This window comes from Muscardinus avellanarius (genome assembly GCF_963383645.1).
Source record: "Muscardinus avellanarius genome assembly, chromosome: 1".
In the NCBI taxonomy this organism is placed as follows: Eukaryota; Metazoa; Chordata; class Mammalia; order Rodentia; family Gliridae; genus Muscardinus; species Muscardinus avellanarius.
The window spans coordinates 195281950-195570307 of NC_137786.1; the positions used below are offsets into that span (position 1 = coordinate 195281950).

Below are 288358 nucleotides of genomic sequence, written 5' to 3' on the forward strand. Positions count from 1 at the left end.
AAATAAAGAATAAAAATTAGGGCTGGGGGTGTAGCTCAGATATAGAATGCCCCTGGGCTCCATCCCCAGTACTGCAAAAAAAGAAAACTACCAGTTATATAGCAATAATGTCTATCATTTACCTACTAGGAACCATGTAAACTACTTATCTAAGTGGATAATCTAGGCTAACCTTTGGGAAACAAAGAGACTATGAAATAGGTTATAATTAGCTCCATCTAGAGATGAGAAAACTGTATCTCTGACAAGCAAGTGACTTGCCCAAGACCCCACAGGTTCATAAGTGGTAGAACCAGGTCCAAATCCAGCTTGGCACAGCTCCAAAGCCCATGTTCTTCTAGGAAACTCTGAAGACATATGTACCCTGGAGTCTTTGTGGTAGGGACACACTTCTTTTTCTAAACCCAAAGACACAGTGCTTAGACAACCACAGAAAGGGGTTTTCCTTCATAGAGAAAGAAACCTCTTGTAATCTAAATAAATAAAACCTGCTTCAAGAGCAGAAAGCAGACACAGTGGCTGGGAGTTGGCCTTTACCTGCAGAAGAAAAAACACAGATTCCTCCTGGGGACTGATGGCCCTTTTTTCTCCCCCTTCTTGTGTTGGAAAGAGGCTTGACTGTCAGTCTTTGATTCAGAACAGGATCGCATTCAGAAGCATCCTCCAGCGAGGCTGGGAAGCTGTTCACATCCCCGGAAAATTCAGTGGGAGAAAAAGTTTATGGAAGCGAGTAGGAGTTTATTCAACAGTGTCTGAGGCTTTTCAGAGCCGTGAGTGAGTGTCTATAAAGGGGCAGTCAAGCATAGGCTGGGAATTATCTCTGTTGGGTGCCTACCTGTGACAGGCCCTCAAGAGCTGCTAAGAGGCTCATTCAGTGCCCGGTCGGACAATGGCCAGTGGGGCAAACAATTCGGAGGAGTCTATCATTCTGGTGGTGTTATCTTTAGCACTGAATAAAACCGGAGTTCCCCCTTTCTGCCTCCTAGTCAGCACTATTTTTAGGAGCCAGTGGTACTTTTCAACTCTCTTTCACTATTTTTCAACAGGTTCACAAGGGCACGAAGTGCAGTATATAAAAAGAGGATAATGACTTGGCTTGCGTGCAGGAAAAGGCCGGATGAACAGAGCAGCCAAGCCTGCCGGGACTAGAATAGATGAAAGTTTGGAGAAGAGTCAAGAAGAAACGGTATTGTCTGCCTGGAGAAACTCCCCATTTTGCATACAGTACTTCTGAGATGCTGAAGTAGACTCTCCGAAGTTCAAAGTTTAGAGAAGAAAGAGTCAACTTTGCACTCTTAGGAGGGAGAAGTTGGAATGATGGTAGGCTGCCTTTGCAACTATTCACACTTGTCTAGTGTGTGGCTTTTCTGTGTGGATGTGGATGTGTGAGCTTTCTTCTCAGGGCCAGCTTCATGGACAAGTGACCTCTGCAGTCAGTCACCCAGGACCTCAGCCTTAGAAAGGTCTGGATTTAATGCTCTGGGGAGCCATCTTGAAATTCTCTCTCTCTCTCTCTCTCTCTCTCTCTCTCTCTCTCTCTCTCTCTTTTTTTGGGGGGGGGTACTGGGGATTGGACCCAGGGGCATTTTACTTCCAAGCAAAATCCTCAGTTCTTCTTCTTATTTATTTATTTGCTTATTTGTTTTGCAGTACTGGGGATGGAATCCAGTGGCATTCTACCTCTGAGCTACCCCCAGCCCTAGTTTTTATTCTTTATTTTGAAACAAGATCTCACTGAGTTGCAAAGGGTCTCACTAAATAGCTGAGGCTGTTCGCGAACCACGATCCTCCTGTCTCAGCCTCCCAAATGCTGGGATTATAAGCGCGTACCACCATACCCAGCTTCTTTTTATTTTTTATTTTGAAACAGAGTCTTATCAAGTCATTGGAAGCCTCAGTGAGTTGCTAAGGCTGGACTCGAAACTGCAATCTTCCTATCTCAGCCTCTCAAGTACTGGGGTTACAGGTGTGTGCCACCATGCCCAGTGGAAATTCTTAATAGATTTTAAACACGATATTATATATTACTGTCTTGAACTGGGCCCAGAAAATTCTGTGGCTGTTCCAGGGTTAGAGAGACAAATTAGCTTCCACATTCCCAGGTCTTTGCTGTGTCCCCATTATCTGGAGAGTTAAGAATATAACTTTTATTATGTAAGCCCCCAAACCATATAGCCACTTTTTGTTTGCTTATTGTATCTGTGATTTCAGGTCTTGTTTCTTTTGCAGGGAAGGAAGAGGTGCTGAAGTGTGTGTGTGTGTGTGTGTGTGTGTGTGTGTGTGTGTTACTGGGGATTGAATCCAGGGGCATTCTACCTCTGAGTTACACCCCCAGCCCTATTTTATTTTTATTTTGAAATAAGATCTTGCTAGGTCGATGAGAGTCTCACTACATGTTGAAACTGTCCTCAAATCTGCAATCCTCTCAGTCTCCCAAGTACTGGGATTATAGGCATGCTCCACCATGCTTAGCCTGATTTTTTTTTAATGCATGCTTTATTTAGCTCACCTAAAAAGATAGTGTTTCCTGTCCAAACCCATATCTTTGTTCTGTGACTAAGTGTATACTTCATACTCCACACAAAAATGCCTTACTTGGGATTCCCTTATATGATATCACCACCAGAGGCTCAGGAGGAAATGAGGCTGTTATTAAGGTCAAGCAAGGGCTGGACTCGTCTTGGGAAGGCTTTTTCTTGATTTGCTGGATGTGGAGAAGGAGAAAAGAAAGGTCAAATCTCCTGTCTCTCAAGAACAAAGAAAACTGTCTATTTCATCTGCCAAATCACAGCCTCAACATTTGATGACAGCCTGAAGACAACACTCATGGAAATAGAGAATAAATACGAGTCAGTACCATGGGGACAGTGTCTCCTGCATGGACCAGATCAGAAGTCTCCTTTGTTAAACCCATTATGGGCCAAGAATGCACCTTCAACAATACTCCTTCTCTATGTAATAACTATGTGCTAATAACATTTTACCTGACTGACTCTGGAAAGAAATTCCCTCCCTGAGGGTTGGAAAGCCAAACTGTCTGATTTGTGAATTTTCTAGTTTGCAAATGTTTTTCTAATTTTAAGAAATTGTGATTCGCAGTAAGAAGAATGACCACAAACACAGGAAACAAGCTGAGATAATGAGTACAAATGTGGTCTGAAATATTGATTCCTGCATTTCTAACTGTGACCAGGAACAACTCCTTAACTTCTCCGATCCCTGATTGCTTCATCTCCCGTCCCCAGAAAAAGACAGAGGTAGGAAGATCTGAGGTACCTGCAGGGCTCAGCATGGCTATCATATCCCGCACCTTGCTAAGCGCTCTTACATGTGAAAGAGGATCTCACTGTACAAGACAAGGCAGCTCTCAGTATTCCACATTTATTAATGGACACGGAGTCAAGCCCACCTCTGCCCCTTTCCCATCTTCCTACTCAGGCTTCTCAATCTGAATGTGCTCTTGGAGCCCAGCTGGGGCCCCACATCTGGAATGCCTGTCATGCCTCCGGGAGCCGGAACTTCTGTCTCGGGAGGGCTCTGGAGGCCTCACTCTCAACCCCAACATCCAGTCTTCTTCGTGGGGTGATCATCCCCGTGGCCGTCCATCCACCACCAGAGTGTTACCTCACAGATGGAAGACCCAGTCTGTGGGAAAGAAGAGACCATGACTTATCGGAACATATGGTTTCTTAATTCAAGTTAAAATGTCTGAACCCTGTTGCATCTGGTGCCATTTTAGTTAGTTAAAAATGCCATACAAGGCTGTGACTAAAGGGGAAGAAATGGAGAAAAATACAGTTATTACACACTCAAGAGCCGGGTTTTGCGCCTCATTACCCAGTGGCCTCCGTGACTAATTAGGTTTTGTCACTGTTGCCGGGTCATTATGCCTTAATTTTTTTGCATAGTTATTCAGCCGTCACTTGAGGAAAAATGAAGGAGAGAAATACCCCTCTCTGTCTCTCCTGCTCTGAATCACTCAGGCTAAACAACTCTCTGGGCAGAGAGAGTCCCCGAAACTGATGAAATGATCATTTTGCCACAAAGGGACAAAGCAGTGTGAGTGGATTAAAGAGGCGCTTCTTTATCTGATGGCAGAGACCTCATTGAGCCACAGAGGGCACCGTTCAGTGGGGGAGATCATTAACTTTGAAGTCAGTCATCCAAAGATAATGTTTGTCCCTTTGCTTTCTTTGTTGCCCAACTGGCCTTGGCAACCTCTATTTTTTTTACTCATCCTTGAAAAACTAGGGGAAAATGCACAGTAAAATAAAGCCCGCAGGTCTTCTACAGGCCGAAGGCCTAGGTTAATTTTTGCCAGCAGCAAAGGAAATTGAAGACACCATGGCATTAGCACAGTGGGGCTTGTGTTGGGTCCGGGATACTAAAAGGACCCATGGTGAGAGGGGAGACATTGGTGTCAATCATGGGGTAGGACTCCACAATGGCTGGTAATTGGCGTGGGTCCACCTTCTACGTCTTTCCTGCTGAGTCTGCAGCCTCTGGCCCAGTCTTGAGCCCCATCACTAACAAGTAAACAATTTATCAGGGTTAGGTCTCCTGCGGGTTGCCCCATCACACGCTCCATTCAGACCCGGTACCCCCCCAACCCCCGTGCCAGCCCCGCCACACACACAAAAATTTACGTATACCGTGCAATTTGGGGCAGACGCACCATGTAGCAACAAATTTACAACAGGCCTACCATGAAAATGGCTGTGTCAATATAGCTGCAAACTGGGGTAGTGGTGCAGCTGTGTCAGGCCAGAACTGGTGGTCCCCGGAGGGCGCCTGGGGGAGGGGCGCAGGATCATATCAGAGCTGTCGATGACCTCTGTGTTTTTGACACAATAACTCACACAGATGTTCCCTCAAATTGATCAATGCCTCATAAGTAGCCTAGCCATTGTGAAACCGTTTTCTGGATTTGTTTATTCTGGCCTTTGTTTTTGAATGGGTGGTGGTTCTTCAGGAAGCATAGGGTAGGCTGGCTGGAAACCCAGGATTGGACAGTGAGAATCTTGGGATAAGGATTATTATTTTATTTATTTCTTTATTTTTTGTGTGGTACTGAGGGTGGAATCCAGGAGCTTTTCTACCTCCGGGCTACGCTCCCAGACCTGTTTTTTTACTTTATTTGGAAACAGGGTCTCACTAAGTTGCTGAGAGCCTCACTAAATAGCTGAGGCTGGCTCCAAACCTGCGCAGTCCTCCTGTCTCAGCCTCCCAAGCACTGGGATTACAAGCATGCGCCACCACGCCTGCTGGGATAAGGATTTTTAATGGAATTGGTTGTTGTGTGGAAAATAGGGCCCTAAACTTGGCGTCAGAAGATCCATTGGAAACCCTGCTCTGGCTCTTTCTCCAGCTGTGGGATTGCTCAGGATACTCAGTTCCTTACCTGAAGGGCACATTTACAGACTGATGAACTTGGTTGACAGTATATGTCCAGTATAACAATTATATATATGAAGAGAAAAGTGACTTTTATTGAGCAGGTCCAGTGTGTCACGCTTTATTCCATTTACTCCTACAACAAGAAAGAAGGGAAACTTGCCATATATATACCTTTTAAAGATCAGAAAAAATAGCTGGGTGTGGTGGCACGTGCCTATAATCCCTACTACATGGGAGGCTGAGACAGGAGGATCATAGTTAAGAGGCCAACCTTAGCAACTGAGAGAGGCCTTCAGAAACTTAGTGAGACCCTGTTCCAAAATAAAGAATAAAGTAAGGCTGATGTATAGCTTGGAAGTAGAATGCCCCTGAGTTCAATCACCAGTACCACCACCACCAATAACAACAACAACAACAACAACAACAACAACATCAGGAAAATAAGGCTTCGAAAAGGAAAAAGAATAATAGGCATCAGAAATGAAGTTTAGAACCAAGTCTATCTGCATGATTTGGTTTGTGAGGAACCAGAACCAGGTTCTCTTAGAAAATTTCAAATACAACATCCCATATTTAGATCAATGAGATACAATTCTGTCTCCTGGAAAACACTTCTTTGGAGGCTCGGGTAGGAGAAGAAAATTCCTATGAGATGGGCAAGCTTATCAGCACGAGAGCTTCTTGTTAGTTTATCAGTTTTCAAGCATGCTGCGATTTGGCTTTCACACTGAGATTTTTATCCAAACAAGACACTTCCATTATTATTAGACATTCCATCTATTATGTTAGGACCACAAATATCAGTGTGCTATTGGCTATAGTTCTTATCCTTATTTAAGAGGTATCAAATATAAAAGTTATGCACTTTAAAATCAAATACATGGATCCAGATCTTAGCATGATAGGGCAGGTAAGTTTCTCCAAGTCCTTCTTGAAAAAAAAAAACATGGCTTTATTTATTGTTTTTCATTTATTTTTCATATGCCAAGAGTGATCTGAGAAAATCAGAACTTAGCCAGTGGCTGGGACATAGTAGCCACAAATAAATATATGGAAAATAAATGAATAAAATGTTGGATGTCTTAACTTCCAGTTCCTGAAGGAATGCAGCATAAGATTACATTCTGTTCAAATCTCCTAGGCACAGTTTACATTTCCACCCAGGGATGAAAGAGGCTCCAGCCTTTGGCTGTTGAAGTATGCCTGGTATCACTTTCTTGGAGTCTGTGTGTGGGGCGGTCTACTGAGCCCAGGGGTAGAAAGAGCCAGGAACAGTCTCCCAGCAAAGGGCCCAGTGCCATTGTCCACTCTCACAACTGAGACAAAAGGACTTGTATGTTCATCAGCCTACAAGAAATTAGTGTCTCTATTTATTTATGTATTTATTTATTCAAATTTTGTCTCTTTCACTTGGAAACAGGGAGGGTAAATGAGTGGATTCCTCAGCTGAGGCACATGGCTGGTGAGACCTGTGTACCACATGAGCACACTGTAGAGAACGAGAGAGAACCATCCCAGCCCGGCAATCTCTTCAGCAGGGAGTCCTGAGCTTTTGTGGACAGTGTTGCAAATGGCTGTCTTTGTGGACATGAACTTACCTACTGACGTCAGGAGAGGATGAGATGATCCATATGGAGGGTTAGGAGGAATAGTCTCCAGGACCCACAGCAGAGGAAAGTAGGAAAGAGCCTGCATTGACCAGACCTACTCTAGCAGGGCATGGTGGTGCATGCCTGTCATCCCAGTACTTGGGAGGCTGAGGCAGGAAGATCACAGGTTCGAAGATAGCCTTAGCAACCTAGCAAAATTTTCAGCAACCTAGCGAGATCCTGCTTCAAAACAAAAATTAAAAAGGACTGAGGGTGTAGCTCAGAGGTAGAGTGCCCCTGGAGTTGATCCCAAGTCTCACAAAAACAAAACAAAACAAGACCTGCACAATGCAAAGAGAGGTGAAGGCTTCTGAAATCAGGCATGTCCTCTGAAGGAGCCATGGACTCTACCCACACTCCTAAGCATCCTTGATCCTTCACGAGGCGTCTCAACCTCCTCAGAACCCCCACAAGCCCCCTGCTTAGCAGGCAATGAGCTCACTGGATCCTCAGCCTTTGCCTTCACCCTGGTTTCTATTGCTGTAATCGGCCTTAGCATCCATTGACCTGACCTACTCTATCTCCAGCTGTCAAAATCTTGCCCATTCTCTTCATACTCCAAACCCAATGCCGCCACCTCCTCCTTGCAGCCTTCTCTGATTTTTCACATCCCTCTTGACGTGAGACAGAGTAAAAATACAAAAACAAATAACAAACAACAAAAAAGTTTTCTTCTAGATATAGCCTTTTAAAAAATTTTTCAGTCATGGAAATTTTGAAATATATACAAATACATACAGAAAAATATAATAAACCCCAATAGTATAATAAAGAGTGTACTGGGTGCATGCTTTGATTTGTTAACATGTTCCTCTGGCTCCTGTATTTCTTGTAAATTGACACTTAGATTTCAAAGTATAGTCCTGCAATGTCAACATTATCTGGAAACTTGTTAGAAATGCAAATTAGTCCCTTCCCTAAATCTACTGAATTAGAAACTATGGCTAAGGATCCCAGAAATCTAGTATTCCTAGCAACAGGCCCACCAAGTGACTTGAATGCCCACTGGAGTTTGGGAACTACAGAGCTGGTTTTCTTAGCATGGCCACTTTACAGGTAGTATGGTATACTTCTGTCAGAATGCACAGAATGCCAGGATGGCTCTAATTTGTGATATTTTCAACCATAGAGATCATTGCCTTAATCAAGACTTCTCATTCTAAGCAATAGTGACAATTTTTTTTTTTTTGGTGGTACTGGGGGTGGAACCCAGAGGCTTCCTACCTCCAGGCTGTACTCCCAGACCTATTTTATATTTTATTTGGAAACAGGGTCTGATTAAGTTGCTGAGAGCCTCACTAAGTAGCTGAGGCTGGCTTCGAACCTGTGCGATCCTTCTGTCCCAGCCTCCCAAGCACTGGGATTACAAGTGTGCGCCATTACACCTGGCTACTTTACTAGTTTTAAAACAATGACTTGGTTCTGTAGGATCTCCCACAGGTCATCAGTGAAGTTTTTTTTTTTGTTGTTTCAAAATTTATTTTTATTTTATTTTATTTTTTTAATTTTATTTTATTGGTGCACTGTATTCATACATCATAGTGGGATACAAACTTTTGTAGACATACATGCACACATCACCCAGTCAGCCCCCACCCGATCCCCACCCCATTCTCTCCCCATCCCTCCCTCCCATGCTTGGCTTAGTGGTTGACATCTAGTATTATAGCAATTTATCCAAAATTAAAAATGATAATCTCACATAACAGTTTCATTTGTCTGATACCAAGCTTTTGATGACTTAAAGATAACATTTCAATATTTCTTTTTGCTTTCTTTCTTACCAGAGAATATTTTTTTCTTTTTTTTAGGTGAAACTATCATATATTTATTTTTCAGAAAAAAATCTATCCTGATATGGAATATGGACTCTAGATACCCAAAACAATCTCGAAGCAAAAACTAAGCTAGAAGATGTATATTTTCTGATTTCAAACCATATAAAGCTACAATAATTGAAACAGTGTAGTACTGTTCTAAAGGCAGATATATAGACCATTGGAGTTAAATACAAGCCTAGAGCTAACTTCTTCCCTATATTGTCAAGTTATTTTTGACAAGGTTTCCACGAAGATTTGGTGGTAGAAATAATAATCTTTTAACTAAATATTGTTGAAAAATAATAATTACATGGAAAAGAATAAAATTGGACCCTTACCTAATCCCACATACAAGTATTAACTCAAACTAGATAAAAGACCTAAATATAAATCTTAAGACTATAAACTTTTAGGAGAAAATCTGGGTCATAAAACCTCACATCATTGAAATTGGCAGTGATTTCTTGGATATGATTTCAATGGCACAGGCAACAGAAGAATATACAAACTCCCTAAAAAATAAAAGAAAATATTGTATATCCAAAGACAATGTAAACAGAGTTAAAAGTTACTAATAGAATTGGATAAAATATTTCCAAATGCTATATCTGAAGGTATATTAATATTCCAACTAGAAATCCTAAAAATTAACAACAATAAAGGCAAACAATACAATTTAGAGATAGGTAAAAGACTAACATAAATAATGAATCTCCACAGATAACCAATCTTAGTTGTCTGTTGGATGGAAACTCTTGTTTCTCTGGTTCTGGTGAGTGTTACCTATTTCTTCTTTGTAGTTAATCTCTTTGAGTATTTTCTCTAGCGCTGGTTTTGAAGACATAAATTCCTTCAGTTTCTGTTTGTCATGGAAGCTTCTTATTTCTCCATCTAATTTGATAGAAAGTTTTGCTGGATAGGAAATTTTTGGCTGGAAGTTGTTTTCTTTCAGAGTTTGGAATATGTTACTCCAAGCCCTTCTGGCTCTCATGACTTGGTTTGGGAAGTCTGGAGTGATTCTAATTGGTTTGCCTCTGAATGTCACTTGGCCCTTTGTTTTTGTTGCCTTTAAGATTCTCTGCTTGGCTTCCACATTGGTCATTTTGACAATTATATGGCGTGGGGATCCTCTTCTCGGATCCTGTCTAAAGGGAGTTCTATAAGTTTCCTGGATCTGTGTATCAACCTCTTGCTCTATATTTGGAAAATTTTCTGCTATTACTTCCTTGAAGAGATTGTTGATCCCTTTGGTATCACTTTCTTTTCCCTCCTCTATTCCAATTATTCTTAGGTTAGCTCTCTTAAGATGGGCCCATATTTCTTCAATGTCAGATTCCTGCTGTTGGATATCTTTTTCTAGATTAGAAACTATGCATTCATTTTTGGATTGCTCATCTTCTAAGAGCGAGATTCTGTTCTCCATGTGGTCTAATCGGTTGTTTGTGCTTTGAATTGAGGCCTTTATTTCATTAATTGCATCCTTTATCTCTTTTTGGCTCTCTCTGAGTTCTTTTCGAAGCACATCTATTATTTCTACAGTTATTTTCCTGATTTGATCTTCTAGAAATCTCTGATTTTCTGTTTTATCAGGTTCTGATGTTGTGGGGTTGTGCACATTCATTACTCCAGTGTTATTCCTCTTTCCCATGATTTCGGAGGTTTGTGCCTTCTCTGGGTTCTTCCCTTGGGTCACTATGGCTTCACTTAAGGTGCTCTGGATCTCGAGTATGTATTATCTCAGACCCTACTACTCCTTTACTGGGTTGTATCACAGAGTCTCCGACCCAGGGAGTCGATAGAGGCTGCTTTAAACTATGGGGGGTGCCAGGTTGCACGTTCTCCTATGGTGTGATATCTCTGCCACCACCACTCCCTCACTGGGTCAAGTCCCAGGAGGCACAATACTGGGATTTCTCCTCTGTGGCCCGCAATTTGACTCACTGTTCTTGAGTACGTAAATGTAGTTGTACTGGACTCGGTGAATTCACTGCTGCTGCCGCCGCCGGTGGCAATATGGCGCCTCTGCCACGCCCTCGGCCATGAGGCTGGCGTATTTTTTCTTCTCTGGTTTTGATTTCCACTCTGAATCCCTGCAGCGTGTGCTGAGCTCAGCCACTGGGAGCTTTAAATGCTGTCTGCGCCGAAAGATCCCGCCTGGCTGTTCCGCATCGGCTCACCTCGGCTTGCTGTAGCCGTCCGCTGAGTTCGCCGCTGCCGCCGGCAGTATGGCGCTGCTGCCGCGTCCTCGGGCGCGTGTGTCTCCTCTGTGGCCCTGAGCTCTGTTCTCAGTCCGCTTTCTCTCTGGAGCCTGGTGGTTTTTTTGTTTTTCTGGTGATGGTGTTTTCTGGCTATGAAAGGCGCTCTTTTTGTGGTAATGGAGATTGGTTGTTAGCGGGACTCTTAAGCCCCGCTTTTCTCGGTCGCCATCTTCCCGGAAGTTCATCATCAGTGAAGTTTTGTTTTGGAATCATTTCATTCTCACTTTTGAATATAAATTAAATCTTAATGTGCTCAGCCCATTTGCTGTCATCCTTTTTATGGAGACTAAAGTTGTCCCAATTTTGTCTAGTAGAAAACTCTTCGGGTTGGCCTGAATTAAATGGCTGCAGAAAATGTAAGAATGTATTTGAAAGTGAAGATAAGTAATATTTGCAAATCATGTCAGCAGTTATAATATGAGGAAAACCAGTCCCAAGGTGGCAAATTGTGATATATCTTGGTATTTACTCCTTTAGCCAACATATGCTGAGCCCCATCTCCCCGCCAAGCCCTCTGCCAACCAAACACTAAGTGTGTAATGCCAAAGACAGAAGATTCTCAGCCGGGCGTGGTGGCACATACTTGTAATCCCAGCATTTGAGAAGCTGAGACCGGAGGATCAGGGTTCACGGACAGTGTCCTCTACTTAGTGAGGCCCTCTGCAACTCAATGAGACCCAGTATCAAAATAAAAAATAAAAAATAGGTCAGGGGGTGTATCTTGGAGGTCAAATGCCCCTGGGTTCCATCCCCAGACCTGAAAAAAAAATTCTCAACTCTCATACATTGAGAGATCATATCTACTATGTAAACCAGGATATTTTTGTGAAGGGAAGGGTACTAAGGATTGAACTTAGAGGAATTCTACCTCTGAGCTACACCCTCAGCCATGTTTACTATTTTTATTTTGAAATAGGGTCTTAGTTGCTAAGGGTCTTGCAAAAATTCCTGAGACTGTCTTGGAACCTGCAACCCTCCTATCTCAGTTTCCCAATTACTAGGTTTATGGGCATGTACCACCACACCCAGCTGAAAACCAGAACAATTTTAAGAGTAAAAGAGTGTTTAAAATAACTATGTTGGATTAATAGGCATAAACTGGGACTGTCTTGGGCAGTCTTAGAGCTCACAATTCCCTGGCTGAACCCCACCACTGGGCTTGGTTTTGGGAGCAGGATCCAAACTCTGGGTTTGGGTATGACTATTGAGAAGAATCCTCATTCCAGCAGACAAGTTGCTGGTCAAGTTACCAAGCACCAGAGCAGAAGGCCAAAGCCAAGTTATCAAAATCTAAGCAGCCCAAGGTCAGGACCAGACAAGCAGGAGCAATAATGATGCCCAAACTTTAGATCGTCTTAAGTCCTTTGGATTTTGAATTGGGTCAGAATTTATCCTATAGATTAGAGCAAGCTCGTGGCCAAAGTTAGCTAAAATGACCATTGCACAAGTGAGAGGAGGCCTGATATTGTATATTTGTCTTCTAGTCCCTGCAGAGAGCAAGATGTTTAAGATCTTTGGATCTCTTGTCCTTTACTCCAATAGCTCCGATCACTATTCCTTGGCCATGGCTGGGGCTCAATAATAGTTTGGTGTGCCAGGCAGAGCTATTGGCTACAAGATGCAGGAAATATCTCAGGCAAACCTAATCAGAGGAAGAACATGCTAAAAAGAACAAGATAGATGACAAAACTGGTAGGCAAATTGGAGCATGAGAGTCAGAGCAAGGCATAAAATAGCAAGAAGCACTGTTGTGATCATGATGCGGAAAAGGTCTTATGAGGATGCTAGACCTTGAAGCTGCTGCAGGTATAACCAACTCTCCACCATCCTGTAGCCCAGAAAGAGCACTAATTATGTCTTAGCAGGAATTGTCTGCCTCCTTTCCTCAATTCTGTTAAGGGAAACACAGCTGCATCCCCAGCTTCATCCCCTACCCAGGCTTGCAAGGGGGAGGGGATCCCCTGAAAACAGGGAGTTTGATGCCTACTAACTAAAAATGATGTCATATGTCCGCTATAGTTGTTTGCGTAGAACTATCAAAGAAAGAGATGCTCTTTCCCCATCTGTCAATTTCTGCACTGAAACTTAAAATCTTAAAAGGATCATCTGCTTCCTTCTTTTTGTTTTTGGTGGTACTGGGTGTGGAACACAGGGACTTTTCTACCTCCAGGCTATACTCCCAGACCTATTTTATACTTCATTTGAAAACAGGGTCTCACTAAGTTGCTGAGAGCCTCACTAAGTAGCTGAGGCTGGCTTCGAACCTGTGTGATTCTCCTGTCTCAACCTCCCAAGTGCAGACAAATGTGCGCCACCACACCTGGCTGATCTGCTTTCTTTTTGCTCATTCATACAACTTCAGGAGCACTTGTGTGCCTTAAACACCACCCCTGCTTTCTTTCTCTCCTAAATCATTCAGTTGGAAACAATGGAGCTTCACAGTTTGTAAAACTTTCAGCCAGAAGGCTATGGAAGGCATCATCAAACTTACAGGAAAGTAAAGGCAGAAGCCTTTGAATGGAGCCCAGAATATCATTACACCCAGGAAACCTTCTTTCCAGAGTACTTTTCCACCAGAAAAAAAAGCACATCCTGAATCAGGTAGAACTCCAGAGTACTTTTCCACCAGAAAAAAAGCACATCCTGAATCAGGTAGAACTGGGACACTTGAAACAATGACAGAAATTAATGGCAAGTCACATGTACCCAGCATTTACTACAGGGTAGACACTGATGTTACACTTTGTGTAAGTTATCTTTTATTCCTCACAACAATGCTTAGGTAGACACAGTTATTTTCTGCATTTCACAATGAGAAAATTAAAGAGTAGGATGTTGAGACCTACTCAAGTTATTCAGCAGAGATAAAACCAGAGCCCCTGTATAATCAAAGAACCATAGAGTCAGCACTATCACCAGGAAAACAGTTTAGTGTTCAATTTGCAAAACTGGACTTGAGTTATGCCTGGCTAACTCTCATGCCTGATGTTGTGAACTGGTCCCAGCCAGCTTGGTCCATGGATAACTCTTAGGTTCATTTTGGAAGATAGTTGTAGCCACCAAAATAAGTAATGATGGATAAGTTAGCTTCTCTCCCAAACCCATGGCTAGATTTTAGTAAGGATAAGCCTCAGGCTAAATTTTCCCACGTGTACAGATATCTCCCAGTACCTATATGCAATTTTTACATCCTGTCTTCTGAGCTTGAGTATGTGCCTGTTATCTGGTCTTTCAGTTGCTCCAATCATACCCAGTATGAAAGATTCAGCTGAAGCAGACACACCAGCATTTCTATCCTGTATTCTGTGTCCTCTAGTTGGCTTAGAATCAGAAATCATCTTCAAGCAAAGGCTGAATGCAGGGCTGATTAGGGATCAGGTTAATTAGGGAATGCCATCCCCAAGGGGTTTGAAATGTAGGTATATGTTTTCATGTAAGTATGGGGAACAACCCCACATTATTTTAGTCTGTCTACATTTTTAATGTATCCTGCTTCTCCATATAAGAGCCCATTTTCTAATATCTTATAATGTTATTTAATAGAACACTATTTCAATAATACCAATATCCCCATTTTGTCACCAGGTATGCCAATTATCAATGTGTTGATTAGGAATAATTTGGCATGGCCTCCTCTGGACTATCTTTGCTGAGATAGCACCAGCTGACCTGGAGTTAGAGTTGAAACCACCTGGCATATCACAACTATTACATGGATTCCTCTAAAGTAAGAGAAAAACTGCAGACATTTGCAGGCTCTACACTGCGAACCACCCTGCTATGCTCTCAGCTAGAAAAGCCCTGGAATCACAGAACCCAGGGACAAGTGTCTTTCCCTAGTAGTTCTATGTCCTTTGGCCTCATCTAGCTTTTTATTTTACCTCTTAGAACCTCAGTTTTGTCATTCAAAAGAGGAATAATGATACCTGCTAAGTTACTACAGTGCACGATAATTGTGAGGCTCAAGTGAAAATTAAATTGTTCATATTTTCTCACGATATCTGTCTACTGACCTGCCCACAGTTCATGCAATCACTTATTTAATTTGAAGATTTGAAGCTGTATAAGCTCTGAAAATGAGAAAAATTTTAATGTCCAATTAAGATTCTCTGTGAAACCTAAATGTGCTGAAAAATGAAGTTAGGCAGAATACCTGTTTTGCTAAGACACAAATTGGTATGCCTCTGTTTCAAAACATCCTGATGTGCTCCTGAACTTTTTGTTTCCAGACTTCAGCTGAATGCTGAATAGACCTAGTCTGAGCTTAGATTTAAAAACTAAGCCCTACTCATTAACATTTGCCTAATCCCCCCTGTGGATCCAGGGTTGTGTTCTCAAAAACAGAAGAGGAAAAAAAAACAGCTAATGACGAGGACTTTGACATGAGATTCCAGACATCCAGAGTTTTCTCACTATTTCAGACTCTTTGGTGGTACAGAGACAAAGCACTTCAGAGATTAATGTTTGAGTACCATTTTCATCCTTTGTTGTACTTTTTCCCTAGGATGGAAACCTCTTTCTTCAGGAAATACATACAACTAAGACTTATTGTATTCATTGTATCAGTTTTCCTTTGGACAATCTACCATTTGCAATTGTAAAGAGATTGAATTAGGTCCTTTTAAAATCAGTGTCTACTTTGTATGCAGTTTGCTACCTGCTTTGTGGATCCCTTTCCTCATTCTGGCAAAATAGACAAAATGATTCCCTATCCATGGAATTTGCAAAGTCAAATTTAGTATTTGAAGTAAACCAGCTTTGGAAAAAGAAATCTGAAATAATTAAGCCATTATCTATAGTATATATCTAAAGCTGGGTGTGGTGGCACACGCTTGTAATCCCAGCATTCGGGAGGCCGAGACCTGGAGGATCGCGGTTTGCAGACAGCCTCAGCTACTTAGTGAGGCCCTCTTCAACTCAGTGAGACCTGGTTTCAAAAATAAAGAATAAAAAATAGGGCAGGGTCAAATGCCCCTGGGTTCCATCCCCAGACCCGCAAAAAAAAAAAAAAAAAAGAAAGAAAAAAAATATGTAATATATGTATGTATGTATGTGTGTGTGTGTGTGTGTGTATATATATATATATATATATATATATATATATATATCTGAAGTTTTCATTTATGAATTTGTATTTTTATTTATTTTTAAGTTAATTTGACAAACATGTATTGAATTCTTTCTATTGGCCAGATACAAAGTGAATAAAATATAGCCCCTGACATTAAGAAATGTCTTCCCATGCTAGATACAATCTGTTCTCTTGTCTACCATCTTTTTAAAACTCTTTTTATTTTTCTTTTCTGAATTTCATCAATATCTTCTTAAAAGGAAAATGCACCCAGGCTGTATAGCTGAACTCCAAGATTGAAGTAGCAGATTGGCTAAGGTACCAATGTGATTATTCACCATAAGAGAAAACAAGTAGGAAATACTGATTATTCTAGATTCATTCCCCTGGAAGAAAGTTTTCTCAGCAACTACAAAAATAAAGTATTTAAATTATTTCAGTGTTTCAAATGTTAACAGAATAGATTTATATAAATGTTTTCCAGTTTAATCCAACTAGTATTTATTGAATGCCTCGTGGTTTCTTGGAATGACTGCAATTGCATAGTTTCATTATTTTCTTCTTTTACAAAAACAATAGCCATTCAGTGTTGAATATTATGGGTAATTCAAGCCAAAATACCTGGCTGTCTTGTCAAAATACTAATTGTGTATATTTGGGAGGCATCGCATATATTTTTCATATAAGCAATATATCTGGAAGAAAAATAAAAGGAAACAAAGATCAAAGGAAGGGAGATTTTGTGGTTTAAAAAACAGTGAATATATGTTGAAAGGCATTCTTCTCTCAGAATGCTGATACGCATGTGCCATTGATAATACATTTATTCATTATCTGGCTTTAAATATTGCTAAAAATGCCTGGGCATATGGGCATCAATCTCTTCATTGTAAAAATTATATAGTTCTATGTCAGCTCAGGTATCAAGAGCAAATGAACTGCTGGATGGTGTAATTGCATTTATAAAGAAAATATCTTTAGTAGCTACTGATATGTATCACAGAGTATGATACAGTCACTGATTAATTTTTCTGGCAGTATGAGGAAGTATAGGGTTCGGAATCATTTTCCTCACCATCTAATATCTATAGAACCTGAAGAAATGATTTCTCCACTCAGGTTCTTAGATCCTCATTTAAAGGTGGTAGTAATAAATAAAATTTATAGGCATTTGCAAAGATGAAGTGAGATAATATCTGCTATTGTGATGTATAAGAACTAATCCAAACACTGGTTACCATGATCACCTTCCAATTAATGATCACCCATTAAGTTTTTAGATGCCAGCTGCCACATTACATCACCTTTGCAAATTGATAGCATTTTCATAGAATGACAACTTGGGCTACCTCTTCCTGCCTCTCTGCAAATGCCTCGACGGTCTGGATTCCGTGAGCTTGCTTGAAGTTCTCTCCATGACTAAGTATTGTGGTCCCTATTGCGTTTGCATCCAAGGAACATCTGCTCAGAGAAGCCAGTCAATATTGTGGAAAAGTTCAAAGAATGCAGATCATTAGTAGTGTCAGCTTTACAACCAGGAGGTAATGGCATTAAAGCCAATGATGATAATACCCAACAATAGTGACCTCATTAACCAGTGATTTATCATGATGAAAAGACCTGTTTAACCTTTGGTCTCCACAAGCTTTCTCCTTTTAACAAAAAGGTCTATTATTTCGAGTTGTCAGGAGATAATTTGTGAGTTGTTAAAGGACAGATTCAATTACTCTTAAGAGAATTAGATGGAAACTGTGAGCACCGCAAGGTGCCTATACAACAATTTTTGTTTTCCTCAGTCATCTTTTTAGAAACATATTAAAACAGGAGTTGGGTGACTTTGGCTACAAGAAGCCAGTTTTGCTTTCTATGACTCCGTTGTTCATGTCTGATCACAAATTAGGTTTCCATGAAATTGATGCCAGGGAGACTTGAGTTAAATGAGTTCATTGGCATTTAGGGGACATGCTGAGCCGATGTATCAATTCTGTGTAACACTAATGAAGGGATCATTGCAGGAGCACTGACTGGGCACTCTTGGGAGTATGGCAGTAGATAAGGCTCAGCTCTGCCTTCTAAAATCTCATGGACTTCTGTGAGGAATGTGCTCTTGGCCAGAATGCCCCACCACCACTTTTATCAGTTTGTGAAATGACTGTGTCCCTAGAAGTTTCCTGTTGGTTGGTTCCTACAATGCCTAGAGGCTGCCTCTCTCATGCTAAGGAAACAAACCTAGAACCGTGGCAGATAGACACAGGAAAATAAGAAAAGTTTCATATTTGGAACTGGAAAGACTGCTTAGAATCAGTAACTCTTCTAGGTAAATTTTGTCCCTCCAGTCCAAACTCAGGAGGCATAAAAACTATAACATCTGTGCCCCTCCCAATCTGGCTTTTAGAAGAGAGACTTGTCAGTTGTGACAAATTGAACCAATTGCACAGAGGCTTTTGTGAGATAGACGAATGTCCATCAGGGTCTTAAAGAAGACCACCAAGCTCAGTTCACTTGTGACTTCTCTCTAATTTACACCCTGGGTCCCTGAGGTGAGAGACCTTGCTATGTGGCCATCTGACCACAGTAAATGATACCAACTGGAGGGCTTTTAACCAAAGGTGTTTAGAAAAGGCCTGGCTTTCCAGATGTGGTGGTGGGATTGCAGTCGCTGGTTCACATTGTCTTACTACTGATACAGAGATGTGAGAATGTTGAAAATATCATCATCCTTGATGAGTCATGCATTCAGGGGTAAACCTTATTGCCATGTTCTGATTAAAAATGAACATTTCTGATGCTATTTATTTTATTTTTATTTTTATTTTTTTAAATACTCGGGGATAGAATGGGCATTCTACTCTGAGTGACACCCCCAGCCCTATTTTTTACTTTTTATTTTGAAACAGGGTCTCACTGAGTTGCAAAGGGCCTCACTAAGTAGCTGAGGTTGTCTGCAAACCACGTTCCTCCTGTCTCAGCCTCTCAAATGCTGGGATTACAAGAGTGCACCACCACACCCGGCTAGATGTTATTTTTTTTTTTAATGTTGCTTATATTTTTGTCTTTCAAATATCTTGCATATTGTTTTAATTTTTTTCTTAAAAAATAATCTTAACTTTTATCTGTTCTTTCTTGAAGCATATGCTATTTATTACTCACTACTTAGTTTTAATTGCTTGCAAAACTTCTTACTTTGTTTTAAAAATTATTTTTTCCAGAAATCCAGTAAGTCATTCTGATTTCATTTGGAGAAAAAGAGTAAGTACATCCAATTTTAACTTAATACTTATTTTACTGTATTATATCATTATTTGGAGTTCATTAGAAGAAATATACCTAGTCTCTTCAAAGACCTCTAGCTCTAAATAATTCTAAAAAAATAGTGGTAGAAGAGAAAAATAGAACCCATTCGTGTGTGTGTGTGTGTGTGTGTGTGTGTGTGTGTGTGTGTGTGTATAGAGGGTATTGTGGATTGAATTTATGAATGTTCTACCACTCAGTTATATCCAACCCCCTTTTAATTTTTTATTTTGAAATAGGGTCTTGCTAAGTTGTCCAGGCTGGCCTCGATACTTGCAATCTTCCTGTTTCAGTCTTAGACCCTATTCTTAAATTTGAGTTCTATTTACTTCCACAGTTCTGAGACAGCTTAAATAAAGTTACAAAAAAGATAAAGTAAAATTCAAAAATCGTAAATCATAAAATAAGTATTAAATAACTGAACCAGAGACAAAGTATCTTAAACTACAAAAAAAAATTTAGCAAATTACCTGTCTTTCATTATATGATAAATGTAAGTGCACATCAGATCTTTTCCTGGAAAAAAAATTCTAGTAGGAAATTCTTTACAGGTGGCTGGCTTTAAACTACTCATTTCCAAACTAAAAGCATTTAGATTATCTCTCAAGGCTTTCGCACCTTAGCAGAGGGAAAGCCTGGAAATAAGATCTCTATATGAACTTGCATTCCATTGCTTGAAAATATAAACAAACCAGAGAAAAATCAATGGTATGTCTGTTATTTTAACTGAAAAGCTTTTAAATAAACAAGCAAATACGTAAAATATGTAAGCAGATAAGCTAAGACAGTGGAGGAAGCAAGTGTATAAAAGCCTCACTCATCCTCCAGTGTCTGGGGCTGAGTGGCAGACTGTCCCACACCCCTTAGCAGAGGAGGCGCCGTCCTCAAAGAATGGTTCCACGTGGTAGTGAAAACCTTGTGTCAATTATAAAAAACCTTGAAGAATTGGGGTGTTTGGGTGATACTGATGCTTACTCTACTGAAACTTAAGGAAAAAGCTCTTTGTTTTGATGGTCGTAGCTATAAAGTCTATGTAACACTGATTTGTGTTACATCAGGAGGAAAACACAATCGAATCTCATTTTCATGGATCTTACTGATTTAGGGATCATCACTAGAAACAATTTTTACAAGATAAACTGCACGTCTCCAAGAGCCCAAGCTCCACCTTGTTCATTTTTTTCTATTACAGATGTGCCAAACAGGGCCTTTATATACTCCAGGTGTGTAAAATTGTTTGCTAGATTAAAAAGAAGAATCCGAGATTAGTGAAAAGGACCAGGGGAAGGAGTCCTTTTTGTTCAACCATCCTATGCATTGTTGGTTTATGAATGAACCCCGGAATAATTCTTAGTATTTTAAAACAGAAAGAACTTCACATTGAGGTTCACTCTGGCCCAATCACCTCCTTTCCCCTCTGATTTCAGAAAAAGCTGGAAAATAGATTGATGTGGAACATATCTAATATTTGAGATTTAGTGGAATTTCTAGAATTGTTGGTGATGAAGAGGAGATTGAGTTTGCAAGATGGACAATGACCCAATCTATTTGTAAAGGAAACAACTTGTACACACACACACACACACACACACACACACACATTTTTCAATTAAAATATTTATTATTAATTACATTGTATTATATGTTGAAGATAAATTCTAAGAACATCTTGGTCTATTGGAGATAGGTTTTTTACTAAATAATTAGAACACAGTATAACAAGGACATGGCCCACACTTAACATACAGAATCATACATATATAAAGATAATTACCATGACAGTTATTCTGCAACCAAAGAATGATGCAACAAGATAAACAATATAAAGCAAGTTGAGTCTTTTTTTCAAATATAAGTATTTTTTACTGTTGCATTGTAAACATACATCTTGACGAAGTTCAGGGTGACAGAGGCATACTCTCGTACACAATACGTTTTCAGCTCTCCCAGTTCCCACTTCACTCCCTCTCCCTCCTCACCATCCCAGGCTCAGCACGATGATTTGCTTTGATAAGTTTGTGTATGTACATCATGACTATTGAGGTGTTTCCCACCGCAAGTCTTCCTCCTCCCTCAGGTCCCTTCCCTCACTCCACTAAAATTTCTACTTCTTGGTCTAGAGTCACTCCTGTGTCCCAGGTTCTCTCTAGATTCCACATATGAGGGAAAACATCCAGCCTTCCACTTTTTGTGACTGACTAATCTCACTTAGCATAATATTCTCCAGTTCCATCCATTCCCCTGAAAATGATATAATAGGCATTACAAATTGCGAACAACTTTATATACTCCAGGTGTCTATAATTGTTTGATAGATTAAAAAGAAGTATCCAGGATTGGTGAAAAGGACAAGCAATAATAAATGCTGGTGAGGATGTAGAGAAGTAGGAAACTCTGATACGTTGTTAGTGGGATTGCAAATTAATGCGACCACTATGGAAAGCAGTGTGGAGGATCCTCAGAAGAATAGGAACAAACCTACCATATGACCCAGCTATACCACTCCTGGGTATCTACCCTAAAGAATTGAAATCAGAGTACCATAGTAATGCCTGTATATCTATATTTATAACTGTGTAATTCATAATTGCCAAATTATGGAACCAGCTAAAATGTCTATCAGTAGACGAGTGGATTACAAATTTATAAAAATTATACACAGTTGGATCATTTTTAGATGAAAATTGTAACTAGAAAATATAGATAATAGCCGGATGTGTTGGTGCATGCTTATAATCCTTGTGCTTGGGAGGCTGAGACAGGAGGATCGCACAGGTTCAAAGCCAGCTTCAGCTACTTAGTGAGACCCTGTTTCCAAATAAAATATAAAAAATAGATCTGGGAGTAGAGCCCAGAGGTAGAAAGCCCCTGGGTTCCACCCCCAGTACCACACACACACAAAAAAAATACACAGATAATAAAGATGCAAAAATCATGATTAGTAACATTTTGGTCTATATACATCTACTCTTTTTTTGGGGTAAGCATTTTTTTATTAATTCACCAAAATGGAATCATGATACACCTGTTTTTTTTACCTGAATGTTTTTACAATCTTAATATTAATCTTAATTAATTAGTCTTCTAATTAATTACAGAAGTCTAATTAGTCTTCTGTAACACCAGTGTACTGGTTGCAGAGGAGGTAGCTGTATAATTGTAGGAACATTCATAAATTTCTAAAACTAATTTTCTATTATGAAATATTTAAATTTTTCCAAGTTTCCATAATTATAATTCTTTATTGAACATCATTGTTTGTATTTTTAAGATAAATTCCTTGCAGGGAAATTGCTGACTCAAAGAACATATCCTATGCACATATCTACATAGCATTTTTATTTTTTATTAAAATGTTTCTCAATTGGCACATAATACTTATACATTTATGTGGGCACAGTGTGATACCTGTATCCATGTGTGTAATAATCATATCAAGACAATCAGCATATCTATTACCTTGAACATTTATAATTTCTTTGCTAGAAACATTAAAAATCCCTACTAGCTATTTTGAAATATACAATTAATTATTGTTAAGCATTCTCCTATATTATAGAATGTTAGAAATTATTCCTCCTATCCAACAGCTTCCCTGTATCAACTACTTTCAAAGCATATAAATATTACTAAGATCTTAGTGAGTGTTATTAAGTGATTCCATTATAAGTTATATAAATTCATATTTACCAACAGTATACCAAAAATGAACATCTTTGAAATTAAAGACATATGATATATGAATATTTCCATCTGATCTTAAGTTGCATTTATTTGATTAATAGTAAAGTTGGATATATTTATGTGCATTTTCTGTTTTGTGCATTATAATACAAATTCTTTGTTTATGTCATTGACCTATATTTTTACCAAACTGTTCATATCTTATTAATTTGTATACATTTTAGTGATAAATATAATGTTCTAGTACTTTAATATTTTAATGATGTTATAACTTTTTTTTCATCAAAATGTTCAATTTATGTCTCTTAATCTGTCAATTTGTCTTTATAGACCTTCGTCAAGACCCATTCTCATTAAATCCTTTTGCTCTATGATTATTTATATATTTACCTTTAGAGCAGGGCATAGTGGTTCTTGCCTATAATCCCAGTACTGAGACAGGAGGATCACAAGTTCAAGGCCAGCCTGGGCAACTTTGTGAGAGACCCTATTTCAAAATAATGAAAAGGGTTGGGAATGTAGCTCAGTGGTAGAGTACCCCGCGGTTCAATACTCAGTACCACAAATAACTAACTTAATAAATAAATATTTGCTTTTTTCACATTAAAAAAAATTTTTTGTGTGGTACTGGGGGTGGAACCCAGGGGCTTTTTGCCTCTGGTTTATACTCCCAGATCTATTTTGATACAGATCTGGGAGAAGATGGTGGTGGGAAAATTGTTCCCGGGGAACCCCTGCTAGGGTCCCGGACACACTTAACCCCCAACCCATAACAAAACCCAAAACGACCAAAAACAGAAAATTACCGCAGGTTCTTGTCCTCAGCTAAGAATAAATATGCATAGCTTGGACAGTTGCTGAAGATTTAAAGAAGTTTATTAGAAAGATAGAAATACAAGCCAGGCATGGTGGCGCATGCTTGTAATCCCAGCATTTGGGAGGCTGAGACCCAAGGATCACAGTTTGCGGACAGCCTCAGCTACTTAGTGAGGTCCTCCGCAACTCAGTGAGACCGTGTTTAAAAATAAAGAATTAAAAATTGGGCAGGGGGTGTAGCTCAAAGGTCAAATGCCCCTGGGTTCCATCCCCAGAGCTGCAAAAAAAGAAAAAAAAAAAAAAAGAAAGAAAGAAAGATAGATAGATAGAAATACAGAAAATAGAAATACAGCCCCATGCCATGACTCAAAATGAATACACCAAAGGGATTACACGTGGACCGGACTTTTATACCCATGACCTCCATCTTGTTCACGCAATCCTGATGTAGTGAACAGTGAACGTCCCTGTAAGGTACCTCCCTCAACAAGGTGTGGCAAGGTGTCTCCTTTCATGAAGGTCAACCCCTCCTACCATCTTAGCTGGCTTATCATGTAGATCTGTCTTTAGATAGAGGCAGGCCTAGTTCTCCTCTCCTATTGACTTGTTAGTTACTTTTAGCTAGGTTAATTTACATTGGAATAGTTGCCTGCTTTTAGGCAGAAACCAAGTCCTTGCACAGATTTGCCCCCTCACCCAATTTTTGAAATATATTAATAATCATAGCTTTCTCAAATCTTCCTAGGCCATTCCCAATACTAGTACATATTTTGTATTTTATTTGGATACAGGGTTTCACTAAGTTGCCAAGAGCCTCATTAAGTAGCTGAGGCTGACTTCAAACCTGTGCGATCCTCCTGTCTCAGCTTTCCAACCATGCCTGGCTCCTGTTTCACATTTAAACAATTAAAACATTTGAAATTTATTTTGGCATATCAAAATGAATCAATCTTCCTGGTGATTGTTAAGTTGGGTCCTGCACTCGTGTGACTTTGTGTCACATGACCTCTGCAGGGCAAGGGAGGGGCTGAAACCCCCGCGAGAATTGGGCATTCCCGCGAGTAAACCCCCATCTCGCGAGATGCATGCCTTTAAAAGGAGAGCCCGCGTCCTCTAGCTTCGGACAGGCGCGCGGGCCCCACGGTGCCTCGCCCTGATCCCCGGGAGAGCCGTGCCATTAAAACATTACATGCCACGTGTACCGGACCTCTCTCGTGTTTTTCACACTCCGCCGTACGCACATTATTTTTATTTTACTCGCATTTAATTTTTTATTTTACTTATCATTTGGTGCCGAACCGGGAGAACTCTTGGGTTCCTCCCCATTTTTTCTTTTTTTTTCGTTTTTTCTCTTTTTCTTTTTACTCTCTTTTTGAGCCCCGGACTCTCCGACCCGCCGGCAGCTCGACTGTGAGGTCCCACACCAGCGCTCCATCTTTCTGATCCCGCGCTCTGCTGAGAATCTGCGGCCATCTTTCCAGCTCCGAGCTCTGCTGAGAGCTCGCGGCCATCTTTTCGGCCCCGCGCTCTGCTGAGAGCCGGTAGCCATCTTTCTGGCCCCAAGCTCTGCTGAGAGCCGGTGGCCATTTTTTCCCGCCCATGTGCTCTCTTCCGGAGCGCCGGCGGCCATCTTCCGCGGCCACCACCGCCAGGGCGTGCAGGCTCCACCGGCCGCCAGGCTGCTAGTTCCACCCGCCCAGAGCCAGGCTCCTTGGGTGATGCTGGCACCTGTTCTACTTGCTGACCTCCTGCACGGGCCAGGACCTCTGCCTGCTGCTTGGACCTCCTAAAACCACCGTTCCCACCTGCCCACGCCGCCCGCCGCTGGAATGGGACCGCGCCGCCCGCAGACTGCGCCACGCCGTGTACCTATGTTTTCTCCGCGCCTGACGTTGCTTAGACCCGCCTGCCGGGGCCGCCTGCCTCCTCCATCTAGGGCCGCCACTCTGCTAAACAGCCCCCAGCCCGCCAAGTCCAGCCCGCGCTCCAGCTGGTTCCTCCACTCGGACTCGCGCCCTGGCGCCCTTCACCCTGTGCCTGCCCACCCCTGCTGCCTGGGCCTGGCCATTCCGGTAAGCAGCCACATGGAATTACTGGGGGGGGGGGTCGCCAGCTTTGGCCCGCCATCATGGACACGTGAAATCACTGGGGGGCCGCCATCTTGGCCCCACCATCTTTAACCCCTCCCACCTCATGGCCTCACTGGAGGCCTCGCCATCCTTAACCCCTCCCACCTCATGGCCTCACTGGAGGCCTCGCCATCCTTAACCCCTCCCACCTCATGGCCTCACTGGAGGCCTCGCCATCCTTAACCCCTCCCACCTCATGGCCTCACTGGAGGCCTCGCCATCTTTAACCCCTCCCACCTCATGGCCTCACTGGAGGCTTCGCCATCCTTAACCCCTCCCACCTCATGGCCTCACTGGAGGCCTCGCCATCCTTAACCCCTCCCACCTCATGGCCTCACTGGAGGCCTCTCCATCCTTAACCCCTCCCACCTCATGGCCTCACTGGAGGCCTCGCCATCCTTATCCCCTCCCACCTCATGGCCTCACTGGAGGCCTCGCCATCTTTAACCCCTCCCACCTCATGGCCTCACTGGAGGCCTCACAATCTTTAATCCCTCCCACTTTCCACTCCTAACCAATCCTAGGAGTTGGCGGCCATCTTTCTGGCCCGAGCCAGGCAGCTTGGCACTTGCTCTGCCTGCCAACTGCCTGCACGGGCCAGGACCTCTGCCTGCCGCTTGTACCTCCTAAAGCACCGTTCCAGCTTGGTTCTCCGGTCACCGCCGGGACCTCTGGCCGGTTTGCCCCACCCGCCCCGAGCCAGGCTCACTGGCGGTGCTCCTCGGGGCCCAGCCTCAACATCTGGCGTGTGCCTGGAAGCCATTTTGTCTCCACGCCGCGGGCCCGGCAAGCCATGCCGCCTGCGCACCCCCACTTATCCCACCTGCGCCAGTCGCCAGTGCCGTCCACACCAGCCACCGGCATCCACGCGCCCCAGCTCCACCACGCTCCCAGCAGCTTCTCAGCGCTTCTGTCGCAGCCAGCGCTGGCTGGCAACACTTCACTCCGGTAAACTGCCTCCTTCCCTTGGTTAGCGGGTTCCGGACTTGGGTCTTCCGGTCCACTGGGACCTAAAAATCCAAGCGCTTGGTGACCCATTGTCCCCCGGTCCACTGGGACCACGCTGCGGATGACCAGGTCATCCTCCGGTTTTGAGAAGGAATGAAGACGTTCTTCCCTATCTCTTAACCTCTGTTTCCGAACGATTGAGCAGGGAAATCGGGGACGCCCATTTCCTGTTCTTCGTTTCCGCCCGCGAACCAATTATGGGGAGTCGAACCTTTATACTAGCAGATGCCCTGAGAGCCTGTCTGCCTTGATACGAGTTGGGAAATAGGTTGCGGTGGCCCAGGAATAGTTAGGAACTTTTATAAGCGGTCTGGTATCCTTCCAAATGCTCTCCCCCATCAGCTTCCATTTATTTTCCCGCCAGCTGCCATTTTGTGATGGCGCGTAGTCACTGCCTGGTGATGTCACAGTCGCCATCTTGGCCCGCGCCAGACTGCAATTTTGCTGGGCGGCCCGCGTGGGCGCGCCCTAGGTGCTGTGGGAAACGCCGGGGCTGGGGCGACACCCTCTGCCCGTGGGGAGTCTGCGTTGCCATTCTTGCCAGACACCAGCCCCGGGACGCGCTCTTTGTGAGTATAGGTCCGTCACAGCTGACAGAACCTTAACATAGCATCTAAGTTTTAATTCCAGAGAGAAACAGGCGGAAATGGAGCATACACTCCGACTTTGCCAAAAAGCAGATCCCTGGTAGCTGCCCTTTGGCTGGCGGTGGCGGCTCAGCCCCCTGGAGCGCCACCTACGTGTGGAGGACTGCAACAACAACTACCTCCAGGAGCCTGCCTCAAGTGGGGCAAAGCCACGCCTACCAATCAGACTGCTCGGCGTGTGGCCAGGAGGGCCACTGGAACAGTGCCTTTGGAAAACGGTGAGCCCCAGGTACCTCAACACAGGGGGAGCACCTTTCCAGACCAGGCCCCGCCGCTGGCCCTACTCAGCCTGGCTGAAGACTGGTGGCTCCTGGATCCCTCAACCTCCATCCTCTTTGCCAGCTCAGGGTAGCTCTCCAGGTACTGAGTAAGCCAGTCTCCTTTTTGGTCGCCTGCTCAATCTCATGATTTGTTTTTTTCTTTAATAGCCCTTGCCTGTTCAAGCCTCCTCAAGCGCACATCACTAAGCTGTCCAGGGTAACCTCCAATTCGCACTGCAGCTATGCACCCACCTGCACCCCCTTCTGGGGGACTGGACTCCCGACTCCTCCCGGCCTGGGGCCCCTGACGACGCCCCTTGACAGCAGGAAGAAGCTAGAGGGTCCAATCGTCATCCATTATCCCTACCATCAAAAGGCCGGAATGTTAAGTTGGGTCCTGCACTCGTGTGACTTTGTGTCACATGACCTCTGCAGGGCAAGGGAGGGGCTGAAACCCCCGCGAGAATTGGGCATTCCCGCGAGTAAACCCCCATCTCGCGAGATGCATGCCTTTAAAAGGAGAGCCCGCGTCCTCTAGCTTCGGACAGGCGCGCGGGCCCCACGGTGCCTCGCCCTGATCCCCGGGAGAGCCGTGCCATTAAAACTTTACATGCCACGTGTACCGGACCTCTCTCGTGTTTTTCACACTCCGCCGTACGCACATTATTTTTATTTTACTCGCATTTAATTTTTTATTTTACTTATCAGTGATCACACTTGTAATCCCCGCACTTAGGAAGCCGAGACAGGAGGATCATACAGGTTCGAAGCCAGCCTCAGCTACATAGTGAGGTTTTCAGCAACTTAGTGAGACCCTGTTTCCAAATAAAATATAAAATATGTCTGAGAGTATAGCCCAGAGGTAGAAAGCCCCTAGGTTTCATCCCCAGTACCACCAAAGAAAATCAATATTTAATCCCCCCGCCATGGATGTGCCAGTTGTTCCTGCTCCATTTACTGCACCTTCTGTCACTATTTTCAGATGTCATCTTCATCATATATAAATTCATAGCTTTTGTATCAGTATTGGGTGTTACAGATTGGGAGAATATGGTTTGGGGAAGCTGTTCCCCGGGGACCCCTGCTAGGGTCCTGGACACAATTTCCCCCAACTCATAACAAAAGCCAAAAACGACCAAAAACAGAAAATTACCACGGGTTCTTGTCCTCAGCTAAGAATAAATATGCATAGCTTGGACAGTTGCTGAAGACTGAAAGAAGTTTATTAGAAAAACAGAAATACAGCCCCATGCCAAAATGGCATAGGGGGGGTGACCTGAAATGAATACACCAAAGGGATCGCACGTGTACTGGACTTTTATACCCATGACCTCCATCTTGTTATTGTAATTCTGACTTAGTGAACGTCTCTGTAAGGTACCTCCCTTAACCCTGTAAGGTACCTCCCTCAATAAGGTGTGGCAAGGTGCCTACTTTCATGAAGGTCAACCCCCTCCTACCATCTTAGCTGGCTTATCATGTAGATCTGTCTTTAGATAGAGAAAGGCCTAGTTCTCTCCTAAGATCTGTCTTTAGATAAAGGCCTAGTTCTCCTCTCCTACTGACGTGCTAATTACATGTAGCTAAGTCATTCTAAGTTTCAATAGCTGTTTGCTTCCTGACCAAAGCCAAGCCTTTCTCTCTCCAGGTCTGCTGCCATTTTGACACAATTATTTTAGAAATATATTAATAATCAGAGCTTTCTCAAATCTTCCTAGGCCATTCCCAATGTAGGAAGATTTGAGAAAGCTCTGATTATTAATATATTTCAAAAATTGGGTGAAGGGCAAATCTGTGCAAGGACTCAGTTTCTGCCTAAAAGCAGGCAACTATTCCAATGTAAATTAACCTAGATAAAAGTAATTAACAAGTCAATAGGAGAGGAGAACTAGGCCTTTCTCTATCTATAGACAGATCTACATGATTAGATAAGGCAGCTAGGATAGTAGGAGGGGTCGACCTTCATGAAAGGAGACACCTTGCCACACCTTGCTGGGGGAGGTACCTTACACGGTAAGGGGAGGTACCTTACAGGGACGTTCATTACGTCAGGATTACGTAAACAAGATGGAGGTCATGGGTATAAAATGTCCGGTCCACATGCTGTATAAGGGGGGTGGTAAGTTGGCCCGGACCACCCTCCCCCCATGCCATTTTGGCATGGGGCTATAACTATTTTCTGTATTTCTATCTTTTTAATAAACTTCTTTCAATCTTCAACAACTGTCCAAGCTATGTATATTTATCCTTAGCTCAGGACAAGAACCCGCAGTTTTTTTCTGGTTTTGGTTGTTTTGAGTTTTGTTGTGGTTTGAGGGAAAGTGTGTCCGGGACCCTAACAGGGGTCCTGGGGAACAGTTTCCCCACAACCATATTCTCCCAAATTCATAACAGCTTTCCTTCACTGTGACAGAATACCTGAGGAAATCATCTTAAAGAAGGAAAGATTTTTTTTTTACCTTATAGTTCAAAAAGTTTCAGAGCTGGTTATGCAGGCACATACCTGTTATCCCAGTACTTGGCAGGTTGAAACAGGAGGATCACAGGTTCAGCAGCTTAGCAAGACTCTTAGCAACTTAGCCAGTTTCTAAATAAAAAACAAACCAGGCAAGGTAGTGCATGCTTGTAATATCGCATTTGGGAGGCTGAGACAGGAGGATCACAGGTTTGTGGCCAGCCTCAGTTACTTAATGAGACCTTCTGCAACTTTGTGAGACCTTGTTTCAAAATAAAGAATAAAAAGTAGAGCTGTGGGTATAGCTCAAAGGCAGAATGCCCCAGGGTTCTATCTCTAATTTCACACAAAAAAAATTTAAAATAAGAAGAGATGGGAGTGTGGCTCAGAGGTTCCATCATGGGTACTGCCTGCCCCTAAAAGAGTGGTTTTGTTATATGCAGGATTATTGAGAAATGAAAGACTTGAGAGTCTAAGGGAATGTGCCAGTTGAAGCCTTTATTAGCTGGACAGCGGTGATACCCTCAGTCTAGAAATCTGACTGGAGGGGCGCGCAGACTGGCCAGGGTTAGGGGGTTTATAAGGGATAAAAACACAAGGGGGTGAGCCATCTATTAAGCAAGCAGGTTTACAGAAGCAGAAATTTGCAGTTAGCTTATCTGGTGTGCAAGATATACAAGGTCCTGCTGTTCTGGTCAGGTGCTGGGTGAGGCTTGGGCTCCACCCAAGGTCAGACTTTTGGGAGGAATTCTTTAACACAAATCACAGGCATTTCAGGTGGGGAGATAGGCCACTTATGATTTTTAAAGTGTGGGCCTATCAAGTACTATTGCCTAAGAAGGGTCAGGCCAGATGGGCTATTGTGATTAAAAATATGGCCTATTAAGGGCTTTTTTTCTAAAAACAACAGACCTTGCAGGGTATAGACAATGAAGTTTCTAAATTTTAAAACTATATACTTTTCTCCTTTCTTTCAGTTTGCCTCATTTTTACTTTTACTATTACAGTTTCAGTTCATGGTCTCTTGGTTCCATTGTTTCTGGGTTTGTGGTGAGGCAGATCACCATCACAGAGAAGGCATGATATTCTGAAAGCAAGGAGAACAAGAGGTAGAGGAGGGACAGAGAATAAAATATACCTTTTGAAGTCATGCCCTCGAGCTAAGCCCCATCTCCTAAAGATTTCACTGAAACGGGTTTCTTGAGAGGGTTTCTTGAGAGGAGACCCGGCGTTTCATCGAGATGAAATGGAATTCCCTAAGAAGGAATTCGATGTTTCCTTACCGGGTTCTTGTCTACAGTGAGCGAAGAATGACACCCGCAGACCTCAGGAAGGGGAGTAAAAGGTTTATTGGAAGCAGCAGGGAATGGAGGAATAGTGGCTGAACACCCCAAAGGGGCTGGAACTCTGGGTCCAGCAGCTGCCTTCAGGACAATACTTGAGAGTAGCCCAAGCCGAATTGCCTTCAGGTGCAGGCTGCTTTCTTCTAGAGTCTGCACAATCTGCCAGAAGGGAATAGAGAAAAGTGGCCGAACACTCCAAAGGGGCTGTCGGGTCCCCTGGTGTCCAGTAGTTGTCTTCAGGTCACTACCCAAGTGTCGCCCAAGCCAAGTGCCGTCAATTACAGACTACTTTCTCCCAGAGTCCACATGATCTGTCAGAAAAGAGGTGCAGGTCACTCCTAGGGGCCTGGTCAGCCTTGATGTCCAGCAGAGGCCTTCAGGTCACTACTCGAGAGTCACCCGAGCCACGTACCTTCAGATGCACTCTGCCTTCTCTCAGGGCCAACACGACCTGCAAGAGAGAGAACAGCTCCCCAAGAGGGGAGGGGGGTCCCAAGAGGGAAAGTCCCAATTTGCCATCCGACTAAGGCCAAGGCCTGATTGTTTGCGACCTCTTTTGGTTAGGATGACTTTGGGAATTCTGGGAAGCAGCTCTCAGAATTTGCATAGGGTATTTGCAAGTCCTTTGAAGAATCTCCTTTCAGAAGTGAGAGACTTGCTCTTGGGTTTGGGCTCCTGGGTTTATTGATTAGTAAGCAGATGGCTTTTGTGAAGTTCTGATCCTTCTTATCTCTGAGCCTTTGGAATTTCAGGTATTTGTGGCCTCTCAGGAAACTCAGGAAACTCAGGAAATTAACTTTTTTCTACCAAGGCCTTTTCCCTATCTGCCTATTTCCTTTCTATCTCCTCACCACCTCCTCTCAAAGATCTGTTTACCTATGAATTCCTCAGTGGACCCATCCATTAATGAGATCAGAGTCCTCATTGTACCAGTATTGGGAATGGCCTAGGAAGATTTAAGAAAGCTATGATTATTAATATATTTCAAAAATTGGGTGAGGCCCGGTGTGGTGGCACATGCTTGTAATCCCCGTGTTTGGGAGGCTGAGACAGGAGGATCACATGGGTTCGAAGCCAGCCTCAGCTACTCAGTGAGGTTTCCAGCAACTTAGTGAGACCCTGTTTCCAAATAAAATATTAAAAAGTCTGGGAGTATAGCCCGGAGGTAGAAAGCCTCTGGGTTCCACAACCCCCCCCTACCACCAAAAAAAAAAAAAAAAAAATTAGGTGAGGGGCAAATCTGTGCAAATTAACATTGCTAAAGGTAATTAACAAGTCAATAGGAGAGGAGAACTAGGCCTTTCTCTATCTAAAGACAGATCTACATGATAATCTAGGGAGGATAGAGCAGGGTTTGACCTTGCCCTTCATGAAAGGAGACACCTTGCCACACCTGGCTGGGGGAGGTACCTTACAGGGTAAGGGGAGGTACCTTACAGGGACGTTCACTACGTCAGAATCACATAAACGAGATGGAGGTCATGGGTATAAAAAGGTCGAGTCCACGTGTGATCCCTTTGGTGTATTCATTCGAGGCACCCTTCCATGCCAGTCTGGTATGGAGCTGTACCTATCCTCTGTATTTCTATCTTTTCCTCTTTTTCTCTTTTTCTGTTTATTTCTTTGGGGAGTTTTCAGGCAATGATTCCCAGGGGTCTAACAAAGATCCCTGGGGACAGTTTCCCAATCTGTAACACTCATGCCCCAATCACATCCCAAATGCCCTATCTTGAAATGTCCCTGCATTGGGGACCAACCCTTCAACACATGAGATTTAGGGGAACGTTTCAGATCCAAATCAGAACGCTTAGGTATGTTATTGAACTTTCAATTTTGACCACAAAATTTCTTGTCCTATCTAAAAGAGAAACTACATAGTGCTTTTGTGATTACTATCATTTTGTAGTATGTCTTGGTATCTATCTTTACAAGCACTCATTATAGTACCTGAAAATAATGTTCTAGTCTTTTCTAAGACTTTAATACTTCAGGTACACTTAAAATATTATTTGAATTTAAAACATAAGTTGGCAGGGTATAATGGTCCATGTTTTTTTTTGTTTGTTTGTTTGTTTTTTTGTGTGGTATTGGGGTTCCTGGAAACCCTTCTACCTCCAGGCTACACTCCCAGACCTATTTTTATACTTTTTTATTTGGAAACAGGGTCTCTTAAGCCAGTGCGGCTGGCTTCAAACCTGCGTGATCCTCCTGTCTCCGCCTCCCAAGCCCACCTCACAAGCTTGGGGATTACAAGTGTGCGCCACCATGCCCAGCATGGCCCATATTTTTAATCCCAGTACTTGGGAGGCTGAGACAGGAGGATTGTTGTGAGTCTTACTGACACAGTGGCGAGAATGACAGGTCACACTTAATGTCTTTCTGGAGTACTCAGTTTATTTTACAATGTTCATAACACTCCCATCCTTCTCTAACTAAGCCACTGGCCAGACAGCATTAGTTACCTGAGGCAACACGAGTCTCCACAGGTAATCTAGGTTCAGGATTGCTGTCACAGCCGTCGTCAATGGTCGAGGTGCAGATGGTCGATGTCCCCCAGAGTCATATGGGGATGAACCCAGCTGTCATTTAGAGGAGTTGTTCAGCAGCTACCAGGGGGAAGTTTCCTTCTAGCCGGGCTAACTTTCAGCCTCTTAGAGACAGTTGGGTCAGAGCTGCTGATCTAGCCATTTGCTAGGTCTTATATACCCTAAATTGATGTCACTAATTGCGTAGGCTCATTACTTTGACCATCATCTTGTTTTCTCAGCTGTTTCATCTTATGGAATATGTCTGGGATGTGTGTCCATTACTTCATCCTTATCTTGTCTTCCAGTTGTCTCATCCTACAGACGTGTGCTGAAGAGTGTGTCCATTAATTTGTCTTGGGCATGTCAGTTACATCCTTCTTCTGCCTCATCTTCTTTACATATCTGGCCAGTCCACCTGTCCCTACACTATACCTATATCCTGAAATATATTTCATATACTCACAACATTTTTTACATATATTTTGTATGCTCACAACAAGGATTGCAGGTTCATGGTCAGCCTCAGCTACTTAGTGAGGCCCTCTCCATCTCAGTGAGACCCTGTTTCAAAATAAAGAATCAAAAATATGGCTGGGGGTATAGCTTGGAGATAGAATGGCACTGGATTCGATCCCCAGGACTGAAAAAAAAATGAGTTGGATTTTTATTGAAGTTTCATTTGATATACAAGTGAATCTGAGAAGAGTTAAGTCTTGATACCAATCAGCTTTTTCACTGGGGATAAGCTGATATCACCATTTATTCAAATTTTCATGTATCTTCATCAGCAAAGTTTTGTAGTTATTTTAGCTGGTTCTGCATGTTTCATTTTAGCTGAAGTGTTATGCTATTAATGCTATTGTTCCTGTTATTTACTGATGGCACCTGTCTTCCCATTATATTTTCCAAATGATTAAATATTTTTGTAATATGATATTATAATATTGACTATTATGATGATATTATTGCATGTTATTTCTCTAGTGTTCTATTTACAAATTTGTATTAAAAAGTAGAAAATTAAAATTCTAATTAATTTTAAGCCTATTTTTCTTTGGTTTTACAAATAGACAAGAAATAACCTATAAATTGTTACGGTTTGAGAACCTGTCCCCAGGGACCCCTGTTAAGATCCCAGAAAAAATTTCCATCAAACCACAACAAACCCAAAAGGCAGAAAAACCAAAAATCCATGGGTTCTTGTCCTGAGCTAAGGGTAAATACATATTAGCCCAGACTCTTGCTGAAGATTTAAAGAAGTTTATTAAAAAGATAGAAATACAGAAGATAGTTACAGCCCCATGCCATTCTTGGGGGATGGTTCAAATGAATGCCCCACCAAAGATACAAAATGTGGACTGGACTTTTTGAACCCATGACCTTCATCTTGTTTACATAATTCTGACATAGTAAAGGTCCCTGTAAGGTTCCTCCCCCAGCAAGGTGTGGCAAGGTGTCTCCTTACACTCAACCCCTCCTCCCATCCTAGCTAGACTATCCAATTGTTATGTAAACCTATCTTTAGAATGAGGATGAGGAAGTCCTAGTTCCCCTCTCCTATAGACTTGCTAATTACCTTTAGCTAGGTACATTTACATTGGAATAATTGCCTGCTTCTAGGCAGAAACCAAGTTCTTTCACAGATTTGCCCCTCACCCAATTTTTGGAATATATTAATAATCATAGCTTTCTCAAATCTTCCTAGGCCATTCCCAATACTGGTATATAAATAATTATTACTTTATTTCTGCTTTCCTGATTTTATCCCTCATTTTTTATATTTTATTATATGAAGGGATTTTGTCTAATAATTTCTAATAATTCTTTATAATGTTACCTTTTAGTTGTATATTAAATTACATTATTCCTTTTTTACTAGGGCTTTTAAAAATAAAAAATACAGCCGGGTGTGGTGGCACACGCTTGTAATCCCAGCATTTGGGAGGCTGATATGGGAGGATCGCAGTTCGCGGACAGCCTCAGCTACTTAGTGAGGCCCTCTGCAACTCAGTGAGACCCTGTTTCAAAATAAAGAATAAAAATAGGGCTGGGGTTTAGCTTGGAAGTAGAAAGCCCCTGGCTTCCATCTCCAGTACCGAAAAATAAATAAATAAATAAATAAATAAATAAATAAATAAATAAATAAAAACAATAAATACATGTTAATAAATTACCTTATATTCAACCATTTTAAAGTTTTAGAATAAACCCTATTTGGCTATTATATGTTTTTATTTTAAATATTGCCCAAATAAGTTTGGAAATATTTTATTTCATATATTTATATCTATAATCACAATTCTGAAGTTTAATAACCATCTTTAAGGTATGTTGCTGCTTGTGGCTATTCTGATAATGCTGTGAAATTCTTCATGTTTTTCTGATGTCTGGAGCAGTTTAAATTCATTTGAATACTTTTTGCTTGAAGAGGTAAATTTGTCTACCTCTTCAAGAAAAAGTTGTTTTGGTTTTGTTCCAGTGCCTTTACAGGAGCCATCAGCCATAATTTAAATAGAGTAAAATTCACTCTTTTAAGATACATAATTCAGTAATTTTTTTTTTTTTTTGGTGGTACTGGGGTTTCTGGAAGCTCTTCTACCTCCGGGCTACACTCCCAGACCTATCTCATACTTTTTTATTTGGAAACAGGGTCTCTTAAGCCAGCATGGCTGGCTTCTTTGAACCTGCGTGATCCTCCTGTCTCTGCCTCCCAAGCGCGGATATTACAAGCATGCACCACCACGCCCGGCTATAATTCAGTAAATTTTGCCACACACATGAAGTCATGTAACCACCAGTAACAGAGATATGAAATAGTCTCATTATTTCCTCCAAAGTTCTTTCATGTTGGCCCTTGGTAACTCTGATCTTGTCCCTATAGATTTGACACGTTAGTCATGTTCCCAAAATAGAACTTTGTGGTTTGGTAATACATTCTGGATATAGGTCCTTAGTTATACTTTCATTTGAAAATATTTCCTCCCATTCTATGATTTAACTTTTCATCTTCTCAATAACTTATTATTGTTGTTGTTGTTGGTACTGGAGAATAAACCCAGAGGCATTCTACCCCCAAGATATATCCACATCCCTATTTTATTTTTTATCAGTTTCTGAGGCTGACCTGGAACCTGCAATCTTTCTGTCTCAGCCTTCAGCCTCCCAAAGACTGGGATTATAGGCACATGTCCACCATAACCAGCTAAATAATGTCTTTTAAAGAGCAAAATTTTAAATTTTGTTTAAGTCCAATTTATCGAGGTTGGTTATTGATTGATTCATCTATTGATTGATTGATTGATTGATTGATTTTTGGTACTCCTTTTTTTTTTTTTTAGTTACTGGGGATGGAACCCAGGAGCACTGTGCCTCTGAGCTACACCCTCAGCCCTATTTTTTAGTCTTTTTTTACTTTTTGAAACAGGCTCTCACTGAGTTGTGAAGGACCTTGCTAAGTAGCTGAGGCTGTCACCTCCAGAATGTCAGGATTACAAGCATTACAAGCTTGCACCACCATACCTGGCTTTTCTTTCTTTCTTCCTTTCTTTCTTCCTTTCTTTCTTTTCTTTTTTGAAATGGGGTCTTGTTAAATTGCTGAAGATCTTGCTAAATTGCTGGGCTTGAACCTCTTGTGATCCTCCTGCGTCAGTCTCCCAAGTATTGGGATTACAGGTGTGTTCCACAATGACTGGTTCAAGTTTTTTTTTAATGGTTCAAGAGTTTTGTGTTTTATCTAAAAAATATCTGCCTAATCCAATATCATAAAGATTTTCTCTGTTTTATTATAGAAGCTTTATAGCTGTGGACTTCATGTTTAGTTATATGACTCAGTATGAGTTAACTTTTTATATTTGTTGTAAGGATTATACTTTGTTCATTGACTTACCCAGATACCTTTGTCAATAAATTGCATATATATCTGTGGGCACATTTCTGTTCCTTATATTCTGTTCCAAAAATGGTACTGGGGATTGAAACCAGTCTTTAGGGGTGGAGGGCAAGGGCATCTATGACGTAAATGCCCTCAACCATGAGGCCAAAAAGGGCCTTCCGAGGCCCGGCTCATAGCACAAGGGGGACCATTAAACAGCTGAGTGCCCCCAGTTCTGGAGGGAACTGGGACTCCCAGACCTAGGTTCCCAGTGATTCCTCCCAACTCCCACCACCTGAGTTAAGACTAAAGAGCCTTAGGCGATCACAGTGAAATCTCAGAAGTAAACCAAATTTAAGGCGTTACCCTCCTTTCCTGGCCCAAGATCCAAAAGTTTAGTTAGGGTGAGGGGCATATCAGGCCAGCCCTAAACCATCTCTGGCTGCAATAAAATTATTGCTCAAAGTTTTTTTTTTTTTATTTCAACTAGTCTTAGTTAAAATGGTAACTTCTAAAAAGCTGTGCAATTAGAACCCTATGAGATGTGATTATCAAATGTGATATGCATTATCTCTTTAATTTTATTCCTTTTGCAAAATTAAGGTTTTAAGGTGCCAGTGATATTTACCTAATGTCTTATAATTCAATTATTAAATTGGGGAAATACAAAATGCAATGTCTTAGAATGCTTTTAACTTCATAAGGTTTAAAGTAACACTTAAGTCTTTTAAATGGGTTTTTAATTTCTGGTATCTAAACAACATTATAAAATGACATGGTTTTTTTGGTTTGCTTGTATGTAATAATAATAGACAGATATAGAGAGTGTGTAGATGTATTTCTTTATATTTTGGTAAATACAGAGAAAGGAAATTTTGTGAGACTAAGAAAGCATGTTATAAGGTTTATCCTAAGATTGTCCCAAATGGAAAAAAAAAAAGGACCAGGATAGAAAAATCAGAGGGTTAAAGTAAGTTGTAAAGCATTGGTGGAATGTTTGTTTGTTTTTAAGTTTTATCCTAAGATTGTCCAAAATGGGAAAGAAAGATAGGAAAATCAGAGGGTTAAAGCAAGTTGCAGAGTGTTTGTGGCATGTTTGTTTGCATATGTAATGAAGATGGATTATTAAAAGGGTGTAGGTTCCTAATAAGCCTACCACTTGTATATTCCCAAGAGAAAAGTGCTAGAGTTAAGCAACAGGGGTGTACTATGGATAGGAGAGGCTAGAGGATTACTTAGAGACCCCAAAGTCTGTAATAATTCTTTAAAACTGGCTTCAAGATTGTTTACTAGAAAAAAAGTTATAGGAGACTGAGTCGTATCATACAGAGATTTGAAATTTACCCTAGAAATTAATTCCAAAAATAGCTTGTTAAGTCCACCAGGCAAAGCAATCTAGAGGCACATGTGAAAGTGAAGATTGGCAGCTTGGTTTCACTCATATGCCAGGAAAAACTTTTAGATCTTTTCTGACTGAGACATAGTCCTAGATAATGTTCCAACTACATGCATGAATGTTACCCTAAAGCTGGGGCCCCAACTTCATCCCTGTTCAGCTCAAAGCAGTTTATGATCGACTCAGTATCCTTATTCTTTGCTAAGGGGTACATTCATGTGATAAAATTAGAAAAAAGTAACGTAAATTGAGCTCATGTTAACTGTTAATAAGAATTGTAAAAGTCAAAATTTATTTTCTATATTTATCTTTGGCCTGACAGGTGTCAGGAAGTTACTAGACAGAGGGGGAATGTACCAGTATTGGGAATAGCCTAGGAAGATTTGAGAAAGCTCTGATTATTATATTTCAAAAATTGGTGAAAGGACAGTTTCTGCCAAAAAAAAGCAGGCAACTATTCCAATGTAAATTAACCTACCTAAAGGTAATTAGCAAGTCCATAGGAGAGGGGAACTAGGACTTCTTCAACCTCATTTTTTGTTTTGTTTTGTTTTGGGGTTTTTTTGTTGTTGTTGTTGTTTTTGTTTTTTGTGTTTTTTTTTTTTTTGGTGGTACTGGGGTTCCTGGAAGCCCTTCTACCTCTAGGCTATACTCCCAGACCTATTTTTACATTTTTATTTGGAAACAGGGTCTCCTAAGCCAGCACATATGGCTGGCTTCGAACCTGCGCGATCCTCCTGTCTCTGCCTCCCAAGCACGGGGATTACAAGCGTGCGCTCCCACGCCCGGCTTCAACCTCATTCTAAAGACAGGTTTACATAATAATTGGATAATCTAGCTAGGATCTAGGATCGGAGGAGGGTGTCGACCTTCAACCATGACCTTCGTGAAAAGAGACACCTAGGCGGGAAAGTACACCTTGGCGGGAAAGTAAGGGGAGGTACCTTACAGGGATGTTTACTGCATCAGAATTACATGAACAAGATGGAGGTCATGTGTATAAAAAGTCTGATCCACATGTTGTATCTTTGGTGAATTTGTTTGAACCACTCCCTCATCTTACCTTTGGGTACATGAGGCTGTAACTGTCTTCTGTATTTCTATCTTTTTAATAAATTTCTTTAAATCTTCAGCAAGAGTCCGGGCTAATGTGTATTTATCCTTAACTCAGGCAAGAACCCACACTTTTTTTCTTTTTGTGTTTTTAGGGAAATTGTGTCCGGAACCCTAACAGGTGTCCCTGGGGACAGTTTCCCCAAACTGTAACATATTCTCAAACCGTAGCAGTTTCTTTACTTTCAATGTCTTTCTCTATTGCTCTCAGAAGACTGACCAAACAAAATGTCTTAGGAGCTGTTTCCTCCTCTATTTTTCTAAAAAATTTATTTAGAAATGGCATTATTTTTTCTTTAAATATTTGGTTGAATACATTAGTGAACTAATTTAAACATTAAGTGTTCTTGGTGGGTAAGTTTCTAGTAATTAATTGTTTTAAAAAGAGAGTAATTCAGATTATATTTCTTTCTTTAATAGTTTGTCTTTCAAGAAACATGCTCATCTACATAATTTATCAAATTCATGGATAAATATATAATATTACTCTATAATTCTTGTAATCTTTCTAAGATTTATATTGATATCCTCTCTATTATTCCTGATATTGTTATTTTGTATCTAGCACTTTTTTTTCTGGATCAGCTTGTCTTGAAGTATATGAATTTTATTGGTATTTTTGAGGAACCAGCTCTTAATTTCAATGATTTTCTCTATTACTTTCTATCTCATTTTATTGCTTTCTCCTCTTATCCCAATATTTCCTTTCTTTTGCTTGTTTTGATTTTATTTATTTTAGTTTCCGAAGATAGAGTCTTAGATTATTATTTGAAGGACTTACTTATTTTCTAATATGAACATAATGTTAACGTATAATGTTAGGCATTTTTCCCTATGCCGCATTGCAGTTTTTAATGTAAAAAAAAAGTGAGCTTGCTTCATGCTGTTTATTTTTTCTAGTCTAGGTAGGATGGACAGATTTCTAAATGCTTGACAGCAGTGTCTAAATTACTTATCTTGGATCAGTAGTAAACATTTGTTTATTTATTTATTTTGGTGGTACTAGGGTTCCTGGAAGCCCTTCTACCTCCGGGCTACACTCCCAGACCTATTTTATATTTTTTTATTTGGAAACAGGGTCTCTTAAGCCAGCAAGGCTGGCTTCAAACCTGCGCGATCCTCCTGTCTCCGCCTCCCAAGCGAGGGGATTACAAGCGTGCGCCACCACGCCAGACTTAGTAGTAAACATTTTGATTAGCAGATCACATTTTTAATATCTCTGCTTTAGAAGATGGGACCTGGTTTCTGACCCACGTCTGCATACCTCCTGGAGGAAGAGGTGAGGGGTAAGGGAGAATATTGGATCTGGAACCTCTTGCTCATACACTGAGAAAGACAGGTCCAGTAGAAGCTGCAACCTTTAACACCCCACACCACCCAGGAGAAAAAAGTGGCTCTCCCACCTTAGGGAGGAGTCTGGGTGAATTAGAGATAAATGCCTAAAAGGAAGTAGGAACTTTTATTCCATGGATGCAAATGAACATGGAGAAAAGGAGACAATGGATTATCTCCTTATCTCCTCCCCATTGCAATGTCCTTCCTCAATTCACACACCTTAAAATGAAACATATTTACTGTATTTTTTAAAAATATACTTCTATTGGCGTATTGTAGCCTCACACCATAATGTAGTCCAGAGTGATAGGGACATCTATGCATACAGCACTTGGTGAGCTTTCCCTGGGCTCCTTCTCCACTCCCTCCCCTTCCCCGTAAAGGATATGAGATTGGCATTGATAATTTTATATATGTCCATGACATTAATGGAAGTGTTTTCTCCATCAGTTCCCCTCTCTCCCCACCCTCCTCATCACTCCCCTGCAGTTTCTCTTCCTGCACCTAAAGTCCTTCTTGCACCCCAATTATTCCTTAGTTTCCATATGTGAGAGAAAACAAATGACTCTTCATTTTCTGTGACTGGCTAATCTCACTTAACATAATGTTCTTCTGTTCCATCCATTTTCCAGCAAATGACATAATTTTGTCCTGCTTTATTGCTGAGTAAAATTCTATCATAACCAAAGCTCACAACAAGTGTTATACCTACACCCAACCAGCTGGTTAGCATAGTTCTGACTCTGACTTCTGATGTACTCTTTATACAATGATTAGTTTAAATCATTTCCCCCTTACCTTTAAGCTTATAACCCAAGTCTACAAATGTGTGTGTGTGTGTGTGTGTGTGTGTGTGTGTGTGTGTGTGTAAAGAAGTCAATTTTAATTCTCTAAAGGGTTTGATTAGTTAACTTCTAGCTAATAAAGATAGATATCATATCAAATATTTCTGCTTTAAGAAATAGGTTTTAATATAGCATATTGTTAATACTGAATTATATCAAAGTCATTTCACTTGGGAGCATAGGTCTGTCTAATTCAAAAACTCTGGCTCTTTCCATTTTCTCTCATTTCTTCTCATATGTGATTATAAACACCAAGTCACAAAAGCACTTGACATTTGAGTCCCAAAGGCACAATTTTCTTGGGCTTTTCCCAATTGCCAAGTACCTGTCCCCAGAGTACTGACCCTAGGACATAGGGCTCTAACTTCCCTGATTTTCACTTTACAAGAGAAATGAAGGTTTTCATAGAGTGGAAGATCTGTCTGAATCTGAATCCAGTTTTGACAGAGCCATTGCTCCTTGTACTGAGTCATTTGGAGAGCAAGAAGAGCAAGGTGCCGTCTGCTCAGGCTCCCTCTAGCCAGCCTCCCACTCCACCCACGCCCCCTTTATGGAAGCCAAGGGATGTGTATCTATCTGCATATTCATTAAAATGCACCAAGTCCCAGAACTGGCGTTCTCTCCCCCCATTCTGCTGCCTGACAAAGGATTTGTGACAAAAGACCTTCTTCCCGGTTTGTAAAACAGTTGTGTAAAACTCGGACTGTAAAGTCACAGTTGACTGCTTTAATGTGGAACAGCTGGGAGGGTGTAGACACACTGGCAGGTTGAGACAGGGACTGGGACTGGGCCCCCATTCTACGCAGGGTCGACTTAGTCACACCACCTGCTGCCCCTATTATTTCAAGAGCAAACCAGTCATGACAGCCTCAACAGACGGACACACGGCACCAGACGGTGCAAGGGAAGTTAAGAAAAGATAAATTAAGTGATCAATAAAGATAAGGGACCTGCTCAGCAGTAAATGGTGCTGACAGACCAGACAAAACATGAAGCAAAGGGGCATTTGATAGTGTGGGGTGTGCAGAGCTTAGCGTCAGCCTTCATAGTATTGACATTTCAGAGACCACTGGGACATTGGCAGTGGATTTTCCTGGCCGGGATGACTTGGGTTGGAGGTGGTTGCCTTTATCTTTCCATTGTACATGGAGAAGGGTCCAGAGCTCAGTTTAGAATCATAAGCCACATATATGAAGGAGGTCGCCCACTGCTGGGATCACCCCAGACCAAACTGGACTCTGCACATGGGCGTAAGGTCTACCAAGCTGCCTCTTTGTGTGGCTGTGGTGAGGGACAGGCATATGCTGGATATTCATTCATCTCATCTTTTAGGTGCAGTGATAGGCTCTAAGGAAGAAGACATATGATGGTTTTGTTAGTGCTTATGGTGCAAAATTACAGTATTTTTTTTTTTTCTGGAAGATAAACAGAGGAATGAAAGAGACAGCCCACACTACTTTAACAAATTCCCACCTCACAAAAACAGTTCAGATAAAATCTTTCAACTAGTGTGGTGCAGGTGGGAGTGGGGGATACACAACAGGCTAGAGAATAACTGAGGCTGCTCGAAGGAACCAAGGACATTTTCACAGAAGAGGCTAGAAGAGAGAAATGTCTGGCATTTCTAGCAAAAGTAGCAGCACAGAAAACAGTTGTGATAAATTTGATCTTCTTTTCAGTCTTGGGTCTAGGGAGTTCTCAAAGCCACATGGTACTCAAGAGTGAATGATTCAAACAATAAAGTTTAAAAATTCATTGGGTAAGGGCTAATTGGGTGGTATGTGCATGTATGCCTCTACCATCTTGTACTCCATTAAAATGTATGACAACAATACATCCATAAAAGATTTTTTAAAAAAGGAAAAAAATAAAGATTCATGTAAACAGGAGTGTGTACAGTGAAGAAGAATGAAATTTCAAATTAATTTCTTGTGATACAACCTAGTACTCATAAGAGATGTTTTTACTTTCCCATAAACTGACTTCAGGATCTGTCCCTAGATGCCCCTTGGATTAGGGTTTATGTTTCTCTGCCATCAGTGGAAACATTTGAGATGTGAAAATAAGGTGCTCAGTTTGGTACAGCTGGGGAATAAGGTTCACAGAAGAAGGAGCTGGAGTGGGCAAGAGAACAGAGCAGAAAGAAGGCTGATCAGAGAGGGTATGACCATGAGGGGCAGGGCCCTAGGCCTCCTATTTAGGTAGAGCTTTGAAATGTACAAAGTACTTTTACAAAATTATTTCAATTGACCTTCATCATAACCCCAATGAGGACTTGGAAATAGAGATAACATGTGCACATCTGTGGAATTTGTTGTTTAATATTTGGATTTAAGAAATGTTCTTTGACTAGAGTAGGAAACATTGATTTGATGAGAAGAGAGGAAGAAACTAAAATTAAGTGCTCACAATAGGATAAGCACTTTTCTTTCCTTTTTTTTTTTTTTTTTTTTGTAGAGCTGGGATTTGAATTCAGGAGCATTCTACCTCTGAGCTACCTCCCCAATTTTATTTAAAAATAGGGTCTTATTAAGTTACAGAGTGCCTCACTAAGTTGCTGAGGCTGGTCTCGAACTGGTGCTCTTTCTGTCTCAGCCTCCCAAGTGCTGGAATTACTAGCGTGTGCCACCATGCCTGGATAGGCCATGCACTTTAACATTCATCATCTTACTTAAAGTTAACTCCATGTGATGAAAACCTCAAATAAATTTAAACAAAGTAATTGTTTTAAATCATTCAGAAGAGATGTTTTGGGGATAGTAATTATAGGGTTGGTATGGGGGGCACCATTTTATGTTTTTAGGCTTCTTCTATCATTTATTCAATATTCTCCTGGGAACAAAAAGTTTGGTAGGTTGTAGTCATCATGACTTTTCTCCAAGAAATAAAGAATAAGGAAAGACCACAAAATACTTCCAGTTATATCTCACTGACCCACACTTAGTCTTGTGGTCATAGGTAGCTGCAAGAGAAGCTGAACAGTGTAGTCTTCTAACTTGACAGCAGTATTCCCAGGTTAAAAAAAAATGTATGCTAATGTCAGTAATTAGACATTTTGCCACACAGTTTTAATCTAGATGTGGGAGCAATTCTGAGGAAATTAATACCTTCTCATAAGTCACAAAATTAGAGAACTGTAGAGCCTAGATTCAGTGCTAGTTTTTCCTAAATCCAAATCTGATGCTACTTCTATTATGGTACTCCACCTACACATGGTACTCTAAAGGCATGGGGTACTGGTAGGAGGTAATGGAGAGAAATAATAAACTTATATCATATATAAGATCATAGTAATAACCATTTCTTGAAACTTGACTACACACAAGTCTTTATTCTATATTAATTGATTAATTCTTCCAAATTTGGGAGATAATTTTTTTCTCCTCTGCCTTCTTTTTCTTCTCCTCCTCCTCCTCTTCTTCCTCATTCTTTTTTTCTTTCTCCTCTATTTTGGTTCCAGGGATTGACCCCAGTGATGTTCTACCTCTGAGTTGCAACCTCAGCCCTTTTTAATTTTTATTTTGAAATGGGGTATCTCTAAGTTGCTGAGAATCTCATTAAGTTTCTGAAGCTGGCCTCAAACCTGCAATCTTCTTGTCTCAGCCTCCCAAGTAGTGGAATTATAGGTGTGTGGCATTAAAACTAGCTATTACTTCTTATTTACAGATTTAAGATTCAGAGGTTAAGGAATTTGCCCAAGTATCACTCTCTGTGCTCTATTTTCATACCTTGCTTGCTCTCAATGCATTGCAAGAAAACAATGAATTTTTATTTATAGGTTTTAAATGCTTTTATTAGTGCATTATAGTCTCACATCATCATATAGTTCGTAGTGATAGAGACATACATGCACACAGAACTTGGTGCCTTTTTACCAGGCCTTCCACATTGACTCCCCCTTTTTCATATAGGATATTGAGATTGGCAATGGTATTGTCACACATGTATGTAACATCAATCAGGAAAATCCTTTATTAATTTTCCTCCTCCCACTCGCCCCTAGACTGCCTCCCTCACTCCACTGGGGTTACTTACCTCCATTATTACTTACAGCTATTCATGGCTCTAAGTACTATTTACTTAGTATTTCATGGCCTTTCCTTATTCTTTTATTTCTTGGAGAAAAGTCATGATGTCTACAACTTACCAAACTTTTCATTCCCAGGAGAATATTGAATAAATGCTAGAAGAAGCCTAAAACCCTAAAATAGTGCACCCCCATACCAACTCTATTTACTTACATTACCTCCATTATTTACTTACAGCTTTCCAGAATCATTACTATTGTTGATTCAGGGCTGAAAAGAACGTTAGCCTTCCATATTCAATTTTCCTCTCGCTAATAATGAGGACACTGGAGCACAGGCATTTAACAACAAGGAGAGCAACTATAGTTATTGTACAGTAAGTACCATGGGAGAGGTGAGTCTTCACCCATCTATTTCCTAATATTGGGGCTCCTTCCATCATCTTCTTCCATAGCCATTGTCAAGGGAAGAAGAATTGCTAATTTTGAGTAATGAGAATATAAAGCATTGAATGGGTCATGGTTACCTGTAGGTAGTGACTATTAGAAGGCCCCTATCATCCCTATCCCTCTGGGATGAGTAGACTTAGACAGGGCCTGGTACATCAAGGGTATTGTATCTTCTTTTTACATATAAGGAAATAGAAACAGGAAGGAGTCAGTTAACTTTTCCCAGGCATTATAGCTAACAACTAGCAAAGCCAAGATTTGGACTAGACTGTTTGGCTCCAGTATTAAGAGTGTAAACCATAGGCTGCATGTTCAATTGCAAATGGCCAACATTTTTTTGTACCTCCTCCCATTAAGAAACAGAGTATTGAGCCTGGACTGACCTTGTGACTTACTTTGATTATTAGAATATAAAGCCAGACCTCAGCAGGACTTGTGGCATCTTCTCTCCCGTTCCTGAAAGGCTGCCTCCAAGTGAGCATATCTGTATCCACCTCTTTGAGGATGGCGTGGAGAGAGGTCCAGCTGTCCTAGACATCCCAGTTGAAGATCAGGCCATCATGCCCCAACCAAGCCAGCCAATAACAGTACAACCTCCAAGGCAAACCATAAAACCATGAAATGAAAATGATAAAATTATTATTTTAAACCATGAAATTTGAAGTAGTTTGCTACAGTCTATAGCATACTACTCTGAATGCCCTAATCTCATAAGAAGTAGTTTGTTATCTAGCAAGAGATCATATCGGAGGGTGGATCTGTTTAGTGGCTACATGTCCTTAAGTAGACTACACAGCATCTTTGAACCTCAGTTTTATGATGTATAGATGAGAATAATTATTAACACCCCAAGGATAAAGTATGTTTAGTATCCACTATAGGTATAAGGTACTCAAAAATGTGAAATTATTTCCTTCTTGTATTAGCTTTTCATTGCTGTGACAAAATACCAGATAAAATTAACTTAAAAGAGGAAAGGTTTATTTTTATCTCTCAGATTTAGAAATTTCAGTTCATTGTTAGCTGGCTCCATTGTTTCTAGGCTGTGGTAAAGTAGAACATCGTGGCAGAAGTGTGATGTACAAGAAGAAAACTGCTTACTTTGTGGCAGATGGGAAGCAGAAAGAATATAAGGGTGGGCCTGGGAAAAGAAGTGCCCTTGCAGGGCACACATTCCTCCAACTGGGATCTACCCCCTCCTAATAGTAACTTCATTAGCAGCTGAGACTTTGAAGGATGTTCTACATGCAACTTATAACACCTACAAAGAATGTATAATGCAAAGATAAGCTTGAGAGGAATGGAAGGTGCCTAGAAGATCAGCTTGTAGATCAAGATTCCAAAAATTTAAGAACATGATAGGTTACAAATGCTTGGACCTATCAAAGGCGGGTCTATTGAACTTTTTGCTAAGGGGGATTTAGAATACCATTTGCCTTGTTAAATTTGAAAACATTTAAAGTTCATTCTAGTTTTGTGATTCCATGTATCTCTGGCTCCAAGAATCACTGTATGATCCAGGATAAAACTTTCTCCTTTCTCTTTCCTATCATTCTAACCAGACTTTCTTTAATGTCTCCTGATAGTACCAAGTTGTGATTGAAATCTTAAATGTTTTGTTAGATGACACTCTAATCCCAATAGCAGAGCACAACAGAGAGTAGGGGCTCAAAAATGCTAACTGAATTGAGTACCAAGCACAGAAGATTCAATTGCTTTTTCTAACAAAGTTAAAAGAAACTGAGAAAATAATAACAAAGCCAAAAATACATGGTGCTCACATATAGTCCCAGCTACTCAGGATGCTGAGGCAGGAGGATGGCTTGAGTCTGGGAGTTCTTACCATGTTGCCAGGTTGGGATAAGAATATATCCATCTCAGCCAGGCATGGTGTGCATGCTTGTAATCCCAGTACTTGGGAGGCTGAGACAGGAGGATTGCAGGTTTGAAGCCAGCCTCAGGTATTTAGTGAGGTCCTCTGCAACTTAGTGAGCCCCTGTTTCAAAAATGAAAAGACTAAAAAATAGGGCTAGAGGTGTAGCTCAGAGGTAGAATGCCCCTGGATCCCATCCCCAGTACCACAAAAAAGAAGAAAAAGAGAATAAAAAAATAGGACTGGAGGTATAGCTTGGAGGGAGAATGCCCTGGGTTCAACCCTCAGTAGTAAAACAACAACAACAACAACAACAACAACAACAACAACAACAAGAATATATCAATCTCAAGAAAAAAATACTAAACTAAAAGTAAAGAATAAAAAAAAAAAACCAGTTTGCCAGGCGTGGTAGCGCACGCTTGTAATCCCCACGCTTGGGAGGCTGAGACAGGAGGATCGCGCAGGTTTGAAGTCAGCCGCGCTGGCTTAAGAGACCCTGTTCCCAAATAAAAATATAAAAATAGGTCTGCGGGTGTAGCCTGGAGGTAGAAGGGCTTCCAGGAACCCAAGTACCACCAAAAAAAAAAATAGTGGGATATATAAATGGGGAAGTTTGCTTACTGCCTGGTGAAATACACATTAATATACCCATCAGGTATCATGCAGTGTTTTTATTTATTTTTGCTTTCTTGCTTATTTGCCTCTTTTGTTTTTAAAGATTTCATCTTGGTTTTACTGTGAAAACTTTTACAACAACTGGCATTGCCTTTTCTATTACCTATGAGAGTCACATTTGAAATACCTGATCTTGCTAAATGATTTCACTGCAAAGCCTGCAATAGCCTTACCAGAAACTCACAGTTGCTTTCTGTAGACACTTTACTTTGTTCCTTCAATAAAGACATTTCAGAACCTAACGCAAATGAAAACAGACTATTTCAGCGAGTAATAAAACTATCTGCACAATTTCACATCAGAAGTTTTTTTGGAGGATGGAGGGGGTATGATTTTTAAATGAAGCCAACAAAACAAAAAATAAACCTTCACAGAAAGTAAGTGGGCTGAAATAGTTGCCAACACTCCCCTAGTATTTTTATTATTTTTACTGAAGAAACTCAAATCTCCAATCCCCCCCCCCCCATTTTCTCTGGCTGCGAGTCCTCGTCTTGTGATCTGGCCCCCTCCCCTCCTCTCTTTGCTGGTATCCTCATCTCCGGGCTTTGCAAACTCCAGCACCCCTGATGAATAAACATTGTCCTGTCTGTGGTGCCCCATACACTTTGGAGACAATGTTCAGCTTCAAAGTTTTCAGAATCGCCCAGTCCGGTTTTGTTAAGGACATTAGTGGGGCCGCATTGTCGGGGTGAGGGGCAACACAATGGCGCATCTCTTACATCATCAGGCACAAGGAGCTCCGTCTCCAGCTGTACAAACAGCACAGGAAATGGATTTTTGTCTTCGTGTTATTTTTTTTTTTTTTGGTCTATTAAAATTATGCAAACCCGGCAAATACAACAATTGCTTTGTTAAGTCTCCGAAATGTCTAACCATTCATTTCCCAAATAAGGAGCCTGCGGCGCGTTTGATGCCGAGGATTATTAATCCCAAATGGGGAGAACTAATAAAATAATCAGAAAATAAGAAGGTCCCAGAAGTGTTTATAAATTTCAATTATCTCTTGTTCTCTATCCTGGGATTGGACTAGGCGGGATGAGGTTGCCTTCAAGTAGTACTTGAGTCGAGCGGCATTTTCTCCTCCTGGGGCCCCCAGTCACCAGTTTCCCTTCTTTGTGGCTGAATCGCCTTAGCAGGGCTGGTGTTTGGAGGTGCTCAGGGCCAGAGGAGACAAAGCAGGCCCGCTTCACAAAGGCAAAGGAGCCAAAGAAAGCAAAATTGAATCTCTAGCACCCTGCTCCTGAGTAAACAGACAAAACTAATGGGTCTGCCATTTCTCCTCCCATCCAATTACTGGGCTCCAGTGGAGAGAATATGGCAACATCAGCTCACACACATTCTAATACTCTTAATCCCTTCCATACATATAAACCTCACATCCACCCACATGACTTCATTCCCAAAGCCACCCAGGCAGGCAGTGTGAAGGAATGGGCCCCGCCAGCTGCAGAAACCTGCCTTCTCCAAGTTTTCATCAGCTAATGAGGGGTATGCAAATGAACAGCTTATGGGATTATGGCTTGTCACACAGCAGTGCACCCCCAGCGATGGAGGACTAATACAGGTGTTAGTAAACGTGGTATTAGGCCCGGCCTAATTTAGGCCTATTCATGCTACGCTTGTACTCTTAGCCTAACTGTTTGTCCTCATACTGGGGGCCCAGCAGGAGCCATCTTTAGGCCTGTGGTAGGTCTGACATGAACTCCTCGCTAAGAGATATGAAGTTAATAAATCCGGCCATTGGGTGTTTAGGCATACACAGAGAAATGAGAGTGGCCACACGGCAGGGGCCTTTCTCTCCCCATAAGAGGAAGGGCCTGAGAAACTGCGGTGGAGCAGGGAGACAGCGTCTGATTCTGCAGCCTTCACACTTTCTGCTCTCTTCCTAGCCCCCATGACTAGAAAGAGGGATGAGAATATCCTTCAGCCCCTCACCTTTCATTTGTATCCTGGTGGCCTGAGGAGCAACTTGATTTCCTGCCTAGAGCCAATGACTCCGTACTGTGTACCTGGAGCGTGCAGCTGAGGAGAGGTGTCAGCGCCCCATTTCTCTTATGAGGTCACCACTAGACGGGGCCAGATCTTCATCTCTGCCAGCCCCCAACTCAATAGAAGCCCACATGCCTTGCAAATCAGAAATCCCCAAAACTCAAGAAACCAGTTTTTTCATAACCCTAGTATGAACTGACCTGCGGCTGCTCATAACCTTTGTATTCCATGAGATGTAACTATTTATGTATTTTCTTGTAGACATATTAATTTGTCTGGTTCTAAGGCATAGTTGTACACACTGCTAAGGGTTTTATGTATGTGTTTGCCACTATCATGTCAAATTTGTTTAAAAAATCTGAACCCTGAAGCATATCTGGCCCAAAAATATAAGAAAAAGACTGTGGAAGCCAGGCTCTGGGGTCCATGCCTCTTACCCCAGTACTTGGGAGGCTGAGACAGAAGGATTACAGGTTCAAGGACAGCCTCAGCAACTTAGTAAGACCCTGTGTCAAAATTAAAAAAGAAAACATAAAAAGGGCTGGGGGTGTAACTTAAGAGGTAGGATGCCCCTGGATTCAGTCCTAGTACACCCCCCCCCACACACACACATGCAGTACTTATGAAACTGATTAGTCAATTAACCCCAAGGCAATCAAGTGCCAGAAGAACTTTGCATCAAAAACTACATCATAGCCGGGCGTGATGGCGTGCACTTGTAATCCCTGCGCTTAGGAGGTGGAGACAGGAGGCTCGCGCACGTTAGAAGCCAGCCGTGCTGGTTTAAGAGACCCTGTTCCCAAATTAAAAGTATAAAATAGGTCTGGGAGTGTAGTCCAGAGGTAAAACGGCTTCCAGGAACCCCAGTACCACCAAAAAAAAGGAAAAAAAAAAAAAAAACTACATCATAGCCAGGCATGATGGTCCGTGCTTGTAATCCCAGCATTTGGGAGGCTGAGACAGGAAGGATTACAGTTTGCAGACAGCCTCGGCTACTACTTAGTGAGGCCCTTTACAACTCAGTGACACACTGTTTCAAGATAAAGAATAAAAAATAGGGCTGGGGGTGTTGCTTGGAGGTAGGATACCCCCGGTTCCATCCCCAGTACCGCAAAAAAAAAAAAAAAAACCTACATTATAACCCTCTATGAGAATGATTCTGGTTATTCCCTTTCTCATATCAGCACACTCAAGAAGACAAAATGGTAATCAAAATTTAGAAGATAAGCATAGAATAATTTGAACAAACAATAATTATCACATAATCTATTTTCTTCATGCCAGTCTTTACAAACACTGTGTTATTTAGCACACACAAAGGCCTCTGTAGCAGGTGCTACCATGTTTTTCTGTGTGTGTGTGTGTGTGTGTGTGTGTGTGTGTGTGTGTGTGGTACTGGGGATGAAACACAGGGGCATTCTACCTCTGAGCTACAACCCAACCCTGTTTTTTTATTATTATTTATTTGAAACAGGATCTCATTAAGTTGTGGAGGGGGCCTCACTAGGAAGCTGAGGCTGGCCACAAACCTGCAATCATCCGGTCTCAGCCTCCCAAGTGCTGGGATTACAAGCATGTATCACCACTCCCGACTTCATGATTTTTATTTTACAAAAGGAAAAGCTAGAACTTGGAGATAACTTCTTGATATCCTGAATGTAGTGTGTGTGTGTGTGTGTGTGTGTGTGTGTGTGTGTGCGCGCGCGCACGCACATGCACGCGCATGTGTATGTGTTACAGGAGATTGAACCCAGAGGCATTCTACTTTCAAGCTACACCCTCGGCCCTTTACATTTTGGGTTCAGAAACCGAGTCTCACTAGGTTGCTGAGAGTCTTCTATGTTGAGAGTCACCAGCCTCAGCAACGTAACAAGACTCTCAGTGATCCTCCAACCTGGGATCCTCCCATCTCAGTCTTCTAAGTACTGGGATTACAGGTGTGTGCCCTGTGCCACCACATCTGGCTCCTGCTTGTACTGTGAGGGAGAGTTCATCTGGTCCTTGGAAAAATGTAATACATCATAGCAAATTCTATGGAATTCTTTATCCTCGTACCTGGAGCACACTCACGTTCCTTTGTCCCTCAGAGGACAGAGTGGACACAGTGACCAACTATGGCTAATATCATCTGGTCCTGGAAAGTATTTCAATTCACTGTTTCTTCATGCCATAGAATGAATTCTTTCATTTTTCCTTTCTGTTAGTCTCACCTTATTGATTAGACTTCCATCATCATTTCAGCATTACCTTCTTGTGGAGCTTTCTACTTTCTTCCTTTCCCATTATTATTTTGGTGTGGTTTTTTTCTCTATTAAAAATTTTTGAGTTTAGATTTCCAGGCTTAATTTATCCCCTTGTCTCAAAATGCAATTGGTATAAGGCTTGAAATATGGAATTCAATCATAAAATATTTCGTGAACATCTACCATATGACTGATACTAGGAAGAAGTGAATAGAAATAGACATTCACTGAGTTTTTACTGTTTTCATTGATAAACATGAATCTTTAGAAGGAAGAGTTAATGATTTCTATTTTGATTGTAAAGCATAAAGAGGGAAACCAAGTTGACTTAGGTGATATATTAGCAGGTAGCAAAATTAAGATCACAACTCAGACAATTATTTATTTATTCATGAATTCATTCATTGGTACTGGGTATTAAATTCAGGGGCCCTCTACATCTGAGCTATACCCCAACCCTATTTTTAATTTTTGTTTTAAAACAGGATCTTGCTAGATTGCTGAACTGCACTAAATTTGAGGCTGGCCTCAAACCTGTGATCTTCCTGTCTCAGTGTCTCACATACTGGAATTACAGGTATGTGCCACCATGTCCAGGGGAACTCAGGCAATTTAATACCCAAGTATCTGTGCTGGACTGTTTTGCCATAGTGACTCTTTACAGTAATAGTCTTTTGAGATGTTCTCATACTGGTGGGGAAACTGGATTTTAAGACAATTGAAACTGCATTTAACCAGTGCAAAGAAGGAGGAATTCCCTGAGGCCCCTGGGAAACTCTCCTGGAGGAAGCATCAATAGATTGACTTGTTCATTTACTCTTGTTTATTTAACAAATATTTATTAAATGTTTATGGGTTGGCCTCCAGCCTACATAGCTGGGCGTGGTGGCACATGCTTATAATTTCAGCATTTGGGAGGCTGATACAGGAGGATCACAGTTCACAACCTCAGCTATTTAGGCCCTTTGCAACTCAGTGAGACCCTGTTTCAAAAAAAATAAAGAATAAAAAATAGGGCTGGGGATGTAGTTCAGAGGTAGAATGCCCCTGTATTCCATTGCCAGTACCGCAAAAAAAAAAAAAAAGATGTCTATGGGTATCAGACACAATGGAAGATGTTAAGTCACAAAGAAGAAAAGACATAGATGGTGGCATGTTGATAGAAATTTAACAATTAGCTCTTCAGAAAACAAAATGGACCCTTATGTTTGATGCCTGCTGATTTCTGTGGAGTAAACATTTCTCTCATGGCTGATATTAAAGAGCCAATGTGACATCAACCACCTTGCGAACATTCCTGAAAAGTTAACTGGTTCTTGTGAGCCGGTGCGAGTTGGCTTTAGCACATCACTGTATATAAACCTTGACTCCTTGTCACTTATTGTCCAGCGTTCCAGCGTCGTCCTTTCTGAGGATGGCCTGTGAAACATGGCTTTCATCTTTTTCTAAGATGTTACTTGCTTTTGTTGTTGTTTTTATTGTTGTGTTGACACTTAACACTAATGGTGCAAAAGCAGTGGTCAGTGAAACTGAAGCCCTGGCACAAAGCAAGCCACAGCATGACTAATCTAATCCTGTGTTCTTTCCTACTGCACACTGCAGGGAAAACTTAAAGTACCAGATTCTCTTAATAATTTCCTTGATGGAGCAGTACAAAGTACTAATTTTGTTAACATGTTAGTCTTTGAGTGCAAGTCTTTTTAACTCTACGTGATGAAGTGGTGCTATGGTTAGGATGTGGTTTATCCCGCAAGGATTCATATGTTGGAGGCTCAGGTATCGGGGTGGCAATGAGAGGTGGTGGGGGCTTGAGGGGATGGGGCCTAGTGGGAGGTTCTTAGGTCACTGAGAGCTTGGCGCTCAGGAGGGAGTGCTGGTCTTCTGGAGTGAGTTCTGGTGACAGAGTAAGTTGTTATAAGGGTCTAAGCCTGATCCCTGACCTTCTGTCTTTCTGTTTTGAGGTGTGTTCTCTTCCTCCCACAGTTTCTGCACCATTGTGATGTCATCTACCTCACAGGCCCCACCACAGGCCACACCAATGCCTTCCTCCCAACACCCAGTCTTGGGCATTGCACCTTCAGACTTGTGAGTTTCTTTATAAAGTAGCCTGCCTCAGGTCTTTCATTATATAACACAAAATTGACTACTATACCTAGGAAATACATAAAAAACACATCAAGATGTGATTGTTCATGTTCTGAGCTAAATCACTATATTTTTATGAAATACCATTTTTAGTTATAAGAGTAATCAACAGACAAACTATGCTTTTTCAGACTTAGGTATTTGACAGATATTCTCTTTCTAGTAAACAAGGTAAGTTTATCACTATAAGAAATACAACTTAGAATATTTGTTGACAGTGATAAAAAATTGAGATTTCAAGCAAAACTTAAAATTTTAGAAAACTATAATTCCTATTATGGCTTGACATCTCCCAATATAAAGACTTTTTCGATGAGACTGGTAACGATATTACAAGTGATTTTCTGACATTGCATAAGAAAATGTGTCAACATCTGAAAAATCTGCACAATTTAGTAAGCTAATATTTTCCAAATGACCAGTGTATGATGGTATAAAATCAGTTATGGGTAAAAGATCCATTCAGATAAACCAATGTATTTTAACAAAAAAATTCCATTGAAATGGTTCAAATTCCACATTACAACTAATCTTTAAGAAATAACTCCTTGTGAAGGACAGGAAAACCATTCCATTCCACAAGGTTATTTTTGTTTGGTTGGTTTTTGTGGTTTTTTTTCAGATCTGAAAACTGAGAAAGAGGTAAAAAAAAGTCTTTTCCTATATACTTGAACATATATTTCTAGTTTAACCCAATTCTTATTCTGGCAATATTTTCAGATTTAAAAAGCCATTGGCCTAGGACAAGTGTTGGCAAACTATGGGCCCCTATTCTCACAAATAAAGTTTTATTTGAACACACACATATACAATCACTCCATCTCAAGTATGAGTTTAAAGTCAACAAATCTGTTTGAAAGGGTTACTAAAATATTCATTTGTTTGTTTGCTTCCAACTGTATATTTGAGACTGATTTTTCTCATGCATTTCAATAAAGACATATATTCTAACAGACTGAATACAGAGGCAGTTCAGAGAATCCAGCTGTCTTCTACTAAATCAGACTCTGAGGGATTTCCAAAAATGTACATGCCATTTTCATCAAATATGTTTTTTGAAAAATAGTTATTTTTGTAAAATATTTTAACTGCGATAGTAAGATTATTAATATGTAATTAACTGCCAGGTGTGGTGGCACATGCCTGTAATCCTAGTACATGGGAGGCCGAGGCAGGAGGATCAGAGCTTTGAGGCTACCCTCAGGAACTTAGCAAGATTCTCAGCAACTTAATGAGATCCTGTTTCAAAATAAAAAATGAAAAGGGCTGGGAGTGTATCTTGGAGGAGTAATGCCCCAGGGTTCAATCCCCCATACCCAAAACAAAAACAAAAGCCATAAGTTTACATTGTTTTAATGAATTAGTAAATGAATATATTTAAACTTGATAGTTTGTTGATATGGCAAATATTAAAATATATAGTCCTCATAAACCAAAACCTTCGGAGTTCTTAATCATTTTTAAGAATATGCAGAGATTTTGAAACCAGATATCTGAAAACCACTCTTCTAATAGAACATGGTTCTTTATCTTGAAGGATGCATAAGAGTTTGATGATAGTCATGAGAAAGTCCAACAGTGTGTGAAGTCAGGAGGGCCTGTGCTTGGACAGCTGTAGGAGGGTCAGTGTGACTGGACTGGAGAGTCCGCAAGAGGCAGCTTGCACAGCTGGCACTCTGCGGTGCCTCACCCGCCTGCCTTCAGGTTTGCTGGTGTTCAGTGGGCATCTCTCTGGGAGCCACAGGAAGTCCTCACTCAGGGAGCATCATGCTCTGAGCCGTGCTGCACTTTAGCATGATCACTCGGCTGCCAGAGTCTGTAGCATGTTTCTCCGGGGATCCAAGGCTAATGAGTCAAAGTCCAACTCCAGGAGTCCTGTTTTGCTGGCACTTTGGTTTTGAAGTTTGCATTTGACAGCTGGGGTCCCCCATTTCCTATTTCATAGCCCCCCTGATACCCACACTTAATGCTACCTTCCTAGTCCTCGTGAGGGTACAGATTTGAGAGCAAGTACCGCAGAAGAGGAGATGGTGATGTTCTTACTTGAGGGTGAACTCTCTCAACTGCAAAACTGGGGCTGGAGTAAACTGGGGTATAAGGACACACAGGGCACAAGGATGCCAAGGAGGAGGAAGCGGATGCTGGGCATGCCCTGGGTGACTGTGCCTTGTCCCCAGCTCTGCTCCCTCTCCTCCAACCTCCCTTGTGGTTCCCTCCCTCTCTTTTCTGGAGGCCAGGAGCTGAGCAGCTTTCCTCTGTCATATCCTTCTGCCTTGAGGTTCAGCCTCACCTCAGACCTATGGGACCAGCCAACCATGGTGTGAAACCTCTGAAACTGTGGGCCAAAATAAATCTTTCCTCCTTTAAGTTGTTCATGTAAGTATTTTGATCAGATCAATGAAAAGCTGACTAATATAGCTTCAATATAGCATAGAAATAATTTTATATCCAACCCTTACCATTTTTTTTTTTTTTGGTGCTAGAGATTGACCCCAGGGACCCTGTGCCCTGAGCCTATTTTATTTTATTTATTTATTATTTTTTTATTTTTTGGTGGTACTGGGACTGGGGGTGGAACCCAGAGACTTTCTACCTCTGGGCTACACTCCCAGACCTATTTTATATTTTATTTGGAAACAAAGTCTCTGTTGCTGAGAGCCTCACTAAATTGCTGCGGCAGGCCTTGAACCTGTGAACCTCCTGTCTCAGCCTCTCAAGTACTGGGATTATGGCATGTGCAATGATGCTGGCTCTATCCTTAATTTTACTTTTTATTTTATTTTTTGTGGTACTGGGGATTCAATCCAGGGATGTTATACCTCCCAACCCTTTTTATATTTTGTTTTAAAACAAGGTCTCAAAATAAAAAATAAAAAATAAAGTTGCTGACAGAATCACTGTAGCTGGCCGCGAACCTGTGATCCTCATATGTCACTTACTGGGATTAAAGGCATGCACCACCACACCCATGTCTATTCTCTACACTTTTTAATAAGGCAGGAAGAAAAATGGGTACAACTGATTTCCTGCTAAGGAAGACTGCTAAATGTTGTAATAAACTTTATCTCAAAACTTTAATTTTTACAAATGCCCAGTCAAATGAGTATCTTCAAAACTTTACAGAGGGTGAGGTGGCATGGTAATAAGAGGTTCGCTGGTACTAATTTGGGCATCAAAGGAACCCAACTGGAGGAATCTGAGCAGCTTCCTCTGGCAGCACATCCACTTGCTTCTACCACTTAGCTTTCCTGTGTCCTTTGATCATTTCCAGGGCCCCACACTGCATGGGTTTCACAAGGTCCTTGTTGCTTAGAAACTACCTGAAGGCAGGAAGTAGATCTTACTTGTCTTTATCCTCAGCATCGCCATAGTGTCTAGCAGATCAGAGGCACTTAATAAATATTCATTGAATAAATGCAGCCCCTGCACCTGCCCTGTCCCCAAGCTGCTAAAGAGAGCTGAGGGTCAATAGAGCTTTCTCCTAGGTTTGCTCCTTCTTACTTTATTTGGAAAAATTTGACCAAGTTTCAGTTACGTGCTGGGCCCTTTGTAAGGTACAGGGAAACAAAGACGAGGAGCCCTTGCTGGGGTTCAGCAGGCTCTCACAGTCCTGCAAGGAACCACGCGAGATCCCAGGAGGAAAGTGGTTGCCGGAAGGTCACATCCACAGGGATGAGCAACCAGCCCGTCGCAGGGGTCTGGGACCACCTAAATGGCTTTCCAAGAGAGATGGCTTTGTTCCATCTTCCATAGAGAGCCCCCAAACTCTGGCTAGCCGCCTTTTAAATACATGCTGGATCCCAAGAGGCCTGAGATGAAGAGGATTTCGTGCAGCTAAGGATTGGGTTTGGGTGCCTGTCCTTGTTTGTGTGATATTTTGTTTTCTGCTGACTGTAACATTTAAATCTGGTATGCTATATTGCTATATGAAAGAATTCTCTTTGTGATTCCACTATAAAAAAGAATAATTGCCACCATTCTTTGAACTTTTTTATATGGGTCTATTCATCTAGCTTTCTGAATTCTATATTCTATAGAGTTTAGAGTTAATCTCATGTACAACTTTGGTTTTCAAGTTTATTTTTGCCTGTCATTTCAAAATGAAGATTGGCATCAGATTTGTAATGATCTGCTAATGTGATCCTTTGTATTCAATCTATGCAAACATCATAGAATTCAGAAAAGTGATAGGATATTTCTGGCACTAGCAAAAATTGAGTAGGAATCTTTTCAAAATATGTTGTACAAATACCCAAAGAAAAAATTTTCTCTCCCTTTAACCAGATCTATGATCTAATTGCTATAGGATTCTATGTTTGAATAACAACATAGCTAAAAGCCTCTGCTTGAGTACCTTGTGACTTGAAAGAAGAATATTTTTCTGGCCCTGGGGCTTATGGGGGCAAGTGCCCAATTAAAATTCTTTTCTCAAACTCTAAAATTCTCTATTAGCAGAGTATGGTGTCACATGCCTATAATCCCAGTACTTGGGAGGCTGAGACAGGAATATCACAGGTTCAAGACCAGTCTCAGCAATTTAACGAGATTCTCAACAAACTAGTGACACCCTGTTCCAATACAAGAAAAATAAAAAAGGCTGGGGGTGTAGTTCTGAGGTAGAATGCCTCCGGGTTCAATCCCCAGTACCAAATAAATAAAATAAAACTCTCACTTGTCCCAAACCTAGGTTTCACTGCGAACTCACCCTGAAAATTAAGAAAATATAATAGAGGTACTTGGATGGCAGAGAACCAGGCCAAGACTTGTAATTTTTAGTGATTCTGGTTATTCTAAGAGTAATTTCAAATGAAATTTACTGAATAGGGAGCCTTACAATGTAATATTGGTTCTGAGAACGGAAAACAAGTTTCAGTGTTCTTCATCTGTTAATTGTCTCCTTGAAACACGGGGGATTTTCTTTTTAGCCTTTTTGATTCCCTTGTAGAAAAGAGGACCCGACTAGATTTCTTGAATTCTTCCACACAAAAGTCTTTTTTGTGCCTTAAATACTTTTGCTGTTGGAAATAAAGAACGCAGCTAAGTCCTTCAGCAAATGTTCTAAATACCTAATTTTAGGCCAACACCTTGTCCCGGGATTGGCCTGTTAACCTTTCACCCCGGGCCCAGCCTGCCATGGGGACATGATCCTCTCTCGGCTCTTCCCCAGCAAGGCCAGCGCCGAGGCTGCTTCCATCTCTTTAACCTGGGGATTTGAGGAGGCAGCTTTTCCACATCTCATTGTTCCTCACTGCCTTTTGTTTCCTGTAATTCCTCCCATTTAGCTGGCCAGGGCTTTGAAAACCTGTGATTTTCATGCCTTGTAGAACATTCTTCTGTTATGAATGGAGAAAAACAAGATGGCATCCCACTTACATGCTCATAAAGAAGTAGGTGTCCCATATCTTACAACATACACGAGGAATACAGACATTTGTAGCACCCTTTAGGGAGAACAAACTGTTTTCCGTGTCCAATTTCCTCAGCTCCCCAGAGCAGACCTGTGGAGTGGAGAGCGTAGCTCAACGCCCAGCTGGCAGACAAGGAAACGCAAGTTGAGGGAAGGTAACACTGATCTGTTGTCTCTTTCCATCTGTTATTCATTTGAATAGTAGGCTTTTATATTTAACCAGTTTGATGTTTTATATAATTAACTCATTTTTATTAATAAACAACTAGCCAAGGGAAGTAACACCACAAGTCTGCTATTTTCACCTTATAGTGTTGGCAAAACAAAGAAAAATAAAGCATGGGAGCCAAATACAACAATTTAAAAAATTTGCCGCATTTGAGAACTTAAAATGTGAAATATAGCTTTATAATTTAATACAAATAGGTGGCTCATTATATAAATAGTACTTGTGGTGTACCTGGAAGGAAAAGATTCCCTGTTTCCTATCTTATGTAAAAAAATCTCAGATGGACTGAATATTTCAATGCTTTAAAGTTCTGGTAAATATTTGTAGAAACCTGTGACCATGAGAGACCTTTCTAATAAGAGAGGAAAGCTAGAAGCCATTAAGGAAAGGACGTGTTTTTTAAATGGCCTGATACAGTAGGACAAGATAAAAAGCAAGTGCTAGTCTAAAAAAAAGAAAGGAAAAAATATGGCTAACAAAACCTTAATGTTTCTACTCTAGTAAGTGCCACTACAAATTTAAAAAGTAAACTCTGGATAGGTGGGGTGGTGCACACTTGTAATCCCCGTACTTGGAAGGCTGAGACAGGAGGGTCGCACAGGTTTGAAGCTTCAGCTGGCTTAAGAGACCCTGTTTCCAAATAAAAAATATAAAATAGGTCTGGGAGTGTAGCCTGGAGGTAGAAGGCCCCTGGGCTCCATCCCCAATACCACCACCAAAAAAAAAAAAGTAAATTCTAGAATTAGTCAAATATTATAAATAGTAAATTCACATAAAAGTCCTAAAACACATGGAAAGACCTTTAACTTTAGTAGACAGGGCAGTGCCTGACACAGTAATAATGTGAACATTTACCCAGCAAGTTGGCCCCAAATAAAGGGCACTATAATCATAATTAGAGAGGATTCTGTAAATTTTTCCTTACCATAGATTGATAGGAAGTGGGAATTTGTCAACTACTACAACCTTTTTGGAAAGTAATCTGCCAATATATTAAAATATATTTTTAAGATATGACATTTCCACTCAGCCTAGCAATCCTACATTAAAAAATAATGCTTACCACAGATATAAACACATCAATAAATAAGGTTATAAGTTTAAGGATGCTTCTTATAACAATATTTATAGTAAAAAATAAAACTATGTATTCCTTAATAGTGGCATGATAAATAGTAAGATAATTTGATAGTATTTATTCTATAGTATGTTATTTAGCCTTCAAAACTAAGTCATGCCTATGTCTCTTAATTCAGGTGGGCTATGATAGATTTAAGTTGAAAAAAATAAAAAATGACTTTGTTATGATACACTTTTACTTTTTAAGCTTTACATTTGTGTGTGTGTGTGTGTGCGTGTGTGTGTGTGTGTGTGTGTGTGTGTGTGTGTGTGTTGTGAGTTTATTTACGCTAATTTGGGCATGCACTACTCTTAGGATCATATATATACATAATGCTAAGCTCTTCCAGGTAGGTGAAGTTGTATACTCCCTACAATATCACCACCAGATTGTAATAAAGGCAAGTTTCAGACTCTGTTCTGCATCTATGAACATTTATTAGCAAACAAGTACTTCCAGTTCTGGAAGCTCAATTAAATCCAGTTCTGTCCTTTTAATTGCTTTACTTGCTGTCTTACATGACAGGTTCCCTTGAGCCAGATGTGATGATAATGCAGAGGCGAGATTCTACTCCCTTTCCAGCTGTATCAGACTAGCTGAAATCCCCCAAAACAAACTGGAGTGGTACCCTTCAGGATGAAACCTCAGACGTGGTCCCTAAAGGAGCAGGCTACAGACCTTGCTAGGGTCTTAAATCCTATTCATGCAAGGAAATGAAATGTCTTTGAAAGAATTTAGATAAGCCCTGTATCACTGAATACCACCAGTCTCACCAGTGAGAGCCTGTTTTTAACATCCATCATGCCAACAAGCTACTAACTTTACCTGTATAAGCCCATTCCTGGCATTCCCTAATCGGCAAAGTGTTCATATGCCAATCAGAACAAAGATAGTGGAGGAAGTTATAGTAGCCACATCTTTGGTAGGACAGCTGAGTGTTCTTGGGGTGTGACTGAAGCCAGAAAACACACTGTCTGAGCCTAAGCACTTTAACATAACTCAGCTGCAGTTTAAAGTCTGATAGCAAGGAAGAAGAGAATTCTACACAAAAGTAAGTCATAATGAATGGGCAGAAATGGAATGAAAGGCAGAATTAAAGAATATTAACTCATTCTTTATATGCCTTTATATTATTCCAGTGCTTATATTAGATATCATTTTTACACTAATTTTAGAGATAGTATCATAAAAATGATAAATGTAGCCAAGCATGATGGTGCCTGCATATAATACCAGTGTTTGGGAGGCCAAGAAAGGAGAATCACAGGTTTGAGGCCAGCATCGGCAACTTAGCAAGACCCATTTCAAAATAAAAAAGGGCTGAGGGTATAGCTTGGAGGTAAAATGCCCCCGGGTTCAATCCCCAGTACCACAAAAATACATAAGTAAATAAATGTTTGAGAAGATATGTTTAACCCAGTTTACCATATGTATACTGTATGAAACCATCACATGGTACCCCCATAGAGATGTATATTCTTTTATTTTATTTTATTTTATTTTTTTGGTGGTACTAGGGGTGGAACCCAGGGGCATTTCTACCACTGGGCTATACTCTCAGACTTTTATATTTTTTTATGTTTTTGGAAACAAAATCTCACTAAGTTGCTGAGAGCCTCACTAAGTAGCTGAGGCTGGCTTTGAACCTGTGCCATCCTCTTGTCTCAGTCTCCCAAGCCCTGGAATTACAAACGTGCACCACCACGCCTGGATTAGGAATATATTTTTAAAGGATTAAAAAACTTTACAAAACTAATAGCAAGGTTGCCTTTGCCCATGCTCATCTTTCTACATGGAACACTTCACTTTCTTCTTATATCATCAGCAGCCTCCTGTCCCTCCAGTTCTCATTGGAAAATCACGTCCTTGGGGAAGCTTTTCTTAACCTCCCATAGGGCATCTGCTTGCTTTCTGCTTCTCTAGCACATAGCACTCCTAGTGTAGTAGTCATAACTATTCACCTAGGATTTTTTTTTCCCCCAATTAGCCAATACATTTTCTGATTTTATTTGCAGTGTCTCCTAATACCATGCCTAACACAGAGTAGGGGCTAAAGACTTTAAAATTATGTACTGGACAAGTGAATGTTGAGATACAGCATTCTTGTTGGCTTTTGGTTTCAGAATAGTTATGGGACACGCCCAATAAAATTTGAAATTTAGCCGGGCATGGTGGTACTTGCCTGTAATTCTAGTACTTGGGACGATGGATCAGAAGGATCAGAGATTTGAGGACAGCCATAGCAACTTGGTGAGACCTTCAGCAACCTAGTGAAACCTGGTTTCAAAATAAAAAATAAAAAAGGAACTGGAGGTAGCTCAGATGTGGGGTACTCCTGGGTTCAATCCCCAGTACCAAAAAAAAGTTGGTTTTTTTTTTTAAAAACATTTTTGCCAGACCAGTTCCTTATCATTGTTTGAAAAGAGATCTGGGTTAATGGCATACATTTACAATCCATAAGGAGGGAATAAATCTCTCTGCAATAAGTTGTCAGGCATCATGGAATAGTGGAAATCACACTATTCCAAACTGAGATTTTGAATCCTGGTCTAACCACTTATTAACTGTGGAATTGTAGAAGAGATGTTGATGTACTGACTTCAAGTCCCAATTACATCATTTGTAAAATAAAATTAAAATTGCCTTTTCAAAGATTTGTGTAAGGATCAAATGAAATAATACATGTGAAACCACTCCATTGACTTTACAGTGAAATGCTCATATTTTCAATCGCAGGAAGGGGGGAGGGAGTCTTACATTTCCATCTGGAGCTTAAGGTTTATTCATGGGTAAGCCTAGGTGCACCACATTTAATCTTGCGAGCACAGAAAGGAAGAATCACGGAACAATAACTTACAACTGTCTGAAGGGACCACAAAGTCCCCATCCATCTTCCCATTGTATAGCTAGAAAAAATGAGGTCTGGAGACGTGTTACAGCTTTACTTCAGCCACATGGCAAGTTGATTCAACTGAAGTTGCCACATCCCAAAAGATCATCTTAGCATATTTTTCCCAACACACCTCTTTTGTGCCTTGAAAAGGAACTAATTCCAAGCAGAATTTGCTTTGCTTGGACAGAAAGAACCTTAATCCCAAGCACAGCACAAAGACTTCTTTGAGAAATTTACTCATGTGTTGAGCAGTGAATCAATTATTGGAAATCACAAATGCAAATTTCCCTGGAAATATGTGCCCTCTGTTGGGCCTATTCATAAATGAATTTTATTGCACAGGATTCATGAGCGTGCGCAAGTCTTGTGCAAATCCAGTGACACAAGTAGTAACAGCAACAACAGCCCCACAAAATCTCTAACGTCTGACGATAAAAAGAAAGGCCGTGGACCTCAGGGCTTGCCTGCCTTCTCATTGATGGTGTGTTTGGGGGAAGTGTTTTGGGAGGAGAGCTTGGTGTTTTGTTTTGAATGGGGTGACAATAACGTTCCCTCACATGTGTGCCAGCCCTCAGTGTTCAAAGCGGAGTCACGCACATTCTCGCTTTGATCCTCGGGACAGCCCTGTGATGGAGGCATGCAATTTTCTAAGAAAATCCACTCTTGTTTTTCAACTGATCTCCTCTTTTGTTTCAGGCATATTGCAACTCAAGGAGCTATAAGTCTCAAGTGCAAGGAGTCAGAATAATTCAGAAAGAGTTCCTTTTTCTAAAGGACTCTGTGTGTGTGTGAATGTATTTCTGTGAACAATAAGGAAATAATAAGAGAATAGGGGAGAGGGTTGGTAGGAAATAAGAATTCCAGTATCTCATGGTAATTGAATACTTAAAGCAACTGGATTTACTGTTTCAAACTTTCTAAGTATATATTCCTTTTTATTGAGGCTAAATATTATCGTATGTTGAATTGGGGGGGAGATTTGTTTGTTTGTTGTGGCGGTAGCAGTTGTGTTTGGATTACTTTTTCAGTAGCCAATATCCCCAGCTATGGGATAATATTTAGGATAATATAGAATGGTGGGTAGGAGCGTGGACTCTGGAGTCAAACTACATGAGCATGAATCCCAGATCCAGTACTTATAACATGTGCATTACTAGATGTTTAACTAATTGTGTAATATTGGGTGGGCTGCTCACCCTCTCTGGGTGTAATAATGGTATTTACCTTATAGGATTATTGTGAAAATTGAATGAATTAGCATATATAAAGCACTTACAACAGTATCTGATACAAAGCACTCTATGTGTTTGCTGTCGTCATCACCATCATCATCACTATTGTTTCTGAATCTCTTGTAACTAGGCAGTAGAGTGCTAGATATGTGTCATATGACATATGAGGCCTCATAGTTTTGCATCAATAATTTCTGAGCCTTTTCACACAAAAAGTGGATGTGACAGTATCTTGCAAACACAGGATTAAGATGCCGGCCTCTAGAGCCAGACTGTATTCATGGAATTTCTCCTTCAGTACTTACAAACCATGTGATCTTGGGCAAGTTACTTCCTCTTCCTTAAGTATGATGTAATAATGGTGCATATTTTTGGTTTTTTGTGAGGCTTAAGTTAGAATAATATTTGCAAAGTGCTTACCGAAAGACAAAAATATAGTTGTGGAATTATTATTAATCAGCAGTAGGAAGAAAACAAAGAAGAGAAGTAAAATTGAACTCAGAAACTCAGCTTCCATTTATTTAAAAAAAGCAATCAAGCCTGGCATGGTGGCGCACGCTTGTAATCCCCGCGCTTGGGAGGTGGAGACTGGAGGATCGCGCAGGTTTGAAGCCAGCCTGGCTAGCTTAAGAGAGCCTGTTTCCAAATAAAATATAAAATAGGTCTGGGAGTGTGGCCCAGAGGTAGAAGGGTTTCCAGGAACCCAAGTACCACCAAAATAAAATAAAATAAAATAGCAATCAAAAGAGTAGCTAAAATATAACAGGGGGTAGGCTGGGTGTCATGGCACACACCTGTAATCCCAGTTTTTCAAAGTATGATTCTGAGATCACCCTTATCAGAAACTCCTACTAAACCAGAATCTTGGGGTCTGGGGGTGGGTAGAGATTGTCCAGGAACCATATGCTTGGGTAATATTCCAGATGACTCAGGCACACCAAAGATAGGGAGCCAGTACAGGGGGAGGCAGCAGAGAAGACAAAGTCTACTCCATGTTTTCCAGTCGCAGACCTACAATGATGACAGAGCACTGCCGACAGCTTACCAAGGCCCAAGCCTGAGATGCTATATATCTGGTGTTTGGCATGTGTCTTTCTCCTGTCCTTCCCTTTAGACATTTGACACATGCACCATTGTTTACCTCGAGAATCTATAAAGAGAGAGGCAATGCAAAGTAAACTTGCAGAGTGTGATTAGGGATTTTTATGGCAGTAATAAAAAATATTCTCTGTTTTATTAAGGGAAGAAAGGAATTCATTAGATGGTTACTAGGTGCTCATAGAATCGTCAGGAGGCTGAAGGACCAGGTTAGAAGACAATGAAGGAAACATGGAAGATTTGGCAGCAGAAACCACTGCTCAGGGCCAGCCACACCATAATCTGGTCTCTGGTCTCTGGTCTCTGATCTCTGCACTCTGTGCTTCACAGAAAGCTCCAGTGGGACGGGCAATTGGTACTTCCCTTGTGTATTTATTGGTAGGATTCTCATTTCTAGCCAGTGAGACTTGAGAGTCTGTATAGAACCCTAGAAACTCCAATCTAAGAAAAAAAAATCATTAGAAATCAGAGGGTTGGACCAGGCGTGGTGGCGCATGCATGTAATCCCAGCATTCAGGAAGTGGAGACCCAAGGATCGTGGCTTGCAGAAAGCCTCAGCTACTTAGCAAGGTCCTTCACAACACAGTGAGACCCTGTTTCAAAAAATATAAAGACTAAAAAATAGGACTAGGGGTGTACCTCGGAGGTAGAATGCCCCTGGGTTCCATCCCCAGTACCACAGAAAGAGAGGAAGGAAGGAAGGAAGGAAGGAAGGAAGGAAGGAAGGAAGGAAGGAAGGAAGGAAGGAAGGAAGGAAGGGCAATGGTTTTAAAATGTCAGGTTTGGACACTCTGCTTCAAAGCAGGATGTACAAAATAGATAAAAAATATCACAGCTCTGGGTGAGGGAGGTACAGCTCTGAAGCTGAGTCATTCTCTTCAGCCTCCCCCTTCATTCTCATCCTTTTTCCCCACAACAGCCCCTTGAGGGCCTTGTGCAGCACCAGGAGACATATGCCACCATAGGGCAGCTGTGTGATTCACCAGCCCCAAATCTCAACAGTATAAAAACATAGCATTTATTTTATCTTTTATGGTTCTGCAGAATGAATGCATGGGGCTCTGGTCCTATCAGTAGATTAAGTGCCAAAGGAGTGGCTGCTTAGAGTTTAAGGAGAGGTAAAGGGGTGTTGCTGCCTTAGTATTACAGATACTTCCACTGATATTTTTATGTGGGTCCTCTTTCTATAGTCCTATTTTTAATTCAGTTTTATATACTTATGGATTGTCTACTCTGTATATGACCCTAACTTGGGCAGTCAAGAAACAGAATTTAATTTGTTGTGGGGAGTTTGGAGCACTGGTTTATACTCAAGTATGAGTGACTTATTGGATCTATTCACTGCATGATTAGTAGGACTTGTAACTACAGGTGAGTAGAGACATCCATAGGACCCTATGGGACAGAAAGGCAGAACACAGCAGGGTTGCCAAGGCCTACATCAGCCAGTTTTGCAAAGATATTTGTGCTTTCAAAAAGCACATTTCCCATAACCTCTAATATTGAGCTGGATGTTCAATTCATGCTAAGTAAACATTTCACTAATTTGTTTATTCAATAGATATTTATGAATCTGCTATCTCCCAGGCAACAGATACTTGTCAACGGATTCATCTGACCAGCAAAACAATGGCCCAACAAATCATTTTCTTCTTTCAATGCTTTAATTTTTTGGTACTAGGGAATGAAACCAGCAGCATTCTACCTCTGAACTACATGCCCATCACTTAAAAAAAAAAAAAAAAAACCTGCTGAGCTGAGTCTGGCCTTAAACCTACAATCGTCCTCTCTCGGCCTCTCAAGCACTAGGATTACAAATGTGTGCCACCATGCCTGGCAAAAGTGCAGTTTTTTTTTTAAATAAGTTTTTCCTTTTGGTTTTGTTAAAACATACCCAATGAAACAGTAACAGACTTCTCTGGGTATCAGGTGTTCAAGGTGTATACAGTGGTGTGGTTGGTGCACACGATTCTCCATTTAGTATTTTCTATTTTAACTGTATCTCTCTTCCATATTGCCCTGCAATCTGAATGATGTTAAGGTGGAAAAGGGGGGAGTGGGAAAAAGAGGCAGGAAAGGAAATGAGGGAGAGGGGAAGGAAGGTAGGAAGGCAGGCAGACAAGCATCAGATAGACTCTGTAGCCACTTTGGTTTGAAGATTAAAACCACTGCAAAAGTGACAGCAGTTCTAAAAGCAACAGTATGGCCCCAGGACCAAATGAAATCTGAGACATGTTGAAAGCATCAAAAGAATGACAATCCTAAAATGACTAGCCCCCCCAAAAAGATCCCAAAAGGAATAAGTCAGGAAAAAGAGGTGACAGCGGTATTCAGCAGAGATCATTTCATTAAAAAAAAAAAAAAAAGAAGAAGAAAGAAATACAGACTAGGCTTTGGGAGCTACTTGTGCCAGAAAAAAGTGAAAATCATCTAAACTTTACCCCCTTGAATAAAATCACCTAAAAACAAAAATGCTTTGGCAAAGGAAAAGTAAACTGGAATCTGGAAGTCTGCGGGAAAAGATTATTAAAATCATATATCCTGTGCAAAGGGACCAAGCTCAACACCATCTCCGCAGAGCCAGCAGGAACTGCACGCAGAGAGTTGCTGGCTTTAAATCACCCCACAATAGTTTCCTGTCCTTCTACAGAGCCTTGGGTGCACAGCAACTTCCTGCTTAGCCATGGTTCTATTAAGAAGTCCTTTTCAACTGTTTTTGCAGGAGAACCATTGGAATAGGATCCTGGGGAAGATGACAAAGCCACCCTACTTCTGATTGCAATAGGGGAGTTCTAGAAAAGTTCCTTTCTTTTCAAATATCCCAGACCCAGGCAGCTGCACATGACCTGATTTTCAAATCAAGTCTTGGGACCCTCACTTCCCCTCGGGACTTGCCCTTGAAGCTTCAGAGCGACAGGCATCAAAGATGTCCATCCTCGGCCGCCAGGGAGTCCAGGGAGAGTTTTTGCATCTCACAGCTGAACCAAACTTCACAATACACCAGAAGAGAATTGGTAAAAGGTTGAGCTAGAGTGACGTCCCTGAATTGGAATACTAATGATGACCTTTAATGAAGCCTGACAGTACAATCTGTTTCTCATTGTTGCGTAAGTGTGGGCTCCCGAGCACACCCCGGCTTCCCAGGCGGAGACAGCCCGGGATAAATGGGCCCTGCTGGTGAGCAGGCCCGAGCACAGCTGATCTTTCAGCCGGGATTAAATTAATTAAAGTGATTCTCTCGGCCAAAGAATTAGTCTTTTTTATCTGTCATTATTGTATTGTTTATTAATCTCCAGTGGAGGCTAATTGGTATCTGAGCTTTTGGGGGCAAGGGATCTTAGAGTGATAGGGGTAAAATTGTCCTCATTTGGAAGAGGAAGGGTCGTCTTAGTTCTAGATGTGAAATGAGCTTGTTAGTTTAAGACCTTCATCAAAAGACGACAACAGCCCAAGGCAAGAACAGGAAGGCCACCGGAACCTGGAAGGAGAAAGGTTTAGCCACATTGGCTCTGCCTCAGATTAGGAACCACTGGAATAATCATGAAGAAATCCACAACATGCAGAGCGCTGGGCCTGGGAGTTCAAGGGACCCATTCTACGTCGTGGCTCCTCAAATAGGAGGCACTGTAGAGATACCCGAGTCCCATGCCCCAGTGGGAACTGGAATCTGGGGAAACTGTGAATGCTTCTGGCTCATATTTTCTTTCTTCTTCTTCTTCTTCTTCTTTTTTTTTTCCAGTCTTACTATCCAAGAATTTTCTACCATCCCCCCCTTTTTTAAAATTTTGAAACAAGGACTTGCTAAGTTGCTGAGGATGGTCTCAAACCTGCGATCCTCCTGTCTTAGCCTCTCAAGTACTGGGACTACAGGCGTTCACCACCATGTCCTGCTCGATCTTTCATTTTAACAGGTACTAAGGAAATGCAGTCAATAGCAGTGAAGCTTATCACAGCTGGGGTATTTCCTAGGGTGAGAGGAGAGTGCCAGGGCAGCCCTGAACACCATGATGTCAGCTACATGCCAAAGGAATAGAGTCAGATTTTCTGCTCCACTTTCAGTTCCACCCTCAAACCTGGGGTAAACCTGGAAGGACGATCCATGGAAGGGAGTGGGGGTCACTGGGGCCACTTCTAATGCTGCTGCTGCTACCAGTGGGAAGGGGAGGGCTGCTGTACCCTTGCAGGCTCCCTTCTACCGTGGACCAGGGAAATCAAGTCCTCTATCCTGTAGGATTCTCCAGCTTTCTGGCTATGAAGGACAGGTTTTTCTGTTCGTACCCATGACTAATTCTAGGTTTCAGGATGCCCTAGACTCAGAGACAGGGAACATAGCAAGACACCCAGAAAATGTACCTCTGGCTGACCCCCAGTGCAGGATTTCTTACTCAGTCTATCTTCTCGAGTCCTCTGAAAGTTGCTTTATGTGTTCTCATTAGGGCTTTAGTTAAAGCAACATTATTTTTATTGTAGGGCTGGTTCAGATAACTTCAGCCCCCAAGTGGCTACATTATCTGTATTATTTTGCTTCTAAAAATAAATCATAAAGCTTATATCAAGTTTTCTAAGCCGGGCGTGGTGGCGCACGCTTGTAATCCCCGTGCTTGGGAGGCTGAGACAGGAGGATTGCACGGGTTCGAAGCCAGCCTCGGCTACTTAGTGAGGCTCTCAGCAACTTAGTGAGACCCTGTTTCCAAATATATATATATATATATAAATGGTCTGGGAATATAGCCCGGAGGTAGAAAGCCTCTGGGTTCCACCCCTAGTACCACCAAAAAAAAAAAAAAAAAAAATTTTTTTTTTTCTAATAACACCTACTTTTACAATGTACATTATTACCCATAGCTGGTATATGTGCAACCCAGGAAGTGCTGTAGAGCAAAAGGATGGTCATTGTTTTCAAACAATCAAGTTGTTTCCAGGCTAGAAGCACAACTCTGTGTGCTAGGAGTTTCTGACACATGGTTTGTGTTCAGTGAATTTTTGCTGAATGAATGAATAGCATTTGGGCCTTTCAAATAGAATAAAACCCCACACACTTGACATTGGAGGTGAGCTTTTAACAAAACATAAACAACAAGTCATTACAGATAGTGTCTCATCCTACCTTTAAAGAACATCATTTTGAAATTGTCAGCAAGTCAAAAATTTGCACAAGACACTCAACCTCAGCATTAGTAGCCCTAACCATGACACATTTATAATTTCTACTTGCAACTAACTTAAGATCAATGTTTCTGCCTCGTTGTACAGTACAGGGCTAGAACAACAACACATTTACCGAAGATTATAATAGACTCGCATGACTACATAAAGTCCATATAGCAAAAATAAATTAAAAAATTAAGGAATCAAATAACTGCTGTAAACCAAAGATTAAGGGTTTCTTATACTTTAATTGATAGATTGCAATTAAACATTGTAGTGAGGTTCAAGGTGATACAAACATGCATGCACACAGCTCCGGTCCACTTCCATGGCACCTCCGCCCCCTCCCCCTCCGCCTCCCTAGTACACGCTAGCAAAACCAGTGGCAATGCCTTTATATACTGTCAAAGCATTATTTGAACTCTTTCCTTCCTCAATCCTCTTTTCCTCCTTCCTATGTCTGTCCCCCAAGCCCCTTCTACTATTCTATTGGTCTCTCTTCGCATTTATTCAAAATCCCTTCTATTTTCTATTTTCTCTCTAGTTTCCATATATGAGAGAAAACCTACAGCCTTTGACTTTCTGAGGCTGAATGATCTCACTTAGCATACTAGTCTGTAGTTTCATTAATTTCCCTGCCAGTGACATAATTTTGTTCATCTTTAGAGCTGAATAGAATTCCATTCTGCGTCTACACCACATTTTCTTTAACCATTCACTTGATGAATGGTTTCTTTAGTCGTGTCACTTGTTGACACCTGGTTCTGTAATTTGGCTATTGTGAATTGTGTGGCTATAAACATGAGTATTTAAAAATTGCAATATGTTCCTACTATGTTTTAATAATATTAATAAGATCTTATATTTGCCTGGATCATAAAAAGAAAACATGCCCTTAATTTGGCATTTCAATATGATATGGTAGAGTAGAAAGCAATTTATTATTCTATTTCTGGCTCTAATGTTTATCTGGTGTGCACCTTCTAACAAGGTATGTAAATTACAAACTTCTGAGACTCCTTATTTTATAAAATGGGATAACAGTAAAATCCACTCCACTTAGTCATTGTGAGTGTCCAAAGCAACATATGATGCAAAAGTGCTTTATGTATTAAATATGTAATTTAGGATGACTTGGGTTTTATGTAACAAAATAAGTTTCACCATAGTTAAGAGAATGAATTGGTTTTCAGAGTGGAAAAGCCCTGCAATGTGTTAGGCTCCGGCTCTGTTCTCTGCACATTTCTTCTCTACAGATGTGTTTATCATTAGGTGGGCTTCACTCATAGTCCCAGCTTGGCTGCCAGCAAGGAGTACTCTGACCTGCAGACTTTCTAATCCAGATCTTTGGAAGAAAGTCACTTTCCGCAGCCTTCCAACAGGAGTTCTAAGTTTTACTGTGACTGAACTTCTCCTGAATAATGTCAAAGAGGTCAGGATTATCCAGGTTGGCCTAGAATAACCAGGGATCACCAAAGGATATGAAATCAATCCCACCCAAAGTGTGCTGATGATGAACAATGAGTAATGTTTTTCCAAAAGGAACACTGGAAATGGGATAAAGAAAACAAATGTTAAGTAGGCACGAAACTCTAGTCCATTGTAGAGATGACAGAGTTTTCTATGCTGAGGGACATTAGTATCATGGCTGATTTTGGAGCATACCCTTTATACATCCTTATTTACTCTCACACAAGTTGGCTTTAAGATATTTAAGTGGTTGAACTTATGACATTTACTTCATTACTTTTTGTTGCCATCTCTCGAGTTACTGAGATTACTCCAAGGATATTGTATATTCCAATCATATTGTACATTTCATTTGTAATTTATGAAAGAGATAGAAAGTTGTATTATACAACTGGCAGAGATTCTCACTGAACTTTGGTTTATCAACTTACTTCTTTGAGTGCTAACATGTTAAGATTATGTGATTCTTGGGGTAGACAAATTTTTTCAAAACTATATTTATTCACCAAGAATATGGCTTTGAGGTTCCAAGAAGAAACTGTTTAGCCCAGATCTTATTAGACAATGTAGTTGCAGACTTTTCTGAAATAGGTGGCTTCTCTTAGTATAATAGCACTAATCATTTTTGTAACCAATTAATTTGTATAATAACTTATAGCTCACAAGATGCTAGGGATATTGATGTGAGAGGGTTTTTGCAAGAGGGAATATGTATGAGGGATGTTGAAGTTTTATATATTTTAGGCCTAGGGTTCAGATTTCTGAATTTATGGTTATCTAATATAGACTGAAAACCAATCATAATCAAAATTCCTACTAACATAAATGTTTAATACCTAGGTTTTTATTTCTTTCTATACTTCCTAAATATAAGGCTTAAGATATAAATCTGGGCCAGGCATTATGGTGCACATATGTAATCCCAGGACATGAGAGGCTAAGACAGGAAGATCCAGGTTTGAGGCTAACCTCAGAAACTTAGCAAGACCTTCAACAATTTAGAAAGACTCTGCTTCAAAATAAAAAAAGGGCTAGGCGTTTAGCTTGGAGGTAGATGTATATACGCATATATATATGTATATATGTATATGTATATATGTATATGTATATATGTATATGTATATATATATGTATATACGTGGTATGAACACACACACACACATATGTCTACAACTTAATAATTATTGTATGTTCTTACATAACTTTGCTTGTTTGAGTTCATGACCTCCTTTGAGAGAGGTAAGAATTTTTGGCTTCACTTTAGAGAGAAGAAAGCTTAACCACGGAAAGGAAAAATGGCTTATCACAAGGTCAGTTAGGAAATGACAAATCCAGGTTTTTTATTTCAAGTCCAATGCCCTTTCTACAACAACATGTTGCATTTATTTGGAAATTTATGGGGACTACTACAAAAGTATCAGATTTACTTTGGGCTCCGGGAAAGGACTTTGATAACATCTGTGTTAGCTCTTGGAATTAACCAGTAAGATAAGAATAGAATCTTCATCCTCCGGGACTTCTACAGCTCAAAAGAGTCCCCAGCTTAATCTGAAAAGACACTAGAGAAAGAGCTTAATGATTTAAAGACTTTTCCAGCTATGATGTTTTGGAATTCTGGAATCCATTGTTCACAGACAAATGATCATTCCAAGATCTGTGATCACATTGTCAAAAATGACTTAACCCATCTTACAGCACCTGTTTCTGACAATCAGCCTGTTTTACTAACAATTAGGTTTACTTTTGAACCATGATTACAGAAGACTAATGTTGCCTAGCAGTCCATCTTGGCTCAGGATAGAGAGTTAATACCGACAAAATGACTTCATGTTGGCCCTATCAGAAGGGTGTGATCTCCTCCAGGAAACTTTAAGGGAAAACATGATCCAATTTTAAGTTGAGAAGTTTGGTCTGCAGATGAAGTCATTTATGCAGCCACTGACCATGACCTTCCAATTAATAATCATTCTTCTGTTTGGATTAGAGTAGGTTTGATTTAAATCACTGGTTAAAAAATAGAACCTAATCAGGTTTTCTAACAGAAAGCACTTTTGTCCCGTAGTCCTTTACATATGGCCCTACATCTCAGATATTTACAGGTATGCATTTTATTACAAAATCACAATATATCTAAGACTCTAATTTTAATATCCTTTCTTTGAGCACATTATAAAACTGATTATTTGGCTATAAGCAGAGCTAATGAAGCAGAAAATTTTCAAAGTTACTTACAAAATGATGAATTATCTGTAATGTCACAAGAGTATGTGGATGTTATTTTTGTTGTATTAGCATAATAAAACTATTGCCAAATTATATTATCTTAAAACAAGTGCTTTTGTTTGGGATTTTTTTATGGTTCTGGGGTTCCTGGAAACCCTTCTACCTCTGGGCTACACTCCCAGACCTATTTTATAATTTTATTTGGAAACAGGGTCTCTTAAGCCAGAGAGGCTGGCTTCGAACCTGTGCAATCCTCCTGTCTCTGCCTCCCAAGTGTGGGGATTACAAGCGTGCGCCACCACACCCGGCTTGTTTGGAATTTTAAAAAATAAGCATGCATAATTATTTTGATATAACATAGACATGTTTATTTAAAATTTAGTTACTATGTTTTCATAGTTTCTCTGCTTTGGATTCATATTAAAAGAAATATGAGGCAGGCTACTCTATTTTAACTAGAATGATTTTAAAATACTTATAAGTAGACTATTTCAGGTTCACAAAAGAAACTTAAAATACTAGAAGCTGGCTTATATGATTTGAGAATCAGCTTGAGTGTTTTAATTTTTCGATTAGCAAATGAATTCTCATTTCCAACCAGATTGGTCCAGGCCAAGTAGAAATCTTTCTGAGCATGCAGAATATTTATTGCTCCTGAGTGTCATGCTCTTACCAAATGATCTCTAGTGGACCCGGAAACTCTGGTTTTTGTTGTTGTTGTTGTTGTTGTTGTTGTTGTTGTTGTTTGTTTGTTTGTTTTTTGTGGTACTGGAGATTGAACCTAGGGACATTCTACTTCTGAGCTACATACCCAGCCCGATTTTATTTTTATTTTGAAACAGAGTCTATATAGGTTGATCAGAGTCTCACTACTTGCTGAAGCTGTCCTCAAACCTGCTATCCTCCTGTCTCAGTCTCCCAAGTACTGGGTTTACAGGTATGTGCCACCAAGCCCAGCTGGTGTTCTTTTCTTTAAATTTTCGCCTGCCAATATTTATTTGCTCAGTGACACATCCTGACCCCTAGGACGTACTGTGATTGACACAGGTGCGTTCTATTTATCAGCTAAGCTTTGGAAACCATGCTGATCAGAAAAATAAGGGTATCATTGTTGTTGTTACTGTTATTGGACTGAGTATTGGAATTGACAAGAAAAAATAGGGTTATGAATTCTTGGCCTGTTGGGCTCTAGTCATAAACCTCTCTTTAACAGCATCTTAACATGTAGTAAGGCATTTTCACCTGCTATAGCCCAGCAAGGACTCTCATTTCTGTATTCCAATCAGTTATGCTAATTTCCATAGTCACTAATTCATTTTTCAGCATGAGAATGAATGTGGCAAGGCAAAACTGATTTGTACTTTTCACCCATGAAAAAGACAAAACTGAGTTGTCTGCTAATCTCACCGGATTATGTGTTACCTGTCTTGCTCAGTAATAGTTTTTATTATGAAAAGGCATTTTGGTGATAATAATAGTTATCAATTATGTTGCAGCTATAATGCTCCAAAGGCTTGACATGAATTCCCATTTACTTCTCCCAGGAATCATGTGCACCAAATTATCAAATAAATTGAGGCACAAGCCCAGCGTAGTGGTCCACGCTTGTAATCCCAGTGCTTAGAAGGCTGAGACAGGAGGATCGCACAGGTTCAAAGCCAGCCTCAGCTACTTAGTGAGGCTCTCAGCAACTTAGTGAGACCCTGTTTCCAAATAAAGTATGAAATAGGTCTGGGAGTGTAGCCCAGAGGTAGAAAACCCTTTAGGCTCCTACCCTAGTACCACAAAACACACACACACACACACACACACACACACACAAATTGAGGCACAGGTTGAGGGACACCCTGCTAGTACATAATTGAGCTGGAATCTTGAATGTGGATCTTTCTGCCTCCAAAGCTCATGGCTTTTTAATTTGAGAGTAACAAGACATAAAACCAAGGCATGCGGTCCAAATGTCCTAGTTATTCTGAATGGTTTGTTATGAAGACAATGTTTATCTACTCTTGTTTTAAAAATATCAAGTTACATGTAAGCATTATGAGGAACCAAACAGACACATTCAGAATATGGATGTTCCTTCAAAGAAAAAGTTATAAGGATGAGAGAAAAGACTATTCTATCTAGACTAAGAGAGTCGTAAGAAACAGGACAGCCAGCCGGAGGTGGTGGTGCATGCCTGTAATCCCAGCACTTGGGAAGCTGAGACAAGAAGATCACAGGTTTGCAGCCAGCCTCAGCAATTTAGTGAGACTCTCAGCAACTTAATGAGACCTTGTTTCAAAATTTAAAAAAAAATTTTTTTAAAGGGCTAGGGTTGTAGTTCAGAGGTAGAATGTGCCTGGGTTCTATCCCCAGCGCTGCAGAAGAAGAAGAAGAAGGAAAGAAGAAATGGAGGAGGAGGAAGAAGAGGAGGAGGAGGAGGAGGAAGAGGAGGAAGAGGAGGAGGAGGAGGAGGAGGAGGAGGAGGAAGAGATCCAAATTAAATTAAAAGATGTTAAAAACTAAAGATAATATATTTGAAACAATTACGATTATTTAAATGGAATTGAATGTTAGATAAAACAGGAACTTTAGTAAGAGTAATATTGGCTTGTGTTTATATTTTAAAAAGAAACTCTCCATCTCTTTCAGTGATGTAAACTGAAGTAAGTAGGAAAATAACAAGATGCCTGGGATATGCTTTAAAATACTTTGATACTTCAGAAACAAATTAGAAAAAAAGAAGATTTTGTTTTTTGATCGAACTCAGGGGCCTTCTACCTCCAAGGTAAACCCTGGCCCTTTTTACTTTTTATTTTGAAATAGGTCTTGCTAAGTGGCCAAGGTTGGCCTTGAACCTGTGATCCTCCTGTCTCGGCCTCCCAAGAGCTGGAATTACAGATGTGTACCACCATTCCTCGAAAAAGGAAACATTTCTACCAAGAGTAGAGAACTCTTGTTAATTATATCTTAGCGATGCCTATGGGAATTCAATATATAATTCTTGCTACCTTTGCATACATTTCAATTTTTTCATGATAAAAGCACTCGAAGCCCTACTTGCAGTAGTTTTGCTGACAGCCCCCTGAATAGCATGTTCTGATCCTTAAGCTTTGAATTTTAATGTCTCTATGCAAGTCGGTGAGAGCAGTCCGAGCCGTCAGTGCGGAGATACTTGGCGCTGCACTGCCCTCTTGTGGTGTCTGGCGAGCTTACAGTCTCAAGCCTTGATTCAAATCCCCTGGCTGCCTTCCCACCCACCCAGGCTGCCCTCTTCCACTTCAACAGTCCAGCTTGCCCGCCAGTTTTAAATTTAAATGGATGTTTCGAAGGCTCTTAGCAGATAATAGTGTCTTTGTCCACGCTGGAATCCTGCATACTTCCTCCCCTGCACACCAGATTCTCTCTCCTTCATTGCTCCCTCTAAACAATAAATGGTAGAAAAGTGATAAAGAGACTTGAAAGCAGCCAGTTTCCAGAAGCTCAAAGGTATGAAGGAGAAACTACACTATTTATCCGGCTGAGAAATTGACTGTTTTGGTAATTCGTGTTTCTAATTACTCAACTGCAAATGCCCAGTTATAAATTATTTACTGATGTCAATCAGATCTTCTGAAAGGAAACACATTTGATAAATGTCCAAACTGAAGAGAAATCTAACCAAAAGGTGTCCTTAAAAAGACTTAAAACAAGAAAAAGAAAAAATTCTGAGCAATTCTTTGAAATGATTTTTAAAAAGGCAAACAATGAGATTTCATTGCCAAAGTAAACCAAACTAGCCCATTTTTATACTCATTTATTGGTACAGGGGATGCAGCCCAAGGCTATTTTCTAATCTACATCCCCAGCTTTTAAAAAAATGTTTCATGTTGAAACAGGGTCTTGCTAAGTCGTTGAGGCTAACCTCAAAACTGCAATCCTCATGTCTCAGCCTCCCAAGTAATGGGATTCTAGGTGTACATCGCCACACCCAGCTTCAAAATCATATAACTTAATCTTCATAAAAAGGTGGGAGACAGCCAGGCATGGTGACACACGCTTGTAATCCCAGCATTTGGGAGGCTGAGACCCGAGGTTCTCGGACAGCCTCAGCTGCTTAGTGAGGCCCTGTGCAACTCAGTGAGACCTGGTTTCAAAATAAAGAATAAAAAATAGGGCAGGGGGTGTACCTCAGAGGTAAAATGCCCCTGGGTTCCAGTCCCAGACCCGCATAAAAAAAAAGTGGGAGATAAACTGGTCTGAATAATTATTTTTACTTTACACCCGAAGAAGTGGAGATACAAAAATGACAGGAACTTGCCCAAGCCCACAGACCTGGTGTGTAGCAGCGCTAAGCTGTGACCCTATGTTTTTTAGTCTCCTGTATTGGGTCCTGATCCATCACAGACCTTGGAAGCATTCGCTCTCAGTTTCAATGCAATAAACCCATGCTCACTGCATCTTGCTGTGGAGCCTGAGATAAACAAGCTTATGTTGATGGTAGAGCTGGTTTATCAGTCAGTCAAGGTGACTTTCAGCTCCTACAGTGTGAAGATGCGGGCAATACAAACCCAAAGGCTTTTGAGCAGTGTTGTCACAGGCATATTGTCTTTAAGTATTCTGCTGCTCTCTTAGTTGTCCAAAGTAGTTAAGAAAAGCGGACCCACATAAGTTCATTGATGCAGTCAACAAGTATTGATTTAATGCCCATGCTGATCAGGTTCCATTCAAGGTGCTAGAGATATAAGGGCAAGCAAACTAGTCCCTGCCTTCAAAGAATCCATTCCAGAAAAACAAAATTAAGTCAATGGCAAAGTAATCCAAACTAGCCAGTTTTTATATTCATTTATTGGTACCGGGGATGTAACCCAAGGCTATTCTCTAATCTACATTCCCAGCTTAAAAAAAAAAATGTGTCATGTTGAAACCGGGTCTTGCTAAGTTGTTAAGGCTAACCTCAAAACTGCAATCCTCGTGTCAATGGACGGAGCTAGAGAATACCATGGCGCGTGAGAGCAGCCAGTTCCAGAAAGTTCAGGGTCATGTTTTTCTCTCATGTGTGGAAGCTAGAGAGAAAATAGGAAAAAAGAGAAATTTCCGACAAATGACGGGAGAGACCAGATTAGTGGAAGGAGAATGGCAGAAGGAGTAGGAGGAGATTAGGAGGTTTGATGAAGGAAACAGTTCAAATAATGTTATGTCTGTATCTGAAGGTATCGTTACCAATCTCACAGACAGGTATGGGGATGGGGAGAAGTGGGGTGGGATCGGGGGGGGGGGGGACACACCAAGTGCCGTGTGTACGTAAGCTTGTATCACTTTGAATTTCACTATGAAGTGAAAGTACGATGCACTTTTAAAAAGTATACTATAAACAGGAGACTGTACATTTTAGTAAGACAGGGAATAGTAGAGCAGAGTGAGTGGTTGGGAGATAAATTTGGTGGCTCTGACTACAGTGACCCTGATGAATACTCAGGGAAAGAAGAGATCAGTGAGGATCTGAGTAGGATGGAAAGGCACCACTGTGACGTGGAGCCACAACCAACCAAGGCCATACTTTTAAACCTGTGTTCTATGCAGGTCTATTTGTGTTGCTGCTGGAAAGACAGCTATATAATAAGAATACGACAAGCTGGGCATGGTGGCGCATGCTTGTAATCCCAGCATTTGGGAGGCTGAGACTTGGAGGATCACGGTTCGCGGACAGCCTCAGCTACTTAGTGAGGCCCTCTGCAGCTCAGTGAGACCCTGTTTCAAAATAAAGAATTTAAAAAAAATTGAGCAGGAGGTGTAGCTCGTAGGCCAAATGCCTCTGGGCTCCATCCCCAGACCCGCGAAAAATAAAATATAATAAGAATACGACTGGAACTGAATTCATATCTAGATTCTTCTATTTACAAGTTGCATGATCTTAGATGACTTTTTAAATTTTTTTATACTTTATTTTCCGAAATATCTCCTATCTCATTTCTACTCTGTAGGAATATTATGAAAACTCACAGAGGAAACGAATAAAATACAGGAAGCAGCACAGTAACTAAGTCAAGGTAAAAAAAAAAAATAGTAAATACAGCTGCTCTACCAGTTAGGATTCTTTCTGTTGCAAGTGTCTGAAAAAAAAAAAAAAGAGCAATTTACTGCCCTGCATAATTCTGCGGAACAATGCCTTAGGACCCCGTGGTTATCCATCACCCCACCCTGCTCTCCTTCTGCTGACTTCACCCCTGGACAGCTCTTCTTCCCAAGTGACACGAGAGCTAGCACTAGCTGATGGGGTTCAGGACACACTGCCCCATATATGGTGCCTGAGCTTGTTAGATGTTTTAAGCTGCAGGCATTTGAGGGAGAGCGGTACTCTCTGACTTTCCCCAGCCATTTGCCCCAAAGCAGTCGGTGAGACCCTCATGTGAGAGGGGCCACCCTATACCAGGAAAAGAGGAGCATCCTCGTCTCAGGGATGCTGAGAGGAATGAGCCAACAGCCTTGCTAATTCCCCCAGTTTTTTAACCTTAGCTCGAGCTCCTGTCCTATCACATTCTTCCACAGCCTTCCACCCTTCATCAGACCTACAGTAAAAACGTTTAGGTTTAGATCTGCCTTTGATTCTTCATTTCCTTATGAATGGTCACATGTCACATAGCATATAAATTTGTATACTTTTTTTTTTTTTTTTTTTTTTTTTTTTTGCTGTACCGGGGATGGAACCAGGGGCATTCTACCTCTGAGCGACACCCCCAGCCCTAATTTTTATTCTTTATTTTGAAACTGAGTCTCAGTGAGTTGCAAAGGACCTCACTAAGTAGCTGAGGCTGGCCACGAATCACGATCTTCCTGTCTCAGCCTCCCAAATGCTGGGATTACAAACATGTGCCACCTCGCCCGGGTTAAATTTATATATTTCTCTCTTGTTCATCTGGCTTTTGTTACCGTGGCCCCAGGTGACAACTTAAAAGGACAAAAGAAAAAGAAATTTTTCCTTCTTGACATAGACAAATAGCTCCACAAATCCAGGGCTCATGGGAAAAGACAGGGCATTTCTTTCTTTATAATCTCAGCCAACCCAGCTGTGGTAGAGCACACCTACAGTCTCAGTACTGGGGAGACTAAGACAGGATTTAAGGCTAGCTTTGGCAACCTAGAGAGACCCTGTTTCAAAGCAAAAAAAACTAAAAAGGGCTTGGGTGTGGCTCAAAGGTACGAATCCCTTGGGTTCAATCCCTGGGGGGGGGGGGATCACTCCTACGAGGTGGTGCACACTTGTAATCTCAGCATTTGGGAGGTGGAGACAGGGGGATCGTGATTTGCAGACAGCCTCAGCTACTGAGCGAGGCCATTTGCAACTCAGTGAGACCCTATTTCAAAATAAAGAATAAAAAATAGGGCTGGGGGTGTAGTTTGGAGGTAGGATGTCCTTGGGTTTCATCCCCGGTACCACAAAAAAAATCATAGCCAAATTCAGAAATTATGAGCTCTGATTGCATGGTGCTGCTATTCCTAAAACAATTGCTGTGGTGTGATGGAGGAAACATTTAGCTCGGCCGTAAGTGAATCATACGTCTGCTCTGGAGCTGAAGGTGGAGCTCGTGCTGGTGCAGGACAGGGAACTGGAAGGAGCAGGTCCCAGAGCAACCGCGAGTAGAGGCTGGGCAGTGAAGAACAGCTGCGTCCACCACAACCACCATCAAGTCAGTGTGTAAACAGAAATACTAATAGACAATGATTCACATGAGTTCTTTTTAAAGAAATACATATGACAATATAAATTTCTTGTGTGGGCACATCCAAGCTCCAAGTACTTTTCTTTGCTATGAAAGTTGTTTAAGAAAATTTATTTCTTCAACCAGGAAAAAAATCATGTTTGTTAGTTGTTGTTTTTATTCCTCCTCCTCCTCCTCCTCCTCCTCCTCCTCCTCCTCCTCCTCCTCCTCCTCCTCCTTCTATTTCTTTTTGCAGTACTAGAGATGGAACTCAGGGACATTTTACCTCTGAGCTACACCCTCTACTTTTTGTGTGTGTATGTGTGGTACTAGGGGGTGGAAGCCAGGAGCTTTCTACCTCTGGGCTATACTCCCAGCCCTATTTTATAATTTATTTTGAAACAGTCTCACTTAAGTTGCTGTGAGCCTCACTAAGTAGCTGAGGCTGACTTCAAACCTGTGTGATCAGCCTCCCAAGCTCTGGGATTACAAGTGTGCACCACCATGCCCGGCTTTTGAAACAGGTCTCACTAAGTTGCAGAAGGCCTCACTAAGTAGCTGAGGCTGTCCACTAACCCGGATCCTGTTAGTTCTTCTTATATCATAGCTGAGAGGGGCTTTTAGCCCCAAAGGACTTTCCATTTCTCTTCCTCTGGGTTGCCACCTCTACGTCTCCAGATGCCTTCCCCCGTCATTAAAGGGAAGAAGTCCAAGCTGTGTGTTGACTTCCAGGCTCTTCAATGTCTAGCTGTCACTCTAAATTTAAGGCATAGAGCTTGTCCTCTCCTTCCTGTGAGTGTTGCTGGCCAAGTCTTTGCGGTTTGCCATTTTTTTGATTTGGTGAGAAAGATGATTGCAAAATCTAAAACTACTTGGCCATCTTTTCTTGAAAGTTTAGGGTCTGTAGTTTGCTGGTGTACATTTAGTAGTAGTAGTTGTAGTAGTAGTAGTGGTAGTAGTAGTAGTAGTAGTAGTATCATTATTAGTATTATTTGGTGATGGAGATTGAACCTAGGGGCATTCTATCTCTGAGCTATCTCCCCAGACCTTTCTATTTATCTTTTATTTTAAAATAGAGTCTTGCTGAGTTACTGAAACTTGTCTTGAACCTGAAATTGTCCTGTCTCAGCCTCCGAAATTCTGGAATAAAAGGTTGTGACATCATGGCAGGTGAGTATATTGGTTTATGTGTGTGTGGTTTTTTTTTTTTTTTTTTTTTTTTTTGTGGTACTGGGGATGGAACCCAGGGGCGTTCTACCTCTGAGAAACACCCTCAGTCCTATTTTTTATTCTTTGTTTTGAAACAGAGTCTCACTAAGCTGCAAAGGGTTTCACTAAGTAGCTGAGGTTGTCCCAAAACCCCAATCCTCCTGTTTCAGCCTCCTAAATGCTGGGATTCTAAGTGTGCACCACCACACCCAGCAAGTATATTGATTTTGACCATACCATAGCATGAAAGACTAAGCATTGACTTATGTGATACTGAGAGTTTTAGGTATACTTCTTCATTTAATTCTCTCCAAGTTTTGATAGGTAAAATCATTAGTTTCCTCTTTCTTTTTCTTTCCTCTTTCCTCTTTCTTTTTTTCTTTTTTATTTTTCTTCTTCTTTCTCGTACTGGGGATTGAACCCAGGGACATTCTACCTCCAAGCTACATCCCAAGCCCCACCCCCACCCCCTTTTTAGAGGATCTCAGTAAGCTTCTGAGGATTCACTAAGTTGCTAAGGCCGACCTCAAACCTGAGATCCTCCTGTTGCAGCTTCCTAAGTACTGAGATTACAAGTGTACACTACCACACCTGGCCTGGTGTTGTTTTGTTTTATCATGGTGCTGGTGATTAAACCCAGGGGTATTCTATTTTTAAAATACACCCCTAGTCAGGGCTAATTGAGTAATGTGTGCAAGTATGCCTCTACCATTTTGTATTCCATTAAGATGTATGACTACAATGCACCAATAAAATAAAATAAAAATACACCCAGCCCTATTTTATTTTTTTATTCTGAAGCAAAGCCTCACTAAGTGACCTCGTTCTGATGCTAAATCTTTGATCTTCTTGCCTCAACCTTCTACCTACTGGGATTAGCAGGTGTGTGCTACTGCTCCTGGCTCAGTAGGTCTCTTTTATAGGCTTCTCCACCCTTACACAGCTAGCAACTGGCAGAATTTACTATCCTTTTTTTGGGGGGGGGATTTAACCCAGGGGTCTTCTAACTCCAAGTCACACTCCCAGCCCTATTTTATTTTTTATTTTGAAATAGGGTCTCACTAAATTGTGCCGGGCCTAAGTAGCTGAAGCTGGCCACAGACCTGACATCCTCCTGTCTCAGCCTCCCAGGTCTAGGATTACAAGTATGCACCACCACACCTGGCTTACTCTCCTCATTTCTAAGACGGGGGGATAGATCAGTTATGATTCCCTTTCTAGCTCAGTGGTTCTTGGTATCTGTGAGTACAGCAGGATTCCTGAGTATGGGTAGCATAGAGGAAGAATTCATAGAGACAGCTCTTAGCCCCCTGCCTAGATTATCTCAGTTAATCTTCACAATGCTCCAGCCAGGTAGGACCTATCACATTTTACAGCTGGAGAAAGTAAGGCACAGAAGTTAATAGCTAGAGAGTAGCAGATTGAGAATTGAACCTAGCTGTATTACAACAAAGCCTTGTGCTTAGCCATTACACATAATTCTCTGAAGAGTTTAATGGCCGAACAAGCAAAGTGTGTATAAGAGAACTGGAAATAGAAAAAAATTAAAATGAAACATTTAACTTCTGATGTTACTCATGGGTTCCATAGAAAATTTTCAGCTTGTCTTTCTACCCAACATATCTAACACACTACCAGGCACACAGAAAGTAACTAATAAATGTTTGAAAATTAATTCTTTAATCTTTATTTGCTATACTCTCCAACATTTTCTATTTTGATTTTTTCACTTGTGAGTTACCCCCACGCCGCCCTGAAATCATTATTCAATAAAGTTTTAACAGAGTCATTTTAATTTTTAATAATCAAAAAAAACTAATTGCACGCTGTCTTATAAGCAAAGCCCAGAAGGGATTTTTCTGGCATCAAGCAATTCTCAAAAAAACTGCATTTCCGCCCCCTCTCGCGCCCTCTGGTGCCTGTTCAGTGCAACTCGCCAAAAGCGCAGATGCCGCTGGCTGTGGGAAGTGAAACTAAATTTGCATTTATATCTACAGTGAACAAAACAAAAACGCCAGAATGCACTGCGCGCGCGCATGCGTACAGGCACACCTACGGACTAAGCTTTATGGTCTCCGAGTGTTACTCTAATCAGTGTCTGTGTCAGGAATTGTGATGTATTTTGAAACCTGGGCTTCTCTAGTCCTCAATAGGCTGAAATTTACCTTATCAGTCTCAGTGTCCTTCAGGCCCTGCTTCTGGCGACCAACACGACCTGCTAAATACATTTATGTGTTCTTTGGAAGAATATCTCCTGTGTTGTTTAGCAAAACAGCACTCTCTCTCCTTCTCTCTTCCTCTCCCTCTCTTTCTTTTCCTCTCTCTCTCTCTCTCTCCTTTTCTCCTTCCACTTTTCCTTTATTTAAAGAAGACTTCTAAGCAGTGTCACTTAAATGTCAATATCTTGTAGAATTATTTGTTTGTTCCTGCAGGAGACAGGCCTTTGAGTATTTCCCGTCCCCATGGGCTCCATCGGGGCCCTACACGTGACCCTGAGTGACTCACAGGCTTAGGAGGCCAACGTAAGTGCCAGGTGTGCATGGTCTTAAGTCACCCTCCATTCTGATGACCACTTTTTTTTTTCTTTTTTTTTTTTGCAGTACTGGAGATGGAACACAGGGGGCATTCTGCTACACCCCCAGTCCTATTTTTTATTCTTTATTATTTTGAAACAGGGTCTCACTAGGTAGCTGAGGCTGGCCAGGAACCGTGATCCTCCTGTCTCAGCCTCCCAAATGCTGGGATTACAAGCGTGTGCCACCCCGCTCAGCTTCGATGACCACTTTCTTACTGGTTGAAACTTAACCGAGCCTGGATCTTTCTCTTTTGCGGATACATATCTCCCAAGAAGCTCTTCAGACTCTAGCAAGTTGAATTGAGGTAGGCTGATACTTCAGATTCTTCGTTAGAACTAAGCTGAAACCTACGTTATTTTTCCACAATGCTAAAAATTAATACTATTACAATTTTTAATAATAATAATGGTTTTCATTTAGGGCATAGTGCATGCTTAGTACATTGCTGAGTGCTTTACATGCCAAGCCTCACCTAATTTTCACAGGTCCCCTGTGAAGTAAGTAATATTATGATACTCATTTTACAGAAAAGAAAACTGGACCTTAAAGAGATAACATGCTTTGAGAAACACTAGTTTTGAGTAGATCTGTTTGGTGTTTGCTATAGTTGTTCAAGCCAGAAGACTGCAGTGTGAATATTCTAACTGGTGACTTTTGCTGAGCTGCCTAAGCTCCAAGTCTCAGCTTTCTTGTCTGCAGTAACAATTCCTGCTTCATAAGAATGTTGTGAGCATAAAATGAATATTTGTGTATGTGTGTGTGTGTGTATGTATATACATATATGAGTATAAACTTCATTTGTTATTTTCCTAAAGCTCTGTTTTTCTAAAGAGAAATTCACGTGTAGCCAGAATTGCAGATCACCAGGGCACTTTGAAATTTACAAAGTTCTTTCCCATAAGATAATTGCTAATGTTTATTCAGTGCTTAGTATAAGCACTTACTATAAAGCACTTAGATACCAAGTGCTTTCTTTGGATCACCTTTAATCTTCTAATGGAAACTCCATGAATTAGGTGATTATTATCCTTCACGCTTTACAGATGGGAAGACCAAGGACTAGAAAGGCTAAGAACTCACCGAAGTCACTGGGTTGGAGGGCTGCAGAGCCAGGATTTTGAAGCAGGTGGACCAAAGCCATAAACTTGCTTTCCCGTGTGATGTCTAATTCAAATTTTGCTATAAATCTGTGTAGTGAGTTGACTTTGTCATTTCCCTCAATCTATAAATGTTCTTACACCTTGTGTTCAAGCTGGTTCTTGAAAACGAATGCTCTTTCCCAACAGTGGCAGAGAACTTCAGATGAACAGGGTAGACTTCTTAAAACACAAGGTCTTCCATGAGCACTACCTCCTCCTCGCTCCTGCAGTGGCTGCTTTGCTCCATGGTCTCATCCCAAAGGGTTCTACATCAAGAACTTCCCCCAGAAGCCCTCCATCTTTCTCCTTTCTCTGCACACTACTTTCAGCTTAATCTTTATTAAGTATGGAGTTCACCAAGCAACTCTTTTGCTTATATTTGACAAACATTTGTGCTGCTTGCCATCTATGGTGGGTTGAATATTGTCCCAAAATATGACAAGTCTACACACTAACCCATGGGAACTCTGAGCGTGACCTTTGGATAAATAGTTTTTGTAGATGTGATTAAGGATTACTAGAGGAGATCATCCTGGATTATCTAGGTGGGTCCTGAATCCAATGACTAATGTCCTTAGAAGAGACAGAAGAAAACACGCTGACACTCAGAGAAGCAGGCCATGAGAAGACAGAGACCAGTTTTGCCGTCACAGCCAAAGAATGCCTGGAGCCTCCAGAAGCAGGCAGCGACTAGGAAGGTTCTCCCCTAGAGCCTCCAGAGGGGGCATGGCTCTGCCAACACTTTGATTTCAGCCTCTGGCCTCCAGAACCATGAGAAAATATGTCTCTGTCATTGCAAACTCCCTAGCTTGTGGTGATTTGTTCCGGCAGTCTTGGGCACTATTTTACTGCCTCCTCTGGACTTCCTGGTCTCTTGCCATCCCTGACTTTCCTGTTATCCCAGCCCTCTGTCTTGCATAAACCTTTTGCACATCTGGTTGCTTCTTCACTGTCTCCTCTGATCTCTTTATGTACCTTCCTTCATGTTGCTTCCTCTTTATTGGAAAAGAAGACATGCAATCTCAACACAGTTTTCCTTTAGAAAGTGGGTAATACTGGGAAAGGAGATGAGCTCTCTAAGGATATGGAGGTGGGATGGACTGGGGCCCTTGGCCAGGGAGTTCCTTGTTCTATTTTCTCCTTTTTGTTTTTAACCAGTCTCAACTCTTCCTTATGTTGCCTCCATTAAAGAGCATGAAGGTGGCCCACTGCTTCATAAGTTATGCCACATGGTTGGGTGTCCTCTGTAAAGTGTGACTGTTTGACAAATTGACCTTTCATGCAAACTTTTTCCTTTTAGCACCTGCTAAACAGTCCCCTGGAGTTAGTGCTACAGCCCCTAGGGAGAGATGTGGTACCTGACTTTACAGAGTAGTTTTCCTGGGTTGATGAAGTCTAAGCTGAATATATATATATATATATATATATATATATATATATATATATATATATATTCTTAAGCATACTTCTATTCACCACATGGCCTTTGCACAAATTATTCCCTTATTCCCCTCAATATCTCATTAAACGAAATAATGTACTCAGTAGTGCTCAGGAAACTTGAATAATGCAACAAATATAGCACTATCTGCTAAAAGTAAAAGAATTATGCTTTCTTGAAAAAAGATTCTAGAATTGCACAGGTGTTACTAATTATTATGTCACTGACTTGGATACTCAGGTTCTTGTCCTGGCACTAAAATTTAACTCTATGACCTTAGATTATATGTTTAACAAACACATGACTTCATTTATAAAATGAAAAAAAAATAGAATGGAGAGAGAAAAGATGGGCACATGTAAAAATAGCTCTCTACCTGTACAACTTTCTGAAGCAAAAGTAAACCTTATGGAAAACTCAGATACACTAAATCAGCTACCTGAATTGTTGAGTGCAATTCAGCAATTCATGTTTGAATTTGTTCCATGACACAGGAAAATTACAATACTTTCTTCCAGGCACCTATCTCTACCAAATTCAACATTTCTATGTGCAACCAGATGTCTTAGTCATGCTACATTTATTCCTTGCTCTTCTTTGCAAAAAAACAAAAACAAAAAACATACAGCATACACTTTCAGGAATGAATAGGATAATAAATGGGGACAAAGTACGGCCATTTTAAATACTGTTTAACATCCATTCTTCTTTCTTATAATATTGACATCTACTTTCCTTGGGGGCACTATTCCTCCTCCATTCTTAGACATATAGAAGGTAGTACTAGGAAGCTTCATTTCATGCAGTACAGTGATGGTCAGGAACTAAGGAGATTTCTGCTTACAGTGTTGCTCTTTTCTACTGGACTTGAATCTGAGTGAATATACTAGATATCTTGAATAATTTATTCTACTTATATCTCCACCCTGATCTATTCCCTGGAGAAGACTGGTCTGTACAATAGAACTTCCCTCTGGCTTCTTGTTGAATTCAAAGACTACAGCAGGAAGTCAGAGGGCAGGAGAGAAGTGAAGTTGGGTATTATTCTGCAGACCCCTCCTGTGTGGGTGTGATGGTTGAATAAGGCTTTTCCCCTAGAGGTTCATGTGTTAGAAACTTGGTACCCAGTGTATCAATATTAAGAGGCGATGTGACTTTTAAGAGGTGAGGCTTAGTAGGAATTTGTTAGGACATTGGAGATACCGTCTTTGAGAGGGATTAATGTAGTTTTAATGGGACCCCAGTTAGTTTCCAAGAGGAGGGCTGTTATAAAAGAGCAAGGCTGACCCCTCCCTGCTCTCCAGCTTCTTGATTCACCATAGGATCTCTCCTTTTTACATGGGCTTCCACCATGATGCCCATGAGGCCCTCACCAGAGCCCATGTCATGCTGTTTAGATTCCATACTCCAAAACTGTGAGCTAAATAAGCCCATTTTCTTTATAAAATACTCATCCTTGAATATTTAGTTACAGCAATGGGAAGTGGGAGGATACAGTGGCATTGCTGCAAAGTGGCTGTGTTCTTCTGCTGAGGACCTCCGCTCCTGTGAGTTTGCTCCCTCCACCACACCTCCATTTAGTACATTTTTTCAGATTATTCACTTTGAGTGCCTTATCTTTTTTATACTTGATCCTATCTAAACAGAGAATAAAGTCCTGGATCTACTTACAGCCCTTGGGTCTTCTTGTGGGGTCTGAGAATAAGACTGAAATGAAGAACAGCAGAGCCAAGGGAGAGAGAGAGGCTGGGCCCTGGCCCCACTGGCTAACCACCTGACAGGTCACATCTAAAGTCATCACACACAGATTCTTCAGTTACATGAACCAGTATGTTTCCTTTTTTTTTATTTACGACATTTTGAGTCAGGGTCTTAAAGTATAACTAGAAATACAGCTCTAAAGTGAAGACACATGGATCTCTGACCTTGAGCTCTCTACATTTTACCTAAATGCAGTTTTAGTCTCCACAAGGCCCCATCTTACATGGGATCCTGCTTTCAGATGTCTCTGAGATTCTGTCTCTCATACACACTTAAGAGTATCTTTACAATATTTACTGGACTTATGCAAGTAAACATAAACTCTGTTCCTTGGAGAAAACTGAATTTGTGAAGACAGTTCTCATTCTACAGATAGAGAAATGAGAAAGAAGACATAAAAAAAGATGTCATCAAAGTCAGAGGGCATGTAAACCTGGACTTGCAGGTGGGTCTTCAGCCTGAGATGGTTCCATGCTTCTCGTTTCTTACGTTCCTTCCCCTTTCCCAGAACTCTCAGGGTCCTGTTGCCCTAGGAGTTTACATCATGTCACATTATCTTGGCACCTTAATGAGAAGGTGCCAGCTGGAGAAGGGAGGCCAGAGGTTTGTCTTCCCCTGAGTTTCCCTTTCTTTTCTGAATACTCATTTGGCACTTAGCTCGAGCTACCCTACAAAAGCCTGGGGATGTTTTACAGGGTTGTTTAACTTGTGCTTTCATTTAGCTTTCCAAGTATTTACAACTTGCCTTCCCATGCAAGAGTGACTATCTGATATCTGATTCATCTTGAAAAAAATCTATATTGCCTAGCACTATCTGCCTCACATTAGATGATCAGTAAATTCCATTGACAAGATCGACTAAAAGGATCTTATATTAAGCAAAATGCTGGCTAAGCTGCTGTAGCAAAATCGCAGTTCCTTCAATGTGACAGAAGGTAATTTTCCCCCCACTGCCCAGAGGCGAGCAGGCAGTCTAGGGCAGATTGGTATCTATGTTCTATAAAATCACCAGGGACTCAGGTTTCAACTTCTTGCTTTGCTATCCTCTAGGGTGTTTTTTTCCTATGATTAGAGTTGGTTCACCAGCACCACATTCACATTGTATCCTAAGGAAAGGAGTAGAGGGAAAGCAGGTAGCTTTTTTTTATTTTTATAAAGGTGTGATCCAAATCCGTACCTCTTACTTTTGCTTGCATCTCATTGACTAAATTACCATCACATGGTCATACTAGCTTGTAAGCGATACTGGGAAACATGGGATCTAAATGTAGGTATTTATCTAAGAGTAATGAAAACCTTCGTCCATAGAAAGACTGGTACAAGGATGTTCACAGAAACCTTATTTACAAGAGTCAAAAACTGGAAACAAATCTAATGCTTATCAGGAAAAGAGTGCTTAAACATATGAGTTATTCATACTGGAATAAAAAAAGTGACTCAGCAATAAAAAGAAATTTTATTTATGTGAAACAGTCAAGGTTAATAGACCCACTTGACAAAGTAGGCTCAGTTCCAGAGTTCACGAAAATGAACTTTGAAAATATTTGTTACAGCTGGGTGTGGTGGCGCATGCTGTAATCCCAGGACTCCAAAGAGTGTTGGCTGAGAAGGTGTGACACAGCATCTCAGTAGGAATCATTAGGAATCTTTGGGAACTCAGAGAAGAGTACACACACACACACACACACACACACACACACACACACACACACACGGGGAAATGATCCACTGTGCTCTGTATCACAAAGTTTTTTTTTTTTTTTTACTGCAAGTAATAGCCTAGATTGACTGGTTTACGCTGAAAAAAAAAATAACATTGGCAGAATAACAGGAAGTATTCAGAACTGTTCTGCAAACAGGAAGGAATTGTGGGAGGCAAAACAGACAAGATCATCTCACTGGTGGCCCATAGGCTACCCTTCTCTTAGGCCCTTGTCCTACCTAGCTGGGTTCCAGCTTGGGCTTTCAGTGCATCTTTATAGGAGTGTCTCAGTAGTGAAATCCTAGCGTGGGAGCATCTGATTGGCTGAGTCTAAGTCAAGCCTACATGTAGGAACTCCTAAGGAGCTGGGAAAGGAAATGTATGCTTCATTTGACTTGTAGTCTGGGATGCAGGGCTCCAACACGACCAGTGCTCACAGCACAATCCATCTGTGTTGTTCAGATTCTTGCTGGTCATTCCGACCCCAGTTCAGAACTTCCAACATCTGGGAACAGGCCGAGTGTAGATAGTTTTATTCTAAACCACTGAACACGCCACAGAGAGCTCAGGGGTGGAAGGTCATCTTGGCTCTGCCATCTAGAGGTGGACCAGGATCTGGGCAGGGAGACCAGTTATTCCAGTGTGAGCTTGACTCACAGGAGATTAACATATGGACAGCAGATAAGATGACTGCACTTGGTGATTGATCTGGAGTCAAAGAGATTGACTGGTGTGTGTGTGTGTGTGTGTGTGTGTGTGTGTGTGTGTGTGTGTACCATGCCACTCAAGAGAGGTAAGGAATAGGTTTGTTTGGAGGTGGGGTGTGTGTGTGTGTATGTGTAAGTTTTTGAATCTGGGACAGAGACTTCCTCGATTGAAATGACAGGTCTGGGGTTGGGGGGAGGACTGGGGAAGGTTATTCTTCTGGAATGTCTTTTGGCTGGGGTCTACTAAAGCTGGGCCAAGACATGGAGGAAGCCGGCGGGAGGGAGTCTCCTGAGCACCCCTGACATTTAGGAAGAGGTGTGCAAGGCTGGGGCTGGCCTGGGCGCAGCGCACGTGCCCTGGGCGAGGCCGGCGGCCCCCCAGCCCTGCCCCAGTCCGCCCTCTGGGCGGGGCGAGGCGGCGGCGCTGGAGTCTCCGGGAGACGCGGCGGGGTAGGCGCGGGCCGCGCTTCCAGCCCCCGGGAGGGAGGGCGCTGTGCAGGAGGGCTGCAGATGCCCGGGCTGGGGGCGCTCAGCGCCACGGCCGCTGCGCTGGTGGCCGCTCTGCTCCTCATGCTGCGAGAGGACGCGGGGCCGGGTGGCGGGCCCAGGTAACTCCTCCCGGGCGGACCGAGCTGGGCCCGCACTCCTCCGGGGCCGGGACGCCGAGGGGAGGAGGCCCCGAGCTGCTAGCACGCGTGCAGGGCCGCTCCGCCCAGCGCGGGCCCCTTGCAGCGAGGCTGCCGGGGTGCGCCGAGGGCCGCGCCCGCGGTGACTGAGCACTTTCTCTAGGGCGGGGACTACAGCCTAGTTCCCCTGGGTTAGGACGGGGCGGTCCCTTAACATCCTAATAAGCGCACCTGCCCTTGTTATTTTCCCCCAGCATGGCGGAGACGGAGGCGCTGCCGAAGCTTCGGGAAGACTTTAAAATGCAGAATAAATCCGTCTTTATTCTGGGAGCTAGCGGGGAAACCGGCAAAGTGCTCTTAAAAGAAATCCTGGACCAGAACCTGTTTTCTAAAGTCACGATCATTGGCAGGAGGAAGCTCACTTTCGAGGAGGACGCTTATAAAAATGTGGTGGGTATTTGAGCTGGTACCCAAAACACTGCCCGCGTCGATTTCATGAGATGAACGCATTTCGTGCCCAAGGGCAGAACATGGCCCGATGGAGACAGGGAGAAAGGATCAGCTTCTGGCTCTGATTGATCTGAGAGCCCCTCCTGGAAGCCCAGCTGAAGACAGCGCTTGTTTCTTTTAGGCCCCTCTTTTACCATGTGGCCTTAAAGCCTTCCCTATTTCTAGAACTGGATGAAGCAGGACCTAGATTGTAATAGGGGTAGGTGAGGCAGAGAGAAGAGCACTTTATTGCTCAGGCAAGCTGGCTTCTAGAGATGGCCCTACAACCGTGGCCATTTTTCAGCCGTTTTGCTTATTTTGTCTTCCCACACACTTCGCGGAATGTTGTCAGAGAATCTGAAAGTGCTTTGCAACAGTGGGAATGGTCTATGGAAGGTGCCTTACTTGAAAACGGGAATCTGCCCTGCCTGACTTCCCTGGCCTGTGCCTGTACATGGGATATAACCTTCACTGTGAGTTAGGTTGTCCTGGGTAAGCAGATGATATACCAGACTTTCTTCCAGCTGGTGATAATGTCTAGATTTCTGAAGTCTGAACTGTGTGGAGATTCCTTTCTCCATTTAAATGGAGTTTTCAGCTGGGTGTGGTGTTACATGCTTGTAATCCCATTACTTGGGAGGCTGAGATAGGAGAATCGCTGGTGGGAGAGCAGTCTTGGCAAGTTAGTGAGACTCTGATCAACCTAGTGAGACCCTGTTTCAAAATAAAATAGGTGCTGGGGGTGTAGCTCAGAGGTAGAATGCCATGGGTTCAAATCCTCAGTACTAAAAAAAGAAAAAAGAAAAAAAAAAGTTTTCCATGAACTATAGGTGTGGTCCTAAGACATCATGCTTACAGAATTTGGTCCCACGGTTTTATAAGAGAAGCATTTAAAATAACAAGCCACTTGCTACTGTGTTCTTGATCCCCATAGGTCCATGCTCAAGTCATTTTGCATATGTTTTGGATATGTCAAGACTTACCTGCTTGAAACAGGCGTTGTTTGCTCAAGCCTAGGCCGGTGTTGGATGGTCTTCATAGTCTAGTCCCTTGGGTGATGTAGAATATTGGTGATTAGAATCTGAACTTGAGACTGGTGTTTTTAAGAATACAATTTTGGTGACATATCTTTTGACCAAGCACCTTGTGCAAACCTGGTTTTCTTCAGCACTGTATACAGTGCTAGGAGAATTCTTTGGAAAGAATTGAAGGTAAATGAAGGAAACTAGTATTTTATTTGAACTCTGGGACGATGGGACTTCTCAAACCTTAAGTTTCATAGCAGACTATAAAGTTAGATGCAAAATCTTAAATTTTAGTGTGCAGCAAGATTGCAATGGGATCTTGTTGGATTTGTAGATTTGGAATAAAAAGGAATGTACCTTTTTATCAAGCACCTCCTGGTTCATTCTACTGTAGAAGAAGTTCATGAGTTGGGCAGAAGAAGAGATTATTATCCATATATTATGGCTGAAAAAAACCCTGAGATTATGTGATCTGTAACTTGGCCAAAATTACATGCCTAGTAGGTAGTGGAACCAATATTTGAACCTAGGTCTTTAAGATTCCAAACACTATCTCCTATTTTCACATTATACCTGTGATCTTCTTGGTTAGCTATTTCTGGTTTTCCACAAATAAATTATAACTGAATCTGATACTAGAAATCCAGATCACGCCAGTCTTGTTACATTACCCCGGACCATGGCTATGAATGTATACTGTAGACTCACCACTTGGATTAATGTTTTTTGGTGAGAGAAAATGAATTTGCAAAATTTGATACTAAGTTGTTAGACCCTTCCATAATGTATAATTTACTCTTTAGATAGAGAGGGGTGTTTCATCTGCTTTTAAAGTAACATGAGGTTGTATACAACTGTACCCTTGTATAGAACCAAGAAGTGGTGGACTTCGAAAAGCTGGATGACTACGCTTCTGCCTTTCAAGGTCATGATGTTGGATTCTGTTGCCTGGGTACCACCAGAAACAAAGCTGGGGCGGTAAGGAAGAAAAATACCCTTTTCCTTTTTACTAGCCTGTAAGGTCAAGGATTCTTTTCTTACTTATTCTTTTTCTTTGTGCTTTTTTCAAGTGCTTAAATGTAAATAAACTCTAATTGCTTAAGATTCCATCTGCTGCCTAATTTTGTTGCATTTGAGTAGTATTGATAACTTTATCTTTCCTTCAGAACAATCCCCAAGTTCAGGCCTGGATGCTGGATAAAATCATAAAATCTATATGATCTTGCTTAGCAAATAAGGCTATCACTACAGTAGCCCCTAAGGCAAACAACAATATCCGAATAAACTTAATTGACTCATACTGTTTTCAGTACAGCTGGGGTTTTTTTTCCTCCCATAATAAATGTTTTAAGTTTGAAGCATCCTCTCTGAGTGTTCTGCTTCAACCCATTTGCACGTCAAGCTTTAAACTTGTGAGCTAGAACATCAGAATACAGAGGCACGATTCAGCCGGCCCCCGTGATGACTCAGCCCTCAGCCCTGATGCAGCCTCAGGATGATTCAGCCCTCGCTGACGCAAAACTATTGTAACACACTTTTTATTTTCTTTTTAATGCTGTTCTAAATTGAGCCGGCCCCTGTCCAGAAGTCATAGTTTACTACATAGTTAAAAGTCATGGTTTACGACGTAGATCTTGGGCAAATGTTACTGCATCTTACTTAGTTTATACCTCTAGCAGAATTTACTTGCTGGAGCTGATCTTGTCTCTTAAATATGCAAGGCCATGATCCTGCTGTGGGGACTTGCTGTAGGTTTATAAACCAGGCCCGTGAGTCTGAAACATTAGGGGAGCATATGGGTTAAGTACTTTTGGTTTAGACCAACCAAGTAGTTGTATTTCTCTGGGCTTCTCAGCAATCCAAAGGGTAATTCTGTTTATGCTTTCAGTAGAGATGAATTTCCATATCTTGTGCTGTTCTGTATGTCCACCTAGAATATTGCTGGGTTTTAAGCTCTGTGCTGGGAACTGTGGATAATGGAGAAGTTTGACATTCTCAGAAACTGGCACATTATCCCTTCTAGAAGGGTCATGTTCCCGCTTAGCAGCTAACACAGTCTTTTCTGTCCCAAGGGACAGTCATATCAGTGCCCTCCAAAAGCATTGAAAAACATTTGTTCGAGTACACTGCAGGTTTTACTGTCTTGAGGGCCAGCCTGATTTTGGTGGTGACTCAGCAAAATTAAAAACTGCATTAAGCATAGAGCGGTTGATTTTCAGGACGTAAAGCAGATCTCACAGGGCACCCCAGGGGAAGTTCTAAATCACTTTGTTGTATTCAAATTGAGTAATGCAATTTTAAACAGGAATTGGGTGTCTTCATTATCTAGAATACTTTTTAAAAATAGAATTGGGGGACTATAGCTCAGAGGTAGAGCACTCTGAGTTAAATATCCCATACCACAAAAATACAATAAAGGTATCACTTTCTTAAAAAAAAAAAAAAAAGGGTTTGGTTCTCTATTTCTTAGGCCGCTCACCTTTTGTTCTTTAAAGTCAGTTTGAATAGTGAGTAAGCATGGAAAAAGATTAGTAAGCTAGATCTTAGAAATGAATCTGGACAGCTGGGCGTGGTGGCACACACTTATAATCCCAGTAGTTGAAAGGCCAGCACTGGAACATCACCAGTTTGCAGCCAGCCTCAGCTACTTAGTGAGACCCTTTGCAGCTTAGTGAGACCCTGTTTCAAAATAAAAATTAAAAAATTAAAAAAACAGGGCTGGGCTGGGGATGTAGCTGAGGTAGAATGCCCCTGAGTTCAATCCCCACTACTGCAAAAAAAAAAAAAAAAAAAAAAGGAAAGGAAAGAAGTGAATTGGAACTTAAATAGCTGAGAGGATTGTGCCAAAAAGTAGTTTAGATTGGTCCAAATATTTAGTTTGAAGGTTGTGATGCCTTTAGGCATTTTAAGAAATGACAGCTCACAAGTGACCAGATAACAGTAGTCATGTGGCGGGGGCTTGTGGCCTCCTAAGCTCATCCATTGGAATTGTAGGTTAGCAGGCATAGAAGAATTCACCAAGGGCTTCATCAAATGGGCTCCTTGAAGCTGGTTGTGAACCTCTTGTTAGTAACTATTGTTTGTTTGTTTTGTTTTTGTTGTACTGGGGATAGAACCCAGGGTCATTTTACCTCTGAGCTATGCCTCTCCCCCAGCCCTATTTTATTCTTTTTTGAAACAGGGTCTCACTAAGTTGTGGAGGGTCTCCCTAAGTAGCTGAGCATGGCCATGAACCTGTGATCCTCCTGTCTCAACCTCCCCAGTACTGGGATTATCACGCTCAACTTTAATAGCTGTTCTGTAACTAACACCTTAGCAACCTGAGTTTTACCTTAGCGACCTGTTTCCAGTAGAGAGACTTCAAGAAGGTCAGGGTTTCTCTCCCAGTATCCAGCTTATTTCACTGCGGTCTTGGGTGCATTCGTTGGCTGGGACTTCCATAGCACAGTAACCCTGGTGGCTTACACAACAGAAACACATTGTCTCACAGTTCTGGAGGCTGAAGTAACTTGGGGACAGGGGCTGTCTCAGGCTCTCTTCTTGACTTTCGGGTGGCCGCCTTCTCTGAGTCTTTTCACCTGGTATTTTCCTGTGTGCATGTCTGTGTCTGTGTTTGACCTTTTTGTAAGGATGCTTCCTAGTCATACTGGCTTGGGGGTACCTCATGCAGTACATGCTCATTATAACTAATTAATCTGCAACAAGCCTATTTTCAAATAGGGTTAACATTCTGAAGTACCTGGGATTAGGACTTCCACATACACATTTTGGGGGAATCTGATTCAACCCGTAAAATTGAGTCTGCTCAGCTTTCTGTTGGAACTGATGACAGAGTTAATTGCTTAGCTTTCTTCAGCCGTTTGGAAACCTTTTCCCTTAGCGGTAGCTGGTTAGATGTTAAGCTTCCTTTCATGCTCTCAGGCCACAGTCATCTAGGTCATGCAGAGGCTCCTTGATTTGGCCCTAACCCAGATCTCCTGGGGCAGAATCTGAGGTGGAAGCTTGGAGTGTATTTTTGTAATACTGGCAATTGAACCCAGGTGTGCTCTAACACTGAGCCATACCCCCAGCCATTTTTATCTTTTATTTTTACCACTGAGCTACATCCCCAGCACTTTTTAATCTCACTAAGTTGCATGACCTTGAACTTAATGATCCTCTTGCATCAGACTGCCGATTAGCTGGAATTAAAGTGGGCACCACCACACCTACCTTGAATTTGTGTATTTAGCAGGTTCCTAGGGAGACTTTCGTACAACTAACCCTGCTCTTCTTGTCAGGCTGCTGTTGGGAGGTGCTCTGATGTATTAGTCCTCTTCACCTGCTGTCCTTCCAACCGCTGTAGTTCTAGACAGTCCTTACCTTGCTTTAGTGAATAGCTAAACTTAAGTTACTTCAGTGAGATACCCTTCGAAACCCTGGCCTTTAGTGAAGAACAAAGCTCAAAGATATCATCAAAAATAAGGCACTTCTCTTTACATGTAGTAAAGGATTTGACTGGTGAGTTTGTGTGGTTTGATGGCGTTTCACCTGTTCAGTTGTCTCCTCACCTGTGGGGAATAGACTCCAGCAGTTAGTTCAGCTTCTTATATTCCTGTCGAATGCATGATGTTAATATGATGAATGTAGCATTATGATATTTATTATGCATCATAACAATCTCATGACTTCTGGTTCTAATAATATGCCCATTTGATCCAGGAGTTTGCAAACTGCAGTCTGGGGTGGGGGTCTAGTATAATCTGCTATCTGTTTTTGTATGGCCAACTAAGAATGTTGTTCTATTTTTAAATGGCTAAAAACTGAAAAGACTAATGTGTCATGCAAAGTGTGGTGGCGCACACTTAAAATCCCAGCTACTCCAGAGGCTGAGGAAAGAGCCTTAGCAAGATCCTGTGCAACTTAGCAAGACCTTGTCTTAAAAAAAAAAAAAAATAGATGGGGCTGAGGATGCAGCCCAGTGGTAGGGCTGCCCTGGGTTCAATCCCCAGTAGCACACATACACAAAAGAATAATATGTCATGCCACGTGCACATATAAGAAGTTCAAGTTTTGAGCCGAGTGTGGTGGCGCACACTTGTAATCACAGTATTTGGAAGTCTGAGACAGGATAGCAGGTTCGCGGCCAACCTCAGCTACGTAGGCCCTCCACAACTTAGTGAAGCCCTGTTTCAAAATAAAGAATAAAAAAGAGGGCTGGGGTTGTAGGTCAGAGGTAGAATGCCCCTGGGTTCCATCCCCAGTACTGAAAAAAAAAAAAAAAAAAAAAGAAATTCAAGTTGTAGTAGCCATAAATAAAATTGTTCTTCATACATATTATCTATGGTTACTTTTTTGCTATAATGGTAATTTAGTGGGCTTGTGTAGATGTAACAGAGCCCTGCGATTCTGCAATATTTACTATCTGATCTTTTACAGGAAAATTTGGCCCACCCCTATGGCTTGTGAAATATTAAGACTCTATCTGGAAACCAAGTAACCTTTGGTGTATGTTGGTTAGCTTTTGTGGACTGCCACTTCCTTATCTGTACTACAAGGAGGTGACCACCGAACCTCCTTCCATCTGCAGAATTCTTTGAAACACCAGAAAAAAGAATGACTCAAATGGAAGAGAGTCCTGAATGCCCCGATTGACCCAGGAATCCTCAGTGCCTGTTTAGTTTTTTATCCAGAGCTCTATCTCTAAGCAAGATCTTTCTTCCACCTCTGTAAATAAAATATAGAGATGCCCCACAGGACACAAACAAATGGAGTCTCAGGTCATCCCATTCCTTGTTTGTCAGCATCTCTGTTTTCAGGTCTGATATAGGGTTGGGCTGAAAAGGAGAAAGGGCCTGGAGCAGAAATAGATTGAAATACGGCCATTTATAGAATGATAGATCTCCCTTCTGAGAAAAGGACCCCTGTGACTGGCTCTAGCCATTCTAGCATGCTTTGTCCTCTCTTTGGTCAGCACTGAAATATCTTGTTAGGATCAATTGTTCTTAAAGTCACAATATTGTTACTGTTTTTCAGGTACTGGTAAAGGAGGCTAGGAGAAATAAATGCTTACTAGGCTTTGATTTTAATAAGACTGAACATAAGAGTAATTAGGAAGCTGGGTATGGTGACAATACCTGTAATCTCAGTACTTGGGAGGCTGAGATGGAGGAGGATCACAGGTTTGAGGCCAGCGTCAGTAACTCAGTGAGACCTTGTTTCTAAAAAAAAAAATAACACAGGGAGGGATGTAGCGGGTTCAACCCCCAGTCCCCAAAAGAATAATTGGGAGAGATTTTGTTTTCTTTGGTGGAGCCTATGGATATGGCATATTTGTATATATTCTTTGGGGTGGGTCCTAGAAAAGAAACTTATAGTAAGAACTTACTTAATGAATTTCTTTTTCTTGAAGGAACTCTGATTCCTAACTAAGATTGGAACACATAAAATGGAAAAGACATGCCAACATAATGTTAGTACTCTCAGAAGACCTTGTTTTTTCTCTTGCCTTATGGTTAGGGAAACTACTAAGTACAGTTTTTTTTTTCCCCCTGAAAATTTTGTTTCTTGGATATAGAGTAATTTAGTTTATTTTTCTATTTTTTCAAATTGTGGCTGGAGAATAAGAAAGGGATTTAATATATATCTTAAAGATAGCTTCTATCTAAAAGTAGGCTCTTCCTCACTCCAAAGAAAACGGGTATGTGTTGACATCAGCTTGTCAGTCCCCAGCACCCTCGCCTCAGTTGGATTCCTAAGTCCCTGAAAACCGTTGACCCTTTTGGTTTTGAGTTTCATTCACCAGCTAAAAGGCCACGCCATCAGGATGAGGGAAGTGAAGTTTAAAATTTAGTGGGCTTGGAAAAACGCGTATTTATAATCAGCTTGAGGGCTCAAAGGATTTGTGAAATCGTTTTGGATTAACAGCCATTGATTGCTAATAAAACAATATTTAGCTTTGTTCAGAGAGTGGCGAGGGAGAAAGGTATGGGCACCTTGTCAACGGGGCCCATTGAGCAGGGCTGATGGGCCAAGGGTGGGGGTCTGTGCGGGCCGCGTGGGTGCTCGTCCTTCAAGGAGCCGTTGTCACTTGCTGGCGAGGCTGGTGAAAGGAAGGACGCTGGAGTCTGATGGCTGGGGTGGTATTGACGTGCCTCCCCTGGCTAATCAGATTGAAAGAGTCCATGGTATTTATGTCACTTTAATTTTCATCCAACAATTGGAGACGACAGCACTCTATTAAGGGGAGGTTGATCCAGAACTAAAGCCAAATAAATTAGGGTCTCAGTTTAATCGAATGATCCTCTTCTGCCTCTGGATTAAGTGAGGGAGACAGCGTCGGTCTGGGAGTCTGTGATTGGCTGACTCTTTCCCTCATTTTTAAAGAAGCTGATGAAAGAAAAAAAAGCATTTTAACAGAGACAACTATAATAATCCTCCCAAGCATTTGTGCTAACAAAACAACAAAAACCACAAAGTTTATTCCACAAGTCATCTGTGTTGTTGTATTGTGGAAAACAAACCGGTTATTAAAACCAGAGTTCTGCCAAACGGGAGAGGAAGAAATAGATATGGAAGGGAAATTCAGTTGGAATTTTTCTGTCATTTTGGGCTTTTCTTGGCACACTTTCAGTACATCTAAAATACCATTTTGGGGAAAGGCTCTGATGAGAATTACCTTTCTGTTTGTCTTTCTTTGTAAGGATGAGCTAACTATTAAGAGTTTGCTTTACACTGAAGTTAAAAGCAAGAACAGGAATTTGAATCAGTGTTTAGAACGAGCATGCAAGTTAGTTGTTTATAGACTAAAGTATATAACACACACACACACACACACACACAGTGATCATCACAGATAAAAGAGATGAGTTTATATTACCTAAAGTAGGGCTGGAAGATAACAATTATACTCGTGAGTGACGAGAAAGTAGGACCCAGGAAGGCTTTTACAGTAGTGGCAATGTTCTGCTTCTTGACCTGAGAGCTGGTTGCAGGAGATGTTCAGTTTAGGAAAACTCATCAAGCTCTGTACTTAAAAAACATTTTCTTTTATGATATACTTCAGTACAAAGTTTAAAAAGTTTGCTTGGGCCTATGTTTTAAAAATTGAATCATATCCGGGTGTGGTGGCGTATGCTTGTAATCCAGGTGCTTGGGAGGCTGAGACAGGAGGATCACACAGGTTCGAAGCCAGCCTCAGCTACTGAGTGAGAACTTGTTTCCAAATAAAGTTTAAAGTCTGGGAGTATAGCGAGGAGGTTAGAAAAGGCCCTGGGTATGCTGGGCGTGGTGGCGCATGCTTGTAATCCCCGCGCTTGGGAGGCGGAGACAGGAGGATCGCGCAGGTTCGAAGCCAGCCGCCCTGGCTTAAGAGACCCTGTTTCCAAATAAAAAAGTATAAAAATAGGTCTGGGAGTGTAGCCCAGAGGTAGAGGGTTTCCAGGAACCCCAGTACCACCAAAATAAATAAATGAATAAATAAATAAATAATTCTTTTACAGTTCTATTGGTTTGAAGTTTGGCATAGGTTTTCCTGAAATAAAAGTCAAGGTGCTGGTGGTCTGCATCCCATGTTCAAGCCTCCTGGGGAGAGTTTATTGCCTTACCCTTTCTAGTTCCTATTTAGAATCTAGAGGCTATCTGCTTTCCTTGACCAGGGTTACCTTTCTTCCTCCCTCAAGGCCAGCAGTGTGGGGTGGAGCCCTTTCCACATCACCTAACTCTAGGCTCCTCTGCCACTTCCCTTTTCCAAGGACCCTTGTGATTACACTGAGCCGCCTGGAACATCCAGGGTAATGTTCTGTTGTAAGGTCAGCTAACTAGCATCCTTAGTGCCATCTGCAACATCATCTGCAACATCACAGTCCGGCCTTGCTTTGTCTTGCAACCTGTCATATCCACAACAGGGGTCTTAGGATGTGGAAATCTTTGGGAGGCCATGATTCTGACTGCCCAAGTCACAGATGAGGTATTTTCATAAGCTGGATGCAGCAGAAAGAGCACGACTCAGAGTCAGGAATCTGCGCTCCGCTCTCAGCTCCCACTTTCTAGGCAGCGATTCATCCAATGGCTGGGCCTTTTCCATCTGCATCTTGAGGAGGCTGATTGTGATCGCTCACAAGGTGTCTTCTGACATCCTATCAAACATACACATCATTGTACTGAAGAAAGCACTTCAATACACCATTATATCACCATTAGTAAGAACTACATTTTGGGAATGCATACCTCATTATTTCTAAAATACGTTGTGAAACATACATAAAGATTAAAAATTAAATAGACTGTTCTCATAGTGCCTAGGGAGTGTCCTCAGTCACAGTTTGAGACACAGAGTTGACACAGGGAAATGAGAGAGAGACAGACAGAAACAGAGAGAGACAGAGACAGAGAGACAGAATGAATGAGAACAGAGAGAGGGTTGTAAGGTTATAAAGTTACTATACGTCTACAAAGAAGTGAGTGACTGGGAGTCCCCAGCATGCCGTTCCTGTTCCCTTCACTCTTTGCACATTTGTCTGGTGTGTGTTTCAGTGCCATCGACCTTGTCTTTTCATCGCACTCCGGCCTTGCTGCTAAAGCTGGAGGACCATACTTGGAGCCTTTCCCAGGGTCTGAGCCTGGCTTTCATGTATTGCTTGGGTGCATTTTATTTAGATCCCTATTTTCCTCCTAGGCCTCTCAGGCTGCCACCCAAGCCAAGTAGTAATCTTTAAGATGAACTCGCAGCCTTTTGGAAATAACTCACATCCTTTTTCTCCCTCAGGAGGGATTTGTTCGTGTTGACCGAGATTATGTGCTGAAGTCTGCAGAGCTGGCAAAAGCTGGAGGGTGCAAACATTTCAACTTGCTGTCCTCTAAAGGAGCTGATAAGACAAGCAACTTTTTATATTTACAAGTGAAGGTATGTGCACATTTTTGTCTTTATTATGCTCTGGGCTAATTGGCAGTACTAAATAATAACAAAATAATATATGAAAAAGCATTAAATACATTGTTATGCATTTTTCATCGCTACAGGGACTGTTTTTGCAGCAATGTATTTAGGAAATAGGAGTGATTTCACAGATAATTTCTAATGTCTCCTTCCCCCATTAATTATCCAGGATCAATGGACTGAGCTGTGGTAGATGTGGCCTTGAAGGTCAGGGTGGTACCTTAGCACTGGAGGAGACTTGGAGGCAGCGATGGATGTGTGTGTGTGTTTGTGTGTGTTTACTGGGGATGGAACCCAAGTGCATTCTACCTCTAAGCTATACTCTCAGCCCTTTTTATTGCGTGCTTTGAAACAGGGTGCCACTAGGTTGCTGAGTCTCATCAAGTTGCTGAGGCTGTCCTTGAGCCTGTGATGATCTTGTCTCAGCCTCTCAAGTACTAGAATTACAGGTGTGTGACACCACGTCTGGATGAGGCAATGATTCTTAAGCTTTTCCCTCAGTTTTCCTAATGAATGAGAGTAAGCCTTTGCTTTTGGAGATTCACAGATGTGTAGTTTGAAGCATTCTGCTAGTTATAAGCTCAACTTTTTAGGCCATTTAAATTTACACACATTTTGCTATTGTCAGTATCATACATATTGTTTATTTTACTTTTTTAAAAGTTCCCATTTTCTAACTTGCAAGTCAAGTTGGTTCTGTGGGGTGGTAGGCCATGGCTTTTCTTGAACCTCCTGATATACTCCAGGTGCTTAGAATTTAAGAAACAGAGTTGAGTGTGGTACATGCCTATTATAATCCTAGTACTTGGGAGACTGAGACAGAAGGATCACAGGTTTTAGGATAGCCTCAGCCACATAGTGAAACCCTGTTTCAAATACTACTACTACTACTACTACTACTAATAATAATAATAATAATAATAATAATGGGTCTGGGGATGTAGCTCAGATGTAGAATGTCCCTGGGTTCAATCTCTAGTACCACCAAAAAAAAAAAAAAAAAAAAGAAACTGGGTCTTAGAAGTTACTGGGCCAAATATATTTTTATTATGAAAATCCTTTTATAGAAATTCACCTGCCTTCTGCTTAAATATCTCCATCAGGAGATAGTTTACTCTCCTTAGCCAATCACCCCCACCTTGGTCAGTTCCATTTGTTAAAAAGTCTCCATTAGCCGGGCATGGTGGCACACGCTTCTAATCCCCATGCTTGGGAGGCAGAGACAGGGAATCTCACAGGTTCGAAGCCAGCCTCGCTGGCTTAAGAGACCCTGTTTCCAAATTTAAAAAAAAATTATATATATATATATATATATATATATATATATATATATATATATATATATATAGTAGGTCTGGGAGTGTAGCCCGGAGGTAGAAGGGTTTCCAGGAGCCCCAGTACCACCAAAAAAAAAAAAGTCTCCATCAAAGCTAGGTGTGGCCGGGCGTGGTGGCACATGCTTGTAATCCCCTTGCTTGGAAGGCTGAAACAGGAGGATCTCAGGTTTGAGGACAGCCTCAGCAATTTATTGAGACCCTGTAATTAAAAAGACCTTGTAAATTAAAATAAAAAGTAAGGCTGGGGTTATAGCTCAGAAGTAGAATGCCCCTGCATTCAACCCCTACTACTGGAAAAAAAAAAAAGTCCCTATATTTGAGGATAGCCTCAGCAACATAGGGAGACTGTCAGTAACCTAATGACACCCTGTTTCAAAATAAAAAATACAGAGCTGAGGGTATAGCTCAGAGGTAGAATGTATCTGTGTTCAATCCCCAGTACTAAAATAAATTTAAGGAGAGAGAGGGAGAGGGAGGGAGGGAGGGAGGGAGAGAGAGAGAGAGAGAGAGAGAGAGAGAGAGAGAGAGAGAAAGTCCATATCTGGAGATGGAATCAAAGGCTCTATAAACTCTGTTACCAGTTCTATATTCTAAAAGAGCAAGCCAACTCTTTCCTTTGCATTGTAATCTTTAAAACATTTGGAGATTAAAGTTGCCTTATTGTATTTTCCCCAGGCATAACCTTATGTAAGTCAATGCACCATTCTTTATTCCTGTTTCTAGCCCCTTCTTCACTCTGGTCACTTTGCTGAGTGAACTTTACAGCACTGTTCTACTGGAATTGCAGTGGGATGATGACTTTCACACTCTAAACGCTGTGCTGCTTGTATTTTTTTAAGGAGATATTGGATCACTACTATTTTAGTAAGCATCATTGTGTTTGCTCGTGAACAGCCTATGATAATGAACATTTCCAGATCTTATTCATGTGGCTCACAGCTTACAACTGAGCTACAGCTCTCCTAAAATGGCATTTTGAGGCAGATGAAGACCGGTAGGCCACTAGTGAAGTTAAATCAAGAATGGGAAAAAATTTTTATATTAATTGTTAGTGTTTACAACAACAGCTTTTTAAAAGAAAAAAACTTTTTCAAAATATTTACACATATGGGTTCTGAGAAAGATCTTGAAGATTATGAAGAAGTATTCTCATCAAGAATAATAAATATATCTTTTAGGAAATAAAATGTGTGTGTTCTCATCTTTAAAGATAAAGGAACGAGCCGGGCGTGGTGGCACACACTTGTAATCCTAGCGCTTGGAAGGCTGAGACAGGAGGATCGCACAAGTTCAAAGCCAGCCTCAGCTACTTAGTGAGGCACTCAGCAACTTAGTGAAACCCTGTGTGTAACCTATCCTTATCACTTAGGAAAGGCAGGAACACTCTTGAAATCCAAGTTCCCAGGCACAAGCCAAGGGCCAGCCTTGCAAGCACAGATACTAATGATAGCAGTCTCATGCCTGCTATGTTTATTCTTTCCTGCACATTGCTAATAGAGACAAAACAGGTCTTTATATAAAAAACTAAGAAATATATATCTACATAAGTACTACTCTGTGAATATTCATAACTGCATTGTTCATAATGACCAGGGTGGAAACAACCCAAATGTCCCTCAACTGATGAATAAACTATGGTATGTCCATACAATGGAATATTATTTAGCCGTAACAAGGAATGATACATGCTACATCATGTGCAAACCTTGGAAACATGTTAAGTGAGAGAGGCCAGACACAAAGTGCCACAAATTGTTTTATTCCATTTATATGAAATATTCAGGATAGGTAGAATTACAGAAATAGGAAGTAGGTTTGTGATTGGCTAGGGCTTGAAGAGAGGGGGTAGATGGATGGAGTGTGTCTGTGAATGGTATGAGATTTTATTTTTAGAATGATGAAATGTTTTAAACTTAGATTTTAGTAATGGTTTCACAATTTTGTGTATACATTAAAAATTACTTATTTAAAAGCTGAGCATGGTGGCACATGCTTGTAATCCCAACATTTGAGAGGCTGAGACTGGAAGATTGTGGTTCGCAGACAGCTTCAGCTACTTAGTGAGGCCCTTTGCAACTCAGTGAGATCCTGTTTCAAAATAAAGAATAATAAAAAGTAGGTCTGGGGGTGTAGCTCGGGGGTAGAATGCCCCTGGGTTCCATCCTGGTACCGCAAAAGAAAAAGAAAAAGATTTAAAAATAGCTATGTAACATTATCTGATGTGATAGGGTTGGTATCAACTGAGTGGTATAAGCAGGTGGAGAAGAGGGTGAGTGCATGCTTCAAGTGAGACCCTGTGTGTAACCTTTCCTTATCACTTAGGAAAGGCAGGAACACTCTTGAAATCCAAGTTCCCAGGCACAAGCCAAGGGCCAGAAGGATTGTGGAGGTGCCTCTGTCCGGAGCTCCCCTGACATTTGTTTATAGAGATCCCTGGCATGAAAATTCATGGTTTGTTTAGCAAATGTTAAAGCATCATTTGTGTGTAATCTCATTATCTCTCTCTCTTTTTTTTTTTTTTTTTGGGTGGGTCTGGGGATGGAATCCAGGGGCATTTAACCTCTAAACTACATTCCCTGCCCTGTTTTTTATTCTTTTATTTTAAAACAGGGTCTCACTAAGTTGCGGAGAGCCTCACTCAGTAGTTGAGGCTGTCCGCGAACCGCAGATCCTCCCGTCTCAGCCTCCTGAATGCTGGAATTACAAGCGTGCGCTGCCACGCCTGGCTTATCTCTTGAAGTTTTGAAGGGTTTGTTAAGAAGTGAGGGATACAGAAGGTAATCCATGGGTTTTTGGACACATACTGGGACAACCTGTAAACTAGAAAATATTGTTTTTTACCATGCAGCATTGACTCTGGATTAAAATGAGATATGCTAATGAATTTTGGATCTGTTTTAGTGTCAATAAAATAAGAGGAGTGACCATGTTACCATTTACTCATTTAGCAAACTTTTTAACTCTCTACTACATGTCAGGATTAAATAATTTCTTCCTTAACTTTCCAGAGTTTTTGGAATCTCGGAGGATATTTATTGAGTCTTTAGACCTATAGAAGTAGGTCATCTTTAAGACCCATAATTATTCTCTCTTAATCTTTAAATAAATGAGCTGTTTTGATGAAATTCTGAAAGTTTTTTTTTTTTTCTTAACAGGGAGAAGTAGAAGCCAAGGTTGAAGAATTAAAATTTGATCGTTACTCAATATTTAGACCTGGGTAAGTATTCCCATGTTGTGCATGTTGGTTAATCCTAGAAACCAGTTTCTCATTTGGAGATGCTGACAGCTAAGAAGATACTTAGGAAAGGAAAGAAGTCAGCTAGAGGTGGATTGCTTCTCTGTAGGACACATCTTTTTGGCTTGAGTGAGAGAAGAGGTTTGGGGGCCAGCTTCAGAGTAGTCTGGAATTTCCTCGATAGCATTTGCTGGTTGCTTCTCTGTCTCTTTTTTTTTTTCTTGTTTGTTTGCTTTGCCTTCTTTTTTTTTAGATCCTCATTATGCACCAAATAAAACCTTATACTCACTGCATTAGTTTGCTTAGAGTCTACCCAGAAGCACTTTTTTCCCCCAGTGTAAAGGTTAGAAGTCCAAGGTCAGGTATCATTAGGATTGGTGTCTGCTGAGGCCTCTCTTCCTGACAGATGGCCACCTTCTTATAGAGTCCACCCATGGCCTTTCTCCTATGTGCACAGAGATATCTCTGACATTTCTTTCTCCTCTTATAAAGACACTGGTTCTATTGGATTCATCCTAGGCCATCCTTAAGACTTCATTTAAACCTCAATTACTCCCTAAAGCCCCATCTCCAAATACAGTCAATTGGGCATTAAGGCTTCAGCATCTACATTCCAAGGGGCCACAGTTCAGTCTAAGACCCTATGGCAGTCTGAATGCAAATTACCGTATGTTCCTCTGCTTCTCTTTTTCTCTTTAGAGTTCTGTTGTGCGATAGACAAGAATCTCGCCCAGGAGAATGGTTGGTCAGGAAGTTCTTTGGCTCCTTACCAGAATCCTGGTCCAGTGGACATTCTGTGCCCGTGGTGACTGTGGCTAGAGCAATGCTGACCAATATGGTGAGACCCAGCAACAAGCAGGTGGAACTCCTGGATAACAAGGCCATCCACAACCTGGGCAAAGCCAGTGGCGTGCTCAAGCCATGACCCACTGTAGAAATGCTCGTGACTGCAGACCTTAACACCCCCCATCAATCTGTAACTTCAGGGTCTGAGCAAGTCTGTATGTGGTACCTTTTCTTTTCACTATTCTCAGCCATGTAGATCCTATCAAGACATCGCTGTTCTCTGTATCAGTGGTCCAAAGCCTGGTTGTACATGGAGATCACTCAGGAATCTTATTTTGAAAAAAATAAGAGATTTGTAGGCCCTGTTTCCAACCTTCTGAGTCAGAATTTCTGGGATGTGGGCACAAGAATCTATAGTTTTCTTTGGCTTAAACTCTCCCTGGTGGTTCTGATGCCACTGATAGGGAGCCAGCTTTGAAATGCTCATCAGCAGAGTCACAACAGTTGTGTAAACCTTATGTGCCATGCAGATGAGCAGTGATCGAAAATTGTTGACATTCCTGTCTCTGCGTTATGAAAGTGCTAATTAACTACATGTAACTGTAAGTGAACTTGTGCCTTTACTGTTTCTTTTGAATATATAATAAAGTTATTATAAAACCAAGATGATGTAATTCATGAGAGAATTAGAGGAATATGAATAAATACACGAGTCTTCCACCAGCTTTGAACCTGTGATCCTCCTGTCTCAGTCTCCCAAATATTGGGATCATAGACGTGTGCCATCATACCTGGCATATCCTCATAATCTTTCTTTCCTTTGTGGTTTTTTTTTTATCCTCATATCTTAGATAGGGAAACCAAGTCTCAATTCCATGCCCAGGAATCCAAAGCAAGGAAATGGCAGATTCGGGATTCTAGCCTAGCCTAGCCTGATCCCATAACTTATATTGATAACCTCTCTGCAAAAGAACCCAGTATCTGTGTATTTTCAGGTAGTTTTAGTTAATTGTTAAGCATATATGGTGGATGGATAAATTTGAAATATTTGAGTTTCTCCATTGATCTAAGATACTTACAATTAATCACACAATGTTCAAATGGCTAGTAATATCCTGAGGCACCAAACTTCAAAGGACTAAAGGTTCGTTCGTTCTTTCTTTCTTTCTTTCTTTCTTTCTTTCTTTTTTTTTTTTTGCGTGTCTGGGGATGGAACCCAGGGGCATTTGAACTCCAGGCTACACACCCTGCTCTATTTTTTATTTTTATTTTTGAAACCGGGTCTTGCTGAGTTGCAGAGGGGCTCACTAAGTAGCTGAGGCTGTCCGCGAACTGCGATCCTCCAGTCTCAGCCTCCCGAATGCTGGGATTACAAGCGTGCACCACCACGCCCCGCCAAGGTTATGTATTTTTGAAATGATGTCAAGGGAAAAGAAGATGCACAAGAAAGGGCCAGAGCCAAGAGGAGCTCACACATGGTGCCGATTCCCATCACGGACGAACGATGGTGGGATGGCGGTGAGATGTGTCTTCTGTGCTGGAGAAAGCAAAATGATTTTGTCGCCTTTTGAAATCTATAGTATGCCAAGTATATTTCAAGCTTCAGAGGACACTGGAGGATAAAGGTCATCTCCTTTAATAGGGTGCATATATTCTTTTTTGGGGGGTGGATACTGGGGCTTGAACCCAGGGGCATTCTACCTCTGAGCTACATACCCATCCCTAGTTTATTTTTATTTTGAAACAAGGTCTCGCTAGGTATTTTGAAACAGGATCTTGCTAGGTTGATGAGCATCCCCCCCCCCTACTTGCTAAGGCTGTCCTTGAACCTGTGTCCCTCCTTCCTCAGCCTCCCAAGTACTGGGATTATAGGCTTGCACCACCATGCCTGGCTTAGGGGACATATATTCTTAAAAGATAATAGACATTCCCAATGTCAGTCACTCAGAAAAAAGGCATCCAGGGCAGGGTGGGATCTTAGAATTTAAGGAGTCAGAATATCATCTGGCAACAAGTATAGGCTTAAAGAAGTAGGGCAAATGTTGGGGGTACCCTGTGAGGCTACACTGAGCACTGTGGGCTCTGGAAATAGCTAAACCCAGTGGTCAGTTTTAGATTATTTCCTAATATTTGTTTCCTTACCACAAACCTTCAAAAAGACTTGTTCAAACATTCTATCCTGGTCTCAAGAGTGAGTGGGATGAAGAAGAATCTGCAGTCATCTTTAAAGCAGAAAGAAGCAGTCATGCCCAAGCTCTTGAGCTGTGGTGAAATCTAAACTTGAAGGGGCAAGATTCTAACCCAGTCACCATGCCAGAGAAATGAAAGACACGATCCTTTCCTTATAGTGTTGAGGGTAACACCAAAATAAAGTAGCCAATTAAACTTAAAAATATAAAAGAAGTAAGCAAATGGTAGTCACTAGGGTAAAACTGACAGGCTGCTCCTGGAATAGCTGCAAAATCAATTTTAGAAATGGTGGTTTAAGGTGATTTAAGATCTGTTACAATCAGATCTGCATTCAGTATAAGGATTAAAGGTGGGACCCAGGGTGAAGGGCAGTGTTGAGCTGGAAGGTTAGGCAGGATCCTACAGGGCCTAGTAGGCTGTGGTAATCAATTTAAACACCTGGAAAGCATTGTTCCTGGACGAGAGCGTGGGGCACTTCTACTGAAATGATTGTTGCCCACTCCATTTAAGAGGAAATTCTGCCATTAGAATGGATACTAAGAATGGAAGACAAAGCCGGGCCTGGTGGCACACGCTTGTAATCTCAGCATTTGGGAGGCTGAGATCGGAGGATCACGGTTCGCGGACAGCTTCAGCTACTTAGGCCCTCCGCAACTTAGACCCTGTCTCAAAATAAAGAATTAAAACTAGGGCAGAGGGTGTAGCTCGGAGGTCGAAGGCCCCTAGGTTCCATTCCCATACCCCTCCACAAAAAAAAAAAAAAAAAAAGCATGGAAAACTAGAGGTGGCATGAGGCATAGGAACATTTTTTCTTCCCCACACATCTTATACCATCACCCCAGGCTTAAAACAAAGTCCATCTGCTTTCCACTGTTTAGGATAAAGTTAACACATCTAAGCATTTCACATGTATTAACTCATTGTATCCTTACTCTAGCCCTCAGGTTAGTGAAGATGAGGGAACGGAGGCAGAGAGGCTAGGCAACTGGCTCAAAATCATGTAGTTTGAAGGGACTGAAGCAGGATTCAAACACAGCAGGCTGGCTCTGGTCCATGCTCTCTAACACTTTAGAGATTAAAATCCTTTTGGGGGGCTTGGCTGCTATCTGACCTTCACAGTACACCCATACTGTTAACGTACAAGTTAATGCAGCTTAGTTCACAGTAGCTCCTCTTCCCAGCTGCACCCCGCAGGCAGCTGGGAGCCTAGGGACCAGAGCCAGCTCACGCTCCCCGGTCCCTGGCTGCGTTGGCCTTCTCCGCCACCAGAGGGCACCGCGGGCTGGTCGTCCCTCCACTAAGAACAAGCCACCGACAGCCCCATTACGCGGCATCTCTACGCCTCTGGGGCTCAGGGCTCCCCCTTCTGGCTTGCTGCGGCAGGGGGCGGGGAAACAAAAGTCACCTCCAAGCCTGAGACGCCCAGCCCCGGTAGCAGCGCTTCCTAAGAGCGCACTGCGTCAAGCCTGCGGCGGGCAGGGGTGGGGCCAGCTGCAACCACGCCCACTCTCCTCACGTGACCGGAAGCCCTCGCCGCGTGGCGCGCGCCCGCGTTTCCAGGCTTGCGCGGAGTTCCCGGGTCCTGCCGCGCGCTCCCTCTCCCGCTCCCGCCCGTGCTCGTTCCCGCGCTCCCCGCCCCCAGCCCGCCGCGCTCCCGGGGCTCCGTGGGCATGTGCTCGCTGGCGTCGGGCGCCACCGGTGGGTGCAGGGGAGACCCTCCCCGCGGGCCCGGGCGGCGAGGGGTGGAGGAGGAGCGGGCGGGCCCCGGGCGCAGGGGCGGCCCAGGCAGATCTGACTTTGTGCGTGTGCTAGGCGGCCGGGGCGCCGTGGCGGATGAGGAGGACCTGCCTGAACTGTCGGACAGCGGGGACGAGGCGGCCTGGGAGGATGAGGACGGGGCAGAGCTCCCCCACGACAAGCAGCAGACCCCCTGCCTGTTCTGTAACAGGTTCGTCGCCTCCGCGCCCGGCCGCAGCCCGGGGTCCGTGTGGTCTGCCGGGAAGGACTGGGCACAGTCCAACCAGGGTGGTCCGTCCCTGGAATTCCCGAACCAGTGGTTTGCGGTGATGGCTGGTTGGACAGAAAGTTCCACAGTGGTTTAGAGGGAGGAGCCATGACCTGGAACCCGGGTCATACTACTAGTCTTTGACCGGCCTCAGTTTCCCCTGTGTAAAATGAGATGGTTTCAGATTGGATCTGTGGTTTCCAAATCTGGTGTCAACCCTTGTCACCTGAGATAATTAAACATCGGTGTTGAACTCTGGTACCTCCAACCTTTTAAATCAGGGATGAGGTCTAGGAATCTTCTGTTTTTTAAAGAGGCTGGCTGAGGTGGTTCTGGATGTTAAAAGTTTTGGAGCTACACTGAACTAGATAATTCCCAAGGATCCTGCCATTTTTACAATCCTAGAATTCTTTGACTAGTAAGAGAGGGTCTCAGGTGTAACCTTTCAGTTTAAGCTATTTAAATAGATTAGGTCACCTTTCTTGAGTAGGGGATCCCCACCTGTTGAAAGAATTGATACCTTTTTCACTTAGGGAAAAAAAGAGACTGCAGTGTCAGCCACTTGTTCAAGGTCACAAAGCTGTGGTTTTTATGAAGGCACTCCCTTTCCACTTAAAATTGTGTCTCAAGAAATTTTGATGTGGACTGCTGCAGGCAACTGGACATGAAAGACCCTGATTGGCTCTGGCCAGCATTAATTTAAAAAACATGGTACACTGTCCCCTGTATCTGGGCAAAGTGCTGATTGGCGGCATATTAGTGTGCTCCTGTAGCCTGATTGGATGCATAGAGTGCACATACTCTGGTTATCAGCAAGTCTTATTTATTGAGCATCAGTGGTGCAGTGCCTTGTGATAGGCTCCATAAATACTGCAAATAACCTTCCTTTGTAAACATTTGTTCAGAGCTACCTGCCGCATATGTGCTATGCATATGGATAAGGTATGCGGCATCTCTGCTGTATCCCTATCTTATGTGTCCTTCAGTTTTGCAGATTGCATAATAAAGATGCTCAGTACTCGCCGTATCTGTAATGCAGGTACTGTGTGTGGGACACTACAAGATCACTTTGAAATACCGCACTTTGAGAGTGTGCCAGCTAGAAAATTATATTTTGTGCTTTATTTCTAAAAGCAATTTGTGATGTGCCAGTTCATAGCCTCTCAAAGCAAAGTTGACACTTGGAGGAGAAGAGATTCTTAAGTAGGGAGTATCTTTCCTTCAGAGAAACAAAATTTATCAAAAGGAACTCTGTTTCTTAAAAAAAAAAAAGCCCTTTTAATAAACTCAGTGCTATTATTTGGCAAATAAATTAACTTTGACATTTAAATGGTAGTTAATTTGTTTTAGGTGTTAAATGGGACCCAGAAGTACTAATTCTCATTAGAAGTGCTGGGCTGTTCTTTAATCTACAAGCATGTTTGTTTTTTCTTAATTGGAAATAAAACTAGAAACCAACTGAGTGAAAAATAAATGTAGATTTAACATGTATTCAGTATTCCATGAAGTTATCACTTGGTTTTTCAGGTTATTCACCTCTGCTGAAGAGACGTTTTCACACTGTAAGTCGGAGCATCAATTTAATATTGATAGCATGGTCCATAAACATGGTGAGTATTTCTTAAAGACAATTTTCCCTGTGAAATTTAGGTTCACGGTTTAAAGTTTTCCAGACCCTTCTTTTTCTATCCAGGTCCAATATAGTGAAATATAAGAGCAACAACCTAACCTATGGAAATATATTTTTGATAAGTGGCCTTTGAAGAAAGATTAATACTTCACTCTTCTAGACAAAAATTCACTGTATTTAAGCTTCTTATGGCTTCACAACTAAAAAGAGGAAAAAAAACCCTTGGCATTGTGATTGTATTTTTGCCCTAGGAATTAGGTAGATTGGGGGGAGGGGTGAATTTCAGGAAAGGTGGTGGGTCATTATACAAAAGGACAAAGTATAACTTATATTTCAATATATACAACATTGAGGTTTTTTGTTTTTTTTTTATTTTTAGGTTGAGTTTTATAAGTCGAAGAAAGGGAGTCATTGAAGTTAAGTTAGTATACAAAATGTTCAGACAATGTTTCTGTTGAATTGCACGTAAACATAGCTTTCCTTATGCTTAAGGCTTTTTAATTCTTCAAATAGCTATGAAAAACTATTCTATTCCACTAAAATTAAGTAAATATGGAATTGGTTTTGGTCCCTTGTTATTAAAAACTGGAAAGAACATTGTTGATAGCAAATACTAGACAGATTTTTAGGCCTTGGGTAAATATATGATATGTTTGTAAACTATAAATTCAAAGGCAGAACTACTCTTATAAGTCATGTAAGTCACTGCTTTGTTTTCTCTTACATTTTTATTTATTTATTTATTTATTTATTTAGGTGGTACTGGGGGTGGAACCCAGAGACTTTCTACCTCCGGGCTATACTCCCAGACCTTTTTTATATTTTATTTGGAAACAGGGTCTCACTGAGTTGCTGAGAGCCTCACTAAGTAGCTGAGGCTGGCTTCGAACTCGTGCGATCCTCCTGTCTCATCCTCCCAAGAGCTGGGATTACAAGCGTGCACCACCACGCCCGGCTTCTCTTACATTTTTAATATTGCATTTAAAACTGAATTAAAATCATACTTTATGTTTTCAATTATCAGCATAGGTGTTTTTGTATGCTCTTAAATTATCTCCATAGCATCACTTCACAATAATAACCAATTTCCCATGATAAATAATAATCAATTTGTCTTATGCCAGATAATAGCCCATATATTACTGCTTTCGTTTGTCTTAAATGCTGCTTTATTTTTGGAAAGATAAGCTTCATTGTCTTTTTAATTTGCAATATTTAACTTCCTCGAAAAGCAAGTCGACTTTGTATATTCAGTGTCTCAACAAAATTATAACTTGGTAGGCACCATGAAAGCTAGGGACTTAGAAACTTTCCGCTTTTATATTAACTGCCAAATACTTGATAAATCTAGGACCTAATTTTTCAGATTTGTATTGTTCTAACAAATGAGCAGTAGATTTCCGTAAATTCTCATTTATTTAGAAGTACAAGGAAATCACTTAAAAGTTTGTCATCTAGGGCTGTTTTTCAGATAAAATATTCAGAAGTCTCAAAATTATTATTTTTAATTCTTAATAAAAATTTCAAAATGTAAGGGATAGTTTTGAGGTCAGAGTATTTTACTCTCTAATCAGAGAAACTTTTATAGAACAGATCATGTCAATAATTAAAATAGGTGAATTATCTTTTTTCCCCCTTTAGGACTTGAATTTTATGGATACATAAAACTAATAAATTTTATTAGACTTAAGGTAAGTTGAAAGCTTAATTTATAACTTTATTTATAAGAAACATAGTGACAATCACTACACGAATTATATAAAGGATATGAGACACATATTTGGCATTTATCATAGTTGGGGAATCATGGACATTTAGAACTCTCAATATGAAGCACTTATACACATACTTAGAACTATTTTACGTTAAGCAAGTCAGTACTATGTGAAAAAGTAATTTAGTGTCAGGTAAAGGAAAATAATATTTCTATAAAATCAGAAGTAGTTTTAGAGTGATTTCAGGTACTTTGGTTCATTTTTAAAAATTTTTCTCAAATACTTTGTTCTCTTTTTTGTCCTGTTTAAATAAATACTGTATTATTACTTTCTCTAATTTCTAAACAATATAAAACTCTGCATTGAAACTATTTAAAATAACAGGTGAGTGCTCAGATAGAGATATATGATTTTGTATAATGCGGGCTTGGTTTTGTTTGTTAATTTACCTGGTTTTTACAAGGGAGATTTCTGATTACATTCAATGAGTAAAATATGCAACTAACTATAATCCAGAATCCTACAGCTGAGTATATGAATTCCATACACAATCCAGTGCCTTGGGAGAAAGAAGAATATTTGAAGCCAGTATTAGAAGATGACCTTTTACTTCAGTTTGGTAAGATGAATATAGTATATCTATTTTAATTAACCTAGGGCTATTTGTTATGGAAAAGTGAAAGTGAAGTGTTTGGTTTCACTTTATATGGTTTGAGTTACCTGTGGTCGTCCAAAATCTGAAATAGTCAATGTATAATTCCAGAAGTAAATAATGCTAATTTTTAAATTGCATGCTGTATTCTAAGTAGAATGATTAATATTGTGCCATCTACTTCTGTTTCTCTGAAATGTGCTCATTTTATCCAAGGTATCCATACTGTATATACTATTTCCCCTTAGTAACAGTTTTGGTTATAGGATTGGCTTGTTGGGTTTTACCTGTTCAAATAGTTCTTCTTGAAAGAGAGACCACATTCATATAATTTTTTATTACAGACTACCATTAGATTCTATTTTATTAGTAGTTAATGTTAATCTCTTACTGTGCCTTGTTTATAAACTATGATAGGTATGTATGTATAGGAAAACCATATTATACATAAGATTCAGTACTATCTGAAATATCAGGCATCCACCGGGGGTCTTAGAACATATCTTACATGGTTCTAATCAGTAGTTGGTTTTAACAGAAAAGTTAAATCACTTAAACACTGACAATCTCATGAACATACCAGGGAGGAATTTAGAAGTATGAGCTTGTTTGAACATTTTGTATAGAATTTTTTGAAGAACAAGGACACTTTAGAGAATACTTTTTAGTTAATAGACAATAATTTAAAATAAAAAAAAAAAACCTGAAAGCTGGGTGTGGTGGTACTTATCTGTAATCCCAGTACTTGGGAAGCTGAGACAGGAGGATCACAGATTTAAGAACAGTCTCAGCAATGTAGCGAGACCCTTATTCAAAATAAAAAAATTACAGACTGGGAGTATATCTCAGAGGTAGAATGTCTCAGGTTTCAATCCCCAGTACCAAATAAATAATTTTTAAAACCCCTTTTAAGTGGATTTAATAGTATTTGCTTTTATCTGAGAGGTTCAAATCATGTAATGAACTTTTCCTAAGACCTCTAGTTTACTGAGATTCTGTTTTGATGCAGAACAGATTCTACTCACATGTTCCTGAGCGTACCCACATACACTAGCTGCTAAGCTTCCTTCTTGGCACTGTCCTCACTCTCCTTTCTTCTCTACAACTTTTCTTTAGTTACTTTCTTTTTGCTTTGGTTCATTCCTTATTACCCAGAAGTCTTGTGAAAATTTTGTTGATCTCTTAGACTTTAATGATCTAACCTATGGAAGTGAAACTATGTATTCTTTTATTTATGCTTCATTCCATTCTTCTTGTGCTAGACAGGGAAGAAGAAAGATTTGCTTCTTTTGGATCAACAGGACCATTCTAAACAGATATACCTAAACAGATAATAAGTTAACAATGTTTATTTGACCAGTAATTTGGTCATAACCTCTCATTTCCTTGAGAAGTGCCATTATTGAGTTGTGTGGAATTTTGACATGGTAGTAAGAAGCTTAACATGGCTTAAGGAGCCTTTAATAAAAGATTACCTATGTATTATGAATGTTAAAATTTATTAGAACTAATTTCTGTTGCAGTAAAAAGCAAAACAAACTTGCCAAAAAGTTTGTAAAATTTTGAAAACAAAATACAAAGAGGATTAAAGTAGAAAGTATGATACACGAGCCTTAAATTATTTGAAAATATTTTGTTGTGCTCATTAATTTTTGGTGAATTAGGCAATGAATTAATCTGTAGGGTTTTTTTGTTTTGTTTTGTTTTGCAATACTGGGGGTGGAACCCAGAGGTTTTCTACCTCTGGGCTATACTCTCAGACCTATTTTATATTTTATTTGGAAACAGGGTCTCACTAAGTTCCTGAGAGCCTCACTAAGTAGGTGAGGCTGGCTTCGAACCTGTGTGATCCTCCTGTCTCAGCCTCCCAAGCGCAGGGATTACAAGCGTGTGCCACCACGCCCGGCTCATATTTAATTTTTGTTTTTATTTATTATTTCTACAACAGAAGTTAATGATATATATTAAAATTACATAAAAATTATAGTAATAAGAATTTGAATATTTAATATCAGCAATAATGCATTTGTGTATAGATGTCACTCTACCTTGCCCCAGATGAAAAATTATTGAATATATAGAATTCTTTTATCTATGCACCCTCCTTAAGAGGAGTATCTTTTATGCTTTCTTAAGGTTTCTCTAGTTTTTTGTTTGTTTTTGCGGGTGTGGGGATTGAACCCAGGGTCATTTGACCTCCGAGCTACACCCTCTGCCCTGTTTTTTACTCTTTATTTTGAAACAGGGTCTCACTAAGTTGCGAGGGCCTCACTAAGTACCTGAGGCTGTCCGCGAACTGTGATCATCCGGTCTCAGCCTTCCGAATGCTGGGATTACAAGTGTGCGCTATCACGCCCGGCTAGGTTTCTCTAGTTTTTTAAAGGTATAATTGATAAATGAAATCATATGTACTTCAAATATACAATGTTAATGATTTGCTATCTCTCTCTATATATGCGTTGGGAAATTATTACTACAGCCTGATGAAGTAACACATCCATCACCTCATACATCTTTGTGTTTAATGAAAATACTTAAGAGCTACTCTCTTGGCAAGTTTTAGGTATATGCTTCAGTATGATTAACTAGTCATCAGGCAGTAGGTTAGATGCTCAGAATTTACTCATCTTGGAACAAAGTTTGTACCCTTTGAGCAACATCTGACCTCAGACCTGGCAACCACAGTTCTGCTCTCAGCTTCTGTGAGAATTTTTTTTTTCTTTTTTTAAGATTCCACAAATAAATGAGATTATGCAGTATTTGTCTCTGACTTATTTTACATAGCAATAACATCCTCTAAGTTCATCTGTGTTTTCACAAATGCCAGAATTTCCCTTAAGGAATATCTAAAGTACTGCCTGCCCTTTACATATAAGCAGTGGTTGCTTTAGTAGTGGCAAGAATGTGAGCTAAGGAGGCATGTCTGGGCTTGAGTCTTAGCTTTTCCTTTAAACAACTTTATGACTTTGGGCTAGTCACTTCACTTTTCTGAAATTTATTTTTCCCAGGTTTGAAAATAGGGATAAATATTTACATTTGAGGTTTGAGGATGAAATGAGATGACAGCTTGGTAATCAACAAATATTAGAATTTTTTTCTACATTTTTCTTCCTGTATTTCATTAAATATAAGTAACACCTATGTGTGTTCAATTTAGCTAACTAATGAAAAACAAACCAAGAACATACTGTTTGGATCAAAGTTAAAACACTTTGGATGTTAAATTTAAGTAAAAGTACTTTTACTATTTTTTCTCCATTGGCCACATAATAGGCACTTAGGATATATTTATTTATTCCTGACATTTATATAACTTCTTTTGCTACCTGATAATAATGTCCATTTATTTCTTTAGATGTAGAAGATCTTTATGAGCCGGTGCCAGTCCCATTCTCATACCCCAATGGACTCAGTGACAATACATCTGTTGTTGAAAAGTTGAAACATATGGAAGCCAGGGCACTGTCTGCTGAAGCTGCTTTAGCTAGAGCCCAGGAGGATCTGCAGAGAATGAAGTAATTCATCAGTCGTATAGAAAATTGTTTAGATCCCTCAAATAACACAGCTAATGGCAAGATAAAATGTAGAACATTTATTATACCAGAAAACACAATGTAGATATTTAAGTAGTATTGAAGATATTCAGCATTCTAACACGGTATGGATGTAGTTGATTAATGTAAATTTTTATGGTTTTATGTATCCTCATATACTTACTTTTATACAAATGGTAATTGTACTGACCAGTGTTGTCCTTTGAATGTTTTTGTTTTTGATATTGCTTTCCTTTGAATTTTGCTGTTTCCAATTGATATTTTTTCATTTTTCTTTTTCTATCTTAGATTTTTTAAAGTGAGGGCATTAATGTAAGGTTTTAGGGAAATACTGTGTTGGAATTTTAGTTTTTATTTTTATTTTTTTTGTGTGTGGTATTAAGAGATAGAACCCAGGGACATTCTACCTCTATGATATACCTCTAGCCTCTTTTTATTTTATTTTGAAACAGGGTCTTGCTAGGTTGCTGAGAGCATTGCTAAGTTGCAGAGGCTGTCCTTGAATTTGTGATCCTCCTATCTCAACCTCCCAAGTATTGGGATTACAGGCTTGCACCACCATGCCTGGCTGAAATTTTTGTTATTAAACAGTCAAAATGTAATAAGATATATTATTTACAAATTCTCAGACTTAATGGCCTACCTCTCCTTTTTTAGAATAAAAATTACTTAGCACCTCCTGGGCACTTCCATTGCCCTCTTATTTTTATTCAATGCCCCCTACCCAGCAGTTGCACCCAAGGCTACCTACCACACCCTGGATCCTTGGGCATATTTTCCTATCCCCATGGTGTCACTGACTGGGAATTTATGACCAGAAAACCAGATGCTTGGGGACAGTGTTTTTCAGTGAGTAAATTCGCATTCTACTGGTGTAGTACTTTTTAAAGTTTAATGTGCTTATGAATCACTGGGGATCTTGTCAGTGCAGATTCTGATGGAGGAGATCTGGGGTGTACCTGAGACTGCATTGTTAACGTGTGTATCTCAGAGCTTTATCTATGGGATTTATGAGCTGGTGCCATTGCCTGAGTACACATTTGATAGTTTGTCAGAATGTCCAGCATGAAAGAGAGTAGATTCAATTTTAATTATCCTTGTTTCACATTTTTACATAAACTTGGGAATCTAGTAACCAACACTAACTCTAATTTCTGGCCCTTTGTACTTCTCCCCCTTGTATAACTGATGGGTTATAATGTGTTATTACCAGGGAAGTGGCTGAATTTAGAACTGGAGTGGGTGGTGTTGGTATATGTCAAATAATTACCTATTTGAGTGTACTTTATGCTCATTTAATCTACCCAAGAGATGATACGGTTTTAGAGAATATCCAGAGTTGCAATACATTATATATTGACTCAGCTGCTAAAGATTGTAGAACACTAGAAATAATAAATGTGAATAAAGGAAATGTACTTAGATTTTGCTTAGTTGAGTTATAAAAAGAGCTATCTATAATCAGCGGTTGGCATTGCTTTTGAAGTTTGCGTCAGGAATATTCACAACTGGGTTCCTATATGCCAGCACTTTAGATCCAGCAGGGGGAGCTTTTAGTTGCTCTAGGTAGAATGTGATTTAAAAGGCTTATCGCAGGCGACACTGGGCCCCAGCCCCCTTCTCTGCTTCAACCTCTAGCCTTTTCTTTTTTCATGGTCCAATAAACCTGTCTCAAGGGTGTATTTCAAATTGATTACAGACAATTTGCTCAGGATTTTGTGATGAACACAGATGTCAGAACCTGCTCATCATCCACCACTGCCATTGCGGACCTCCAGGAGGATGAGGATGGCGTTTATTTCAGCTCATATGGGCATTATGGGATACATGAAGAAATGCTAAAGGTTAGAAAAGAGCACAAATTTGTCAAATCCATACTAAAGGAAAAATAGAATGATACTGCTTAATACATGAGAACTAATAGTGCTTTTTTATTTAAGACCTTTTTTTTTAAACCTCTGGTTCATCTTGAGGAAGAAAGATTACAGAGACATCAAAGTCATTGTAAATTTTACTTTAGATCATTATTAATTTAATTATGAAATTTTTGCTAAAGAGACATTTCAAGAAACAAGTGCTTGATGATTTTGGTCTTTTCAAAAACAACTATTGTGTTAAATAGGAATAATTATACATTTTGTTTTTTTAACATGTGAAGAAAATATTTTACCCTTTTAAATGCAATACTGACTTGGGGCAAGTAGTTCTTTGGTGTAAAGTTTATCATTCTCATTATCACTATTGAATGCCTTTTATTCTTGATATCTTTGGTATATAGGAATATTTTTTAAATGCCCAAATCAGATTTTTAAATATGATTAGTTTTAATTTTCATAATGGAAATGCCCATATAAGTCGGGTGTGGTGGTGCACGCTTGTAATCCCCACGCTTGGGAGGTGGAGACAGGAGAATTGCACAGGTTTGAGGCCAGCCTCGCTGGCTTAAGAGACCCTGTTTCCAAATAAAAATATAAAAATAGGTCTGCGAGTGTAACCCGGAGGTAGAAGGGATTCCAGGAACCCCAGTACCACCCCCCCAACACAAATGCCCATATAAAATAGAAGTTAATTTGTAGCTGTACCTGATAACTAATGATAAAATAACAAAATTTTTAACTAGGTAAAACTAGAAGTATTGCTTGGTATGATGGCACATACCTGTAATCCCAGCACTTAGGAGACCGAGGCAGCAGGGTCTGTTGAGCCCATGAATTTTAAGACCAGCCTGGGCAATATAGCAAGACCATTTCTCAAAAAACCAAACAAAGAAATCCAAAACAAATACCTGAAAATATGTAGCATAAAATAAATATTGGGTTGTTAAACTTATCAGAAATTTGAGAAGCTTATCTCAGGAATTTTAGATGTCACCCTTAACTTTTCTTAAAACCAGTCCACAAGAGTTTGTTCCTTAATTCTTCCTCCAAACATTGTCTTATTTAATGGAAACCCTAAGACTGGGTTTCCCTGAAACATGCATTTTATTTTATTTTGGTGCTGAGGATTGAACCCAGGACTGTTCAGTCTGAGTTATACCTCCAGCCCTTTATTATTATTATTTTTTTATTTCTTATTTTTGTGATACTTGGGATAGAACCCAGAAGCATTCTGCCTTCGAGCTACACCCCCAGCCCTATTTTTTATTCTTTATTTTGAAACAGGGTCTCACTGAGTTGCAAAGGGCCTCACTAAGTAGCTGAGGCTGTTCGTGAACTGTGATCCTCCTGTCTCAGCCTCCCAAATGCTGGGATTACAAGCGTGCACCACCATGCCCAGCCCTTTTTTATTTTTTATTTTGATGCATGGTCTTGCTAAGTTGCTAATGCTGGCTGGCCTTCAAACTGATTCTCCTGTCCTAGTCTCCTAAGTACTGAGATTACAATCATGTAGCACTACACCTAGTGAAACAAGCATATTAAATAACCAGGAATATTTAATAACATATATTTAATAACATATAACATATATAGTTTTGGTATCAGGGTGGAAGTTTGCTGATTTACATTAATTGTAGTTATGTAGAGTCTTTTAAAGCAATGTCATGGCATCATGGTTGTTAGGGTTGTGTTTTTTTTATTTTTTGGTCCCTTGAGTAATGGCATAGCATTACAAATAACAGCTGTCTTCTGAGTAATAATTTTTTTTGTGTGTGGTACTGGGGGTGGAACCCAGAGGCTTTCTACTTCCGGGCTATACTCCCAGACCCATTTTATATTTTATTTGGAAACAAGGTCTCACTAAGTTACTGAGAGCCTCACTAAGTAGCTGAGGCTGGCTTCGAACCTGTGCGATCCTCCTGTCTCAGCCTCCCAAGTGTGGGGATTACAAGTGTGTGCCACCACGCTCGGCTATGAGTAATAAATACTTTAAGTCGTGATTTTGTCTAAAAGAAATCGACTTATTCAGTTTTCTTTGCTTAAGTTAATTCTTTTCTCCTTTCTCTCTCTCTCTCTGTCTCTCTCTTTCTTGCTAGAGATTGAACTCAGAGGTGCTTTGCCACTGGGCTTTATCCTTAGCCCATTTTTATTTTTATTTAATTTTTATTTTTTTGTGGTACTGGGGTTCCTGGAAGCCCTTCTACCTCTGGGCTACACTCCTAGATCTATTTTATATTTTATTTGGAGCAAGGCTGGCTTCAAACCTGCGCGATCCTCCTGTCTCAGCCTCCCAAGCGCAGGGATTACAAGTGTGCGCCACCACGCCCGGCTTTTATTTTTTATTTTGAGACAGCGACTCTCTAAATTGCCCAGACTGTTCTTGAACTTGTGATCCTCCCGCCTCGGTCTTCCAAGTAGCTGGGATTATAGGTATGAGATAGATTCTTTTCTTTAAAGGAATTAATCTAAGTCCATCTTTATCATTTTAAGTCACCCCATCAATTTAATTGCCATAAACATTTAGTACCTTTGGTATGACACTTGCATTGAGTTTTGCAGGCAGGTAAACATCACGCAGACTCCTGGAGGATATGAATATTATAAGTACACTCATTCAGGGAAATCTAGTGCAAGCATCTACAAATGGCTATCCTGGACACTTGTAGCTATACAGTAAATAGAGGATCTTCACACCTGACTGTATATCTTTAAGTCCTTTTATATAGATATAAGAAGTTCCAGCTTGAAGGTTCCAGTGCCATGTTTCCTTATAGATAATCATTTAAAAATCCTTATTAAAGTTCTCAGTGCCTTGGTTTTCTTGAGCTGTTGTGCAATGTAATTATCTCTTGGAAATGATTTGATTAAGTGCTGCTAGGAAACATGGATATATTTGATTTAAAAAAAAACTTTATTCAGTTTATATTTGCTAAGCTATACAGCATGGATGAAACATGCCATATATTGAGCTGTATTTCTTCTGTTTCTTACCAGAACAGTTAGCACAAATTGTTCAAGCTTTATCTACTACTAGAATCTTGCCTAATTTTTATAAAGTAACCTAAAACATAGAAACCCTATTTGTAGGACTTTATACTTAAATTGGCTGTGCTTTTATGAAATATGATTTGAATTTTTTGTTGTTATATCTCATATTTTAATACCACTATTTTGGAATGTTTTTATTATATTTTAAATAAAAATAGTGTGGTGTTATTTCTAGAGTTAGAATGAGATAACTTCAATTCCAGAGATATGATTGACAGGGGAGTAGATTACATCAACTTTCACAATTCCTTGTCACAATATCTTTCTGAGGAAGGGTGGTTGATTAATATAAATTTGAAATACTTCAGTGTTATTTTTAAGGAAGAAACTGTTGACTCTGGATATGTATATTCTTAAAAAAAAGTACTTCTTAAAAATTTGAAATTTTAATGTTTTTCCTCATTGTATTTGTAGCTGACTCATGCTTTATGTCCATCTTCACAGGCCTATAAATTTAAACACATACTGTTACTTCTATATGTAAAATTTATAGTACATAATTTTTCGCCGTTAGCCTCATTCTTTTTTTTTTTTTTTTTTTTTGGTGGTACTGGGGTTCCTGGAAGCCCTTCTACCTCCGGGCTACACTCCCAGACCTATTTTTACATTTTTTTAAAATTTGGAAACAGGGTCTCCTAAGCCAGCGCGCGCGGCTGGCTTCGAACCTGCACGATCCTCCTGTCTCTGCCTCCCAAGCGCAGGGATTACAAGCGTGCGCCACCACGCCCGGCTTTTTTTTTTTTTTTTTAACCCAGGGGTATTGTACCTCCGAGCTACACCCCCATCCCTAGTTTTTAGTCTTTTTATTTTTGAAACAGGGTCTCACTGAATTGTGGAGGGCATTGCTAAGTAGCTGAAGCTTTCCGCAAACCCGCGATCCTCCTGTCTCAGCCTCCCGAAAGCTGGAATTACAAGCGTGCGCCACCATGCCTGGCTTCATTATTCATTTTTTGTGTCTTATAATTTACTGACATTTTACTCATTGTGAAATATCTTGCTTCTAAATATTAGACCTCTGATTTTTTCTTTTGTGTTGGTGTAAAAGATAATTTAAACCATTTTAATTTATTAGTCTTTTTTTAGAATGAAATTTTAGAAAAGTTTGTGAAACCTAGATTTTTATTGCTTGCATTTTTCACATTTAGTGGACTTTTTAATCAAAATTCAGTTATTGAAGTTCTGCTCACTAAGCACCATCGTATGTGGTATATGGGGTATTTCATTACACTGGGTTGAGTGTGTGAACACAAACAGATGCATATGCAGAAAGAGGCAAAATGAAGGATTGTAGCTCAGCCAAGCAGCAGTGCATGGGGTTGGGACAGCAGTTGGGATTCTGTCAATTAAGTTGAGCAGTAGTGAGGCATGGTGATTGGGAAGAGCTTTCCAAATGGCTGCATTCAAGACTGATGGTCACCCTTTATAAGGTTTTGTTGTTTCAGCAAAAATTGGTTATAAGGTAAGAAGATAAGAAAGATAAAAAATGTATGAAGTGGTATGCTTTAAAAAAACATTTTAAAATTAGATAATTAATATATATATAAATTAGATTCCCTTGGTAATTCTTAAAGTAATTTAGAAATTAAAAGGCAAACAGAAACATTTAGTAAGCCTGGTTGTTTAAAAATATTTTGTAAAGCAATTAAAAGTAATATGCAAAGTATGGGATTAATTATGGACAAATTCCTTTTTAGGTCTACCATGTAAACAACTTTTCTTTTACTTGAAGGTCTCCTTTATACATTTCAAAAATAATCTTAATATTGGCATAAATACTTTTGAAGGGTATGGTTTGTGTAACATTTTGATATTGTAGTATTTACTCTAATAGTCCTTTGGTACTATTTTGGTGGGGGATTGGCTCCAGGAGCCACTGAGCATTCCAAAATCTGTAAATGCTAAAGTCCCTTCTGTAAAATGGCATATTGTATTTAAATATGTAATATAGTGCAAATGCCATGCAAGTAGTTGTTATACTGTATTATTTAGGGAATCATGACAAAAGGTATACATGTTTAGCATAGACACAGTATTTATTTGTTTTATTTTTATTTTACCAGTCCTAGGATTAAACCCAGGGGCTTCTACTATTGAGCTACAATTTTAGTCTATTTTGAGATAGTGTTTTACTAGATTGACAAGGCTGGCCTCAGTCTTGCAGTCTTCTGCCTCAGCCTCAACTAACTGGGTTTACAGGCTTCTGCTACCTCACTTACTGCAATTATTTTCTTGAAATATTTTCTGTCTGGATGGTTGAGTCAATGAATATGAAACCCATAGATATAGAGAGGATGTACTGTATTTTCTTCTTACCTTGTGTGAAACCCAAAATTAGAATTCTCATTTTGTGATACTTAATTGTATCATGCTCATAGTTTACTTACTTGACGGCAGAGCCGTTCACCGTCTAATTTGTAGGCTGTAGGTGTTTCAGCTTAGGAAATTGGCTCTATTTGTGAACCAGTGTAAACGTTAGAATGTTGAATGCCTGCCTTGGTCAGAGTTCACATGAAACTTGAGGATGTAGGAGTCGCATAATGTAGGCTTCAGGGTTCAAATTATTTCCTTTCAGGTTTTAGGCTTTTAAGCATCATTTCCTACTATAGAAATTTCTAGAAACAAAATAGGATCATAAATCAGGTTAGTGTTGATAGTGACTTTCTTAGAATAACATATTTGGTGTAACTTCATTTTTCACAGGTACCTGCAGCTTTTACATTTTTCTATTTTGTTTTTCTCCCTTATTTTAATGTAGCTATAATACAAGGAGTCAGGTTCTATGCTCCAGGCCCTATTTAAAGGAGCAAAACATCTCTTACCTATAATTATTATTTGAAGCCTTATAGTGGTGATGCATGTAAAGAGAAAAATGTGCATATTTTTTTAAGAACATGGGCAGACTTTATTTGAGGTTCAGTCATTGTTTTTTGTTTGTTTGTTTCGAGGTCCTGGAGATTGAACCTCTAAGCTATACCCCAGTCCTGTATTTTTTATTTTGAAGCAGGTCTCACTTACTTGTGGAGGTCCTTGCTAAGTTATTGAGGCTGGCCATAACTTGTCATCCTCTTGTCTCAGCCTCTCAAGTTACTGAAATTCGAGGTCTACATCACTACACCATGCCCAGCTCAATCATGTTTTTAAAATAATTTTTTCAAAATATGCTGTTGCTATGTCCTTTATTGTTTTTGAGTAAGAAGGGGGGTCTGGGCTTTCAAGACACCCCCCCCCCTCCAATTTAAAAAGGCTGTGGAAACTGGCAATCTGTAGTAAAATAGCAAATATCTTCCTAAAAAATTTATTTGCATGACATTTTCCTTTTTCTATTATAGGACAAAGTACGAACAGAAAGCTACAGAGATTTTATATACCGAAATCCACACATCTTCAAAAACAAGGTGCGTACTGCAGTTTACAGAATCATAAGTTGAGAGTTGTACCCAGCAGTAGGGGTGCTTTCTTCTGTCATTGTTATGCTAGCAGTTGATGTGACCTACCCCTGCTTTATTTCATGTAGGACTTTTACGATGCTGCTCTGGTGCAGGATACTGATAACAGAAACGCTGATTGGTAGTGTCATTCAGTATAGCTGTTTTTTTTTTTAAATTGAAAGTCATTAATTTTAGTGACATAGCTTAAACTTTGCTTATCCAGATAATTTTACCTAAACTATGTTTTTAATATATAGTCATTCCCAGCATATTTCTCTTGTACTTTGCCTCAAGTGCCTTCATTTAACTTTATCAATATGTAAAGAGTTTTGTTTGGCATTTTCTGTTTTTCAGTATACTGTAAGCCGGATGTGGTGGCACATGCTTGTAATCCCAGTACTTGGGAAGCTGAGAAAAGAGAGTCACAGGTTTAAGGACAGCCTCAGCAAGTAGTGAGACTCGTTAACCTAGGAAGCCCCTGTTTAAAAATAAAAATAAAGCCAGGTGTAGTGGCGCAAGTTTGTAATCCCCGCGCTTGGGAGGCGGACACAGGAGGATCGCGCAGGCTCGAAGCCAGCCGTGCTGGCTTAAGAGACCCTGTTTCCAAATAAAAATGTATAAAAATAGGTCTGGGAGTGTAGCCCGGAGGTAGAAGGGTTTCCAGAAACCCCAGTACCACCAAAAACATAAAATAGGGCTAGGGGTGTAGCTCAGAGCAGGAATGCCTCTGGTTCAATCACCAGCTCATATATCACATTATAGTACATAGCAGAGCTTTATTTTTCAAAACTGTGATTATATTGAAAAAATGTTTCCTTCCTTCCTTTCTCTCTGCCTCCTTCTCTTCTTTCCTTTCTTGATGTTATTTCAATTCACTAGCTCCTGTGGAGGCCATATGGTATCTCAGATTAATTTAACTTTGGGTGGCATTTAATTGTGTTCTACTCATAATTAATTTCTATTTGTAGTTCATTGAAGAAATTCCCAGTTAGGTGCCTTTTTATGCTTCTAATTATTATCTACAGTTATAATTGGTTCATGTTTTTATTTTGTTTTTTATTAGAAAAAATACTACAATTTATTTCATTTTTAAAAATAATAATAATATTAATTTGTTATTTCCACTTCTTTCTTTGATCCTGTCAAGGTTTACAACTTAAAATATAATTAAAACAGGCTTTAGAAGCAGATCATCCTGCTTGAATATTATCGCTAATTTATCAGGTGTATGACCTTGGTTATGTTTATTTTTCTTCTTTGAAGCTCACATTCCTCATTTGAAAAATGATGATTTAATAAGAATTGTATGAGTGTGTGAGCACACACATGTTTGTATATATGTGTAAGCATATATATATATATATATATACACATATATATAAACACACATATATATACATACATATATATATATATATTATATATATTCCTATAACGTCTAAATTCTTCATTCACTCACCATTTTCTTATGGAACTCATTCCTTGTTAACATTTTCTCCCAATTTTTTTGTCATAATAGCACGACTTAAAATTTGCCATCTTAACCATTCTTAAGTATACTGTTCACTTGCATTAATATATTAAAATGTCCTGTAGCCATCACCAGTGCGTCTCCAGAAGGCTTTCATCATGTAGAAATGAAACTGTCCCATTAAACTATGATTTCCACTTTCTTCCTCTAACCCTTACATATCACCATTCTTTCTGTCCCTTTAATTTTGACTGTTTTGTGTGTCTCACAAAAGTAAACCATATAGTATTGGTCTCTTTGAGACTGGCTTATTTCACTTAGCATAATGGCTTTAAGGTCCTCTTGTAGCATGTATCAGAATTTCATTCCCTTTTTTTGTTACTGAGGATTGAACCGAGGGGCATTCTATCTCTGAGTTTCACCCCACCCCTCTTTATTTTTTTTGTTTTGAAATGGGATCTGCTAGGTTGTTGAGAATCTTTCTAGGGTGCTAAAGCTGTCCTTGAGCCTGTGACTCTCCTGTTCAGCTTCCCAAGCACTTGGGATTACATGTGTGTGCCACCATGCCCAGCTTCACTTCTGTTTATGGCTTAATACTATTCCATTGTATTTATATACCACATTATCCACTCACCTATCTGTGGACATTTGCTTACTTTCACATTTTAGCCACTATAACATAAGTGCCACTATAGTGTAAGTGTTTAAATATCTCATCTGCTAGACTTGGTGGCTCATTCTTGTAGTCTCATTACTTGAGAGTTTGAGACAGGAGGATCACAGGTTCAAGGCCAGCCTCAGCAACTTGTGAGGCACTCTACAACTTAGTAAGACCATGTTTTAAAATAAAGAATAAAATAGTCTGTGGGTCTATCTTGGAGGTAAAATGCCCCTGGGTTCAATCCCTAGTACCATCTACATAGCATACATCTATCCATCCATCTATACATACATATCTCTTCTGTGACCCTCCTTTCAATCTTTTTGAGTTATGTACCCAGACTTGGAATTGTTGAATCATTATAATTCATTCATTTATTTATTTATTTATTTATTTATTTGTAATCCCTTGAAGTAAATTGTTCTGTTTGTTAGCATTTTCAGATATAAAGACTTGACCATGTTACTTAGAGGAAGGAAGATTTATTTGTTCACAGTTCAGTCCATGTGATGTAGGGACCATGGATTCAGGGTGCAGAGAGGAAGAGTATATGGGCCGTGCCCCTCACATCATGGTAGTCAGAACAAGAAAGAAGGGGGGCGGGGGCAAGCAGCACGGAGGGAAGAGGAACCAGATATAACCCACAAGTATGTAGCCCTAGGAATCCACCTTCTCCAGTCACCCTACCAGCTCAGGCTGCCACCCTGAGCTAAAGGTTGCTGAGATTACAATCCTCATGGCTCAGTTGCATCAACTCCAAACACCAGTTTATGCCCAAAGGCATTCTACCTCCAAGTTATACCTCCAGGTTGATTTTACTTCTTTTTTGGAAACAAAGTCTCACTAAATTGTGGAGGGCTTCACTAAGTTGCTGAGGCTGGCTTTGAACCTACAATCCTCATGGCTCAGTCTAACCATTCTCTGTCTAACCATAGCAACTGCTATGATGTTTTTCACCTAGGGAATGCCATTGTATATTCCCACCCAAAGGTTACAGTTATTCTACATTCTTGCCAATACTTATTTTTTGTTTCTGTGTGTGTTTAATTTATAGTAGCCATCCTAATGAATGTGAGGTAGTATCTCATTGTAGTTTTAATTTATATCTTCCTAATGATCGGTGATGTTAAATATCTTTTTTTTTTTTAATGTACTGGGAATAGAACCCAGGGGCATTTACCTCCAAGCGACACCCCCAGCCCTATATTTTTATTATTATTATTTCTTTGAAACAGGGTCTCACTGAGTTGCAAAGGTCCTCACTAAGTAGCTGAGGCTGGCTGCAAACCCTGATCCTTCTGTTTCAGCCTCCCAAGTGCTGGGATTACAAATGTGTACCATCAATCCCAGCTTAGATATTTTTGTATATGATAATGTGATGGAGGACATGGACAAAGCCTGAGGAATGGAAGGTTCCGAAAGAGTTTTGGAGAATTCGACCTTTCGTGGAATCTCCTTTAACTCTTTCGGACCCTTCTGTTCCTCAGGCTTTGTCCATGTCCTCCATCATTAATGTAATTTAAAATCCTCAGCAGTGGACTCTTGTGGTTAAAAAGGGTATACTCTGTAACTCTTGGTGGTGTTGATGCTTACATCTCATCTTTTCATCATCGTATATGGATATTGATCTTCCCAAATACCTTTCCCAAAGCACTGAATTACCAAATTTCTGGATTCCATGCCAGACTTTTATTTTTATTTTGTATTTTCTTTTTTTAATTTATTTTTTATTCTGGAGATGAAGTCCAAAGGCATTCTACCTCCAAGTTATACCTCCAGGTTGATTTTACTTCTTTTTTGGAAACAAGGTCTCACTAAATTGTGGAGGGCTTTACTAAGTTGCTGAGGATGGCTTTGAACCTACAATCCTCCTGTCTCAGTCTCCCAAGTACTGGGATTACAAGCTTGCATTACCATGTCCTTCTTATATTTATTTCAATTTTTGAACAAGGCTTTGGGTTCAATATCTAGAACCTCTCCCTATAATTTCCCCCAAAATCCACTCAATGAGAGTTTTTAGGAACTTATGATATACTATTCTATTGTATATATATTTTTATTTTATTATCACTTCATGGTATATAATATTCCAGGCTGACATACTAAAACCATTCTGTATATCTATATGTTCTGTTTGTTTACTGTTGGGATTAATTATTTTTGGACTTGAAATTTTTTATTTTGTTTGAAATGATCTTGTAGAGATTACATCTTTAAAAAATCCTTAATAGTTATAAAAGTAATTATGGTAAAATATGCTGACTCACCAGATGGACCATGTGGGCAGAACACAAATTCCTACTAGGACACCATCTGGATAAAAGATAGGAAGCACAATGTGGTAGCCTTCTGGCATTTGGTAGAAGTTAGATTGTTCAGATTTCTCCTATGGAGTCAATTCTAATAAATTATATTTGAGGGTATAATGGAAGGAAAGACTCTACCTCTAGTAGTAAATAATATAGAAGATAGAGCTCAAGTTGGGCAGATGATGAGCACCTGTAATCTTAATACATGGGAGACTTTGAGACAAGAGGATCACAGGTTTGTGGTGAGCCTCAACAACTTAGCGAGGCCCTCTTGCAACTTAGTGAGATCCTGTTTCAAAATAAAAAAATAGAACAAGCTCAGAGGCAGACTGCTGGGTTCAATCCTCAGTAACACACACACACACACACACACACACACACACACACACACACACTTACAAGAAGATGATAAAGTATAGCAACAACTAGTAATATGCATGATAGGATATATGAAAAAGACATTAAGCCAGGCATGGTGGCACTCCCCTATAATTCCAGTACTTGGGAGGTTGAGACAGGAGGATTTTAGAATAAAGGCCAGCCTCAACAACTTAGTGAGACTGTTTCAAAATAAAAAGAGCCGAGGGTTTGTTTCACTTGGAGGTAAAAATGTCCCTGAGTTCAATTTTTGTAACAAAAATAAAAAAGAAGCCGGGCGTGGTGGCGCACGCTTGTAATCCCCGCGCTTGGGAGGCAGAAACAGGAGGATCGCGCAGGTTCGAAGCTAGCCCCGCGCGCTGGCTTAGGAGACCCTGTTTCCAAATAAAAATGTAAAAATAGGTCTGGGAGTGTAGACCGGAGGTAGAAGGGCTTCCAGGAACCCCAGTACCACCCCAAAAAAAAATAAATAAATAAATAAAAAATAAAAATAAAAAAGAAGAAGAAAGAGAAAATGATTCATTTTTTTTAAAAAGACATAACACAAGTCGGGCGTGGTGGCGCACGCTTGTAATCCCCACGCTTGGGAGGTGGGGACAGGAGGATTGTGCAGGTTCGAAGCCAGCCGCACTGGCTTAACAGACCCTGTTTCCAAATAAAAATATTTTTAAAAAATAGGTCTGGGAGTGTAGCCTGGAGGTACGAGGGTTTCCAGGAACCCCAGTACCACCAAAAAAAAAAAAAAAAAAAAAATACATAACACATAATACATGATTTTTAAAAAGTGAGTTTTTAATAAACTCGAATTTTTCACTTTCCCTAAGTTAATTTTAACTCAATCCACATGAATATACTAAGATCTTTTTTAAACCTAGAGAAACAATTCTCTTGTTTATGTAGAAAAGAAACAAAAATTTTCTGAAAATACTGGGGAAAAAATTGAAATAAGGTTTGCCAGCCTTACTATATATGAAAACATCCTCTAAAGTGTTATAACTAATTACTGATGTATTAATATGTAGACTAGCAGAGCAGATTTAAAATCCAAAAATAAACCCAAATATACACAAGAATTTTAGTGAATGTTAAGGACACATTCACATTAAAAGAAAACAGACCATTTCATAGCTGACATTGGGACTAAATATCTACAGAAGGGCAGTTGGAGCCATGCCTTTTAGTGTATACCATGGTGGTAAAGCAAACTGTATTAATGAAATCATAAATGAACTAGAAAGAATATGTGAAGGTGAAATAGTGCAGGCTCTGAGGAAGGCTTATCCAATTGTGATCAAAATTGAGAAGCCACAAAACAAATTTAAAGAATTTCTGCAACAACTAGTTGCATAGCAAAAATCATTGTAAACAGAACCAGAAGACAAAAATATGCCGAGAGAAATCATTGCCAAATCATATTAGAAAGAGTTCATGTTTTACAGATGAAGTAGTATACTCCTGTAAACCAAGTACTTGGGAGGCTGAGATAGGATTACAGGTTTGAGGCCAGCCTCAGCAACTTTATGGACCCCTGTTTCAGAGTAAGAACTAAAAAGGCCCAAGGTAGCTTAGAAGTAGAATGCCCCTGGGTTCAATCCCTAATACCAATAAAGAAAAAAGTTAATATTTTTATTTATACAGGGCGTGTGTGTGTGTGTGTGTGTTGGTGCGATTGATCGAACCCTGGGCCTCATGTATGCTAGTACATACTCTACCACTCAGCTATACCCTCTGTCTTCAAGAACTCTTATTTGATAAGACTTGATTATACCAATAAGAAAAAATCAAGCAACTCGGGGGGAAAATATGAATGGCTCTTCCACATATAGATTGATGATAAACTTCTTGGTGAGAGAAATACATATTAATACTAGACCAGAATATCATTACTTTGATTGCCAGATTCTCAGACATCCAAAAGTTAGTTTACTCCATAAGCTAGGCTTGCTTATGAGGTACTTACGTGTTCCTTATTGGCGTTTTCAAGAGTTGAACTGCCCCATGCAGGTCAATTTGGTTATCTCCAGCAGATTTGGGGCACTGGGAGTTGAACAGGGACATTCTACCTCCATACTATCCCCCACTCCTTTATATTTTTGAAACAGGGTCTCACCAAGTGCTGAGGGTCTTCCTAGTTTGTCAAGGCTGTGGTCCTCAAGCCTAAAATCCTATCTCAGCCTCCCAAGTATTGGGATTACATACCACCATGGCCAGCTTAGCAGAATTGTGAATATGTATATTCTCTTTGACCCAGTGCTTTATCATCTAGGTATATATTCTCTAGGTTTACATATTTAATATGAATGAGTCCAGATATGAGGTTATTCATAGCACTTATCATAATAGTAAAATTTCAGAAACTACTTGAATCTTCATCAGTACAGAACAGGATCTGCACATTATGGTATAGCCTTAAAATGGACATCTATATAGTGGTGTAAAAAAAGGGAGCTCTATAAACTGAAGTGGAAATACCTCCAAATTACATTGCTAAATTAAAAATAATAGCAGTGTGTACCACAGTGAGTATTAATATGTTGTTATTTGTGTGAAAATAGAAAGGAACAGCTTGTAGTGGATTGTAATATGCAGAAAATTCTTAGAAGATAAGAAATATACCTTTTGACATTTAAACTTTTAACTTTTGATGTTAAACTTGTGATGTTTTACCTAATGAAAAAAAATTAACTAATTGGTTAGTATCATTGATTCTTACTTACAGTTTTATTTTCTTATGGTAGTTTCCCATTAGAATAAAAATCCAGAGCTCCATGTGACTTGCCCCTGGCTTACCCTGATCTCGCCTCCAAGTGACTTCTTTCTCACCCACCTTAGCCACGCTGGCCACCTTGCTTTGCCTGAGGTCTTGTGCCTTGCATTAAGTATCTTCCAGTGGCTACATGTGTTTCTCCAGATCTTTGCATGGCATGCTCCTTTAAGTCAACCAGTTTTCTACTCAAAAGTATCAAAGGAGTATTCTCAGACCAATCTAAAATCTTAAAAGGTTGTATCTTTTCTCCACTCTAACCTCCCTCTACTCAATTTTGCTTAATAACCCTGCTACCTGACATTTTATATTTTTTTTGTTTATCCATTGTCTGTTTCTCCAACAGGATTCTATGCACCATTAAGACAGGAAATTGATCTTGTTTGTGCAACACAGCACAAAAACTAGTGCTTGGTATTTAGTAATGCTTACTGTATTTTTAAAGTAGAAGGACACTGGAATAATTTTGTATTGGGGATAAGTATATAGGATTTTCTTAGGCTATGGTAGTGAAAGATTTAGAGCACGACAGTTGTCAGTGACTTCCCAGACTAGTTTACTTAATGTATTTCCTTGATGACTTCTTTTAATTTTACTGTGAACTGAGCAGGTTTCACTATATACCTTCCAGGAAAAACATGAAATTCTTGATTTACAAATGATTACTTCCTGCTTACTTTCAATGCCATCTTAAACTTTATACATCTGAATGCTTTTTGTTCATTAATAATTATGTGTTGTTTCTAACAAATTCTGGGGGCTGTTTTGTTTTTTATCGTACTTGCATTGTTAAACTAGGCCAAATACTTAATTTGAGAGTAGAGGAAATAGGGTTATTTTCTGCATACTTAATTCATTCGTTACCATTAAGTTGTATTGGATCAGACTGTTTAATTCCTTCCACTCGAACTTGAAAAAAAGTTTACTTCTGTTAACATTTAGAATTACTGAGCCTCACCGGGCATGGTGGCGCACGCTTGTAATCCCCGCGCTTGGGAGGCGGAGACGGGAGGATCGCGCAGGTTCGAAGCCAGCCGCGCTGGCTTAAGAGACCCTGTTTCCAAATAAAAATATAAAAATGGGTCTGGGAGTGTAGCCTGGAGGTAGAAGGTTTTCCAGGAACCCCAGTATCACCAAAAAAAAAAAAAAAGAATTACTGAGCTTCATTTAGAACTATGGACAATAGGGAAATTAAATACAATTCCTATTCAGAAGTTAATAGAAATTGTTTTATATTAAACATTTATTAAGTTTAGCAATGTTCTAATTGCAATAGACTATGCCTACTTACTGTTACTAAGTTAAAACAACTCTTAGTAATAATATATTCAGTTTCCCTAAGTAAGTAGAAATTATTATATTTGATCAGCAAAGTTTAAAATTTGTATTATAATCTAACTTGAAACACCATGGTTATATGAATAGAATTTAAAATAGAAGACCTTTTTGATAAAATCTGTTTTGTTTTTATTATACTAGGTAGTATTGGATGTTGGATGTGGAACTGGAATTCTCTCTATGTTTGCTGCTAAAGCCGGGGCAAAGAAAGTTCTTGGAGTTGATCAGTCTGAAATACTTTACCAGGCAATGGATATCATAAGGTAGATGCATTTTTAAGGCTTGATTTAAAGTTATTTAAAATTGTACAGTAATTTAACTGGTTTTCTCATCTTTAGCTATCCAAACAGTCTCGAGACATACATCTTTTAGTAAAAATCCAATCCAGAATAAAATGATTTTAATTTGATTGAGCTAGATCTGTTTGAACAGATGCTGAGTGATCTTTCCACAGTTCTCACTAATAAGAATTATTTTTATATAGTTTTCTTGTTTTCCAGTTATGGCCATAAATATGCTAATTCTAATAAAATTACAAACTGATGATATTTAGAATGATAGTGACAGGTCTCTACAAAACTGTTTATGTCACTGATACTTTATTTAGCATATACCTGTGCCACTAAAGACTATGATTACTTTTTATGACATCTTTTATAGTAAGTCAATTTTAGAATGACTGAAAGTATGGCAAAGTAGATTTAGTTTATTTCCTAAGACTTAATTGATTTTATGATTGATTTATATTTCTAATAAGGTCTTTATTTGAAATACTGCTTATACAACTAGGTTTCTTTAGCTCTGTGCTTAACAAAGTTCCTTCTGCTTGAAACTTAGCAGTAATTTCCAGAATAAGTAATTAGTAGGAGGTTTCATAATAATTTTTAGATTGTTCTCCCATTTACTTTTATACTTTGGTCCTTTGTAGTCTCATGTAATGTAGTTCTTACTGATAGTGACATGCATGCCACAAAATTGTTCTTCCACTTGAATTTACATTTTACTTTTAAATTGGGCATGGTGGGAGAAAAGCGGGGCTTAAGAGTCCCGCTAACAACCAATCTCCATTACCACAAAAAGAGCGCCTTTCATAGCCAGAAAACACCATCACCAGAAAAACAAAAAAAACCACCAGGCTCCAGAGAGAAAGCGGACTGAGAACAGAGCTCAGGGCCACAGAGGAGACACACGAGCCCGAGGACGCGGAAGCAGCGCCATACTGCCGGCGGCAGCGGCGAACTCAGCGGACGGCTACAGCAAGCCAGGTGAGCCGCTGCGGAACAGCCAGTCGGGATCTTTCGGCGCAGACAGCATTTAAAGCTCCCAGTGGCTGAGCTCAGCACACGCTGCAGGGATTCAGAGTGGAAATCAAAACCAGAGAAGAAAAAATACGCCAGCCTCATGGCCGAGGGCGTGGCAGAGGCGCCATATTGCCACCGGCGGCGGCAGCAGCAGTGAATTCACCGAGTCCAGTACAGCTACATCTGCGTACTCAAGAACAGTGAGTCAAATTGCGGGCCACAGAGGAGAAATCGCAGTATTGGGCCTCCTGGGACTTGACCCAGTGAGGGAGTGGTGGTGGCAGAGATATCACACCATAGGAGAACGTGCAACCTGGCACCCCCCATAGTTTAAAGCAGCCTCTATCGACTCCCTGGGTCGGAGACTCTGTGATACAACCCAGTAAAGGAGTAGTGGGGTCTGAGATAATACAGACTCAAGATCCAGAGCACCTTAAGTGAAGCCATAGTGACCCAAGGGAAGAACCCAGAGAAGGCACAAACCTCCGAAATCATGGGAAAGAGGAATAACACTGGAGTAATGAATGTGCACAACCCCACAACATCAGAACCTGATAAAACAGAAAATCAGAGATTTCTAGAAGATCAAATCAGGAAAATAACTGTAGAAATAATAGAGGTGCTTCGAAAAGAACTCAGAGAGAGCCAAAAAGAGATAAAGGATGCAATTAATGAAGTAAAGGCCTCAATTCAAAGCACAAACAACCGATTAGACCACATGGAGAACAGAATCTCGCCCTTAGATGAGCAATCCAAAAATGAATGCATAGTTTCTAATCTAGAAAAAAATATCCAACAGCAGGAATCTGACATTGAAGAAATATGGGCCCATCTTAAGAGAGCTAACCTAAGAATAATTGGAATAGAGGAGGGAAAAGAAAGTGATACCAAAGGGAACAGCAATCTCTTCAAGGAAGTAATAGCAGAAAATTTTCCAAATATAGAGCAAGAGGTCGATACACAGATCCAGGAAACTTATAGAACTCCCTTTAGACAGGATTGGAGAAGAGGATCCCCACGCCATATAATTGTCAAAATGACCAATGTGGAAGCCAAGCAGAGAATCTTAAAGGCAACAAAAACAAGGGCCAAGTGACATTCAGAGGCAAACCAATTAGAATCACTCCAGACTTCCCAAACCAAGTCATGAGAGCCAGAAGGGCTTGGAGTAACATATTCCAAACTCTGAAAGAAAACAACTTCCAGCCAAAAATTTCCTATCCAGCAAAACTTTCTATCAAATTAGATGGAGAAATAAGAAGCTTCCATGACAAACAGAAACTGAAGGAATTTATGTCTTCAAAACCAGAGCTAGAGAAAATACTCAAAGAGATTAACTACAAAGAAGAAATAGGTAACACTCACCAGAACCAGAGAAACAAGAGTTTCCATCCAACAGACAACTAAGATTGGTTATCTGTGGAGATTCATTATTTATGTTAGTCTTTTACCTATCTCTAAGTTGTATTGTTTGCCTTTATAGTTGTTAATTTTTAGGATTTCTAGTTGGAATATTAATATACCTTCAGATATAGCATTTGGAAATATTTTATCCAATTCTATTAGTAACTTTTAACTCTGTTTACATTGTCTTTGGATATACAATATTTTCTTTTATTTTTTAGGGAGTTTGTATACTCTTCTGTTGCCTGTGCCATTGAAATCATATCCAAGAAATCACTGCCAATTTCAATGTTGTGAGGTTTTATGACCCAGATTTTCTCCTAAAAGTTTATAGTCTTAAGATTTATATTTAGGTCTTTTATCTATTTTGAGTTAATACTTGTATATGGGATTAGGTAAGCGTCCAATTTTATTCTTTTCCATGTAATTATTATTTTTCAACAATATTTAGTTAAAAGATTATTATTTCCACCACCAAATGTTCGTGGAAACCTTGTCAAAAATAACTTGACAATATAGGGAAGAATTTAGCTCTAGGCTTGTATTTAACTCCAATGGTCTATATATCTGCCTTTAGAACAGTACTACACTGTTTCAATTATTGTAGCTTTATATGGTTTGAAATCAGAAAATATATATCTGCTAGCTTTGTTCTTTTTCAAGATCGTTTTGGGTATCTAGAATTCATATTCCATATTAGGATAGATTTTTTTCTGAAAAATAAATATATAAATATATGATAGTTTCACCTAAAAAAAACAGAAAAAAATATGCTATAGTAAGAAAGAAAGCAAAAAGAAATATTGAAATGCTATCTTTAAATCATCAAACGCTTGGTATCAGACAAATGAAACTGTTATGTGAGATTATCATTTTTAATTTTGGATAAATTGCTATAATACTAGATGTCAACCACTAAGCCAAGCATGGGAAGGAGGGATGGGGAGAGAATGGGGTGGGGATCGGGTGGGGGCTGACTGGGCGATGTGTGCATGTATGTCTACAAAAGTTTGTATCCCACTATGATGTATGAATACAGTGCACCAATAAAATAAAATTAAAAAAAAAAAAAGAAAAATGTATCTTGCTTGGGTATAAGCCTAGGAAACAGTGGTTAGAAATCTGCTTTCTTCAAACCTGGACAACATAAATATTTGAACTTTTTTTTTCAAATAAATGTTTATTTTCAAAGAGTTAAAAAAAAAATAAATTGGGCATGGTGGCGCATTCTTGTAATCCCAACATTTGGGAGGGAGGCTGAGACAGGAGGATCACAGGATTGTGGCCAGCCTCAGCTACAAGTGAAGCCCTTTGCAACTCAGTGAGGCCGTGTTTCAAAATGAAGAATAAAAAAATAGGACTGGGGGTGTAGCTCATAAGTAGAATGCCTCTGGTTTCCAACCCCAGTGCTGATAAATAAATTAATTAATTAAAAAAATTTACATTTCACTCTTAAAACTGATTTATGTTGATCTTTTCTGATCAGTACAAATTTCAAATATGATTATATAACATGTTCCAATGTTTTCTGGGTCTATCCCATAATATATGAGGATAATGTAATCAAAAGCAAAGTTTTATGTCAAGCATGTGTTGGAGTTCTTGCTCTGCCACTTAACCAGTACTTTGAACTTGGGTTATATTTCATTCAACCTGTTGGAAAACCCAGTTTCACAATCAAATAAAAATAATAACAACTACTTCACATAGTTATGAGTAAGATAAGTTATAAGCAAGGTTTACATATAAATCACTTTGGCGTATTGCCTGACACATAGTAAATGAATGTTCACTATGGTTATTGTTAAAAAATACTAATTTAATGTTGGTAGAAAAATTATGTTGACTTTTTTCATAGATGGTTTATGGTTGTGATTTTCCTATTAAGCATATTTATGTATTCTCAAATTGTGTTGAAATTATATATATGTATATACACACACAATTCTATAATTTAGTAAATTGGAGAATTTAGTAAAGTTTTTTTTCCTAGTTGTTACAGTGTGCTATTAAGTATTATCATCATCATTTAGGAGTTTTGTAGAGAGTGTTCTCAATTTGTGTGCTTACACCATCCGAACAAATATCTCAAAGAAGAATTAACAAAAATTGTTTATAGTAAGATTATGGTAGGATAGTTCTGTGTGTGTGTGTATGTGGTACTAGATTGAACCCAGGAGTTCTACCTCTGAACTGTACCCCCACTCCCTTATAATTTCTTTGTTTTGAAACATGATCTTCCTGTGTTGCCTAGGCTACTCAAACCTGTGATCCTCTCAAGTACTCGGTTTACAGGCTATACCACCACACCTGGTTTAGAAGTTCTAATCTTAGGAAAGATCATGATCATTTATGTTTTTGTGTTTGTGTGTGTGTTGGTGGGGGTACTGGGGGTAGAACCCAGGGACATTCTACTCCGAGCTGCACCCCCAGCCCTGTTTTTTATTCTTTATTTTGAAATAGGAAGTCGGGTGTGGTGGCGCGTGCTTGTAATCCTAGCGATTGGGAGGCTGAGAGAGGAAGATCACACAGGTTGAAGCCAGCCTCAGCTACTTAGTGAGGCTCTCAGCAACTTAGTGAGACCCTGTTTCCAAATAAATTATATTAAAAAAAACACACACATAGGGCTGGGAGTGTAGCCTGGAGGTAGAAAGCCCCTGGGTTCCACCCTCAGTGCCACCAAAAAAAAAGAGGAAAAAAGAGAAAGAAACAGTCTCACTGAGTTGCAAATGGCCTCACTAAGTAGCTGAGGCTGTCCACAAACCGTGATCCTCCTGTCTCAGTCTCCCGAATGCTGGGATTACAAGCATGCGCCACCGTGCCTGGCTTCATTTATGTCTTAATTTGTTTTCTTTTTATTTATACACGATAGAACTACATGTGCTTTCATTTTAATTTTTTAATGGGAGAAGTAGAAAAACTTTTTTCACAGAAGCTCTGATTCCTAGTACTTATTTTAGAAAAATATTTATACTGTGATCACATTCAAATTCATTGTTTATAAAATTTAGTGCTGAAGGGTATAGTGTTCATCTTCCTGAAAAAAAAAAATTGGTTTAATGTTTCTTAGGTATACAGTTGATTTTCAGTTACTTAATGAAGAAATGCTTGTGATGGAAATTTCCATTATAGAGAAATTAATTCCCAGTTTCTTTTTCTGTGTTCATCTTAACACTTTATCATGATTCTATTACTTTTTTTTTTTTCTTTTTTGGTACTGAGGATTGAACCCAAAGACATTCTACTTCCAAGATGCACTCCCAGCCCTATTTTTTTAATTTTTTTATTTTGAAACAGGGTCTCATTGAGTGCAGAGGGCCTCCCTAAGTAGCTGAGGCTGACTGTGAACTGCAATCCTCCTGTCTCAGCCTCCCAAATGCTGGGATTACAAATGTGCACCACCACTACCACCCTGGCTCTCCTATTGCTTTTTATATAGGTTTATAGTTCTAACTTTTTAATGTAGGTTTATAGTTCTAGGGGAGCAGCACAGTGGAAATGTTTGTAGTATATCAGAGCTCTTTGCAAAAACAATTGTTAAAATATTATTTTTCATAATTTTTCAAACAAATTGGTCTAGCCAATCTGTATAAATCTTATAATTCAATTTTTTATTATTTAATATCAGTACTAAAAATCTTGAAAATATTTAAAATTATTACTCAAAGATATTCACAGTAATTCTATGCAGATTAAAAATAATATTTTTCTTCTCACATAACCCTAGGGTTTTTTGTTGTTTTCATGTATGGGGGGGTGGTACTGGGGATTAAACCTGGGGTAGTCTACCACTGAGCTACACCCCCAGTCCTATTTTATCTTGAAACAGGTCTCACTGTGTTACTGAGGGCCTCGTGACGCTGGCCACACAGTCCTTCTTGTTGCCTCCCAAGTACTCCAAATACAGGCATGTGTCACTGTGCTCTGATAACTTTTATTAGTCAGAAGACCTAAGATATATTACAGAACTCAGTGTGTTGAGGATTAATATTTCTTTTGTTATTCAGCTCTGGGAAAGCCATTTATGTGCTTTTTATCATTTGACCTACATAAATTTACTTCCTTGGCCTTTTCTGTACATCTACTTGCTCATTTTCCAAAACTACAAAATGGAGGGAGGCGTATGCATGGGGGTTTTATTGATAATTAGAAAAAACAAATCTAGTAGTGCTATAGAGGTATTTTCTATAACTTTGGTTTCAAAAATGAAAGAACTAAAAAAAAAAAAAAATAAGGAGGAACAATTTACTGTCTTAGTACATAGACAAACACTCTCTTCATGACCGTAGTTCCCATTTGTTGAATCAGGAACCACACATTTCTTTTGTATTTCTCCATTTGCCTACTGGTACAAAAGCAAGATGCCGCCCCCCCCCACTCATATCTTATCTCATGCCCTATCCATTGTAATCACTGTAGTTTCTCTTTCTTTGTTCCACATATACATAAGCTTAGGCAGTATTTTTCCTTCTGTTTGGCTTATTTCACTTAACATAATGTCTTCCGCATTCACCCATGCTGTGGCAAATGGCAGGATTTTCTTCATTTTTTATATTTTTATTTTTTATCATTTTACCAGTATATTTCTCTTCCATGGTACTTGTATCTAATACTTTGAATGACATTAGAAATGATCCCTATCAGGTCATCAAGGAGACACTAAAACATATATTAGCATTATATGTCATAGTATTCTTTATCTACTTAAAATTTTATATTTGTTAATATTGGTTTTAATTAACAAATTATAATTGTATACATTCCAGGGTACAATGTGATTTTTAAAATATTATCAATGCATTATAATCATACTTAATGAGGCAGGATGGTAGAGGCATATATGCATACATCATTCATTTAGCCCTTCCCCGAGTCCCCCCCCCCCTTGGTGTTCTCCTTAGTGATTGACTTTTATATGTTTGTGAATGTACACCTTGTGCATTAGGGTTTTCTTTATTAAAGCAGAATAATATTCCATTGTTTAATATATAATATATGTGTGTGTGTGTTCACTTGAGACTGAACTCAGAATTTTACCTCTGAGCTATTATTTTGAAATAGGTATCACTAAGTTGCTGAGGGCCTTGCAAAGCTGCCAAGGCTGGCCACAAACCTTTGGTCCTTCTTGCCTGGGTTTGTTGTTTTTGTTTTCTGGTTCTGGGGATTGGATCTATGGGCATCTATTCTTCCAGTCCCTCTCCTCCTTTTTGTTTTTATTTTTAGTTCGTGTGTATGTAGCACTGAGAATTAAACTCAGGGGCATTCTACCTCTAAGCTTTACACCCAGCCCTTTTTAAAATTTTTTTTTGTTTTGAAACAGGGTATCACTACATTGCTGACCTCAAACTTGATATCCTCCCATTCCAGTACTGAGATTATAGGTTTGTGTAACCAGGTCCAGCCCTTTTTTGAAACATGGTCTCACTAAGTTGCTAAGGGTCTTCCTAAATTGCTGAGCTAAGGACCTTGAACCTCCTGTCTCAGCCTCCCAAATACTAGGATTACAGTTGTACATCACCATACCCAGCAGCACTGTTATCCATTCATCCATTAACAGAGAAATTGTTCCATATCTTGGCTGTCATGAATGACGCTTCAGTAATATTATGAGGTATTGATTTCACCTCCTTTAGGAATATTCCTTGAGCAGGGATTGCTGGATTTATGGTGGTCTTTTTCTTTAGGAACCTACATACTATTTCCATAATGCCTCTTCCTATTCAAATTTCCTTTTTCCACACCCATGCCACCATTTATTATCAAAGATGGATTTTTTAATTACATGCTTTATTCGTCTAAATATATGTAATTTACAACCCTTGAATTGTGTTCAAAATAATAAAATTGTTTTTATTTATTTCCTAATATAAAAAGATGAACTAGGATTTCTAAGAATTAAGTTTAGAATGGGCTGAGTTTTAGTTGTTTTATATAAACTGACATAAATGTTTAAGAAGATTAGCCTGGCTGTTCTGAGATTGCAGATTTGAACAGAGTAGGACATAAATTTTCTAGGATGTTATATTAGTGAAGGCAAATAGAATTGAAAAGTGCTATATGGAAGAGAATGAGAAATTGTTTATTTCTGCTATTATATTTTAAACTCTGCAACGAATGATTGTTTTATAATCAGAGCCTTACCTAAGGCTAGCAAAGCCATTCAGTTGCCAACAGTTGGATACAGTATTCCCCCTCAGGAAGCAGAGCTAGCTTCCCGTGATGTTTCTGCCATTCTCTTGCTGCCTTTGGTTTGTCATTGCCTCAGCCATGGAATTGCTCTTTATTCTGACCTTTGGGTGTTAATACAGAGGTGCTTCATGAGCTGATCCATCATGTGGCCATAATGCAGTGCTTTCAATCTCAGGATGACGTTCAGATGCAGTCTTTTATATGGCCTGTGTCTAGAATACTGTTAGAGAGGAAAAGCTAAGAAAAGCCTGCAGAGGCCGGGGCCATGGCTCAGCGGGGTAGAGCACTTGCCTGTTTTGTGTGAGGCTCTGGGTTCATTCCCCAGAGTGTGAGGGGGAACATTTTGATTTGTTGTCACTTTTATCTAAGTGTCCTTTTCTAGCATCTAGGACAGGACTTATCTCCTCATCATTTTAGTCCTTAAACTCATCAAAATGTCTGATTCATGGCAGATAACCTGCTAAAGGTTTTAGAATAAACTAGTGGCTTTTAAAATTGAGATCATAGCTGGGCATGATGATACACCTCTGTAATCCCAGTACTTGGGAGGTTGAAACACAAGGATCACAGGTTCTAGGCCAGCCTCAGCAGCATAGTAAGACTCTGTTTCAAAATATCAAATAGACAGGACTGGGGTTTATAGTCTGGAGTAGCTCAGAAGAAGAAAGCCCCTGGATTTCATTCCCAGTAATGTGGGAGCATATGTGTGTGCGAGCATGCATGTGTGTGTGCGTGCGCGCGCGCACACACACACACACACACACACACACACACAGGCATGATATGTAAGGTTTGAATTAGGATCACAAAGTACATAAGCAGAAATTTTTTAAATAAGGGATGTTTAATCACAGTTTGTTTCTGGGTTTAATAGAAATAGCATAGAATAGTGAATTATAAAAACTGAAGAGAATTTTGAACCACTGATAAGACTAAAATGACAAAAATATTTTGCTGCTTAAATGATACCTAAATTCATTGCCATCTCCCACTGGGATACAAAGATTCTTTAGTTACCACTTCACACAGTGGTCCTGTGTTGGGGTCCAGTGACCACCCCTAGACTAGCCAAGGAATTCACTAGAAAAATTCACACAACTCTAAAATCTGTACTTAGGGCTAAGGTTTATAACAGCAAAGGGTACAATGAAGGAAGGAAAAAGAAGTGCAACAGAAAACAGGAATGGCAGAGTCACGTCCAAACTCCAAGTGATTCTACTTTATCACCCTAGCTCCAAATCTCAGACACAAGAGCCCTTTCTACCCAGGGGAGTTTACTTGCATCTTCTTGCATTAGAAAGCTGGGATTCATAATTGACTTTTCTCCTTTACTAGGAGTACCTCTTGGAGACACAGTTCTGATATTTGGCTATCCTTAATCTTCCTAAAACTTGTCCCCATTCTGTCATGATGTTTTTCAAGTCCTTGCCTATTAACATTCTTGTATCGCTCACCTGCAGTAATGCCTCTACACTTAACTGGTTGAGATGTATATACTATCTTTGCCCCCCACTGCTCTCTGTCTTCCCTTCCCTGTGGTACAGCCAGAACAGTTTGGCTGACCAGTTTTCTCTTTTTGAAGACAAAAAAGAAGAAAGGGAAAAAAAATGTTTTTTTGTTGAATATATAAGAGAAGATGAAGAAAAAACTAAAAATGACTTATGATCTCCTATTAGACATCACTTGATATTTTAGTGTATTTCCTGACAGTTTTAAGAGCCATGGGTCACAGAGCTTAAGTCCATAGGAATGTAAATTCGACTAAAATATCAGCTCCTCAAGGTTGGGCAGGGATTTTTTTTTTTTTTTTATTGGACTGGTATGCTCCAGCCACCCGGCATATTCAATATAAATAGTGAATTTGATGGACAAATTAATGAATTTTTAACACCTAGACCATCACATGTTCAAAGCCAGTTAAATCACCATCACCAAAGCTTGGGTTTTCAGAAATGAATCCAGATGATCCCTTCAGCACTATTTTTATAGTGAAGTCTTGGAGGCTGATTTCACCAAAAGCAGTGAGTCATCACTTGAGCCTGCATATAGGAGGTGGGGGTGGGGAGAAGGAAGGAGTGGGGAGGGGAGAGAGAGAAAGAAAACAAGAAAGCAAACAAACTTGGCATTGCTGCCTTCATTGTGAATCAGTCACCTTGGATCCCAAGAGTAAGTCTGATCTACAGACAGCTTGTGATGAATAGAACTGCTATCCAGGCCATACCAGCTTTCCTGTCTCCCTGGCAGGGTCCTGCCTGGCAGTCCTGAGCTGATCCTTAGGCCACTCATTTTTCTGTTCTGCTGCCCTTTTCTTATCACCTGGGAGCTCTGAACACAGGCCTAGCATACCTGGTCCTCTTTCTCTTGTGATTCAAGTCCCTTTGCTGCTTTTCACGGTTACTTTTTCCATTTGATTAGGCAGGTGGCTGGACCTCCTTTGGGACCCCAAGAGTCAGTCCTCTAGCCTAGGACTCCAGTAATGCTTTCACTGTATAAAAAAGTCATTCCACAGCTCGAACATGTAAACAGAAGTGAGGGGGGCAGCTCATGGCCTAGCTTTGCTCTGGGTCCAGGTCTGGGCCCTGTGTTTATATCTCTCTGGTAGTATTTTTCATAATCTGTACATATATTTGTCTTCACCCCTATATGGTTAAGGAGCCTCTTGTTTACATTTAAGAACAGAGGACTAAATTCTTTAGAAAAGATAATGGGTATGAGTTTTCTCTCTTGAGGGGAGGAGAGTAAGACCTGGTTCAGGCAAGTCTATTTATTCCTTCACTCCCCTTCATATACTATTTATGTATTCATGCATGCATGCATGCATGCATTTGTTTGTTTGGGTACTGAGGATTGAACCCTGGGGCTATTTCCAGGCTATATCCCCAGCGTTATTTTATTTTTCATTTTGAGACAGGGTCACACTAAGTTGCAGAGGGCCTCACTCAGTTGCTGAGGCCTGCAATTTTCTCACTGCCCCCTAAGTTTTGGGATGACAAATGTATGCCACCATGCCAGCAGTTCTGATGCATTTTTTAAAAGTAATTGTTGTCATCCATATATTTTTCTAAGTGAGCTTATAGAATCATTTAATCGCTAACTTTATATTTTATAGTATGTCTATTTACTTTATAATTATGCCTTGTTTACAAATATATTAAAAACCCGAATAAATAGTACTCATAGCACCCATTTAAGAAAAAGACAGGTTCACATATATTCATTCCAAGTGCCAAAAGGATCCCTCTTTTTATACCGTTTTTGGTGCATTATAGTCTTACATCATACAGTGATAGTGACATACATGCACACAGCTCTTGGTGCGCTTTCCCCTGGTTCCCTCCCCTTTCCCCCCTTCCCCATACAGTATATTGAGATTGACACTGGTATTCTCATATATGACGTAATATCAGTGGAAGTAATTCCTTCATTGGTCCCCAGACTACATCCCTGGTTCCTCTGCAGTTTCTCCTTTATTATCTAAAGTCACTCTCATATCCCAATTATTCCCTAGCTTCTGCATATGAGAGAAAACAAATGACCCTTCACTTTCTCTGACTGGCTGATTTCACTTAGCATAATGTCCTCCAGGTCCATCCATTTTCCTGCAAGTGACATAATATTTTCTTTATTGCTAAGCAGAATTTTATTATGTGTTTTATATAATTTGTAACCCATTCATCTACTGATTGACACCTAGGTTGGTTCTGTAATTTAGCTATTGTGAGTTGTGTTGCTATAAACATGGATATGCATGTAATATTCCGATTTCAGTTCCTTTGGAAAGATTCCCCAGAGTGGTATAAGTGGATCATATGGTGGAGCCATTTCCAATTTTCTGAGGAATTTCCACACTGATCTTCAGAGTGGCTGAACAAGTTTGCACTCCCACCAACAGTGTAGAAGAATTCCTATATCCCCATATCCTCACTGGCATTTATTGTTGTTTGACTTCTTCATGATTGTCATTTTGATTGGAGTTAGATGGAATCTCAGTGTAGTTTTGATTTGTGTCTCCCTGATTGCTAATGATGTTGAACATTTTTTTCATGTATGTATTGGCCATTTGTATTATTTTGTGAAATGTCTATTTAGTTCAGTTTCCTGTTTATTATTTTTTTAGTGTTGTCTTTTGTTGTTGTTGTTGTTATTATTATTATTATTATTATTATTATTATTATTATTATTACGGGTCTGGAGATGGGACCCAGGGGCATTCGACCTCCGAGCTACACCCCCTGCCCTATTTTTTATTCTTTATTTTGAAACAGGGTCTCACTGAATTGCAAAGAGCTTCACTAAGCAACTGAAGCTGTCTGCGAACCACGATCCTCTGGTTTCAGCCTCCCAAATGCTGGGATTACAAGCCCGACTAAGTCTTTTAAGTAATTTGTATATTCTAGATATTTGTTCTCTATTAGAGGAGTAGCTGGCAAAGATCTCCCACTCTGTAGGCTCTTTTTTTAGACTTTTGATGGTTTTCTTTGATGAGCGTAAACTTTTTTAATGTTGTCCCACTTATTAATTATTCATGCTTTAATTTCCTGAGCTTCGGGGGTCTTATTGAAGTATCTGCCTGTGCCTATACGTTGGAGTATTGAACCCATACCCTTCTCTAGTAATTTCAAAGTTTTTGGTCTAATTTTCAACGCCCTGATGCTTCATGGTGTTTGCTTGTCTGTTTCCCCATGTTCTTTAGAACCTTGTCCAGGTCTTTTATCTAAATTACTTTGGGTAAAGTGGATTACAATATTGATCCTATATTTTTCTTTTCTTTTCTTTTTTTTTTTTTTGTGGTACTGGGGTTCCTGGAAACCCTTCTACCTCCAGGCTATACTCCCAGACCTATTTCTATGTTTTTATTTGGAAACAGGGTCTTTTAAGCCAGCGCAGCCGGCTTAGAGCCTGCATGATCCTCCTGTCTCTGCATCCCAAGCGTGGGGATTACAAGCCTGTGCCACCATACCTGGTGCTTGATCCTATATTTCTTATTCTTAAAATCCTGAAATGTTACTTCATTGTCTTAAATAAAATCTATACTTATTAAGCATCACATCTACCTCCTAGCTTGGTCCCTGATACTACCTCTTGTGGCTCTAGTCATACTAAATTTTTCATGGTTCTTGAAATTTGCGTACACCCGCGCGCGCTCTCTTTCTCCCCACCCCAACACCCCCACACTTTTGTACAAGCATAATCTTTTACTATTCCCAGACCCATATATATCTTTGTGATGCTTTTTGTGGCAAAAGTTAGCTATCACTTACTTTATTAAAGCTTTGTTATATGACCTCCTGTAGTGACGTATGCTGTTTAATATTCTTTCTCATTTAGACCATATTCTTAGGTGAATGGACTGTCTTTTATCTCTGTATGCCTTGTACAAGATAATTAATTATGATGATGTCCCTGTAACAAGTAAAAGTTTCACTTGCTACTTTTAAGATGAGAAATAAGATAGGAAAGTATGTGTTGTTCTAACAAAATTTCTACTCAGTAAAAGTTGATTAATTGTTGGTTATGTTAAGATAATTACTTAAAATAGCTTTTTATTATAGTGTATTTGTGTGTGTGTTACTAGGGATTAACTCCCCTAGGGGCATTCTACCTCTGAGCTGCACCCCCAATTTTATTTTATTCTTTTACTTTGAAACAAGGTATTGTTAAATTGCTGAGGGTCTTTCTTGCTAAATTGCTAAGGCTATCCTGGAACCTGCAGTCCTGTCTTAGCAGGTGGATTGCAGGTTAAAGTACTGGGATTAGAGGTGTGTGCCAGCACACCTGGGTAGGATATCATATTTTATACACTAAAAGCTGGGCTAGTTTTTCAGCAGATGTTTCCAAAGATAGTATTCATTTAGAAGGCTGTTATGCTGAAGTAAGGTGCTATGTGTGAGCCACCTGGGAAAACTATGTAAAATCTATACTTTTATTTCATGCATGGAAAAATCACATGTTAATAAAGATTTAACAGTCTCATGAAAGAGGTATTTATGGACATTATCAGTGCTGAGCTATTTTAATCTAAATTATTGAGAATTTGGGGGCTTTGCCTTTATTTTCTGTGTGTTCTCTGAAATCCCAATCTTCCCTGTTGTATTCATATTTGAACAACAAGTAATTAGTGATGCAAATAGGATTATGACTTGTAGTAGACAATAAACAGCATGAGCAGATGGCCTTTTACAGAACACAGATCTTGTTGCAGCATAACCATTCTTAAGATACTTCCAGGAAATGGAGTGTTTTACTCTTTTCAGAAGCATGCCTTTAATTTTCTTTGAAGTGTTTATTATTGTTAAAGCCTTAATGAGTATTTCATTAGATAGCAAGCAACTATGGCAACTTCAGAAAGAATTTTATTTAAATTCCTTTTTGAAAAACATGAGCATTTTTCTTTTTTGAGATTTTGTATAAAATAAAACAGATACAAAGTATAAAACATAAATGAGCATTAATGTACATAAGTATGCATAAGTAGCAAATGCAGTTAGACAAGTGATAACCAAACAAAGCAAGAGAGACAACACAAAACTGCTACTACTTCAGAATCCTGCCCACATCCACTATTCTGCAGGTGGGCTACCGTAAACAATTCTGTTGCAAACATCTTGCACATATACCTTCCTACAAACATCTGTAAGGCAAATACTTGCAGTACAATTGCAGTATCTAGGATATACTTGTCTTCAAATTTCCTAGGTGCTGCTAGGCTATTTTCTAAAGTGGTATATCAATTTATACCTTCACCAGTACTTTATAACAGTTCTAGTTATTATTGTCTGACTTATAAAAGTTTTTCCAATTGATTTTATAGCAGTGTCACATTACAGTTTTTAATTTTTGTTTCTATGACTGCTAATGAGATTTGTTGCCCCTTTATGTGATTAGTGGCCATTTGGATTTTCTTGGATTTGCTTATGTCTTTTGCTTAGTTTCTTTTGAATTATAACTTTCTTCATTTATAGACAATCTATATGTATTTGTGATTTGAACTCTGTAAGTTTTATGTAATACAATAATATTGTCTCATCCTTGCTTGTCTTTTCTCTCTCTTCATTAGTCTTTTGATAAACTAAAATTCTTAGTTCTCTTTCAGCAACATTCTTATTTAAGCTTGCCATTATTTATGAGTTGAGTAAGAAATAATTACCCATCCTGAGGTTTTGGAGAATATATTCATCTTTAAATATTTTATAATTGGGCCCTTTTCATTTGTGTCCATATCTATGAGGCATTGTTTTTTGCTGTGGGGTAAAGTAGTGGTACAGGTTTGTTCTCTGTCACTTTTCATTTTTACATTCTGTGTACAAGACCCAGTTGTCCTGATGCCACTTGTTACAAAGACCATTCTTTCCTTTCTACTAGCAGGTCATCTCTGTCAATAATAAATTATCAATACATGGGGTTGATAAAATCTCGATTTCAAAACCCTACTAAGACAGTAGAGAGCAGAAAAATGAGTTTACTCACTCATGAGTGTGTGTGTGTGTGTGTGTGTGTGTGTGTGTGTGTGTGTGTGTGTGTATCCTAATAAAAACACTAGAAAACTCAGCTGGGGATGTACCTCAGTGGTATAGTGTGTACTTTGTATGCAGGAGGCCCTGGATTCCATCTCTAGTACCAAAACCAAAATGAGAAAGAAAACTAATAGGGCAATATTTTAGAAGGTAAAGTTTCTCCCAGGAATGTAACGTTGGTTAAATGTGAGAAAATCATCCAGAAAAACTGTTGAGAAATGATTGAGATCATCTCATTATTCGCTGGGAAAAATTGATAAAGTTTACTATCCATTCAATATACCTGTTTTGTGTTTAAAATGTAGCAAAATAAAGCTAGGAGGTTATGTCTTAAGATAACTTAAGATGATAGTACATATCTACAAAAGTAGAACCTGTTATCTTTTTTAAAACTTGGTGCATTATAATTATATATCATAGTGAGGTTCGTAGTGATACAGCTGGACTTGCTGAGCCATAGCACTTAGTGTGTTTCCCTCCAGATCGACCCTGGTCCCCTGTACATGTTAGTGAGATTGGTGGTGATACATGCTGTGTCATACATGGACATAGTCTTATGTGAACTGTTTTCTTCATCAGTTATCTTTTTGCTCGTCCTTACCTCCCTCCCCCAATCCCCTTTCAATATTTTACTTATTTCTCTCCTCACTTATCTGAACTCTCTTCCATTTTCTGTTTTCTCTTTAGCTTCCACATATGAGAGAAAATACATGACCCTTGACTTTCTGAGACTGGCTGACTTCAGCATAATACTCTCCAGTTCCATCCATTTTCCTGCAAATGATATAGTTTTGTTCTTTTGTGTGACAATCAGAATTCCATTGTGTGTATCTACATTACATTTTTATTATCTATTCGTGGATATATGTGTATCACTATAGTATTCTGACTTCAGTCATTTTGTAATGATACTGAGGAGTGGTATAGCTGGCTTATATGGTGGTTCTGTGTGTGTGTGTGTGTGTGGGTGGGGGTGGGGGTGTGGGGTGTGTTGCTGGGGTTTGAACCCAGAGAGGCATTCTTCCTCCAAGCTATACCACCAGTCCAATTTTTTTTTTTTTAAACAGGATCTCAGTAAGTTGGGGAGGGCCTCACTAAGTAGCTGAGGCTGGCCTGGCTGTGAACCCCTATCCTCCTGTCTCAGCCTCCCAAATACTGGGATTACAGATGTGTGCCACCATGCCCAGCTCCCATTTGTAGCTTTTTGAGGAACTTTTATACTGATCTCTGTAGTGTTTGTACTGATTTTTAATCTCACCAGCAGTGAATAAGAGTTCCTATTTTCCACATCTTCACCTGTATTTATTATTATTTGTATTATTGGTGATTGCCATTCTAACTGGAGTTAGATGGAATCTCAGTGCAGTTTTGATTTGCATTTCCCTGATTGCTAATGATGCTGAACATTTTTTATTGTATTTATTGGCCATTTGTACTTCTTTTCAGAAGTGTCTATTTGATTGAATTGTCCATTTCTTGAGTTGTTTTATAATTAAGTTTTTCAGATTATTTTATTTATTTTTAGTGGTATTAGATGTTGAACCCAGAGGCATTGTACTTCTGAGCTATATCCCCAGACCTTTTCTATTTTTTATTTTGAAATAGGGTCTCACAAATTTGCAGAAGGCTTTGTAAGTTGCTGATGCTGGCCTTGAACTTGCAATCCTGTCTCTGCCTCTTAAGTACAGAGATTACAGGTGTGCACAGCCACACCTGGCTTCAAGATCTTTATATGGTCTAGATATGAATCCTCTACCAGAGGAGTAGGTAGCAAAGATCGTCTTCCATTCTCTATCCTCTGTCTTCATATTTGAGTTTCCTTCTCTATGCAGAAGCCTTTTAATTTGATGCCATCCTATTGATTGATTCTTAGTTTTATTTCCTGAGCTTCTGGGAAAAAGCTCAGGAAGTCTAAGCTTTACTGAGGAAGATTTTCTGAGCTTTTCTTTTTACTGAGGAAGTCTGTACCAGTGCCTTTATGTTGGAGAGTTGTGATCCTGTGTTTTCTTCCTGTAATTACAAAGTTTCTAGTGATTTCTACATCTTTGATTCATTTTCAGTTGACTCTTGTGCAGGGTGAGAGATTATTGGGGTCAAAATTTATTCTTCTACGTATGGAAACCAGTCTTCCAAGCACTGTTTATTGAAAAGGCTTTCTTTTCTCCAGAAAAATACTGAAAACTCTCTATACAAATCTCTATAAAAGTTAATGTTCTTAATAAAATTCAATATCTTTTCAAGCAAAAGATTTTATTATTGGTTTAGTGTATTGCCAAATTAACTAGATACATTTTGGGGCATTCATAGGGAAACCAAACAATAGTTATAATGCACAAGGAATAAATAAACTTTGAGCATACTTTTTCTATCACAAAATCATATGAAGAGTTGGCAAAAAATTATGTAACTTAGCTAGTTTTCTGAATCAGTTTAACCTAGTAATCCGATTTATTATGGTAATTTTCAGACTGAATAAACTTGAAGATACAATTACATTAATTAAAGGAAAGATTGAAGAAGTTCGTCTTCCTGTAGAGAAAGTGGATGTTATTATATCAGAGTGGATGGTAAGTGTTTACAGGGAAAATTACTTTAACTGGTAACCTAGAAATTTAATCAGTAAGGTAGCCATTTTTCTGCTCTTTTAATTGTATTTGATAAATGGTTGAATGGTTGGAGTATCTTAAAAATAGCAACAATCTTTATGGCAGTTATTCTAAAATAATAACTTATTTGTTAGCTATTCATCTTTTTTTTTTTTTAAATACATTTTTCTTTTAAAAATCACAATAAAGGATTACTGTTTTTTTCACTTTCTAAAGTTGTAGAGGCCATAGTGTTTGCCCAAAAGTCCCTAAGAACTTATGAGGACATGGTAAGACTATTTAATAAAAAAATTAACATGATGTTTCTGCTGTTGCTATTGTGCTAAATGTCCTATTTTTGTAATTCATAAGATTATGTAATCAATGTCCTTTATTGATAAAATAGAATTTAGTGCTATTACTAAGATAATAAAATTAAATTATGTTACATAGATTGCCATTGAAAACATGAGTTAAAATATATATAAATTCAAGTTAAAGGTATTTTTCAGCTGATTTGAGTTATTCATATGCCAGTTTTATGAAGGTAGACTTTTCATAGACAAAAATTTCTTAACCATTTAGAAAATTTAAGTTTTTGTTGTTATATTTTAAGTTCTCTTTAATAGGCATGTTTTTATTAAATAAATTTATCAAAAAATTAAAAAATAAGCTTTCCTTTATTATTTTTTGTAAATTTTTAATAAATATAGTAACAATTCCAGCAAAATAGAAATTTTAGGGAACTCTTGAAATATTTAGATTTAATGTGGTAGTGCATTCCAATTTAGAGCTAAGCATAGAGTTGTTGGCAGTTACTTTTTGGTATTTTATTTTATTTTATTTTATTTATTTATATTTTGGTGGTACTGGGGTTCCTGGAAGCCCTTCTACCTCTGGGCTACACTCCCAGACCCATTTTTACATTTTTTTTTTTTTAAATTTGGAAACAGGGTCTCCTAAGCCAGTGCACGCGGCTGGCTTCGAACCTGCGCAATCCTCCTGTCTCTGCCTCCCAAGCGCGGGGATTACAAGCGTGCGCCACCACGCCCGGCCACTTTTTAGTATTTTAAACACTGGCACTGCAGGGCCAGCGAGGCTGGGATCGGACTCTGCTGAGGGGTTAGGCTGGTGCCGGGGCCAATGGCCAGCATCAGAGCCTGCCGTGAGGCAAGGCCGGTGCTGGGGCCTCCGAAGCCGGGATCGGAGCCTGCTGAGGGTTTAGGCCGGTGCCAGGGCCAGCGGCCGGCATCAGAGCCTTCCGTAAGGCAAGGCTGCTACTGAGGCCTCCGAGGCCAGGATCGGAGCCTGCTGAGGGGTTTGGCCAGTGCCAAGGCCAGCGAGGCCGGGATCGGAGCCTGCCGTGAGGCAAGGCCAGTGCAGGGGCCAGCGGCCAGCTTTGGAGCCTGGCATGAGGCAAGGCCGCTACTGAGACCTCCGAGGCCGGGATCCGAGCCAGCCGAGGGGTTAAGCCGGTGTCGGGGCCAGCGAGACCAGAATTGGGGCCTCCCATGAGGCAAGGCCGCTGCTTGAGCCAGCAAGGTCTGGATCAGTCCACCGGGTAGCTAGGCCACTACTGGGGCTGTCAAGAGTGGGATCGGTACTTGTAACGCGGCATGCACAGAGAAATATTGCAGAAAATAAAAACCAGATGCCTTCCCCTAATAAGCAATAACTAGGAGGAAAGGGGCAACAGGAAGAGGTTGAGCTATAGAAAGGGCCCTATAGTGAAGCAATTAAGGTGACCAATCAGAGGGTATGGAATAGGGGAAGATGGAGCCTCTTTAAAACCCAGGAGGTACATAAACAAATGTATCAAAGTTAATCACCAAACAAGCATGGGATCAAGGGAGGGGGAGGGAATGGGATGGGGACTGGATGAGGGCTAATTGGATAATGTGTGCTTGTAATCCTCTCAAGTCTTGTATTCCAATGTGATATACAATTACAATGCACCAATAAAAATAAATTTAAAAAAAACTTAAAGACAAAAAAAAACACTGGCACTAATGTTTTTTATTTTTAATTTTTTTCTAATTGTAATATTTTTGGTGCTCAGTGTGTCATTTTATACATGTATATAATATGTGCTGCTCAAGTTAGGATAATTAGTATTTTCATCTCATACATTCATAATTTCTTTTTGTTGGGAACCTTCGTTAAATGTATAATAATCTGTGATGAACTATAATCACCCTGCTAAATGCAGAAAACTAATCACAACCTATCTATGTTTTTGTTTTTGTTTTTGTTTTGTTGTGGTACTGAGGTTCCTGGAAACCCTTCTACCTTTGGGTTACACTCCCAGACCTATTTTTATATTTTTTAATTTGGAAACAGGGTCTCTTAAGCCAGCACGGCAGGCTTCAACCTGCACGATCTTCCTTTCTCTGCCTCCCAAGCTCAGGGATTGCAAGCGTGCGCCATCACATCCAGCTCTATCAAAGTTTTATATTCTTCATTGGACTTTCCTCTCTCCCTCACACCTCCTACACTCCCTACCCTCTGGTGACCACTCTTCTGCTCTCTACTTAAGCACAACATTTTACCTTCCAAATAAGATAAAGTACTTGTCTGTTTGTCATGGCTTATTTCATTAAACAGAATGTCCTATAGTTTCATCCATGCAGCCACAAATGACAGGATTTCACTCTTTTTTTATGGTAATAACATTTAATTCTATATATGTACTGCATCTTTCTTATTCTTGTATCTGTCAGTGGACATCACTGTTGATTTCAAATCTTGGCTGTTGTTAATAGTGATGAGTAAACATGGAATACAGGTTTCTCTTTGATGTACAGATTTCATTTCCTTTGGAAATATACCCACTAGTGGGATTTTTGGATCATATGGTAGTTAGTTTTTATTTCTTTATTTTTATTTTTTTATTATTTTATTATTTAATATATTTTTATTGGTGCATTGTAGTCAAATATTTCAGTGGAATACAAGACTTGTGAGGATATACAAGCACACATCATCCATTTAGCCTTTATCAAATCCCCATCCCCATCCCTCCCCCTCCCTCGATCCCATGCTTGATTTAGTGATTGACTTTGATATATTTGTTTAAGTACATCATGTGCTTTAAAGAGTTTCCATCTTCTCCCATCCCATCCCCTCTGATAGGTCACCTTAATTGCTCTTCCATAGGGCCCTTTCTTCAAATAGATTTCCTCCTATTACCTATTTCTTCCTAGTTTTTGCATATTAGGGAAAGCATCTAATTTTTTATTTTCTGTGATATTTTTCTGTGGATGCCACATTGCAGGATTCATTCCCACTCTCGAAGGTCCTGGCACCGGCCTTGCTGCTCGGCAGGGTTGGATCCTGGTCTCAGTGACCCCAGCACCGGCCTTGCCTCATGGCAGGCCCTCATCGCGGCCTCACTGGCCTGGGCACTGGCCTCGCCACCAGGCAGACTCTGATCCTGGCCTCACTGGCCCAAGCACCATCATTGCCTCATGGCAGGCTCGGATCCCAGCCTCGGAGGCCCCAACACCGGCCTTTCCTTAAGGGAGGCTGCTATCCCGGCCTCCCTGGCCCCAGCACCAGCCTTGTCACACGGCAGGCTCCAATCCTGGCCTCCTCTGTTTAGTTTTTTTTAAAAAACCTCTATACTCTTTTGTAATGGTTTTATTTCTAGTAACACCAAAATTATCTTGAGTTTCCCTTTGTCTGGATTTCTTTTTATACATTTATTTATTTATTTATTTTCAGAAAAAATCTATCCTAACATTTAACTTAGGCCAGTTTTTCAAGTATTTTTGTATGGGCATTGGTATTATGATGTCTGTATTCCTGAAAAAGTTTGGCTTTTTTATTATTATATAGTTGTGTTCTTTGTTCCTGGTAATCTTTTTCTTCTTTAGACTTATTTGTATGATATATAGACACTAAAATTTTTATTATTAATGTTTGAATATTTTCTACCCTTTTCCATTTTCATTTTTGTGGTGCTAGAGATTGAACCATTTGGCACCTTACTCCTGGGTCATATCCCAGCTCCCTTGTTTTAACCCAATTTTTCATATCTAAAGTGGATTTCTTATGCATGGTTCCTTCAACTTAAGATGACTCGAGATTTTTTTTTTTTAAAACAATGATGCCAAAGCAATACTAAAAACAGTTCCTCAGATTTGAAATATGATCTGTTCTGAGGTTAGCCGTTATGTAGTAAGAAACTCTTGGAATGCTGGGCAGCAGCAGCAAGCTTACAGCTCCTGATCAGCTGTGTAGTCACAAGGATAAAGGACCAATACTCTGCAGTGTACTGTGTCAGAGGCTGTGATGCTGGCAGGCTAGGAGTAGTAAATGCATTTTTGATCTATGATTATTTTCAGTTTATGTTAGTTTATTGGAACATAACTCCATCATGAGTCAAAGAGCATCTGTAATTGACTTATTTTGTTTTTTGTTATTTGCTTATGGGATTGAACCCCAAATCTATCTATGAGCTATGCCATAGCCTTTTTTTTTCTTCTATTTTTATTTGGAAACAAGGTCTCACTAAGTTGCTGAGGCAGTCCTTGAACCTGTGATCTTCCTGTCTCAGCCTCCCAAGTAACTCAGATTATAACCCCGTGCTACTACGCTGGCTTGTAATTGATTTTTTTTAAGGCCATCTTACTCTTTCCCTATTATTTTAATGTTTCTTTTTATAAGTAGTTTCCACTTACTACTGGTCCTAGGAAACACTACTAGATCTTTATAGATTGGTTATTTACTCTTTTCTTAATTTTATGAAGGAAACTTACAAAATTTTGTTTTTTTTAAATTTACAATAGTTGATTTATAATGAAGAATTCATCTCTTTCCCTTTCCTGTACCCTGATATTATATTCCCCTCTACACTGGCAGTTATTTTTCTCCCTAACTTTGTGTTTTTCCACACATGTTATAGCATTTATAAATACATATGAATGGGAGTCCTATTTTCTTTTACTCATATTATTGCATATTATAGAAAACTATTCATAAAAATGTTCCTTTTTAAATCTTAAGTTTTGAAATAAATACAGAAAATTGCATGAACTTATAAGTGTGGTAAAGCCAGTAGTCACAGAACACCTGTGAAAGTCATCACACAGATCAAAATATAGAACAAACCCATCCAAATATTTCGTGGTTAAAACTCCTTTTCTATCCCAGAGGTAACCACTTTCCTGACCTACTGACTAATCACGTTCTTGTATTTCTTTATGGATTTACCACTCTATTTTATGTTCCTAAACAGTCCACTTTACATTTACCAGTTTTTGACATTTACATACGTGGAACCAAAATGTAATTTTTTGCTATCTTTACTCAGAAATATTTGTAACACTTGGCAACATTGCCTGCAAGGGTAATTTTTTCATTTTCATTTTGTAAATACTGTTATATGAAGGTACTACAGTGTACTACAATGTACTACTATGAGTCCTAGATAAGGCCAGGATTTTACCATGACGAATAACAGTGCTGTAGTATTCTTATACATGTATGCATTTACCTTTAAACATGCGTTTCCAGGTGTATAATTAGGAGTGCTAGATGATAGGCTGTGCTGCTCTTCCACATTACTAGATAATGCCAACCTTTCTCAAAGTAGTAAACTTTTTATTTCATGTCTCTGTAGACTAGCCAATAGTGGCTATCGTATGACTGCTAATCTGGTAGTTGTGAAGTAATTTCTACTGTGTTTAAATTACTAAAAAAGTTTAGAATATCTTCAAATAATTAGTGGCTATTCCTATTTCTTGTTTGGGAAGTAATTGTATATACTCCTTCACTATTTTTAATGCAAAATAACTTATTGCTAAAACCAGAAATTGCTCCTCATACAATACATTATTTTAATATGTTTTATTGGTGTACTCTAACTATATTTCATGATGAGGTTCAGCATGATACAAATATACATGCACAAAGCAGTTGATGTAATTCCCTCCAAATCCCACCAACTTCTCCTGTCCTCTCATGTCAGTGAGATTGGTAGTGATACTTTCACCTATGGACGTGGCATTATTTGAACTACTGTTTGTTTTTTTTTTTATCAAACCTCCTTTTTCCCTTCATTACCTCCCTTCCCCTACCTTCTTCCATTATTCTACTGGTCTCTCACCTTATTTATCTCAAGACCCTTTTGTTTCCTATTTCTCTCTAGCTTCTGCATACAAGAGAAAACATTTGCGGACAGCCTCAGCTACTTAGTGAGGCCCTCCGCAACTCAGTGAGACCTGGTTTCAAAATAAAGAATAAAAAATCAGGCAGGGGGTGTAGCTTGGAGGTAAAATGCCCCTGGGTTCCAGCCCCAGACCTGCCAAAAAAAAAAAAAAAGAGAGAGAGAGAGAGAGAAAACATTTAACTCTTGACTTTCTGATATTGGCTGATTTTAATGGTCTCTAGTTCCATCCATTTTCCTGCAAATAACATAATTTTGTTCTTTATTGCTGAATAAAATTCCATTGTGTGTATGTACCGCATTTTCTTCATTTCCATTTATCTGTTGATAGACACCTAAGTTGGTTTCATAGTTTGGCTACTGTTTCATAGTTTGTGCTGCAATAAACATGGATGTGAGTACATCATCATAGGATTCTGACTTTATTTTTATTTTTTTATTTTTTATTTTTGGCATTACTCGGGATGGAGCCCTTCTACCTCCAGGCTATACTCCCAGACCTATTTTTACATTTTTTTATTTGGAAACAGGGTCTCCTAAGCCAGTGCACGCGGCTGGCTTCGAACCTGCGCGATCCTCCTGTCTCTGCCTCCCAAGCGCGGGGATTACAAGCGTGCACCACCACGCCCGGCCTATTTTATATTTTTTTATTTGGAAATAGGGTCTCTTAAGCCAGCAAGACTAGCTTCGAACCTGCACGATCCTCCTGTCTCCGCCTCCCAAGCGTGGGGATTACAAGTGTGTGTCACCACGCCCCGCCAGATTCTGACTTTAGTTCTTTTGGAAAGATACTAAGGAATGATTTTATAACAGAGCCTTATGGTGGTTTCAGCCTTAATCTTTGAGGAACCTCCATTCAGATCCCAATAGTGGTTGTACTAATTAATACTTCCATCAATAATGTTAAGAGTTCCTGTTTCCCCACATTCTTTTTTTTTTAGGATTTATAATTTTTTATTTTTATTAGTGCATTGTACTTATACATCTTAATGAGATAATAGACTTGTGTAGATATACATGCACACATCACTCAATTAGTCCTTACCCAATCCCTACCTCATTCCCTCCCCATCCTTCCTTCCCATGCTTAGCTTAGTGATTGAATTTGATATGCTTATTTAAGTACATCTTGTGCTTTTTCCCCCTCCCATTTCCTCAGTTAGGTCACCTTATTTGCTCCTTTATAAGATTTCCTTCTTCATCTAGAGTTCCTCCTGTTACCCATTTCCCCCTAGCTTTCGCATATTAGCGAAAGCATCTGATTTCTTCTTTATGGCTAAATAAAATTCCAGTGTGTACATATCCCACAGCTTTGTAATCCATTCATCTGTTGATGGACATCTTGGCTGGTTCCATAGTTTGGCAATGGTGAATAGTGCAGCTATGAACATAGATATGCATGCATTAGTTTGGTGGTTTGGTTTCCTTCTTTTGGGGTAGATACCCAGAAGTGGTATTGCTGGATCAAATGGTAAGTTTGTTCCCATTCTTCTGAGGATCCTCTATACTGTTTAGAGTTCCCACTTCTCCACATCCTCACCATCATTTGTTTTTGTTTGTGTTTTTAATGATTGGCATTCTAGTTGTAGTTATGTGAAATCTCAGGGTAGTTTGGATTTGCATCTCTTCTGTTGCCAATGATGTTGGGCATTTTTTCATGCATTTATTAGCCATTTGAATTTTGTCTTTCATGAAGTGTATTTAATTCACTTGCCCATTTTTTATTGGGTTTTTTGTTTTCTTAGAGCTAAGTTTCTTGAGTTCTCTTTATATTCTAGATATTAGTCCTCTATCGGAGGAGTAGGTAGCAAAAATCTTCTCCCATTCTTTTGGCTCTCCATTGAGGTTCTTGACAGTTTCCTTTGCTGTACAGAAGCTCTTCAGTTAAAAAAAAAAAAAAAAATCAGCTTTTCTGTACACCAACCATAAATCCACTGAAAAAGAAATTCAGAAAACACTTCCACTCAGGATTTCCCACAAAAAAATAAAATATTTAGGAATAAACTTAGCCAAAGAAGTAAAAGACCTCTACAAAGAAAATTATAAAACATTAAAAAAAGAAATTGAAGAAGATCTTCGGAGTTGGGAAGATCTTCCATGTCCATGGATAGGCATAATAAATATCATGAAAATGGCCATACTTCCAAAAGTTATCTACAGATTCAAGGCAATACCCATTAAATTACCAAGGTCATTTCTCAGACACAGAAAAAAATCAGTCCTTAAATTTATTTGGAACAATAAAAAAAAAAAAAAACAGAATAGCCAAAATAGTTCTCAGCAACAAAAACAATGCAGTAGAAATCACAATACCTAACTTAAAACTATACTACAAAGCCATTGTAATAACAGCATGGGACTGGCACAAAAGCAGATACATAGACCAATGAAGCAGAATAGAAGACTCAGAAACAAATCCCCACATTCTCGTTAGCATTTATTATCTGTTGTATTTTGTTCGTTTGGTGGTGCTGGGAATTGAAGCCAGGAGTGTTCTACCTCTGAGCTGCACTCCTAGACCTATTTTATTTTTTGTTTTGAAAAAGGATCTCACTAGGTTGCTGAGGCTGTCTTCAAACCTTTGATCCTCCTGTTCCCAAGTACTAGGAGTGGTGGAGCATGCCTGTAATCATTTGTATTCTTGATGATTCCCATTCTAAATGGAGTTAGATGAAATCTGTGTAGTTTTGATTTATGTTCCCCTCATTGCTAATAATGTTGACTGTTTCTTAATATATTTCTTGGCTGTTTGAATTTTTTCTTTTAAATAATGTTTATTCAGTTGCCCATTTTTAATTGGATTATTTGGGGTTAGGGTTATGGTTATTTGGCTCTTTTAGTATTGTTTTTAAAGTTCTTTATATATTCTAGATATTAGTCCTTCATCAGAGGAGTAGCTGGCAAAGATTTTCTGCCATTCTGTAGGCTCCCTCTTCAGACTCTTAGATTGTTCCCTTTCTGTTCAGAAGCTTTTTAATTTGATGCTATCCCACTGATTCTCAGTTTTATTTCCTAAGCCTTGTGGGTTTTTTTTGTTTTGTTTTATTTTGTTTTGTTTGTTTTGTTTTTGGTGGTACTGGGGGTGGAATCCAGAGGCTTTATATCTCCGGGCTATACTCCCAGACCTTTTTTATATTTTATTTGGAAACAAGGTCTCACTAAGTTGCTGAGAGCCTCACTAAGTAGCTGAGTCTGGCTTCGAACCCGTGTGATCCTCCTGTCTCAGCCTCCCAAGCGCGGGGATTACCAGTGTGTGCCACCACGCCCGGCTGCTTTGTATTCTTATTGAGAAAGTTTCTTACTGTGCCTTTATGTTAAAGAGTTAGTTCAGTGTTTTCTTCTAATAATTGCAAAGTTTCTGGTCTAATTTCTAGACCTTTGGATTATCTTGAGGTGGCTCTTGCGCTGGGTGAGAGATGATTAGCGTCAAATTTCATTCTTCTACATATGAATATCTCAATTTTCACAGCACTATTTGTTGAAAAATCTTTCTCTCTTTCTGAGTATGTTTCTGGCTTTTTACCAAATAACTGATTTTATGAGTCTGAAGGTTTGTCTCTGTCTTCTATTCTATTCCATTGGTCTATGTGTCTCTGTGCCAATGCCATGTTGTTTTTGTTACTATAGCTCTGTAATATGATTTGTTTTGTTTTGTTTTGTTTGGTGGTACTAGGGGTGGAACCCAGAGGCTTTCTACCTCCGGGCTACACTCCCAGACCTATTTTATATTTTATTTGGAAACAGGGTCTCACTAAGTAGCCGAGGCTGGCTTCGAACCTCTGCGATCCTCCTGTCTCAGCCTCCCAAGCGAAGGGATTACAAGCATGCGCCACCACGCCCGGCTGTCTGTAATATAATTTGAAATCAGATTTGTGCCTCCAGCAAAGTTTTTATTGCTCAGAATTATTTTTGCTATTCTGGGTCTTTTGTTCTTCCATCTGAATTTTAGGACTGATTTTTCTAGCTCTGTGAAGACTGACATTGGTATTTTGATAGAGTGCACTGAATCTGTAGGTCACTTTTGGTGGCATGGACATTTTGACAATATTTTTTTCTGCCTAGCCAAGAATATTGATAACATCTTCTAAGATCTTCTTCAGTTTCGTTTCTCAGTGTTGTATAATTTTCATTGTAAAGGTTCTTTATCTTCTTACTTAGATTTATTCCTAAGGATTTTATATTTTTTAATCCATTGTGAATAGAATTGTTTTTCAGATTTCTTTTAAAGTGAATTTATGGTTGGTATATAGAAGAAAAGCTATTAATTTTTATAAGTTGATTTTTTTTGTGTGTGTGTATGTGATACTGGGGTTTCTGGAAACCCTTTTACCTCTAGGCTACTCTCCCAGACCTATTTTTAAAATTTGGAAACAGGGTCTGTTAAGCCAGCACGGCTGACTTCGAACCTGCGCGATCCTCCTGTCTCCGCCTCCCAAGTGCGGGGATTACAAGCGTGCACCACCACACCCGGCTATAAGTTGATTTTTTAATTTGGTTACTTTACTGAAATTATCAGCTCTAGAAGACATGCGTGCATGTGTGTGTATGTATGTACATATGTATGTAGCTGTATATTGAACCCAGGGGCATTCTACCTATGAGCTATACCCCCAGCTCTGTTTTTCATTCTCTATTTTGAAACAGAGTTTCACTAAGTTGTAGAGGGCCTTAAGTAACTGAGGGTGGCCCTGAACCTGCAATATTCCTATCTCAGCCTAAGTACTGGTATTACAAGCATGTGCCCAGCATAAAAGGCTTCTGGTTGAGTTTTTAAAAATCGAATTGCAAACAGACATAATTTTAATTTTTTTTCCTGTTTGTATCTTCTTAATTTTCTTCTCTTGTCTCATTGCTCTGGCTAGAATTTTGAGTACTATATTGAATAGGAGTAGTGATAATGGGTACCTTTGTCTTATTCTTGATTTTCCCCATTCAGTATAGTGTTGTCTTTGGGTTTATCATATATTGCCTTTATGATATTGAGGTAATTCCTTCTATTTGTAATTTCTTCATTTTGTAAATTTTTTATTGGTCCATTATAGTCATACATCTTAGTGGAGTACAAGATGGTAGAGGTATACATGCACACATCACTCAATTAGCCCTTATCTAATTCCCACCCCATTTCCTCCCTTCCCTCCTGCTCATGTTTGGCTTAGTGATTGACTTTGATATGCTTGTTAAAGCACATCATGTGCATTAGAGAACTTCTCTCTTTCCCCCTTCCATCCCCCTCAAGTCACCTTATTTGCTCATCCATATATCTCCTTCTTCATCTAGAGTTACTTCTGTGACCGATTTTCTCCCTAGCTTCTGCATATTGGGGAGATCATCTGATTTCTTATTTTTGGGGACTGACTAATCTCACTGAGCATAATGTTCTTCAGTTCCATTCATATCCCTGTAAATGGCATAATTTTGTTTTTCTTTATGGCTGAGTAAAATTTCATTATGTACATATCCCACAGTTTTGTAATCCATTCATCTTCATTTTTTTAAGATGAGTGGTGTTGGATTTTATTAAATGCTTTTCTGCATATGTTGACATGATTATGTGATTTTTCCTTTGGTTTCATTATGTGATGAATTGCATTTATTGATTTGTATATGTTAAGCCAGCCTTGCATCTCTGGAATGAAGCCAACTTGGTCATAGTGTACAATCCATTTGATGTGTTTTTGAATGTGAATTGCTAGTATTTTCTTAAGAATTTTTGCATCTGTGTTCATGAAGGACATAGGTCTAGTGTTATTTTATCAAGTAGAAAGAGATGGACTACTTTCAAAAATCATTCTGTGAATCTAGTATCACCTTGATACTAAAACTGAATCTTTAAGAAAGAACATTACAGACCATTTTTTTTTGCATTGCATGCTCAGTTTTTTTTGTTTGTTTGTTTGTTAATGATTAGTATTCTTTGTTGGAGATAGATATACACTTTATGTGTGTATAGCCAGCCATTATTTTTTTCAAACTTTGACTACTTATCCTTTTTTTTTTTTTTTACAAAGTAGCATGAAAATTTTTGTTGGTTTATTCAATCTAGGTTATTTTTTAGTTGGTACATTGTAATTATACGTCATAATGAGATTCAGAATGCTGGAAACATATACCACACAGCACTTAGTGTGTTCTCTTCAGATCGCACCCCTCTTTCTCCTCCACTCAGTACATAATATTAAAATATGTATTTATAACTTCATATATGAACATAGCATTTTAAAACTTTCTATTATTAAGTGTCCCTTTTATATGCCTTCTGATGAGCATAAGTTATTAATTGTTACACATCAGGAATTCTGCTAGATTGGTATTAGATTTTGTAAGCTTGTTTATTCTTGCATTTTTAATTTTATCTCTTGACTGTCTGTAGTCTTCAGATTAACTTTTTATTTGCAGCTCTTCCTTGACTTGCTTTTTGTTTTTCTGTTTTTTTGTTTTATCTTCCGTGGTACTGGGGGCGGGGTGAAACCCAGAGGCTTTCTACCTCTGGGCTATACTCCCAAACCTATTTTTATGTTTTATTTGGAAACAGGATCTCACTATGTTGCTGAGCACCAAACTAAGTAGCTGAGGTTGGCTTCAAACATGTGTAATCCTCCTGTCTCAGCCTCTCAAATATAGGGATTATAAGCGTGCACCGCCATGCCCCACTGACTTGCTTTTTTAAAAAGATAAATTTTGCCTAGGACTATTTTAGCAATTTAGTTATTTGAGCCAAAAAATATTAGAGAAGTACCTTACACTGAAGGTACCACGAGTAAGATAAGATTCTCTTTTTATTGAATAATGTTAAATATTCTAGTCCTTCATTTAATTTAATTCTATGTTTTTTAGTACTTAATTTTTGAAAGATAAATGCAGTATTTAATTTTAAAAAGTAATTGACACTTTTGAAAGAAGAATGCCCCATGAGCTTCAGAGGAGAAAATATCAGGTATAATTCCCCTTCCAGATGGTTCCCCTACAGGTGAGGCAGCAGCCTGTGAAATTACAGTCTGAATTACCCTGCAGATGAGCAGGGCATTTGGAGCAAAGCTTTCTGATACCAGTAATAAATGACTTGGTTCAGAACCAAGGACAATTCCCAGGAATTTAAAGGCTCTTCCATCACATAGGGAGCCAATAGTACAATGAAGTTTAGCAAACCAGAAAGTTGAGAGAAAGGACAGTAAGCATTAGCAACACATATATAAATTTTTTATATCTGCTATATATATATATCTACATATAACTATATATACATTTATTTTTTTATTGGGGCACTGTATTCATACATCATAATGGGATAAAAAAAATAACTTTTGTAGACATACATGCACACATCGCCCAATTAGCCCCTACCCGATCCTCACCCCGTTCCCACCCTATCCCACCTTCCCATGCTTGGCTTAGTGGTTGACATCTAGTATTATAGCAATTTATCCAAAATTAACAATGATAATCTCACAAAAGTTTCCTTTGTCTGATACCAAGCTTTTGATGACTTAAAAATAACATTTTAATATTTCTTTTTGTTTTCTTTCTTACCAGAGAATATTTTTTTCTTTTTTTTTTTTTTTTAGGTGAAACTATCATACATTTATTTATTTATTTTTCAGGAAAAAATCTATCCTAATATGGAATATGGACTCTAGATACCCAAAACGATCTCGAAAAAGAACAAAGCTAGAAGATGTATATTTTCTGATTTCAAACCATATAAAGCTACAATAATTGAAACAGTGTAGTACTGTTTTAAAGGCAGATATATAAACCATTGGAGTTAAATAAAAGCATAGAGATAAATTTTTCCATATATTGTCAAGTTATTTTTGACAAGGCTTCCACAAACATTTGGTGGAGGAAATAATAATCTTTTAACTAAATATTGTTGAAAAATGAAAATTACATGAAAAAGAATAAAATTGGACCCTTACCTAACACCATATACAAATGTTAACTCAAAATAGATAAAAGACCTAAATATAAATCTTTTTTTTTCATATTTATTTTTAATTGGTGCACTGTATTCATACATCATAGTGGGATACATACTTTTGTAGACATACATGCACACATTGCCCAGTCAGCCCCCACCCGATCCCCACCCCGTTCTCTCCCTATCCCCCCCTCCTATGCTTGGCTTAGTAGTTGACATCTAGTATTATAGCAATTTATCCAAAATTAAAAATGATAATCTCTCATAACAGTTTCATTTGTCTGATACCAAGCTTTTGATGACTTAAAGATAACATTTCAATATTTCTTTTTGCTTTCTTTCTTACCAGAGAATCTATTTTTTTCTATTTTTTAGGTGAAACTATCATATATTTATATATTTATTTTTCAGAAAAAAAAATCTATCCTAATATGGAATATGGACTCTAGGTACCCACATCGATCTTGAAAAAGAACAAAGCTAGAAGATATATATTTTCTGATTTCAAACCATATAAAGCTACAATAATTGAAACAGTGTAGTACTATTCTAAAGGCAGATATATAAACCATTGGAGTTAAATAAAAGCCTAGAGCTAAATTCTTCCCTATATTGTCAAGTTATTTTTGACAAGGTTTCCACGAACATTTGGTGGTGGAAATAATAATCTTTTAACTAAATATTGTTGAAACATAATAATTACATGGAAAAGAATAAAATTGGACCCTTACCTAATCCCATATACAAGTATTAACTCAAAATAGATAAAAGACCTAAATATAAATCTTAAGACTATAAACTTTTAGGAGAAAATCTGGGTCATAAAACCTCACAACATTGAAATTGGCAGTGATTTCTTGGTTTCTCTCTGGAGCCTGGTGATTTTTTTTTGTTTCTCTGGTGATGTTGTTTTCTGGCTTTGAAAGGCGCTGATTTTGTGGTAATGGATATTTGTTGTTAGCGGGACTCTTAAGCCCCGCTTTTCTCGGTCGCCATCTTCCCGGAAGTCCAATATCAATCTTAAGACTATAAACTTTTAGAAGAAAATCGGGAAGCCGGGCGTGGTGGCGCACGCTTGTAATCCCAGCATTTGGGAGGCTGAGACCTGGAGGATCGCGGTTCGCAGACAGCCTCAGCTACTTAGTGAGGCCCTCTGCAACTCAGTGAGACCCAGTTTCAAAATAAAGAATAAAAAGTAGGTCAGGGGGTGTAGCTCGGAGGTCAAATGCCCATGGGTTCCATCCCCAAACCCGCAAAAAAAAAAAAAAATAGAAGAAAATCTGGGTCATAAAACCTCACAACATTGAAATTGGCAGTGATTTCTTGGATACGATTTCAATGGCACAGGCAACAGAAGAGTATACAAACTCCCTAAAAAATAAAAAAAATAATGTATATCCAAAGACAATGTAAACATTGTTAAAAGTTACTAATAGAATGGGATAAAATATTTCCAAATGCTATATCTGAAGGTATATTAATATTCCAACTAGAAATCCTAAAAATTAACAACAATAAAGGCAAACAATACCATTTAGAGATAGGTAAAAGACTAACATAAATAATGAATCTCCACAGATAATCAATCTTAGTTGTCTGGTGGATAGAAAATCTTGTTTCTCTGGTTCTGGTGTGTGTTACCTATTTCTTCTTTGTAGTTAATCTCTTTGAGTATTTTCTCTAGCGCTGGTTTTGAAGACATAAATTCCTTCAGTTTCTGTTTGTCATGGAAGCTTCTTATTTCCCCATCTATTTTGATAGAAAGTTTTGCTGGGTAGGAAATTTTTGTCTGGAAGTTGTTTTCTTTCAGAGTTTGGAATATGTTACTCCAAGCCCTTCTGGCTCTCATGACTTGGTTTGGGAAGTCTGGAGTGATTCTAATTGGTTTGCCTCTGAATGTCACTTGGCCCTTTGTTTTTGTTGCCTTTAAGATTCTCTGCTTGGCTTCCACATTGGTCATTTTGACAATTATGTGGCGTGGGGATCCTCTTCTCCGATCCTGTCTAAAGGGAGTTCTATAAGTTTCCTGGACCTGTGTATCAACCTCTTGCTCTATGTTTGGAAAATTTTCTGCTATTACTTCCTTGAAGAGATTATTGATCCCTTTGGTTTCACTTTCTTTTCCCTCCTCTATTCCAATTATTCTTAGGTTAGCTCTCTTAAAATGGGTCCATATTTCTTCAATGTCAGATTCCTGCTGTCGGATTTTTATTCTAAATTAGAAACTATGCATTCATTTTTGGAATGATCAGCTTCTAAGAGCGAGATTCTATTCTCTATGTGGTCTAATCGGTTGTTTGTACTTTGAATTGAGGACTTCATTAATTGCATCCTTTATCTCTTTTTGGCTCTCTCTGAGTTCTTTTCGAAGCACCTCTATTATTTCTACAGTTATTTTCCTGATTTGATCTTCTAGAAATCTCTGAATTTCTGTTTTATCGGGTTCTCATGTTGTGGGGTTGTGGGCATTCATTGCTCCATTGTTATTCCTCTTTCCCATGATTTCGGAAGTTTGTGCCTTCTCTGGGTTCTTCCCTTGGGTCGCTACGACTTCACTTAAGGTGCTCTGGATCTTGAGTCTGTGGTATCTCAGACCCCACTACTCCTTTACTAGGTTGTATCGCAGAGTTTCAGACCCAGGGAGTCGTTCGAGGCTGCTTTAGACCATGTGGGGTGCCAGGTTGGGCGTTCTCCTATGGTGTGATATCTCTGCCACCACCACTCCCCCACTGGGTCAAGTCCCTGGGAGTCAGTACTGGGATTTCTCCTCTGGGGCCCGCAATTTGACTCACTGTTGTTGAGTACGCAGATAGAGCTGTAGTGGACTCGGTGAATTCGCTGCTGCTGCCGCCGATGGCAATATGGCGCCGCTGTCATGCCCTTGGCCGTGAGGCTGGCGTATTTCCTCTCTGGTTTTGAGCTCCGCTCTGAGTCCCTGCAGGGTGTGCTGAGCCCAGCCCCTGGGAGCTTTAGACACTTCCTGCGCCGAAAAATCTGCCAAATTCCGCCCGGCCTTTCCGCAGCGGTTCACCTCGGCTCGCTGTCCGCTGCACCTCTCTGGAGCCTGGTGGGCTGTTGAGTGCGTTGGTCTAGAGCCGTCCGGTGAACTCACCGCTGCCGCCGGCAGTAAGGCGCTGCTGTTGCGTCCTCGGCCGTGAGGCTGGTGTATCTCCTCTGTGGCTCTGAGCTCCGTTCTGGGTCCCCCTCCTCTCTAGGGCCTGGTGCTGCAAAAGAAGATGGCGCCTGCCACTCTGCGCCGCGGCTGCAGCCGCAGCACTGCGGTCTGGTTTCTTTGTGGTGTCTCGTTTTTCCAGCCCTCTTTTTCTCTGTCCCTTGTATTTACATTTTTTGTTTCTCTGCTGATGGTGTTTTCTGGCTATGAAAGGCGCTGATTTTGTGGTAATAGAGCTTGGTTGTTAGCAGGGCTCGTAAGTCCCGCTTTACTCCGTTGCCATCTTCCCGGAAGTCTATTTATTTATTTATTTATTTATTTATTTATTTATTTATTTATTTATTTTTGCAGTACTGTGTGTGGAACCCATGGGCATTCTACCTCCGAGCTACACTATTTTTATTCTTTATTTTGAAGCAGAGTTTCACTGAGTTGTAAAGAGTCTCTGAGGCTGGCCGCGAACTGTGATCATCCTGTTTCAGCCTCCTAAATGTTGGGATTATAAGTGTGTGCCACCACGCCCAGCCATCTGCTATATTTTTAAGTAGGTATATTAGTTTAGATCATACTGTATGTTCATTCTATACATAATTCTAGTATACTTATTGATTTTTCTAAACTAGTATTTTCACAGTGGAAAAGAGCTAGTTGCCAACTAAGATACTACTCTGCATTATTCTAGGCCACATATGTTGTAAATTTTAGTCTTGTTTAATGTGTTCTAGCCGGGCATGATGGCACATGCCTGTAATCCCAACAACTCAGGAGACCAAGGCAGGAGGACTACAAGTTCAAAGACAAACTGGGCAACTTAGCAAGAACCTGTCTCAGAATAAAAAGCAAAAGGCCTGGGGATGTAGCTCAGTGATAGAGCACCTTTGGGTTCAGTTCCCGGTACTTCAGAAAAGAAAAATAAAAGTTATATAGAAATTTTTCATTTTTGAACACTTGATTCCTAAATTACAAATGTAGTCTAATCTGAATACTAAAACTTATTTATAATCAGGCTAATCAATTTAAGAAGCAACATAAAATAGCAATTGAGAACTTGACTTCTGTACTTAGACCAGTGTTCAAATTGTGCTTTATTTATTCAATCTTTCCAAATACCCCATGATGATTACCTTTAGGGAAAAATAGAATCCTGATCATGTGATATTGGAGATGGTTTCTAAGATTCTAATTTTTTAAGATTATAAAATGAAATCAGTGTCCGGGAGGTTGACTTCAATAATAAATCTAGATGACTCATAAGCTATCTTTTAGGTCTTAGTTTATGTAACATTTCTAAGCTTTAATTTCTTCATCAGTGAAGTACATAATAACAAAATGTTCTTTGAGGGAGAATTAAGTGACCTAATCCTTATAAAGCACTAACAGTTATCACCACTATTATTAGATTTTTAATTTTAAAATAACTAATTTTAATTCATACAAGAAAATTTTTAGATAACAAGCACAGTTTCATTTTAATATATAATTATGCACATATACATACATTATACACATACATATATAATTGTGCACATAAACAATATTTTTTATTTATTTTTCACTCAAAAATGCCTGAGTTTCTACCACCTACTAAACACACTTCCAGCCCTCAGGACTATTGTTTCAGACAGTATGGACAAAAGACCTTGTACTTGGAGCTTATACTGTAGTGAGGAGATAAAATAAACACAAAAATAAATATTTTAATATTTTAATTTATAAGTGCTATAATGAAATAGACAAAGAAATGGACTTTAATAGGAAATATTTTACATAGGGACATCAAAGAAGTCCTTTTAGCCAGGCATGAAGGCATGTGCCTGTTATCAAAAAAGACTCTCATCAACTTAGCAAGACCAGACCCTATAAAATGCGGCTGAGCATGTAGCTCAGAAGTACAGTTCTCCTGAGTTCAATCCCTAGTACCACAAAAAAATCCTTTTTGATGATGTAATAGTTGATTGAATATATACCTGAATACCAAGTGAAACAAATGAACAGTAAAATTGCCACTCGTTACTGAGTTTTAGATAGTGTACATATCTCCTAAATGTGAAGGAATGTATAATCTACTTTTGTTTTGAAGAAATGCTTTGCCATTGATTTGGTGGCTCCATCATTCTTTACCATAAGGTTTAGAAACTACCTTGACAGAATATAAGCCTCTTCATATACTTTGCAATCAAGATCAAATGGTCTTAGTCAGTCTTATTCTCACTGCCCTAATCCAAAAAGACTGACTGACCATGGGACCTAGAGGAAGGAAGATTATTTTATTTGCTTACAGTTCTTGGAGATTTGGGGGTTCAGTCCGTGTCAGACTGGGTCTTAATTGCTTAGAGCATGGCGATGGGAGGCAGAGAGAGAACAGGACTCTGCTCTCACATCCTGGAGGCAAGCAAGCAAGACAGCACAGTTTTCAAGGCCTCAGTCCCAGGCACCCACCTTCTCTGGGGCTGTGTTGTAGCTTGGAGGTAGATGCCCTTGGGTTCAGTCCTCAGTAACATACACATACGTGCACACACGCACACAAAAAGGCCTTTTTGCTAAGTCTTCGCCTATAGGTAGTTATTTTCTTAGCAGTGAATCAGTTTGTTGAGGGGAGTAAATACTAAGGTAGAGTTACTGGTGGCCGTTTGACTAGGCTCCTTTATAAATGGTTCAAGCATGAGAGCTGTATTTTCTATACATTTAAATATGCTGTTAGTTTCTTCTGAAGATTAACCTTTCTAGCTTTGCAATGTTTTCATATTCTGGAGAAACATTTAAAACATATTGTGCCTGTGTGGTTAAAGAATATTGTATTCCATCAGACAGTTACTTATCTTCAGAAAAAAATGAGTGGATGAGAACAGTTTTGATTTGGAATGCTAAGATAAAGGTACAACTTAAATAATTCACCCAAGCAGTAATAAATGTGTTTTGTGCACATTTCCTGCTGCTGAGGAGTGGCTGTGGGTTAGCCTCTAGAAGGAGAAAGGCTAACTGAAGCTACTGATTTCTCAGCCATGATTACTTTGTCATTTCTATAATAAGCTGTGAGCCCACTATGAGAATATACTGTATTTGGGATGCCAGTATGGCACATTTTCATTCATACTATGATGATTATTCTTTCTTGAAAGAGGATTTTTTACTATATTCTAAAATTTGTAATATGCTAGAACCATATTTCATAATCTGTATTTTACACAGTGCTAGTTCTGCATCATGTTGATAGTAGGGGGAAAAAAGGTTGATAGTACCTGGTTAAAATATGTTCACCAGTTTTGTTTACCATAGCACTATTCAGATTTGCTAAATGTGCATTATGAATCTCTAAGAGGAAACAGGGAATCTGGTATTTTCTAAAGCATCTTTAAGGATTTTCTCACCTTTTTTTTAAGTCAAAGAAAAAGTCACTGGGCAAGAAGCATTTGGGTAAATAGTATTCCAGACCAGTGTTTTTCAACCTGAGTCATTGATAACTTGGGCCAAGTAGTTCTTTGCTGTGGTACTTGTCTTGTATCGGCATCCCTTGTGTCTACCCAGTAGATGCTAGTAACATCTCCCAGCCTCCGCCCTCGGCTATGACAGCCAAAAGTATCTGGAAACATTTGTCTCTTAAGAGCAAAATCTAGTTCATAACCACTACTCTAGAATAATATTGCAGTATTCCAGGAAATTACAGCATTTAAGAATTTATATATGAACATTTTCTTGTATTAGGAAGAAACAGTACTTTGGAAAAGTAGAACCATAGGTAAAGAAGATTTAGTATAATCTACCATAGTTAGATTTCTGGGTCTACTTTATATCCTGGCCTAATTTTCTAGTAATTAATATATAGAGAACTATCTGCAAAAAAAAAAAATAGTTTCAGATTTTGCAGAGTATTACATGGCAGGGGAAAAAGGTATTTTTTTATTAAAAGAATAATCCATAGATTTAAATTGATTTGTTTATGAGGATAGTTATGAGGATGTGTCCCATTTCTAAAATTTTTTTTCATATATGTTTTATGCAGGGCTATTTTCTTCTTTTTGAGTCTATGTTAGATTCTGTGCTTTATGCAAAGAACAAATACTTGGCAAAAGAAGGATCTGGTGAGTATAAGACTTTAGTTTAATAATCTAATTTTAATCTCATAGAACAAAATGAACTTTTGAATTTCAAGTACACTATAGCTGAGAAAGTCCCCAATAGAGATGAAAGATGCTTCCATTAGAAGTTTTAAGATGTGCGTTTATAATATTGTTGAAGTAGAACATTAGATAAAATATGCAGAGCTCCAACTTAATCGTATTTTCAAGAACATTTTTATTTAAAAGGGTTTTAAAATAAAAAGGACTAGATTTGTGGAGCTTTTTAATATCCAAATCAAAATCTAATCGAGAAATACCATTTCATTTTCAATTTTGTGTCATTTAGTTCCTTTTTCCAGTAACATATTTCATACTAAGTTTGAGGTTATTCATTTTAATGGCAAATTTTTATGGCTTCACTAAATAATAAAATCTTGGCTTCTCTGTGATTTAGTGAGAACATTTACGTAGCAACTATGTTTTTCTACTTTGTGTATAAATAGATCTCAGTAAATTTGGAAGGCCTTTTTTCATGTCTTTGGATAATGTGTCAAGAGATTAAGTCTGCACACTTGTAGGCAGGTTGTGTTTTAGTAGTGTGTTTTGTTTATCTTTGTCATTTCAATGAACTCTGCAGCTTCTAGGAAAGATAGCAACATAACATGCTTACTCAATTGAATCATGAAAACTGAATTGCATAGCATCTGTCCTTCATCCTTCACCTCTTCCTGTACATTCCTTTTCTCAGAGCTTCAGAATCCACAAATGGTCTCCATGGTCAGAGTGTAGCTAATAAATATTACCTGAGAGGACCTGGGCATAGTGACACATGCCTGTAATCACCTGGGAAGTTGATGCAGGATCACAAGTGTGTGGCCAGCCTCGACAACTTAGCAAGACCCTGTCTCGAAGTAAAACAAAACAAAAAAAAATAAACACACAAAACTTTAGAAAGGGCCATAGATTTAGCTCAGTGGTAGATCACTTACCTAGAATGCATGAGGCCTTGGGTTCAGTCCTGTTTTGAAGGAAAAAATGTTACCTGAAAATAAAAAAAGAGGGAGACATGTTGAACAATGACAAGGCACTTGACCACAGTTATTCCTCCTGCCCACCAGTATTCTGTGCAGTTACTCAGGCAGTTATGGTACAGTTAAAAATCATGGTCAAAAACATGAAAACAGAAAATTCTCCAGAACAATAAGAGTTCTTTTTATAATAACATTTAAAAATATTGCCTTTTTATGTTTAAAATGTGCCCATTTGATCAATATATTTTCTGCAGTAATTTTAAGATAAGTTCTTGATCTTTTTATTGAGCCTGGCTAGGATTTAGGTATTTTTTACCCTGTAATAGTTGGTTATAGATTTCTTAAATTATAGTGTGTGTGTGTGTGTGTGTGTGTGTGTGTGTGTGCGTGTGTGTGTGTGTGTGTGTGTGTGTGTGTGTGTGTTACTGGGGATGAAACCTAGGGGTTTTTTTTGTTTGTTTGTTTTTTGTTTTTTGCCGTACTGGGGATGAAACCCAGGGACATTCTACCTCCGAGCTATACCCCTACCCCTATTGTTTTAGTCTTTTAATTTTTGAAACAGGGTCTCACTGAGTTGCTGAGGGCCTAAGTAGCTGAGGCTGGCTACAAACCTGCGATCCTTCTCTCTCAGGCTCCCAAGTACTGGGACTATAAGTGTGCCCATCACACCTGGCTATTGGCTTTGTTTCTAATGACTAAAGAAATATTAGTTTCTATTTATTGTCTGTTTCCTAGCTGTCAAATAATATGCTCCACACTTATGTTATTAGATGTCATACAAACAGCTTTTTGCAATTTTAGGAATAATCTCATAAAGGTGTACTGGATGAACATATTAACTAGCCAAGCCTTTTTTTTTTTAACTCAGATCTGCCTGATTCCAGTATTCATGTTCTTTTCACTTAATTTTGTAGTCCCTACTAAAGTACACTTTTTAATATATGACTCTTGCTGTGAAGTTCCAGGGAAGATTCAGATCACTGTTCCCATACCACCCTGAATGGTACTCATTGATCTTACTGAAAAACTGACAGCAACTTAATACATTTAAATTGAATTCTCAGTGAAATTCATTAAGAACCTGCAGCCATGTGAACCGTGCCAGAGCTATTTCCCATTATCAGAGGGATAATAGGGAGGCTTCTAAGTCTAGTTCATTGCAACTTTTCTATAGCTAAGATTAGTGTTAAGATGATTTGTAGACATACTGAGAAATAGGTAAGTAAGCACTTAACTGCTTAACCAGTACTATTGACTGTTATTATTAACAGAATCTAGAGAAGCCAGGAATGTGGAAAATGAATGGTTTGGCCTGGTTTGTGCCTCAATGAATATCAGCAGTTGTTTAGACACTTGTTTTATACATACACACCCAAAAAAGGGACCTAAAAAAATTGAACTGGCAGTTCCCACCTCCACCAGGTGAAATGAATTATGATTCTATTTCTAACCTTCTGAAAAATATAGTAACATGGTAGACTAATTATATGCCTATTTCTGTCTTGGCTTTTAATATTATACAATTCTCTCAAACAAAAAAAAAGTTGGATATCTAAAGGAAACAAAAAAAGGAGGAAATATGCTAATTTTATTATTATTAATGAGAGGAAATTAGTAAATAGTGCTGAAAATGGGGAACCAAAGATGTTACATAGGTTTTGATTATAAAGGAATCTACTAGAACAGAAGTATAGGGCTTCCTAAATATAAGAATTACTATGCAGGGAAAGGGCTGGAGATGCAGCCCAATGGTAGAATGCTTGCCTAGCATGAGCAAAACTGGGCTCATATTTCCAACAGTGCCCCTCCCAATAAAAAGAAGATAATAGAAAATGGTAGCCATGAAATCAATATTTCTCAGATGACTAAATATAAATGGATTAAACTCACCTATTAAAAGCAAAATAGTACTAAAATTGGAACCATACAAAAAATTATCATGTCCCTGTAAAAGGAACACTAACATGCATATGAATAATTTTACATTGGCTCACAAAATAATACCTAATTCCCTGTACTTTATAGAGCCGTATTTAAAATTTTGATTTAGAAAAATTGATTCAGATAAAATTAAGAGGGTAGATATTCAGGTAAATCCAAACAAAATGAAAACAAGCATTCATGATATTGATGCCAGACAAAGGAGAATTGGGGACAATATATTGTATGATCAGCCTCTGAAAAGTAGACATGCCTAACCTGCAAAGGATGGAAGGAAATCAAGTTTCTGTCATTTTCTACTTCCACAGAGGAAGCAGGCTCTGCCTCGTAATAGAGAGGATTGCATTTTAGAAGTGGACAGCAAAATAGATTAGCCAACATAAACCATGCACTGGTAGTTCTGCCTCCATCCAAGAGTCTGCTTTAGAATTGGCTTTTGAAAATCTGATCTATGCTAATAAGAAACTATCTCTGTTGTAAATTCCAAATTTGCAAATGTACTTTTCTTCCTGCTCCCCTTTCTGCACAGAAAATTGAACCATACATCTTTTGGTTTTTTCCAATGATGTTGCTGTAGTGTTATTTTTCTACTTTTTTTTAGTATATAAATTTTCAGAGCCTATTATAGCTACCTGTTATCATTGTTAACCTTTTGTGGGCCTAGTCATTATGAGTACGTTAATGATGGGCAAAGTATCTAATTTCCAAGTAAGTATTACTTAAGATGTCTTTATTACATAAATTAGAAGCTAATTATTTAAGCTTATTTGACTTTTAAGATGTCCGCCATCTTGGTGACAGTATAGTATATTTCTTTGTATTCATACCAAGCATGTTGCTATCATCGTTACTTCACTGAAATCTTTCTCTGTATCATTCATATATTTTGTAAAATGCACAGTTTGTTTTGACTTATTTACTATCGCCTTTTGTTTTAACCGTTTTTACTCTGGTCATTTATATACAAACATTGATACTAGTATTTATTAGGAGTTGTGTTCTTACACAGCTCAGTCTTATCCTGTAGTGTCTGGAAGTTTGTGAGGCATTTTTTAAGGGATAGAGGATTTCCCATCTTTATCTATTCACCATGTGAGCTGTTCTAGTGACAAATGAATTCTGGGCAGTGAACCGAGAAGGACACAGATGTCAAAGCCATGAATTTATAAATGGTCTGTAAGGAGCTTTTGACCAATCAGCGTTATGTTAATTTCACCAACAAGCAGGAATAATTATTCAATTACAGCTTCTGACAAAAAAATCAAATGACAAGTGTGTCAGAATGTGAAGGTAAAGTTAGGCAAGATTCTGGCAGGTGGCCCAAATTTAGGCAGCAGTGTAGAAGTAGGCATAAAACCAAAATTGACCTACAACTCTGCTTACAAATCCTATGTGGATATTCAGTAGTCTTACTGAGATTTACAAAGTAACTTCATTTTAAGTTTTAAAATGCAAAAACCATTATTTTTGTTATCTTTGTGAAATACAAATAGCTTGAAAATATATCCCAACACTAGAAAGAGCAAAATCATATTCCTCTTCAGTTTGTTTCTTATTACTTACCTAATTTCAAACCTTTTTCCTTTTAGTAAACTATTCATTTTCCTTCTCAGTAAGCCCTCTTTATTTCTTAGTGGTATTACTAGTACATCCCGTTGATGTAGAACCACGTATCAGCAAACTTTTTCTGTAAAAGGCTAGAGAGTAAATAGTTGAGTTTCTTTGCCATAATGCTCTCTGTCCGAACTGTTTATTCAGTTCTGCCACTAGCATGTCATAACCACAGGTAATAGGCAAACAAATGTGGTGGTGTTCTAAATTAACTTTTTACAAAAACAGCCAGCAGACTATATTTGACCCACAGACTATATATTACTGAATCTGATAGCAGAATTTTTAATGCTCTCAATTTCTGAGGTTTTTACTAATAATCCAAAATAGAAGAGCTTTATGAACTGTTTTAACCTCAAAGTCTGTGTACTGTGTAACTCTGTTGGGTATTTAGTTCCCATAAGCCACAGTGTGACTGGTACTCCGTGAGGTATTATACTGCAGTGGCCCTGCTAATAACCCCTATCCTACATTTCTCCCTTATCTACATCAGGGGTATCTATCTCTGGCCCATTGCCTTTTTTGTAGATAAAGTTTCATTGGGAAACAATCCATGCTCACTTGTTAACCTATTTCCCTGTAGCTGATCCTCTTGCCGGTCAGCATTTCCAATAACAAATCAGTTACTTTGAAGAATTTATGAGTCAGGAACTTAAACAAGAAGCCTTACCTGCTTATGAAGTGAGGGGAGAGTGTGAGTGCCTCATTTCACAGGGCAATGGGCTCTGGTCCAGTACAGCCTGGCGCACCTTTCTCCCAGGCCCTATTATATATGACTTGAGAAACTCACCAGTGACCTAGCACAAGGTGTTTTTTCTGGGCATCTTGAAAATAAGCTTCGTGATTGCTTTGATGCCAGCAGATCTAATCATGGCTTTTATTTGGAGGATAATTTAGTCTGTTGTCACTGAATAATTTCTAAGGCTGTGGATGAAAATGAAGTTTAGGGGAAGAAAAGGACAAATTCTTTGCCGTTCAGTCTGACCGCTAGTTAATAATCATGGGCTTTCTTTTCGGCATTTTCTTTGGTACATTTATACTTGCTCTCTGCTAATAGGGGAACATTGGGGGCTTATGTTTTAATTCATGAGGCCCCCCTAAAAGTTGCTATTTGAGATAGTTCAAAGGGAAAGTTATTTGTTAGAAAATATGTATTTTGTGTGTGTGTGTGCCGTAAAAGCCTTTGCTGTTGCTAGTAAAAGTTTTTCCTCGGTCGTTCTTTATCCTCCTCACACGTAGCCTGTTGGTTTTCTTCTGTAGTCCTAGCTGCTCAGCCTCCTTTTCTCCTCTGTGCCCCTCAAATTCTAGTACTACGTATTCTCTTTAGATCACTTCATTTCCATTTGTATATTCAAGGCCTCCAGATGTGTATCTTGGCCCCAAATAATCTCGTTTGAATTTTAGATCTGTGTTTCAGCTCTTTATTGAACACTTTTCAGTTGGATATAAATAACTTTCATATTCCTCTTGAGTGTGCTCACATTTGTATCTTTATTATAATGTGGCAATCTGTCCAGTTGCTGAAAGCTAAACAAACTCTTCCTCATCTCCATAGCTAGTCAGCCTCAAAGTCCTATCAGTTGCTCCAGGCAAGTCTGCTGTGAGCTTCCCTAGTACATTGCATTTTCCCTTCCTTATTGTCATATTAAGTATGAGTTTCTTTAGAATAGGGACATGGATTCACATTCTTTAAATTAGACTGGAACATATGTCTGGTACATAGTTAATAGTCATAAGCATTTTTTTTTTAATTTAAAAAGGAGGTTAATGTGAACTAGTCTTCTACTTAGCTCTAAATTTCCATTTCATTTTTTACATGCTACATATTTTTCTAAATGATTTGTCTCTTTCTTTGATTTTTAGAGAAATATATGAAATAAAAGATTTAGTACCTTTTCTAAGTTAGAATATTTATAGTTTTATATGCTTATTTCAGAGTTAATTATATAAATCTTTTAAAATAATTTTAATAGGAGTCAGTCATTAGAATACTTATTTGAATTATTTATTTATTTATTTATTTATTTAATTTTGTGGTACTGGGGTTCCTGGAAGCCCTTCTACCTCCAGGCTACACTCCCAGACCTATTTTATACTTTTTTATTTTTGGAAACAGGGTCTCTTAAGCCAGCACAGCTGGCTTCCAACCTACATGAATCTCCTGTCTCCGCCTCCCAAGTGTTGGGATTACAAGTGTGCGCCGCCATGCCTGGCCTTATTTGAATTTTATGAACATGAAAATAGATGTGTATTTTTACACATGGCTACAAAGATAATTCGGTTGTTTTCTCTGATCCATACCTTTATCAACCTCCCATTGCTAGTAATTGATGATGAAATTGGTATTTGTATTGAGCCTTTAAAAAATTATATTCTCTAATAAAAGGAGACAGTGCTACATTGCTGGGCATTTTTTTGGTTACAGTCTACCCTGACATTTGCACTATCAGCCTTGTGGCCGTGAGTGATGTGAATAAGCACGGGGACAGAATTGCTTTTTGGGATGATGTCTATGGCTTCAACATGTCTTGCATGAAGAAAGCAGTTATTCCAGAAGCTGTCGTGGAAGTTCTAGATCCGAAGACTCTGATTTCAGACCCTTGTGGCATTAAGGTGAGTGTTTTACTTATTTTTTTTTAAGAGTATTGCTATTTTTCTTAGTTCATTATTTGAAATCAATAAAATCATTCCTCTGTGTCTATGGGGATTGGTTCCCAGTACACTCTTCAGATACCAAACTCCAAGGATGCTCAAGTTCCTTATCCAAAATGGTATAGTATTTGAATATGACCATATAACATCCTTCTTTATACTTTAAATTATCTCTCATTACTCACACTAATGCTATATAAGTAGTTATTATAATGTAGTATTTAGGAGAACAATAAGAACTAATAATAAGGAAACAAATTTACATATTTCCTAGAAGTGTGATCTTTTTTCCAAACACTTTTAATCCACAGTTGAATCCAATGTTTTTGTATGTGGACCTTTTACCACTTGGCCCTATCACCCCTTTGGAATCACTTCTCTTTACATATTTAAACATCCTTATTTGGTTTTATAACCCCTCAAATCTAACTCTGAAGGGGTTGGATAGTTTACATTTAGTTTGACTTAATTAAGGCACAAAGTCCTGCTGTATTCTCATTTCTGCATCGCCACCACCTCTGGGCTTCATTAATTTAACTTTTTCTTCCCTAATTTAGTCTAGCCATTTTAGAGTAAGTAAATTATAGTGGATTTGCCCTGAAACTAAAGCCCTACTGTGTTAAAGTTCTTAGCTATTTTTTTGTATGTGTTTTTAGCATGTTAATCTCTGGTTTTATTGTGAATTTTTATGATGATTTTACATGGGTTCACTAATAAGTTTTCAGTGAAAAATTATTGCTTAAGAACTCAAATTTGCCAGGTGTGATGGCGCATACTTGTAATCCCCACACTTGGAAGGCTGAGACAGGAGGATCGCGCAGGTTCAAAGCCAGCCTTAGCTACTTAGTGAGGTTCTCAGCAACTTAGTGAGACCCTGTTTCCAAATAAAATATTTGGAAAGCCCGGAGGTAGAAAGCCTCTGGGTTCCACCCCCCCAAAAAAAAAAAAAAAAAAAAAGAACTCAAGTTTGTTTCAACTAGATAATCATATATATAGCTTGTTTAGCATTAGATTTAGGATAAAATTTTTCAACTAGAGCAAAGCAATTAAAATTACATTCAGCTTTTTCAGCTTTTAAGGAAAACAACCACAAATCATAACCTACTTGAAAATTTTGTGACTGTTCCATGCTGTGGTACACTGATACTGATTTATTTGGGTCTTTGGCTCAGAGGAGGCATATGCAGTTACAGCCTACTTAGCCTTACTGCACAGCAGAAAAAGGAGTTGGGAGACGAGTGCTTATTTCTCTCTCTAGTACTCTCTTTGCTTAATCCTCAATAAAGAGTTGAAATACAAAATTTACATCTGAAAAATGAAGGTATTTAATAAGTATACATATTCATCATTTTTAAGTAATATCATATGTTCCTCAGTGCACTTAAAAGATAACCACACTTTTAACACTAAAATTTTTCCCAAACTATTATATAATGTCCCAGGTATATAATTAAATGTTATATTCACTGGAATATATATATCTTCCGGTGAGTACAATTATAATATATATATATAAAATATATATATTACACCGGGCGTGGTGGCGCACGGTTGTAATCCTCGCGCTTGGGAGGCAGAGACAGGAGGATCGAGCAGGTTCAGAGCCAGCCACACTGGCTTAAGAGACCCTGTTTCCTGTTTTCGTGTGTGTGTGTGTGTGTGTGTGTGTGTGTGTGTTTGTGAACCAGGATTTATTCTACCTCTGAATTACACTCCCACCTCCTTTTTTAAATTTGGGAACAGGGTCTCGCTAAGTTTCTGAGGCTACCATCCTCCAGTCTCAGCCTCCCACGTACTAGGAATTACAGGCATGTGCCACCACGCCTGACAGTATTTGCTAGGTTATAATGCACTCATGGCAAGTCATTTGATAGCAACATTTACAGCACACTTCCAGCCAGACTGTTCTGCGGATTCTGAACCTACCATCCTCCAGTGTCAGACTCTCAAGTACTAGAAATAAAAATATTCACTCAGTTATAATGTACTCATGGCAGGTCAGTTGATAGCAGCCTTTACAGCACACTTCTAGTCAGACTGCTGTAGCTGAAAGGAGATTCCATCACCTCTCCAAAATGAAATGGAGAAGAATTTGAACCAGAACAGAATGCAAAAATAAAGATATTTTGCTTTTTTTTTCTCCTAAGTTGAGTCTTCATAGTTTTGCTGTTTGATTTGAAGTTATTTTGGGGTTTTCTAATATGTAATAAACTTTAAACGCATCAACAGAAATGAATTTGAAAACATTTCCTATGATTAGCATGCATTTTCAAATTGCCATTTCCTCTAAAATTATTGACTGTTATCACACATAAATTATAGCCAGTGAGGCAGGTTGGGTATGCAAGATGATTTTTAGGGAAACACAGAATAATACTTTGTTTTGTAGTATTTATTTTAATGTGTCTTAGGTAAACTAGGAGAGCAGAGCCATAATTTTATATATATTATTGCTTATAAGAAATATAAGTAAAAGCAACTAATGTAATTTAAAGACAAATTAACCAAATGATAATGCTAGTACCTCTTAAATTTGGAAAATAATCTTCAAAATGATATGCAAAACATTTACACTTTTAAAATATCAACAATAATCCATTTTGCATTGAAAAAGAAGTGTTTAATCTGTTTTTGTTGTTGTTTACTTTTTTTTGTCTCTTATCTTCTCTCCCTTTTAATGGGTAGCATATAGATTGTCACACAACATCTATCTCAGATTTGGAGTTTTCTTCAGATTTTACCCTGAAAATCACAAAAACATCTGTGTGCACGGTAAGCTGTTCATTTTTCCTTTCACAGATTTCACTATCCATGCAGTTGATTGGCAGACTAATGAATTAATTACCAGACTTGTGATAAATGAAAACCACTATTGCCTTTGACAGTTGATTTTTGTCTTTGCTAGGTCATTGAACAGATCTGGTTTAGTAGTTGAGTAGACTTCAGAAAAGTTAGTTCAATTTAATAGGAAAAGTATTAGGAAACCATTTTTACATGATGATTTGTCTTTTCATATTTTCATTATTACCTGTCTCATAATTAATTGAGAGCATTTTAAGTTACTTTCATTGAAAACTATATTGTGAGAAAACTGTAAACTATATTATGAGAAAATTATGTGGGACTCATTAGGCATGTTAATGCTTTAACTTGATTCTTTAAATATTGTTCAGATTGGGATGCAAAAGATTTTATGATTTAATAATTGTCTCAGTTTTGATCCAGTAACTCTTTTATATCCAAATAAATTTAACATTCAACATACTACAATATTTTGGAAATTTCTTTTAATTGAAGTTACTTTTAAATTTTTAAAAGTTAAATACCTAGCCATGCATGGTGGCCCAAGCTTGTTAATTAGGCATGTTAATGCTTTAACTTGATTCTTTAAATATTGTTCAGATTGGGATGCAAAAGATTTTATGATTTAATAATTGTCTCAGTTTTGATCCAGTAACTCTTTTATATCCAAATAAATTTAACATTCAACATACTACAATATTTTGGAAATTTCTTTTAATTGAAGTTACTTTTAAATTTTTAAAAGTTAAATACCTAGCCATGCATGGTGGCCCAAGCTTGTAATCCCAGCATTCAGGAGGCTGAGACTGGAGGATCACCGTTCTCGGACAGCCTCAGCTACTTAGTGAGGCCCTCTGCAACTTAGTGAGACCCTATTTCAAAATAAAAAATAGGGCAGGGGAGCTGGGCGTGGTGGCACACACTTGTAATCCCCGCGCGTGGGAGGCTAAGACAGGAGGATCGCATGGGTTCGAAGCCAGCCTCAGCTACTTTACTGAGGCTTTCAGCAACTTAGTGAGACCCTGTTTCCAAGTAAAATATAAAAAAAGGTCTGAGAGTAAAGCCCAGAGGTAGAAAGCCTCTGGGTTCCACCCCCAGTACTACCAAAAAAAAAAATTAAAAAAAAAAATAGGGCAGGGGGTATAGCTCAGAGGTTGACTGCCCCTGAGTTCCATCCCCAAACCTGCCCCCCCGCAAAAAAAAAAAGTTAAATACCTAGATTCCAGATTTGTGACTTTGGAATGGGCACTGCATCCATGTATTCATTTATTCATTCATTCATTTATTTATTTATTTATTTATTTATAGTTTGTGTGTGTGTGTGTGTGTGTGTGTGTGTGTGTGTCTGTGTGTGTGATACTGGGGGTGGAACTCAGGGTCTTTCTACCTCCAGCTATATTCCCAGACCTATTTTATACTTTATTTGGAAACAAGAGTCTCACTAAGTTGCTGAGAGCCTCACTAAGTAGCTGAGGCTGGCTTCGAACTTGTGTGATCCTCTTGTCTCAGCCTCCCAAGAGCTGTGATTACAAGTATGTGCCACCACGCCTGGCAATATATCCATGTATTTAATTAAATGATAACCAAAATTTTATTCTCTCCACCTCCCACAAATTTTCAAATTGTTTTTAAAAATTGAAATTATTATGTGCAAAGCATGGTGGCGCATGCTATAATAATAGTTCTTGAGAGGTTGAGACAGGTGGATCACAGATTCCCAGCTAGCAACTTAGGGAGACCTACGTTATGTTTCAAAATTAAAAATAAAATTGGGCTGGGAGCACCCCTTGGAGGTAAAGTAGCCCTAGGTTCAATTCCTAGTACTACACACACACACGCACACGCACGCACACACACACGCGCACACGCACGCACACACACACACACGCACGCACGCGCACGCACGCAAAATCCCCTTTTATTTTTCATTTGGAAACAGGGTCTTGCTATAGTTGCTGAGAGTCTCACTGTGTTGCTGAGTCTGTTCTCAAACTTGGAATCCTCCCAAGTACTGAGATTACATGTGTGTGCCACCACACCCAGCTCATCTGTGTTTTGGTCATTGTAATCTGTGAGAATTTTTTAAAATACCATCTTGATTAATGAAAGTTGATCAGTCTTTGGGGTTCCTAGAAAGTATTTGTCATATCACCAGATTAAACCTATTCTCACTCACCTTCACATAAAATAGAAGAGATGTTAAAATTCTAGCAACATCAGAACAACATTTGTTTCTAGTTGTACATATTTTTGAACTTTATACAGTTACAACAGTATTTACTGTCATTAAGATTTTTTTATGTTCTGATTTATTGGTCATTATTCTTGATTTCAGACGACTGAATCCAAATCAGTTTGTTTAAACTGAAAAGGATTTATTAAGGGGAATAGGATAATTCTGAGACACACTGAAAGAGACAAAGGAACAAACATATTTTGACCTTCTAGAAACAAGTCTTAGAACGGGCTTTCCACAGAGCTGCCTCTGTTGTGAAGAGAAGAGGAGTATAGTCCTTACAGGCTCCCTAACGTCCCAGGCCCTCCCATAAGTGCTAACCACTATTGGAAACCCCATGGTCACACATTCCTTCTCTGCCGCCTGCCCAATGCCCCTGCCCAGTTTCTCCTTGCATTCAGCCTATCTGCCTGGCTTCATCTAGGTCATGGAGAAAGAACCCTTGATATCAGGAAATATGGAAAGTTGTTTAGCTATGATAGGTTTATGCATATACATTTTCAGTCTTTGTGTGTATGTGTAGGGGGGTACTGGGTATGGGACCCAGGGGCAGTCTGCCTCCAAGCTACACCCCCAGCCCTATTTTTTATTCTTCATTTTGAAACAGGGTCCCACTTAGTTGCAAAGGGCCTCACTAAGTAGCTGAGGCTGTCCACGAGCCATGATCCTCATGTCTCAGCCTCTCAAATGTTGGGATTACAAGCGTGTGTCACCACACCCAGCTTCTTAAACCTATACATTTTTATAAGACATATTTAAAATTATTTTGTATTTCTTGTTACTTGGGATAGAGTTTATAAAGTTTAGTGTTAAAAGAAACTACATCTATCCTTCTTAGATCTTAATTTTATTCTGAATACTTAAAAAAGTAAAATGTAAGAAAAAGTCTATTTAATTTTGAAGGTTGTAACCAAAATATTAGTACTGAAAAAGAGTGTAAGTATCAAATAGTTGCTTCAGTTTGTCCTTGTACAATTAGAGTTCTATAAGAGAAACGAATTAGAAAAAATATGCCACATTATCATTACAGCTATTAGATGTAATATGCAACCTGGGTTCTTTAACACCTTTAGATTTTTATTCTATTTTTATTTTGCCTGAATAGTTGAGATTATCATGTCAAATAATTAGTTGATAAAATTGTATTCCTGAGGCTAGACATAATAACATACCTCTGTATGCTCCGTATTCAACAACCTAGCAATATGCTTAGCAACCAACAGGACTCTGTTTCAAAACAAACAAAAAAATTTAAAAGGGCTGGGCTGGGGTAGTATCTCAAAGGTAGAATCCCCCTGGGTTCAATCTCTAGTAACACCAAAAAAAAAAAAATTTATGATAATACCTAACAGTAATTGAACACTTGAATGTCATATAATGTGCTAATTACCTTTAAAGCCCCCCCCCCCATTTTACTGGTTAAGAATACAAATCACTATAATATTTTACTTAGAAAGTAAAATATCCATGCCGGGTGTGGTGGCGCACGCTTGTAATCCCTGCGCTTGGGAGGCTGAGACAGGAGGGTCGCACGGGTTCGAAGACAGCCTCAGCTACTTAGTGAGGCTTTCAACAACTTAGTGAGACCCTGTTTCCAAATAAAATATAAAAAAAAGGTCTGGGAGTATAGCCCGGAGGTAGAAAGCCTCTGGGATCCACCCCCAGTACCACCAAAAAATTTTAAAAAAGTAAAATATCCTTACTCTTTCCTGACTCCTTCCCCCAAAAAATACCTGAAAAACATAGAGAACCCCTGTCAGTAAGATATTTCCAGTGAAGAAGAATCCAGGTTGCATATTACATTTTTATCTGAAACATATTGCTTATTAAACAGATGTGGTACTTTTTAGCCAGTCTGGCAGTTGTTGAGAGGGAGAAAGAGGATGTATATAATCAAGATGTACTCTTCTTCCTTGGAGACAGGATTGACAGATGGGTTTGATGAAATAAGTTACTTATCTCACAGATAAAACAGTGGGTCTTTGAAATTTTTATTCTTTCATTTCTCAGAATAAGCTTAGAGTTGTTTGGTTAAGCATCTACATTTCTTGGAAGTGATAAAAGCCTGACATGAGTAAGATTTTGTGGCCCAGTGCTTTTATTAGGTTTTCATTATTAGTCAATTCCAGCTAACCACCCGTGTCTACACCTGGTTTTTGCTGTTTGGGGTGGTGCCAAGTCATGTTCTCCCACCAACTGACTGCACCTATTACACAAGCATGGTCTCTAAAGCTACTTCTGAATGAATAAATTCGTCACCTTGCTTACAAGAAATAGTCTTATAACAAAGGTATTAAAAAGGATGCATACCTAATTGGAAATTTTTTCTCCTTTCTGTAGTCAAAAGAATTAGTGAAGAGACTGAAAAATAAAAAACAATGCCTGGTAAAGGGATGGAGAATCAACTTTGGTAGTAAGAGGAAAGATTTGGCTTTGTTTTACATAGAGAAGAGGAAAGTATCTGGATTTGAATTGCTAAGTACAAACCTTCAGACATAATAAAGGCTTTTTTGTTTGTTTCTTGAAGAACATGCATTAACCACAAATTACGATGCCCAATTTCTGAGTAGTTAAGCCCATTTTAAATATATGCATAACCATTTGTTTTTTAATGAGTTTCTAAATTTGTGGCCTAATTAAAAAATTAGAGGAAATTGGATTTTTCAAAATAACAAGATACTAAGAACACCCCTTTGGATTTAATTTCAGTAGCATGTGTGCTGTAGGCTGATAGTGCTTTTAGATAGTTTCTCAGGTTATTAGAACTATCCATGGAAAACATCTTTTCTTTGCAGTCTTCCCACCAGTTACACATGCCACAGAAGACCTTTGATAGCATTTTTGTTTTTCATTAAATTCTAAGGACAAGAAAATTGAAAACTAATATGTTTTACTTATGAGCACTAGTTTACTTTTAAAGTTGTTTTCATAATCATGTAATGTACTTTTTTCTGTCATTTGTATAATCATATAATATCCAGCAACATGTATATTAGCATCTGTTTATAAGCTCCTTGCCAGTATAAAAAAGCATCTTCTTTTGGAATCTGATATATACATTAAGCGAATTTTAATAATACCTTTTAGATAACATGAGTTGTATACTTTGAAAATGAAAGCATTGCATATGATTTTATCAAATTAAATGCTGACAGATATCTTTGACATAAAGATTTTTATTTACTATATCAAATCATTTTCCTTAATGTTAGCATATTTATTTTACCTTTTTGTTAACATGCACTGTAGTAATTACTATATAGTGATTTAGAAACTTTATACAAACTTTCCTTAATATGTTTTTAAACATTTTTTAACAAGAATGTTATTATTCCTAGGTATTACTTTTTTTTTTTTTACTATGGTTGTTAAGGAGGAACTCACATTAAATAAGAAACAGCAGATTATTTTTATAATTTTGCTTAAAACATCTTAAAATTCTTTGTTTTAGATTATATAAAACTGCATATTTGAGTGCTGATATATGAGGTACTTAGTATCTTTTTTATTATAAGTTTTTAAATATTTATGTTAACAAAAGTACATACTAACAGATATTTCAACTTATTGAACAAACATCAAATGCTATATGCACACAAAAAATTAAATAAAACTTACTATCTGCCCTGAAAAGGCACAGATGCAAGAAGAGGCAGTTACTGAAGACGTTTTGGTATGACTCAAGATTTAAACATAGAAACACAGGATGACTAGGAACTGAAAGCATAGAAGAGAGGTATCCTCTAGAGGAAAAATTATTGATAGTAATTAATTTCTTTTCTCTAGACTTTTCCTTATAAATCAGTAAATATTTTTATTTTAATTAAATTTTTAGTTCTAGGATTCTTATTTTTTGAGTTAAGATTTTTATTTTTTATCTAAATTTCTTAACATATAATCGTTTTTAAGAGTCCTTACTAATTCTCCAAACCATCGGTGATTATGCTTTTCTGGATTTTTTTCTTTTCACTATTAGTCTTACTTTCTGTTTTATTCTCATTTGTATAAGTTTATATTTAATGCTACATCTTGTATAAAAAAAATGGTGCAAACTAAAGTAGGTAACATTTTTCCCTGGAGAACTAAGATGAGAGGCTGGCTTCTTTCATCTTATTGGGAGTTGAGTTGAGTCAGGACTTGGTGCCACTTCAATAGATTTCCAGTGTCCTGAGCATAGAGCCAGGCCCTCCTGGGAAGACCATCAAAATAAAGCTGTTTATAGTTCACTACAGTGAGGAACAGCACTGTCTTGATCATCTTAAATAGCCTCTGAGAGGAAGGAAAAGAAAATCAGTATATTTACAAGTGTTGGGCATCTTCCAAGGTAAGAGAAATTGGAAAGGAGAAGAAAATTCTCAGCTGGAGTTTGGTATTTCATGACCTAGTAGTGGAGCGTGGTAGACACAGTGAGAGGTGAGTCGTGAAGAGTATATCGTCTAGTTGAGCCATCTGTGCTTGAGAAGATGGCTTTTACTCTCTTGAGGATTAGTTGATAAGTTTACATTGTTCACATAAGTAGGCTTTCTTGAGGTACTTGAAGCAAACAGCCTCATCGTTCTGGGCAAAGGTTTCCAAAATGGTAAAGAATTGAAAAATAAGGTCCTGTTAATGATGACAGTGAACTGTGTGGTTATACATGGTTTGGGCTTGGGTTCTAAGCAGGGCAAGAAACCTCCTTCTCTTGCTGGGAGTACTGGCTCACACTGTAATCCTGTAATCCCAGTGTGTCAGCTGAACCAGGAGGATCACAGGCTCAAGACCAACCAGGCAATTTAAATCCTGTCTCAAAATAAAAGGAATGGGAGTTAGCTCAGTGGTAGACTATCTCTGGATTTAATCCCCAGTACTGCAACAAATTTACCCCCCCCCAAAAAAAAAGGAAGGGAAAGGAAGAACCCTTTCTCTCTACTGCTTTGCAGGCACAATCACAGGTGCATCTACCTCCTAACAAGTAATGTAAGGAAGAATTGGCCTGCCTTTTGGCTTCTCCAAATTGCCCTGAACCAAAATACCCAGGCCTAGCTATTAAAGATTGGTTGATATCTCCTGGTAAGTCCTGCAAAATTCTTATTCCTGTGCATTTCTGCTACTTTGCTGTGTATCTCCAGTCCCCACCCCATCTGTCCGTGGCTCCAGCATTTGTCTGAAGGTATGAAAGCCACCATTTGTTTGTACTCAACTACGAAAGATTAATCTCTAGAAATATTTTTTATTTCTTAGCATTCAAAATTCTTCCATATTTTTAATGAAAAGCATGATTTATCTAGTTTCTTTTTGTTATATCAGATTAAAGTTACTTGCTACCTTCTACATTGTAATTAGATACAACTCCTGGATAAATTGTTTTTTAAAGCCCAATCTGATGCATGCCTATAATCTTAGTACTTGGGAGTCTAAAACAGGAGTAGTGCAGGTTTGTGGGCAGCATGTTAGCGGGACTCTCAACAACCTGGGGAGACCTTGTTTCAAAATAAAAAATTAAAGGAGCTGAGAATGCAGCTTGGAGGTATAACACCCCTGGGATCAATCCCCAGTGCCACACAATCACACACACACACAAAGCTTAATCTGAACAATAAATCTGAGCCTACCTATTTAGGATTTTTAAAAGGAAAGAAACATAAATGAAAGTCAGTGAATTAAAAATTAATTATATATTTTCTCTCTATTCAGTTCTTTTCTTAATACTTGACAAGTGGTAGAAAGATACTTAATAGGCACCAATATTTAGCATCAAAAGAGGTCTTTAATTTTGAGTTACATCTTTACAAGGCCAATGCAATTGCTATGAAAAGAAACTTCAAAATGTTTACAGTTCAGGCTTGAGAGGTTCCTTAGTCATGGTACTTTTTATTTTTATTTTGCAATTAAGCTTTAAATTTTCCTAATGTCTTAAGAAATAAAACTTCATTAGCCCAATTCTTTGCAGTTGTGCTTGTAAAATCTTCTGTAAAGGTTTTTGAAAAACCTTTGACAGTAGAAATCTAATTCCAAGCTCATTCTTGGGTACTAAATCAGTTCATAGTACTTTTTGGTGTAAATTGACCTAATTTTGACCTTGCAAAGTTAATCAGCTAAAGAAACTAATTATTAAAACACATCTGTGCTGCTTAGAAATTGTAAGATTTGTCTTGAACTTGCATCATAGAATTTACTGGGACATCTGGTATATATTTGAAAAGACTTCATTAAGTGAATTTTATGTCTTGGGGACAGTGTTTCTAATTATGTGATTCACCTCTACAGTTGGTTTTGGTTTTCTTCTTGTGTGAATGACCATATGATCTAGAGCATGGTCCCCATTTCTACTCTTCTCTGAAACCTGAACCTTAGTAATTTGACTTAGATGGTAGTGAGAACACTTCTGTCTCTTCCTTTATACCCAAGAAATGTTCTTTGAGTACTATTATGTGCTGAGAGAGCATTGGGAATATAGTAACAAGCCCAAAACATTTTCTCTACCCACAAGCCATTAGGAGAAGAGATAAACAACAAACAAAATTTACCCTGTGAATATACCAAAGAATTATTGAGAATTTGATTATCTGTGGTGAGGGCATTGTAGTTATTTAAGAAAACATCCATTTTTTTAAAGAGGCAAACTGAATTATGTAGGAGAAAAAGAACATGAGATAGGTCATTGGCTTCAGAATAGGTCAGTAGAAAAAAGGAAACAGGAAGAACAGAGGAAGTGATGTATCAAATACTGGTTATTGTTGGATATTGGTGATACCATCATACTGAGATTCTTTTTTAAAAATTCCCATACTATAGATCCGGGCGTGGTGGTGCACCCTTGTAATCCCCGCGCTTGGGAGTCTGAGACAGGAGGATCGCACGGGTTCGAAGCCAGACTCAGCTACTTAGTGAGGCCCTCAGCAACTTAGTGAGACCCTGTTTCCAAATAAAAATATATATATTGGTCTGGGAGTATAGCCCGGAGGTAGAAAGCCTCTGGGATCCACCCCCAGTACCACCAAAAAAAAAAAATTCCCATACTATATAAAATTTCAAACATATATATAATTATAGAATTTCAGAGCATCTAAGAAATGCCTTAGGGTAATAAACAAAGCTACTGCACTGAACCAAAAATATTCCTGTACAATCCAGCAACCTGCTATAGCTCACAAAGCCGAATACACACTTACCCTGTGCCTTCACCACAGGTGAAAGACCAGAAAACAACAGAGATGTATTTATATAGCTATCAAAAAGACATAAGAATTCTGCTGCAGGCTTTTTAAATTTTTTTCTTTAAGTTTTTCATAGAATTGGGGATTAAAGCAGAGGACATTATACCTCCAAGCTACACCCCCAGCCCAATTTTATTTTCTGCTTTGAAACAGGGTCTCAGTAGATTGATGAGAGTTTAACACTTGCTGAGGGTATCCTCAAAACTCGCAATCTAGAGGACTTCCTGGAAGATGGTGACCAAGTAAAGCAGCGTTTATGAGTCACACTAGCACTCAATCTCTATTGCCACAAAATCAGCGCTTTTCATAGCCAAAAAACACTATCAGCAGAGATGTAAACATAAGGGACAGAGGAAAAAGAAGACTAGAAAAACAACCAGAGGCCGGACATGGTGACGCAGGCTTGTAATCCCCGCACTTGGGAAGCAGAGACAGGAGGATCATGCAGGTTCAAAGCCAGCCGCACGCGCTGGCTTAGGAGACCCTGTTTCCAAATAAAAACATAAAAAAAAGGTCTGGGAGTGTAGCCCGGAGGTAGAAGGGCTTCCAGGAACCCCAGTACCACCAAAAAAAAAAAAAAAAAAGAAAGAAAGACAGACAGACAGACAAACAACCAGAGACCAGAAAAGAAACCAGCCCGCATGCAGCGGCAGATGCCATGCCAGCGGCATCTTGCCTCACAGCACCAGGCTTCAGAGAGGAAAGGTAAACAGGGAGCTGAAGTGTGAGCAGCTGCGAATCATTTGGGTGTAATTCAGCAGTTCTTTCAGCACAAAGAAAGTCTAAAACTCATGGCCAAGCTCATCACGCCTTCCAGGGGCTCAGAACGGAGCTAAAAACCAGAAAAGAAATATACCAGCCTCACGGCAAAGGGCATGATAGTGGCACCATATTACCAGCAGCGGCAGCAAGTTCACCACACCCGTGACAGCTCCAGATCAGCTCGCACAATAACCGTAAGTGAAATTGTGGCCCCTAAAGGAGAAATCCCAGCACTGCACCCCCACGGACTTGCGCAACTTTGATAATTTCCCTGGGTCTGAGATTTTGCAGTCCAACCCAGTGAAGGGATAGTGCTGGCAGAGATACCACACGCTAGTCGCAGCTCCCTGTGGGAAAACGCCCAGCTCAGACCCCCATGGTCTTGCACAGCCTCAATTAACTCCCTGGATCTGAGACTTTGAGATACAACCCAGTAAAGGAGTAGTGCGGCTGATATTACCACAGACTCGAGATCCAGAGCATCTTAAGTGAAGTCATGGTGACCCAGGGAAGAACCCAGAGAACGCACAAACTTCTGAAATCATGGGAAAGAGGAACAACAATTGAGCAATGAATGCCCATAACCCCACATTATCAGAACCTGATAACACAGAAATTCAGAGATCTCCAGATCAACTCAGGAATATAACTAGATATAATACAGGACCTTCAAAAAGAATTTAGAGAGAGTCTAAAAGAAATAAAGGATGCAATCATTGAAGTAAAGGCATGAATTCAAAGTATAAACAATTGATTAGACCACATGGAGAATAGGATCTCGCTCCTAGAAGATGATCACTCCAAAAACAAATGCATAATTTATAACTTAGAAAAAAAATCAGACAGCACAAATTTGACAATGAAGAAATATGGGCCCATTTTAAGAGAGCTAACCTAAGAATAATTGGAATAGAGGAAGGAACAGAAAGTGAAACCAAATGGATCAACAATCTCTTCAAGGAAGTAATAGCAGAAAATTTTCCAAACATAGAGCAAGAGGTTGATACACAGGTCCAGGAAACTTATAGAACTCCCTTTAGGTAGGATCAGAGAAGAGGTTCCCCACGCCACATAGTTGTCAAAATGACTAATGTGGAAGCCAAGGAGAGAATCTTAAAGGCAACAAAAACAAAGGGCCAAGTGACATTCAGAGGCAAACCAATTAGAATCGCTCCAGACTTCCCAAACCAAGTCATGAGAGCCAGAAGGGCTTGGAGTAACATATTCCAAACTCTGAAAGAAAACAACTTCCAGCCAAAAATTTCCTACGCAGCAAAACTATCAAATTAGATGGGGAAATAAGAAGTTTCCATGACAAACAGAAACTGAAGGAATTTATGTCTTCAAAACCAGCACTAGAGAAAATTCTCAACAAGATTAACTACAAAGAAGAAATAGGTAATACACACCAGAACCAGAGAAACAAGATTTTCCATCCAGCAGACAACTAAGCAAGAAGAATAAACAGTATTTCAAACAGAAATAAAATCTTAACACGTTAGGAATTAAAAGTTATTTCTCAATAATCACACTGAATGTAAATGGCCTCAATTCCCCAATAAAAAGACATAAAGTGGCAAAATGGATTAAAAACCAGAATCCATCCATCTGCTGCTTACAAGAAAAACACACTTTACAAGTAAAGATAGTAACAAACTTAAGGTAAAGGGCTGGAGCTAGGTAATTCATGATAAGTACCCATCCTAACAAATGTGAAGTAGTATTTCACTATAGTTTTTATTTGCATTTCTTTAATGATTAGTTATATTATGATAATGATGAGTGATATTCATGTGTTTATTGGTCATATAAAAATCTTTGGAGATTCATCTATTTTAGTCTTTAACCTATTTCTAAATTGTATTGTTTGCTTTTACTGTTGCTAATTTTTAGGATTTCTATTTGGAATATTAATATACCTTCAGATAGAGCTTTTGGATATATTTTATCCCGTTTTGTCAGTAACTTTGAATTCTGTTTACATTGTCTTTGGATGTACAATATTTTTTATGAAGTTTGTTTATTCTTTTGTTGCCTGTGCCTTTGGAATCATATCTAAGAAATCACTGCTAATTTCAGTGTTGTGAAGTTTTGTGAACCAGGTTACTTCTAAAAGTTTACAGTCTTAAGATTTAGATCTTTTATCTATTTTGAGTTAATATTTATATAGCAGTACTACACTGTTTCGATTATTGTAGCTTTATAAGATTTGAAATCAGAAAAAAAAAAAAAGAAACCAAACAGTTCAAATAATGATACGTCCATATTCTAAGGTATCACTACCAATCTCACTAACATGTACAGGGAGGAACATGGAGGGACATACACCAATATCTGTGTGCATGCACATTTGTACTGCTTTGATTATCACTAAGAGCTGTAATTATAATGAACCAATAAAATATTTTTTAACAAAACCTGCAATCTACTTGTCTGATCCTCTCAAGTTACTGGGGTTATAGGCATATTCCCCCATGCCCAGCTTGAAGCCTTCTTAATAGCTCCAAACTGGAAAATACAAACATTCATCATTAGGAAACTTTGGTATAAATAGCTATAATTTAATTATGGAGAATATACCAATGAAAAAAGATGAACTTAACTATATACTGCAACATGATTAAGCTTCATGCACACAGAGCTTAGTTTAAAAAGAGAGGGAAAGCTGGGTGTGGTGGCACACTCTTGTAATCCCCGCACTTGGGAGGCGGAGACAGGTGAATCACACAGATTCGAAGCCAACCTCGCTGGCGTAAGGGACCCTGTTTCCAAAAATAAAATATAAAATAGGTCTGGGAGTGTAGCCCAGAGGTAGAAGGGTTCCATCCCCAGTTCCACCAAAAAAAGAGAGAGAGAGAGAGAGACAGAGACAGAAAATTTTAGTATTTATTTATTTAGAGGGTCTGTGGATGGAACCCAGGGGCATTTGACCTCCGAGCTACACCCCCTGCTCTATTTTTTATTCTTTTTTTTTTTTGGTTGTGGTGGTACTGAGGTTCCTGGAAGCCCTTCTACTTCTGGGCTACACTCCCACACTTATTTTATATATTTTTTGGAAACAGGGTCCCTTAAGCCAGCGCAGCTGACTTCGTACCTGCACGATCCTCCTGTCTCCACCTCCCAAGTGTGGGGATTACAAGCGTGCGCCACCATGCCTGGCTTTCATTCTTTATTTTGAAACAGGGCCACACTAAGTTGTAGGGGGCCTCACTAAGTAGCTGAGGCTGTCCTCGAATCGCGATTCTCTGGTCTCATCCTCCCAAGTACTGGGATTACAAGAGTGCACCACTATGCCTGGCTTAGTTTTAGTATTTAAATTTCACATACAGAACCAAACATGGTGGCACATACTTTTAACCTCAGATTTTGGGAGGCTGAAATAGGAAGATCACAGTTCTTAGACAGCCTCAGCTACTTAGTGAGGCCCTTTGAAACTCAGTGAGACTCTTTTTCAAATAAAGAATAAAAAATAGGGCTCAGTGTGTAGCTCAGAGGTAGAATGCCCCTAGATTCAATTCAAACCAAAAATAAAATAGATTTCACATACAGGCTAAGCTAATATATGTTGTTTGACAACAGAATAGTGGTTATCATTTGTAGGGTGACCAGATGATTGAAAGAGCATAGAAGTGGTCCACATCTTCATTTGATAGTGACTGTGCAAAGGTGTTTACTGTAAAATAGCATACTGAGCTGTATACCAATGATTTGCTTACTTTGTGTTTGTTCTTGAAGTACTGGGGATCAAACTCAGGCTGGGAAATCACTCTGCCACTCTCCTATATTCTAGCTTTCTGTATATGTTATACTTGTACACTTTAATGAAGAATTTACTTAAAAAGACAGTAATAACATTGGCTAAAAGGAGTTTGTTTTTGCATGTATATAATACCTGAGTTTAAAAATTCACCAAAAATGGACAAAAAGATGTCCATGAAGTTGCTAGTAGCTGGGGATTTTGTTTGTTTGTTTGTTTTATACTGGTGATTGAACCCACGAGCATTCTATCTCTGAATTACATCCCAGTCCCTGTTTTGTTTTTATTTATTTTTTATTTTTTTATTTTTTGGGTGGTGGTGGCACTGGGGTTCTTGGAAACACTGCTACCTCCGGGCTACGCTCCCAGACCTATTTTTATACTTTTTTATTTGGAAACAGGGTCTCTTAAGCCAGTGTGGTTGGCTTCAAACTTGTGCAGTCCTCCTGTCTCCGCCTCCCAAGCGCAGGGATTACAAGCATGTGCCACTAGGCTTGGCTTTTATTCTTTATTTTGAAACACAGTCTCACTAAGTAGCCAAGGCTAGGTAAGAACCTGCAGTCCCCCTATCTCAGCCTCCTGAGTACTAGGATTACAATCATGCCACCACGCCAGCCAGCTGGGGCTTTTAAAGCTCTAAAAGGAGCCTAGTATGTGAAGTTCTTTCTTCTACAATCAGGAGCAAGACAAGGGTTTCCACTCCCACTGTTCTTATAATACTAGATGGTTTCAGCCTGAACGGTTAGGCAAGAGAAAGGAAAGGAAAGAAACGGAAACAAATAGGAAGAAGTCAGTTATCTCTGTTTTCAAATGACAGTTGCTGTACATACAAAAACCTAAAGAGTTCCCCAGAAGACTGTTAGAACCGTTAAATGAACTCTGTAAAGAAGCAGAATACAAAATCAACACCAAAAATCAGTAACCTTTTTATACACCAATAACAAACTTGCCAAGAAAATCATGAAAGCAATCCTATTCACAATAGCTACAAAAAAGAAAAATAGCTAGAAATAAACTTAGCAAAGAAAATGAAAGACCTTTACAATGCAAATAATAGAAAAGGTGATGAAATAAATTGAAGACAAGAAAGTAGAAAGATTTCCCAAAACTCATAGATTGGAAGAATTAATGTTGTTAAAATGTTCCTATTACCCATAATGATTCAATGCAATACCCACCAAAAATGCCATGGCATTTTTAAAAGAACTAGAAAAAAGAAACAATTCTAAAATCCATATGGAAGCACAAAGAACCCAAATAGGCAAAGTAATCTGGAGCAAAAAGAACAGAGCTGAAAGCACCACAGTGCTCAATGTCAAGACATGCTATAGAACAGCATGGCAAGCCAGGCATGATGGCGCACGCTTGCAATCCCAGCATTTGGGAGGCAGAGACAGGAGAATCTCAGTTTATGCACATTCTCAGCCACTACTTAGTAAAGCCCTTTGCAACTCAGCGAGACCCTGTTTCAAAATAAAGAATTAAAAAGAGGGTTTTGGATGTAGCTTGGAGGTAGAATGCCCTGGCTTCCATTCTCAGTACTGAAAAATTAAAAAACAAAAAAAATGGCATTGTCATAAAACCCAACACAGAGTTAGGCCCAGTGAAACAGAAAGGAGATCCTGGAAACAGACCCGCATCTACAGCCAACCAAAGTACCAAACACATACATCGGAGAAAAGACAGTCTGTTTCATAAATGGTACTGGGAGAATTGGATATCCATGTGTGAAAGATTGAAACTTGACCCTCAACTCTCACCCTGTACAAAACTCAACTCAAAATGTATCAAAGATCCAAATGAAAAACCCGAGACTCTGAAACTACCTCAAAGATCACAGGTTTGAGACCAGCTTCAGCTATTTAGTGAGGTTGATGGAGTCTAGGACAGGGTGGTGTTGGGGGAGAAAACCAGTGAGGGAAACGCTGCCACTGAAGCCATGTACGTATGTGGAATTACCAGTGCCCAGCTCAGTATTGTGTATGGAGAAAGAAGAGGGATGAAGAAGGGAGCCAAGGGAAAGCTCACCAAGTGCTGTGCACATTTGTGTCTGTCCCTACAACAGTGAACAATGCTCAGCGTGGCTGGAACACATAGACCATAGTGGATTGCTTGGGTTTTTTTGTTGGGGGGGTTAGGTTTTGTTTTGTTTTGTTTTTGTATGTGGTACTAGAGATGGAATCCAGGGGCTGTGTCAAAACAGTTATCCAGCTGTTTGGATCATTTATCACCTTGTGCTCTTGGGTCTTTTCTGGAGCACACTGGGAAGTGACTAGCATGGTTTTTATGCAGAGATGGATATGGGCAGAAGGGCACTTTGAAAGGATTGTGGCTAGAATGTGGAGAACAAGTAGAACCAAGTAGGTGTAGGAGGCTAATGGGTAGGCTACTAGAAGAGGCTCAGGCAAGAAATGACAGTGACTTACACAAAGGTGATCCTAGTGAGATGGAGGAAAAGGACTTGCTCAAGAATTATCCAGGAGATGGGCTAGAGATGCCCCTCAGTGGTAGAATACTTGCCTAGCATGCATGAAGTCTGGATTTGGTCCCCAGCACCACCTGCACATGATCTAGGAGGTAAAATATATAGGACTTGAGGGTGAACTAAATAATGGGAGACAAGGGAAAGAAATAATGTATGACTCGAAGGTTTTTTGCTTGTACAGTTTGAAAAATTATAGTATTATCTTTGAAGTCAACTGAAGGAGGTTTGTAGGTAAAGATCAGAAACTGTTTACTAATATGTTGAATTTGAAATGCCTTTGAAATATGCAAGTAGTGAGCTGGGCATGGTGGCACATGCTTGTAATCCCCGCGCTTGGGAGGCTGAGACAGAAGGATCATGCAGATTCAAAGCCAGCCTCAGCTGGCATAAGAGACCCTGTTTCCAAATAAAGTATAAAATAGGTCTGGGAGTGTAGCCGGGAGGTAGAAGGCCCCTGGGTTCCATCCCCAGTACCACCAAAAAAAAAAAAAAGAAAGAAAGAAAGAAATATGCAAGCAGTGATAGCTGGTAAGAATTGGGATACGATTTTGTGCCCTGTTTTGCCAAGTCAGTAAAATCAGAACATTTATAATATTTTGAAAATATCCTTTGAAACCTGCTGACACTGACTTAACAATTCATTTTAGGTAATCATAAAAATATATAAATTGCTCTTCTAATACAATGAATTTTTAACCTATGCTATTAAAGTTAACAGATTCTAAAATTTATTTTATTTTATTTTTATGTGTTAATTAAAAACATTTTTTTTAATTTTATTTTATTGGTGCACTGTATTCATATATCATAGTGGGATACAATCTTTTGTAGACATACAAATCACACATCGCCCAGTCAGCCCCCACCCGATCCCCACCCCATTCTCTCCCCATCCCTCCTTCCCATGCTTGGCTTAGTGGTTGACATCTAGTATTATAGCAATTTATCCAAAATTAAAAATGATAATCTCACATAACAGTTTCATTTGTCTGATACCAAGCGTTTGATGATTTAAAGATAGCATTTCAATATTTCTTTTTGCTTTCTTTCTTACTAGAGCATATTTTTTTCTGTTTTTTTAGGTGAAACTATCATATATTTATATATTTATTTTTCAGAAAAAAATCTATCCTAATATGGAATATGAATTCTAGATACCCAAAACGATCTTGAAAAAGAACAAAGCTAGCAGATATATATTTTCTGATTTCAAACCATATAAAGCTACAATAATTGAAACAGTGTAGTACTGTTCTAAAGGCAGATATATAGACCATTGGAGTTAAATACAAGCCTAGAGCTAAATTCTTCCCTATATTGTCAAGTTATTTTTGACAAGGTTTCCACGAACATTTGGTAGTAGAAATAATAATATTTTAACTAAATATTGTTGAAACATAACAGTTACATGGAAAAGAATAAAGTTGGACCCTTACCTAATCCCATATACAAATATTAACTCAAAATAGATAAAAGACCTAAATATAAATCTTAAGACTATAAACTTTTAGGAGAAAATCTGGGTCATAAAACCTCACAACACTGAAATTGGCAGTGATTTCTTGGATATGATTTCAATGGCACAGGCAACAGAAGAGTATACAAACTCCCTAAAAAATAAAAAAAATATTGTATATCCAAAGACAATGTAAACAGAGTTAACAGTTACTAATAGAATGGGATAAAATATTTCCAAATGCTATATCTGAAGGTATTCCAACTAGATATCCTAAAAATTAACAACAATAAAGGCAAACAATACAATATAGAGATAGGTAAAAGACTAACATAAATAATGAATCTCCACAGATAACCAATCTTAGTTGTCTGTTGGATGGAAACTCTTGTTTCTCTGGTTCTGGTGAGTGTTACCTATTTCTTCTTTGTAGTTAATCTCTTTGAGTATTTTCTCTAGCGCTGGTTTTGAAGACATAAATTCCTTCAGTTTCTGTTTGTCATGGAAGCTTCTTATTTCTCCATCTAATTTGATAGAAAGTTTTGCTGGATAGGAAATTTTTGGCTGGAAGTTGTTTTCTTTCAGAGTTTGGAATATGTTACTCCAAGCCCTTCTGGCTCTCATGACTTGGTTTGGGAAGTCTGGAGTGATTCTAATTGGTTTGCCTCTGAATGTCACTTGGCCCTTTGTTTTTGTTGCCTTTAAGATTCTCTGCTTGGCTTCCACATTGGTCATTTTGACAATTATATGGCGTGGGGATCCTCTTCTCGGATCCTGTCTAAAGGGAGTTCTATAAGTTTCCTGGATCTGTGTATCAACCTCTTGCTCTATATTTGGAAAATTTTCTGCTATTACTTCCTTGAAGAGATTGTTGATCCCTTTGGTATCACTTTCTTTTCCCTCCTCTATTCCAATTATTCTTAGGTTAGCTCTCTTAAGATGGGCCCATATTTCTTCAATGTCAGATTCCTGCTGTTGGATATTTTTTTCTAGATTAGAAACTATGCATTCATTTTTGGATTGCTCATCTTCTAAGAGCGAGATTCTGTTCCCCATGTGGTCTAATCGGTTGTTTGTGCTTTGAATTGAGGCCTTTACTTCATTAATTGCATCCTTTATCTCTTTTTGGCTCTCTCTGAGTTCTTTTCAAAGCACCTCTATTATTTCTACAGTTATTTTCCTGATTTGATCTTCTAGAAATCTCTGATTTTCTGTTTTATCAGGTTCTGATGTTGTGGGGTTGTGCACATTCATTACTCCAGTGTTATTCCTCTTTCCCATGATTTCGGAGGTTTGTGCCTTCTCTGGGTTCTTCCCTTGGGTCACTATGGCTTCACTTAAGGTGCTCTGGATCTCGAGTCTGTATTATCTCAGACCCCACTACTCCTTTACTGGGTTGTATCACAGAGTCTCCGACCCAGGGAGTGGATAGAGGCTGCTTTAAACTATGGGGGGTGCCAGGTTGCACGTTCTCCTATGGTGTGATATCTCTGCCACCACCACTCCCTCACTGGGTCAAGTCCCAGGAGGCCCAATACTGCGATTTCTCCTCTGTGGCCCGCAATTTGACTCACTGTTCTTGAGTACGCAGATGTAGCTGTACTGGACTCGGTGAATTCACTGCTGCTGCCGCCGCCGGTGGCAATATGGCGCCTCTGCCACGCCCTCGGCCATGAGGCTGGCGTATTTTTTCTTCTCTGGTTTTGATTTCCACTCTGAATCCCTGCAGCGTGTGCTGAGCTCAGCCACTGGGAGCTTTAAATGCTGTCTGCGCCGAAAGATCCCGACTGGCTGTTCCGCAGCGGCTCACCTGGCTTGCTGTAGCCGTCCGTTGAGTTCGCCGCTGCCGCCGGCAGTATGGCGCTGCTGCCGTGTCCTCAGGCTCGTGTGTCTCCTCTGTGGCCCTGAGCTCTGTTCTCAGTCCGCTTTCTCTCTGGAGCCTGGTGGTTTTTTTTGTTTTTCTGGTGATGGTGCTTTCTGGCTATGAAAGGCGCTGATTTTGTGGTAATGGAGATTGGTTGTTAGCGGGACTCTTAAGTCCCGCTTTTCTCGGTCGCCATCTTCCCGGAAGTCCCTAAAATTTATTTTAAAGCAAATCCAATAGAATAGTGTCGTGTGCAAATATTTATACAGGTTAACTATAAATATTCAAATAAAGTAAAGTGTAAAAGAAGTAATGGTCCAATTAGTATAGATAATTCTTCTAAATCTTCTCTCTACTTAGGGAATATGTGCCCCAAAATGAGGATGAAAAAACTGCCTCTTCAGTTGTCATGTGCTTACATGCATTTCTCTAGATCATACTAGATTATCTTGCTAAGCTGCACATAATTCTTGTCTTTAATAAGAGTATATATTTTAATACAACATGGCACACTGTTATAAACCATCTACTTTAACTGGAGCCCAGCCAAAGAAATGATTATTCGTGTCATTGCCTGAAGAACTGGTTGTATTGAATTTAAAGAAAGATGGTTTATAGGAAGGGATTTTCCAGAGTAATTTTGATTAAGATTTTCCAAGCCAGGCATGGTGGCACATGCCTGTAATCCCAGTGCTTGTGAAGCTGAGACAGGAGGGTCACAGGTTCAAGGACATCTTCAGCAATGTAGAAACTCTCTTAACTTAGGAGAGTATTTCCAAACAAAAAATAAAATTTCGCTCAAGGTGTAACTCAGAAGTAGAATCTCTAGTACAAAAAAAAAAAAGTTTTTCCTACTTATGTTCACTATGATATATAAATACTGTAAGGGGTTACTTTGTCTTGTTATTTTATATCTGAAAGGAATTCTGTATCTGACTTTTTATATTTGACTCAAAGTGTAATCTACACGCTGCCTACAAAATTATTTGTACTTAATCTTCTCTTATCCTTCATTTTCCAACTCTGAGTCTGAAGCCTTCTGAATTGGACCCCAGCAGATTTTAGCTTTTCAAATACCTGGATTTCGTCAGTCCATTCTTCTCATTTAGTTGCTTTACACTCTTTGAAACATTAAGGAAAACTTAATTTTTAAAAAAGATGTGCTTCTATCTTGTATTAACTTGAAGGTATATGACCAGTGAGTAGAATATTGGAAGGAATCACCTGCAAAATTTAAATCACTGTACCTATTTAGGATGCAGAAGTCTACAAAATCAGGAATCCTGAAGTTGAACTTGATCATAGAATTGAGAGAGACTCATATTCCTGATCTTCTTTTAAAAACCATGCTGTAAATAATGCCTCTGAATCTGCATTTTTACATACTTATTAACTGATTCAGAAGCCTCTAGAATATGTCATAAAATGACTTGAATATCACATTGTTCTGAAATAACGGGTAGAATCTTGGGGTTTTTAAATTATACTCATTTAATTCTAGATAGAGGCTCAGGCTTGAGATCAGCATTGTCTGAGCAAGATATAAGAAGTAATCATACTCAAGCAGGATTAAACTATCTTAACTCAAGCACAGCAATAGCATTAAAAAGGTTGGGTTTTTTGTTTTGTTTTTTGTTTGTGTTGTTTGTTTGTTTGTTTGTTTTGGTGGTACTGGGGTTCCTGGAAGCCCTTCTACCTCTGGGCTACACTCCCAGACCTATTTTATTTTATTTTTTTATTTGGAAACGGGGTCTCTTAAGCCAGCAAGGCTGGCTCCAAACCAGCGCTATCATCCTGTCTCCACCTCCCAAGCGCGGGGATTACAAGCATGCGCCACCACGCCCGGCTAAAAAGGTTTTTTAACTAAATAATAATAGTTGACTCTTGGTTAGAGATGTCAGGGGAGCTCTCCAGACTTATCACAGAGGCTGCCAGTTAGCATTGTTAGATTGTAATGATAAATGAATCTGACCACAGATTTTCCTCAGATTCAGGTTTTTATCCCTAGAGTAATGATCTATATGGAAGGAATCTTCTCAGTTCAAATTTTTTTTGCCTGTGTCCTGATAGAAACCATTGTGAATAGTGGCATTCAAATCTTCTAAAAATCATAAAATACCTAATGTCTCCAGACATCTGAGATATGTATGTAAATATGTATAGACAGGAAGGATCAGTCCTCACGGAAAGATGAATCAAGAAATTAAAAAATAAGCCGGGCATGGTGGCACACACTTGTAATCCCAGTATTTGTGAGGCTGAGACAGGAGGATCACAGGTTCATGGCCAGCCTCAGATGCTTTGTAAGGTCCTCCAGAACTTAGTGAGACCTTGTTTCAAAATAATGAATAAAAAAATAGGGCTGCGGGTATAGCTCGGAAGTAGGATGCCCCTGGGTTCAATCTCCAATACCACAAAAAAAAGAAATTAAAAAATAAATTTTTGTTATATATACTCAGTAGGTGAGAATATACTTTAAAGCAGATAAAAATAAAATCAAGGAGGAAAATTCCCAGTGCAGATGGAGCACTATGGTTAAAAATTTCAGCTTTCCCCCAGCATGGTCACATATACCAGTAATTCTAATACTTGAGAGGCAGTGACAGAAGGATTGCAAGTTTGAGACCAGCCTCAGCAAGTTAGCAAGACTCTCAGAAATCCAATAAGACCCTGCTTCAAACCAAAGAATAAAAAGAGCTGTGGCTATAGCTTGGATGTAGAATGCCTCTGGATTCAACTAGCCATCTTTTTGCCAATCTTTTCAAAAGACTGGAAGAATCTGGTCATTTCTGAAAAAGTAAGATGTTGCACATCTCATACCGTCCTTTTCTCCTGTCTGTGAAGTCATTTCTTTAAAGACTGTTAGGTTTCTTAATTTATACTTCTAAAGGCTTCTAAAACTCGTGGCATTCGGTAAAGCTTAATTATCTAGACACAAGAATGAGTTTTAATAGTTTTCAAGATTAAACCTCTGTTTAATAGTTTTCAAGGTTAAACAGTCACAAAACTTAAATATTTTATTGTTCTGCATCTTTTTTTTTTTTTTTTTAAGCCAGGGTCTTGTTATGTTGCCTAGGCTGCCCTTAAACTCCTGGGCTCAAGTGAACCTCCTGCCTGAGCCTCCTAAGTAGTTGGGAACTGCAGGTGTGTGCCACTGTGCCTGACTCACTTTGACTTTTTAAGTTAAATAAGTACTTTTTTTATTCAGGTATATTTTAACATTAAAATATAATGTTTACTTACTATTGATAGTGTTCCCTGCCATTTGAGAAACTAGAACTGAGATATAGAGCCCTTGCATGGATAGTTTTTAGGGAACATTGAAGAGCACTGTGAAAAATAGAATATAAGGAAACAGTAAGCATTAATGTCAAGTTATAAGAAGTTGATGATGCATGATGTAGCAGGAAGAGATAGGAATCTAAAGAAGCAGTGAGCTGAGCACAAGCAATATGTACCGAATACTAATACTGTTAGCTTTGTTCTAAGCACTATAAATATAACAAAATCCAAAATGTGGTGTCTGGTCCCAAGGACACTCCTTTTAAAGGAGAGGCCACATATAAACTGATAGTTGTAAAATGACATTCTATCATAGAACTTAATAGTAGAGGCATAGAAAAGATACCCTAGGCGTAGCCCACTTCTGCTCATATTTAAGATTTTACCTTAGGCATGGCTTCTTCCAAAAGCCTTCTGAATTCCATATGCAGTATATTTACTATGGAGAGTGATTAATTGTTGGTACAGGTGCCAGGGAATATTGCTTTGAGGTAGCTTGACATCTAATATCGATTTTTAATTTAAAAAAAAACTGGGAATTTAGAGAAATAAAGCATCATAACTTTCCTTTTTTCAAAGGATGATATCAGTTGAACATATGTCACTTTATTGTTCAACAGTTTGCTCAGTTAACAAATATTTATGAAATTTTTATACTCCCTGAACATTCCATGCCATTTCATGCCTTTGTAACTCTGTACAGTTGTTTTTACAACTTAGGTAAAATGTCTGGGTGTGGTGCTTAGGCAGTGAGGGTACAGGTGAACACAGAAGTGGTGAGTCTACCCTTTGGGGTTTATTGGAATCTATATTTGAACAAAAAGCACAATGAATATGGGAGTATAGGGACGTTTGCTGGATGTATTATAATCTACTGTGTAGGATTAGAGGAAGTTTAAGTAAATGGGGAAGAGTGTTATAGGGCCTTAAAGAGGAAAGCCTCACAGGAGTAAGCATGCAGAAATGGTGCCCTTGGAATTTCCCCAGAGTTTGCAATGGGAATTCTGAAAGATCAATCTCAAGAGTAGGGTAAAGCAGAGATGAGTGTATAGCCCAACCTCAAGCCATCTGGAGGTCTGGGCAATCCTGAAATACCAACGTGGGATTGAGATGATATTGATGTGCTATTTGCCCTGGCTTCCTTGCAGAAATAAAAATTATTTCTAAAAGATTATTATAGGTTTCATTGTTTCTACATGTAAGTTTTTAGATATAGTGTTCAAAACATAACCAAAGGTAATAAGTCACTCAAGGACAAATAATAGTAGGGAAAATAGCCAGACACAAAAGACTACATAATATATGACTCCATTTATGTGGAAATAAGGAAAACTTGTGCCTTTAGAAGTTAGGATAGTGGTTCCTGTTTGGGAGTAGAAGATGCCTAGAACTGACTTGGTGAGTAAGGGGATGGTCCTCTAAAATGCTGAGATGTTCTGTTTCTTAATATGAAAGTGAGTTTCACAGCTGTATTCAGTTTGAGAATTCACAATGCTGTAGACTTATATGTATTTTTCTATGTGTGCATTATACTTTAAAAGGTGAAAGTATTGGTAAATCTCACTGAATATTGACTATATAAAATAATATCTTAAGTTGGTGGCACACACTTGTAATCCCAGCATTTGGAAGGCTGAGACAGGAGGATCCAGGTTCACTACCATCCTCAGCTGCTTAGTAAGGTTCTTCGCAACTCACAGAGACCCTGTTTCAAAATAAAGAATAAAAAATCAGTCTAGGAGTGTAGCTAAGAAATAGAATGCTCCGCCGGGCGTGGTGGCGCACGCTTGTAATCCCCGCGCTTGGGAGGCAGAGACAGGAGGATCATGCAGGTTCGAAGCCAGCTGCACGCGCTGGCTTAGGAGACCCTGTTTCCAAATAAAAATGTAAAAATAGGTCTGGGAGTGTAGCCCGGAGGTAGAAGGGCTTCCAGGAACCCCAGTGCCACCAAAAAAAAAAAAAGAATGCTCCTGGGTTCCATCCCCACTACCACAAAAGTAATAATATCTTTTTATAGATAGGAAAAAATATATGGCAGTGAAGGCATGTGAGGTATCATTTTATGAACTGTCAAATAATATTGTTTTGGCAGGGCAGAGTGGCTCACTTCTATAGTCTAAACTGCTATCTAAGGAGGCTGAGACAATTGCTTGAGCCCACAAGTTCAGCACTAACCTGGGCAATATAGCAAGACACCCCCCCCCAAAAAAAAAAAACATAAAACCCTTGTGTTTTAGACTCTGAGGAGATAATTCATTATGTCCCCTAAAGTCACTAATAAGCAAGTTTGAAATCACAAAAGAGCAATCTAAATAAGTTCAAAGGAGTTTTATTTATTATCTCAGAATATTTTAGGTAGATCAGAAATTAGTTGTATTAGGTTTGCAGTAAAAACAGCTCTTGTATTTTTAGGTCTTTTGTCTATTTTGCTACTTCCCATATTGCTTGGTCTATTTCTAAACACCACTCAATCTGGCAGTGTCCCTTGGGAGTTATATGGCACTTAATGTGTATTGTTCCCCAGAGGAATCACAAAAGAAAGCAAAGATGCAAATTTTCTCTTGGGATAAAATAGAAAATTAATTGAAGAAGAAAGTCTATGATTTAAGATATACTTGATATTGGGCAAAAATTTGCAATTTTCATAATTGTTTATTTTGGATACCAGTTACCACTAGCAGAGTTTGTGCTCTCCACAGCAGCTTGTATGATTTATGTTTGTATTTTAATCTGATTGTTTTATATATATATATATATATATATATACATATATATAATGATATAAACTATAATAATTATTTTTATTCATTATCTGCTTACTATTTCTTTGCTTCAGACTTATTATCAATTGGCTTTTAAATTCCAAATTAAGATTTTGAAAGAAATACTCCAACAAAAAATGAATTGTATTTTTGTTATAGTGATTCTGCTGCATGGATTACAAGCACTCTATCTCCATGCTTGGCTAAACTCCATCAAAAGCACATTATCCTCCTACTTCTGTGGCCAGCTGCCTAATTGTATCTGCTGTAACCACACGCTGTTGGAACATGATACCAATGAAGAACAGAAATGATAAATTACTCCCTTCAGGTGATAGTGATAATGATAATTTTTAATTTCCTTCTTTCTCATAAGGTCCAGTCCGATCTTATTTCATTGGCTGCCATCCTGTTACATACACACACAGTGTGCCTTCCTTAAGGAAAGACTCATCACACCAAAATGCATGAAAAGTAATTTGTTTTTATTCCAAGTCATTGTTTCTCAATTAAGCATACATAAAATAAACTGCATTTACTTTTTTATATGTGGGGTAAACATGCATAATGTGGCTTAAAGTGGATTTTTAAATTATAACTTTATAAATGCTATGAGTTATTTTTTTCTTTTTATGAAATCCACACCAAAGAAAACAGCTTATTCTACAACTGTATCCTAATGTCTAGAATATTTAGAATGCACAAAAAGCTACATGCTTGTATTATTTTCCTGTATGTGTCAAAGCAGTTTTGGAAGAGTCTCAGCAAATTTCAAGAGTGATCATACGATCTCAGAAATTCACTGTGTGCATATTTATTTTCATTTTGTTTCTTCTATTGTCTTTTTTGTTATTAATTTCTACCCATTCTCCTTTCTGTTAGGTTAGGGACTTATAACTAAAAAATTTCTGACCACTGTAATTCAGTGAAATTTTATTTAATTGAGAGCTTGCTTTTGTAAATTAATCAAGCTTTATAAATACTTGATGCTGGCTTTTTGTTTATTCCTGAGCAGTTCCCACTGCCCCGATAAGCTATTTATATGAAACAAAAGAGAAATTTATTCTGTGGCCAGGTTTCTAATCAGATAGATCTTTGCCAAGCATATGTCAAGTTGTAGCTCTAGTTACTTTACCTGTTAGGCATCATTTCCAATTTCCTGTGGTTGTTGTTTATTCTTACATTTTGAGTGACTTCCACAGGGAGAATAAGTCCACTGAAATTAACATTTAAAAGACCTAAAGATAGCCTATTAAAATGATGGTAACAAGGTGGTGAAATTGTAATTGAAATAGTAGCATGTTATGGTCTCTAGACAAAATAGTTTTGTTCACAAATCTGATATTTGGTTATATCATTGTTCTTTTTTTTCAAATAGTTCTGAAGAAATAAAACCTCTAATGTTCAATTGATTTATATGACTCCATGCCAAGTTTTTTTTTTTCCTTTTTTTTTTTTTTAAATCTCTACTAAGAATCTCTGATCCAATTGTCATCCTTCTCCCCCTCTTTACTCGGGATATGTGTTTCAAGACTCTCAGTGAATGCCTGCTACCACACACAGTACCAAAGTCTATGTATAAAGCCGGGCATGGTGGCGCACGCTTGTAATCCCCGCGCTTGGGGGGCAGAGACAGGAGGATCGCGCAGGTTCGAAGCCAGCCGCGCACGCTGGCTTAGGAGACCCTGTTTCCAAATATAAAAAAAATGTAAAAAGAGGTCTGGGAGTGTAGCCCGGAGGTAGAAGGGCTTCCAGGAACCCCAGTACCACCAAAAAAAAAAAAAAAAAGTCTATGTATACTGTATACTTTCCTATACATACATACTATGATAAAGTTTAACTTATAAATTCAGCACATAAGAGATTTACAGTGATAATAAAATAAGACAATTATAATATACTGTAATAAAAGTTATTTAAAACTTGGGAATTTTTTCTGGAATTTTTTTTATTTACCATTTTCAGACTGCAGTTGACCCTGACTGCAACAGAAAGCCAAATTACAGATAAGGGGAAAGTACTATAGAGCAAAACAAAAAAAAAGCCCTATACTCTTTAAGGGCATTTCATTCTTGCTTGTATTTGAGAATAAGTGCCCCCTTTAAACCCAGATCCCTTTGGTGTTTCAGAGCTAGAATGATGTGCTTTTTCAGTCATATGAATGCTAACTATCTGAAGAATTAATTATCTGTATATTTTGGTAGGGAGTATGGTACTAGGGAATTGAACCCAACCAGAGGCATCCTACCTCTGAGCTACATCCCCACCCCTTTTTATAGTGAAACAGGGTCTTACTTAGCCACCAAGGCTAGCCTTGAGCCTTCCAAGTACTGGAATTACAGGCCTGCTCCATCAGGCTGGCTTGTAGAAGTTTTTAATCCCAGGTGAATTGCTCCTAACCTCACTTCATGTTTCTGCTTTCTGCTTAAAGTGTGTTAGTGGAACTGATTTTCTATACTACAAGTCAAACATCATCAGGAAGGTAAATTTGATTGAGGAGTCAGAGACAGTAACATGTATTCCAAAGAGAACTAAAAAATAGGTGCAATTTCAGATTTATCTCTGTCATAGATACCTTCCAAATGTTCATAACCAAAAGTAAACTATTATCACTTTTATTTTATTGTTTGTCTTGAGTATTATCTTTGATTTTTTTTGTCGTGTTTTTGTTTTGGTTACCTAAAACTAGCCAATATTTCTTCCACCATATTATTTAGTGGGCTAAAGAAGTTTTAGTTTCTTTTTTGATTTTTTTAACTAAAATTCATATTTAGAGCTGGAGTTTTGAAGACAGTTCTAAAATGTCTTAATAATCTTAAATCCTTTGCATATATATTTTTATTTATATGTGGAACATATTGAAAATTGTATACATTTAGACTGTGCTTGGTACCCTCCCCCTGCCCCATTCCCCTTCCTGCCTCCCAACAATGATTGTCCAGGTTAACCATGCTATATTCATACTTTTACACATACTTGGATGTAGCTCCTTCATTAAACAACCTCAGCCTCCTTCCTCTCCTATCCTTTCATTCTAGCTTTGCTAAGATTTCCCCTCCATTATCTCGAGTCCCTCTGGTATCCCCAATATACCCTAGTTTGGGCATATTAGAGAAAATATATGTCCCATCTCTTTCTGTGCTTGGCTGGTCTCACTTAACATAATGTTCTCCAGATCTTTCCATCTTCTTGCAAATGGCATGATTGTGTTCTTCTTTAGAGATGAATAGAATTCCATTGTGTGTATTTCCCATAATTTTGCAACCCATTCATCTGTTGATAGAGACCTAGGTTGGTTCCAGATTTTGGCTGTTATGAATTGTACTGTGATGAACATGGGTATGCATATGTTTCTGTAGTTCTCTAATTTCAACCCTTTTGGACAAATACCAGAAGAGGTATAGCCTGATCATAAGGTGGATCTATTCTCAATTTTCTAAGGAATCTCCACACTGATCTCCATAGCGGCTGAACTAGTTTGCTCTCCCACCAATAGTGTAAAAGAGTTCCTCTTTCCCCACATCCTCGTCAGCATTTGTTGTTATTTGATTTCTTTATGTTTGCCACTCTGGTTGGAGTTAGATGGAATCTCAGCGTAGTTTTGATTTGCATCTCCCTGATGGCTAATGATGTTGAACATCTTTTCATGTATCTATTGGCCATTTATATCTCTTCTTTTGTGAAGTGTCTGTTCAATTCAGTTGCCCATTTCTGATTGGGTTATTTGTTTTGCTAGTGTAGAGTCTTTTAGCTCTTTGTATATTCTGGATATTAGCCCTGTATCAGAGTGGTGTCTGGTAAAGATCCTCTCCCATTCTGTAGGCTTTCTCTTTAGGTTCTTGGTGGTTTCCTTTGATGAGAAGAAACTTTTTAGTTTGATGCCATCCCACTTGTTAATTCTTGCTTTAATTTCTTGCACTTTGGAGGTCTTGTTGAGAAAGTTACTGCCTGTGCCTATATGTTGGAGTGTTGAGCCTATGTCCTCTAATAACTTCACAGCCTCTGGTCTAATTTCTAAGTCTTTGATCCATCTCTACTTGATTCCTGTGCATGGTGAGAGGTAAGGATTTAGTTCCATCTTTGAATTATCTTTCCAAACATATACATTTTGTATATTTACATCTCCACAATATTTACTCTGTGCCCATAATTTGCAAGCTGCTTATCAAGATGCATTTCACCTAATAGTATATTGTGAATATTTTTCCAAACCAGTCGATATTTTCCTAGGATTATTTCCAAGGATTCACATGGTCTTTCAAGAAAAACCATTTATCTGCGTGCAACACTTCTGATGTTTGGGTTTTCCACACCAACAACCACTTGTCCAATTCTGTCTAATCCGATTCTGATATCACCCAGTTTAGTGCAGATTCCACAGATTAAGGGCTCAGTCCCACAAAACTGTCCTCCACCTTCATACACCAGTCACAAGCAGTGGGTCCCCAGGTTACCCACACCTCTGTCCAATTTGGCTACAAATCAAATGTCCCTACAACCTCCTGTGTATCAATAATGTTCTGTAGCGATTCACAGTACTCAAGGAAACACATTAGTTTTACTGGGTTATTTTAAAGGAAAATAAGAAGGATACAAATGAATGACCACATGAAAAGGTACGCAGAGTGCAGTCTGCAAGGACCCCAAGCACAGGAGTTTCTGTCCTCATGGAGTTAGGGTGTGCCACTCTCCTGATGCATGGATACATCCAACTTGGAAGCTCTCCCAGCCTCATTGTTCTGGGTTTTTAATGGAGGAGTAGTTGTGTTGGCATGATATATTAAATCATTGGCCATTAATAATTAGCTCAATCTCTAGCACCTTTCCCCTTCCCAGGGGAAAAAAATGTAACTGGTTGTTTTACCTTTTTTTATAGGTCAGACATTTCTTTCACATGCTTACTAATCATTCGATTTCTCTTTATTAAATTTCCTGATTCTCTTGCCTTCTTATGCTGTGTTCCTAATTTTCAGCAGCTTAATATACAAAGGACAGTGACTTAACAAATTATCCTGACAGCATAGTAAAGTTTAGCTATATTTAAGAGACTGAAGACTAAAAAATTTTTAAAGTTTTTGAGATCCTACTATATAATATTTTGATGGGTGAGGGGCATAGACATAAGAGTTATACCTAGGCCCTGCTCTTAAATACATTGCTTCCTGATGGGGAGGACTCTTAAGATCCTGTGGTAAGTACTGTAATAGAATTGTATGTAATCACATTCATTCAACAGAAAGATACTGTGGACCCATCTCTGCTCTAGACACAAACATTAATTATATAATGGTGAACAAAATAGTCATAAGGGATAAATTTGAAAAAATAGTTGAGTTAATCTATGAAGAAAGTTTTCATTTAGAAATATATTCTGATTAACTGATTCTATAATAATTTGTACCTCATTACTACACACACCACATTGCTTTCTAATTTTATTTGGCAGAATTATAAATAGTGTTTTACTTCTCTCTTAGAATCTACAATCTAATGAACTTTAAGGTTAAATATTGAATTTGCTTTGGACCCAATCTATATTAACTCTACAAGATCAATAAAACCTCACATTCTTAGCACATGCAGCAGAGTACACAAATTAGCTTTAGAGTGATTTCTCAATAATCAATGTCATGTTTTTAACACTTTATAAGCTTAATTTAATGCCAGCTTTAAAAACAGATTAAGTCAAGCTAATCTCATTAGTGAAAGAAAAAGGAATGGTATCAGTTAAATTTTAGACCAAAAAATATATATATTCATCTGAATATGCTAATTTCTGTTGGAATTCTTTCTGTATTGTTACAGGATTTTTTTTACAGTTAACTTGGGAGTTTTTCTTTTCAGCATAAGTTTTATTTAACTACTATTACTTATATTTATTATAATTTTAGAAAAAATTATTTCTATTGATCCCACCAAAAATATATTATTACTTTAAAATTGGATGTACTTGTGATAAGATGAAATTAAATGAACTGGTTTTGTATAAAAATGTATGTTTTCATCATTTATTCCTCAGCATTAATCCATCCCAAAATGTAGTAGCTTAAAGCCACAATCATGTATGATTCTGCGCTTAACCTGACTAGTGTTTCTGCTGGTCTCTCCAAGGTTTGTCTTTCCAGCTGCATTTTCTGGAGGCCCCATCAGAACTGGAGGGCTCGAGATAGATTAATTCCCATCTGAGCCACCTTGGGATGGGCCAAACTCTCCGGTCCCTTTTGATAGTCTAGCTTGATTGTTTATTTAATAAAACATGTATTGATTACTTAACTAGTCTTGTTACCCTTATTATTATGTTGTTTGTGTGGGGAAAAGCCAAATCATATTATTTTATTTTTACACTATCTTTCCTGAGAAAAATATTAACCAGCTGTAAGTTTAAGAGGTGTTTGGTCTTTGAAATGGTTTCTAATTTGCCATGTCTTAATAGACTGAATTATTGTTACATCATGTAATTAGTATAATAATCATTTATATTCCTTTTTTTAAACAGGCAATTGCTGGCTACTTTGATATATATTTTGAGAAAAATTGCCACAACAGGGTAAGTATCATGAGTTATTCATAAGAATTAATTATGTGGAGTACATTGTATTTTGCTTTTGTGCCCCAAGGTGTTTGATCATAAGCATTTTGTTGATCATAGCATTTTGTTTGATCATAAGCGTGCTGTTGTAAGCGATTGGAGCTGTATTTGATTTAGTAGATTAATGTACCATGATATTAAAAATCGTGTACTTCATCAAATACTTTCGAACTTTACCAATACAGATCATGTTCTCTACGGGCCCTCAGAGTACCAAAACACACTGGAAACAAACAATATTTCTATTGGAAAAGCCATTTTCAGTTAAATCAGGTGAGAAAAGAAAAATATTCATGTAAAGTAAACAATAGTTATTTATTTTCCAACTATTTTTAATATGCTTACTGTATTTGGAACAGTATAACAGATGCTGTGATAAGACATTCTTAGAATTATCATCTACATAAATTTTAGGCAGCATATTACTTAAAGGTGTATTTTAAAATTTTTAATTTGAAGTCTAATTTGTACTATTAAAATATGTTACATAGCTCAAAACTACCACAAAATAATTCAGTAAATATTTCTTTAGGCAATAAGTAGTATTTAATAAGATACACATATAACTAGAAGAAAATATTTTCATGTCCGAAGTGACTAAAGAGAAATATTCCCAATGGAAGTAAAGCATACATTTAAAAGAGAATGTCATTCAGTGGTTCTCTATTCCATATATATTTGGATAGAATTCTCCCCACCATCTCTTGTCCAACTGTTTAATCTTATAGAGTATTTAAGAGCTAGTCAAATTCTACATTCCTTTGTTTTAACCTCATTTATTATTCACTTATATTATTAGCACCTACACTTCTTACATACTTACACATTTAACTCTAAAAATTAGAATTTGGTTATGGATTTTTTTTTAACCTTTTATTACATAAACATGTATCCCACTATCTCTGAAAGCCTCCTAGAAGGACAGAAGGGCAGGAATGCTGATTATACAAGTTTGAGTGAAAGATACACTACAACACCAGTAATTCAGGGAATGACTAAATAACTAGAACCAGGAGACATGTTCTTGTCCATCAATTTGATGAAAAATGCATAAAGTTTAACAATGCCAAGTACTGGCAAAAATGTAGCCAAATGGAACTTTCATACTCTTCCTGTTAGTTTTAATGGGTAAAATTTAAGAGAACAGTTGGATACCATCAAGTTAGGTCTAAATATGCCATCTCTACAACCCAGCTGTTTTTCTTCTAGGTAGGTATTCTTAACAGTCTCTGCTGCAGCTTGTATACAAAAATCTTTACAGTGGTTTTTAAAAGTGAAAAATTGGAAACAACCTTAATTTTTTAACAAATTAAAAATGGTGGCCACATAGAATCAATTCTCTAGAGCAGATAAATTATGTGTCTTTCAAAAGCAACATTGACAATCCCCAGCATCAAAAAATGTTGCAAAAACACTCCTATAATATACCATTTATATGAAGTTTTAAAACATAAAACAGCTACACATATACATGTATTTAAAAAGTTGAAGCAACATTTAAGAATGATAACCACTAGATTTAGCATAGAGATTACCTCTCAGGAACACTAGAAATAGGATTAGAGCTGTCCATAAAGGTGTTCAATGTCATATATACTAAACTATTTCTTTTAAAAATTAAAAGAATTGTGGCATAATGTTAGGATTTAACAAAGCCAAATGTGGGAGGCTCTGGGTGGTCTCAGTATATTTTTATTTCATAAAATTTTAAGCTAGTTTTGGTTTCACTGTCAATGTATAAGTCAAAATTAATAGTTGCAAAAACCATCATTAGCAACTTTGCACCTTGTTATTTTCTTTCCTTGAAGTTGCAGTGCCATGGAAATAAAACCCTGATGGTATCGTTTTTTTTTTTTCTCCGAAAAGCTTGAGTGCAACAAAACTGAAATGAGGCAAACATGCATGAAGCCATTTTAAGTCCTCTTTTCTTATTGTTTTGGAGGGGTTTTTTCTTTCTTATTTTTTTATATCTCTTAATATTTGCCCTGACATTAGAAAACTTGAATCATGTTGTGGGTTTTTTTTTTTTTTTTTCATTGTAACCATTTTGACATCTTACTGTTATTTATTTTATGGTACTAGGGGTGGAACTCAGGGCCTTTTCTACCTCCAGGCTATACTCCCAGACCTATTTTATACTTTAATTTGGAACCAGGGTCTAACACCAAATTGCTGAGAGCCTCACTAAGTAGCTGAGGCTGGCTTTGAACCTGTGCGATCCTCCTGTCTCAGCCTCCCCAGTGCTGGGATTACAAGCCTGCGTCACCACACCTGGCTTACTTTTGAGATTGTTTTTGTTTTGTTTTGTTTTGTTTGGTGGTACTGTGGTTCCTGGAAGCCCTTCTACCTCCGGGCTACACTCCCAGACCTTCTTTTTTTTTTTTTTTTACATTTTTTATTTGGAAACAGGGTCTCCTAAGCCAGCACTCGTGGCTGACTTCAAACCTGCACGATCCTCCTGTCTCTGCCTCCCAAGCACGGGGATTACAAGCGTGCGCCACCACGCCCGGCTACTTTTGAGATTTTAAAGGCAGTACTGCTTCATTCATACCTTAACTTTGAAGATTTAAGACAGTATTTTAAATTGATGATTCTCAAAAATTTCTCCTATGTAAATTACAGTAAAATACTGCTTGACTAGTGAAATTTTTAATTCAAACTATTCTTTGCCTAGTAATCCGTAGAGTAAGCAGCTCCTGCTTTGCCCTTTGGCTTTTTCAAGCACTGAAGCAGTTACATGACTCTAGTGTTGCCCTTTATTTCTGTATTTCTTCTCTTGCTGTTGCACAGAGGAAGTGCTTGTATTTTAAGTCGTAAGGCCAATATATCACAAAATATTAGAATCTTCTTTTTTTTTTTTTTTTTTGGTGGTACTGGGGTTCCTGGAAGCCCTTCTACCTCCGGGCTACACTCCCAGACCTATTTTATATTTTTGAAACAGGGTCTCTTACGCCAGCACGGCTGGCTTCGAACCTGCGCGATCCTCCTGTCTCCGCCTCCCAAGCGCGGGGATTACAAGCGTGCACCACCACGCCCGGCAAAATATTAGAATCTTCTAAAAACCACTTGAAGAAAGATTTGAAAGGAAAATATCACAGTAAGAAAAATGTAGTCATTTCTTTTTAGTTGTGAGACTAAAACAAAGGATCAGATAAGTAAGCATAACAAATTTTTATTCCCCACTATACCACTGATGGCAATCCTAATGAAGAGAGGCAAAGAGTTGTAAAGTAGAATACTGCGGAGGAAAAGCAAAGCAGAGACAGAGCTCTAACGGCCTACACAGGAAGTCCCCTGGAGTCTTAGGTGAACATTTAAGATGTGTGTATGTAGCATCAAATACAGCAGGTCAAGCAAACTGTGACCTGAATATAGTTCAGTTCAGCCCTAAACTGTCCAGTTTAAACAGGGCTGCAAGGTTATTCAAGTCTCGGTCAGCTAAGGGTACAGCCCTTTTGTAGTATATTCGGTTGAAATTCCAGAAGGACTGTGTTTTTACAGTGGAAATAAACTGTCCCTAGAGTAAAGATGTTCCTTAGCAAACTTAAAAATGAGTCTTGAAACAAAAATAAAACTAAACTGCAAATCAGTTAGTGGCAACAAAAGAAAACAAAACCTAAGACATGCAGAAACATAAAATTCATCATTCACTTAGATACTAAATGCAGAAAGTTACCTGTTAGTAAAAACAGATCCAGAAAGGATAGAATAAGCAGATAATCATGTAGAAATATTGTAACTACGTTTTTATGAATATAGCAAAAAAACATAGTTTAAATGCAAATTAAATCTCTTGAGATAGAAATTGCAATATCTGAAGTGAAAATAATATTTGATGGAATTAGTGGCAGAGGAAAATTCAGTGAACTTGAACATGGCAATAGAATGTATCAAAATGAAGTAGAGGAAGAAAGAAGTATTTTTAAGCTGCATTCACAATAACCTGTGGGAAAATATCCAATACTATATCCTAAATGTAATAATGAGAGTCCCTAAAGGAAACCAGAACAGGAAAAAGTTTAAAAGAAAGCACAGAGATGAAAAATATAATTAATGAAATAATAGCTAAATTTCTTACATATGATAAAAACTATAACCCACAGGTTGAAGAAACTTAGTGAACCCTAAGTAGTCTAAACACACAAATAATTTATTGATTAACAGATAAAAAAAGAAAACCCTTAACATAAGCCAGAGGAAGAGAATCAGTATATAGAAAGGAATAAAGAAAAGCCGGGCAAGGTGGCACACGCTTGTAATCCCAACATTTGGGAGGCTGAGACAGGAGGATTGCCATTCACAGACAGCCTCAGCTACTTAGTGAGGCCCTTTGTAACTCAGTGAGAACCTGTTTCAAAATAAAGAATAAAAAATAGGGCTGAGGGTATAGCTCAGAGGTAGAATGCCTCTGGTTCCAACCCCAGTATCACACACACACACACAAAAAGGTTGAAGAAAGGAACAAAGAAAATAACCTCAGAATATTCATAAAAAACTATATAAACCAGATGAAAAATGGCATTTTCAGGGTGCTGAAATTGCCAACCTAGATTCTGTATCTAGGAGAAATATATAGACTCTTAAGAAAAATGCTTAACAGATTGGAAATAAATTTTTCGCCAAACACAAATTTGGTTCTAAATAAGGGAATGGAAAATGACAGTTAGTAAATGTGTGAGTGCACAGAAAAGATTCTGTTTTCTCATTTATTAATTTCTTAAAACAATTATATAAAGAAAAATTATATTGTGGCCTTCAAAACATAACAAATGTGTTTTGAAATAAAATGTGTGGCAGTGATAAAACAAGATTAATAAGAAAATAGAAATATATTGTGAAGTTCTTACACTGCGCATGAAATAGTTTAATGTTTAAAGGCAAACTAATAAATTAAACATATGCACTATAAATCATAAAGCAACCGCTAACAAATTATAGCTAATAAGCTAGTGGAGATAAAATAGAATCCTAGCAAAGTACTCAGTTCAAAAGAAGAACACAGAAAAAGCAACATAAACAGGTGGATAAATAGAAAACAAATAGTGAAGTGATAGGCTTAAACACATTGGTAGTTTTATTAAATGTGAAGGGTCTAAACGTGCCATAATTAAAAGACAGAAGTGACTGAATAAAAGCAAGAACTCACTAAATGCTATTTATAAGAAATACACTTTAGATATAAAGTCACTGAAATTTCAGTTCCAGGTTAAGTTGAATGAAGCACATTCTGTCCAGTCTTTTCCACTAAATGCAACTATAAAACCAGAAGGTATAGAGCAGTTATTTGAGATCTCTAAAAAGTACATAATAGAAGATAAATTGGATGAAAAGTTCAGAATTTAAAGTATAAAGCTGGTAGTAAATTGATGTTTACCCCTGGCATCTCTCAGGCTGAACCTTGGACAGCCTGAATCCTGGAAGAGGGCATCAGTTCAGAAAGAAAAACTTCAGCAAGAGATATTACTCTAGTGTAAAGAAAGGAAAGGTCTTTTGATGCTGAGTGGGAGAACCCCATTTTTATTTTTTATATTTTCTTCTTCCATTTTCTCATGTCCAATTCCCAGGTAATCCCATAGTTCTGGCAGTGAGGACCCACAGACACCTAATGCTGTAAGGGACATGAGATGAATGAGTGGATATAGCTGTGTTACAGTTAGCTATATTGACAAAAAAAAACAGGCAGTCAGTCCCTTGAAAGCCTTTCAGGAAACATTTCCACTCACGATTTCTTCACTGGAAAATTCTCCCAACAACTTGAAGAAATAACAGAAATTCTACATGATCTCTTTGAAAAATACAAAAGAGAGTATTTGAGTCCAATTACACTGATACCCAAAATAAACAAAAAACTTAACTACAGGCCACTATTCCCTCACGAGTACAGATAACAGATATCCTCACTAAAATATTAGCAATTGAATCCAATAGTATAAAAAAAAAAAAAAGGATAAGAGACAATGGCACAGGGGGATTTATTCCAAAAATGCAAGACTGGTTCTTTTTTTTTTTTTTTTTTTTTTTTTGGTGGTACTGGGGTTCCTGGAAGCCCTTCTACCTCCGGGCTACACTCCCAGACCTATTTTTACATTTTTATTTGGAAACAGGGTCTCCTAAGCCAGCGCGTGCGGCTGGCTTCGAACCTGCGCGATCCTCCTGTCTCTGCCTCCCAAGCGCGGGGATTACAAGCGTGCGCCACCACGCCCGGCTGGTTCATTATTTTAAATCACAGAAAATGGTCCCCAGTGTTAACAGTTAAAGAAAAAAACTCAGGGTTATATCAATGTAGGGAAAGCTTACGCAGAATTCAACATGTATTCATCATAAGTAAAGCAGACGGAAAATAGCAGAGGAACTTCCTTAACATAATTAAGAAACATTTACACAGAACCTTTAGCTTAATGATGAAAGTCTGTTTTCCCCCAAGCTTGGGACAAGGCCAGGCTTTCCTTTTTTTGCCACTCCTATTCTATTATAATGGGAGTCTTAGCCAGTCCAATAAGAAATGAAAAAGAATCAAAAGACATTAGAAAGAAAGAAACAAAGTGATTGTTTTTATAGGTATGATTCTATACATAAAACTGGCCAAAAAAGTACAGAATTAATAGATGAATTTAGTAAGGTGAAGGCTACAAGGCCAATATAACAAAAGTTAGATGCATTTCCACACACTAGCAATGAATAGTTGAATACTATGAGAAATATATCATAGGGATAATAACAAAATATGTACAAAACCTATATACTCAAAACTTAAGACCATTGTGGAGAGAAATTAAAGCCTAAATAAACACAGCGATATACTCTATGGGTGGGAATATAGCACATTGTTCTGGTGTTATTTTTCCCAAATTTCATTTGATAATTCATTGTAATTTCCAACTCCCAGTTATAGAAATTAATAGGGTAATTCCAAATTTTACATAGAAATGTTAAAGGCCTAGAATAGCTAAAACAAATTTGAGTATCTTATGTGATTTCTAAATTTATTAAAAAGTCATATGAACCTAAACAGCAACTTAGACCCTGTTTCCAAATAAAAAATAAAATAGGGCTGTGAGGTGGTTGTGGTTCAGATGTAGAATACCCCTGGGTTCAATCCCTATACCAAAAAGAAAAGAAAAAAAACAATGAATTTCTATTCTTAATACCATACACAAAAACAAGTGGCTCATAGATCTAAATTATTAAAGCTTAGCCAGGCATGGTGGTGCATGCTAGTAAATCCCCACACTTGGGAGGCGGAGACAGGAGGATTGCGCAGGTTAGAAGCCAGCTGCGCTGGCTTAAGAGACCCTGTTTCCAAATAAAAATATAAAAAATAGATGTCTGGGAGTGTAGCCTGGAGGTAGAAGGGTTTCTAGGAACCCCAGTACCACCAAAATAAATCAATAAATAAATATTAAAGGTTAAAACAAAAATGTGTAAAATACATGTTTTGCGTAAGTACTATTAAACTCTTTACTGAATAGCAAATATCTAGAGGATAAAATGCCTGACGGCCCCTTACCCTGTGGCCATGTTTCCCATCCTTTCCAACCAGTTCTAGATAAGCCCATACATATGCTTTTCTTTGTTTTCTTCCTCCTTGCCTTTGCCCAAGATATTCTACCTACAATGCTATTTTGACCTTTCTTACTTGATAGTCCAACTTACCTTTTAGAATCCAGTTCATTTTGTAAGTCTTTCTTCATTTATTTGTTCTTGTTCTTTTGTGGTACTAGAGATTGAACCCAGGACATTGTACCTCTGAGATATACCCCCAGCTATTTTTTTTTTAAATTCAGAAATAGGTTCTCACTAGGTTGCTGACAGTCTCGCTGAGTTGCTTGAGGCTGTTCTTAAACCTGTGATTGAGGTGTGCACCGCCATGCCCATCTGACACAAACTTTTTTAATAAGTAAAATGTAGTAAACATACTTAAACAGTTGTTCTCCTATGTTGGTTGTGTCTGAGTTTGTGCAGTTATTTCCAGTAATGGCAGGCTTTTTTTGGTAGTGGTAAATCTACCCTTGCAGGTAGACTTGCTATTTAAAAAATAAAAAGTAACAACAGGGAACAGAATTCCTCAGACCAAGAGAATTTGCCTAAAATAATAATTCATCTATAATGCATTTGGCCAAAGCCAATAAGAAACTTTAAAATAAAGCGTATTTGTTTGGTTTGAGCTTTGGTGTGTTATTTTCATTTGTTATTCACAACCTAGTGCTAAAAATAATTCCACATAAAGGGCTCACAATACTGGAGCCATTTTCATCATTGTGGAACTAAAGGAACTGACTCCCAGAATGAACAGGTTTAAAGGAGTTAGAGAACACTTACTTTCAATTTAGGGTATTTTTTCCTTATAAAAAATAAGATACAATTTTACTTTTACAAGCTTATATGACGGTTTTCAGTAACTGTTTCATGTGGTTTGGCTTCAAAAATATAAGTAATTTTATGCCAATATAGGGCCACATGCCTGTAATCCCAACTACTTGTGAGGCTAAGGCAGAAAGATCCCAAGTTCAAGGCCAGCCTGGAACTTAGCAAGACTTCATTTCAAAGTAAAAAGTAAAATAGGCTGGGGATATAGCTCACTGGTAGAACATTCCTGGCTTCAATCCCTAGTGCCCAAAAGAAAAATCAGGTTCTTTATTTCTTCATAATATATACATAGTAAGCTTTTAGGTGAGGGAGTCAGTCTTTTTTTTCTTTATTATTTCTTTCATTTTTTTAATTCTAAGCTTTAATAGTGATGATAATGATTTCTTGTGGTTTTTCTTTTTCCCTTCTGGAGAAATAAAATTTTTCACTTTAGAAGAATTTAATTTTAAAAAGCACATTGTAACAGAATTGATATGAAATCAATTTTGATTTTTATTGAAGCGCAGCACTACTTTGTGATATACTAATAGCCGTCTGCCGGTGATACTAACAAAACAGCACAGCCAGCTCCATAGGGTGTCCTCTGCGGCTCTCACCACAATGCCCCTCTTAAGAACATCAGTCATTTGGTACCTATTTGACACTGATTAATTGCTCTGATCTAGTCTGGTGTTACAGCCACTACCCTGGCACTTGAGTTAGGCCTGAACAATTGAAAGGCGTTCATCAGTGTGAATTAAGGGTTTATTACTGTGACCCTCCATGCCATTTCATTAACTTCAGTAAGTACACCCTAATCTTTGAAGTTGATATATTATAGAAAAGATTATTTTACTGTATTCTATTTAATACATGAAAATAACAATAGCAGCTTGTATATTTAAGACAGTTCATGTTATTCAAATTTTTCAAGATATCTTTTCACTTAATATCAATGCTTAGAATTTTTTTTCTTCTGTGAAAATTTAACAGAAATACCATTGCTGATTTATTTTGACTTAGGCTACATTTTGAAATAGAGGAATACATACATCTCTTAGAGTTATATCCTTTGAAACTGAAATGGAGGATTTGATAACCTGCCTTATAAAACTGTGGAACATTTCTATTTTGACTCATACTAAGAATTGAATACAACATTAACAAGCAAGCAAGCTTAGAATTTTTTAACATTCCAAATGCAACCTAATAAAAGAGTAGCAATTATTATTAGATATGTATTAAAAGGCATATCTGCAGCAGTATCTCATCAAATCATCAAAGAAATTACTAAAGTAAATGCACCAAACATTTTCTTTAGATGGTGGTTAAACATCTGAAATAATACTCATCACCTCTTATAATCACTGAAATGGAAATCAGTACAACCAGATTCTGGTTTTTATTTGCCTGGGTGACAAAGTGTTTTATTGTTTTGTTCTTTTTGCTTGTTTGTTTGATTAGTTGGCTTCTAATAACATGTGATGTTGATGAAGATGGCAGTAATGTAAACAAATTTTAAACCTTTGGTAATCCATCTTAGGGAGGCAATTCAGAATTCAGACTTAGTAACACTTCTAATTGCTTTTCTTTAAACTTTTTCTTTATACAATTTTTTATTTTCATATAATTAAAGCTGTCACTCTTTTATTTTTTGTTTTATGCTTTAAAAAAATGTGTTATTCTAGCTGGGCGTGGTGGTGCATGCTCGTAATCCCTGCGCTTCCGAGGCTGAGACAGAAGGATTGTGCAGGTTCGAAGCCAGCCTCAGCTACTTAGTGAGGCTCTCAATAACTTAGTGCGATCCTGTTTCCAAATAAATACGTCTGGGAGTATAGTCTGGAGGTAGAAAGCCCCAGGGTTCCACCCTCAGGACCACCAAAAAAAAAAAAAAAATGTGTTACTCTTAGCTGGACATGGTGGCACACACTTACAATCACAGTACTTGGGAGGCAGAGATAGAAGGATCTGGGTTCTTGGCCAACCACAGCTGTTTAGTGAGGCCCTCTGCAACTTTGTTTTTTTTTTTGTTTGTTTTGTTTTTTATTGGTGCATTGTATTCATACATCTTAATGTTATGCAAGATGGTAGAGATATACATACACACATCACCCAATTAGCCCTTTCCCAGTTTCCACCCTATTCCCTCTTCCTCCCTTTTTCTCATGTTTGGCTTAGTGATTGACATTGATATGTTTGTTAAAGTACAGCATGTGCATTAGAGAATTTCCCTCTCCCCCTCTTCTTCCCCCCCTCCCATCTCCTCAATTAGGTCACCTTATTTTCTCATGAATAGAATCTCCTACTTTGTCTAGATTTTCTCCTTTGACCCATTTTCTCCCTAGCTTCCGCTTATCAAGGAGAGAATCCTATTTCTTATTTTTTGTGACTGACTAATCTCACTTAGCATAATGTCCTCCAGTTCCATCCATTTCCCTGTAAATGATATTACTGTGTTTTTCTTTATGGCCGAGTAAAATTCCATTGTGTACATATCCCGTAGTTTTGTAATCCATTCATCTGTTGATGGCTGGTTCCATAGTTTAGCAGTGGTGGATTGAGCAGCTGTGAACATACATTAGTTTGGTACTTTGATTTTCTTTCTTTTGGGTAGATACCCAGGAGTGGTATTGCTGGAACATATGATAAGTTCGTTCCCATTCTTCCGAGGATCCTCCATACTATTTTCCAGTGTGGTTGCACTAATTTGCAATCTCACCAACAATGTTTTAGCATTCCCACTTCTCTACATCCTCGCCAACATTTGTTGTTGTTTGTGTTTTGAATGATTGCCATTCTAGTTGGAGTTAGGTGGAATCTCAGGGTAGTTTTGATTTGCATCTCTTTGATTGCTAATGATGTTTAGCATTTTTCATGCATTTATTGGCCGTTTGAATTTCTTTGTGAAGCGTCTATTTAGTTCACTTAACCCATTTTTTTATTGTGCTGTTTTCTTAGTGCTGAGTTTCTTGAGTTCTCTGTATATTCTAGATATTAGTCCTCTATCGGAGGAGTAGTTGGCAAAAATCTCCCATTCTGTTGGCTCTCAGTTGAGGTTCTGGATAGTATTTTGTTGTTGTTGTACAGAAGCTCTTCAGTTTAATGCAATCCCATGTATTGATTTGCCTTTTAGTTTTTTGTGCCTTTGGGGTCTTGTTGAGAAAGTTTTTACCTATGCCTGTGTGTTGCAGTGTTGGACCTATGCCCTCTTTAAGGAGCCTCAAGGTCTCTGGTCTAATTTCTAAGTCTTTGATCCATCTTGAATTGACTCTTGTGCAGGGTGAGAAAGTGGTATTTCCTTTTTCTACATATGATTAACCAGTTTTGCCAACACCATTTGTTGAACAGACTTTTTTCCAGTGTATGTTTATGGCCCCTTTGTCTGGCTATAGTCTCAAGTACTGTATTGAAAAGAAGTGCTGATAATGGACATCCTTGTCTTGTTCCTGTTTTCAAGGGAAATTCTTACAGGTTTTTCCCCATTTAATATGATGTTGGCTTTGAGCCTATTGTAGATTGCCTTTATTATGTTGAGATATGTTACTTCTATTCCAGTTCTCTGCAGTGCTGTTAGCATAAATTGATGTTAGATTTTGTCAAATGCTTTTTTAGCATCTATTGAAATGATATGATTTTTGCCTTTGGTTCTGTTTATAGGATGAATAACATAGATTGATTTTCATATGTTGAACCAGCCTTGCATCCCTGGGATAAACCCTACCTGGTCATGGTGTATGATTTTCTTGATGTGGTTTTGAATGCTTGTTGCTAGTATTTTGTTTAGCAGTTTTGCATCCAAGTTCATCAGAGATATAGGCCTGCAGTTTTCTTTCCTTGAGCTGTCCTTATTTGGTTTTGGTATTCATTTGATGTTGGCTTCATAGAATGCATTTGCGGGAGTTCAGTTTTTTCTATTTTGTGAAATAGATTGAGTATCTGGATTAACTCTTCTATAAAGGTTTTATAAAATTAACTTGGGAAAGGTATAGAAAATTTAAACCAACAAATAGCAATCAAAGAGATTGAAACAGCAATAAAGAGCCTACCTCTGCAACTTAGACCTTTTATGTATTATATCGCTGTATTTACACAATTTTATTAAATCTTCAGTGTAATGCCCCACTTCCCTGTGTGTTGAATCTACCTAATGGATCTTCTGATTTCTCTATGCTTTGTTTTTGTTTTTAAGGTACCACATTTTTAGTTTTATTATGCTATAATTTACATAAAATTAAAATTTATCTTTTGTGTGTGTGTTGTACAGGGATTGAACCCAGGAGAATTCTACCTTTGAGCTACACCCTCAGCCCTTTTTATTTTTTTATTTTGAAACAGGGTCTCTCTCTCTCTTGTTGAGACTGGCTGCAAACCTGGTGTTTTTTTTTTTCTCAACTTCCCAACTACTAGAATTACAGGCATGTACCACCACGCCCAGCTTAAAATTTACCTTTTAATTTTATGGTTCAGTACATTTAGTTTCCTCCTCAATTCCCTGTGTGGTCAGTCCCTCAACTCTTAATTCCCAAACCAAAATAGCCACTGAAAACACTGTCACTAATATTACCTCTTCTAGAGTTCTATATTAGTGGAATTATTCAGAATGTACTGTCGTATTGGGTTTGTTTTTTTCAGTACTAGGAGTGGAACCCAGGGGCATTGTACTTCCGAGCTATGCCCCCAGCCCTATTTTGTACTCTTTTTATTTTGAACCATTTTTTGGAATCATCTGTATATCATTAGCTTGTTCCTTTTTAATGTCAAGTAAAATTCCTTTATATGGGCATACTACAACTTACACATTCACCTGCTGCTCAGCTTCTGTTTTAAGATAAGGACAATTATGAATAAAGAACATTCATGTAAAAGTCTTTATGCAAATAATGTTTCTATTTCTCTAGGGTATACAATTACTTAGAGGTGGAATTACTTGATCGTATGGTGTGTATTTAACTTTATAAGAAACTGGCAATTTTTTTCAAATTATATTTAGCACTCCTGCCATTATTTTAAGTTTATTTGCTCTACGCCCTTGCCAACACTTAAGGGGGGAAGAGGTCATTTTAATTTTATCAGTCCTATTATGTAGTTGTATCTGTGCTTTTCATTTGCCTTTACCTGGTGACTAGTATTGAGCATCTTATATTTGTTGGCCATTTGTATATCTTTTTTGTGAGGTTTCTGTTAAAATATTTCTTTTCTTTTCTTTTCTTTTCTTTTTTTTTTTTTTTTTTTTTTTTGCCGAGTCTGGTGGCGCACGCTTCTAATCCCTGAGCTTGGGAGGCAGAGACAGGAGGATTGCGCAGGTTCAAAGCCAGCCTTGCTGGCTTAAGAGACCCTGTTTCCAAATAAAATATAAAATATAGGTCTGGGAGTGTAGCCCAGAGGTAGAAGGGTTCCATCCCCAATACCACCAAAAATAAATAAATAAATAAAATATTTTTGTTTAAATTTTAAGTAGGCTGTTGAAGAATAGAAAATCTTAGTTCTGGTGAAGTCAAATAGTTTATCTTTTTGTGTCCTAATTCTGAAACCTTTGGCTATTCTGACATCACAAAGATTTTATTTTCTTCAAAAAATTATAGTTTCGCTTTCTACAGTCAAATCTATTATCTATGTAATGTTAATTTTAAGAGTTAATGATTTATCTTTTCCCAGATCGGATGTTTGTTTTTACCCCCAGGGAAAAAAAAGCCTTCTTGGATTTTGATTGGAAATATGTTGAATCTATAGATTAGCTTATGGAGAATTGACATGTTCATGATATTGAGTCTTTCATCCACATACAAAACACATCTCCCCATTCATTTGGATCATCTTTAGAACTGTTTCATAGTTTTATATAAATAAATCATGAATGTATGTAATTATATGTATCTCAAATATTTCAGGTGATTTTGAATCTATTGTACATGCTGTTGTGGTTCCTTTAAATTTCACTTTCTAAATCTGCATTGCTAGTATGTAGAAATACAATTGAGTTTATATTTTGACTTGATATTGTTTGATCCTGCTTAACTGTATTACAGTTCTAGTAGCTTTTTTGCATATTGCTTTAGAAATTTCTGTATATAAGACTAAGTGGTCTGCAAATGAAGGCTGATTTTGTATTCCCAGTCTGTGGCCTCACCCCCCCCCAACCTCCTATTGCCCCAACTCTGACATCTAATAGACATCTAATAGAAAGCTGGTTATAAGTTGTCAGAGTGAACATCTTAGCCTAACTCTATCTTAGGAGAGGCATTCGTCTTCCATCATTAGCAATGATGTTATCTGCACTTTTTCATAGATAACTCTGATGAGCTTGAGGAAGGTTGCATCTTTTCCTGGCTTGCTGAGTTATCATGAAGGACTTTTGTAATATTCTTTTTCTATACCTAATGAGACGATCATTATTTTTCTCTTTGGATTGAAGGACTTTCATATCTATGTTCATAATGGGCATTCATTCATTCACCTATAGTTTTAAGGAATTTATCTTGTTTGGGTATCAGGGTGATGCTACCCTCAAAAGATGAGATTGGGTATATTTTCTCTCATTTTTTGTAATTTTATGGTGAAGTGGTATATTCCCTTAAAACTTGTTTAGAATTCACCAGGAAAGCCCTCTGTGCCCTTCTTTTTCTTTTCCTTTTTTACCCCTTTGGTGCTGGGGAATTAAACCCAAGGACATTGTACCTCCAAGTTACACCCCCAGCCCTATTTTTCTTGTTTTGAAACAGGATCTCACTAAGTTGTAGAGGGCCTCACTAAGTAGCTGAGGCTGACCACAAACCTACGAACTTCCTGTCTCAGCCTCCTAAGTACTGGGATTTTGTACAAGTATGCCCCACCACAGCTGGTCTGCCCATTTTGTTTTCTAATGTAAATATTGAAAGCTATGAATTTTTGTCTAAGCTCTATTTTAGCTATTCCACATTTTCATATATTGTGCTTCATTATCATTCAGATCAAAATGCTGTCTTAATTTGCTCTTTGACTTTTTTCTTTGATGTATGGAATTTCTATTTCCATTTATGGGTTTAATTCTACCTTTCGCCATTTGATTTATGTCTTCTCGGTCATTTGTTCCCTTTCCCTTCTTACTTTTTGAGATTTAATAGTCTTTATTAATTTTATCTCTACCCATGGCTTAAAACTATACCTCATAGGTTTATTTTTATAATGGTTGCTCTAAATTCCCAACATACATCTTTAGCTTATCACAGGCCTCCATCAAATGGTGTTCCACTTCATGTGTGTCAGAGGATCCTTACGGTAGACTTCTCTTCTCCACCCCCAATCCATTATGCTGTTATTGAAGACATTTTTCTTCCCCAAATGTTCTGAACCAAAGTACATTGATACGCCGGGCGTAGTGGCGCACGCTTGTAATCCCCGTGCTTGGGAGGCAGAAACAGGAGGATCGCACAGGTTCGAAGCCAGCCATGCTGGCGTAAGAGACCCTGTTTCAAAAATATAAAATAGGTCTGGGAGTGTAGTCCGGAGGTAGAAGGACTTCCAGGAACCCCAGTACCACAAAAAAAAAAAAGTACATTGATACAATTTTTGCCTTAAATTGTCTTCTAAAGAAAAATTTTTAAAAAGCCTTTTGTATTTTTAACATAGTTAACATTCCATTTTGCAGAAGAGAAAAAGCATAAAACTCTTAAAAATGAAGTAATTTAAAAAACAAAAAGGTTTAAAAAGTAGTGAAACATATCACAACCAAAGGGAATTTCTAGCCATCATTGTTTTTCTGCTAGATTGTGTTCCTTGAATTCTTAAACAGTCGTTTTTGCCTTTCTTTTGTAGGTGAAACCTTGAAAGGAAAGATCACAGTTCACAAGAATAAGAAAGACCCTCGCTCTCTCATTGTGAGCCTTACACTGAATAATTCCACCCAGACTTATGGTCTCCAGTGAGAGTCGGCCACAAAAGCACAAGTGACCTGCAGCCTTCAGGGTGGGCGGCTGGCTGGCTGGCTGGCTAGGTGGGTGGGTGGGTAGCGGAAGGGAGCTGAGTGTACCCGAGTGTGTGGAGGGTGGGTCCTGTTCAGGTGAGTCTCCTCAGTAAGAGAAACGTGGAAAGAAGCTGAGGTAGTTCAGCTGAGGATGGGGTCTGGCTGACCTTCGTGGGCCCTAGTAATCATATACTGAGAAGTCTACTCAGCAGATGTAACCACATGTAATCCCCGCCACTGAGTCAGCTGTATTGAAAATCACTCAAGTTGGCCTATCTCTGGAACAGTGATAGTCTTTTGTTTAAGCAGTAATAATTGATTAATTTTTGGATAATGTCTTGTTAAACCAGTTATACAAAGAAGCACACTCTATTACGGATTTACTCTGAGGAAGAATAGTTTTTAGTTGTATTATTTGCTAGAAGATCAGGATATAATGAAGAGCAAGTGTAAGGAACCAAAAGCAAGCTTCAGGCTTCTATAAATCCTGTCTGAAGTCAGCCTCGCCAGACGTCCTGTCTAGCATTTCTGTAGTCTCGTTTTGTAGCTTATTCCCTCTTTGTGAATATTCCTTAACCAGAGACTTCTAGTATTGCCCAGGAAATCTAATTCTGATTTATGTATCCTAGGTTTCATAGAAGTTTTTAAAGAATAGGATAAATGTTTGCTTATTTACTAGTATTACTTTTTCAAACTAGATTTATGTGCAAAGGTATGTAAACTGTTAATTTGTATTTCTGGACAATTTCAGTTTGAAACAGAATGGAAAACATTTAATAAAATGAACTATTACCATTAAAAATGTTCAAACCATAATAGTCTTTTGTAAAATCAGAAGCATTTAAGTCATCTTAAAGGAATTTTTTTTTGGGGGGTGGAATCTGGGGATGGAACTTGGGCATTCAATCTCCGAGCTACACCCTCTGCCCTATTTCTTATTCTTTATTTTGAAACAGGGTCTCACTAAGTTGTGGCAGGCTTCACTAAATAGCTGAGGCTGTCCACAAACTGCAGTCCTCCAGTTTAGCTATTTTAATAGAGGTGTGCCATATACCCCTCAAGTGCAACAACAGCTGGTTCTTTGTCAAAACAAGACATACACCAGGCAGCTGAGCAGTGTGCTCTGAAGTCAGAGCAGAGGTTCAAGCCCTCGCTTGGCTCGTACTTGCGGTTTATATTAGTACATCAAGTGTTTAGATCAGCACCTGGCACACAGAAAACACTCAAGAAATGGTAGTTGTCAGTGTCATATATTCAAGGAACCTGTCCAGTGAATTTATGGCATCTGTACGTGATCAATTTGAGAATTTTCAAACTTCAGATAGTAATTATTACTCTAGTACATAAATGGGAGAGAAGGCTTAAAATAGCAAAATCTATATCAAAGAAATACATTTTTGGTTTTTATTAAAAAATTAGACTTTTTTTTTTTTTCATGGTGCTGGGAATTGAACTGCTGGGTAGAAGGGGCATTCTACCTTCAAGCTACACCCCCGGCCTGATTTTTTATTCTTTATTTTGAAACAGGGTGTCACTAAGTTGCTGAGGATGGCCGCAAACCCGGATCCTCCTGTCTCAGCCTCCCAAAGTATTGGGATTACAAGCGTGCGCTACCACACCTGGCTAAGAATTAGACTTTTAACAATGGGGTTAGTAACCCCCTCAAATATTTTTCCTTAAAACTCTTGTTGTCATGGGGTATTCAACTAATGACTTGATTTTCTTTTCCAGCTCAGCCATAGTTAATAGACTCCTCCTCTTTCACTGGCCTTTCCAGCCTGGGACATTCTAATTTGTATACCTAAGTGTTTTATGAGAACATGAACATACAGACATTAGCTCTTCAATTGGGAGAGCTGTGAAAAATAGGGACTTCAGAGCCCTTGACAGTAATAAATTCCATGGAATTATTCCATGGAATTCCATTAAATTCCATGGAAGGACAATATCCTTCCATGCTGTGGGCAGATGAGCATCTCCAGATATCAGTTTATTCCCATTAAAATTATATTTCTCATGGTTTCCTTTGTGAACACTAACATTCTGTTGTAATGTGGGATACATCTGAGGATGATGTTTAATAGTCTTCTGTATAGAGCATCATGTTCTCAAAAGAGCACTTTAGAAGGAGTGCTGCAAGAAAACAACTCAAGAGGTTTTATGTATGCCACAAAGTTCTTAAGTGTAGGATCCAATTTAAAAATCAGGCAGCTGTACCGTAGTTTAACTGTGGAGTAAACCCTTTAGGATAGGGAAGAGTGAGAATCCTGGTCCTACACAGATTAACCAACCAGGCGGCCTTTATTCTACCTCTTTCTTCTTGAAGTGGAATAACTAAATGTCTCGTGCAAAGTTACTGATTGAAGATCAGTCCACAGGAGTTCAGCAATCATGCTTTCAGATGGAGAAAATGGGGTAACTATTGCTAATACTCCACAGTCATTTTTAACCCATATTAGAACTCATTAATGCCTTCCCTACGCTGCTGTTTTGTGAGTCCACTAAGGACCGTGGCAAAATATGCAGTAAATCCTTACCCACCTACCAACAGGCTGTGTTGGATTGAGGTCCGTCCATTTTGTAAACCCTTTCATGATTTTGAGTATTTCTTTGCTCTAAAGTTTACCCTAACTTTTCCAAATAGAATGGTGCATAAGCAAAGCACTTTTAAATATCTTCATAATTCATGTGGTGTTTCCAACAAAGTTTTCATGTATTGTCTCAACATCTTGGCCAAGGCAAACTACTTCACATTTATTTAGTTCTACAGTGTGTAGCTAAATACACACAAGGATCCTGTCTCCAAGTTTGTTGTAATTATTTAAAATAAGGATCCTCAGAAGAATGTGAATGAACATACCATATGATCCAGCAATACCGCTTCTGGGTATCTATGCAAAAGAATGGAAACCAAACTATTAAATAATGAATGTGTATCTACATTCATAGCTGCACAATTCACAATTGCCAAACTATGGAACCAGCCAAGACATCAACAGATGAATGGATTATAAAATTATGAGATTTGTACACAATGGAATTTTATTCAGCCATAAAGAAAAACAAAATTATGTCATTTACAGGAAAATGGATTGAACTAAAGACCATTAATGCTAAATGAGATTACTCAGTCACAAAAATTTAAAAAAAATTGGATGCTCTCTCTAATGTGTGGAAGCTAGGGAGAAAAAGGGTCCTAGGAAGAACTCTAGATGAAGGAGGAGAAACTATAGATGAACAAATAAGGTAACCTAACTTAAGGGGGATGAGAGAAGGGAAGAGGGAAATACCCTAATGTACATGATACACATTCACAAACAAAGTCAATCACTAAGCCAAACATGAGAAGGAAGGAATGGGGTGGGAAATGGGGAAGGGCTAAATGAGTGATGTGTGCATGTATGCCTCTACCATCTTGTACCCCATTAAGATGTATGACTACAGTGCACCAATAAAAAAAATTAAAAATAAAATGAAAGTAAGCTACAATAGTTTTAACAATTAGTAAAGGGGGCAAGTAAATTATATTCCCTTTATGGAATATAATGCATTCAGTTAAAGTCATGACAATGTGGAGACTCAGCAACATTAAGCAAAAAGCAGGAAACTTGAGGTTAAAATAATAACAAAGGAACCTATATATGCTAAAACATCAAAAGAATAATAATTTATTAGATTGGATAAGTGATTTTTGTTCTCTATTAGCCACACTAATATATTACATAGCTTCAATTTGTTTTTAAAGTATATTCTGAAAAACAAGTAGCCAAAATAGTTTTACAGTTTTATTATTTATTTATTTATTTATTTTGGTGGTACTGGGGTTCCTGGAAACCCTTCTACCTCCGGGCTACACTCCCAGACCTATTTTATATGTTTATTTGGAGACAGAGTCTCTTAAGCCATCACGGCTGGCTTCGAACCTGCGCAATCCCCCTGTCTGCCTCCCAAGTGTGGGGATTACAAGTGTGTGCCACCACACCTGGTGCAGTTTTACAGTTTTAATACCACAAGTCCTGCCACCTTGGGAGCTATGTGGAAGCACAAGAATTCTGCACCTTCTAGCAGGACTCTCCCTCTGCCTGGACTCCCAGCCTTGAAACCCACGGGTTTGAGACCATCAGGACCAATGTTATAATGCCCTTTATTGCTGTCCATGCCAGTCACCTCAAGGAACCCAGGCCTCCCAGTTCCTTTCTGTATTCTCAATCTCCACGTGCTTTCCCTTTTTCTGTGCAAAACCCCAGCTCTCTGGAGGTCATTGCTTCCCTGACAGCATTCCCACACCATCATCCCCCTAGACCGGGATTCAAGATAGGTGACTTTCTTGTTTTGGGTTGCCACTCAGATCTTTCCTTCTGCCCCCTTAACATCTCAGTTTCTTCATCAAGACACAAAAACCACCCCACCTTGGCATTATCACCTTCTACCCAGGCATTACCGCCCAACTGGCCACGCCCTCCTGTTTTATCGGTAAGTCAGTATCTCATGCTATTGGTCCTTTATACCCTCACCTTTGGGTTATTCACCTCATTTCAGCCACTTCTATGACCATCCAATTCTAGAATTGGCTGTAACCCAAAACTCCAACTGCTTTGTGCTTAATCTTAAATTTCATTCTTAATCCTGGCTTTTCCGTTTACTCTCTAGTAGTGCCATTTCCACCATCATTTAGTTCCACCAAGACCAAAATCCTTTGATTCTGTGCACATTTTCACTGTCCCTCGCCTCTTCATGTTTGTTTCCCTCCTTACCCATTGAACACCTCCTTGCTTCTCATATATCTATAACCTGAGCTAAGCCACAGCCTTGTTTTAATCTACATCCATGACCACACACCTCCACAGCTCTGTGAGGCTGGAGGAAAGCTCTGGACTGCACATGTCTCCCTCTTAAAGCTGTGAATCCTAATCTCAAGTAATTTAGATGCTGCCCAGAAGTCATTTCTTATGCCCTGGGTCATTTAGCCTTCTCTTTGAATGACTGTTGATAGATACCTCTTTACACAAACTTCCAACACTTCCCCTTTCATTCTTCTTTCAGCTGAAGTTTGTTTCTACTGCACAGAGAAAACAGCCAATTCAAGAGAACATCCACAGGTCCACATACCTTGATGACTCCTCCGCCCTCCACCTGTGACTGGGTGTATTTCCAGTGCTTCTGGCCCTGCTCCCGGGCTCCTTCAGTTACTCCAAGATGTGGCCTCAGTTTTCTCCCTTTTCATCTTTCATCATCAGATTTCCCCTCTACTCCCCAGTTAGCGTACAAATAAGGTATCAATCCCATCTTTAAGAAATTATTTTGGTTACATTCCCCTGCGACTGCCACATTTTTATCTCCCCTTTACACTGAAACCCCACAAAGACTCGTCTCTTCACTGTGTCCTCCCATTATTTGAGCTATGGTTCACATTGCAGTGAAAGGCACACATTTTGAGTGGATGGTATGAGTTTTGACAAATGTATACACATCCATGAAATCACCCGTATTAAGAACATTTCCTTCATACCAAAAAAACTGCCTTGTAGTCATTTCTCCCACTCCCTCTGCAGACAGCCACTGATAGGATTTCTATGAATATAAGCTTGTATTGCCTATTTTAGAAACACACAAGTGGTGTCTCACTCCATTTGTACAGCTATACCAATACCACCAATTGAAGAATTTGTAAGGAACACACATTAATTTGCTTACAGTTCTGGAGGATGAGACCAAGGCTCCAGCAGGTCCTATGTCTGGGGATGCTGCTCCCTGACTCCAAGAGCATTCCTTGCTACATTCTTTAGCAGAGAGGAATGCTGTGTCCTCACAGCAGAAGGCTGAAGAGCGAGAGAACTTAAAGAGGCACATGAAGACCTTTATTAAGGCCCTGAACCCCATTTCCCATGGAGCAGCCACATGCTTCATTACCCCTTAGAGTTTCCACATCTTGATGCCATCACATCGGCCATTACGCTTTTTTACACACCTAAATTTTTGACACAGGCACAGGCTAGCAAAAGAAGCATATATTGTACTCTTATTTCTGGAGTCTCTCCACACACTGACTTTTGAGATTCACCATGTGGTCTATCAGCAGCCTGTTTTATTACCATATATTATTCCACTGTATAAATGGAATACTACTCCTCTGTTTCTCCATTCACTTTCTGAGCACTTAGGCTCTCTCCAGGTGGCGGTGATTAGGAATAAAGCCGCTGTTCATTTCACACTGTTCCCCTCAGTGTCCTCAGGGATAATTCTGCTCATTTCACTTGACCTCCAGATGCTGATAGTCACTCCCCTGAAGCACTGTGCCCTCATGTTACAGGCTGAATGTGCCCCCACCATGTACCAAAGTTTTTTGTTGAAGTTCTAACTCTCAGTGTGGTGGTACCAGGTGGCCAGGCCTGGGCCGGGGGGGGGGGGTAATTTAGTCAAGAGGGTGGAACCCTCATGAAGGAATCCTCTTCCTGCCAAATGGGGAGAAGTCAGAGGCCTGCAGCCTAAGCAGTCCTCACTGGAGCCTGACCAACTGCGTGCTAGTCTCCAGTCTGCCTCCAGGCTGTGAGAAGTAAAGGCCTGAGGCTTGTCACTGAGACACAAGACCTGTCCCCACTCTCCTCCCTCCTTTTTGGCCACAATTCAGTTTTCTTTGTTGGCATCCCATCAATGTTTTCGCATTCACACCTCAGTCCTGAGAATCTCTTTTCTGCCACTGCCTTGAGAATTTCATCCAGTCTTCTGGTTTTAAATTAGCTAGATAGTAATGGCTTCTACACACATATTTCCGGCCCTTGATATTCCACAGGTATCGCCTATACCCAAACACTGACATACCATGTGTAACGTGGATGTCTAGTGAGCATCTCAAACTTCATGTACTCAAAGTGAACTTAAAGCTTTTCCCCCAACCCCTCCTGCTGTCTGTGTCTCACTTAACAGAACTCCTTTCAGCAATTCAGGCCTTCAAGTCATCCTTCACCCTTTCACTCCACATCCAAGCTGATGAGCAAATCACATAGGACTGACCTTCAAAATAAACCCAGAACCCAAATCTTCCTCTACTCCTGCCCCCTGGCCCAACCATTACCGTTTATCACTTAGATCATAGGTTCTCAAAATGTGCTCAGCAAACGCTGGCTGTGTCCCAGAAACACATGTGAGCACTCCAGGAAAGCAAAACTATTTTTGCCCTAGTACTAAGATACTGTTTACTTTTTCACAGTATTGACATTTGCACTGGTGATATAAAAATAATAGTAAGATCACTGGTTTCCAGCACAAGAGATGGCACCAAACTCACTAGCGATCACTGAATACAGTATTACCACACACTCTCTTTAAAGTAGACTTGAAAAAAATAAAATAAAAAAAATAAAGTAGACTTGATGGAGCCAGATGTGGTGGTGCACGCTTGTAATGTCAGCATTTGGGAGGCTGAGACAGGAGGATCCAACTACTGTCCAGTAGCAGACAGCCTCAGCTACTCAGACCCTCTGCAACTCAGGGAGACCCTGTTTCAAAATAAAGAATAAAAAATAGGGCTGGGGGTGTAGCTCAGAGGTAGAATGTGCCTGGATTCCATCCTCAGTACCACAAAGTTAATTAATTAATTAATTAATTAAATAGGCTTGATAATCTGTGCACACCTATAATTCCAGTACTGGGGAGGCAGAGACAGGAGCCTCAGCAACTTAGACCCTGTTTCAAAATAAGAAATGAAATAGGGCCAAGGATATAGCTCAAAGGTAGGCTGCTCCTGGGTTCAATCCCCAGTACAAAAAAAAAAAAAGAAAAAGAAACAAATACAAAATTATGAATAGCTTTAATAAAAAAAACTACAAACAACTAGAAATATTTGTTACTGAGAAATCTTTTTAGACTACAGTAAGAATATGTTTTTAGAGTGATTTTTCCTCTACCATCTCTATTCTGAAGACTTTTGAAAAGAAAACAAAACCTTTTGTGTGGCCTCTGAAATGTTTTCTGAAAGCAAATAGCATCCCCCCCCCTGCTGCCCCCCCCCACATATATACACACACTTCATCCTCTGGAAGTAGAGCTGAAGACACATTAACATGAACGGAGCTCCAGGTCTTTCTTTCATTAGTGTGTGTGTCTCCAATGAGCCTCCTGCTGGGAGCCCTAATAGGATTCCTTCCCCTTACACCTTTGCTGTCTGGGCTCTGCTAGCTGGTCTTCAGTATGTGGTTTAATGAGACAACTCACCAGTGTCCAGAGAGCAGGGCAGGAGGTGGGGTGGGGGAAATCCTATCTTTTCCTTAAATAGGCAAAAGCAGAGCTGAGGAAATTCAAAATTCTGCTCTATTTCCCACCATTCTATGTTATAAGCAGTTAATAGCATCTTGAATATGCTGATCCAGGAAGGGCACAGTATAGCCATTTAATCTCAAAAACAGTCACGGCTGGGCTGATTGCATTGCACAGAAGTCTGTTTAGCCTTAATAAGGTGGACAGAGGAAACAGCTGGGAGGGCTAGGTGAGGAGAATGGGGAGAGAGAGTAGGGGGCTCTGAAATTTTTGTTACAGAGAACTTGAAGTGTTTATGTGTTGATGAACTAAACAATCAAAATACAAGTAATAACGGCATGGTGGTGCATGCCTGAAATGCCAGTAGTTGGGAGGCTGTAACAGGACTGCAGGTTCATGGCCAGCCTCAGCAATTCAGTGAGGCCCTCAGCAACTTAAGGAGACCCTGTTTCAAATTAAAAAATAAAATAGAGCTGGGGATGGGTGTAGCTCAGAGGTAGAATGCCCCTGAATGTAACACACACACACACCATATGTAAATAATTTTAGAATAACTAATAAATAATTTAAATAATTATTAATTTAAATTATTATAAATTATTATAATTTATAAATTATTATTAAATTATTATAATTTAAATTATTAATAATTTAAATAAATAACAGGTAAATAATTTTAGAATAACTAGTTATGGAAAAAATACTAATGAATAGCAGGAATGTTAGGATAATATAAGTAAATGGAATCCTATTCCCTTATAGGGAAAAGTGGCCATGAGGTAGAAGACCTAAGGAGAGGCAGAGAGGAGACACGAGGGGCAAAAGGTAAGACACGCAGATGAAGTAATCGGATGACCTACAGATAAGGCCTAAGGATCATTTCAGTAGTGCTGTTGATGCCACGTACTGGATGCAGTGGCGCATGCCTGGATTTCTAGCTACTTGAGAGGCTGAGGCAGGGGGATCTCAAGTTGAGGCCAGCTTGGGAAACTTAGCAAGACCCTGTCTCAAAATAAAAAATAAAAAAAGGCCTGGGATGAACAAGGTGTGGTGGCACACATTTGTAATCCCAGTACTTGGGAGGCTGAGTCAGGAAGATCGCCTCCCTTCTAGGGGACCTCCTCAGCACATCCATCCTGATAACAATCACAGATAATGACAAAAACAGATGCATCCAAAAATAGAGGTGTAAACATATTACTTAGGGATGTACAAAAGACCACAAGGAAAAAAATGTAATCAGGAAATGCTTTAAACAAATTAAAAGAGGTTGGCGTTCATTCAAATGCCGGGAGGAGCCGGGCTGAACAAGAATTGGGGTGCAAACTTATTACAACATATGCCAGCAGATGGGCCGAGACCAAAATGGCATCAGCAGCTAAGGACAGGATGAGGGTGCTCTTTATCCAGGAGGGCTCAGCAAAGCTTGAGAAGGTCTGTAAGGTGCACAAAGGTGGGCCTGTGAAGTCAGAGGGCTTCCGTTTCGGTGGAACCAGGTGAGGTCCGTTAGTGAAACCAGGTGAGGCCGGCTGGTCTTGTTCATCAGGTTATCTTCAACACAGCACAGCTCCTGCAAGGAAGCGGTGGAGGGAGGAGGAAGTGCTGCTGCCCCTGTGGGGCTGGGGTCTTACTGAGTTGCAGAGGGCCTAAGTAGCTTACGCTGGCCGCAAACCCCGATCCTCCTGTCTCAGCCTCCCAAATGCAAAGCGTGTGCCACCATGGTATTTACATTTTGTTCCAGCCCACCCTTCTCAAGGGATGGTATTGCCCACCTGTGGCCTAGATGATAAAAAATGAAGTGTTTTACGTCATAGCAAAGCTGGTGAGGATCTGACCCACTTTAGGTTGAGCTGGGGCTGAATGGAGAGGGGGCGCAGAGTCTGACTCGTGGGACTCAAGTCTAATGTAGTTTATCAGGTTTGCTAAAGGACTTGTTGAGACAAGATTAATGAACAAGAGGTTCAGAACAGCCTCCAGTGGTCTGATGTTCCGGCCTTGCTGTAAAAATGTGTATACCAGACAAGTAAGAGCTCCTGACAGCATTGCAAGGTGGGTTTTTGTTTTTGAATTATTTCCACATTCTTTGGATGGCCTAGAGAACTGGCCCTATTCTGTTGAGCTATTTATAGAGGATATAGACACAAAGTTCCTCTGGGGCTTCAGAGAATCCTTTATCTGCTCCATTTCTGTAACCAACAAGTCAGCCTTTGGGAAAAAAAAATATATATATATATATATCTTTTCCTTTGCAGTACTGGGGATGGAACCCAGGGTCTTGCACATGGTAGGCAAGCACTCTGCCACTGAGCTACATCCCTGGTCCATTTTATTTTATTTTATTTTATTTTAAATTTTATGACAGAGTCTCACTGAGTTACCCAAGCCAGCCTTGAATTTGTGACCTTCTGCCTCAGCCTCCTGAGTAGTTGGGATTACAGGCGTACACCACCATGCTCGGCTGAGAAATATTGATTTTGTGCTGCTTATAGCCAAGTTGAAGAAGAAATCTAACTTCATAATTTCACTTATTAATCTCTTTATTCTTTTGTACTGGTAGTTTTAACCACTAGTTTCCAAGTGTCAACAGCAACAATAAGTCCTAGGAAACTTTATGTAAAGTACAGATCCCTGGGTACCACCCTTAGAGACTGTGTGTGTGTTTGTGTGTGTGTGTGTGTGTGTGTGTGTGTGTGTGTACCCAGGACCATCAAGATCATTCTACCTCCAAGCTATACCCCTGGCTCTTTATTTTTTGTTTTTGAATCAGGGTGTCACTAGGTTGCTGAGAGTCTTTTTACATGGCTACAGCTGTCTGTGAACCTATAATTCTCCTGTCTCAGCCTCCCAAGTACTGGGATTACAGGTGAGCACCACCATACCTGGCTCCCTGGAGACTCTAATATTGTAGATTGTGAGCAGCTTCCGGGATCTGCAGTGATTCTGACTCGCAGTCCAGGCCTGCTGACCACTGCTTTAGTCATGGCCTAGACTATACAGCCTTTCCAACAAGCGTAAGAAATGGAAGACTAAAGTTCAAAGACAAATTATTTTTCCAAAACTGAACTTAGAGTAAAGTCAATATTTGAAGCATGTGTTTCTACAGTGGTGTGCTGGTAAATACTTAATAACCAGTTCTTTAAAAATAGACTTCCCTCTCTCAAATGAGCCCTGATTTGGTGCCTTTGCCAATTTTGGTGATGTAAATACTCGGTGTTTGGATGATTTCAAGCTACTAACACATTATCACGAAATTGTGACTAGGAAGAGATGTGTAGAGACAGAAATAATTCAACCACACAGATAAAATAGACAAAAATAACTTTCTTTTTTTCTTTTTTTCTTTTTTTGGTGGTGCTGGGGTTCCTGGAAACCCTTTTATCTCCGGGCTACACTCCCAGACCTCTTTTATACTTTTATTTGGAAACAGGGTCTCTTAAGCCAGCAAGGCTGGCTTCAAACCTGCTCGATCCTCCTGTCTCCGCCTCCCAAGCGCAGGGATTACAAGCATGCGCCACCACGCCTGGCTAGACAAAAATAACTTTAAGAGCATAGATTATAGTGTACTAAAACAATTACAAACCAGCAAATACTTGTTTATCTAATTCATTTATTTGTTGAGTAGTGATTTATTTGACTGTAGGCTCAAATAATTAAATTTTTAATGATGGCTGAGTTTGATAACTGACTTTCACAATTTCTAGGTTAAGGCAGCTCCAGAAAGCCCCTGTCTGATTCCAAAGCTCTCCATACCACTGGTCTGTGGAATATGAGTTCTTTAAAATATTTTCTGAGCTCGGCCGGGCATGGTGGCGCACGCTTGTAATCCCCGCGTTTGGGAGGCAGAGACAGGAGGATCGTGCAGGTTCAAAGTCAGCTGCACTGGCTTATGAGACCCTGTTTCCAAATAAAAATATAAAATAGGTCTGGGAGTGTAGCCTGGAGGTAGAAGGGCTTCCAAGAACCCCAGTACCACCAAAAAAATAAAAATAAATAAGTAAAATAAAATATTTTCAGAGATGGATGTGGTGGCTCATACCTGTAATTCCAGTACTTGGGAGGCCAAGACAGGATTGCAGATTTGCAGCCAGCCTCAGCAACTGAGTAAGGCCCTCTGCAACTTAACAATGGCCTGTTTCAAAGTAAAAAAATAAATAATGCTGGGGGTATAGCTCAGAGGAAGTGGGCTGCTGCTGGGTTCAATCCGCATTACCACACAAACACACACACACACACACACACACACACACACACACACATCCTGAGACAAGATTTGTTTATTTATTTTAATTAATTTATTTATTTATTCATTTTTATGGTACGGGGGATGGAACCCAGGGGTATTCTACTTCTGAGCTACACACCCAGCTCTATTTTTTATTCTTTATTTTGAAACAGGGTCTCATTGAGTTGCAGAGGGCCTCCCTAAGTAGCTGAGGCTGTCTGTGAACCATGATCCTCCTGTCTCAGCCTCTCATATGCTGGGATTACAAGTGTGTGCCAGGACACCCAGTTTGCTTATTTATTTATGGTACTGAGGATTGAACCCACAGGCATTCTATCTCCAAAATATACACCCAGCCCTTTTTTATTTTTTGTTTTGAAACAGGGTCTCTTTAAGTCTGAGAGTCTTGCTAAACATATTTGTCTATTTATTTATTTATTTATTGTGGTACTGGGGGTGGAACCCAGGGGCTTTTCTACCTCCAGGATATACTCCCAGACTTATGTTATACTTTATTTGGAAGCAGGGTCTCAATAAATTGCTCACTAAGTAGCTGAGGCTGGCTTTGAACCTATGCGATCATCCTGTCTCAGCCCCCCCAAGCGCTGGGATTACAAGCCTGCCGCCACCATGCCCGGCTTATATTTGACTCTTTAAAATCTTGTTTCAAGCCAGGTGTGGTGGTGCATACTTGTAATCTCAGTACTTAGGAGGCTGAGACAGAAGGATCACAGGTGGAACCCGTGGAACCCAGGGGCATTCTACCTCTGCTACACCCCCACACCCCAACCCTATTTTTTTTATTCTTTATTTTGAAACAGGGTCTCACTGAGTTGCAAAGGGCCTCACTAAGTAGCTGAGGCTATTCTTGAACCACAATCCTCCTGTCTCAGCCTCCCAAATCCTGGAATTACAAGCATGCACCACCATGCCTGGCTTTTGATTTTTTTATTTTGAAACAGGGTCTCACTAAGGTGCCAAAAACCTCACTAAGTTGCTATGGCTGGTCTCAAACCTGTGATGATGGAAGGAGCCTTTGACATTCTTTCCTGAGCTCAAAGCATCTCTATCTACAGTAGAAGGATTTAGCATTTGCCATTTTCTTTTCAGAATCTGCTGACAGGGACTGTGATTTTTAATGTGCATACATTTAAATAAAAATGTCCTTAAATAGAAACCATTTAGGTGTCCCATGGCACCGGCTGCAGAGGACTCTTCTCTTGGCATGGTGAGAGCAGTGATTCTGTGGTAGGTCTCCGCCATCTGAGTCAGCATCATCAAAGCTGGGATGGGCGCTCTTCACAGAAGGCTGGTCCAGGTTCTGACCTTGCCCCTCCACCACACACCCATGGCTTTTTCCAGCCAAGTGAAGGGCACGAAGCCCTCCAGTGCCTTGTCTTCTGGCCAACAAGCTAACTGCGTTCTGTCTCAGGAAAGTGGATGCTGGTGAGGCTATCACACTCAGAATTACATGAAAGCTGAGTAGCTGGGATTACAGGGGTATACCACTGTGGCAGGCATAAAAATATTTTTAATCTCATCATGAAAGAACATTAATAAAAATCAAGATATGTTTCTTCAATCAGGGTAGGCAAACCTCTTTTTTTTAATTAATAAGACCTAATAGTGAAGCTGGGTGTGGTGGCACACACTTGTAATCCCAGTACTTGGGAGGCTGAGATAGGAGGATCGCAGGTCCACGGCCAGCTTCAGCTATTTAGTGAGGCATTCTGCAACTTAGTGAGAACCTGTCTCAAAATAAAGAATAAAAGAATAGGGCTAGGGGTGAAACCTTGAATAGAATGTTTCTGGGTACAACCCTAGTTAAAAAAAAATAAAAAACCTAACAGTGGCAAAGTGTGAGCAAAGCAACCCTCTTGCATAATTACTAAGACTACATAGTTTCTTAGAACACTCCTAGACAATATGCATCACTATTTGAATTGCATTATCTTCCAACCCAGCAATTTGACTTTAGAAATTTACTTCAGGCTGGGCATAGTGGCGCACACTTGTAATCCCTGCGCTTGGGAGGCAGAGACAGAAGGACCATGCAGGTTCATAGCCAGCCTCGCTGGCTTAAGAGACCCTGTTTTCAAATAAAAAGTATAAAATAGGTCTGGGAGTGTAGCCCAGAGGTAGAAGGGTTCCATCCCCAATACCACCAAAAAAGAAAAGAAAAGAAAAGAAATTTACTTTAGGCCAAAAATGGTGATGCAGGCCTTTTATCCCAGTACTTGGGAAGCTGAGACAGGAGGATCACAGGTTCAAGACCAGCCTCAGCAACTCAGTAAGGCTCTCAGAAACCTAGTGAGATCCTGTTTCCAAATAAAAAACAAAAATAGGGCTGGGGGTATAACTCATAGATGGTATGCCCCTGGGCTTAATCCCCAGAACTACAAAAAAAAAAAATTTACTTCAAAAAGATAATTTGACAAATAAACCAAAGTATATGATCAAAGAGGTTCAAAATCGCTTATAATCAAATACTGAAACAAAAGATAATCATAGAATCAAAGTTAATTTCAGTAAATAAAACATTGAAATAAACACAAGACAACCTACACAGTAGAATTCTCTGTTGGTCTTGATTCTTCACCCCCGTCTGCACTCACGTGTCTCCATCATAAACAGTCTATTTTCTCATCCCTGGATTTCAGTCTTAGTCACGTGATATACCTTGGTCAATGTTATGTGTCAGAAATGACATTCCAGCTAGACCTTAAGGAACCTCAACTGTTTTGGCTTTTCTTCCTGTGTTTATTTTTCTCCCTAGAAATAGCACCTAGCACCCCTCCCCACCTTGTCCCTTGTTGACAAAAGGAGGAGAGTGAATCACCCTTGCCAGACTATGGACAGGGCGGCTCTAGGCAAAGCTGCCCAGCTGAGGCCAGCTTAGATTAGCCCAGCTCCAGGAAACTTATAGACATTATATATAGTCTGTGAGTGTGCTCAAATGTGTAAAAAATGTTTTGTTTTGATACAGATGCATTCTACCTCCAAGCTACACCCCAAACTTTATTTTTTGTTTATTTTGAAAACAGGGTTTTATAAGGATATTGAGAATCTTGCTAAATTGTTGAAGCTGATTTAGAATCTGTGATCCTCCTATCTCCATCTCCCAAGTACTGTGATTACAGGCGTGCGCCACCACGCCTGGCTCTTAATTTTTCATTTTGCTTTAAGCCACTGAGTTTGGGGTGATAAACCTTAATCAAATGATCATAAATAGATGGAAGATACACCTGTGATAAATGCAAAAGAAAATGTGCATGGAGCTACGGAAATAGAGCAAAGTATTCACTGAGAAAGTGATAGTTGAGCTGAGATTGAAGAATGATTAGAAAATCAGACACCCTTTAGTATCAGGCTGTTACTTAGCAGACATCTCTCTCTCTCTCTCTCTCTCTCTCTCTCTCTCTCTCTCTCTCTCTCTCTCTGTGTGTGTGTGTGTGTGTGTGTGTGTGTTGTAGTGGGGACTGAACCCAGGGCCATTATACCTCTGAGTTACACCCCAGCCTTTTTTATTTCTGTTTTTGAAATACGGTGGTGCTGTGTGGCAGAGAGAGGGACTTGCAAAATCACTGAGGCAGCCTCCCACCTGCAATCCTCCTGTCTCGGCTTCTCAGGTACTGGGATTACAGGTGTGCTCTACCATGCCCGGTATGACTCAGCTTTTTGAGAGTGCCTCTGAATTCTGCAAAAATTTGAAGGACTTGCTAAAACACTGATTTCTGGGCCGTATTCTCAAAGCTTTTGGTTGGGTAAGGCTGGATTGGGGCTGAGAATGTGGACTTCTAACAGCTTCCCAGGTGACCCTGCTGTGGCTGATCTGAGGTGGGGGCACATTTTGAGGACCCCTGCTCTAAATGAACACTCACTGTACCTCCTACGTCTTGCCAACTATGAGAACTAAACGTGAGCAACTTCTAACAAATGTTTTCCAGGTTGCACACCACAAAAATCAATTTCCAAAGTCTTTTGGCTGAAATGTTTTTACACTAGGTTGAATGTTAACATTGCACGTTCAACCTTTCAATCCTTATTGAAAAAATAAAAAAATAAAAACCAAAAACACCACTGTAATTGCAGAATCACCCTGCAGTTCCGGGTGTATACATGTCAAAGCTCTGTAAAAAATAATAATGGAATCTCTGAAGGGAAAGATGGGTGCCTGGCCTCGGATCCTGCAGCAGCAGAGGGTAAGGACTGTTTCTTCATGCTGCGTTCAGAGCTGGAGGAGGAATGTGCTAGGAGAGGAGGGGGAGGGGCTCATGCGAATGATCCTCTAATTTATGGCATAGGGAATCTGCTCCATGGAGGCTGGGGAAAGCAGAAGCTGCAAACCATCGGTTGCTACTACAGTTTATTACTTTAAAAACTCATTTTTACTATTATGCAACTAATGCATGAATGTATTGCCCTTCTAAACAAATTAAAACAAAGTAGATAAAACTAAGCCTCCCCAACATTAATTTTCTGTCTCTTTTCCCAGAAATAATTTATGTTGTTAATTTGGTGTTTGTTTTCAGACCTTCTTCTAACACGATTTCTATGAGAACAATTGGTCCTTGTGTGATACTATCGTACTCTCTGTATTGTTTCACAATTTACCTTTTTTTCATTACGACATCTTATAGATTTTTCTGTCGGTACATAGTTCCACCACATTCTTTTAAATTTTTGTATAATTTCATAACATAGACTAGTGTGGTTTATTTATAGATAGACATTTCTTCCTCCCCACCAGATAGTCATGTTGAACTTTCTTGTCTGTGCCTTCCTGTGGGCAGATATGGGTGCTTCTACAAGGGACATACTGAGAATGAGAACCGCTACGTAACAGATTTTGCCAATCTGCCCTCCCACCCCCACCTACACACTCACTGTCCCCTTAAACATAATGTATACATAAAGCCAATTGACGATAAGTGGCTTTTACAAATGTTTAAGTGTTACCAGTCTAGTGGGTGACAAAAAGGTATCCCATTCATGTCGTGGTCTTCATTTCCTTGTTACTAGTAAATGTGAGCTTCTCCTATTTTTAACATTTATTTACATTCTTCTCACTGTCAATGCCCTAGTGACAATCTACTCATCTTTGCTCTTTACAAAGTTCAGAGTCTTTTTTTCTATGTGTGTTGTGTAAATCTTTTCTCTCAGGTATTCTTTTTTTGTTTATGGTATCTGCTAGCTAGAATTTTTAAATTTAGAAATATCCAAATTTACCAACCTTTTCCTTTGAAGTGCCTTGCCGTCTGTGGCTTGTTGAAGAGGGCCTTTATTTTCATGCTTGCCTATTCCAAAATCCCACTTTGCTGGTTTATCCTTAAAATCACTAAGTGATTTAAGCAAAGTCAGACATGCTTTTATACATCTTTTCTGGTTTATCCTTAAAAACTACTTGGTGATTTAAGCAAAGCCAGACATGCTTCTATAGATCCCGCAGTCTAATCATCTTGTTTTACAGGTGGGGAAACTGAGGCACAATGGCAGAGTGTGATGTGTGATGCTGGCACAAATCCTCCTCTACATGGCTGAGTGACAGAGCCAGCCCTTGAGCCTAGGTTTTTGAATTCTAAGGAACAGGACTTTAAATCCATCCCCGATGCATCTAGCATGACTTTAGGCAAGGTGCTACAGACACCTCTGGTGGGGAGAAAGGTCAGCCACTGGAGGCCAGGGGCCCAAGGCCTGGGGGTGATGCTCATCCCTCCCAGAGCCAGGCTGCCCACCCAGGCCCTATGCGGAGGCGGTGAGGCTCCAGTTCAGACAAGCTGGTTGGCCTTGAGCATGTAATGTGCTGTCTGGGTTTTCTTTCCTGCGCTGTAGGGACCAACAACACATGCCACAAAGGATGGGATGATTTCAGGGAAATGACTTCTCCATAAGAAATCTTAGGTGATTTATATCCCAAGCTCTGAACGAATTATTTATTAAAAGTAATAACAAGTCAGGTGTGGTGGCACACAACTGTAATCCTAGTACTTGGGAGGCTAAGACAGGAGGGTTGCAGGTTTGAAGACAGTCTCAGTAACTCAATGAGAACCTCCACAACTTAGCAAGATCTTGTTTCAGAAAATAAAATAAAATAAAGCCGGGTACGGTGGCACATACTTGTAATCCCAGTACTTGGGAGGCTGAGATAGGAGGATTGTGGGTTTGAAGCCAGCCTCAACAACTTAGGGAGGCTCTCAGCAACTGTGAGACCCTGTTTCCATATAAAAACAAAATAGGTCTGGGAGTGTAGCCAGGAGGTAAAAGGCCCCTGGGTTCCATTCCCAATAATAAATAAATAGCTGGTGATGTAGCTCAGGAGTAACAAAAGTAATAACAAAATAGCATTGTTCTTGCTCATTTCTGAAAAGTTGTCTAAGTTGGGATTCTGAGGTCTCACAAGATCGTGTGTGCCTGCTTTGGGCACCACTTGTGCCCACACCACCCAAATCCTCTCAGCCCACCTCATCATCCAGGCGCAGTGTGGCAGCCGGATCACCACAGGCTACACCCAGCTCTGGGCACACACACCTGTCAGTGCCTCCCCTTATTGCTTCCTGCCCCTGTACCCTACGTGGAACACCTGAGAACCTGCTGGAAGTGTGACTCAGCTGCCACTCTTGTGGCCGCCACTAACAAATGGGAAACCAAGGCCAATGGATAAACACATCTTCTTGTCATCACAGGGCAGACAGCTCTGAGACTGCCATTAGACTCTCAGAAACTCTCAGGAACTGAGCAGTAGCCAACCTAGTGGCATACCCTTGCATTTATTCCTTATTCTATGTCCATTTCACCTCTCTCTCCCTCCTGATCCCAGGGATCATATTCCTAGTGAACTATCTCCATGCAAGCTTTTGTTTTGAATACTGGGGATTGAGCCCAAAGGCATTCTACCTCTGAGCTACACCCTCAGCCCTATTTTTATGTTTGTTTTGAGACAAGATCTTGCTAGGTTGATGAGAATTTTACTAGTTGCTGAGATTGTCTTTGAACCTTAAATCCTCCTGTTTCGGCCTCCCAGGTACTCAGATTACAGGGGTGGTGGCCCATGTCTTGCTTTCTATGTGAGCTTTTATGTCCGTTTCAGAAAACCCAGGCTAAGATCTAATGAGTTAATAGGGACTCTGTGTCACATGTCCTTGTCTCCAACACCAGGCCGTGACCTCCGCTCCCCAATCCAGTGCACTCCTTCCCCTGTACTTTTGGGGTCCTGAGGGTTGGCCACCCCTCGATACAAACCTCCCTCACGTGTTCTTTCCCCAGGTGCCCTCCCTGATTGCTGCTGTCTGAGGAGCCACATTAGATACTGCCATATCCCCTCAGGTCCTGTCTATGCCCTGGCCAATGCATGTCCTCCTCAAGTCTTCTGGTGTTCCCAAACCCACAGCCCTGCACAATCCAGGCAGCACTGTGTGCCTGGAGCACTCCCCAAGGGAGGAAGCCACACAGCAACACTAAAGCCCGCAGGAAGGAGGCAGTCCCCCCTGCCCTCCCTGGTCACCTGTTCCCTGAAGCAGGCTGCTGTGCCGTGCCATGCAGTGCAGGGGGACTCACACGGTCCCTCCTGAAAACAGGTCCCCTAGACCCTGCCTGTCCTCTACAGGCCTCAGACACAAGTCTGCGGGACCAGGCTGGGGACCAAGAGCTGAGCAGACACCCTGCTACTTTATGATCCACAGCCTATCTTTCCCCCTCAACTCCAGCCAAATGGCATTTTTCAGTATTAGGAAACCCAGCTCACCCACTTACCACCCACACTTAAATCCCATTCTAGACTTGACCTGTGTTCCTGCTGTACCTGGAAGATGAAAAGCCCCCATAAATATTTCTTAGGATAATGTCTGCATTTCAGAAGTAATTAAGTTTACTGAGATTGAAATATACTTGGTGATTTCTTTCATCTTTCTGGGCTAGGCTCAGTCCTGTGGGCCCCCAAAACTTTTAAGTACACACATCCCTTTTCAGGCAAGTTGGGCGTTCCTTTGGCACTTATAGTGCCCTGTGTAGGCTCATAACTCCTATCCTATGTCACAATTATTTATAGTGGAACTGCCCCCATCAGGCTGGCTGGGTCTTGAAAACAGATGGTTTTAGCTTGTCTTCCAATTCATAGCCTGGTCTATGTAGGCAGTCAGAAAATGTCTGTCAAGCAAATGACTGGAACAGTGACACATCAAGCTTTTCTAAGAAGTGGAACTATCGCACTCAGAAAGTATTTCGGTGGGAGGGACAGTACTTATTAGGGATGGACACTTAGCATGCACCGGTGGGCTCAAAAAGGCACACCTGTCAATCCATTATGGTCATTATGCCAATTAAAAGTCAAACTCCAAGGCACGGTGGGAGGCTTGGAAGGCTGAGACTTCAAAGACAGCCTCATAAAGTAGTGAGACTCTCATCAACCTAGTGAGATCCTGTCTCAAAAAAAAAAAAAAAATAGGGCTGGGGGTGTACTGGAGATCGAACCTAGAATGTCCCTAGATTCAATCTCCAATACCAAAACACATATATAAATACACACACACACACACACACACACACACACACACACACACACATAACATAAAACTAAGCCAGGCATAGTGGTGCATGCCTGCAATCCCAATACTTAGGAGACCGAGACAGGAGAATCACAAGTTTGAGGCCTCATCAACTCAGTGAGACCCCCAGCAATTTAAAAATATCCTGTTTCAAAATAAACAATAAAAAGGGCTGAAAGTATAGCTGGGAAGTAGAATGCCTCTGGGTTCAGTTCCCAGTACCAAAAAATAAAAAAATAAAATAAAAATCTAAAACTAAAATAAAAATAAGCCAGGTATGGTGGTACATGCCTGTAATCCCAGTACTTGGGAAGCTGAAATAGGAGGATTGTAGGTTCGAGACCAGCCTCAACAGTATAGTAAGACACTGTTTCAAACCAAAAACATAAAATGGGCTGGGAGTACCACTCAGAGATAGAATATGCCTGGGTTCAATTCCTAATACTACAAAATCTAAAAGTAGATAAATCCCTATTAAATACTGTCCCTCCCACTAGAATACATGCTTAATGGCAAGTCTCTTGTTTGTTTGTTTGTTTGTTTTTGCAGAACTAGGGATTGAACCCAGGGGCATTTTACCGTTGAGCTACACCCCTAGTTCTTTTATTTTATTCTTTATTTTGAAACAGGCTCTCATTAAGTTGCAGAGAGCCTCACTAAGTAAGTAGCTGAGGCTGCCCATTAACCTGTGACCTCCTGTCTCAGCCTCCCAAGTACCATGATTACAAGTGTGCGCCTCCACGCCCAGCTAAAGTCTCTTATTTACTTCTGTGTTCCTACTTAGAACAATGGTTGGAATATAAAGGTCTTCAATCAGTGTTTATTGAATAAATGAATGAAATACAGTTATATTTCCACCTGCTTTCTCCCTGGAGACACTGACTAGCTTGATTCTTTTTTCCTCTCTCCAGGGAAAGAAGGCAGCACGGAGCTCATCTCCTTCCTCCGGCCAGCACTGGGGTTACTTCTGCAGGGGTAAGCTTGAGCTTCCATGTCAGGAAGCTGGAGAACCATGGAAAGCATTGTCCTGAGCCGCAGTTCTGTGGATGGGCTGAGAGCAGGTGAAACTGTGACCACTGACCTGACACTGTGGGGCAGCAGGTGAAAGGGACTAGGATATTTTCCTTTTGATTTATTGATTTTTGAAAGAAGTGACCTGTTCACTCAGAGAAGTACAAAGAAATGCTAAAAAAAAAAAAAAAAAAAAAAATCGCTACAAATCCTGCACCTCTGAGGCGGCCACAGTTGGCATCATCACGAACATAATTACAGGCATTTCTCTGTATGTGCACACACATTAGATTATGTTCAGACACCTGTGACAGAATAATGATGATGTAATGATGGTATATCATTGCACGTAGCCTAATGTAATGCAATAATGATAGAAGCTCATTTCTCTCCTACACAGAAGTCTGGTGGTAAGCTCTCCACTGCATCAGCCACTCAGGGTCATTCTAAAATAAATTTCTAGGGTGTTATAGGAAAAGATACATGTTAAAAATGGCTCAGCAAGGTGATTTTACTTTTTGGGAAAAGAACCTTGCCACCAGGGAACCAGAAGCCCGCTGGATCTTTTATGCCTGACGCAAAATTTCTGTGCCATCCTCCTACTGGTTGGAGCGTGGCTTCCCAGTCTTCAAGCCATTGGCTAGAACAGGATGCTGGGGAGGGGTTGGCACTTGCGGTTTTTAAAGAAATGTTAACATTACAAAATGATAAGAGCTTATACAAGGTTACAAAATGGTTGTTTTAAAACTAAACTAATCTTCGGATAGAAAAGAATTATATTCTCACAATTTGAATTTGTTGCTATATTGTTGTGGCATTCCTTTCATAGTTCGAAGGACACCATCTGTATTCTAGTAGGGAGAAAAGGGAACAAAAGATGGAAAAAATAGAGATCAAGGGAATACATGTTCTCAGAAAACTTCCATATAATTTCTGCTTTCATCCCATTGGCCTGAGCTAAATTACATGGCCATGCCCAGCTGCAAAGAACTTGGGAAATGTAGTCCTTACCCTGGCAGCCATGTGCCCAGCGAAAATTCCTATTACTCTGAAAGAAAGGAGGAATGGATATCCGGGGATATCTGGTAAGCTCTGTCCCAGTGTTTACAAAATATTACATAATCGATCATAGAACCAGCTTAATACAGTGATAAAGATTATAAACTCTGGAGATAGTTATGGGTTGAAATCTGGCTTTGCTACTTTTCAGTTTCCTTGTCTGTGAATCGAGGATTAAAACAGAATAAATCTGTTTTGTAGAACTGATGCTAGGATTGAACCGGCTACTGTATATAAAAGGTATAGCATGGTGCCTGACAGCAGGCAATAATGTCTCAGTAAAGGGAGCCATTCCATTTTCAGATTTTCTGTACATCCTCCAAGTTAGCATATGTAAAGTTTGGGGTCATCACCTGTAACTCTCCTTATTCTTTTCATCGACTCCTTCCTTTCACTTTATGGAGAGAGCATCCTTAGTCTGCCATTGGTCACCACCCTAAGTTGCTCCTGATCTTTTGTCCTTGTCAATAGTCTTTGCAATAGCATCATTTTGCATTTGCGTGATTATCTTCTTAAGGCAAATTCCTAGATGTGGGAGAGCTGGGTCAATCTTACACATACTTTGTATATATTGCCAAACTTGGGCAAACAGGTAGCTTCTTGCACTGAAATATTCCATTTTAACCAAGAGTTCTTAAGTTTGGGCAATGCTAGTGATTATCAGGGTCTCCCATGTGCTGGACAAAAATCCTCACAAATCTACATCCCCAACACTTTTTATTTTGGTTTTTTGACACAGGATCTTGCTAAGTGACCCCAGCTGGCCTTGAACTAGTGATTCTCCTGCCTCAGCCTCCTGAGTACCCGATATTGTAGGTATGCATCACCACCACACCTGGCTCAACCAACAATTTTTGAGCAACTATGATATGCTGAGCTTTGTGCTGGCTGTTATAGAGGGTCTAGATAAAAGGAATACAAAGGAAGTTCAGGCTGCTGTGAGTGCTGACAGCTGGGATTGATCTAGGGTGCATCTGGGAAGATCTCCCTGAGGAAGTGCTATTTCACCTGGAAGCCAAGGTCCAAAATGTGCCTGAGAGTGGGGGAAGGGGAGGGTTGGAGAAAAAGGGTGAGCCCTAGGGAGAGGGGACATGTGTGAAGAAGCATGGTGAGGTGGCCAAGAGCATGCATTCTGCAGCTGGGACACCAGGGTCCAAATCTTAGCTCTGCCACATGTTGCCTGAGGCGAACCTCTCCGGGCCATGTCCTTACCTTCACCACGGGGATTAAAATAGCAATAGGGTTTTATGAAGATGGAATAAGTGCATGTGCAGAGTTACTTGGCCAAGCTCCTGCAGACAGAAGGCACATAGTGCCAGAAATCCATCCTTTCATCTTCCTTCCTTTGCTTATGGGTCTAGACCCAAAACTGAGAGGCCATCAGTCAACACCAAAGCTCCTTCTTCATTTCCCCCAAGGGTTTTGTTACTCATTATCCCACGAGTACTACTGAACACTTTCAAGGTAGTGTTGGGAAGCAAGAGCACCTGGGGAATGTCTAATAGTGAGATATTTCCAATTAAAAATTCCACACACACAAATAAGCTGGAATAACTACAAACCCATCTTCGTGGTGCAGAGAAGCACAGGACGCCCTGTGAGAGCAGTCAGGAATGTGTGCAGAGAGAAGCGACCAGGAAGGAGCCAAGACAAGTGCAGGCTGGGGTATAAACCAGGCAGGAGGAGCTGTCTACAGAAAGAACCCAAAGAGGGTGCATCCAGGACAGTGGAGGAATTAAAAGAACTCTGATTGCATATTTAGGGGGAGTGGGGAAGTCATGGTGGAGACTGGACGTGGGCTGACATTGGAGGTTGGCTGGCCACGATCACACAGGATCTCTAGCTGCCAAATAAAGATGATCCCTGAGGTCTGAAGGAGAGTGTGGAGAGCCCATCTAATCACGAGCACCTTTGTGGCTCCTCCACAGTCTTCATTTTTCCTTACCAAGAGGTGCCTCTTGCAGAGTGTGCTGATACATGCCAGTCATCCCAGTACTTGGGTGGCTGAGACAGGAAGATCACAGGTTCTCAGCAACATGCCAGCCTCAGCAACTTAGCAAGACTCTCAACAACTTAGGGAAACCCTGTTTCAAAATAAAAAGGGCTGGGGGTGTAGCTTGGTGGTAGAATGCCCCTGGGTTCAATACCCAGTACTAGAAAAAAGCAGTACCTGTCTTCCAAGTCAGCAGTGCCTCAAAACTGTTCTTGGACTTGGCTCCCAAACAATCTTGAGATTCAGAAGCACTGAATCTAGCACTGTTTCAAACACATAGCATATCTTGAACACCTATTGTTAGGCAGTGAGATTAGAGATGAGCCGGGCAGGGAAAGGAATGAGACAGAGGATCAGGCCAGCCCTCGTGAGAAGACACAGGGAGATTCCCTGCCCAGCTGTAATTGCCTTTTTATGCCCACCTTCAACCAGGGGTTCACTCAGGTATCTGGGGTAAATTTTCCAAAATGGTAGAAAGAGCACAGGCGCACTGAGCTGGGCATGAAAAGAATTTCCTTACCCAAATGTGTATACATAAAGGAGTAAAGTTCTTGTAGTAAATAAATCCCAGCAGACAGAGAACACACCATTAGTTTCCTGCTTTCAGAAACAGACTATTGCAAGAGGTGACCGTGGTGGCGCATACTTGTAATCTCAGTACTTGGGAAGCTGAGACAGGAGGATCACAGGTTCACAGCCAGCCTTGGCTACTTAGTGAGGCCCTCTGCAACTTGTGAGATCCTGTTTTAAAAAGAAATAACAAAAAAATAGGGCTGGGGATGTAGCTTGGAGGTAGAATGTCCCTGGGTTCCATCCCCCCAGTACTTCAAACAACAACAACAACAACAACAACAACAACAACAACAACAAATCTACCATTCCAGAACCTTTTTCTAGAATCTACCCCTTTATCATAGCCTTCTCTTACGCTGTACCCCCACTTCCCTAAATAAGCCTCTTATGTACCCCTATTTGTGCTTTCCGTTTGAAATCTTTTTCTCAGGAAGCATGAACCAAAGATAAGAGATCACTGCCCCCATACTATTTATTTTTAGGAGAGATTATCACCCTTTAACACTCTAACAGGCCACAATGCTGAGCCTTTCATCCATCTTACCTCATTTACTTCTCGACACTCTAGGAGGTACACAATACTGACTTTCTTCTAGATAATGAGACCAGAGATTCAGAGAGGACAAGTAACTTGCTCAGCGTCTCACAGCTATCACCCAGCCACGTCAGGCCTTTGAACTCCAAGGCCTGGTCCATATAGCTCCAACCACAGGAAGGCAGAATGTGTTTTACTTGGGCTTGTTAGAAATAGAAGCCTTCTCCACTATGCAGAATGGTGCTGTTTCAAGCAGCAGAGAGCTGGAAATTGCAGAAGCGTCTCTTCAACCCAGTATGGAGTTCATTAAGCTGCAGGGAGCTGTTAATATCTCCAGCATTTCTATGCTCCCTGAAAGGAAAGAGCTATCACCCATCCCTAAAAGGTGAATGAAAGTCCCTGCTAACTAAATACTGCAGATAAGCATCTTTCTCATTTGGCTGCAATTACCTTGGTCCCAAGTTACATCATTGCTAGTGAAATGATTAACGAAATAATGGTAATGATACCGATGGTAAATTAAATGGAAATAAAAGGAGCTCAGTGTACTGTTCAATTTCCCACTTGGGGACTACTCCTAAGTTGTGTGCCTCAGCTCCCCACTGGGAATTTCCACGTGTAAATAAATATGCCTGATTGAAAGTGCAGGCTTGGTTGTTGGTGTGGGGAGCACTAAGATCTGAGCTTGGGGTCGTTTTCCTCGTTTTTTATCCCGGGTAGAGTTCCCAAGGCTGATGTCAGGCAAGATAGATTCTCCCCATGAAGTGTCCCAATGAGTTATGTAAATTGAGGCGAATGCCTTCCAGGACTGACCCCTGTCACAGGCTTTGACATCCCTCTGGCCTAGCCAAACCAAGTGGAAAATTGGATTTAAAGGGAAAAAAAATCAGGACTTCATTACGACCCTCACCCTTTGTAGTGTTTGGATTCTGACCGCCACAAATCAACATGACTCCGCCAAGAGAAATCACGGACAGATGTGAAAAGGCACAGACATGGCAGTGGGATCCAGTACATGCCATGGGAAGGTGATCTTGCTGGAAGATGACCTTGATTAGGGTTTCAGTGATAACCACTGTTTCTCTAATAGGACACTCTGCAGAGAGAGTGAAATCCTGGGTTTAAAATCTAACTTTGCCTCGTATTAACTGTGTGACTTTGGATGTTCTAGGTAAAAAGCTTTCTGAGCAGCTATTTCTTCTTTGAAACAAAGAAAAAAAGGCAGGCACAGTGGCACACGCCTGGAATCCAGTACTTGGGAGGTTGAGATAGGAGGATTGCAGGTTTAAGGCAGCCTTAATAATGTAGTGAAACTCTCAGCAACTTAGCAAGAGCCTGATTCAAACCAGAAAGGGTATAGATATACCTCAGCGGTAGAATGCTCCTAGGTTCAACCCCCAATACCAAAACAAAAAGAAAATTAAATAAGAATAATAACAGTATCCCTTCACAAGGAGGTTTTGGGAATTAGAAAGAGAATGCAAGAAAGAGTTGCCAAGTGCCTGACCCAGACTAATTGCTCAAGAAGAGGAAACTGTTCTTTTTAACTTCATGTTAAAGGTTGCTCCTAATTTTGGAATGCATATAAATTAGGTCATATACTCTATTTTTTAATATGACTTGAGATCCTCATTGGTCTTGAAATCATAATGGTTTTAGGTTGTGCAAAGTTAAGATGGGGTTTTAAAAATTACATATTAAGGATGTAATTTGGAGCCAGGTGTGGTGGCACATGCCTGTATTTCCAGTACTTAGGAGGTTGAGACAGGAAGATTGCAGGTTCAAGGCCAGCTTTAGCAACATAGTGAGTCTCTCAGCAACCTAGAGAGACCCTGTTTCAAAACAAAAACTAAAAAAAGGGTTGGAGGTATAGTGTGGAGAGGGAGAATGCCCCTCGGGTTCAATCTCTAGTAACACACACACACACACACACACACAGAATGTAATTTGGATTTTAGTTTTCTTGTCTGTTTTTTAAATAGTCTGAGCCAAAACCATAAGATTCTCAGAAGTAAGCATAAGAACAGATTTTTCTAATCATTAATTAGGCAATGCCTTCTTAGATATAACAACAAATGCACAAGCCAAGAGAAAATTGACAAGTTGGACTTTGTCAGAATTAAAAACCATTATGCTTCCAAAGACACGATCAAGAAAAATTCAAAGGCAACCCACACAGTGATAGGAAACATTGTGAATCATATTTATAAGACTTGAATCCAGAATTATGAACACTTGGAACTCAAAAGCAAAAACGGCAACCCAATTCTAAAAACGTACAAAATATTTGAATAGATATTTCTCCAGAGAAGATGTACAAGTGGCCAACATAAGCAAATGAAAAGAAGTTTATCATTAACCATTAAGGAAATACAAATCAACACCATAATGAAATAGCATGTCATGTAATTTCCACCAGAATGACTGTGTAACACGTGTTGGTGAGCATATGGAGGAATTAGAACCCTCATGCATGGCTAGTGTAGGGGCAAACTATTGCAGCAAAGAGAAAAGTCTGGCTGTCCCTCCTGGGATAAGCATAGTTCCCATAGGATCCAGCAAGTCTATTCCTGGAAACCAAGAGAAATGAAAACATCTTCACATAAAAACTTGCATATGAATGCTCACAGGAACATTATTCATAATAGTCCAAAAGTGAGGACACTCTCAATGTTCATCATCTGATGATGAACCTTGAGAGCTTTAGCTAAGTGAAAGAAGCCAATCACAAAGCATCCTTTAAATGGTTTTACTTTTATAAGCTGTTCAGCACGAGCCATGCGCAGTGGTTGGCGCCTATAATCCAAGTAACCTGAGAAGCTGAGACAGGAGGATTACAGATTCTAGGTCAGCCTCAGGGATTTAGCTAGATACTTGGCAACTTAGTGAGGCCTTGTTCCAAAATAAAAATAAAATAGGGCTGGGGGTATAGCTTAGAGATAGAATGCCTTTGGGTTTGATCCGCAATGTCTCACACACACACACACACACACACACACACACACACACACACGTTCAGCATCCACAAATTTATAGACAAAAAGTCAATTAGTAGGAGCCTAAGGCTGGGGAGAAGAAATGTTATATTAGGCAAAAGCATTATTTCCATTTCCACCTAAAGGTGGAGAAGAAATAGAGAATTATTGCCAAGGGGTATAGGGTTTTTTTTTTGGGGGGGTGATAAAAAGAAATCAAATGTGGACTGTAGTGATGGTTGGTCAACTTTGCAAATATACTAAAAATATACATTGAGACAGCATGGTGGGATGCACCTGTAAATCTAGCATTTGGGAGGCTGAGACAGGAGGATCACCAGTTTGGAGACCATCCTCAGCAATTTAGTGAAGCTCCCAGCAACATAGCAAGATCCATTTACTTTTCTTTCTTTCTTTACTTATTTATTTTGGTACTGGGGATTGAACTCAGGGCATTATACCTCCAAGATACAACCCCAGCCTTATTTATTTTTAAAACAGAGTTTCACTAAGTTGATGAGAGTCTCAATACTGGCTGAGACTCTCCTCAAACCTGCAATCTTCCTGTCTTAGTCTCCCAAGTACGGGGATCATAGAGGTGTGACACCACACCCAGCTCCAAGATTCTGTTTATATAAAAATAAGTAAAATATATATAACAAGGCCTGGAGGTACAGCCTGGAGGTAAAAAAAAAACCCTTTGGGTTCAATCCACAGTACAAAAAATAATAAAATAATAATACATGAATTGCAAACTTAAAAAATTAATGGGTTCGAAACGATGATTTTGCCTAATTTAACATTTTGTAGAATAGAAGTACATCTTGAAATGAGGCTCTGCAGGAAAAGAATGGCTCTGTTTGTGTTAGTGCATAATGAAGGAAGAGGAGCTGGGTAACCTAGCCCAGCTATAATGTATAGGAAGCCATTGGTCTAGTTTTCTGCACTAGGCTGGGGAAGACCAGAAAAACTAGAATGGAGTCCCTCATGCCAAGCTCCACGTAATCAAATTGAACTCTCAAACTGTCCTGTTTCCAAAAATCAATCCAGCAGATTTAAAGCAACCAATCAAAAGGGTCCTGGTTATTGGCATGATGAAGTCCTCCCCATTTTAACCTCATAAGGAAAGTAGTTCTGAAATGACCAATCAGCGTTTTACTCTCTGCTTCTGCTTCATCAGCCCTTTTCCATCTACAAAATCAAACCCTTCTGCTCAGTTCAAAGGAACAGTTTTCTTCTATTTTAGAGAATGAGGTTTTTGCTGATTCTAGAATTGCAAATAAAAGCCAATTAAGAGCTTCAAACTAAATTTGTTCTAATTTTGCCTTTTAATGACAGCAACAGAATTCCACCTATTATTAAATACTAGCTAATTTAGCCAGGCGCGGTGGTGCACACCTATAATCCAGTACTTGAGAGTCTGAGATAGGAGGATCACAGGTTCGAGGCCAGCCTCAGTAACTTAGTAAGACCCTGTTTCAAAATAAAAAGGGCTAGGGTGTATCTCAGAGGTAAAATGTCCCTGGATTCAGTTCCAAGACCACCCCCCCCCAATAAAAACCAGCCAATCAACAGATACTGGTAGTCAAGTGCTTAGTAACGGTTGTTTAATGAGATACTATAGCATAATGCCTGGTCCTTCTAAGCCCTTTTCATGAATCTCATTTAATCCTCAGGACCCCAAGAGGCTTCAGGTGAGAAACTGAGACTCAGAGGGTTACAAAGGTAGGTGGCCGGGGGCGGATGCAAGTGCATTTCGCTGGACTTCACGGTCCGTGCTCAAGACTCCTCTCGAAATCACCTTCCTTTCTCTATTACCTATTGCTTTCTCCAAATATCTATCTGGATGCAAGCAAAGTGTGTGCCTAATCAGCAGTGAGCAAATAACAGCATTAAAAATAACCTCACCAATCCTTGCTCTATTTCTTGATAGCAGGGGGTGTGATCATTTCATTTTTTAAAGCCCTGAATTCAGCTTTTCTCGATGCTCAGGCAGGCACTGCCATTTGCTTGCAAGGCACACACTCCTGGCTTCCCGGGGCTAGATGTGTTCTTTTTATCTATGCCAGGCCGGCTGGCTTTTCCTCGTAATTTTGTAAATGTCTGAAATCCAGCAGCTTCCCAGTGGGCCCCTGGAGCTGTGCATGGCTCAACACCTGAGAAGTTTGCTACAAGCCGGAGGAAGAAATAAGCCAGATTTCAGAGTGCCTACTGTTTGTTTTTCCTCTCACCTCCAGACACAATGCTTGGTGTGCAACACAGTCTTCATTCCACAGCCAGTGATTCTTCTGTCATAAACGCAAAAATATAATTCTGGGAGTGTAGCGAACAGTCAGAGATGACAAATTGTGCAGGCCCAGCCTTTCCAGCAAGCTGATCTTGAGGTCAGAGTCTGCGTGCTTTCACACTGGCCTCTGCAGAGTCCTCCTCCTCCTGCCCATACTGGATGCCCATCCATTAGGGTGCTCTCAAAGTGGGGGCGCAGGACCAATAGAGGCTGCACGGAAAATCCTGAATGTCTGCTTATAACTTGGTAACCTCAGTCCAGATTTGGAGCTTGCATGGTGACCAGAAAGGTCTCTCTGAATAGCTAGCCATGCAGGGCTCATGAGCTCTGACTGGCCGTCTGGGCTCCATACAGACATCTGGGGCTCTCTATAGACTCCTGGGCCTCTGTGTGGGAGCTAAGCCTTTCTGTGAGTACCCAGGCCCAGAGGCACCCTGGATCTCCATGCCCCTCCAGATAAGGCCTTTGAACACCTTGGCCTGCAGGCACACTGAGGCCACATTCTAGGCCCCTGCTTCCCAAAGTCCCTAGACAGGAGAAGGTGTCCGGAGCTTGGGAAGGGAGAAGAGGAGGGAAAGATGGGATCCGAGTTATAGAGTGAGGTTTTCTTTTAGGAATACATCTCTCTCTCTCTCTCTCTCTCTCTCTCTCTCTCTCTCTCTTTCTCTTCTCTCTCTCCCTCTCTTTCTCTCTCTCCTCTTCTATTGCTCTTCTCCCTCCACCTCAGCCTTTATGCTCAACCTTCTCACTTGGCTTCCCTCCCCTCCCCTCCCTCTCCTCCCCTCTCCTCCCCTCTTCCTCTGCTTCCATCTCTTCACTGTTCTTTTCCTTCCCCTTTTTACCCCATTTCCTGAATGTTTCCCCGCTTTCATGTCTTCCTGTCTTCTCTTCCTTCCTTCCTCCTTCCTCCCCTAGATTCTTCTTTCTTTCCCCGAGTCCACCTCCCCTCCACTGAAGCTCCTCTCTGGTCTGCGCACCTGGCCAGGAAGCCCATCCAGGGCAGCCTTGCTTGGCTATCTGTCACTGGTGCAGTCCCTGTGAGGTAAGCCTACCACCACGCCTGGGGCCCTGCCCGGCGTGCATGGTGCTACAGCCATTCGCCTGGGCTCAGGACTACTGTGGCACCAAAAACCCCTCTGGAAAGATGCTTGTTTATAGATAAGTAGCTCACGCACAAATTGCCAAGGCTTGAAAGAAAAAAGGAGAGAAATCTCAGATCTAAAAACCATAGTGATCTTATGCAAAACTTCAGTCTCTGCTCCCACAACACATTCTCCCCACCACCTGGTGGGTCCCCCAAGAGGGATGCTGAGTGCAACCTCAGGGTCTGCTGTCTATATACAATTCACAGGCAATGGCAGAGGGCCTGGGGGCCATGTCGGATTGCAACACTACAGCCTCCCAGCATAGCTGGGCCTCACAGGGTCTGGTTTACTGCTCTAATAAACACTGCTCCTTACCCAGCCAGGCAGCCCTGAGAGTGGGAAGAGCCTGCCTTGTGCAGAGACAGGTCAGAAGGCAAACAAGGGTCCTCAGTCCCTGCAAGGAGGATGGGAGTACAGCAGTGAGCCTGACACAGTGGGGTACAGTGGGGGTGATTTTCCTTGTCAAAGCTCTCCTGGGGCAAGGTGACACAGGAACATTTAATAATCACTTCAAGTTGAAGCAGATGGGGAGATCTCCCAACCCCGAGTGCTGGGATGACGATGGGTAAGTGCTGCCCTCTTATTTGAAAGGTGGGTCAGCTTTATCCGATGGAGGTAAGTTGAGCTACAGCTGACCACTCAAGCCAGAGAGGTAAGAAGCTGAGCTTTATTCTCTGTTCTCCATCTCAGCCTTGCATCTTGGGATTCGTCTCTTTTCTATTAACAATGACAGACTGTCAGATTAAAGAGGCATGTAATTACTGGGCTTGTAGAATCCCCCCAACATGGTTCAGTTGCATGGCTGCCTCGGTTGCCCTGCCCCACTTCTGCGTCTGCAAGAACGTGGGGCTGAACTCCTCGGATGGCTCAAGGACCAGCCTGCTGGGTCCATCTTTGAGTCTGCCCTGTGATTTACTCTGGAACCAAAGCTGAGTAACAGAATTGGAAGGTCTGCTGGCACATCTTCATGATGGTTCTCTTGGGTTTGTTTATTTCTCTCTCCACTTCTGGCCTGAAAGATCTGGGCCACAATCTGATGATCAAAGCAACTGGGGCAAGACAATTACTTTGATTTGCTGCTGGCTTTGAATCTGGATTACCAGTTGCCTTTCTAAGGAAGGCTTTCTGAGACAAAAACTCACAAGTATTTGGGTCCCTTAAATCACCAGTCCTTCTCAATCTGTCACAAGACCCTATTTCTATTTTAAAAACTCATAACACTCTCTTTACCATCCTGAAATGAAATTCATGAATATAAACCTCTATATACATGATTTTTAAAAATCACTATAATGTCCTTACTATATAGGAGGAATAAAAAGAATGCAACTTTTTTTTAATTTTTATTGGTGCACTATAGTCTCACATCATAATACAGATCATGTTGACAATGACATATATTCACACAATACTTGGTCCCCCACCCCGCTTTCCATTTTCCTTCCCTCCCAATACTGAGTGTCTAGGTTAACAATGTTACATTCACATGTATAAACATAGTTGAGTGTAGCTTATCCATTAATTAACCTCAGCCTTATTTCTCCCCTACCCTTACTTCCTGGCTTCGCTGAGGTTTCCCCTCCATTGTCTGGAGTCCCTCTGGTATCCCTAATACTCCTTGGCTTGAGCATATTATGTCCCTTCTTTTTCTGTGTTTGGCTAACCTCCACATAATGAACTGTCTTCTAAACAATGATATTCCGTTTTCCATTTCATCTAACTTTCCAGAATTTCTTTCTATTTTTGCCTTCATTTCATTTATTGACTTTTTTATTTCATTCCAGGCCTCTTTCTGATTTTTTTAATGTCTCAATTTCCTCTTTCATTTCTTTACACTTACTCTGAGGCCTTTCGTCTGATTGAAGGTCAGGATTCAGAATTCTCCTTCTGGCGTTTTTCAAAGGTTAGTATTCACGATTTCCCTTATTTCCTCATGTTCCTTGTTCTCATGTTTTCAGAATTCTTGGGTTTGTGTTCCTGTTGTCTTGGCATCTTCTTACTTTTTGTTTGTGAGTTGTTGTTGATAGGTGCTGTTCTAGATCGCTATTGGGAGAGATGGTTCCAGCTATCACTCACACTTTGATATTAACCCTAAAGACTCTGTCTACTATCTCCCCACTGTTGTTCTACCTGTAGATTGTCAATACTGAGTTGCTCTGGGCTCCCTTCTGCTTGCTGTTATGGTAGCATTGATGGGTTTCAGGTGTTAAGGTCAGGTATTCTGTCTGCCCCTACCTTTATGAAGAGCCAGCTCAGCGGTGTGGGCAGAATATTTTGTGACCTATGCATTTTTACACCTTGGTGTGTGGTCTATTGAATGCTTCCTTCTGTCAGCTGTGGTGAGTTTATCTTTATTGTCTGGTTGTCTTTTTCCTGTGGATCACCTTTCTGATCCAATCTTAGCCATAGGGATTTCAGGTGACAGCAGCTTCATGCATGGAGAAGTAGTGTTGTTTTCAGTGGTGAGGGTTAGGGGAGGGTGAAGGAGCTGGGATTAATGGGTACAGGAATAGGGTAACGTAGAGGATATGATTAAGTTGAGTAAGAGTAAGTATAATGTAGCATCTAGTTGGGATGAGAGATAGTGAATATATAGTAGAATTCTTGTAGCTAGTATAAAGTATTTAGGTAAGCAGATAGGAAATAGCTTGAATATAAAACAAGGAGATACAGAAAGAGTAAAAAGTTTTGAGAAAAAAAAGAGTAGATAAAATAGAGGGAGGATGCTTGTTAAAGGAATAGGAAAGAGAGCAAACAACTGTGCACAAAATAACAAAACAAGCAACCAAAGCTAACAATAATAACAAGAGCAAATCAAGACAGAAACAAACAAAAAAAACCCCTAATGACAGTGAGGAAGAAAAAAGAATACTGCCAATTTACATGTTTTGGGCCCATTTAATGTCTGTTCACTGTAATGGGTTCTGGAGCATGTTCCAATAATTCTCATTTGCTCCATAAACCTATTGTCAGTTTTTTTTGACCCACTTTTGTGTGTGTGTGTGTGTGTGTGTGTGTGTGTGTGTGTGTGTGGTACTGGGGATGGAACGCAGGAGCATTCTACCTCTGAGCTATACCCCCAGCCCTATTTTTATTCTTTATTTTGAAACAGGGTCCCACTGAGTTGCAAAGGCCCTCACTAAGTAGCTGAGGCTGTCCAGAACTGCATTCCTCTTGTCTCAGCCTCCTGAATGCTGGGATTACAAGCATGCACCACCACACCTGGCTTGGACCCACTTTTTGAGAGTTTGTGCCCCTCTATCGCCTCTCATTGCTTTGTGCTCAGGAAGGCAAGTGTCACTGTAACACTGACAAATGCGTCCATGGTTTTCAAATCACTAAGCAGTGTTTTCTCCCCCACTACGGACCCTGATGTAGTCCAGCATCATGTGAGGGAGATAAGGCCAAGCTGGGGGCAGAGACTTGACCACATGAGCTAGTGCTTTGCTGGGCACAGCTCAGACATCCTCAATCACAGTCCAGAGCTCCTTGGCCTATTCAAGGCCTTTTCACTTTGGTTTCTCTTTCCAGACTTCTCCATCATTCTGGTACCTAACATGTAAACAGATCTGTCTCATTTAGAATTCTGGAAAAGGCAGGCAGGAGGCCAGAGCTTGAGGGCATTATGCAAGAATTGACTTGTGCTATGTCACTTCCAGGGAATTCAAGCAATGGTGGAGTGGGGGTGGGGGCAGCTGGTTCTGAGTCTCAGGTGCAAGGCTGTGGTGAGTGGATGGGCCCAGGGATGGCAGCCATCCACCTGCAGACTGCAGTGCCAACCTCTTCCCCCATGGCAGATCTAAGTAGTTGATGATGGCACACTTCCCTTTGGAGACTGTAGGCTGACTCCACCTCCTTCTCAAGAAAGACATTATCAATTAGTTGAAATTTGCAAAAGAGAGATCAAGGTTGCTGTCCCAGGAAGGATGCTAGGTCCAAAGACAGAAACCAGGCTAGGTGCAGGTCTACACAAAAACCCAGCATTTTTCCAGACAGTCCAGCCCAGGAGAGGAAGAAAAGGCCTCTGGGTGTGATAAACAAAGGAATAGACACAAATGAAAGATCAGACAAGGACACTGGAAACTGTTTCAGGCTTTGTCTCCGACAGATGGGTCCTCAGAGAGCAGATGCTCAGTAACTGCTTGATGAATGACCACTGGTGGGAGGACAGGGACGGCCTGTCCTGGTGCAACATCCTCTTCTTGGCCGGAACTCTTGCAGGTGTGTCTGCTCCCCAAAGGGAGGCTGCGACCCAAGCCTCTGAGGCCCAGTGTACAGCCTGGCTTTCTGGAGAGTCCTCAGCCCTTATTAAGGGTATTGAACCTGAGCCCAGGTTGCTCCCCAGCACAGCAGGGAGTGATCACAAGAATAGGCAACCTAGTGAGTAAGACTTTAGGGCAGTAGGATCTGGTGGCCAGGCATATGATGGAGTCAGGCAGACCCTGGTTGGAGCCCCAGCAGTGTCAGTTGCTGGCTTTGTGATTTGAGCAAATTGCTCCTCGAGGTCATTTTTCTCATTTCTTAATGGAATCTCATTTACAGGGTATAGTGAGAATTGCATGGATGGATGTTTATTTGGCTATTCATCATCCATTTAACTCTTCCTTCATTTGAAAGTAACCATGTGATTTGGTAAGGATAGCGTGCACCCCAAACTCTAAGTGTGGGCCATGGCGGATCTCATCAGCTGGCATAATCCCAGTCCTGCAGCTGCACCAAGTGGTTCAGGGATGAGTTGCCTACACTATGCCAATCAACATAGCATTCGACCCCGCTTAGTTTGGTTAGGTTAGTAAAGCTCAGAAATATTTTATGGTACAGCGCTCTTTTCCCTTTCCTGCCTCAGTATGAATGAGGGACTGTCTGGCTTCAACTTTTTCCAGCAGCCCTTTGCAACCATGTGTAAATCCAGCCTAAGAAAACCTACTGCCTGAAGCTGGGCATGATGGCGCATACTTGTAATCCCAGTACTTGAGAGGCTGAGACAGGAGAATCATAGGTTCAAGGACAGCCTCAGTAAGTAGTGAGACTCATCAACCTAGTGAGACCCTGTTTCCAAATAAGAAATAAAAAATCAGGCTGGGAGTGTAGCTTGAAGATAGAATGCCTCTGAGTTCAATCTCCAGTGCCACCAAAAAAAAAAAAAAAAGAAAAGAGAGAAGAGAGAAGAGAGAGAAAGGAAGAGAAAAGTAAAGGGAGGGAGGGAGGAAGCAAGGAAGCAAGGAAGGAAGGAAGGAAGGAAGGAAGGAAGGAAGGAAGGAAGGAAGGAAAGTTACTGCCTGGAATGGGGCAGAGTCAAATCACAGAGAAACCAGGTCACAGTCCTGACCAATCTGTTGCTTGTCCCTGGACTTTTAAATAAAAATTTAAGTTGTGTTCAGCAAATACTAACAATAAAAACTGTTAGTATCATAATACAGATAATTAAATTTTTTGAGGTACTAAGGATCTAACCCAGGGGCAGGGTCTTCCTAGGTTGCCCTGTTTAGCCTTGGACTTGTGATTCTCTTGCCTCTGCCTCCTGAGTAGCTGGGATTACAGGTATGCACTATTACAGACAGCAAGAATTACAAATTGTAGCCCAAAAAGGTTTGGCATTTTTTTTTACTGCATGAAGCACAGCCTTCTCGATAGCACTTATTTCACAAATTAATCAAGGGAATTAAAAACTAATCATTGAGTTTCCACTAGATGCCAAGCTCAGTGTGGGATACAGTGTTCCAGTGGTGAACGAGACTGACACACTGCTGCCATTTCAGACGTTATCATCCAGAAATGAAGTAAGAATGAGGGCAAAGTGTGACACCTGTCAACATAGGAGAACTCTGTCAGCCACAACTAGATGCACAGACCCACAGGTCCCTGGAGCCTCATTCCATCCGCACCCTGCAAGAGGTCCCCTTGCTAAGCTGGAAGGAAGGCCTGCCCACTCACTAACATGGGCCTATCTGAAAGGAAAACCTCACAAAGCGATTATGCAGATAGAAGCTTCATACCAAAGTCTTGTAGGTTTCAGTGTAGAGATGTCAGGACTGACTCATTTCTTTCTGACTTCACACACTCACTGCAGGCAGGGATGCTGTCCTCCCCTTCCTCTACCTCCTCCCCTTCATCTGTCTACAAGGTCCCACTGGAAACTCTGAGAGAAGCTCTGTGGCTTTGGTAGATGCTGCCTTTCTTCCTCCTGGAATCTTACCTCTCTTGTCCTTCCCAACTTCTAGCTACCAACCCTTCTAGACAACCCTCCAGGGACCCAGATCTTGTTGTTTGCATTTTTTTTTTAGAAGTTAATTTTTTTTTAGATTTATTTCCATATTGGCCCTATTTTTTTAATTATTGGTGCACTGTATTCATACATCATAATGGGATACATACTTTTGTAGACATACATGCACACATCGCCCAGTCAGCCACCACCCGATCCCCACCCCATTCCCTCCCCATCCCTCCTTCCCATGCTTGGCTTAGTGGTTGACATCTAGTATTATAGCAATTTATCCAAAATTAAAAATGATAATCTCACATAACAGTTTCATTTGTTTGATACCAAGCTTTTGATGACTTAAAGATAACATTTCAATATTTCTTTTTACTTTCTTTCTTACCAGAGAATATTTTTTTTCTATTTTTTTAGGTGAAACTATCATATATTTATATATTTATTTTTCAGAAAAAAAATCTATCCTAATATGGAATATGGACTCTAGATACCCAAAAGGATCTTGAAAAAGAACAAAGCTAGAAGATATATATTTTCTGATTTCAAACCATATAAAGCTACAATAATTGAAACAGTATACTAGTATTCTAAAGGCATATATATAAACCATTGGAGTTAAATACAAGCCTAGAGCTAAATTCTTCCCTATATTGTCAAGTTATTTTTGACAAGGTTTCCACGAACATTTGGTGGTAGAAATAATAATCTTTTAACTAAATATTGTTGAAAAATAATAATTACATGAAAAAGAATAAAATTGGACCCTTACCTAACACCATATACAAGTATTAACTCAAAATAGATAAAAGACCTAAATATAAATCTTAAGACTATAAACTTTTAGGAGAAAATCTGGGTCATAAAACCTCACAACATTGAAATTGGCAGTGATTTCTTGGATATGATTTCAATGGCACAGGCAACAGAAGAGTATACAAACTCCCTAAAAAATAAAAAAAAAATATTGTATATCCAAAGACAATGTAAACAGAGTTAACAGTTACTAATAGAATGGGATAAAATATTTCCAAATGCTATATCTGAAGGTATATTAATATTCCAACTAGAAATCCTAAAAATTAATAACAATAAAGGCAAACAATACCCTTTACAGATAGGTAAAAGACTAACATAAGTAATGAATCTCCACAGATAACCAATCTTAGTTGTCTGTTGGATGGAAAATCTTGTTTCTCTGGTTCTGGTGTGTGTTACCTATTTCTTTTTTGTAGTTAATCTCTTTGAGTATTTTCTCTAGTGCTGGTTTTGAAGACATAAATTCCTTCAGTTTCTGTTTGTCATGGAAGCTTCTTATTTCTCCATCTCATTTGATAGAAAGTTTTGCTGGGTAGGAAATTCTTGGCTGGAAGTTGTTTTCTTTCAGAGTTTGGAATATGTTACTCCAAGCCCTTCTGGCTCTCATGACTTGGTTTGGGAAGTTTGGAGTGATTCTAATTGGTTTGCCTCTGAATGTCACTTGGCCCTTTGTTTTTGTTGCCTTTAAGATTCTGTGCTTGGCTTCCACATTGGTCATTTTGACAATTATGTGGCGTGGGGATCCTCTTCTCCGATCCTGTCTAAAGGGAGTTCTATAAGTTTCCTGGACCTGTGTATCGACCTCTTGCTCTATGTTTGGAAAATTTTCTGCTATTACTTCCTTGAAGAGATTGTTGATCCCTTTGGTTTCACTTTCTTTTCCCTCCTCTATTCCAATTATTCTTAGGTTAGCTCTCTTAAAATGGGCCCATACTTCTTCAATATCAGATTCCTGCTGTCAGATATTTTTTTCTAGATTAGAAACTATGCGTTCATTTTTGGAATGATCATCTTCTCAGAGCGAGATTCTGTTCTCCATGTGTTCTAATCGGTTGTTTGTGCTTTGAATTGAGGCCTTTACTTCATTAATTGCATCCTTTATCTCTTTTTGGCTCTCTCTGAGTTCTTTTCGAAGCACCTCTATTATTTCTACAGTTATTTTCCTGATTTGATCTTCTAGAAATTTCTGATTTTCTGTTTTATCGGGTTCTGATGTTGTGGGGTTGTGGGCATTCATTGCTCCAGTATTATTCCTCTTTCCCATGATTTAGGAAGTTTGTGCCTTCTCTGGATTCTTCCCTTGGGTCACTATGACTTCACTTAAGGTGTTCTGGATCTCGAGTCAGTAGTATCTCAGACCCCACTACTCCTTAACTGGGTTGTATCACAGAGTCTCCGACCCAGAGAGTCGATAGAGGCTGCTTTAGACTGTGGGGGGTGCCAGGTTGCATGTTCTCCTATGGTGTGATATCTCTGCCACCGCCATTCCCCCACTGGGTCAAGTCCCAGGGAGTACAGTACTGGGATTTCTCCTCTGTGGCCCGCAATTTGACTCACTGTTCTTGAGTTTGCAGATGTAGCTGTACTGGACTCGGTGAATTCGCTGCTGCTGCTGTTGGTGGCAATATGGCGCCGCTGCTATGCCCTCGGCCGTGAGGCTGGCTTATTTCTTCTCTGGTTTTGAGTTCCACTCTGAGTCCCTGCAGCTTGTGCTGAGCTCAGCCACTGGGAGCTTTAGATGCTCCCTGTGCCGAAAGATCCCGCCTGGCTGTTCCGCAGCTGCTCACCTCGGCTTGCTGTAGCCGTCCGGTGAATTCGCCGCTGCCGCTGGCAGTATGGCACTGTTGCCGCGTCCTCGGGCGTGAGGCCGGAGTATCTCCTCTGTGGCTCTGAGCTCTGTTCTCAGTCCGCTTTCTCTCTGGAGCCTGGTGATTTTTTTGTTTCTCTGGTGATGGTGTTTTCTGGCTATGAAAGGCGCTGATTTTGTGGTAATGGAGATTGGTTGTTAGCGGGGCTTTTAAGCCCCGCTTTTCTCGGTCTCCATCTTCCCGGAAGTTGTTGTTGTTTGCATTTATCACTAGGATTTCTAAGTCACTACTGTGTCCTAGGAGCTCGTTTAATACCTGCCCACAGTACCATTTGCCTATGGTTAGCTTATAGGATCCTGAAGAAATTCAGTTAGTTCCTGGCCCTCAGTCTAGACTTGCTTGGCACCTAAATAAATTCCGTCTATTCACGTAATGGTGATAGTGCCTTCTTCTGATTCAAAGACTTCATTGCAGAATACAAAAACAAAAAATGAGTGCATTGCTATCTCATCTTCTCCAACCTTGCTTTTCCTCTTTTCATATATTTTAAAATCAAAATAAAACATGCTTAAGAGAAAAACTCAAACAATAGAGCATTTAGTAAAGTGTAAAGTGAAAACCTTCTGTCCAATCTCCCTCAACTCCTCCCAAGGCAACTATGCTGCTAGTTGGGTGTGTAGCTGTCAACCTGGGAAAGTCACATATACATTCTAAAGGCAAAATATCTGGGTTCAAACCCTGACCCTACTACTTATTAGCTGTAGACTTTTTTGTGTGGTACTGGAAAATTAAACCCAGAAGCATTCTTCCTCTGCACTATACCTCCAGCATATATATATATATATATATATATATATATATATATATATATATATATATATTTTTTTTTTTTTCTTTGAAACATGATCTTTCTAGGTTTCAGAGAGTCTTACTACATTGCTGAGGCTGGTCCCGAACTTTCAATCCTTCTGTCTAAGCCTTGCAAATACTGGGATCACAGGCATGCACCACCAAACCCGGCTTAGCTGTAGACTTCAAATAACAAATATAGTGAACTGCCCTATACCTTTCTGTATTTACTTATCAAAGTAAGATAATAACCAGACCTATTCATGGGGAGGGAGAGACTAAAATATTTTAAGTAAAGAATTTAGAGCAGTTATTGCCACTTGGTTAAATGCTTAGTAAAAATATTTGTTATCTAGTTTACTTTTACTAGTGGCTCTATAGATTTCCACAGTGTAGATGTCTTCTAGTTATAACCGATGTGGTTTATAGACTCACTGTCCAGTTACTCCAAATTCATGATCAATACCAAAAACAAGTATTGGGAGCTGGGGCAATTTGGAAGATGCAGAATGTATGGTTTGGGTTCTATTTGGGATTCAGTAAAATTTCTTGTCAAGACTTTTACATGTTCATGTGCTGGCTAGAAGGTACTATACTCTAAAGGGGCCATTCTTCATTCTTTTAGGCATGATGTTCTCAAACCAGAAACCCTTTTTTCCTTTCAATGCCATGTCTTGGGTAGCCAGCATCTTGTATAATCAACTCTGCTGTGAGCTGCAGTTACCAGGAATTAGATTTTAAAAATCTATACTTTTCAACATGCTCGGTTGGCAAAAACCCTTGTTTCCTAGCAGCTGAGAGTGACCACAAATGGCCTTTGTTTGAACAGTCCTCTTTCCTGAGAAAAAGAAGGGAAAGAAACAATACAGACCAGATGGATCTAAATTGAACACACTTTTCTTGAGACTTAATTTCCCTTACACAAAGCACAAACAGCCTTCTGGGAATACTTCCCAGGCAGTGCCTGGAGTCTTAACCATTGACAGCCATTAACCATATCATCTCACAGAGTGCTGCTCCCCACCCACCACCGAGGAGCCCAATCAGAACTCCCATTTACCCTGGTAAAACATCCTGTAAGTAGCACCAACCAATCTTCCCCAATAAAAGCAGACGGTAAACAGTGCTGTCAACAGTACTTGGCAGAGCCTTGGTCTATAGATGCAGATGAGAAAAAGAAGAAAGCTCCAATATAGCCCTTCAGAAGAAAAATTTCCGCCTTCTCCAATTAAGATGTTCATTCCTCTGTTGTCTCCTTTTGTTAGTGGTGCTATCTATTAGCAATCATGGGGTTAAAGGCAGATCAATAGAAGGTGGCATTCTCAGACACTGTCTTTTTTTCACTTCTTATATCCAATCAGCCGTCAGGTCAAGTCATCTCTGTGATGGTTCTTATACCCATCCTAAGTAGCATTTCTGCTACTTTCTAGTTCAATAAAACACTTTGAAAATACTGAAGACTGTGTTGACACTCATAATGGGCATGGATTTTAACAACGTCGTTTACAAAATGTGTGACCTTGAGCAAGTCATTGAGCCTCACAGAGTCTTGTTTGTTTTGTCTATTAAAAGGGAAAGCTGTAGGCCAGACGTGGTGGCGCACGCTTGTAATCCCCGTGCTTGGGAGGCGGAGACAGGAGGATTGCGCAGGTTCGAAGCCAGCCGAGCTGGCTTAAGAGACCCTGTTTCCAAAAATAAAAAAATAGGTCTGGGAGTGTAGCCCGGAGGTAGAAGGGCTTCCAAGAACCCCAGCACCACCAAAAAAAAAAAAAAAAGGGGGGGGGGAAGCTGTGTTTTCTGCAGCAGCTTTATCAAAAAATCAACCAGATATAGGTGAGAGCCAAATTATGAAAGCAGCACGGGTGTCCATCAACAGATGAGTGGATCACAAAAGTGTGGTGTAAACACACAATGGAATTTTACTCAGCAATAAAAAAGAACAAAATTATATCATGTGCAGAAGAGTGGATGGAGCTAGAGATGATCATGCTAAGTGAGATCTGTCTCATAAAGTGAAGGGTCATATGTTTTCTTTCATATGTAGAAGCTTGAGAGAAATTGAGAAACAGAAGGGACTTCAGATAAAGGAGCGAGATAGTAGAAGGGGATTCGGAGAGGGGAGAATTGATGACGGGAACAGTTTAAATAAGGCTATGTACATATATGTTCTGGTCATTTCCTAGTGCTCTCTCTGCTTCTAGCCACCATGATGTGATGGTGGCTTGTCTCCCTGCCATGCATTCTGCCACCAGTCATGAACTACCACCAGTCATGAACTGAAACCTTTGAAACCATGAGCAAATATGCCTTTCCTCTTTGAAATTGTACTTATCAGGTAGGTGGCCCCAGCAACAGAAAATGTGACTAACACAGAGAGCTAATGGGAAACTGAGGGCTGGAGAAGGAAGAAGGACTAGTCTCTCATGTTTGCTTTCTGCCTACATGCAGTCCCTGAGAGCATCACCCTGGTTAAGTCTTTTTCACTATGGCAAAATCATTCCCTTCCACAGCAACGGTTAAATCCAGTTTGAAGTTTACACGGTACTGCAGAATCAACTTCCTGTGCCCTTCAGAAATAACAGCAGCTACAAACCTACCCCTATCCTCGGTCTGTTAAGTAACTGGTGTAATTTCTGAAGTATAACTGATATATAGGATAAAAAAACTGATATATAGGATTAGAAAAACCCTCTAAGGATGCTGGTGAAAGATGATCCCAGGACAGTAGTTATGCAGCAGACTGGTTAGATTGCTTGACTTGATAGGTTTAGTTGGTTACCTTCCCAAACCCATGTTTTTTGCAAAGTGACTTTTTAATTCTTCCATTAAGACATAAAATCTGTTTTTGGATCTCTATATTTTGGGCTGAATTTGTGACTTGTTTGGATACTAGAATATGATTAAAGTCACAGTGAACCAGTTTCAATCCCAGCCTCTTTTGACCCTTGGATATTTCCTTCTCTTTCTTGGACATTTGTGTCCATCGTGAAATCTGGATTAACCTATGAGGGATAAGAGATTCTGAGATATGGCATTTAGGAGCCAGCTACTTGGTCTCCTGGGGTGGAAGTGACTGCTTAAATGAACAGCAGCTAACTGCAAATACCCAAGGGAACCCAGCCGAGACCAGCAGGACCGTCCAATTGAGCTCAGTACAAATTGCCAACCAGTAGAATTGTATGCTAAATACGTGATTGTTTTTAACCACCAAATTTTAGGATGATTTTTATACAGAAATTACTAACTGATACACAGGCCTAGAGAGATATCAGTTCACATTGGAACAGGGGAATTGAGGGCTCATGGATGCATTTTTTTAAAAGTGTTGATAGAATGCCCCTGGGTTCCTTCCCAGTCTCTCTCTCTCTCTCTCACACACACACACACACACACACACACACACACACACACACACACAGTTTTATTATTAGTGAGTTACTGTATTTCAAAATATTGAAGGAAATTTACACATTGGTGAAGAGTTGTATAGTGATTTACTTTTTTTGTGTGGTACTGGGGGTGGAACCCAGGGGCTTTTCTACCACCAGGCTATACTCCCATACCTATTTTATACTTTATTTAGAAACAGGGTCTCACAAAGTTGCTGAGAGCCTCACTGAGTAGCTGAAGCTGGCTTTGAACCTATGTGATCCTCCTGTTTCGGCCTCCCAAGTGCTAGGATTACAAGCATGCACCACCACACCTGGCTCATAAATTATGCTGTATTACATAGAAATCCATAATTTTTTTATGGTACTAGGGGTGGGACACAGGGGTTTTTCTACCTCCAGACTATACTCCCAGACCTATTTTATACTTTATTTAGATACAGTGTCTCACTAAGTTGCAGAGGGCCTCACTAAGTAGCTGAGGCTAGCTTTGAACCTGTGCAATCCTCCTTTCTCAGCCTCCCAAGCTCTGGGATTACAAGCATGTGCCACCATGCCTGGCTGATTTACTTTTAATGTCACAGAATGCTAGACACTTTGCTATCAAAAAAGTTATATGGAGCCAAGTGTGGTGGCACATGTTTGTAATCCCAGCATTTGGGAGGCTGAGACAAGAGGATCGCAGTTCGCGGACAGCCTCAACTACTTAGTGAGGCTATTTGCAACCCAGTGAGACTCTGTTTCAAAATAAAGAATAAAAAGTAGGGCTGGAATGTAGCTTGAAAGTAGAATGACCCTGGGTTCCATCCCCAGTACCAAAAAAGAAAAAAAGTTATATGGATTAGGCAGGAGGATCCCAAACTCAAGGCCAGCCTGAGAAACTCATCGAGACTCTGTCTCAAAGTAAAAAGTAAAAAGGGCTGGGGATGTAGCTTAGTGGTTGAATGCCCTGGGTTAAATTCTCAATATTGAAAACAAAGTTGTACAACAATGGAAATGTAATCATGGTGGCACACGCTTGTAATCCCAGCATTTGGGAGGCTGAGACAGGAGGATTGTGGTTTTCAGACAGCCTCAGCTATTTAGTGAGCCTTTGCAACTCAGTGAGACCCTGTTTCTAAATAAAAAATAAAAAATAGGGCTGAGGGTGGAGCTCAGATATAGAATGTCCTTGGGTTCCATCCCCGGTACCATAAAAATGTAATCATTTTTGAATCAGGTTTCATTTATGAATCGTATTTATGTGGCCATAATAAAGCCAACACTGAATATTGTTTTAACCCCAAATTACAATATGTGATGACATTGACAGGCTCAGAGGAGGGAACCTGTGTGTACATTTGTGATGGAAGATAAGATGGTCATACAAAGGAAGTCCTATCTTCTTTAGTTAGAAGTCAAGGAATGGCAAAATAATAACATTAGAGTCATGGAAATAAACATCAGAGGTAACAATTATAAGGTTAAAAAAATGCCTTTCAGGGTAGCAATTGTTAGTGGAGTGAGTTGGGATTAAAGGGTAGTGGATTCTTCCTGTAAGCCTTATGGAAGCATTTGATATGACCCATGTATATAGATAGTCCCAGACCAAAATGATGTTTCAACTTATTGTTTTTCAACTTTAACATGGTGTAAAAGCAATATGCACTCAGTAGAAATGTACTTCGAACTTTGAATTTTAATCTTTTCCAAATTATTCCATAATTCTTTCTTTTGAGGCTGGGTAGCAGTTTCAAGCTGTAGCTTCCAGTCAGCCATGTGATCACAAGATTAACTGCTGTTGGTCAACCTTTTCATCTTCTGTGAGCAAAATACTGAAGAAGCATAACTTAGAGGAAGAAAGGTTTAGTTAGGGCTCATGATTTCAGAGGTTTTAAAGGTCAAT

At 39.5% G+C, this 288358-nt stretch overlaps 2 protein-coding genes across 3 annotated transcripts; both read left to right on the forward strand.

The window, feature by feature from the left end:
- Positions 1-95850: 95850 nt before the first annotated feature.
- On the forward strand, positions 95851-112893 carry HTATIP2 (HIV-1 Tat interactive protein 2; the record flags this gene model as incomplete). The annotated part of the gene is made up of 6 exons (XM_080693040.1): positions 95851-95948; positions 96221-96416; positions 98351-98458; positions 107226-107363; positions 111889-111950; positions 112668-112893. The coding sequence occupies 6 exons, from the start codon at positions 95851-95853 to the stop codon at positions 112891-112893; spliced, it is 828 nt and encodes a 275-aa protein (XP_080549166.1).
- A 3721-nt stretch (positions 112894-116614) lies between these two features.
- Positions 116615-240760, forward strand: PRMT3 (protein arginine methyltransferase 3; the record flags this gene model as incomplete). Of its 2 annotated transcripts, XM_080704827.1 has the most annotated exons (16): positions 116615-116642; positions 116757-116892; positions 118477-118559; positions 120221-120270; positions 120811-120913; positions 124302-124461; positions 126200-126344; positions 132755-132820; positions 141916-142037; positions 160650-160749; positions 182030-182108; positions 189096-189283; positions 192008-192094; positions 224421-224471; positions 224699-224786; positions 240651-240760. In XM_080704827.1, the coding sequence occupies 16 exons, from the start codon at positions 116615-116617 to the stop codon at positions 240758-240760; spliced, it is 1596 nt and encodes a 531-aa protein (XP_080560953.1). The 2 variants fall into 2 exon arrangements, with proteins under 2 accessions (XP_080560953.1, XP_080560954.1); XM_080704828.1 differs by lacking the exons at positions 116757-116892; positions 120221-120270.
- Positions 240761-288358: the final 47598 nt, after the last annotated feature.